This window comes from Psittacula echo (assembly GCF_963264785.1).
Source record: "Psittacula echo genome assembly, chromosome: 16".
In the NCBI taxonomy this organism is placed as follows: domain Eukaryota; kingdom Metazoa; phylum Chordata; class Aves; order Psittaciformes; family Psittacidae; genus Psittacula; species Psittacula echo.
In genome coordinates this window covers 10,088,070-10,370,040 of record NC_137752.1, presented here as the reverse complement: position 1 = coordinate 10,370,040, position 281,971 = coordinate 10,088,070, and the positions used below count along the sequence as shown (strand labels likewise).

The window sequence follows — 281,971 nt, the reverse complement described above, 5'->3', positions numbered from 1 at the left end:
GTCGCTCCTCCATTTCCCAACTCAAAGACCATTACAGTGGAACCTCTTTGGTACCCGTCCTTAGCTGTCCAGCATTCCAGGGAGTAGAGCACGAACGGTTGGCCTCTGCTCCCACACCAAAGAGCCAGGGCAAAAATCTTGAGCTGTGCCTCTTCTGCAGAAAGTCAGCTTTGCAACACTGCCATCCGCATTGCTGTCGCTCCTCCATTTCCCAACTCAAAGTCCATTAGAATGGAACCTCTTTGGCACCCGTGCTCGGCTGCCCAGCATCCCAGGGAGTAGAGCACGAACGTTTCGCCTCTGCTTCCAGAACCGAGGACCCAGGGCAAAAAACATGAGCTGTGCCTCTGCTGCAGAAAATCAGCTTTGCAACGGTGCCATCTGCATTGCTGTTGCTCCTCCATTTCCCAACTCAAAGTCCATTACAATGGAACCTCTTTGGCACCCGTGCTCGGCTGCCCAGCATTAAAGGGAGTAGAGCACGAACGGTTGGCCTCTGCTTCCAGAACCGAAGAGTCAGGGCAAAAAACTTGAGCTGTGCCTCTTCTGCAGAAAGTCAGCTTTGCAACGGTGCCACCCGCATTGCTGTCCCTCTTCGATTTCCCAACTCAAATTCCATTACAATGGAACCTCTTTGGCACCCGTGCTCGGCTGCCCAGCATCCCAGGGAGTAGAGCACGAACGGTTGGCCTCTGCTCCCACAGCCGAAGAGCCAGGGCAAAAAACTGGAGCTGTGCCTCTTCTGTAGAAAGTCAGCTTTGCAACGCTGCCATCCGCATTGCTGTCACTCCTCAAATTCCCAACACAAAGTCCATTACAATGGAACCTCATTGGCACCCGTGCTCGGCTGCCCAGCATCCCAGGGAGTAGAGCACGAACGGTTGGCCTCTGCTCCCACAGCCGAAGAGCCAGGGCAAAAAACTTGAGCTGTGCCTCTTCTGCAGAAAGTCAGCTTTGCAACGGTGCCATCCACATTGCTGTCGCTCATCCATTTCCCAACTCAAAGTCCATTACAATGGAACCTCTTTGGCACCCGTGCTCGGCTGCCCAGCATCCCAGGGAGCAAAGCACGAACGGTTGGCCTCTGCTCCCACAGCCGAAGAGCCAGGGCAAAAAACTTGAGCTGTGCCTCTTCTGCAGAAAGTCAGCTTTGCAACGGTGCCATCCGCATTGCTGTCGCTCCTCCATTTCCCAACTCAAAGTCCATTACAATGGAACCTCTTTGGCACCCGTGCTCGGCTGCCCAGCATCCCAGGGAGCAAAGCACGAACGGTTGGCCTCTGCTCCCACAGCCGAAGACGCAGGGCAAAAAACTTGAGCTGTGCCTCTTCTGCAGAAAGTCAGCTTTGCAACGCTGCCATCCGCATTGCTGTCGCTCCTCCATTTCCCAACTCAAAGTCCATTACAATGGAACCTCTTTGGCACCCGTGCTCGGTTGCTCAGCATCCCAGGGAGCAGAGCACGAACGGTTGGCCTCTGCTCCCACAGCCGAAGAGGCAGGGCAAAAAACTTGAGCTGTGCCTCTTCTGCAGAAAGTCAGCTTTGCAACGGTGCCATCCGCATTGCTGTCGCTCCTCCATTTCCGAACTCAAAGACCATTACAGTGGAACCTCTGTGGCACCCGTCCTTAGCTGTCCAGCATTAAAGGGAGTAGAGCACGAACGGTTGGCCTCTGCTCCCACAGCCGAAGAGGCAGGGCAAAAGACTTGAGCTGCGACTCTTCTGCAGAAAGTCAGCTTTGCAACGGTGCCATCCGCATTGCTGTCGCTCCTTCATTTCCCAACTCAAAGTCCATTACAATGGAACATTTTGGCACCCGTGCTCGGCTGCCCAGCATACCAGGGAGTAGAGCACGAACGGTTGGCCTCTGCTCCCACAGCCGAAGAGCCAGGGCAAAAAACTGGAGCTGTGCCTCTTCTGCAGAAACTCAGCTTTGCAACGGTGCCATCCGCATTGCTGTCGCTCCTCCATTTCCCAACTCAAAGTCCATTACAGTGGAACCTCTTTGGCACCCGTCCTTAGCTGTCCAGCATTCCAGGGAGTAGAGCACGAACGGTTGGCCTCTGCTCCCACAGCCAAAGAGCCAGGGCAAAAAACTTGAGCTGTGCTTCTTCTGCAGAAAGTCAGCTTTGCAACGGTGCCACCCGCATTGCTGTCGCTCCTCGATTTCCCAACTCAAAGTCCATTACAATGGAACCTCTTTGGCACCCGTGCTCGGCTGCCCAGCATCCCAGGGAGTAGAGCACGAACGTTTCGCCTCTGCTTACAGAACTGAGGACCCAGTGCAAAAAACTTGAGCTGTGCCTCTTCTGCAGAAAGTCAGCTTTGCAACGCTGCCATCCGCATTGCTGTCACTCCCGATTTCCCAACTCAAAGTCCATTACAATGGAACATCGTTGGCACCCGTGCTCGGCTGCCCAGCGTCCCAGGGAGTAGAGCACGAATGGTTGGCCTCTGCTCCCACAGCCGAAGAGCCAGGGCAAAAAACTGGAGCTGTGCCTCTTCTGCAGAAAGTCAGCTTTGCAACGCTGCCATCCGCATTGCTGTCGCTCCTCAATTTCCCAACTCAAAGTCCATTACAATGGAACCTCTTTGGCACCCATGCTCGGCTGCCCAGCATCCCAGGGAGTAGAGCACGAACGGTTGGCCTCTGCTCCCACAGCCGAAGAGCCAGGGCAAAAAACTGGAGCTGTGCCTCTTCTGCAGAAAGTCAGCTTTGCAACGCTGCCATCCGCATTGCTGTCACTCCTCAAATTCCCAACTCAAAGTCCATTACAATGGAACCTCATTGGCACCCGTGCTCGGCTGCCCAGCATCCCTGGGAGTAGAGCACGAACGGTTGGCCTCTGCTCCCACAGCCGAAGAGCCAGGGCAAAAAACTTGAGCTGTGCCTCTTCTGCAGAAAGTCAGCTTTGCAACGCTGCCATCCGCATTGCTGTCGCTCCTCCATTTCCCAACTCAAAGTCCATTCCAATGGAACCTCTTTGGCACCAGTTCTCTGCTGCTCAAGATCCCAGGGAGTAGAGCACGAATGGTTGGCCTCTGCTCCCACAGCCGAAGAGCCAGGGCACAAAACTTGAGCTGTGCCTCTTCTGCAGAAAGTCAGCTTTGCAACGCTGCAATCCGCATTGCTGTCAATTCTCGATTTCCCAACTCAAAGTCCATTAAAATGGAACCTCTTTGGCACCCGTGCTCGCCTGCCCAGCAACACAGGGAGCAGAGCACGAACGGTTGGCCTCTGCTCCCACAGCCGAAGAGCCAGGGCAAAAAATTTGAGCTGTGCCTCTTCTGCAGAAAGTCAGCTTTGCAACGGTGCCATCCGCATTGCTGTCGCTCCACCATTTCCCAACTCAAAGTCCATTACAATGGAACCTCTTTGGCACCCGTGCTCGGCTGCCCAGCATCCCAGGGAGCAAAGCACGAACGGTTGGCCTCTGCTCCCACAGCCGAAGAGCCAGGGCAAAAAACTTGAGCTGTGCCTTTTCTGCAGAAAGTCAACTTTGCAATGCTGCCATCCGCATTGCTGTCGCTCCTCCATTTCCCAACTCAAAGTCCATTAGAATGGAACCTCTTTGGCACCCGTGCTCTGCTGCCCAGCATCCCAGGGAGCAGAGCACGAACGGTTGGCCTCTGCTCCCACAGCCGAAGAGGCAGGGCAAAAAACTTGAGCTGTGCCTCTTCTGCAGAAAGTCAGCTTTGCAACGGTGCCATCCGCATTGCTGTCGCTCCTCCATTTCCCAACTCAAAGACCATTACAGTGGAACCTCTGTGGCACCCGTCCTTAGCTGTCTAGCATTCCAGGGAGTAGAGCACGAACGGTTGGCCTCTGCTCCCACAGCCGAAGAGCCAGGGCAAAAAACTTGGGCTGTGCCTCTTCTGCAGAAAGTCAGCTTTGCAACGGTGCCATCCGCATTGCTGTCGCTCCTTCATTTCCCAACTCAAATTCCATTACAATGGAACATCGTTGGCACCCGTGCTCGGCTGCCCAGCATCCCAGGGAGTAGAGCACGAATGGTTGGCCTCTGCTCCCACAGCCGAAGAGGCAGGGCAAAAAACTTGAGCTGTGCCTCTTCTGCAGAAAGTCAGCTATGCAACGCTGCCATCCGCATTGCTGTCGCTCCTCCATTTCCCAACTCAAAGTCCATTAGAATGGAACCTCTTTGGCACCCGTGCTCGGCTGCCCAGCATCCCAGGGAGCAGAGCACGAACGGTTGGCCTCTGCTCCCACAGCCGAAGAGCCAGGGCAAAAAACTTGAGCTGTGCCTCTTCTGCAGAAAGTCAGCTTTGCAACGGTGCCATCCGCATTGCTGTCTATCCTCGATTTCCGAACTCAAAGTCCATTAGAATGGAACATCTTTGGCACCCGTGCTCGGCTGCCCAGCATCCCAGGGAGCAGAGCACGAACGGTTGACCTCTGCTCCCACAGCCGAAGAGCCTGGGCAAAAAACTGGAGCTGTGCCTCTTCTGCAGAAAGTCAGCTTTGCAACGGTGCCATCCGCATTGCTGTCGCTCCTCCATTTCCCAACTCAAAGACCATTACAGTGGAACCTCTTTGGTACCCGTCCTTAGCTGTCCAGCATTCCAGGGAGTAGAGCACGAACGGTTGGCCTCTGCTCCCACACCAAAGAGCCAGGGCAAAAAACTTGAGCTGTGCCTCTTCTGCAGAAAGTCAGCTTTGCAACGCTGCCATCCGCATTGCTGTCGCTCCTCCATTTCCCAACTCAAAGTCCATTACAATGGAACCTCTTTGGCACCCGTGCTCGGCTGCCCAGCATCACAGGGAGTAGAGCACGAACGTTTCGTCTCTGCTTCCAGAACCGAGGACCCAGGGCAAAAAACATGAGCTGTGCCTCTGCTGCAGAAAATCAGCTTTGCAACGGTGCCATCTGCATTGCTGTTGCTCCTCCATTTCCCAACTCAAAGTCCATTACAATGGAACCTCTTTGGCACCCGTGCTCGGCTGCCCAGCATCCCAGGGAGTAGAGCACGAACGGTTGGCCTCTGCTCCCACAGCCGAAGAGCCAGGGCAAAAAACTTGGGCTGTGCCTCTTCTGCAGAAAGTCAGCTTTGCAACGGTGCCATCCGCATTGCTGTCGCTCCTCCATTTCCCAACTCAAAGTCCATTCCAATGGAACCTCTTTGGCACCAGTTCTCTGCTGCTCAAGATCCCAGGGAGTAGAGCACGAATGGTTGGCCTCTGCTCCCACAGCCGAAGAGCCAGGGCACAAAACTTGAGCTGTGCCTCTTCTGCAGAAAGTCAGCTTTGCAACGCTGCAATCCGCATTGCTGTCGCTCCTCGATTTCCCAACTCAAAGTCCATTAAAATGGAACCTCTTTGGCACCCGTGCTCGCCTGCCCAGCATCACAGGGAGTAGAGCACGAACGGTTGGCCTCTGCTCCCACAGCCGAAGAGCCAGGACAAAAAACTTGAGCTGTGCCTCTTCTGCAGAAAGTCAGCTTTGCAACGGTGCCATCCGCATTGCTGTCGCTCCTCCATTTCCCAACTCAAAGACCATTACAATGGAACATCTTTGGCACCCGTGCTCGGCTGCCCAGCATCCCAGGAAGTAGAGCACGAACAGTTGGCCTCTGCTCCCACAGCCGAAGAGCCAGGGCAAATAACTTGAGCTGTGCCTCTTCTGCAGAAAGTCAGCTTTGCAACGGTGCCATCCGCATTGCTGTCGCTCCTCCATTTCCCAACTCAAAGTCCATTACAATGGAACCTCTTTGGCACCCGTGCTCGCCTGCCTAGCATGCCAGGGAGTAGAGCACGAATGGTTGGCCTCTGTTCCCACAGCTGAAGAGCCAGGGCAAAAAACTTGAGCTGTGCCTCTTCTGCAGAAAGTCATCTTTGCAATGGTGCCATCCGCATTGCTGTTGCTCCTCGACTTCCCAACTCAAAGTCCATTACAATGGAAGCTCCTTGGCATCCATGCTCGGCTGCCCATTATCCCAGGGAGTAGAGCACGAATGGTTGGCCTCTGCTCCCACAGCCGAAGAGCCAGGGCAAAAAACTTGAGCTGTGCCTCTTCTGCAGAAAGTCAGCTTTGCAACGGTGCCATCCGCATTGCTGTTGCTCCTCCATTTCCCAACTCAAAGTCCCTTACAATGGAACCTCCTTGGCACCCGTGCTCGGCTGCCCAGCATCCCAGGGAGTAGAGCACGAACGGTTGGCCTCTGCTCCCACAGCCAAAGAGCCAGGGCAAAAAACTTGCGCTGTGCCTCTTCTGCAGAAAGTCAGCTTTGCAACTGTGCCATCCGCATTGCTGTCGCTCCTCCATTTCCCAACTCAAAGTCCATTACAATGGAACCTTTTTGGCACCCGTGCTCGGCTGCCCAGCATCCCAGGGAGTAGAGCACGAACGGTTGGCCTCTGCTCCCACAGCCGAAGAGCCAGGGCAAAAAACTTGAGCTGTGCCTCTTCTGCAGAAAGTCAGCTTTGCAATGGTGCCATCCGCATTGCTGTCGCTCCTCCATTTCCCAACTCAAAGTCCATTCCAATGGAACCTTTTTGGCACCCATGCTCGGCTGCCCAGCATCCCAGGGAGTAGAGCACGAACGGTTGGCCTCTGCTCCCACAGCCGAAGAGCCAGGGCAAAAAACTTGAGCTGTGCCTCTTCTGCAGAATGTCAGCTTTGCAACGGTGCCATCCGCATTGCTGTCGCTCCTCCATTTCCCAACTCAAAGTCCATTACAATGGAACCTCTTTGGCACCCATGCTCGGCTGCCCAGCGTCCCAGGGAGTAGAGCACGAATGGCTGGCCTCTGCTCCCACAGCCAAAGAGCCAGGGCAAAAAACTGGAGCTGTGCCTCTTCTGCAGAAAGTCAGCTTTGCAACGGTGCCATCCGCATTGCTGTCGCTCCTCCATTTCCCAACTCAAAGTCCATTACAATGGAACCTCTTTGGCACCCGTGCTCGGCTGCCCAGCATCCCAGGCAGTAGAGCACGAACGGTTGGCCTCTGCTCCCACAGCCGAAGAGCCAGGGCAAAAAACTTGAGCTGTGCCTCTTCTGCAGAAAGTCAGCTTTGCAACGGTGCCATCCGCATTGCTGTTGCTCCTCCATTTCCCAACTCAAAGTCCCTTACAATGGAACCTCCTTGGCACCCATGCTCGGCTGCCCAGCATCCCAGGGAGTAGAGCCCGAACGGTTGGCCTCTGCTCCCACAGCCGAAGAGCCAGGGCAAAAAACTTGAGCTGTGCCTCTTCTGCAGAAAGTCAGCTTTGCAACGGTGCCATCCGCATTGCTGTCGCTCCTCCATTTCCCAACTCAAAGTCCATTACAATGGAACATTTTTGGCACCCGTGCTCGGCTGCCTAGCATCCCAGGGAGTAGAGCACGAACGGTTGGCCTCTGCTCCCACAGCCGAAGAGCCAGGACAAAAAACTTGGGCTGTGCCTCTTCTGCAGAAAGTCAGCTTTGCAACTGTGCCATCGGCATTGTTGTCGCTCCTCGATTTCCCAACTCAAAGTCCATTACAATGGAACCTCTTTGGCACCCGTGCTCGGCTGCCCAGCATCCCAGGGAGTAGAGCACGAACGGTTGGCCTCTGCTCCCACAGCCGAAGAGCCCGGGCAAAAAATTTGAGCTGTGCCTCTTCTGCAGAAAGTCAGCTTTGCAACGGTGCCATCCGCATTGCTGTCGCTCCTCCATTTCCCAACTCAAAGTCCATTACAATGGAACGTCATTGGCACCCGTGCTCGCCTGTCTAGCATCCCAGGGAGTAGAGCACGAATGGTTGGCCTCTGCTCCCACAGCCGAAGAGGCAGGGCAAAAAACTTGAGCTGTGCCTCTTCTGCAGAAAGTCAGCTTTGCAACGGTTCCATCCGCATTGCTGTCGCTCCTCCATTTCCCAACTCAAAGTCCATTACAATGGAAGCTCCTTGGCACCCATGCTCGGCTGCCCAGCATGCCCGGGAGTAGAGCACGAATGGTTGGCCTCTGTTCCCACAGCCGAAGAGGCAGGGCAAAAAACTTGAGCTGTGCCTCTTCTGCAGAAAGTCAGCTTTGCAACGGTGCCATCCGCATTGTTGTCGCTCCTCGATTTCCCATCTCAAAGTCCATTACATTGGAACGTCTTTGGCACCCGTGCTCGCCTGCCTAGCATCCAAGGGAGTAGAGCACGAATTGCTGGCCTCTGCTCCCACAGCCGAAGAGGCAGGGCAAAAAACTTGAGCTGTGCCTCTTCTGCAGAAAGTCAGCTTTGCAACGGTGCCATCCGCATTGCTGTCGCTCCTCCATTTCCCAACTCAAAGTCCATTACAATGGAAGCTCCATGGCACCCATGCTCGGCTGCCCAGCATCCCAGGGAGTACAGCATGAACGGTTGGCTTCTGCTCCCACAGCCGATGAGACAGGGCAAATAACTTGAGCTGTGCCTCTTCTGCAGAAAGTCAGCTTTGCAACGGTGCCATCCGCATTGCTGTCGCTCCTCCATTTCCCAACTCAAAGTCCATTACAATGGAACCTCTTTGGCACCAGTTCTCGGCTGCCCAGCGTCCCAGGGAGTAGAACACGAACGCTTGCCCTCTGCTCCCACAGCCGAAGAGCCAGGGCAAAAAACTTGAGCTTTGCCTCTTCTGCAGAAAGTCAGCTTTGCAACGGTGCCATCCGCATTGCTGTCGCTCCTCGATTTCCCAACTCAAGGGCCCTTACAATGGAACGTCTTTGGCACCCGTGCTCGGCTGCCCAGCATCCCAGGGAGGAGAGCACGAACGGTTGGCCTCTGCTCCCACAGCCGAAGAGGCAGGGTAAAAGACTTGAGCTGTGTCTCTTCTGCAGAAAGTCAGCTTTGCATCGGTGCCATCCGCATTGCTGTCACTCCCGATTTCCCAACTCAAAGTCCATTACAATGGAACATCTTTGCAACCGTGCACGCCTGCCTAGCATCCCAGGAACTAGAGCACGAACAGTTGGCCCTGCTCCCACAGACGAAGAGCCAGGGCAGAAAACTTGTGCTGTTCCTTTTCTGCAGAAAGTCAGCTTTGCAACGGTGCCATCCGCATTGCTGTCGCTCCTCCATTTCCCAAATCAAAGTCCATTACAATGGAACCTCTTTGGCACCCGTGCTCGGCTGTCCAGCATCCCAGTGAGTAGAGCACGAATGGTTGGCCTCTGCTTCCACAGCCGAAGAGCCAGGGCAAAAAACTTGAGCTGTGCCTCTTCTGCAGAAAGTCAGCTTTGCAACTGTGCCATCCGCATTGCTGTCGCTCCTCCATTTCCCAACTCAAAGTCCATTACAATGGAACCTCTTTGGCACCCGTGCTCGGCTGCCCAGCATCCCAAGGAGGAGAGCACGAATGGTTGGCCTCTGCTCCCACAGCCGAAGAGCCAGGGCAAAAAACTTGAGCTGTGCCTCTTCTGCAGAAAGTCAGCTTTCAAAGGTGCCATCCGCATTGCTGTCGCTCCTCCATTTCCCAACTCAAAGTCCATTACAATGGAAGCTCCTTGGCACCCGTGCTCGGCTGCCCAGCATCCCAGGGAGGAGAGCACGAACGCTTGCCCTCTGATCCCACAGCCGAAGAGGCCGGGCAAATAACTTGAGTTGTGCCTCTTCTGCAGAAAGTCAGCTTTGCAACGGTGCCATCCGCATTGCTGTCGCTCCTCCATTTCCCAACTCAAAGTCCATTACAATGGAACCTCTTTGGCACCCGTGCTCGGATGCCCAGCATCCCAGCGAGTAGGGCCCGAACGGTTGGCCTCTGTTCCCACAGCTGAAGAGCCAGGGCAAAAAACTTGAGCTGTGCCTCTTCTGCAGAAAGTCAGCTTTGCAACGGTGCCATCCGCATTGCTGTCGCTCCTCCATTTCCCAACTCAAAGTCCATTACAATGGAACCTCTTTGGCACCCGTGCTCGGCTGCCTAGCATCAAAGGGAGGAGAGCACGAACGGTTGGCCTCTGCTCCCACAGCCGAAGAGCCAGGGCAAAAAACTGGAGCTGTGCCTCTTCTGCAGAAAGTCAGCTTTGCAACGGTGCCATCCGCATTGCTGTCGCTCCTCCATTTCCCAACTTAAAATCCATTACAATGGAACTTTTTGGCACCCATGCTCGGCTGCGTAGCATCCCAGGGAGGAGAGCACGAACGGTTGGCCTCTGCTCCCACAGCCGAAGAGCCAGGGCAAAAAACTTGAGCTGTGCCTCTTCTGCAGAAAGTCAGCTTTGCAACGGTGCCATCCGCATTGCTGTCGCTCCTCCATTTCCCAACTCAAAGGCCCTTACAATGGAACGTCTTTGGCACCCGTGCTCAGCTGCCCAGCATCCCAGGGAGTAGAGCACGAACGTTTGTCCTCTGCTCCCACAGCCGAAGAGGCAGGGTAAAAGACTTGAGCTGTGCCTCTTCTGCAGAAAGTCAGCTTTGCATCGGTGCCATCCGCATTGCTGTCAATCCCGATTTCCCAACTCAAAGTCCATTACAATGGAACCTCTTTGCAACTGTGCTCGCCTGCCTAGCATCCCAGGAACTAGAGCACGAACAGTTGGCCCTGCTCCCACAGACGAAGAGCCAGGGCAGAAAACTTGTGCTGTTCCTTTTCTGCAGAAAGTCAGCTTTGCAACGGTGCCATCCGCATTGCTGTCGCTCCTCCATTTCCCAACTCAAAGTCCATTACAATGGAACCTCTTTGGCACCCGTGCTCGGCTGTCCAGCATCCCAGTGAGTAGAGCACGAATGGTTGGCCTCTGCTCCCACAGCCGAAGAGCCAGGACAAAAAACTTGAGCTGTGCCTCTTCTGCAGAAAGTCAGCTTTGCAACTGTGCCATCCGCATTGCTGTCGCTCCTCCATTTCCCAACTCAAAGTCCATTACAATGGAACCTCTTAGGCACCCCTGCTCGGCTGCCCAGCATCCCAGGGAGGAGAGCACGAACGCTTGCCCTCTGCTCCCACATCTGAAGAGCCCAGGCAAAAAACTTGAGCTGTGCCTCTTCTGCAAAAAGTCAGCTTTGCAACGGTGCCATCAGCATTGCTGTCGCTCCTCCATTTCCCAACTCAAAGTCCATTACAATGGAACCTCTTTGGCACCCGTGCTCGGCTGCCCAGCATCCCAAGGAGGAGAGCACGAACGGTTGGCCTCTGCTCCCACAGCCGAAGAGCCAGGGCAAAAAACTGGAGCTGTGCCTCTTCTGCAGAAAGTCAGCTTTGCAGCGGTGCTATCCGCATTGCTGTTGCTCCTCCATTTCCCAACTCAAAGTCCATTACAATGGAACCTCTTTGGCACCCGTGCTCAGCTGCCCAGCATCCCAGGGAGTAGAGCACGAACGGTTGGCCTCTGCTCCCACAGCCGAAGAGCCAGGGCAAAAAACTTGAGCTGTGCCTCTTCTGCAGAAAGTCAGCTTTGCAACGGTGCCATCCGCATTGCTGTCGCTCCTCCATTTCCCAACTCAAAGTCCATTACAATGGAACCTCTTTGGCACCCGTGCTCGGCTGCCCAGAGTCCCAGGGAGTAGAGCACGAATGTTTGGCCTCTGCTCCCACAGCCGAAGAGCCAGGACAAAAAACTGGAGCTGTGCCTCTTCTGCAGAAAGTCAGCTTTGCAACGGTGCCATCCGCATTGCTGTCGCTCCTCCATTTCCCAACTCAAAGTCCATTACAGTGGAACTTTTTGGCACCCATGCTCGGCTGCCTAGCATCCCAGGGAGGAGAGCACGAACGGTTGGCCTCTGCTCCCACAGCCGAAGAGCCAGGGCAAAAAACTTGAGCTGTGCCTCTTCTGCAGAAAGTCAGCTTTGCAACGGTGCCATCCGCATTGCTGTCGCTCCTCCATTTCCCAACTCAAAGTCCATTACAATGGAACCTCTTTGGCACCCGTGCTCGGCTGCCCAGCATCCCAGGGAGGAGAGCACGAACGGTTGGCCTCTGTTCTCACAGCCGAAGAGCCAGGGCAAAACACTGGAGCTGTGCCTCTTCTGCAGAAAGTCAGCTTTGCAACGGTGCCATCCGCATTGCTGTCGCTCCTCCATTTCCCAACTCAAAGGCCCTTACAATGGAACCTCTTTGGCACCCGTGCTCGGCTGCCCAGCATCCCAGGGAGTAGAGCACGAACGTTTGGCCTCTGCTCCCACAGCCGAAGAGGCAGGGTAAAAGACTTGAGCTGTGCCTCTTCTGCAGAAAGTCAGCATTGCATCGGTGCCATCCGCATTGCTGTCACTCCCGATTTCCCAACTCAAAGTCCATGACAATGGAACCTCTTTGCAACTGTGCTCGCCTGCCTAGCATCCCAGGAACTAGAGCACGAACAGTTGGCCCTGCTCCCACAGACAAAGAGCCAGGGCAGAAAACTTGTGCTGTTCCTTTTCTGCAGAAAGTCAGCTTTGCAACGGTGCCATCCGCATTGCTGTCGCTCCTCCATTTCCCAACTCAAAGTCCATTACAATGGAACCTCTTTGGCACCCGTGCTCGGCTGTCCAGCATCCCAGGGAGTAGAGCACGAATGGTTGGCCTCTGCTCCCACAGCCGAAGAGCCAGGACAAAATACTTGAGCTGTGCCTCTTCTGCAGAAAGTCAGCTTTGCAACTGTGCCATCCTCATTGCTGTCGCTCCTCCATTTCCCAACTCAAAGTCCATTACAATGGAACGTTTTTGGCACCCGTGCTCGGCTGCCCAGCATCCCAGGGAGCAAAGCACGAACGCTTGCCCTCTGCTCCCACAGCCGAAGAGCCAGGGCAAAAAACTGGAGCTGTGCCTCTTCTGCAGAAAGTCAGCTTTGCAACGGTGCCATCCGCATTGTTGTCGCTCCTCCATTTCCCAACTCAAAGTCCATTACAATGGAACCTCTTTGGCACCCGTGCTCGGCTGCCCAGCATCCCAGGGAGTAGAGCACGAACGGTTGGCCTCTGTTCTCACAGCCGAAGAGCCAGGGCAAAAAACTTGAGCTGTGCCTCTTCTGCAGAAAGTCAGCTTTGCAACGGTGACATCCGCATTGCTGTTGCTCCTCCATTTCCCAACTCAAAGTCCATTACAATGGAACCTCTTTGGCACCCGTGCTCGGCTGCCCAGCATCCCAGGGAGTAGAGCACGAACGGTTGGCCTCTGCTCCCACAGCCGAAGAGCCAGGACAAAAAACTTGAGCTGTGCCTCTTCTGCAGAAAGTCAGCTTTGCAACGGTGCCATCCGCGTTGCTGTCGCTCCTCGATTTCCCAACTCAAAGTCCATTACAATGGAACCTCTTTGGCACCCGTGCTCGGCTGCCCAGCATCCCAGGGAGTAGAGCACGAATGTTTGGCCTCTGCTCCCACAGCCGAAGAGCCAGGGCAAAAAACTTGAGCTGTGCCTCTTCTGCAGAAAGACAGCTTTGCAACGGTGCCATCCGCATTGCTGTCGCTCCTCCATTTCCCAACTCAAAGTCCATTACAATGGAACCTCTTTGGCACCCGTGCTCGGCTGCCCAGCATCCCAGTGAGTAGGGCCCGAACAGTTGGCCTCTGCTCCCACAGACGAAGAGCCAGGTCAAAAAACTTGAGCTGTGCCTCTTCTGCAGAAAGTCAGCTTTGCAACGGTGCCATCCGCATTGCTGTCGCTCCTCCATTTCCCAACTCAAAGTCCATTACAATGGAACCTCTTTGGCACCCGTGCTCGGCTGCCCAGCATCCCAGGGAGTAGGGCCCGAACGGTTGGCCTCTGCTCCCACAGCCGAAGAGCCAGGGCAAAAAACTGGAGCTGTGCCTCTTCTGCAGAAAGTCAGCTTTGCAACGGTGCCATCCGCATTGCTGTCGCTCCTCCATTTCCCAACTCAAAGTCCATTACAATGGAACCTCTTTGGCACCCGTGCTCGGATGCCAAGCATCCCAGGGAGTAGAGCACGAATGGTTGGCCTCTGCTCCCACAGCCGAAGAGCCAGGGCAAAACACTTGAGCTGTGCCTCTTCTGCAGAAAGTCAGCTTTGCAACGGTGCCATCCGCATTGCTGTCGCTCCTCCATTTCCCAACTCAAAGTCCATTACAATGGAATCTTTTTGGCACCCGTGTTCAGCTGCCCAGCATCCCAGGGAGGAGAGCACGAACGGTTGACCTCTGTTCTCACAGCCGAAGAGGCAGGGCAAAAAACTTGAGCTGTGCCTCTTCTGCAGAAAGTCAGCTTTGCAACGGTGCCATCCGCATTGCTGTCGCTCCTCCATTTCCCAACTCAAAGTCCATTACAATGGAACCTCTTTGGCACCCCTGCTCGGCTGCCCAGCATCCCAGGGATTACAGCACGAACGCTTGGCCTGTGCTCCCACAGACGAAGAGCCAGGGCAAATAACTGGAGCTGTGCCTCTTCTGCAGAAACTCAGCTTTGCAACGGTGCCATCCGCATTGCTGTCGCTCCTCCATTTCCCAACTCAAAGTCCATTACAATGGAACCTCTTTGGCACCCGTGCTCAGCTGCCCAGCGTCCCATGCAGTAGAGCACGAACGGTTGGCCTCTGCTCCCACAGCCGTAGAGCCAGGGCAAAAAACTTGAGCTGTGCCTCTTCTGCAGAAAGTCAGCTTTGCAAAGCTGCCATCCGCATTGCTGTCGCTCCTCCATTTCCCAACTCAAAGTCCATTACAATGGAACCTCTTTGACACTAGTGCTCGGCTGCCCAGCGTCCCATGGAGTAGAGCACAAACGGTTGGCCTCTGCTCCCACAGCCGAAGAGTCAGGACAAAAAACTTGAGCTGTGCCTCTTCTACAGAAAGTCAGCTTTGCAACGGTGCCATCCGCATTGCTGTCGCTCCTCCATTTCCCAACTCAAAGTCCATTACAATGGAACGTCTTTAGCACCCGTGCTCGCCTGCCCAGCATCCAAGGTAGTAGAGCACGAATGGTTGGCCTCTGCTCCCACAGCCGAAGAGCCAGGGCAAAAAACTTGAGCTGTGCCTCTTCTGCAGAAAGTCAGCTTTGCAACGGTGCCATCCGCATTGCTGTCGCTCCTCCATTTCCCAACTCAAAGTCCATTACAATGGAAGCTCCTTGGCACCCATGCTCGGATGCCCAGCATCCCAGGGAGTACTGCACGAATGGTTGGCCTCTGTTCCCACAGCCGAAGAGCCAAGGCAAAAAACTTGAGCTGTGCCTCTTCTGCAGAAAGTCAGCTTTGCAACGGTGCCATCCGCATTGCTGTCGCTCCTCCATTTCCCAACTCAAAGTCCATTACAATGGAACATCTTTGGCACCCGTGCTCGGCTGCCCAGCATCCCAGGGAGGAGAGCACGAACGGTTGGCCTCTGCTCCCACAATTGAAGAGCCAGGGCAAAAGACTTGAGCTGTGCCTCTTCTGCAGAAAGTCAGCTTTGCAAAGGTGCCATCCGCATTGCTGTCGCTCCTCCATTTCCCAACTCAAAGTCCATTACAATGGAACCTCTTTGGCACCCGTGCTCGGCTGCCCAGCATCCCAGTGAGTAGGGCCCGAACAGTTGGCCTCTGCTCCCACAGACGAAGAGGCAGGGCAAAAAACTGGAGCTGTGCCTCTTCTGCAGAAAGTCAGCTTTGCAACGGTGCCATCCGCATTGCTGTCGCTCCTCCATTTCCCAACTCAAAGTCCATTACAATGGAACCTCTTTGGCACCCCTGCTCGGCTGCCCAGCATCCCAGGGATTACAGCACGAACGGTTGGCCTCTGCTCCCACAGACGAAGAGCCAGGTCAAAAAACTTGAGCTGTGCCTCTTCTGCAGAAAGTCAGCTTTGCAACGGTGCCATCCGCATTGCTGTCGCTCCTCCATTTCCCAACTCAAAGTCCATTACAATGGAACCTCTTTGGCACCCCTGCTCGGCTGCCCAACATCCCAGGGATTACAGCACGAACGGTTGGCCTCTGCTCCCACAGACGAAGAGGCAGGGCAAATAACTTGAGCTGTGCCTCTTCTGCAGAAAGTCAGCTTTGCAACGGTGCCATCCGCATTGCTGTCGCTCCTCCATTTCCTAACTCAAAGTCCATTACAATGGAACCTCTTTGGCACCCGTGCTCAGATGCCCAGCGTCCCATGCAGTAGAGCACGAACGGTTGGCCTCTGCTCCCACAGCCGAAGAGGCAGGGCAAAAAACTTGAGCTGTGCCTCTTCTGCAGAAAGTCAGCTTTGCAACGGTGCCATCCGCATTGTTGTCGCTCCTCCATTTCCCAACTCAAAGTCCATTACAATGGAACATTTTGGCACCCGTGCTCGGCTGTCCAGCATCCCAGGGAGGAGAGCACGAACGGTTGGCCTCTGCTCCCACAGCCGAAGAGCCAGGGCAAAAAACTGGAGCTGTGCCTCTTCTGCAGAAAGTCAGCTTTGCAACGGTGCCATCCGCATTGCTGTCGCTCCTCCATTTCCCAACTCAAAGTCCATTACAATGGAACCTCTTTGGCACCCGTGCTCGGCTGCCCAGCATCCCAGGGAGGAGAGCACGAACGGTTGGCCTCTGCTCCCACAGACGAAGAGCCAGGGCAAAAAACTTGAGCTGTGCCTCTTCTGCAGAAAGTCAGCTTTGCAACGGTGCCATCCGCATTGCTGTCGCTCCTCCATTTCCCAACTCAAAGTCCATTACAATGGAACCTCTTTGGCACCCGTGCTCGGCTGCCCAGCATCCCAGGGAGTACAGCAAAAACGGTAGGCCTCTGCTCCCACAGCCGAAGAGCCAGGGCAAAAAACTGGAGCTGTGCCTCTTCTGCAGAAAGTCAGCTTTGCAACGGTGCCATCCGCATTGCTGTCGCTCCTCCATTTCCCAACTCAAAGTCCATTACAATGGAACCTCTTTGGCACCCGTGCTCGGCTGCCCAGCATCCCAGGGAGGAGAGCACGAACGGTTGACCTCTGTTCTCACAGCCGAAGAGGCAGGGCAAAAAACTTGAGCTGTGCCTCTTCTGCAGAAAGTCAGCTTTGCAACGGTGCCATCCGCATTGCTGTCGCTCCTCCATTTCCCAACTCAAAGTCCATTACAATGGAACCTCTTTGGCACCCCTGCTCGGCTGCCCAGCATCCCAGGGATTACAGCACGAACGCTTGGCCTGTGCTCCCACAGACGAAGAGCCAGGGCAAAAAACTGGAGCTGTGCCTCTTCTGCAGAAAGTCAGCTTTGCAACGGTGCCATCCGCATTGCTGTCGCTCCTCCATTTCCCAACTCAAAGTCCATTACAATGGAAGCTCCTTGGCACCCATGCTCGGATGCCCAGCATCCCAGGGAGTACTGCACGAATGGTTGGCCTCTGTTCCCACAGCCGAAGAGGCAGGGCAAAAAACTTGAGCTGTGCCTCTTCTGCAGAAAGTCAGCTTTGCAACGGTGCCATCCGCATTGCTGTCGCTCCTCCATTTCCCAACTCAAAGTCCATTACAATGGAACCTCTTTGGCACCCGTGCTTGGCTGTCCAGCATCCCAGGGAGTAGAGCACGAATGGTTGGCCTCTGCTCCCACAGCCGAAGAGCCAGGACAAAATACTTGAGCTGTGCCTCTTCTGCAGAAAGTCAGCTTTGCAACTGTGCCATCCTCATTGCTGTCGCTCCTCCATTTCCCAACTCAAAGTCCATTACAATGGAACGTTTTTGGCACCCGTGCTCGGCTGCCCAGCATCCCAGGGAGGAGAGCACGAACGCTTGCCCTCTGCTCCCACAGCCGAAGAGCCAGGGCAAAAAACTGGAGCTGTGCCTCTTCTGCAGAAAGTCAGCTTTGCAACGGTGCCATCCGCATTGTTGTCGCTCCTCCATTTCCCAACTCAAAGTCCATTACAATGGAACCTCTTTGGCACCCGTGCTCGGCTGCCCAGCATCCCAGGGAGTAGAGCACGAACGGTTGGCCTCTGTTCTCACAGCCGAAGAGCCAGGGCAAAAAACTTGAGCTGTGCCTCTTCTGCAGAAAGTCAGCTTTGCAACGGTGACATCCGCATTGCTGTTGCTCCTCCATTTCCCAACTCAAAGTCCATTACAATGGAACCTCTTTGGCACCCGTGCTCGGCTGCCCAGCATCCCAGGGAGTAGAGCACGAACGGTTGGCCTCTGCTCCCACAGCCGAAGAGCCAGGACAAAAAACTTGAGCTGTGCCTCTTCTGCAGAAAGTCAGCTTTGCAACGGTGCCATCCGCGTTGCTGTCGCTCCTCGATTTCCCAACTCAAAGTCCATTACAATGGAACCTCTTTGGCACCCGTGCTCGGCTGCCCAGCATCACAGGGAGTAGAGCACGAATGTTTGGCCTCTGCTCCCACAGCCGAAGAGCCAGGGCAAAAAACTGGAGCTGTGCCTCTTCTGCAGAAAGACAGCTTTGCAACGGTGCCATCCGCATTGCTGTCGCTCCTCCATTTCCCAACTCAAAGTCCATTACAATGGAACCTCTTTGGCACCCGTGCTCGGCTGCCCAGCATCCCAGTGAGTAGGGCCCGAACAGTTGGCCTCTGCTCCCACAGCCGAAGAGCCAGGGCAAAAAACTTGAGCTGTGCCTCTTCTGCAGAAAGTCAGCTTTGCAACGGTGCCATCCGCATTGCTGTCGCTCCTCCATTTCCCAACTCAAAGTCCATTACAATGGAACCTCTTTGGCACCCGTGCTCGGCTGCCCAGCATCCCAGGGAGTAGGGCCCGAACGGTTGGCCTCTGCTCCCACAGCCGAAGAGCCAGGGCAAAAAACTGGAGCTGTGCCTCTTCTGCAGAAACTCAGCTTTGCAACGGTGCCATCCGCATTGCTGTCGCTCCTCCATTTCCCAACTCAAAGTCCATTACAATGGAACCTCTTTGGCACCCGTGCTCGGATGCCAAGCATCCCAGGGAGTAGAGCACGAATGGTTGGCCTCTGCTCCCACAGCCGAAGAGCCAGGGCAAAACACTTGAGCTGTGCCTCTTCTGCAGAAAGTCAGCTTTGCAACGGTGCCATCCGCATTGCTGTCGCTCCTCCATTTCCCAACTCAAAGTCCATTACAATGGAATCTTTTTGGCACCCGTGTTCAGCTGCCCAGCATCCCAGGGAGGAGAGCACGAACGGTTGACCTCTGTTCTCACAGCCGAAGAGGCAGGGCAAAAAACTTGAGCTGTGCCTCTTCTGCAGAAAGTCAGCTTTGCAACGGTGCCATCCGCATTGCTGTCGCTCCTCCATTTCCCAACTCAAAGTCCATTACAATGGAACCTCTTTGGCACCCCTGCTCGGCTGCCCAGCATCCCAGGGATTACAGCACGAACGCTTGGCCTGTGCTCCCACAGACGAAGAGCCAGGGCAAATAACTGGAGCTGTGCCTCTTCTGCAGAAACTCAGCTTTGCAACGGTGCCATCCGCATTGCTGTCGCTCCTCCATTTCCCAACTCAAAGTCCATTACAATGGAACCTCTTTGGCACCCGTGCTCAGCTGCCCAGCGTCCCATGCAGTAGAGCACGAACGGTTGGCCTCTGCTCCCACAGCCGTAGAGCCAGGGCAAAAAACTTGAGCTGTGCCTCTTCTGCAGAAAGTCAGCTTTGCAAAGCTGCCATCCGCATTGCTGTCGCTCCTCCATTTCCCAACTCAAAGTCCATTACAATGGAACCTCTTTGACACTAGTGCTCGGCTGCCCAGCGTCCCATGGAGTAGAGCACAAACGGTTGGCCTCTGCTCCCACAGCCGAAGAGTCAGGACAAAAAACTTGAGCTGTGCCTCTTCTACAGAAAGTCAGCTTTGCAACGGTGCCATCCGCATTGCTGTCGCTCCTCCATTTCCCAACTCAAAGTCCATTACAATGGAACGTCTTTAGCACCCGTGCTCGCCTGCCCAGCATCCAAGGTAGTAGAGCACGAATGGTTGGCCTCTGCTCCCACAGCCGAAGAGCCAGGGCAAAAAACTTGAGCTGTGCCTCTTCTGCAGAAAGTCAGCTTTGCAACGGTGCCATCCGCATTGCTGTCGCTCCTCCATTTCCCAACTCAAAGTCCATTACAATGGAAGCTCCTTGGCACCCATGCTCGGATGCCCAGCATCCCAGGGAGTACTGCACGAATGGTTGGCCTCTGTTCCCACAGCCGAAGAGCCAAGGCAAAAAACTTGAGCTGTGCCTCTTCTGCAGAAAGTCAGCTTTGCAACGGTGCCATCCGCATTGCTGTCGCTCCTCCATTTCCCAACTCAAAGTCCATTACAATGGAACATCTTTGGCACCCGTGCTCGGCTGCCCAGCATCCCAGGGAGGAGAGCACGAACGGTTGGCCTCTGCTCCCACAATTGAAGAGCCAGGGCAAAAGACTTGAGCTGTGCCTCTTCTGCAGAAAGTCAGCTTTGCAAAGGTGCCATCCGCATTGCTGTCGCTCCTCCATTTCCCAACTCAAAGTCCATTACAATGGAACCTCTTTGGCACCCGTGCTCGGCTGCCCAGCATCCCAGTGAGTAGGGCCCGAACAGTTGGCCTCTGCTCCCACAGACGAAGAGGCAGGGCAAAAAACTGGAGCTGTGCCTCTTCTGCAGAAAGTCAGCTTTGCAACGGTGCCATCCGCATTGCTGTCGCTCCTCCATTTCCCAACTCAAAGTCCATTACAATGGAACCTCTTTGGCACCCCTGCTCGGCTGCCCAGCATCCCAGGGATTACAGCACGAACGGTTGGCCTCTGCTCCCACAGACGAAGAGCCAGGTCAAAAAACTTGAGCTGTGCCTCTTCTGCAGAAAGTCAGCTTTGCAACGGTGCCATCCGCATTGCTGTCGCTCCTCCATTTCCCAACTCAAAGTCCATTACAATGGAACCTCTTTGGCACCCCTGCTCGGCTGCCCAACATCCCAGGGATTACAGCACGAACGGTTGGCCTCTGCTCCCACAGACGAAGAGGCAGGGCAAATAACTTGAGCTGTGCCTCTTCTGCAGAAAGTCAGCTTTGCAACGGTGCCATCCGCATTGCTGTCGCTCCTCCATTTCCTAACTCAAAGTCCATTACAATGGAACCTCTTTGGCACCCGTGCTCAGATGCCCAGCGTCCCATGCAGTAGAGCACGAACGGTTGGCCTCTGCTCCCACAGCCGAAGAGGCAGGGCAAAAAACTTGAGCTGTGCCTCTTCTGCAGAAAGTCAGCTTTGCAACGGTGCCATCCGCATTGTTGTCGCTCCTCCATTTCCCAACTCAAAGTCCATTACAATGGAACATTTTGGCACCCGTGCTCGGCTGTCCAGCATCCCAGGGAGGAGAGCACGAACGGTTGGCCTCTGCTCCCACAGCCGAAGAGCCAGGGCAAAAAACTGGAGCTGTGCCTCTTCTGCAGAAAGTCAGCTTTGCAACGGTGCCATCCGCATTGCTGTCGCTCCTCCATTTCCCAACTCAAAGTCCATTACAATGGAACCTCTTTGGCACCCGTGCTCGGCTGCCCAGCATCCCAGGGAGGAGAGCACGAACGGTTGGCCTCTGCTCCCACAGCCGAAGAGCCAGGGCAAAAAACTTGAGCTGTGCCTCTTCTGCAGAAAGTCAGCTTTGCAACGGTGCCATCCGCATTGCTGTCGCTCCTCCATTTCCCAACTCAAAGTCCATTACAATGGAACCTCTTTGGCACCCGTGCTCGGCTGCCCAGCATCCCAGGGAGTACAGCAAAAACGGTAGGCCTCTGCTCCCACAGCCGAAGAGCCAGGGCAAAAAACTGGAGCTGTGCCTCTTCTGCAGAAAGTCAGCTTTGAACGGTGCCATCCGCATTGCTGTCGCTCCTCCATTTCCCAACTCAAAGTCCATTACAATGGAACCTCTTTGGCACCCGTGCTCGGCTGCCCAGCATCCCAGGGAGGAGAGCACGAACGGTTGACCTCTGTTCTCACAGCCGAAGAGGCAGGGCAAAAAACTTGAGCTGTGCCTCTTCTGCAGAAAGTCAGCTTTGCAACGGTGCCATCCGCATTGCTGTCGCTCCTCCATTTCCCAACTCAAAGTCCATTACAATGGAACCTCTTTGGCACCCCTGCTCGGCTGCCCAGCATCCCAGGGATTACAGCACGAACGCTTGGCCTGTGCTCCCACAGACGAAGAGCCAGGGCAAAAAACTGGAGCTGTGCCTCTTCTGCAGAAAGTCAGCTTTGCAACGGTGCCATCCGCATTGCTGTCGCTCCTCCATTTCCCAACTCAAAGTCCATTACAATGGAAGCTCCTTGGCACCCATGCTCGGATGCCCAGCATCCCAGGGAGTACTGCACGAATGGTTGGCCTCTGTTCCCACAGCCGAAGAGGCAGGGCAAAAAACTTGAGCTGTGCCTCTTCTGCAGAAAGTCAGCTTTGCAACGGTGCCATCCGCATTGCTGTCGCTCCTCCATTTCCCAACTCAAAGTCCATTACAATGGAACATCTTTGGCACCCGTGCTCGGCTGCCCAGCATCCCAGGGAGGAGAGCACGAACGGTTGGCCTCTGCTCCCACAATTGAAGAGCCAGGGCAAAAGACTTGAGCTGTGTCTCTTCTGCAGAAAGTCAGCTTTGCAAAGGTGCCATCCGCATTGCTGTCAGTCCTCCATTTCCCAACTCAAAGTCCATTACAATGGAACCTCTTTGGCACCCGTGCTCAGCTGCCCAGCGTCCCATGCAGTAGAGCACGAACGGTTGGCCTCTGCTCCCACAGCCGTAGAGCCAGGGCAAAAAACTTGAGCTGTGCCTCTTCTGCAGAAAGTCAGCTTTGCAAAGCTGCCATCCGCATTGCTGTCGCTCCTCCATTTCCCAACTCAAAGTCCATTACAATGGAACCTCTTTGGCACCCGTGCTCGGCTGCCCAGCATCCAAGGGAGTAGAGCACGAATGGTTGGCCTCTGCTCCCACATCTGAAGAGCCAGGGCAGAAAACTTGAGCTGTGCCTCTTCTGCAGAAAGTCAGCTTTGCAACGGTGCCATCCGCATTGCTGTCGCTCCTCCATTTCCCAACTCAAAGTCCATTACAATGGAAGCTCCTTGTCACCCATGCTCGGCTGCCCAGCATCCCAGGGAGTAGAGCACGAATGGTTGGCCTCTGTTCCCACAACCGAAGAGCCAGGACAAAAAACTTGAGCTGTGCCTCTTCTGCAGAAAGTCAGCTTTGCAACGGTGCCATCCGCATTGCTGTCGCTCCTCCATTTCCCAAATCAAAGTCCATTACAATGGAACGTCATTGGCACCCGTGCTCGCCTGCCTAGCACCCAGGGAGTAGAGCACGAATGGTTGGCCTCTGCTCCCACAGCCGAAGAGCCAGGGCAAAAAACCTGAGCTGTGCCTCTTCTGCAGAAAGTCAGCTTTGCAAAGGTGCCATCCGCATTGCTGTCGCTCCTCGATTTCCCAACTCAAAGTCCATTACAATGGAACCTCTTTGGCACCCATGCACGGATGCCCAGCATCCCAGGGAGTAGAGCACGAATGGTTGGCCTCTGTTCCCACAGCCGAAGAGCCAGGGCAAAAAACTTGAGCTGTGCCTTTTCTGCAGAAAGTCAGCTTTGCAACGGTGCCATCCGCATTGCTGTCGCTCCTCCATTTCCCAACTCAAAGTCCATTACAATGGAACCTCTTTGGCACCCGTGCTCGGCTGCCCAGCATCCCAGGGAGTACAGCACGAACGGTTGGCCTCTGCTCCCACAGCCGAAGAGCCAGGGCAAATAACTGGAGCTGTGCCTCTTCTGCAGAAAGTCAGCTTTGCAACGGTGCCATCCGCATTGCTGTCGCTCCTCCATTTCCCAACTCAAAGTCCATTACAATGGAACCTCTTTGGCACCCGTGCTCGGCTGCCCACCATCCCAGCGAGTAGAGCCCGAACGGTTGGCCTCTGCTCCCACAGCCGAAGAGCCAGGGCAATAAACTTGAGCTGTGCTTCTTCTGCAGAAAGTCAGCTTTGCAACGGTGCCATCCGCATTGCTGTCGCTCCTCCATTTCCCAACTCAAAGTCCATTACAATGGAACCTTTTTGGCACCCGTGCTCGGCTGCCCAGCGTACCAGGGAGTAGAGCATGAACACTTGCCCTCTGCTCCCACAGCCGAAGAGCCAGGGCAAAAAACTTGAGCTGTGCCTCTTCTGCAGAAAGTCAGCTTTGCAATGGTGCCATCCCCATTGCTGTCGCTCCTCCATTTCCCAACTCAAAGTCCATTACAATGGAACCTCTTTGGCACCCATGCTCGGCTGCCCAGCATCCCAGGGAGGAGAGCACGAACGGTTGGCCTCTGCTCCCACAGCCGAAGAGCCAGGGCAAATAACTTGAGCTGTGCCTCTTCTGCAGAAAGTCAGCTTTGCAACGGTGCCATCCGCATTGCTGTCACTCCCGATTTCCCAACTCAAAGTCCATTCCAATGGAACCTCTTTGGCACCCGTGCTCGGCTGCCCTGCGTCCCACGGAGTAGAGCACGAACTGTTGGCCTCTGCTCCCACAGCCGAAGAGCCAGGGCAAAAAACTGGAGCTGTGCCTCTTCTGCAGAAAGTCAGCTTTGCAACGGTGCCATCCGCATTGCTGTCGCTCCTCGATTTCCCAACTCAAAGTCCATTACAATGGAACCTTTTTGGCACCCGTGCTCGGCTGCCCAGCATCCCAGGGAGTAGAGCACGAATGGATGGCCTCTCTTCCCACAGCCGAAGAGCCAGGGCAAAAAACTGGAGCTGTGCCTCTTCTGCAGAAAGTCAGCTTTGCAACGGTGCCATCCGCATTGCTGTCGCTCCTCCATTTCCCAACTCAAAGTCCATTACAATGGAAGCTCCTTGGCACCCATGCTCGGATGCCCAGCATCCCAGGGAGTACTGCACGAATGGTTGGCCTCTGTTCCCACAGCCGAAGAGCCAGGGCAAAAAACTTGAGCTGTGCCTCTTCTGCAGAAAGTCAGCTTTGCAACGGTGCCATCCGCATTGCTGTCGCTCCTCCATTTCCCAACTCAAAGTCCATTACAATGGAACCTCTTTGGCACCCGTGCTCGGCTGCCCAGCATCCCAGGGAGGAGAGCACGAACGGTTGGCCTCTGCTCCCACAATTGAAGATCCAGGGCAAAAGACTTGAGCTGTGTCTCTTCTGCAGAAAGTCAGCTTTGCAAAGGTGCCATCCGCATTGCTGTCGCTCCTCCATTTCCCAACTCAAAGTCCATTACAATGGAACCTCTTTGGCACCCATGCTCGGCTGCCCAGCGTCCCAGAGAGAAGAGCATGAACGGTTGGCCTCTGCTCCAACAGCCGAAGAGGCAGGGCAAAAAACTGGAGCTGTGCCGCTTCTGCAGAAAGTCAGCTTTGCAACGGTGCCATCCGCATTGCTGTCGCTCCTCCATTTCCCAACTCAAAGTCCATTACAATGGAACCTCTTTGGCACCCGTGCTCGGCTGCGCAGCATCCCAGGGAGGAGAGCATGAACAGTTGGCCTCTGCTCCCACAGACGAAGAGGCAGGGCAAAAAACTTGTGCTGTTCCTTTTCTGCAGAAAGTCAGCTTTGCAACGGTGCCATCCGCATTGCTGTCGCTCCTCCATTTCCCAACTCAAAGTCCATTACAATGGAACCTCTTTGGCACCCGTGCTCGGCTGCCTAGCATCCCAGGGAGGAGAGCACGAACAGTTGGCCTCTGCTCCCACAGACGAAGAGGCAGGGCAAAAAATTTGTGCTGTTCCTTTTCTGCAGAAAGTCAGCTTTGCAACGGTGCCATCCGCATTGCTGTCGCTCCTCCATTTCCCAACTCAAAGTCCATTACAACGGAACCTCTTTGGCACCCGTGCTCGGCTGCCAAGCATCCCAGGGAGTAGAGCACGAACGGTTGGCCTCTGCTCCCACAGCCGAAGAGGCAGGGCAAAAAACTGGAGCTGTGCCTCTTCTGCAGAAAGTCAGCTTTGCAACGGTGCCATCCGCATTGCTGTCGCTCCTCCATTTCCCAACTCAAAGTCCATTACAATGGAACCTCTTTGGCACCCGTGCTCAGCTGCCCAGCATTACAGGGAGTAGAGCACGAACGGTTGGCCTCTGCTCCCACAGCCGAAGAGCCAGGGCAAAAGACTTGAGCTGTGCCTCTTCTGCAGAAAGTCAGCTTTGCAACGGTGCCATCCGCATTGCTGTCGCTCCTCCATTTCCCAACTCAAAGTCCATTAAAATGGAACCTCTTTGGCACCCGTGCTCGGATGCCAAGCATCCCAGGGAGTAGAGCACGAATGGTTGGCCTTTGCTCCCACAGCCGAAGAGCCAGGGCAAAAACTTGAGCTGTGCCTCTTCTGCAGAAAGTCAGCTTTGCAACGGTGCCATCCGCATTGCTGTCGCTCCTCCATTTCCCAACTCAAAGTCCCTTACAATGGAACCTTTTTAGCACCCGTGCTCGGCTGCCCAGCATCCCAGGAACTAGAGCACGAACAGTTGGCCTCTGCTCCCACATCCGAAGAGCCAGGGCAAAAAACTTGAGCTGTGTCTCTTCTGCAGAATGTCAGCTTTGCAACGGTGCCATCCGCATTGCTGTCGCTCCTCCATTTCCCAACTCAAAGTCCATTACAATGGAACATCTTTGGCACCCGTGCTCGGCTGCCCAGCATCCCAGGGAGGAGAGCACGAACGGTTGGCCTCTGCTCCCACAGCCGAAGAGCCAGGGCAAAAAACTTGAGCTGTGCCTCTTCTGCAGAAAGTCAGCTTTGCAACGGTGCCATCCGCATTGCTGTCGCTCCTCCATTTCCCAACTCAAAGTCCATTACAATGGAACATCTTTGAAACCCGTGCTCGGCTGCCCAGCATCCCAGGAAGTACAGCACGAACGGTTGGCCTCTGTTCCCACAGCCGAAGAGCCAGGGCAAAAAACTTGAGCTGTGCCTCTTCTGCAGAAAGTCAGCTTTGCAACGGTGCCATCCGCATTGCTGTCGCTCCTCCATTTCCCAACTCAAAGTCCCTTACAATGGAACCTCTTTGGCACCCGTGCTCGGCTGCCCACCATCCCAGGGAGGAGAGCACGAACGTTTGGCCTCTGCTCCCACAGCCGAAGAGCCAGGGCAAAACACTTGAGCTGTGCCTCTTCTGCAGAAAGTCAGCTTTGCAACGGTGCCATCCGCATTGCTGTCGCTCCTCCATTTCCCAACTCAAAGTCCATTACAATGGAACCTCTTTGGCACCCGTGCTCGGCTGCCTAGCATCCCAGGGAGGAGAGCACGAACAGTTGGCCTCTGCTCCCACAGACGAAGAGACAGGGCAAAAAACTTGTGCTGTTCCTTTTCTGCAGAAAGTCAGCTTTGCAACGGTGCCATCCGCATTTCTGTCGCTCCTCCATTTCCCAACTCAAAGTCCATTACAACGGAACCTCTTTGGCACCCGTGCTCGGCTGCCAAGCATCCCAGGGAGTAGAGCACGAACGGTTGGCCTCTGCTCCCACAGCCGAAGAGCCAGGGCAAAAAACTGGAGCTGTGCCTCTTCTGCAGAAAGTCAGCTTTGCAACGGTGCCATCCGCATTGCTGTCGCTCCTCCATTTCCCAACTCAAAGTCCATTACAATGGAACCTCTTTGGCACCCGTGCTCGGCTGCCCACCATCCCAGGGAGGAGAGCACGAACGGTTGGCCTCTGCTCCCACAGCCAAAGAGCCAGGGCAAAAAACTGGAGCTGTGCCTCTTCTGCAGAAAGTCAGCTTTGCAAAGGTGCCATCCGCATTGCTGTCGCTCCTCCATTTCCCAACTCAAAGTCCATTACAATGGAACCTCTTTGGCACCCGTGCTCAGCTGCCAAGCATTACAGGGAGTAGAGCACGAACGGTTGGCCTCTGCTCCCACAGCCGAAGAGCCAGGGCAAAAGACTTGAGCTGTGTCTCTTCTGCAGAAAGTCAGCTTTGCAACGGTGCCATCCGCATTGCTGTCGCTCCTCCATTTCCCAACTCAAAGTCCATTACAATGGAACCTCTTTGGCACCCGTGCTCGGCTGCCCAGCATCCCAGGGAGTAGAGCACGAACGGTTGGCCTCTGCTCCCACAGCCGAAGAGCCAGGGCAAAAAACTTGAGCTGTGCCTCTTCTGCAGAAAGTCAGCTTTGCAACGGTGCCATCCGCATTGCTGTCGCTCCTCCATTTCCCAACTCAAAGTCCCTTACAATGGAACCTTTTTAGCACCCGTGCTCGGCTGCCCAGCATCCCAGGAACTAGAGCACGAACAGTTGGCCTCTGCTCCCACATCCGAAGAGCCAGGGCAAAAAACTTGAGCTGTGCCTCTTCTGCAGAAAGTCAGCTTTGCAATGGTGCCATCCGCATTGCTGTCGCTCCTCCATTTCCCAACTCAAAGTCCATTACAATGGAACCTCTTTGGCACCCGTGCTCGGCTGCCCAGCATCCCAGGGAGTAGAGCACGAATGGTTGGCCTCTGTTCTCATAGGCGAAGGGTCTGGGCAAAAAACTTGAGCTGTGCCTCTTCTGCAGAAAGTCAGCTTTGCAACAGTGCCATCCGCATTGCTGTCGCTCCTCGATTTCACAACTCAAAGTCCATTACAATGGAACCTCTTTGGCACCCGTGCTCGGCTGTCCAGCATCCCAGGGAGGAGAGCACGAATACTTGGCCTCTGCTCCCACAGGCGAAGACCCAGGGCAAAAAACTTGAGCTGTGCCTCTTCTGCAGAAAGTCAGCTTTGCAACGGTGCCATCCGCATTGCTGTCGCTCCTCCATTTCCCAACTCAAAGTCCCTTACATTGGAATGTCTTTGGCACCCGTGCTCGGCTGCCCAGCATCCCAGGGAGTAGAGCACGAACGGTTGGCCTCTGTTCTCACAGCCGAAGAGCCAGGGCAAAAAACTGGAGCTGTGCCTCTTCTGCAGAAATTCAGCTTTGCAACGGTGCCATCCGCATTGCTGTCGCTCCTCCATTTCCCAACTCAAAGTCCCTTACAATGGAACCTCTTTGGCACCCGTGCTCAGCTGCCCAGCATTACAGGGAGTAGAGCACGAACGGTTGGCCTCTGCTCCCACAGCCGAAGAGCCAGGGCAAAAGACTTGAGCTGTGCCTCTTCTGCAGAAAGTCAGCTTTGCAATGGTGCCATCCGCATTGCTGTCGCTCCTCCATTTCCCAAATCAAAGTCCATTAAAATGGAACCTCTTTGGCACCCGTGCTCAGCTGCCCAGCATTACAGGGAGTAGAGCACGAACGGTTGGCCTCTGCTCCCACAGCCGAAGAGCCAGGGCAAAAGACTTGAGCTGTGCCTCTTCTGCAGAAAGTCAGCTTTGCAACGGTGCCATCCGCATTGCTGTCGCTCCTCCATTTCCCAACTCAAAGTCCATTAAAATGGAACCTCTTTGGCACCCGTGCTCGGATGCCAAGCATCCCAGGGAGTAGAGCACGAATGGTTGGCCTTTGCTCCCACAGCCGAAGAGCCAGGGCAAAAACTTGAGCTGTGCCTCTTCTGCAGAAAGTCAGCTTTGCAACGGTGCCATCCGCATTGCTGTCGCTCCTCCATTTCCCAACTCAAAGTCCCTTACAATGGAACCTTTTTAGCACCCGTGCTCGGCTGCCCAGCATCCCAGGAACTAGAGCACGAACAGTTGGCCTCTGCTCCCACATCCGAAGAGCCAGGGCAAAAAACTTGAGCTGTGTCTCTTCTGCAGAATGTCAGCTTTGCAACGGTGCCATCCGCATTGCTGTCGCTCCTCCATTTCCCAACTCAAAGTCCATTACAATGGAACATCTTTGGCACCCGTGCTCGGCTGCCCAGCATCCCAGGGAGGAGAGCACGAACGGTTGGCCTCTGCTCCCACAGCCGAAGAGCCAGGGCAAAAAACTTGAGCTGTGCCTCTTCTGCAGAAAGTCAGCTTTGCAACGGTGCCATCCGCATTGCTGTCGCTCCTCCATTTCCCAACTCAAAGTCCATTACAATGGAACATCTTTGAAACCCGTGCTCGGCTGCCCAGCATCCCAGGAAGTACAGCACGAACGGTTGGCCTCTGTTCCCACAGCCGAAGAGCCAGGGCAAAAAACTTGAGCTGTGCCTCTTCTGCAGAAAGTCAGCTTTGCAACGGTGCCATCCGCATTGCTGTCGCTCCTCCATTTCCCAACTCAAAGTCCCTTACAATGGAACCTCTTTGGCACCCGTGCTCGGCTGCCCACCATCCCAGGGAGGAGAGCACGAACGTTTGGCCTCTGCTCCCACAGCCGAAGAGCCAGGGCAAAACACTTGAGCTGTGCCTCTTCTGCAGAAAGTCAGCTTTGCAACGGTGCCATCCGCATTGCTGTCGCTCCTCCATTTCCCAACTCAAAGTCCATTACAATGGAACCTCTTTGGCACCCGTGCTCGGCTGCCTAGCATCCCAGGGAGGAGAGCACGAACAGTTGGCCTCTGCTCCCACAGACGAAGAGACAGGGCAAAAAACTTGTGCTGTTCCTTTTCTGCAGAAAGTCAGCTTTGCAACGGTGCCATCCGCATTTCTGTCGCTCCTCCATTTCCCAACTCAAAGTCCATTACAACGGAACCTCTTTGGCACCCGTGCTCGGCTGCCAAGCATCCCAGGGAGTAGAGCACGAACGGTTGGCCTCTGCTCCCACAGCCGAAGAGCCAGGGCAAAAAACTGGAGCTGTGCCTCTTCTGCAGAAAGTCAGCTTTGCAACGGTGCCATCCGCATTGCTGTCGCTCCTCCATTTCCCAACTCAAAGTCCATTACAATGGAACCTCTTTGGCACCCGTGCTCGGCTGCCCACCATCCCAGGGAGGAGAGCACGAACGGTTGGCCTCTGCTCCCACAGCCAAAGAGCCAGGGCAAAAAACTGGAGCTGTGCCTCTTCTGCAGAAAGTCAGCTTTGCAAAGGTGCCATCCGCATTGCTGTCGCTCCTCCATTTCCCAACTCAAAGTCCATTACAATGGAACCTCTTTGGCACCCGTGCTCAGCTGCCAAGCATTACAGGGAGTAGAGCACGAACGGTTGGCCTCTGCTCCCACAGCCGAAGAGGCAGGGCAAAAGACTTGAGCTGTGTCTCTTCTGCAGAAAGTCAGCTTTGCAACGGTGCCATCCGCATTGCTGTCGCTCCTCCATTTCCCAACTCAAAGTCCATTACAATGGAACCTCTTTGGCACCCGTGCTCGGCTGCCCAGCATCCCAGGGAGTAGAGCACGAACGGTTGGCCTCTGCTCCCACAGCCGAAGAGCCAGGGCAAAAAACTTGAGCTGTGCCTCTTCTGCAGAAAGTCAGCTTTGCAACGGTGCCATCCGCATTGCTGTCGCTCCTCCATTTCCCAACTCAAAGTCCCTTACAATGGAACCTTTTTAGCACCCGTGCTCGGCTGCCCAGCATCCCAGGAACTAGAGCACGAACAGTTGGCCTCTGCTCCCACATCCGAAGAGCCAGGGCAAAAAACTTGAGCTGTGCCTCTTCTGCAGAAAGTCAGCTTTGCAATGGTGCCATCCGCATTGCTGTCGCTCCTCCATTTCCCAACTCAAAGTCCATTACAATGGAACCTCTTTGGCACCCGTGCTCGGCTGCCCAGCATCCCAGGGAGGAGAGCACGAATGGTTGGCCTCTGTTCTCATAGGCGAAGGGTCTGGGCAAAAAACTTGAGCTGTGCCTCTTCTGCAGAAAGTCAGCTTTGCAACAGTGCCATCCGCATTGCTGTCGCTCCTCGATTTCACAACTCAAAGTCCATTACAATGGAACCTCTTTGGCACCCGTGCTCGGCTGTCCAGCATCCCAGGGAGGAGAGCACGAATACTTGGCCTCTGCTCCCACAGGCGAAGACCCAGGGCAAAAAACTTGAGCTGTGCCTCTTCTGCAGAAAGTCAGCTTTGCAACGGTGCCATCCGCATTGCTGTCGCTCCTCCATTTCCCAACTCAAAGTCCCTTACATTGGAATGTCTTTGGCACCCGTGCTCGGCTGCCCAGCATCCCAGGGAGTAGAGCACGAACGGTTGGCCTCTGTTCTCACAGCCGAAGAGCCAGGGCAAAAAACTGGAGCTGTGCCTCTTCTGCAGAAATTCAGCTTTGCAACGGTGCCATCCGCATTGCTGTCGCTCCTCCATTTCCCAACTCAAAGTCCCTTACAATGGAACCTCTTTGGCACCCGTGCTCAGCTGCCCAGCATTACAGGGAGTAGAGCACGAACGGTTGGCCTCTGCTCCCACAGCCGAAGAGCCAGGGCAAAAGACTTGAGCTGTGCCTCTTCTGCAGAAAGTCAGCTTTGCAATGGTGCCATCCGCATTGCTGTCGCTCCTCCATTTCCCAAATCAAAGTCCATTAAAATGGAACCTCTTTGGCACCCGTGCTCGGATGCCAAGCATCCCAGGGAGTAGAGCACGAATGGTTGGCCTTTGCTCCCACAGCCGAAGAGCCAGGGCAAAAACTTGAGCTGTGCCTCTTCTGCAGAAAGTCAGCTTTGCAACGGTGCCATCCGCATTGCTGTCGCTCCTCCATTTCCCAACTCAAAGTCCATTACAATGGAACCTTTTTAGCACCCGTGCTCGGCTGCCCAGCATCCCAGGAACTAGAGCACGAACAGTTGGCCTCTGCTCCCACATCCGAAGAGCCAGGGCAAAAAACTTGAGCTGTGTCTCTTCTGCAGAATGTCAGCTTTGCAACGGTGCCATCTGCATTGCTGTCGCTCCTCCATTTCCCAACTCAAAGTCCATTACAATGGAACCTCTTTGGCACCCGTGCTCGGCTGCCCAGCATCCCAGGGAGGAGAGCACGAACGGTTGGCCTCTGCTCCCACAGCCAAAGAGCCAGGGCAAAAAACTTGAGCTGTGCCTCTTCTGCAGAAAGTCAGCTTTGCAACGGTGCCATCCGCATTGCTGTCGCTCCTCCATTTCCCAACTCAAAGTCCATTACAATGGAACATCTTTGAAACCCGTGCTCGGCTGCCCAGCATCCCAGGAAGTACAGCACGAACGGTTGGCCTCTGTTCCCACAGCCGAAGAGCCAGGGCAAAAAACTTGAGCTGTGCCTCTTCTGCAGAAAGTCAGCTTTGCAACGGTGCCATCCGCATTGCTGTCGCTCCTCCATTTCCCAACTCAAAGTCCCTTACAATGGAACCTCTTTGGCACCCGTGCTCGGCTGCCCACCATCCCAGGGAGGAGAGCACGAACGTTTGGCCTCTGCTCCCACAGCCGAAGAGCCAGGGCAAAACACTTGAGCTGTGCCTCTTCTGCAGAAAGTCAGCTTTGCAACGGTGCCATCCGCATTGCTGTCGCTCCTCCATTTCCCAACTCAAAGTCCATTACAATGGAACCTCTTTGGCACCCGTGCTCGGCTGCCTAGCATCCCAGGGAGGAGAGCACGAACAGTTGGCCTCTGCTCCCACAGACGAAGAGACAGGGCAAAAAACTTGTGCTGTTCCTTTTCTGCAGAAAGTCAGCTTTGCAACGGTGCCATCCGCATTTCTGTCGCTCCTCCATTTCCCAACTCAAAGTCCATTACAATGGAACCTCTTTGGCACCCGTGCTCGGCTGCCCACCATCCCAGGGAGGAGAGCACGAACGGTTGGCCTCTGCTCCCACAGCCAAAGAGCCAGGGCAAAAAACTGGAGCTGTGCCTCTTCTGCAGAAAGTCAGCTTTGCAAAGGTGCCATCCGCATTGCTGTCGCTCCTCCATTTCCCAACTCAAAGTCCATTACAATGGAACCTCTTTGGCACCCGTGCTCAGCTGCCAAGCATTACAGGGAGTAGAGCACGAACGGTTGGCCTCTGCTCCCACAGCCGAAGAGGCAGGGCAAAAGACTTGGGCTGTGTCTCTTCTGCAGAAAGTCAGCTTTGCAACGGTGCCATCCGCATTGCTGTCGCTCCTCCATTTCCCAACTCAAAGTCCATTACAATGGAACCTCTTTGGCACCCGTGCTCGGCTGCCCAGCATCCCAGGGAGTAGAGCACGAACGGTTGGCCTCTGCTCCCACAGCCGAAGAGCCAGGGCAAAAAACTTGAGCTGTGCCTCTTCTGCAGAAAGTCAGCTTTGCAACGGTGCCATCCGCATTGCTGTCGCTCCTCCATTTCCCAACTCAAAGTCCCTTACAATGGAACCTTTTTAGCACCCGTGCTCGGCTGCCCAGCATCCCAGGAACTAGAGCACGAACAGTTGGCCTCTGCTCCCACATCCGAAGAGCCAGGGCAAAAAACTTGAGCTGTGCCTCTTCTGCAGAAAGTCAGCTTTGCAATGGTGCCATCCGCATTGCTGTCGCTCCTCCATTTCCCAACTCAAAGTCCATTACAATGGAACCTCTTTGGCACCCGTGCTCGGCTGCCCAGCATCCCAGGGAGTAGAGCACGAATGGTTGGCCTCTGTTCTCATAGGCGAAGGGTCTGGGCAAAAAACTTGAGCTGTGCCTCTTCTGCAGAAAGTCAGCTTTGCAACAGTGCCATCCGCATTGCTGTCGCTCCTCGATTTCACAACTCAAAGTCCATTACAATGGAACCTCTGTGGCACCCATGCTCGGCTGTCCAGCATCCCAGGGAGTAGAGCACGAATACTTGGCCTCTGCTCTCAGAGGCGAAGACCCAGGGCAAAAAACTTGAGCTGTGCCTCTTCTGCAGAAAGTCAGCTTTGCAACGGTGCCATCCGCATTGCTGTCGCTCCTCCATTTCCCAACTCAAAGTCCCTTACATTGGGATGTCTTTGGCACCCGTGCTCGGCTGCCCAGCATCCCAGGGAGTAGAGCACGAACGGTTGGCCTCTGTTCTCACAGCCGAAGAGCCAGGGCAAAAAACTGGAGCTGTGCCTCTTCTGCAGAAAGTCAGCTTTGCAGCGGTGCTATCCGCATTGCTGTCGCTCCTCCATTTCCCAACTCAAAGTCCCTTACAATGGAACCTCTTTGGCACCCGTGCTCAGCTGCCCAGCATTACAGGGAGTAGAGCACGAACGGTTGGCCTCTGCTCCCACAGCCGAAGAGCCAGGGCAAAAGACTTGAGCTGTGCCTCTTCTGCAGAAAGTCAGCTTTGCAACGGTGCCATCCGCATTGCTGTCGCTCCTCCATTTCCCAACTCAAAGTCCATTAAAATGGAACCTCTTTGGCACCCGTGCTCGGATGCCAAGCATCCCAGGGAGTAGAGCACGAATGGTTGGCCTTTGCTCCCACAGCCGAAGAGCCAGGGCAAAAACTTGAGCTGTGCCTCTTCTGCAGAAAGTCAGCTTTGCAACGGTGCCATCCGCATTGCTGTCGCTCCTCCATTTCCCAACTCAAAGTCCCTTACAATGGAACCTTTTTAGCACCCGTGCTCGGCTGCCCAGCATCCCAGGAACTAGAGCACGAACAGTTGGCCTCTGCTCCCACATCCGAAGAGCCAGGGCAAAAAACTTGAGCTGTGTCTCTTCTGCAGAATGTCAGCTTTGCAACGGTGCCATCCGCATTGCTGTCGCTCCTCCATTTCCCAACTCAAAGTCCATTACAATGGAACATCTTTGGCACCCGTGCTCGGCTGCCCAGCATCCCAGGGAGGAGAGCACGAACGGTTGGCCTCTGCTCCCACAGCCGAAGAGCCAGGGCAAAAAACTTGAGCTGTGCCTCTTCTGCAGAAAGTCAGCTTTGCAACGGTGCCATCCGCATTGCTGTCGCTCCTCCATTTCCCAACTCAAAGTCCATTACAATGGAACATCTTTGAAACCCGTGCTCGGCTGCCCAGCATCCCAGGAAGTACAGCACGAACGGTTGGCCTCTGTTCCCACAGCCGAAGAGCCAGGGCAAAAAACTTGAGCTGTGCCTCTTCTGCAGAAAGTCAGCTTTGCAACGGTGCCATCCGCATTGCTGTCGCTCCTCCATTTCCCAACTCAAAGTCCCTTACAATGGAACCTCTTTGGCACCCGTGCTCGGCTGCCCACCATCCCAGGGAGGAGAGCACGAACGTTTGGCCTCTGCTCCCACAGCCGAAGAGCCAGGGCAAAACACTTGAGCTGTGCCTCTTCTGCAGAAAGTCAGCTTTGCAACGGTGCCATCCGCATTGCTGTCGCTCCTCCATTTCCCAACTCAAAGTCCATTACAATGGAACCTCTTTGGCACCCGTGCTCGGCTGCCTAGCATCCCAGGGAGGAGAGCACGAACAGTTGGCCTCTGCTCCCACAGACGAAGAGACAGGGCAAAAAACTTGTGCTGTTCCTTTTCTGCAGAAAGTCAGCTTTGCAAAGGTGCCATCCGCATTTCTGTCGCTCCTCCATTTCCCAACTCAAAGTCCATTACAACGGAACCTCTTTGGCACCCGTGCTCGGCTGCCAAGCATCCCAGGGAGTAGAGCACGAACGGTTGGCCTCTGCTCCCACATCCGAAGAGCCAGGGCAAAAAACTGGAGCTGTGCCTCTTCTGCAGAAAGTCAGCTTTGCAACGGTGCCATCCGCATTGCTGTCGCTCCTCCATTTCCCAACTCAAAGTCCATTACAATGGAACCTCTTTGGCACCCGTGCTCGGCTGCCCACCATCCCAGGGAGGAGAGCACGAACGGTTGGCCTCTGCTCCCACAGCCAAAGAGCCAGGGCAAAAAACTGGAGCTGTGCCTCTTCTGCAGAAAGTCAGCTTTGCAAAGGTGCCATCCGCATTGCTGTCGCTCCTCCATTTCCCAACTCAAAGTCCATTACAATGGAACCTCTTTGGCACCCGTGCTCAGCTGCCAAGCATTACAGGGAGTAGAGCACGAACGGTTGGCCTCTGCTCCCACAGCCGAAGAGGCAGGGCAAAAGACTTGAGCTGTGTCTCTTCTGCAGAAAGTCAGCTTTGCAACGGTGCCATCCGCATTGCTGTCGCTCCTCCATTTCCCAACTCAAAGTCCATTACAATGGAACCTCTTTGGCACCCGTGCTCGGCTGCCCAGCATCCCAGGGAGTAGAGCACGAACGGTTGGCCTCTGCTCCCACAGCCGAAGAGCCAGGGCAAAAAACTTGAGCTGTGCCTCTTCTGCAGAAAGTCAGCTTTGCAACGGTGCCATCCGCATTGCTGTCGCTCCTCCATTTCCCAACTCAAAGTCCCTTACAATGGAACCTTTTTAGCACCCGTGCTCGGCTGCCCAGCATCCCAGGGAGTAGAGCACGAACGGTTGGCCTCTGCTCCCACATCCGAAGAGCCAGGGCAAAAAACTTGAGCTGTGCCTCTTCTGCAGAAAGTCAGCTTTGCAATGGTGCCATCCGCATTGCTGTCGCTCCTCCATTTCCCAACTCAAAGTCCATTACAATGGAACCTCTTTGGCACCCGTGCTCGGCTGCCCAGCATCCCAGGGAGTAGAGCACGAATGGTTGGCCTCTGTTCTCATAGGCGAAGGGTCTGGGCAAAAAACTTGAGCTGTGCCTCTTCTGCAGAAAGTCAGCTTTGCAACAGTGCCATCCGCATTGCTGTCGCTCCTCGATTTCACAACTCAAAGTCCATTACAATGGAACCTCTTTGGCACCCATGCTCGGCTGTCCAGCATCCCAGGGAGTAGAGCACGAATACTTGGCCTCTGCTCCCACAGGCGAAGAGCCAGGGCAAAAAACTTGAGCTGTGCCTCTTCTGCAGAAAGTCATCTTTGCAACGGTGCCATCCGCATTGCTGTCGCTCCTCCATTTCCCAAATCAAAGTCCCTTACATTGGGATGTCTTTGGCACCCGTGCTCGGCTGCCCAGCATCCCAGGGAGTAGAGCACGAACGGTTGGCCTCTGTTCTCACAGCCGAAGAGCCAGGGCAAAAAACTGGAGCTGTGCCTCTTCTGCAGAAATTCAGCTTTGCAACGGTGCCATCCGCATTGCTGTCACTCCTCGATTTCCCAACTCAAATTCCATTAAAATGGAACGTCTTTGGCACCCGTGCTAGGCTGCCCAGCATCACAGGGAGTAGAGCACGAATGGTTGGCCTTTGCTCCCACAGCCGAAGAGCCAGGGCAAAAACTTGAGCTGTGCCTCTTCTGCAGAAAGTCAGCTTTGCAACGGTGCCATCCGCATTGCTGTCGCTCCTCCATTTCCCAACTCAAAGTCCATTACAATGGAACCTCTTTGGCACCCGTGCTCGGCTGCCTAGCATCCCAGGGAGGAGAGCACGAACAGTTGGCCTCTGCTCCCACAGACGAAGAGGCAGGGCAAAAAACTTGTGCTGTGCCTCTTCTGCAGAAAGTCAGCTTTGCAACGGTGCCATCCGCATTGCTGTCGCTCCTCCATTTCCCAACTCAAAGTCCATTACAACGGAACCTCTTTGGCACCCGTGCTCAGATGCCCAGCATCCCAGGGAGTAGAGCACGAACGGTTGGCCTCTGCTCCCACAGCCGAAGAGCCAGGGCAAAAAACTGGAGCTGTGCCTCTTCTGCAGAAAGTCAGCTTTGCAACGGTGCCATCCGCATTGCTGTCGCTCCTCCATTTCCCAACTCAAAGTCCATTACAATGGAACCTCTTTGGCACCCGTGCTCGGCTACCCACCATCGCAGGGAGGAGAGCACGAACGGTTGACCTCTGTTCTCACAGCCGAAGAGCCAGGGCAAAAAACTGGAGCTGTGCCTCTTCTGCAGAAAGTCAGCTTTGCAAAGGTGCCATCCGCATTGCTGTCTTTCCTCCATTTCCCAACTCTAAGTCCATTACAATGGAACCTCTTTGGCACCCGTGCTCAGCTGCCAAGCATTACAGGGAGTAGAGCACGAACGGTTGGCCTCTGCTCCCACAGCCGAAGAGCCAGGGCAAAACACTGGAGCTGTGTCTCTTCTGCAGAAAGTCAGCTTTGCAACGGTGCCATCCGCATTGCTGTCGCTCCTCCATTTCCCAACTCAAAGTCCATTACAATGGAACCTCTTTGGCACCCCTGCTCGGCTGCCCAGCATCCCAGGGAGTAGACCACGAATGGTTGGCCTTTGCTCCCACAGCCGAAGAGGCAGGGCAAAAAACTTGAGCTGTGCCTCTTCTGCAGAAAGTCAGCTTTGCAACGGTGCCATCCACATTGCTGTCGCTCCTCCATTTCCCAACTCAAAGTCCCTTACAATGGAACCTTTTTAGCACCCGTGCTCGGCTGCCCAGCATCCCAGGAACTAGAGCACGAACAGTTGGCCTCTGCTCCCACAGCCGAAGAGGCAGGGCAAAAAACTTGAGCTGTACCTCTTCTGCAGAAAGTCAGCTTTGCAATGGTGCCATCCGCATTGCTGTCGCTCCTCCATTTCCCAACTCAAAGTCCATTACAATGGAACCTCTTTGGCACCCGTGCTCGGCTGCCCAGCATCCCAGGGAGTAGAGCACGAATGGTTGGCCTCTGTTCTCATAGGCGAAGGGTCTGGGCAAAAAACTTGAGCTGTGCCTCTTCTGCAGAAAGTCAGCTTTGAACGGTGCCATCCGCATTGCTGTCGCTCCTCGATTTCCCAACTCAAAGTCCATTACAATGGAACCTCTTTGGCACCCATGCTCGGCTGTCCAGCATCCCAGGGAGTAGAGCACGAATACTTGGCCTCTGTTCCCACAGGCGGAGAGCCAGGGCAAAAAACTTGAGCTGTGCCTCTTCTGCAGAAAGTCAGCTTTGCAACGGTGCCATCCGCATTGCTGTCACTCCTCCATTTCCCAAATCAAAGTCCCTTACAATGGGATGTCTTTGGCACCCGTGCTCGGCTGCCCAGCATCCCAGGGAGTAGAGCACGAACGGTTGGCCTCTGTTCTCACAGCCGAAGAGCCAGGGCAAAAAACTTGAGCTGTGAATCTTCTGCAGAAATTCAGCTTTGCAACGGTGCCATCCGCATTGCTGTCACTCCTCGATTTCCCAACTCAAAGTCCATTAAAATGGAACGTTTTTGGCACCCGTGCTAGGCTGCTCAGCATCACAGGGAGTAGAGCACGAATGTTTGGCCTCTGCTCCCACAGCCGAAGAGCCAGGGCAAAACACTTGAGCTGTGCCTCTTCTGCAGAAAGTCAGCTTTGCAACGGTGCCATCCGCATTGCTGTCGCTCCTCCATTTCCCAACTCAAAGTCCATTACAATGGAACATTTTTAGCACCCGTGCTCGGCTGCCCAGCATCCCAGGAACTAGAGCACGAACAGTTGGCCTCTGCTCCTGCAGCCGAAGAGCCAGGGCAAAAAACTGGAGCTGTGCCTCTTCTGCAGAAAGTCAGCTTTGCAACGGTGCCATCCGCATTGCTGTCGCTCCTCCATTTCCCAACTCAAAGTCCATTACAATGGAACCTCTTTGGCACCCGTGCTCGGCTGCCCAGCATCCCAGGGAGTAGAGCACGAATGGTTGGCCTCTGTTCTCATAGGCGAAGAGCCAGGGCAAAAAACTTGAGCTGTGCCTCTTCTGCAGAAAGTCAGCTTTGAACGGTGCCATCCGCATTGCTGTCGCTCCTCCATTTCCCAAATCAAAGTCCCTTACAATGGGATGTCTTTGGCACCCGTGCTCGGCTGCCCAGCATCCCAGGGAGGAGAGCACGAACGGTTGGCCTCTGTTCTCACAGCCGAAGAGCCAGGGCAAAAAACTGGAGCTGTGCCTCTTCTGCAGAAAGTCAGCTTTGCAACGGTGCCATCCGCATTGCTGTCGCTCCTCCATTTCCCAACTCAAAGTCCATTACAATGGAACCTCTTTGGCACCCGTGCTCGGCTGCCTAGCATCCCAGGGAGGAGAGCACGAACAGTTGGCCTCTGCTCCCACAGACGAAGAGGCAGGGCAAAAAACTTGAGCTGTGCCTCTTCTGCAGAAAGTCAGCTTTGCAACGGTGCCATCCGCATTGCTGTCGCTCCTCCATTTCCCAACTCAAAGTCCATTACAACGGAACCTCTTTGGCACCCGTGCTCGGCTGCCCAGCATCCCAGGGAGTAGAGCACGAACGGTTGGCCTCTGCTCCCACAGCCGAAGAGCCAGGGCAAAAAACTGGAGCTGTGCCTCTTCTGCAGAAAGTCAGCTTTGCAACGGTGCCATCCGCATTGCTGTCGCTCCTCCATTTCCCAATTCAAAGTCCATTACAATGGAACCTCTTTGGCACCCGTGCTCGGCTGCCCAGCATCCCAAGGAGGAGAGCACGAACGGTTGGCCTCTGCTCCCTCAGCCGAAGAGCCAGGGCAAAAAACTGGAGCTGTGCCTCTTCTGCAGAAAGTCAGCTTTGCAAAGGTGCCATCCGCATTGCTGTCGCTCCTCCATTTCCCAACTCAAAGTCCATTACAATGGAACCTCTTTGGCACCCGTGCTCAGCTGCCAAGCATTACAGGGAGTAGAGCACGAACGGTTGGCCTCTGCTCCCACAGCCGAAGAGGCAGGGCAAAAGACTTGAGCTGTGCCTCTTCTGCAGAAAGTCAGCTTTGCAACGATGCCATCCGCATTGCTGTCGCTCCTCCATTTCCCAACTCAAAGTCCATTACAATGGAACCTCTTTGGCACCCGTGCTCGGCTGCCCAGCATCCCAGGGAGTAGAGCACGAATGGTTGGCCTTTGCTCCCACAGCCGAAGAGCCAGGGCAAAAACTTGAGCTGTGCCTCTTCTGCAGAAAGTCAGCTTTGCAACGGTGCCATCCGCATTGCTGTCGCTCCTCCATTTCCCAACTCAAAGTCCCTTACAAAGGAACCTTTTTAGCACCCGTGCTCGGCTGCCCAGCATCCCAGGAACTAGAGCACGAACAGTTGGCCTCTGCTCCCACATCCGAAGAGCCAGGGCAAAAAACTTGAGCTGTGCCTCTTCTGCAGAAAGTCAGCTTTGCAATGGTGCCATCCGCATTGCTGTCGCTCCTCCATTTCCCAACTCAAAGTCCATTACAATGGAACCTCTTTGGCACCCGTGCTCGGCTGCCCAGCATCCCAGGGAGTAGAGCACGAATGGTTGGCCTCTGTTCTCATAGGCGAAGGGTCTGGGCAAAAAACTTGAGCTGTGCCTCTTCTGCAGAAAGTCAGCTTTGAACGGTGCCATCCGCATTGCTGTCGCTCCTCGATTTCACAACTCAAAGTCCATTACAATGGAACGTCTTTGGCACCCGTGCTCGGCTGTCCAGCATCCCAGGGAGTAGAGCACGAATACTTGGCCTCTGCTCCCACAGGCGGAGAGCCAGGGCAAAAAACTTGAGCTGTGCCTCTTCTGCAGAAAGTCAGCTTTGCAACGGTGCCATCCGCATTGCTGTCGCTCCTCCATTTCCCAAATCAAAGTCCCTTACAATGGGATGTCTTTGGCACCCGTGCTCGGCTGCCCAGCATCCCAGGGAGTAGAGCACGAACGGTTGGCCTCTGTTCTCACAGCCGAAGAGCCAGGGCAAAAAACTTGAGCTGTGAATCTTCTGCAGAAATTCAGCTTTGCAACGGTGCCATCCGCATTGCTGTCACTCCTCGATTTCCCAACTCAAAGTCCATTAAAATGGAATGTTTTTGGCACCCGTGCTAGGCTGCCCAGCATCGCAGGGAGTAGAGCACGAATGTTTGGCCTCTGCTCCCACAGCCGAAGAGCCAGGGCAAAACACTTGAGCTGTGCCTCTTCTGCAGAAAGTCAGCTTTGCAACGGTGCCATCCGCATTGCTGTCGCTCCTCCATTTCCCAACTCAAAGTCCATTACAATGGAACCTTTTTAGCACCCGTGCTCGGCTGCCCAGCATCCCAGGAACTAGAGCACGAACAGTTGGCCTCTGCTCCCACATCCGAAGAGCCAGGGCAAAAAACTGGAGCTGTGTCTCTTCTGCAGAAAGTCAGCTTTGCAACGGTGCCATCCGCATTGCTGTCGCTCCTCCATTTCCCAAATCAAAGTCCATTACAATGGAACCTCTTTGGCACCCGTGCTCGGCTGCCCAGCATCCCAGGGAGTAGAGCACGAATGGTTGGCCTTTGCTCCCACAGCCGAAGAGCCAGGGCAAAAACTTGAGCTGTGCCTCTTCTGCAGAAAGTCAGCATTGCAACGGTGCCATCCGCATTGCTGTCGCTCCTCCATTTCCCAACTCAAAGTCCCTTACAATGGAACCTTTTTAGCACCCGTGCTCGGCTGCCCAGCATCCCAGGAATTAGAGCACGAACAGTTGGCCTCTGCTCCCACATCCGAAGAGCCAGGGCAAAAAACTTGAGCTGTGCCTCTTCTGCAGAAAGTCAGCTTTGCAATGGTGCCAACCGCATTGCTGTCGCTCCTCCATTTCCCAACTCAAAGTCCATTACAATGGAACCTCTTTGGCACCCGTGCTCGGCTGCCCAGCATCCCAGGGAGTAGAGCACGAATGGTTGGCCTCTGTTCTCATAGGCGAAGAGCCAGGGCAAAAAACTTGAGCTGTGCCTCTTCTGCAGAAAGTCAGCTTTGAACGGTGCCATCCGCATTGCTGTCGCTCCTCCATTTCCCAAATCAAAGTCCCTTACAATGGGATGTCTTTGGCACCCGTGCTCGGCTGCCCAGCATCCCAGGGAGTAGAGCACGAACGGTTGGCCTCTGTTCTCACAGCCAAAGAGCCAGGGCAAAAAACTGGAGCTGTGCCTCTTCTACAGAAAGTCAGCTTTGCAACGGTGCCATCCGCATTGCAGTCGCTGCTCCATTTCCCAACTTAAAGTCCATTACAATGGAACCTCTTTGGCACCCGTGCTCGGCTGTCCAGCATCCCAGTGAGTAGAGCACGAATATTTGGCCTCTGCACCCACAGCCGAAGAGCCAGGAGAAAAAACTTGAGTTGTGCCTCTTCTGCAGAAAGTCAGCTTTGCAACGGTGCCATCCGCATTGCTGTCGCTCCTCCATTTCCCAACTCAAAGTCCATTACAATGGAACCTCTTTGGCACCAGTTCTCGGCTGCCCAGCGTCCCAGGGAGTAGAACACGAACGGTTGGCCTCTGCTCCCACAGCCGAAGAGCCAGGGCAAAAAACTTGAGCTTTGCCTCTTCTGCAGAAAGTCAGCTTTGCAACGGTGCCATCCGCATTGCTGTCGCTCCTCCATTTCCCAACTCAAAGTCCATTACAATGGAACCTCTTTGGCACCCGTGCTCGGCTGCCCAGCATCCCAGGGAGTAGAGCACGAACGGTTGGCCTCTGTTCTCACAGCGGAAGAGCAAGGGCAAAAAACTTGAGCTGTGCCTCTTCTGCAGAAAGTCAGCTTTGCAACGGTGCCATCCGCATTGCTGTCACTCCCGATTTCCCAACTCAAAGTCCATTACAATGGAACCTCTTTGGCACCCGTGCTCGGCTGCCCTGCGTCCCACGGAGTAGAGCACGAACGGTTGGCCTCTGCTCCCACAGCCGAAGAGCCAGGGCAAAAAACTGGAGCTGTGCCTCTTCTGCAGAAAGTCAGCTTTGCAACGGTGCCATCCGCATTGTTGTCGCTCCTCCATTTCCCAACTCAAAGTCCATTACAATGGAACCTCTTTGGCACCCGTGCTCGGCTGCCCAGCATCCCAGGGAGTGGAGCACGAACGGATGGCCTCTCTTCCCACAGCCGAAGAGCCAGGGCAAAAAACTGGAGCTGTGCCTCTTCTGCAGAAAGTCAGCTTTGCAACGGTGCCATCCGCATTGCTGTCGCTCCTCCATTTCCCAACTCAAAGTCCATTACAATGGAACCTTTTTAGCACCCGTGCTCGGCTGCCCAGCATCCCAGGAACTAGAGCACGAACAGTTGGCCTCTGCTCCCACATCCGAAGAGCCAGGGCAAAAAACTTGAGCTGTGCCTCTTCTGCAGAAAGTCAGCTTTGCAATGGTGCCATCCGCATTGCTGTCGCTCCTCCATTTCCCAACTCAAAGTCCATTACAATGGAACCTCTTTGGCACCCGTGCTCGGCTGCCCAGCATCCCAGGGAGTAGAGCACGAATGGTTGGCCTCTGTTCTCATAGGCGAAGGGTCTGGGCAAAAAACTTGAGCTGTGCCTCTTCTGCAGAAAGTCAGCTTTGAACGGTGCCATCCGCATTGCTGTCGCTCCTCGATTTCACAACTCAAAGTCCATTACAATGGAACGTCTTTGGCACCCGTGCTCGGCTGTCCAGCATCCCAGGGAGTAGAGCACGAATACTTGGCCTCTGCTCCCACAGCCGAAGAGCCAGGGCAAAAAACTTGAGCTGTGCCTCTTCTGCAGAAAGTCAGCTTTGCAACGGTGCCATCCGCATTGCTGTCGCTCCTCCATTTCCCAAATCAAAGTCCCTTACAATGGGATGTCTTTGGCACCCGTGCTCGGCTGCCCAGCATCCCAGGGAGTAGAGCACGAACGGTTGGCCTCTGTTCTCACAGCCGAAGAGCCAGGGCAAAAAACTTGAGCTGTGAATCTTCTGCAGAAATTCAGCTTTGCAACGGTGCCATCCGCATTGCTGTCACTCCTCGATTTCCCAACTCAAAGTCCATTAAAATGGAATGTTTTTGGCACCCGTGCTAGGCTGCCCAGCATCGCAGGGAGTAGAGCACGAATGTTTGGCCTCTGCTCCCACAGCCGAAGAGCCAGGGCAAAACACTTAAGCTGTGCCTCTTCTGCAGAAAGTCAGCTTTGCAACGGTGCCATCCGCATTGCTGTCGCTCCTCCATTTCCCAACTCAAAGTCCATTACAATGGAACCTTTTTAGCACCCGTGCTCGGCTGCCCAGCATCCCAGGAACTAGAGCACGAACAGTTGGCCTCTGCTCCCACATCCGAAGAGCCAGGGCAAAAAACTGGAGCTGTGTCTCTTCTGCAGAAAGTCAGCTTTGCAACGGTGCCATCCGCATTGCTGTCGCTCCTCCATTTCCCAACTCAAAGTCCATTACAATGGAACCTCTTTGGCACCCGTGCTCGGCTGCCCAGCATCCCAGGGAGTAGAGCACGAACGGTTGGCCTCTGTTCTCACAGCGGAAGAGCAAGGGCAAAAAACTTGAGCTGTGCCTCTTCTGCAGAAAGTCAGCTTTGCAACGGTGCCATCCGCATTGCTGTCACTCCCGATTTCCCAACTCAAAGTCCATTACAATGGAACCTCTTTGGCACCCGTGCTCGGCTGCCCTGCGTCCCACGGAGTAGAGCACGAACGGTTGGCCTCTGCTCCCACAGCCGAAGAGCCAGGGCAAAAACTTGAGCTGTGCCTCTTCTGCAGAAAGTCAGCATTGCAACGGTGCCATCCGCATTGCTGTCGCTCCTCCATTTCCCAACTCAAAGTCCATTACAATGGAACCTTTTTAGCACCCGTGCTCGGCTGCCCAGCATCCCAGGAATTAGAGCACGAACAGTTGGCCTCTGCTCCCACATCCGAAGAGCCAGGGCAAAAAACTTGAGCTGTGCCTCTTCTGCAGAAAGTCAGCTTTGCAATGGTGCCAACCGCATTTCTGTCGCTCCTCCATTTCCCAACTCAAAGTCCATTACAATGGAACCTCTTTGGCACCCGTGCTCGGCTGCCCAGCATCCCAGGGAGTAGAGCACGAATGGTTGGCCTCTGTTCTCATAGGCGAAGAGCCAGGGCAAAAAACTTGAGCTGTGCCTCTTCTGCAGAAAGTCAGCTTTGAACGGTGCCATCCGCATTGCTGTCGCTCCTCCATTTCCCAAATCAAAGTCCCTTACAATGGGATGTCTTTGGCACCCGTGCTCGGCTGCCCAGCATCCCAGGGAGTAGAGCACGAACGGTTGGCCTCTGTTCTCACAGCCGAAGAGCCAGGGCAAAAAACTGGAGCTGTGCCTCTTCTACAGAAAGTCAGCTTTGCAACGGTGCCATCCGCATTGCAGTCGCTGCTCCATTTCCCAACTTAAAGTCCATTACAATGGAACCTCTTTGGCACCCGTGCTCGGCTGTCCAGCATCCCAGTGAGTAGAGCACGAATATTTGGCCTCTGCACCCACAGCCGAAGAGCCAGGAGAAAAAACTTGAGTTGTGCCTCTTCTGCAGAAAGTCAGCTTTGCAACGGTGCCATCCGCATTGCTGTCGCTCCTCCATTTCCCAACTCAAAGTCCATTACAATGGAACCTCTTTGGCACCAGTTCTCGGCTGCCCAGCGTCCCAGGGAGTAGAACACGAACGGTTGGCCTCTGCTCCCACAGCCGAAGAGCCAGGGCAAAAAACTTGAGCTTTGCCTCTTCTGCAGAAAGTCAGCTTTGCAACGGTGCCATCCGCATTGCTGTCGCTCCTCCATTTCCCAACTCAAAGTCCATTACAATGGAACCTCTTTGGCACCCGTGCTCGGCTGCCCAGCATCCCAGGGAGGAGAGCACGAACGGTTGGCCTCTGTTCTCACAGCGGAAGAGCAAGGGCAAAAAACTTGAGCTGTGCCTCTTCTGCAGAAAGTCAGCTTTGCAACGGTGCCATCCGCATTGCTGTCACTCCCGATTTCCCAACTCAAAGTCCATTCCAATGGAACCTCTTTGGCACCCGTGCTCGGCTGCCCTGCGTCCCACGGAGTAGAGCACGAACGGTTGGCCTCCGCTCCCACAGCCGAAGAGCCAGGGCAAAAAACTGGAGCTGTGCCTCTTCTGCAGAAAGTCAGCTTTGCAACGGTGCCATCCGCATTGTTGTCGCTCCTCCATTTCCCAACTCAAAGTCCATTACAATGGAACCTCTTTGGCACCCGTGCTCGGCTGCCCAGCATCCCAGGGAGTGGAGCACGAACGGATGGCCTCTCTTCCCACAGCCGAAGAGCCAGGGCAAAAAACTGGAGCTGTGCCTCTTCTGCAGAAAGTCAGCTTTGCAACGGTGCCATCCGCATTGCTGTCGTTCCTCCATTTCCCAACTCAAAGTCCATTACAATGGAACCTCTTTGGCACTCGTGCTCGGCTGCCCAGCGTCCCATGGAGTAGAGCACAAACGGTTGGCCTCTGCTCCCACAGCCGAAGAGCCAGGACAAAAAACTTGAGCTGTGCCTCTTCTACAGAAAGTCAGCTTTGCAACGGTGCCATCCGCATTGCTGTCGCTCCTCCATTTCCCAACTCAAAGTCCATTACAATGGAACGTCTTTAGCACCCGTGCTCGCCTGCCCAGCATCCAAGGTAGTAGAGCACGAATGGTTGGCCTCTGCTCCCACAGCCGAAGAGCCAGGGCAAAAAACTTGAGCTGTGCCTCTTCTGCAGAAAGTCAGCTTTGCAACGGTGCCATCCGCATTGCTGTCGCTCCTCCATTTCCCAACTCAAAGTCCATTACAATGGAAGCTCCTTGGCACCCGTGCTCGGCTGCCCAGCATCCCAGGGAGTACTGCACGAATGGTTGGCCTCTGTTCCCACAGCCGAAGAGCCAGGGCAAAAAACTTGAGCTGTGCCTCTTCTGCAGAAAGTCAGCTTTGCAACGGTGCCATCCGCATTGCTGTCGCTCCTCCATTTCCCAACTCAAAGTCCATTACAATGGAACATCTTTGGCACCCGTGCTCGGCTGCCCAGCATCCCAGGGAGGAGAGCACGAACGGTTGGCCTCTGCTCCCACAATTGAAGAGCCAGGGCAAAAGACTTGAGCTGTGTCTCTTCTGCAGAAAGTCAGCTTTGCAAAGGTGCCATCCGCATTGCTGTCGCTCCTCCATTTCCCAACTCAAAGTCCATTACAATGGAAACTCTTTGGCACCCGTGCTCGGCTGCCCAGCATCCCAGTGAGTAGGGCCCGAACAGTTGGCCTCTGCTCCCACAGCCGAAGAGCCAGGGCAAAAAACTGGAGCTGTGCCTCTTCTGCAGAAAGTCAGCTTTGCAACGGTGCCATCCGCATTGCTGTCGCTCCTCCATTTCCCAACTCAAAGTCCATTACAATGGAACCTCTTTGGCACCCCTGCTCTGCTGCCCAGCATCCCAGGGATTACAGCACGAACGGTTGGCCTCTGCTCCCACAGACGAAGAGGCAGGGCAAATAACTGGAGCTGTGCCTCTTCTGCAGAAAGTCAGCTTTGCAACGGTGCCATCCGCATTGCTGTCGCTCCTCCATTTCCCAACTCAAAGTCCATTACAATGGAACCTCTTTGGCACCCGTGCTCAGCTGCCCAGCGTCCCATGCAGTAGAGCACGAACGGTTGGCCTCTGCTCCCACAGCCGTAGAGCCAGGGCAAAAAACTTGAGCTGTGCCTCTTCTGCAGAAAGTCAGCTTTGCAAAGCTGCCATCCGCATTGCTGTCGCTCCTCCATTTCCCAACTCAAAGTCCATTACAATGGAACCTCTTTGGCACCCGTGCTCGACTGCCCAACATCCAAGGGAGTAGAGCACGAATGGTTGGCCTCTGCTCCCACATCCGAAGAGCCAGGGCAGAAAACTTGTGCTGTGCCTCTTCTGCAGAAAGTCAGCTTTGCAACGGTGCCATCCGCATTGCTGTCGCTCCTCCATTTCCCAACTCAAAGTCCATTACAATGGAAGCTCCTTGTCACCCATGCTCGGCTGCCCAGCATCCCAGGGAGTAGAGCACGAATGGTTGGCCTCTGTTCCCACAACCGAAGAGCCAGGGCAAAAAACTTGAGCTGTGCCTCTTCTGCAGAAAGTCAGCTTTGCAACGGTGCCATCCGCATTGCTGTCGCTCCTCCATTTCCCAACTCAAAGTCCATTACAATGGAAGCTCCTTGGCACCCATGCACGGCTGCCCAGCATCCCAGGGAGTAGAGCACGAATGGTTGGCCTCTGTTCCCACAGCCGAAGAGTCAGGGCAAAAAACTTGAGCTGTGCCTCTTCTGCAGAAAGTCAGCTTTGCAACGGTGCCATCCGCATTGCTGTCGCTCCTCCATTTCCCAACTCAAAGTCCATTACAATGGAACCTCTTTGGCACCCGTGCTCGGCTGCCCAGCATCCCAGGGAGTACAGCACGAACGGTTGGCCTCTGCTCCCACAGCCGAAGAGCCAGGGCAAATAACTGGAGCTGTGCCTCTTCTGCAGAAAGTCAGCTTTGCAACGGTGCCATCCGCATTGCTGTCGCTCCTCCATTTCCCAACTCAATGTCCATTACAATGGAACCTCTTTGGCACCCGTGCTCGGCTGCCCACCATCCCAGCGAGTAGAGCCCAAACGGTTGGCCTCTGCTCCCACAGCCGAAGAGCCAGGGCAAAAAACTTGAGCTGTGCTTCTTCTGCAGAAAGTCAGCTTTGCAACGGTGCCATCCGCATTGCTGTCGCTCCTCCATTTCCCAACACAAAGTCCATTACAATGGAACCTTTTTGGCACCCGTGCTCGGCTGCCCAGCGTACCAGGGAGTAGAGCACGAATGGTTGGCCTTTGCTCCCACAGCCGAAGAGCCAGTTCAAAAACTTGAGATGTGCCTCTTCTGCAGAAAGTCAGCTTTGCAACGGTGCCATCCGCATTGCTGTCGCTCCTCCATTTCCCAACTCAAAGTCCCTTACAATGGAACCTTTTTAGCACCCGTGCTCGGCTGCCCAGCATCCCAGGAACTAGAGCACGAACAGTTGGCCTCTGCTCCCACATCCGAAGAGCCAGGGCAAAAAACTTGAGCTGTGCCTCTTCTGCAGAATGTCAGCTTTGCAACGGTGCCATCCGCATTGCTGTCGCTCCTCCATTTCCCAACTCAAAGTCCATTACAATGGAACCTCTTTGGCACCCGTGCTCGGCTGCCCAGCATCCCAGGGAGTAGAGCACGAATGGTTGGCCTCTGTTCTCATAGGCGAAGGGTCTGGGCAAAAAACTTGAGCTGTGCCTCTTCTGCAGAAAGTCAGCTTTGAACGGTGCCATCCGCATTGCTGTCGCTCCTCGATTTCACAACTCAAAGTCCATTACAATGGAACGTCTTTGGCACCCGTGCTCGGCTGCCCAGCATCCCAGGGAGTAGAGCACGAATACTTAGCCTCTGCTCCCACAGGCGAAGAGCCAGGGCAAAAAACTTGAGCTGTGCCTCTTCTGCAGAAAGTCAGCTTTGCAACGGTGCCATCCGCATTGCTGTCGTTCCTCCATTTCCCAACTCAAAGTCCCTTACAATGGGCTGTCTTTGGCACCCGTGCTCGGCTGCCCAGCATCCCAGGAGTAGAGCACGAACGGTTGGCCTCTGTTATCACAGCCGAAGAGCCAGGGCAAAAAACTGGAGCTGTGCCTCTTCTGCAGAAAGTCAGCTTTGCAACGGTGCCATCCGCATTGCTGTCACTCCTCGATTTCCCAACTCAAAGTCCATTAAAATGGAACGTCTTTGGCACCCGTGCTAGGCTGCCCAGCATCACAGGGAGTAGAGCACGAACGGTTGGCCTCTGCTTCCACAGCCGAAGAGCCAGGGCAAAAAACTTGAGCTGTGCCTCTTCTGCAGAAAGTCAGCTTTGCAACGGTGCCATCCGCATTGCTGTCGCTCCTCCATTTCCCAACTCAAAGTCCATTACAATGGAACATCTTTGGCACCCGTGCTCGGCTGCCCAGCATCCCAGGGAGGAGAGCACGAACGGTTGGCCTCTGCTCCCACAGCCGAAGAGGCAGGGCAAAAAACTTGAGCTGTGCCTCTTCTGCAGAAAGTCAGCTTTGCAACGGTGCCATCCGCATTGCTGTCGCTCCTCCATTTCCCATCTCAAAGTCCATTACAATGGAACATCTTTGAAACCCGTGCTCGGCTGCCCAGCATCCCAGGAAGTACAGCACAAACGGTTGGCCTCTGCTCCCACAGCCGAAGAGCCAGGGCAAAAAACTTGAGCTGTGCCTCTTCTGCAGAAAGTCAGCTTTGCAACGGTGCCATCCGCATTGCTGTCGCTCCTCCATTTCCCAACTCAAAGTCCATTACAATGGAACCTCTTTGGCACCCGTGCTCGGCTGCCCAGCATCCCAGGGAGTAGAGCACGAACGTTTGGCCTCTGCTCCCACAGCCGAAGAGCCAGGGCAAAACACTTGAGCTGTGCCTCTTCTGCAGGAAGTCAGCTTTGCAACGGTGCCATGCGCATTGCTGTCGCTCCTCCATTTCCCAACTCAAAGTCCATTACAATGGAACCTCTTTGGCACCCGTGCTCGGCTGCCTAGCATCCCAGGGAGGAGAGCACGAACAGTTGGCCTCTGCTCCCAAAGACGAAGAGCCAGGGCAAAAAACTTGTGCTGTTCCTTTTCTGCAGAAAGTCAGCTTTGCAACGGTGCCATCCGCATTGCTGTCGCTCCTCCATTTCCGAACTCAAAGTCCATTACAACGGAACCTCTTTGGCACCCCTGCTCGGCTGCCCAGCATCCCAGTGAGTAGAGCACGAACGGTTGGCCTCTGCTCCCACAGCCGAAGAGCCAGGGCAAAAAACTGGAGCTGTGCCTCTTCTGCAGAAAGTCAGCTTTGCAACGGTGCCATCCGCATTGCTGTCGCTCCTCCATTTCCCAACTCAAAGTCCATTACAATGGAACCTCTTTGGCACCCGTGCTCGGCTGCCCACCATCTCAGGGAGGAGAGCACGAACGGTTGGCCTCTGCTCCCACAGCCGAAGAGCCAGGGCAAAAAACTGGAGCTGTGCCTCTTCTGCAGAAAGTCAGCTTTGCAAAGGTGCCATCCGCATTGCTGTCGCTCCTCCATTTCCCAACTCAAAGTCCATTACAATGGAACCTCTTTGGCACCCCTGCTCAGCTGCCAAGCATCCCAGGCAGTAGAGCACGAACGGTTGGCCTCTGCTCCCACAGCCGAAGAGCCAGGACAAAAAACTTGAGCTGTGTCTCTTCTGCAGAAAGTCAGCTTTGCAACGGTGCCATCCGCATTGCTGTCGCTCCTCCATTTCCCAACTCAAAGTCCATTACAATGGAACCTCTTTGGCACCCGTGCTCGGATGCCAAGCATCCCAGGGAGTAGAGCACGAATGGTTGGACTTTGCTCCCACAGCCGAAGAGCCAGGGCAAAAACTTGAGCTGTGCCTCTTCTGCAGAAAGTCAGCTTTGCAACGGTGCCATCCGCATTGCTGTCGCTCCTCCATTTCCCAACTCAAAGTCCCTTACAATGGAACCTTTTTAGCACCCGTGCTCGGCTGCCCAGCATCCCAGGAACTAGAGCACGAACAGTTGGCCTCTGCTCCCACAGCCGAAGAGCCAGGGCAAAAAACTTGAGCTGTGCCTCTTCTGCAGAAAGTCAGCTTTGCAACGGTGCCATCCGCATTGCTGTCGCTCCTCGATTTCACAACTCAAAGTCCATTACAATGGAACGTCCTTGGCACCCGTGCTCGGCTGTCCAGCATCCCAGTGAGTAGAGCACGAATACTTGGCCTCTGCTCCCACAGGCGAAGAGCCACAGCAAAAAACTTGAGCTGTGCCTCTTCTGCAGAAAGTCAGCTTTGCAACGGTGCCATCCGCATTGCTGTCGCTCCTCCATTTCCCAAATCAAAGTCCCTTACATTGGGATGTCTTTGGCACCCGTGCTCGGCTGCCCAGCATCCCAGGGAGTAGAGCACGAACGGTTGGCCTCTGTTCTCACAGCCGAAGAGCCAGGGCAAAAAACTGGAGCTGTGCCTCTTCTGCAGAAATTAAGCTTTGCAACGGTGCCATCCGCATTGCTGTCACTCCTCGATTTCCCAACTCAAAGTCCATTAAAATGGAACGTCTTTGGCACCCGTGCTAGGCTGCCCAGCATCACAGGGAGTAGAGCACGAATGGTTGGCCTTTGCTCCCACAGCCGAAGAGCCAGGGCAAAAACTTGAGCTGTGCCTCTTCTGCAGAAAGTCAGCTTTGCAACGGTGCCATCCGCATTGCTGTCGCTCCTCCATTTCCCAACTCAAAGTCCATTACAATGGAACCTCTTTGGCACCCGTGCTCGGCTGCCTAGCATCCCAGGGAGGAGAGCACGAACAGTTGGCCTCTGCTCCCACAGACGAAGAGGCAGGGCAAAAAACTTGTGCTGTGCCTCTTCTGCAGAAAGTCAGCTTTGCAAAGGTGCCATCCGCATTGCTGTCGCTCCTCCATTTCCCAACTCAAAGTCCATTACAACGGAACCTCTTTGTCACCCGTGCTCGGCTGCCCAGCATCACAGGGAGTAGAGCACGAACGGTTGGCCTTTGCTCCCACAGCCGAAGAGCCAGGGCAAAAACTTGAGCTGTGCCTCTTCTGCAGAAAGTCAGCTTTGCAACGGTGCCATCCGCATTGCTGTCGCTCCTCCATTTCCCAACTCAAAGTCCCTTACAATGGAACCTTTTTAGCACCCGTGCTCGGCTGCCCAGCATCCCAGGAACTAGAGCACGAACAGTTGGCCTCTGCTCCCACATCCGAAGAGCCAGGGCAAAAAACTTGAGCTGTGCCTCTTCTGCAGAAAGTCACCTTTCCAATGGTGCCATCCGCATTGCTGTCGCTCCTCCATTTCCCAACTCAAAGTCCATTACAATGGAACCTCTTTGGCACCCATGCTCGGCTGCCCAGCATCCCAGGGAGTAGAGCACGAATGGTTGGCCTCTGTTCTCATAGGCGAAGGGTCTGGGCAAAAAACTTGAGCTGTGCCTCTTCTGCAGAAAGTCAGCTTTGAACGGTGCCATCCGCATTGCTGTCGCTCCTCGATTTCACAACTCAAAGTCCATTACAATGGAATGTCTTTGGCACCCGTGCTCGGCTGTCCAGCATCCCAGGGAGTAGAGCACGAATACTTGGCCTCTGCTCCCACAGGCGGAGAGCCAGGGCAAAAAACTTGAGCTGTGCCTCTTCTGCAGAAAGTCAGCTTTGCAACGGTGCCATCCGCATTGCTGTCGCTCCTCCATTTCCCAAATCCAAGTCCCTTACAATGGGATGTCTTTGGCACCCGTGCTCGGCTGCCCAGCATCCCAGGGAGTAGAGCACGAACGGTTGGCCTCTGTTCTCACAGCCGAAGAGCCAGGGCAAAAAACTTGATCTGTGAATCTTCTGCAGAAATTCAGCTTTGCAACGGTGCCATCCGCATTGCATTCACTCCTCGATTTCCCAACTCAAAGTCCATTAAAATGGAACGTTTTTGGCACCCGTCCTAGGCTGCCCAGCATCACAGGGAGTAGACCACGAATGTTTGGCCTCTGCTCCCACAGCCGAAGAGCCAGGGCAAAAACTTGAGCTGTGCCTCTTCTGCAGAAAGTCAGCATTGCAACGGTGCCATCCGCATTGCTGTCGCTCCTCCATTTCCCAACTCAAAGTCCATTACAATGGAACCTTTTTAGCACCCGTGCTCGGCTGCCCAGCATCCCAGGAATTAGAGCACGAACAGTTGGCCTCTGCTCCCACATCCGAAGAGCCAGGGCAAAAAACTTGAGCTGTGCCTCTTCTGCAGAAAGTCAGCTTTGCAATGGTGCCATCCGCATTGCTGTCGCTCCTCCATTTCCCAACTCAAAGTCCATTACAATGGAACCTCTTTGGCACCCGTGCTCGGCTGCCCAGCAACCCAGGGAGTAGAGCACGAATGGTTGGCCTCTGTTCTCATAGGCGAAGGGTCTGGGCAAAAAACTTGAGCTGTGCCTCTTCTGCAGAAAGTCAGCTTTGAACGGTGCCATCCGCATTGCTGTCGCTCCTCCATTTCCCAAATCAAAGTCCCTTACAATGGAACCTCTTTGGCACCCGTGCTCGGCTGTCCAGTATCCCAGTGAGTAGAGCACGAATATTTGGCCTCTGCACCCACAGCCGAAGAGCCAGGAGAAAAAACTTGAGTTGTGCCTCTTCTGCAGAAAGTCAGCTTTGCAACGGTGCCATCCGCATTGCTGTCGCTTCTCGATTTCCCAACTCAAAGTCCATTACAATGGAACATCTCTGGCACCCTTGCTCGGCTGTCCAGCATCCCAGTGAGTAGAGCACGAATATTTTGCCTCTGCTCCCACAGCCGAAGAGGCAGGGCAAAAGACTTGAGGTGTGCCTCTTCTGCAGAAAGTCAGCTTTGCAATGCTGCCATCCGCATTGCTGTCGCCTCCCGATTTCCCAACTCAAAGTCCATTACAATGGAACCTCTTTGGCACCCGTGCTCGCCTGCCTAGCATCCCAGGGAGGAGAGCACAAACAGTTGGCCTCTGCTCCCACAGCCGAAGAGGCAGGGCAAAAAACTTGTGCTGTTCCTTTTCTGCAGAAAGTCAGCTTTGCAACGGTGCCATCCGCATTGCTGTCGCTCCTCCATTTCCGAACTCAAAGTCCATTACAACGGAACCTCTTTCGCACCCGTGCTCGGCTGCCAAGCATCCCAGGGAGTGGAGCACGAACGGTTGGCCTCTGCTCCCACAGCCGAAGAGCCAGGGCAAAAAACTGGAGCTGTGCCTCTTCTGCAGAAAGTCAGCTTTGCAACGGTGCCATCCGCATTGCTGTCGCTCCTCCATTTCCCAACTCAAAGTCCATTACAATGGAACCTCTTTGGCACCCGTGCTCGGCTGCCCAGCATCCCAGGGAGTAGAGCACAAATGGTTGGCCTTTGCTCCCACAGCCGAAGAGCCAGGGCAAAAAACTTGAGCTGTGCCTCTTCTGCAGAAAGTCAGCTTTGAACGGTGCCATCCGCATTGCTGTCGCTCCTCCATTTCCCAAATCAAAGTCCCTTACAATGGGATATCTTTGGCACCCGTGCTCGGCTGTCCAGCATCCCAGGGAGTAGAGCACGAACGGTTGGCCTCTGTTCTCACAGCCGAAGAGCCAGGGCAAAAAACTGGAGCTGTGCCTCTTCTACAGAAAGTCAGCTTTGCAACGGTGCCATCCGCATTGCAGTCGCTCCTCCATTTCCCAACTTAAAGTCCATTACAATGGAACCTCTTTGGCACCCGTGCTCGGCTGTCCAGCATCCCAGTGAGTAGAGCACGAATATTTGGCCTCTGCACCCACAGCCGAAGAGCCAGGAGAAAAAACTTGAGCTGTGCCTCTTCTGCAGAAAGTCAGCTTTGCAACGGTGCCATCCTCATTTCAGTCGCCTCCGATTTCCCAACTCAAAGTCCATTACAATGGAACCTCTTTGGCACCCGTGCTCGGCTGTCCAGCATCCCAGGGAGTAGAGCACGAATGGTTGGCATCTGCTCCCACAGCCGAAGAGCCAGGACAAAAAACTTGAGCTGTGCCTCTTCTGCAGAAAGTCAGCTTTGCAACGGTGCCATCCGCATTACAGTCGCTCCTCCATTTCCCAACTCAAAGTCCATTACAATGGACCCTCTTTGGCACCCGTTCTCAGCTGTCCAGCATCCCAGGGAGTAGAGCACGAATGTTTGGCCTCTGCTCCCAGACCCGAAGAGCCAGGACAAAAAATTGAGCTGTGCCTCTTCTGCAGAAAGTCAGCTTTGCAAAGGTGCCATCCGCATTGCTGTCGCTCCTCCATTTCCCAACTCAAAGTCCATTACAATGGAACCTCTTTGGCACCCGTGCTCGGCTGTCCAGCATCCAAGGGAGTAGAGCACGAATGTTTGGCCTCTGCTCCCACAGCTGAAGAGCCAGGGCAAAAAACCTGAGCTGTGCCTCTTCTGCAGAAAGTCAGCTTTGCAACGGTGCCATCCGCATTGCTGTCGCTCCTCCATTTCCCAACTCAAAGTCCATTACAATGGAACCCCTTTGGCACCCGTTCTCAGCTGTCCAGCATCCCAGTGAGTAGAGCACAAACGGTTGGCCTCTGCTCCCACAGCCGAAGAGCCAGGACAAAAAACTGAGCTGTGCCTCTTCTGCAGAAAGTCAGCTTTGCAACGGTGCCATCCGCATTACAGTCGCTCCTCCATTTCCCAACTCAAAGTCCATTACAATGGACCCTCTTTGGCACCGGTGCTCAGCTGTCCAGCATCCCAGTGAGTAGAGCACGAATGTTTGGCCTCTGCTCCCACAGCCGAAGAGCCAGGACAAAAAACTTGAGCTGTGCCTCTTCTGCAGAAAGTCAGCTTTGCAACGGTGCCATCCGCATTGCTGTCGCCTCCGATTTCCCAACTCAAAGTCCATTACAATGGAACCTCTTTGGCACCCGTGCTCGGCTGTCCAGCATCCCAGTGAGTAGAGCACGAATGTTTGGCATCTGCTCCCACAGCCGAAGAGCCAGGACAAAAAACTTGAGCTGTGCCTCTTCTGCAGAAAGTCAGCTTTGCAACGGTGCCATCCGCATTGCTGTCGCTCCTCCATTTCCCAACTCAAAGTCCATTACAATGGAACCTCTTTGGCACCCGTGCTCGGCTGTCCAGCATCCCAGGGAGTAGAGCACGAACGTTTGGCCTCTGCTCCCACAGCCGAAGAGCCAGGACAAAAAACCTAAGCTGTGCCTTTTCTGCAGAAAGTCAGCTTTGCAACGGTGCCATCCGCATTGCTGTCGCCTCCGATTTCCCAAATCAAAGTCCATTACAATGGAACCTCTTTGGCACCCGTTCTCGGCTGTCCAGCATCCCAGAACGAGTGTTTGGCATCTGCTCCCACAGCCGAAGAGCCAGGACAAAAAACTTGAGCTGTGCCTCTTCTGCAGAAAGTCAGCTTTGCAACGTTGCCATCCGCATTGCTGTCGCTCCTCCATTTCCCAACTCAATGTCCATTACAATTGAACCTCTTTGGCACCCGTTCTCAGCTGCAGCATCCCAGTGAGTAGAGCACGAATGTTTGGCCTCTGCTCCCACAGCCGAAGAGCCAGGGCAAAAAACTGGAGCTGTGCCTCTTCTGCAGAAAGTCAGCTTTGCAACGGTGCCATCCGCATTGCTGTCGCTCCTCCATTTCCCAACTCAAAGTCCATTACAATGGAACCTCTTTGGCACCCGTGCTCGGCTGCCCAGCATCCCAGGAACTAGAGCACAAATGGTTGGCCTTTGCTCCCACAGCCGAAGAGCCAGGGCAAAAAACTTGAGCTGTGCCTCTTCTGCAGAAAGTCAGCTTTGAACGGTGCCATCCGCATTGCTGTCGCTCCTCCATTTCCCAAATCAAAGTCCCTTACAATGGGATGTCTTTGGCACCCGTGCTCGGCTGTCCAGCATCCCAGGGAGTAGAGCACGAACGGTTGGCCTCTGTTCTCACAGCCGAAGAGCCAGGGCAAAAAACTGGAGCTGTGCCTCTTCTACAGAAAGTCAGCTTTGCAACGGTGCCATCCGCATTGCAGTCGCTGCTCCATTTCCCAACTTAAAGTCCATTACAATGGAACCTCTTTGGCACCCGTGCTCGGCTGTCCAGCATCCCAGTGAGTAGAGCACGAATATTTGGCCTCTGCACCCACTGCCGAAGAGCCAGGAGAAAAAACTTGAGCTGTGCCTCTTCTGCAGAAAGTCAGCTTTGCAACGGTGCCATCCTCATTTCAGTCGCCTCCGATTTCCCAACTCAAAGTCCATTACAATGGAACCTCTTTGGCACCCGTGCTCGGCTGTCCAGCATCCCAGGGAGTAGAGCACGAATGGTTGGCATCTGCTCCCACAGCCGAAGAGCCAGGACAAAAAACTTGAGCTGTGCCTCTTCTGCAGAAAGTCAGCTTTGCAACGGTGCCATCCGCATTGCTGTAGCTCCTCCATTTCCCAACTCAAAGTCCATTACAATGGACCCTCTTTGGCACCCGTTCTCAGCTGTCCAGCATCCCAGGGAGTAGAGCACGAATGTTTGGCCTCTGCTCCCAGACCCGAAGAGCCAGGACAAAAAATTGAGCTGTGCCTCTTCTGCAGAAAGTCAGCTTTGCAAAGGTGCCATCCGCATTGCTGTCGCTCCTCCATTTCCCAACTCAAAGTCCATTACAATGGAACCTCTTTGGCACCCGTGCTCGGCTGTCCAGCATCCAAGGGAGTAGAGCACGAATGTTTGGCCTCTGCTCCCACAGCTGAAGAGCCAGGGCAAAAAACCTGAGCTGTGCCTCTTCTGCAGAAAGTCAGCTTTGCAACGGTGCCATCCGCATTGCTGTCGCTCCTCCATTTCCCAAATCAAAGTCCATTACAATGGAACCCCTTTGGCACCTGTTCTCAGCTGTCCAGCATCCCAGTGAGTAGAGCACAAACGGTTGGCCTCTGCTCCCAGACCCGAAGAGCCAGGACAAAAAACTGAGCTGTGCCTCTTCTGCAGAAAGTCAGCTTTGCAACGGTGCCATCCGCATTACAGTCGCTCCTCCATTTCCCAACTCAAAGTCTATTACAATGGACCCTCTTTGGCACCGGTGCTCAGCTGTCCAGCATCCCAGTGAGTAGAGCACGAATGTTTGGCCTCTGCTCCCACAGCCGAAGAGCCAGGACAAAAAACTTGAGCTGTGCCTCTTCTGCAGAAAGTCAGCTTTGCAACGGTGCCATCCGCATTTCAGTCGCCTCCGATTTCCCAACTCAAAGTCCATTACAATGGAACCTCTTTGGCACCCGTGCTCGGCTGTCCAGCATCCCAGTGAGTAGAGCACGAATGTTTGGCATCTGCTCCCACAGCCGAAGAGCCAGGACAAAAAACTTGAGCTGTGCCTCTTCTGCAGAAAGTCAGCTTTGCAACGGTGCCATCCGCATTGCTGTCGCTCCTCCATTTCCCAACTCAAAGTCCATTACAATGGAACCTCTTTGGCACCCGTGCTCGGCTGTCCAGCATCCCAGTGAGTAGAGCACGAACGTTTGGCCTCTGCTCCCACAGCCGAAGAGCCAGGACAAAAAACCTAAGCTGTGCCTCTTCTGCAGAAAGTCAGCTTTGCAACGGTGCCATCCGCATTGCAGTCGCCTCCGATTTCCCAAATCAAAGTCCATTACAATGGAACCTCTTTGGCACCCGTTCTCGGCTGTCCAGCATCCCAGAACGAGTGTTTGGCATCTGCTCCTACAGCCGAAGAGCCAGGACAAAAAACTTGAGCTGTGCCTCTTCTGCAGAAAGTCAGCTTTGCAACGGTGCCATCCGCATTGCTGTCGCTCCTCCATTTCCCAACTCAATGTCCATTACAATTGAACCTCTTTGGCACCCGTTCTCAGCTGCAGCATCCCAGTGAGTAGAGCACGAATGTTTGGCCTCTGCTCCCACAGCCGAAGAGTCAGGACAAAACACTTGAGCTGAGCCTCTTCTGCAGAAAGTCAGCTTTGCAACGGTGCCATCCGCATTGCTGTCGCTCCTCCATTTCCCAACTCAAAGTCCATTACAATGGAACCCCTTTGGCACCTGTTCTCAGCTGTCCAGCATCCCAGTGAGTAGAGCACAAACGGTTGGCCTCTGCTCCCAGACCCGAAGAGCCAGGACAAAAAACTGAGCTGTGCCTCTTCTGCAGAAAGTCAGCTTTGCAACGGTGCCATCCGCATTACAGTCGCTCCTCCATTTCCCAACTCAAAGTCCATTACAATGGACCCTCTTTGGCACCGGTGCTCAGCTGTCCAGCATCCCAGTGAGTAGAGCACGAATGTTTGGCCTCTGCTCCCACAGCCGAAGAGCCAGGACAAAAAACTTGAGCTGTGCCTCTTCTGCAGAAAGTCAGCTTTGCAACGGTGCCATCCGCATTTCAGTCGCCTCCGATTTCCCAACTCAAAGTCCATTACAATGGAACCTCTTTGGCACCCGTGCTCGGCTGTCCAGCATCCCAGTGAGTAGAGCACGAATGTTTGGCATCTGCTCCCACAGCCGAAGAGCCAGGACAAAAAACTTGAGCTGTGCCTCTTCTGCAGAAAGTCAGCTTTGCAACGGTGCCATCCGCATTGCTGTCGCTCCTCCATTTCCCAACTCAAAGTCCATTACAATGGAACCTCTTTGGCACCCGTGCTCGGCTGTCCAGCATCCCAGGGAGTAGAGCACGAACGTTTGGCCTCTGCTCCCACAGCCGAAGAGCCAGGACAAAAAACCTAAGCTGTGCCTCTTCTGCAGAAAGTCAGCTTTGCAACGGTGCCATCCGCATTGCAGTCGCCTCCGATTTCCCAAATCAAAGTCCATTACAATGGAACCTCTTTGGCTCCCGTTCTCGGCTGTCCAGCATCCCAGAACGAGTGTTTGGCATCTGCTCCCACAGCCGAAGAGCCAGGACAAAAAACTTGAGCTGTGCCTCTTCTGCAGAAAGTCAGCTTTGCAACGGTGCCATCCGCATTGCTGTCGCTCCTCCATTTCCCAACTCAATGTCCATTACAATTGAACCTCTTTGGCACCCGTTCTCAGCTGCAGCATCCCAGTGAGTAGAGCACGAATGTTTGGCCTCTGCTCCCACAGCCGAAGAGTCAGGACAAAACACTTGAGCTGAGCCTCTTCTGCAGAAAGTCAGCTTTGCAACGGTGCCATCCGCATTGCTGTCGCTCCTCCATTTCCCAACTCAAAGTCCATTACAATGGAACCTCTTTGGCACCCGTGCTCGGCTGCCCAGAATCCCAGTGAGTAGAGCACGAATGTTTGGCCTCTGCTCCCACAGCCGAAGAGCCAGGACAAAAAACTTGAGCTGTGCCTCTTCTGCAGAAAGTCAGCTTTGCAGCGGTGCCATCCGCATTGCTGTCGCCTCCCGATTTCCCAACTCAAAGTCCATTACAATGGAACCTCTTTGGCACCCGCTCTCGGTTGTCCAGCATCCCAGTGAGAAGAGCACGAATGTTTGGCCTCTGCTCCCACAGCCAAAGAGCCAGGCCAAAAACCTGAGCTGTGCCTCTTCTGCAGAAAGTCAGCTTTGCAGCGGTGCCATCCGCACTGCTGTCACTCCTCCATTTCCCAACTCAAAGTCCATTACAATGGAACCTCTTTGGCACCGGTTCTCAGCTGTCCAGCATCCCAGGGAGTAGAGCACGAATGTTTGGCATCTGCTCCCACAGCCGATGAGTCAGGACAAAAAAACCTAAGCTGTGCCTCTTCTGCAGAAAGTCAGCTTTGCAACGGTGCCATCCGCATTGCTCTTGCTTCTCCATTTCCCAACTCAAAGTCCATTACAATGGAACCTCTTTGGCACCCGTGCTTGGCTGTCCAGCATCCCAGGGAGTAGAGGACGAATGTTTGGCCTCTACTCCCACAGCCGAAGAGCCAGGACAAAAAACTTGAGCTGTGCCTCTTCTGCAGAAAGTCAGCTTTGCAACGCTGCCATCCGCATTGCTGTCGCTCCTCCATTTCCCAACTCAAAGTCCATTACAATGGAACCTCTTTGGCACCCGCTCTCGGCTGTCCAGCATCCCAGTGAGTAGAGCACGAATGTTTGGCCTCTGCTCCCACAGACGAAGAGCCAGGACAAGAAACTTGAGTTGTGCCTGTTCTGCAGAAAGTCAGCTTTGCAACGGTGCCATCCGCATTGCTGTCGCCTCCCGATTTCCCAACTCAAAGTCCATTACAATGGACCCTCTTTGGCACCCGCTCTCGGTTTCCCAGCATCTCAGTGAGTAGAGCACGAATGTTTGGCCTCTGCTCCCACAGCCGAAGAGGCAGGGCAAAGAACCTGAGCTCTGCCTCTTCTGCAGAAAGTCAGCTTTGCAACGGTGCCATCCGCATTGCTGTCGCTCCTCCATTTCCCAACTCAAAGTCCATTACAATGGAACCTCTTTGGCACCCATTCTCAGCTGTCCAGCATCCCAGTGAGTAGAGCACGGATGTTTGGCCTCTACTCCCACAGCTGAAGAGCGAGGATAAAAAATTTGAGCTGTGCATCTTCTGCAGAAAGTCAGCTTTGCAACGGTGCCATTTGCGTTGCTCTCGCTCCTCGAATTCCCAACTCAAAGTCCATTTGAATCCAAACATCCACGGCTCCCCCTCTCGGCTGACCAGCATCTCAGTGAGTAGAGCACGAATGTTTGGCCTCTGCTCCCACAGCCGAAGAGCCAGGACAAAAAACCTAAGCTGTGCCTCTTCTGCAGAAAGTCAGCTTTGCAACGGTGCCATCCGCATTGCTGTCGCTCCTCCATTTCCCAACTCAAAGTCCATTACAATGGAACCTCTTTGGCACCCGTGCTCGGCTGCCCAGCATCCCAGTGAGTAGAGCACGAATGTCTGGCCTCTGCTCCCACAGCCGAAGAGCCAGGGCAAAAAACCTGAGCTGTGCCTCTTCTGCAGAAAGTCAGCTTTGCAACGGTGCCATCCGCATTGCTGTCGCTCCTCGATTTTCCAAGTCAAAGTCCATTACAATGGAACCTCTTTGACACCCGTTCTCGGCTGTCCAGCATCCCAGGGAGTACAGCACAAATGTTTGGCCTCTGCTCCCACAGCTGAAGAGCCAGGACGAAAAGCTTGAGCTGTGCCTCTTCTACAGAAAGTCAGCTTTGCAACGGTACCATCCGCATTGCAGTCGCCTCCGATTTCCCAACTCAAAGTCCATTACAATGGAACCTCTTTGCCACCCGTTCTCGGCTGTCCAGCATCCCAGTGAGTAGAACACTAATGTTTGGCCTCTGCTCCCACAGCCGAAGAGCCAGGGCAAAAAATTTCAGCTGTGCCTCTTCTGCAGAAAGTCAGCTTTGCAACGGTGCCATCCGCATTGCTGTCGCTCCTCCATTTCCCAACTCGAAGTCCATTACAATGGAACCACTTTGGCACCCGTGCTCGGCTGTCCAGCATCCCAGGGAGTAGAGCACGAATGTTTGCCCTCTGCTCCCACAGCTGAAGAGCCAGGACGAAAAACTTGAGCTGTTCCTCTTCTACAGAAAGTCAGCTTTGCAACGGTGCCATCCGCATTGCAGTCGCTGCTCCATTTCCCAACTCAAAGTCCATTACAATGGAACCTCTTTGGCACCCGTTTTTGGCTGTCCAGCATCGCAGTGAGTAGAGCACGAATGTTTGGCCTCTACTCCCACAGCTGAAGAGCGAGGATAAAAAATTTAAGCTGTGCCTCTTCTGCAGAAAGTCAGCTTTGCAACGGTGCCATCCGCATTGCTGTCGCTCCTCCATTTCCCAACTCAAAGTCCATTTGAATCCAAACATCCACGGCTCCCCCTCTCGGCTGACCAGCATCTCAGTGAGTAGAGCACGAATGTTTGGCCTCTGCTCCCAGACCTGAAGAGCCAGGACAAAAAACTTAAGCTGTGCCTCTTCTGCAGAAAGTCAGCTTTGCAACCGTGCCATTTTCGTTGCTGTCGCTCCTCCATTTCCCAACTCAAAGTCCATTTGAATCCAATTATCCACGACTCCCCCTCTTGGCTGGCCAGCATCTCAGTGAGTAGAGCATGAATGTTTGGCCTCTGTTCCCACAGCCGAAGTGCCAGGACAAAAAACTTTAGCTGTACCTCTTCTGCAGAAAGTCAGCTTTGCAACGCTGCCATTTGCGTTGCTGTCGCTCCTCCATTTCCCAACTCAAAGTCCATTACCGTTGAACGCCTGTGGTGGGTGCTCTCGGCTGTCCAGCATCCCAGGAAGTAGAGGACGAATGTTTGGCCTCTGCTCCCACAGCCGAAGAGCCAGGACAAAAACCTTTAGCTGTGCCTCTTCTGCAGAAAGTCAGCTTTGCAACCGTGCCATTTGTGTTGCTGTCGCTCCTCGATTTCCCAACTAAAAGTCCATTTGAATCCAAACATCCACGGATCCCCCTCTCGGCTGTCCAGCATCCCAGTGAGTAGAGCACGAATGTTTGGCCTCTGCTCCCACAGCCGAAGAGCCAGGACAAAAAACTTGAGCTGTGCCTCTTCTGCAGAAAGTCAGCTTTGCAACGGTGCCATCCGCATTGCTGTCGCTCCTCCATTTCCCAACTAAAAGTCCATTTGAATCCAAACATCCACGGTTCCACCTCTCGGCTGTCCAGCATGCCAGGGAGTAGAGCACGAATGTTTGGCTTCTGCTCCCACAGCTGAAGAGCCAGGATCAAAAATTTGAGCTGTGCCTGTTCTGCAGTAAGTCAGCTTTGCAATGGTGCCCTCCGCATTGCTGTCGCCTCCCGATTTCCCAACTAAAAGTCCATTAGCGTTGAACGCCTTTGGCAGCCGCTCTCGGCTGCCCAGCATCCAAGTGATTAGTTGCACGAATGTTTGGCATCTGCTTCCACAGCCAAACAGCCAGGACAGAAAACTGCAGCTCTGCCTCTTCTGCAGAAAGTCAGCTATATAACGGTGCCATTCGCATTGCTGTTTCTCCTCAATTTCCCAACTGAAAGTCCATTTGAATCCAAGCTTCTGTGGCTCCCCCTGTCGGCTGTCCAGGATCCGAGTGTGTAGAGCACTAATTCAAATTAGAATTATATTCCAATATGTGCACAGGAAGTTCTTAATTGTAGGTTTGGTGTGGGTTTTTGTACTTTGCCTTTAAGCATCTCTAGGAAATAACAAATGTTCTGAAGCTTCCTGCTGGAGGGTCACTTCTTAGGGACTCTGTCAAGTTGCAGCTCTTGAATCATGGTTATACTGTAATCTTTCTGTTCAGGCAGCCTAAAATGCCCTGAAGTGTGAAGATGTCACACAGGACCTCATCCCATTTTCCTGTAACGGGTTATTTTTTATGGAAACGTTGAGTGATTTGCTTCAAATGAACTGAGGTTTTGGCGAATATAAAATGGGACACAAATATTTTTTTGAGATAACCCACTGAAAAGGGCAGAAGTTTTTCCTTTTCTTTTCCCCTTTTAAAGGCTGCCATTTCTCCTGACAGTTTTCCATTGCCAGAAATCATGTCTAGGAAAGTGAAGCGCAGCCTTGGAGCATGGAAACACTTCTGCAGCGCTGAGCAGGGAAAATGTCTACTCCTTATGTATGTGATGTTGCTGCAACAAGAAATGAGGACAAGGAAAGCTGCAGGTAACATCCTGGTGGGACAACTGATAGATTACTCTTGAGCAGCAGATGAAGGAAGGGTGAGACTAAAACTGCAAGACTAGGATGAACCTCTGGCAATCCTGATCCCAGTGAGTGTGGGAGGGAAGGAAGGGATGAAGCCAAAGGGGAGGGAAGCTGCCCACTAGCTTAGAGGTCTGTTAAACCATCAGCCAAATGAAAAGCTGCTCAGACATCCTGAAAGGGCTTGGTGATAACGACAGGATCTGACTCCAGTGAGCAGCCTCTGGCTCCAGCCTGCCCTTGTGCCAGGGAGGGAAGAGGCTGCAGGGTGAGTCTTGCAGAGGTCCCTGCAGTAGGCATGTCCCTGCCTGCAGAACAGCTTTTCCTGCTTGGCGAGGGAAGCTGTGTGACTGACTCTGGCAGAAGATCTTTGTAACTTACAGAGACCTCTCCTTTCTGCAAGGTGTGTCAAAGAGGAAGCAGTTACACGTGAACATGGAACTCTGCTTCATACAGCCTGTGTTCTCAGAGGATGAGGCTCTCCTTTCCCCTCTTAAAGAATCCAGGGTGAAATGGATATCCTCATATAGGCAAGCATTTCAAAAGCACAGGGTTAGAGCACATGGTCATTTATTTTGGAGCAGGCCTGGTAAATGAGCCCGCTTTCAAGTACTTGTCCTGAAGGAGATACTCTAAATCTTTTCCTGCAGGGAACAAAACCTGCATCTTTTACTCCTCTGTTCTCTGAAGCATGGAGTACTCTGCACACACCCCTGCTTCACCTGGGGACCAAAACAAGGCTTGGTGGGTAAGGTTTCCTATCTAGGAACATGTGTTTGGAACAGGAGCTCCAGAGGACTTCTAGGGAGAAATGTGGGCATGCCTGAGGGGCTGTGGAGAATGAGAAAAGTGGGTGAAGATCACGGTACTCTGCCCGTCCACAGCCTGTTGTACAGTTGTGTGGCTCCAAGCTGGAATTCTGGCAAGCTGCTTGAGGATCTGTGGATTCATGTGCTTTTGGGAGATGGAATTTGGTCATTCAAGCAGTGCAGTCCTGTTGGCATGGCTTTACCACCAGCTATCTTCCTGTGTCGTTGGGAATGCATGTGGCATCTTGTGCAGCTGATGGGGATGGATGGGCCTGAAAGAGTGACTGCTGGTGTGTCACACTGGTTGACCTTGAGTCACTGGGAGTGGGTGAACATGTCTGGTGTAAGGCAGTTCCAGGAGGACCCTGTGGGCTTCCAGACCCTTTGGGAGAGCCTGGAGAAAGATTTCGGCCACAGCTGCAAAGTGTCAAATCCAGCTCATGTCAGGAGCCCGCAGCATCACTGCTGCTGGCTGTAACAGAGGGGTGCACACACCATGTAAATGCATCATGAAGTGCTGATATTTTCCCTCCAGGTACTCCTTCATATCAAAGCAGAGTGCTATCACCAATCCCAAACATCCAAAAGTGACAATTAAAACTGGTGAAATTCATGGCTGGCTTAAGGAACACAAAATCTGAAATACAATGTATTCCAGGGCTCAATAACCTTTTGATATGAGCCTTTAACACACCCATGGGATTATACTTCAGTTTTCCTCTGTGGTGGTGATTTAATTTTTGAAGGTAGAAGGGATAGATAAAAGACTTAAACGCTTGTGGGTGGCATGGAGACAGAGTAAGTCACCACACTGAGGCCAAGAATGAATGTTAAACCCATTAAACCCACCTATTAAAACAGAGCTGAGGGCAAAAGGTGGTTGGTGTGACCAAACAGCAGCGTGTGGGATGCTTGCAGAGTAAAAAGAAATCCTTCATAAACTGGACTTGTGCTAAGTGTAAAAGATGGAAAGAATAAGATTTGGTAGGTGAAATGTTTGTGTGGGGAAGCAAACAGACGAACAAAACCCAACATAATGCAATGAGAAATGGGAATATAAAGAACATTCAAGTCATAGAACTTGCACGAATCATTTTGAAGACATTGGGAGCACTCCCTGCTTCTCAGTCAGCTGCCAGCAGACATGATGCTCGGTAAAGAGAAGGTCTGACCTGAAGCTGAGGTCCCAGCAGCAAAAAGTGAAGTGTTTACATGTGTTCATGGGAAAGAGCTGGGGAATACTTCCATATGGAGAGCTCAAAAGAGAATTTTTTGGACCTGGAAGTGCCTTTAGGAGAGATTCAAGTTCACATGAAATGAGCAGCAACACATTGTCAGGACACACGGTCCCACCTGCAGCCTCTAAGGGAGCTCTGGAATGAACAAGCCAAGCTGCCAGCTGGGATGGGGATTGCTGCCCTGAGACCCACAGCAAGTGTGACAGCAGCTTCTGAAATGAGTTTCAGGGCAGCTGTGACAAACTCCAGCCAGGTGAACACAGCAAATTCATAGATGCACCATCAGTGGGTAAATACTGGGATGTAGTCACTGCAGGTTCAGTACAGGGAGATTCTGCTTCAGAACTCCATGGGAATTGCTTTAATGGCACCAACAAGCAGGGGCTAAAGGGATTTGGTTGGTACAGTGCTTGAACTTCCACAACGCATTTGATCATGACTGTGCTCAAGGACTTAAGGAAATAAAGCTGCTACAGGAAAAGGGGGAACACAGACTGTCACATAGACTAAATGAAGTTAAATGGAGGGGGTTTCGTGTTGGAGGGATAGTTGGATGCTCACTATATTAAAAAATAATTGGGGGAAAAGTAATGAATCAGGAAGGTTGGACTGATACAGGGGGCTTGATATAAGAAACGCTAGTGCCTGGAAAATACAGAGTTAAAGTACTTTTTAGCTTAACTTAAGTTGTAGAAAGAAAACTACGTTATAAGTCTATGGAATTTAGGGGCCCCACTAAACATGAGTTAATTGTTTCACACTAGCCTTCTAAAGTATAACATTTCACACCATCCTTCTACTCATCAGCTAGTTCAAAGACAGAGCCTCCCAAACATCTGCTAGCTTGGGATACTCCTTTCCTGCCCATCCTGCAATAAATTTTGCAGGAAGGTCACCCTGTTCTAAATCGTTGCTAGCTAACAGAAGAATTACAGATATGGTTGGTTTCAGCTAATTGTGTGACTACTAGGGCGTCCAACTGTACCAGAGGTGAAAAGTTTAAGAAGAGGAAGACTCATTTACTTCATCTTGAAGACCCCTACTCACAAGAGGAAGACTCATTTACTGCATCCTCAGACCCTCGCCCATGACCACGGGGGGGGCACTGCGCATGTGCAAAGGACCTTTTAGCTCATTATAATACGAAGCAGGGATAGGTCATGAATATGTATAGACGTGTAACTTTAGAGGATAAATGTAGCAGGAAACGACACTGAGGTGTGCATACTTTGGAGGAGCTATCCCCATGCACCTCAGCGCTGAATAAAAGCATACCTACTTTACAACTTCAACGAGTTGTGGAGTCAAACCGCATATCAGGACCATCCACTGACATGGCTGTTCAGGGCAAGAATTTAGCAAAGGCTGAGTGAGGAACTGCAGGGGGATTTTATGAGGCAGGCTGGGAGATGAAATTCAGCGTCAATAAAGTAGTGCTGCTCATGGGAACACATCAACAGAGGAGTCCTCGGCTGGCGGTTCTCACTCAGCAGTGGGAGCCTTGGGTTGTGAAACACGGTCCTGCAGAGCCTTCTGCCTGGGGAGCTGCAGCAAACCAGGCTCGAGGGAAGGACGGGAGCAGAGACCAGCACCATGGTGTGAATCAGCCGCGCACCACAACCCGAGTGCGCGGTTCTCACTATCCCCTGGGACGGGGCTGCGAGAGAAGGCGGCTCCGGGCAGGCAGCGGGATCCCCCATGGTCTGGAACACGTTGGAAGTGCTGCTACATCAGCCAGATCTCTGCGGGATGAGGACAGGGGTGAGGAAGGGCTGCAACAGCGGCGGAAGGAGGTAGGTGCCAAGGGAACACCGGTGCCGATCTCTCCCGGCTGGGTTCAGCGCCTCAGGGGCGTTTGCACCGCAGGCCCCTTCCCTTAGGACACGGCAGATGCCGGAAGGCCGCGTTTGGGGCGTTAAGGGACAACCCTCACCGCAAGGGTTGAGGACGGAGCTCGGCTCAATCCTGCGCTGCTGTTCCGGGGCTCCCGGGCAGGCCCGCGGGGCTCCTCCTCCTGCCGCCGCGGGAGTGGGCGGGCTCGGGGGCCGCCCGTGACCAGGAAGCAGACGGGGGGCGGTTCCGCTGCGCCGCCGTGCCCGGGGCCGCCCTGCAGCATGAGCCCGCCCCGAGATGGCGGCTCCGTGCCGGACGCGGACGCTGCAGGTGGTGGACACGGAGTTCAGTGCGGACGCGGTGGAGTGGTGCCCGGTGGAGGGCTGGCACAGCATCCTGGCCTGCGGCACCTACCACCTGCGCCCGCCCGACAAGGTGAGACCCGCACCCCGGCCGCCTCAGCCCCCGGCTCGGCGGCGATTCCCGCCCTTCGCGGCCGCCTCAGCCCCCGGCCCGGCGGTGGTTTCCCGCCCTTCGCCCGGCCGTGGCTCGCCTCAGTGGGGTTGGCTGGAGGTGGCCGCACCGTGCGGGGCTGGCTTGGCTTTAACCCCGCAAGGGAGGGACTTGACAAGCGGGAGCCCCCAGCCCTTGCTCCCGCAGCACCTCTGGTGCGGAAGGTCTGTGGGAGGAGGAAATAGCGTAAACCTGTGGTTACTTTCCTGTTTCCGATACAGACTGACTCCCGGGGAAGCAATGGGGCTTGTGACCGCACTGGGCGCCTCTACCTCTATCACTACAACGAGGAGCAGCCTTTCATCCCGCTGACCGAAATCCAGAGGATTGACACCGCTGCCATCCTGGACATCAAATGGTAACGCTGGCCCAGCAGGAACTGGAGCATGGCTGCTGTTCTGGGGATCTCTTTTGCTTGTTGGTATGGCAGCAAGAGTCATGTCTGTTAATTAAAGTGTCCCTGGCTTTTTGGAGGGAAGTGTTCTCTGGTTTGTTCCTGTAAGCAAAAACCATGCTCATTTCTGTGTTATGCTCTTGTGCTGGCTTATGAGCAGCTGCTCAGAGACTGCAGGCCTCTTGTTTTAATAGTATATGTAATATGTTTATATAATATGTATAAATCTGAGATTCATGGAATCTATAAGGCTGGAAAAGCACTTTCAGCTCATCCAGTCCCACCCTTACCCCAGCACTGCCAAGGCCACCACTAACCCATGGCACTGAGGCCTCGTCTCCAAGGAGTGTGAACACTTGCAGGGACGGTGACTGCAGCCCTGCCCTGGGCAGCCTGTTCCAATGCCTGAGCACCCTTTGGGGCAGGAATTGTTCCTCAGCTCCATCTAAACCTGCCCTGGTGCAGCTTGAGGCCGTCTCCTCTTGTCCCATCCCTTGTTCCTTGGGAGCAGAGCCCAGCCCCTCCTGGCTCCATCCTCCTCTCAGGCAGTTGTAGGGAGCGATCAGGTCCCCCCTGAGCCTTCTCTTCTCCACACTGAACCCCCCAGGTCCCTCAGCCGTTCCCCATCACACTGTGCTCCAGGCCCTGCACCAGCTCTGTTGCTGTTCCATGCATGTGGAACTTGAGGAGCCTGAGGTTTTCTTCATAAGTTGTGGTTTTGGTCAAGTACCTTCTTGTGCATCCTGGAATAAAGGTGATGACCCTGTGCTCCACCTAAAATACAAGGAAGATGGATATTCAAGACTTGTTTCACTTGATCTTTTAGGTGCCACATTCCTGTTGCAGAACATCCCATGGTTGGCATTGCAGACTCCACAGGCGCCGTGGAGTTTTGCCACCTGACAGGAAGCGAGGTAGGTGGCTGTAACGCCTGCTGCTGTTGAAGTTGGATTTAGTCCATTGATACATCTCTGGTGTTATTAGCAGGGTGTGGAGACTTGCAGGAAAGCTGCATGGTTTCCATGGCTTCCTCAGTATGCTTAGCTTTCTAAGCACTGGTTTTGCCTGCTGATAGTGTTCTCATAAATTCCACAAATTGGCACCAGAGAGGCTGGCTGGGCTCTATCCACCTGGGTGGGAGATGAGGGGCATAGAAGCATATCCTGGGAACTGTCACTTTAGAATAAGTACAGACTAAGTGGTAAATGTAGCAGAAGGTGCAGAGTTACTAAAAGTAGGGACATTTCATTTCTTCTTCAGTGTGGGACCCTAATATACTCATCTGTCTCTGGAAAACACAGGCAGTGGAAGTAAGCAGTACAGGTGTTGCTATATACCTGCTGTCTTCCCAGTCTTAACCATTCCTTTTCTTTCCAGTAGAAGAACAGCTGCATGTTGGAGCCGTGCTTCAGGGTTGATCTCGGTGCACAGTGTCTGGCTTTGTCTTTAGACTGGTCCACTGGACGAGAGCAATGGTGAGCATGGGAGATAAAGGCTGGTACTGGAGTTCATTCTTCATGCTTTCAGGCATAAGTTGAGGGCTTTGAATGACTCTTTCTTTGGTGGCTTCTACTGTGGGAGCCACTTCTCTGGGCACCCTGTGCCAGCTCCTCAGCACCCTCACAGGGAAGAGCTTCTGCCTAAGAGCTCATCTCAGTCTCCCCTCTGGCAGGTTAAAGCCATTCCCCTTGGCCTGTCCCTACAGGCCCTTGTCCAAAGCCCCTCTCCAGGTTTCCTGCAGCCCCTTTAGGCACTGGAGCTGCTCTAAGGTCTCCCCTTCAGGAGCCTTCTCTTCTCCAGGCTGACCCAGCCCAGCTCTCTCAGCCTGGCTCCAGAGCAGAGCTGCTCCAGCCCTCACAGCATCTCTGTGGCCTCCTCTGGACTCGCTCCAACAGCTCCACGTCCCTCTTGTGTTGGGGGCCACAGGAAGAGAGCAGGAGCAGTCAGGATCAGCCAGTGCTTCCGGTGTCTGTGATAGAAGGGAAATAAAAGATTTTTTTGCACTCCAGAGGAGGGAAGAGACTTTGAGAGGTCCATGTCAGTGTCAGTGTGAAAAAATAAAATCCCTCTTCATATGGAATTTGTTCATTGATGTAATATCAAGCATGTGAGAAATCAAGATTTTGCATCTAGGAGAAGGACAGAGCCAGGGCTTGTTTTCTTTCCCTCATATGAGCAGTTTGCTCCTGCTGTGAGTCAGGGAATGGGGATCATTGGTATAGATGATTTTAAGATGGGATGGGCTAAAGAACAGTATAAATCTGTGCATTCCTTCTGCTGTAGTACCAGTTTCTGTCAATGTTCAGTTGAATCAAACATCTCTGATTGTTTCAGTAATTTCCAGTGTTTTATCTGTTTTCCATTCCAGTGGATGTCCTTTGAGAGTGATCAGCAGTGACTCAGAGGGGAAGCTGAATCTTTTGGCCATAGATGAATCTGCTCCTTCTGTGCATATCCTGAACCAGTGGGAAGCTCACAAATTTGAGGCCTGGATTGCTGCTTTTAATTACTGGGACCCGGATATCGTGTATTCAGGTCTGCAAGGGCTGAGAATCTCATTTGGGAGTGTTGGGGTGGGGACACCTTGTTTAGGGATGTGTGTTTCTTGGGATTTTTCTTTCCAGGGATGAGTGTGCTGCTGGCATCACACCTCTTGAAAGAGGTGGGGCCTCTGCTGGGGGAAGAGGCTTCTGGATTGTGGGAAATGGTTGGGTTTAATTAGGAGAAGCTGTACCTTATAAACTGTACTTTAGGTAATGGCAAAAAAGATGATCTCTTGTGGTGTGCAAGAGCCAGAGTGTTTGTAGAGTCTCTCTTGCTTAGCAAAGTGAGGATGTTGTTAACACGTCTCTTCTGCGGTGAAAAAAGCACTGTGAGCCTGAGATGCCGTTTGGTCTCTTCAACACTGCGATCCCAGAGCTGTAAAGCATCAGCTCTGTATTAACAGCTCTACCTCAGAGCCCTGTGCTGGTGGTTTGGGTGCTCAGGGCAGTGATGTTCTCTCATTGTGCAGGAGGAGATGACAACCTGCTGAAGGGCTGGGACACCAGGCACAGGCCAGAGGCTCCTGTCTTCACCAGCCGGAGGTGAGTGGTGTCTGTGGCTGGACTCTGCAGTGTGTGTGTGATCGCACCATGCTCCCATCCCCTTCCTGAGGCACTGAATTCAGAAGCATGGAGGGACAGTGGAGTCCTGTTTCTGCCACCTTGGGGAAATGGAGACATCTGTTAGGGTTTGTCATCAGGGGGTGTAGAGATAGGACAAGGGGTGATGGGTTTAAACTGACAGGAGATTGACATGAGCTCTTAGGCAGAAGCTCTTCCCTGTGAGGGTGCTGAGGCGCTGGCACAGGGTGCCCAGAGAAGCTGTGGCTGCCCCATCCCTGGCAGTGTTCAAGGCCAGGTTGGATACAGGGGCTTGGAGCAAGCTGCTGTAGTGGAAGGTGTCCCTGCCCGTGGCAGGGGTTGGAGCTGGATGAGCTTTAAGGTCCCTTCCAACACAAACGTTTCTTTGATTCTCTAATCAGGACAACTTAAGGTTGAAACTTTCTTCTCCATGTCCTTCAACATAATAAACCAACTCCTGATGTAGTTTCTTTCTAAAAGAAGGATCTTGATTTACACTTTTATTTTGGGAATTCCTATGAATGTAAAATTTGGATATCTTATTATGGAATGATTTTAGAAAATATGTTGTTCTCCACTGTTCATTTACGTTAGCTAATCTCTTTTTTTTCCTGGTGGTATAAGCTATCTTTTAGAATATGATTAAAACAATATACAGAGCTCTGGTAAAATTTGATATGTAACCTTAAAATATGCTATGGATTATTGCTATGGAAATAGTAATGTCGGGAGGAAAGACTCCTGGGAATGGAGCTGCTTTGCTGAAATTCTTGCAGGCCTTGAACAGCAGTTCATGGTGCAAATATTAGTAGAAAATATTTGTGCTGAGAGACTGTGAGTAGAAGTTTTGCCCTGGAAAGGCTGTAGGACTGTGTAGGAGAACTCTGCTTTGGTGTTTCACTGGACTGAACTTTGAGCTTACCTTTTTCTCCTTTCCTGACACCTTGACGCAATAATGTGGCCTCAAACCCTTTGAAACTTAAGGAAGAATCCCTTCTCAAATCATCTCTTCCCTCTGCTCTATGTTCCTCTTTGCAGACATTCCATGGGTGTGTGCAGCATTCAGTGCAGTCCCCACCGGGAGAACCTTCTGGCTACTGGCAGGTAAGTCCCTTTGGGCTGCTCTTTACTAGTGTGGCCAGTCTCTTCTTACTCTGAACGTGCTCCTGCTGCTCAAGGTGTGGCCTCTTCAGAAATCCAGTGTGGTGGAGAGCACGGGATCTTCCCTAAGTTTCTCCTGTGCTTGCTGCTCTGCACCAGCATCACTGCTTGTCTGCCCATTTATTTGTGACCTGTCTCCAGCTATGATGAGCACGTGCTGCTGTGGGACACCAGGAACATGAAGCAGCCACTGGCAGATACCCACGTTGAAGGTGGCGTGTGGAGGCTGAAGTGGCACCCAACTTGTGACTTCGTGCTGCTGGCAGCCTGCATGCAGAGTGGCTTCAAAATCCTCGACTGCCGTGGGAGCTTGGGTGAGTGGTCCATGGATTGGAGGTGCCCTTGTGTTGCTCTCCTGTCCTACCCCTGGGTTAGCGGGGAGATTCCAGCTCTGAGCTTGCCAGAATGATCTAGATGTTGTTAGTAGCCACAGATTTCATTCCAAGTTGAGGTAAATCTTCCAGCTTTCCCAGAGTTGTCCTCATATCGGCCTGATGGGCTGTGCACAGGCACTGTTGTTACTCATCTGTTAATATCTCATCACTTCACTTTGAGGGCAGAAAGCCTGTTTGGTTTGGTGTGAAGGCTTTGGCTGTCAATGTGACCCTTCTGGTTTTTATTCATCTAGATGGTTTCGAAGAGGTTCTTCTGCATGTCAGGTGGTGCTTTACTGTCAGCAGAAGTTACTGACCTGCTGGTGGATTGGTTGTTGCTTCAACAAGGAAGTGCTGTGCAGTCTGGTTAATCTAGAATAGCACGAATAAGCCCTCTGTGTGAATCAGAGGGTATTTGCATGATTAAAAAGCTGTTTTCATTTACATTACAAATACAACCTGACATAAAATGGTTGCCTCCCTGGGCTTCTCCTGGCCTTGGGCAGATATGCAGCTTGTGAAATGAGGATAACATTTCTCCTGTGTAGGGGAGGAAGGACCTGATGTCCACTTGATGTCACAGGCAGATGCTGAAAGCTCACACATCTGCAGTTTCTTGCCCACCAGAACCTGGCCTGGCAACGTCCCCAGGTGTGTTTGGGCTCAGTGCAGGTCACCCTGTGAGCTGCCTTGGCTTTCTTGAGCCTTATTAGGTGTTCTGAATTATGAGGCTCTTGATCCTCATGCATGTTAAAGCCTCTTCTCCCATCTGCTTACTGAACCAGGGAAAATCAGGACTAATGAGAAATGGCTGAGAAATCATCAGGAGAGGCAGGACCTCATTGCTCCTACAGAATAACCAGAGAATTCTTCCTGTAGGACACAGCCAATGCTAGAATGGCTTCTGGGCAGGCTGCCACCATTTCCCAACTTGATTTCTGCTCATTTCATATGTTATTATTTCTTTCAAGCGGAAAACACAGAGGAATGCACCATCCTGTCATCCTATGTCTTGCACAATTCCTTGGCCTATGGGGCTGACTGGTCAAGGCTGTGTCCAAGGGGTTCCTTGACTGCCACCCAGGACTCCACTGCTGCATGCCAGTCTTCAGAGGAGCTTGTGGGAAGATCAGAGGAAGTAGATGAGAGACTGAATTTGCAGGTCCAAAACCTGAAGATCATTTATGAGTCTCCTACAGCTACTTTTGATGTGATACTGGATGAGGAGAGTGAAGGCCCTGCCCCACCGCTCAAAGCAGAGTGGAGTCCTGAGCTGCCCAGCGCTCCTGAGCTGGCTGGGGGCTCTGATTTAAAGGGGAGCTTGGATTTGGCTGTCGGTCCAGCCCGAGGGGTAGGTTCTGGCTCAGGAGCCAAGAGACCCTCAGGCATGGGCCTAGGGGGTGATTCAGCCACATCTCTCGACAGCCCCAAGGAAATGAGCATTGTAGCAACTTGTTCTTTCTATGACAACATCCTCCATGTGTGGAAATGGGAGATGAGCCTGATTACAAGTACTGGGTCTCCACCTGAAAGAACAGCCCAAAGTTTGCACTGACCAGAACTGGGGAGAGAGGGAGGAAAACTCCTGTGCCAAGAGTGACATCTGCACTCGGACCTATCTGATTTCTGTTGGGCTTCTCTAGTATTGTTGTTGAGCTTGTGAGTCTTGCAAGGCTGATGCTGATCGAATTCCTAGGGTTTTACTTTGCTTTGAGGCCTGTGGCCAAGAACAGACACATTTATTTAGTTTTCCCTTACTGTACTCACTCTGAGCAGGACACCTTCCTCTCGGCGGCTGCTTGTTTGTACCTTGTATTTGAATCCCTCTGAGGCTGGTTCACATTTGCCTGGTTGATGTCTTAATCCTGATCTCCTCCTTCGATCACAAACGAAACCCATCTGCGCTGCTGCGTGTAGATGAACACAGTGTTGTGCTCAGAGGATCCCTGAGTGTCTTGGAAAAGCCCACGAGCAGAGGTGTGGCTGTGCAACCTGCCAGCTGGGATGGACTTGGAGAAGATGCTCACAGCCAGGGGCTTATGGTGATCTTCCCAAGGGAGAAAGTCTTTTCTAGAAGGAAATCCCGACTGACCAGTGTGACCGGCAGCAGTTTAGTGGCTTTGCTCCGAACGGGGCCTTTCCTGAAGGATTCTGCTGTCTCCACAGCCTGATTGTCCTCCACTGGCCTCACTGCCTGGTTGTCATCTTGCTGAGTACCTCCGAGCTGAGCACAGCCTGGCTTGCAGAACCAGTGCAGTGAGCAGTACCGTGTGGCAGTGCCACGCTTCCTGCTCTCCACAGCAAGACGTATCTTTAGCTCCAAAGTCAAGAGCTTTCAGTTCTTTAAAGGTGAACAGCTTTAAGATCCAAACCTCCAAAAAGTATAAGCACTGTTTCCTGACTTCTTTTAAGGTCAAACTGAGTACAGGAACCAAAATCTTACCAATGTTGCCCTAACTACCTCCAGGGATGGCTGCAGGTTTCTCATGGTTGCTCCATTAGCTTTCTTTTTTCACTGTGAAATAGCGGCAAAACACCAATTCTGGAACACTTTCTCTTATTATCTTCCTAGAAACAAAAAACCAGCTTAAACTAGGTAAGTAACATCTAACTTGCGTGGTTTCTCTTTTGAGGGTCCTAAAGAATTTAGTTGTCTGGAGGGAAAGAAACACCAGCACCAGGGATGTGTCTGTAACAGTGCTGCTTCTGAACCGAGGTACAGCCGGGAAGGATCATGCTGCTTCAAACCCCCTTGTTCAAGGGTGAATGTGTATTTTGGAGAACATTCTTGAGCACTGTTACATGGGGATTCGTATTAGTATTGTGAACAAGAGCTTTTGTTAAATAAAACCACCCTATTTTTGGATGTTTCTAAAATAAAATCAATAGAAGTGATTTCTCTTGTCCTGCAGTGCTTGGGCTCAGGGTGTGTGGTGACAGTGAGTGTTCTCTAGGGATTGGAGCAGATGATCCTCACATAGAATCAACCAGGTTGGAAAAGCCCTTTAAGCTCATTAAGTCCAACTTTTCTGCCAGCACTGCCAAGGCCACCACTAAACCATGTCATGAAGGGCCTCATCTACACGGTTTGTGAACACTTGCAGGGATGGTGACTCCAGCACTGCCCTGGGCAGCCTGTTCCAATGCCTGAGCACTCTCTTTATGAGGAAAACTACCTTCCAGGTAGTTACAGAGAGTGATAAGGTCCCCCCTGAGCCTTCCCTTCTCCAGACTGAACCCCCCAGGTCCCTCAGCCGTTCCCCATCACACCTGTGCTCCAGACCCTTCACCAGCTCTGTTGCCCTTCTCTGGTCCTGCTCCAGCACCTCAATGTCTCTCTTGCAGTGAGGGCCCAGAACTGAACACAGGATTTGAGGTGCAGCTTCTCCAGTGTTCAGTACAGGGGAATGATCACTGCCCTGGCCCTGCTGGTTACACTATTTCAGCTTTATCAGCTATAGCTTTTTCAGCTATATCAACTCTACAACCAGATCTTTTGAATCAACTAGAAAGTGTTTACCATGGTGTTGGCCATTTAAGACTATTCTTATCCCTTGAATGTCTTGGCAAATCATATTTAATGTCATCATTCAGTTAATAAATGCACACCACAGCTTGACTAAAGGATTTGAAATAAAATGACCTGCTATTGCCTAGGCATGAATCACAGCTGCAGGTGCTTATGACTAAAACCTGTGTCGAGACCAGTGTCAGTACAGCCTGCACTGACATCACACTAAACTGTGCTGCTTCACTTGGACGAGGGTCAGAAAACTGCATCCAGAATTACAAGTGTCTAACCTGTATCCATCCTTTCATTTTGGACAGTATTTCTCCAACAACACTGAAAATCGTCTACTTCAGTTGGGGAGCTGCTGTTCAGAGCAGTAAATGAGTGAAAATGAACAGCACAGTTTGGCAAATTAAAAAACCCAGTGTTTTGGTTTGTATTTGTTAATGAAAATTAAGTTCAGTCTTCACCGCTCCAGAGGCCTTTCAGGGCTCTCTAGTAAGAAACCAGCACTTGCAAAGGACACTAAATTTGGACTGGCACTGCCACCAGAAAGTCCACCACTAGAACTGAGCAGTCACTAACCTTTTACTCTGCATTAGTGTTTTCCTCAGCTCTTCACGTTGGCTTATTGGGATTGGCATGACAACTTGCTATCAAACGCTGATGTTGGAAAGATGTGCAACTTTATTATCCCAAAGGAAATTCAATTTAGAGAAGAAGCACAATTTAGAAGTTTAATCTCAGTGAGAGCATCCAGGGCATGTCCCTGTAGTGACACAGCTTTTGGCTACAACTCCATCTTAAAACTTTGTGATGCTTTTTTATTGCCACATGAGATTAAGAGGAGTCCAAGGTGGGCAAAGCTGGAGAGGGGTCAACAATGCACCCAGACTGGGGCACTTGAGTTATGTGTTATGCCAGACTTGCTTTGCCTGAGGGGTGAGGAGTCTCCTATTTAATCAGCCCTTATGCAAGGAAAGTGAATTGTTGAACCCAAGTTGGTGTGGGCCTTTGAGGGTGCAGGACTTGCTGCTCTACAGCCCTGTCTTCAGCTCTGGCCCTGTGGCACAGCTGATCCTTCTGGAAAGTGCCAGTGGAGCACAAGTGTCTCCAGAGGGAAGGGGCAAAACACCACCTCTGCCCACAGTACCGTGTCCCCAGCTGGAGGCAGAAAACTGCTTTGTGCAACCATTACTGTGATGGGCTTACAGATGAATGAACCCCCCTGCAGTCCTGATCCAGCTCCGGAGCAACAGCACAAGAGGGATGTGGAGCTGTTGGAGCGAGTCCAGAGGAGGCCAGAGATGCTGTGAGGGCTGGAGCAGCTCTGCTCTGGAGCCAGGCTGAGAGAGCTGGGCTGGGTCAGCCTGGACAAGAGAAGGCTCCTGAAGGGGGGACCTTAGAGCAGCTCCAGTGCTAAAGGGGCTGCAGGAAAGCTGGAGAGGGGCTTTGGACAAGGGCCTGTAGGGACAGGACAAGGGGAATGGCTTGAACCTGCCAGAGGGGAGACTGAGATGAACTCTTAGGCAGAAGCTCTTCCCTGTGAGGGTGCTGAGGCGCTGGCACAGGGTGCCCAGAGAAGCTGTGGCTGCCCCATCCCTGGCAGTGTTCAAGGCCAGGTTGGACACAGGGGCTTGAAGCAAGCTGCTCTAGTGGAAGGTGTCCCTGCCCGTGGCAGGGGTTGGATCTGGGTGAACTTTAAAGTCCCTTGCAGCCCAGCACAGTCTGGAATTCTAAGAAAACATGTTCTTTCCAATGACATTGAACATTTAGAACTCAGCAATTTCTACTTTAAACCACTGCACACAGTTACATGTCACTTGTATCCACTTAATTTGATGATCAGAAAGACTCTGATCTGCCAGGAATTTATATCTAAAAATAGCAATTCCTGGGCTATGCTTCACATACAATCAGTTACTCTGTAGCCTCAAGCAGCTGTGCTAAGGATCACACTTTCAACGTACCCATGACCTGCATCTTGAGTTATTCTAAAGGAAAGCTTTACACCTGGAAAAACTCATCACGGGCTGCAGGTCTCTTCTCGGAGTGGAGGGAATAGACAAGGGTCGTCAGGTTCCCACTGCCTGTGGCTGCTGCCCAGTGCGAGCGGCAGCAGCACCCTGCTCCCCATAGGCGGGGAGCCCCACGCTCCCCGAGGGTGACACGCTGTGCCCTCCCCTGTTCCCCGAGGCAGGAATTCCTTCCGCGAAGGAAGTGCTGATGTTTCTGCGACCCAGAGAGAAGCCGCCTCCCGCTCCTCCCCAGCAGCTCCACGCCCAGAGCCGGACATGCCATGATGGGAGATAAGCACCAGCTGCCTCCCCTCCCGGCCCCCCAATGTATATCAGAGACTGCAGACAGACCGAGGAGGAAGGGTTTGCTTTTAATGGCCGGTGTCCGGAACAGTCCCGTTCTGGTGCCGGTGCGGGTCGTGCCTCGCCGGGCGGCGCCGCTCCCGCCTACCGCATGTAGTTCTTGGGGAAGAGCTGGAAGAGCTTGCCCTCCTGCGTGGGCTCGAAGCCGTACTTCTCTAGGTTGTTGGGGTCGAAGGTGCCGTCCTTCACGTCCTTCTCGATGCGCGGAGCCACCAGCTCGGTGAAGAGCTGCTTGGCGGTGGCGGGCGGCTCGGAGCCCTCAGGGGCGCGGTACGACACGTACGGCTTGAGCTTGAAGCCGGCGAGGTCGGGGACGATGAACTCCGGCACCATCTGCGGGATGCGAATGAACTTCTTGTTGGAGGTGAGCACCCCGGCCCGCCGGGCGCCGCGGCCCTTGTAGTGCGTGCGGGGCCCACGCTTGCTGGTGAACGGCGACATGCGGTCCGCGCCCCGCACCAACCCGCGAGCCAGCTCCTGCAGCAGCCCCATGGCGGGCCCGACACCTGCCAACACCACCCGTTCCTATTGGCCGAAACACCACCGCCAACCCGCACCGCCTATCGTGCCCCCCAGAAGGCGGGACAGGGACTCACCCGCCAATCAGCGGCGAGGAGCCCCGGGTGTGGGAGGGGCTTGCCGCTTTCCTCAGCGGACGGCGGCGGCGGGCGGGGTCTTCTCTTTGCTAACTTTGCCCGCGGCCCGCGGGGATGACCTTTGACCTGGCGGCGCCGGGCGCGGCGGCAGGTGAGGAGGATCCCGCCGACGGGGAGCCGGAGCCGGTGGTCTCGGGTTGGACAGGGCCGTGCTGCTCCGGGGCGGGACAGTGCCCTGGGGGGACCTGCTTTTAGTGTCTGTGCTGCGTGGTTTGGTGTATTGGGGTTTAGGGGGGAGCTCGGTCTGACGGGGGGAGGCCCGGAGCTGGCGGGACAGCGCCGGTCTGTGAGGGTTCTGCCCCGTTAAACAGCGTCCCCCGGCAGCAGCTGCTCCGGTGTCTTTCCAGAACCAAGAAGTGGTTTGTGTTGGAAGGGACCTTAAAGCTCATCCAGCTCCAACCCCTGCCACAGGCAGGGACACCTTCCACTAGAGAAGCTTGCACCAAGCCCCTTTGTCCAACCTGGCCTTGAACACTGCCAGGGATGGGGCAATGTTCGGTTCCTCACTGACACCGATCCCCTGTGGTGGCTCCCCGGGTGCTACCGGGTGTAGGCACCGGGGTCCTGCTTCCGTGGGTGCTCCCAGCACTTGGGGAGTGTCGGGGGGAGGCTCCTCTGAGGAGACCTGAGGCACAGCAGAGCCAAGCCCCATCGTACACTGCCCAGAGGACTTGTGTTGTTGGTGCCGGTAGCAGAGCCTCTCGAAAGGGTGCTGGGTTCTGTTGCTCAACTCGGAGGAAAAGGGCCAAAGAAGTAGAAAACCACCCAGCTTCCCCTGACTTGGCTGGTTCTGCCGAACAGGAAGAGCTGTTCTGGTGACACTTCTTGTTGTGGAGTTCAGAAGAGTTTGGGTCAGAGTGAGGCCATCTCTTAACTGGCTGTTGTCTTGTTTTCATTTGTGCTCCTGCCCTATCTCCAGACATGGATGAAGACAGCAACAGCACCAGCCTTGAGGTATGATATGCTTTGTTGTTGATTTTGGATGTCTTCATTTCCCCATTGCTGTCTGCAGAACCTGAAAGCTGCCGTGCTAAATTTGATAACATTTGTGTAATGTCTTTAGCTGCCTTTACTTTGAAAACACCTTCCTGCAAGATTTTTGTCTTTCCAAAAACTTCAGTATTAGTCCAATTTGTGTGTGTGTGGTTTTAGTATTTTATTTTTAATTTTAACATGTTTTTTACTGCAAACCACTCAAAATCTGCTTCATGTTCCAAGCTGTTAGTGTGGTGATCTGATTGAAGTGCCTTTTGCTTCAACAGTATGTTTTTTGGCCTAAAGACAGCAGAATGTGGTGTTCTTTGGCCACCAGCTCTTCTTGAGCTTGTTCTTGGTTATAAATACAAACCTGATAGTGCAGCAAGGCCCGTGGTGCTTGTCACAGTGATGGAGGACAAGGCCCTCAATAGGAAATAATTCTTTCCACAACTAAAACCAGCACACAACCCACCTGCAGGAGTGTTCTGGGAAAATCCAGTACCTATAATCAAGCTGTGGGTGAGTGGAGCTGTGTGGGACCTGCAGGGAGAGCTGAGCTTTTGTGCAAGCCCCATCCAGCCTGGCCTTGAGCACTGCCAGGGATAGGGCAGCCACAGCTTCTCTGGGCACCCTGTGCCAGCGCCTCAGCACCCTCACAGGGAAGAGCTTCTGCCTAAGAGCTCATCTCAGTCTCCCCTCTGGCAGGTTAAAGCCATTCCCCTTGGCCTGTCCCTACAGGCCTTTGTCCAAAGCCCCTCTCCAGGTTTCTTGTAGCCCCTTTGGGTATTGGAATACTCTGTGTAAGGCACAGAGGAAGCTCTGGACTGCTGCTGGAGCCTTCCTCTGAGAGGTCCTGCAGGCTTGGGCTGTCAGATGGCCCTACAGAGCTGATGACTCCACCACCACCTCATACTTCTCTCAAATGCTGTCCTGTACCAGTAGCTGCTGACGTATCTCAAGAATCTGTACAGGTGCAACCTGTCTGCTTTTCCTGGACGATTGTCAGTGCTTGAGAGGATACACCACCGGGCATGGAGGGGAGATACCATGTGTTTACTGGTGTTCATGGGAAACCTTGCAAGAACCTCTTGGTTTTAACTGAAGGTGTGAATTTCCTCTTTCCCTCATTGCTTTTCGGCACTGAGGCACGAGGGCTCAGGCTGTACGTGTACGTGGTTTATTCTTTTGCTCCTGGATTTGTTTCTTCTCCTGACAGCAGCAATGTGACTGTCAGTTGGCAACTACTATGGTTGCTGTTATTTGAGACCCCACAGGCCTGCACAGTAGCAGAACTGAGTGTGTCCCTGACACTGTCAAGGGGAAGTCAATGCAGTGACCACAACAGACACACCAAGAACATTTTACCAGCATGTGTTGGATTTGTTGCTAACAATTTTTCAGCTTTTCATTTGTTTTTTTCAAATTCTTGTGACTTTCCACTACAATCTCACTAATAATAGTCTGGCAAGTGTGGTGGTAGGGTTAGTTTGACTCATGCTGGGAAGACAACTTGTTGATATGCCCTGTTAAAAGCAGCCTAAGATGACAAGCTGCTCTGTTTTAGTTGGCTGCTTAGGCAGGAGTTTATTTATGCTGTAGAACTGGAATGAATTCCATGAGCAGGACTAGTCTGGTGGCTCCTGGTGTGCATTTCAGTTTCCTCTTGGTGACAAAGCTGAATGAGGAGGTCATCTCAGGAGCTGAGGGCAAACACTGGGCCTAGAACTGCCTGTAAATTCAGGTCCTTGTAAGGTTGAAGACTTATAGGGGGATGTATCTGTCCTTGTACTCTGTTTCCTGCTTGTTCCTAATATTTGGTTTGCTTCCCCCACTCCTCCCCATTCTGGTTAGTTTTGAGCTGGCATTTGTGAGCTTATTTTAACTGCCAGCTTTTTTCCTGATCAAAATGGTCAGCACAGGTCCCAGGACACTATACCTGCAGTCAGATCTTGTTCCCGTGTACTTGGTTTTCTTTTTATGCTGCTTTATGACTTATTTTCTCAGCCTCATAAAGCCCATCACATTCAGTTCTCATCCTTGTTGCTCCGAGTAAGATAGGATCACCAGAAAATGTTATCCCCTCACTGTCTGACCCTGGTTTAGGATGCTTAGGAACGTATTGAACTGATGACCCCTCTCACTTGTCCTGTGGTGGCAAAGTGGGCTGTAGATGAAAGACAGATGTTGGAAAATACAATCAAGTTGTGTTGTATGCAGCAGACCAGGTGTTGAGATGCTTTTACAGAGGTTTTTTGCTAATGGGAGACTAATCTCACCTTCATTTCATTGCCAGGCTGTGCTGCCAGCTGGCGGGACGCGGATTCTCCGGTTTGTAGAAGACAGGATACAGACCACTATGGTAAGTTCAGCTTCCATCAGCTGGGGGAGGACTGGCTGTGCAAAACTAGGGGATAGCTTCGTGCAAGGTGTAGGAGTTCGACTAAGTCACAGCTGAAGTCTGAGTGTTTGTTTCTTTGCTGTTGCTGTGCATGAGGCAGGAGTTACTCCTGTTGTTTCATCTCATGCACATGGAGTTGATCACAGATCTCTGGGGAAAATACACTGAATATCTCATATGTGAGCTTATGAGTGAATTAACTTTTTCTGAACGTACTTGGCTTGTAGACATCTTACTGAGCTCAGTGTGCTCCAGCCCTCCACAAAGTACTTAATAATTCTCAGCATTAGAAGTTACTAACTTCTTTCCCTGCTAAATTCTTCTCACAGCTGACTGGAATTGCAATTGGAGCTGCAGTCGCATTGCTACTCATAGCAGTTGTGGTGTTTGTCGTTTACAGAAGAGTGAGACAATCCAGTAAGTACTTAATGACTGTGTGTGTTTTAAACACAGTTTTCTCTGCTGCCTTCAGTGTGTTTATAACAACACGTGGTAGATGTTAGCTGTGAGGGTTGTGGTTCTGGCAGGAAAACAGCTCTAAAAGGGTGAAGAACTTGTGTTGATTCACTCACACAGGTGTGAACATAGAATTCCTGTTGTGTGCAGGATGCTGCAGGGTTTTATTTCTCTGCTGTGTGATATCTTTAGTATCAGTTGCAAATCATGAAAGGAATTTCAACCCTGCTATGATTTCAGTGTCACAGTAAAGAGAAACGGGTGAACTGGAGGTTTCTCATGTGAGATTAAAATTACCAGAGCCTTGTATCCATGGAGAGCACCTTTTTTTGTCCCCTGGTGATTAGGTAGAGCCTGAAGCCAGCTCTTCCCTAGTCTGCCTTGGCTAACCAGAGCTGGGTAATGAGGTATCTTGTGTTGGTTTACATTCCAAAGCTTGCTGCTTAGGAGACAGGAGCCATGGCTGTTACAGTGTGTGTTATAGCACAGTTACCAACCTTGCTCAGGGCCCTTCTCTTCAGTGTGGAGCTGCAGGTGGTGGTCTCTGATGTGGTACTTCTGTGTTCTAGAACAACCTCAGCCTCAGGTGCCTCAGTACCGATTTCGCAAGCGGGACAAGGTGATGTTCTATGGGCGGAAGATCATGAGGAAGGTGAGTGCCTCTGGCACGGGGCGGGGGGGGGAAGTAAAGGTTAAAATCTAGTCTGGGAGGAGCTGTGGACTTTGCAGTGCTTTGCTTCCTTACCCAGGCCCAGGGCCTTCAACATATAAAATTCCATTGGATTTTTGGGGATGTTTCAAGACTCCTGGAATTCTGACAATCTCTGGTGGAACAGGGATGGCTACTGCTCCTGGCCAGGCCTTCCCTTTCAAGAATATCTGCAACAGTGGAGGTAGTAGTAAATCAGTGACTATCTGACTTCTCTATGGATTTGGTAATTATTTAATCCATTCTTCTCAGTATTCAGGATTTCAATCAAGATACCTAGTGGATCCTGTATTCAGGATTGTCCTTTTCAGATAATGACTTCCAGTACTGCCTTTGCTTTCCAAGCTGACACCTTCTCTCTCACCTGAGTCTGCAGAGCAGATACTTGTATCTGCGTTCTGCAGCCTGGCTGGGAGGAGCACAAGCACTTCACTGAGCTCTTGTGTTCTGTACTCACGTGCAAACAAGACTTGTCAAACTGTCTCATTAGAGACCGTTCAAGAAGGGTTTATCCCAAGGTTGAAGTCTTTGCCTTGGATTGTCCCAGGGAATCCTACCTGTGCCCTCAGGTTCCTGTCCCGATGTCATTCCTGCCCCATTATTCTGAAAGGTCTCATCAAGAATTTTCCATCAGTTGGGAATCTTTCAGCATCAGCTGGTTAAGTCCTTTGAGGCCATGGCTGCCTGTTTGACGTGAGCTACCCCTTTTATTTATTCGGTTTTTTACTTTTATCTCTGCAAGTGGCTCTTCCTGGGAAATTGTGGCAAGGTGGATTGAGGAAACCTGCAGACAGCCATTTCCCTTTGAGGATTAGGCTACTGTCAGTGGGTGTGCTGGGTGTTCAGCACCAAGTCCAGTTATCTGAGGAGATTAATCTTCCTGTCTTTCTGCTCAAGATATGTTTCCTTTGAAGCTACTGGAGAAGAGGCTCCAGGGCCTAAAGGGGCTACAAGAAACCTGGAAGAGGGGCTTGGGACAAGGGCCTGTAGGGACAGGCCAAGGGGAGTGGCTTTAACCTGCCAGAGGGGAGACTGAGATGAGCTCTTAGGCAGAAGCTCTTCCCTGTGAGGGTGCTGAGGCGCTGGCACAGGGTGCCCAGAGAAGCTGTGGCTGCCCCATCCCTGGCAGTGTTCAAGGCCAGGTTGGACACAGGGGCTTGGAGCAAGCTGCTCTAGTGGAGGGTGTTCCTGCCCGTGGCAGGAGTTGGAACTGGATGGGCTTTAAGGTCTCTTCCAACCCCAGCCATTCTGTGGTTCTACATAGTGTATGTAGAATGAGAGATTCATTTATTTTCCTGACTGACAGTACCGCTGTGGTCAAAAGAACTCATCTTTTCAGCAGTCAGGAGGGGCTGTGTCAGCGCAGAGGTTTTGTTTGGTGGTGTTACAAGCTTGTGCAGTAGGTCTCGGAGGCTGAGGTGACTTCCTTACTTAACACTTCCCATACCAAAAATCTGTGTAGTGGCTTCATGGACCTCCATATGCAGTTTTGTATATAAGATTCTATTGCTAACTCCTGTCTTTGGGAAGCTGCCTGTTACTCAGGAGGGAACCCAGACCCCTTTTCAGAGTACCAGATGGTTATTGCTTCCTTGTAGTCATCTGTTGAATGATGGTAGGTACAGATAGTGAAGGAGAAAGGCTGTTTAATCGTAAGTGCTCCCTGCCATCCCTATTGTAGAGCCAGAATCAGGGTGTGGGTATGGTGGGCTCCCAGAGGGAGCTGGGAGGCAGGGATGGGACTGGCCCCCTTTGGGAGCAAACCCAGAGCATGGCTGGGGGGTCTGAGCTGTGCCCTGTAGGGCTTGAATCTGAGTGTGCTCCTGTGTTGCTGGGGCACCTAAACCCAGTATCTGTATTAAAACAAGGTGCAGGTAAGTGACCTGGCTTTGTTAGTCCCTGCTTGTTGAGGAACACTGCAGCCCTCTGCCTCCGTGCTGCTGATCTGTGCTGGGGTGAATTCAGATGCTAGGGCTTAATTAGACTCTGTGCTGGGTTTAATGCTCAGTTCTGGAGCTCTGTTTTGTTGTGGAGGGAGGAGGTTACTCCTGAGCCTTGCTTTTGCTTTGCAGAGCAGTCTTTGCATAGAACTTGGCCAAAAAAGCCCTCAGTGAGAGGAAGTTGTGTGTGTTGCCGGTGATTTTCATGTTCTTCAACACAGCTGTTCATATGGAACACAAGAAGTAAAGAACGCTTAGAATTGCCCATGGTAAATCATTTCAGGTAGTGTTTGGTTTGGAGTTTTAGACCTTGCTTTTTGCTGTTATTCCTGAATTAGATGTAGACTATAACAAACCTTTGATGATTGTACTTCGTGGAGTTTTGATACTAAGACTTTACTTAAACAAAAAAAAAAACCCACAAAAATCCACAAAAGAGCTTCCAAACTAATTGCAGATTGTTTTTGTGAGAGAAACTTCTTCCTGGGGTTCAACTCTTAGAGAAACTAACGGAGAATCATAGAATCATAGAATAGTTAGGGTTGGAAAGGACCTTAAGATCATCCAGTTCCAAAGGGAACTCAGAAGGGGTTTTCCTGCTCTTGCAGTTGTTGCGTTTCTCCAGGAGGTGGCACTTGGTCACCGTTAAAAGCGGGTGAAGGCGTTGCTGCAGGTCTGGGTGCTGCTGATCTCCAGCTCAAACATGAACCAGGCCCCAGTTTGGGAGTATCCCAGCCTGCCATGGGAGCATCAATGCTTTGCATGTCACTTGACTGCCTGATATTGAGTGTTCCTGAGTAAAAACCTGGTAGCTAAGGGCTCTTTTCCTCTATCTTCCATTGCCACTGTACTAGTCACTCACTAAACTTGTTTTCTAGAAAGAAACTGATCCTGGAATCGATGTTGTTCCAGTCCTCTGGGGCCTCACACGAGTGCTTCACTCTGCTCATGGCCTAATGACTTGGTAGATGAGAGTTGGAGCCTTTGCAGGTTGGAATAATGTGTTCGTGTTTCAGTTTTTAATGAATGGTTTTGTTGTCATTATTTGCCCATAGGTTACAACCCTCCCAAACTCCCTGGTTGGGAACACTGTGCCTCGCCAGCGGATGCGGAAGCGTGCAAAAGTGTTATCTTTGGCTAAAAGGTACTTGGGCCTTTGGGAAGGAGAATATTCATGCCATGGAGGCTGGTTTTGGGGTTTGTTCTTTGTGGTGTGGAACCTATCCCGAACATCACACTTCTCCATACTGCTGGTTTTTCGCAGCTTGGCACTTTCCTGGGGAGTTCTGCTGACACAGAGTGGTTTGTGCCTGCAGCAGTGTCTCTGATTTTGCTGAAGGATGGCAGGAGGGTGGAACACCCCTATTTTATCTGGTTGATAACGGTTGTTTTTAGGCACAGTGTGCTCTAGTATTGCACTCAGCCATGGTGGCAGTGCAAAGCCCATGCTTAAGACAAATGAAGGAGTTCCTGAACTTCCTCGCTTGTTTTTTTCTCTGCAGGATTCTGCGGATTAAGAAGGAATGTCCCACTCTGCAGCCCAAAGAGCCCCCTCCCTCTTTGCTAGAAGCAGATCTGACAGAGTTTGATGTCAAGAATTCCCATTTGCCTTCCGAAGTCCTATACATGCTTAAAAACGTCAGGTAACGTTAAATGGGAAGATAAGTTTGGATGTGGGTTTTGTCGGATGTTCAGGTGATCTGAGTATTTGGCAGTTTCTGTCAAGTTTGAAATTTTATCCCTGCATGGTCAGAACCTTTAAGGAGTTGACTGAAAATTCATCTGAGCCTGAGGAAAGAATAAACCATAGAATCCCAGCCTGGTTTCTGTTGGAAGGGACCTTAAAGCTCATCCAGTTCCAACCCTTGCCACAGGTAGGGACACCTTCCACTAGAGCAGCTTGCTCCAAGGCCCTGTGTCCAACCTGGCCTTGAACACTGCCAGGGATGACATCTCATTCTCTAGAAACTTTAGGGAAAACTTTGAGTGCATTTAAAAGACTAAAAGGACATGGATTAGTGGCCTGAATTCAGGATAGTGATAGTAAAGGTATTCTTACATGAGCAGATTCCTGTCAGTGCATTTAGAAAATCCCCTTTAGACTAGATCAGCTAATTTTTTGGTACAGAAAACATCAAGATCGGTAAATGTTAATTGGATCCCATATTGACAAGTCCATAAACTGCAGAATTTTCACTTCTTGGGCTAAAAAGTGTGCAAGTGCAATCGAAGTTAACTTAATCCCCACAGTTCTTTGGTGGGTTGAGATAAGGGATGGGCTTTGTGCCTATTCAGCAAGGGGGTAAATTTGCTGACCCAGCAAAGAGGATGAGCTCTGATCTGCAAGTTTGGTTTTGTTTGTGCATGCTCATTTCTCTCCCAATTATGGTACAATTTAGTCCTGAAGGTCAAACACGCTCTATTAAAACTGCTATTTAAGTCACCTGAACTTTCTGCTGTGGAATTCTGACCTCCTGTGACTAATTGATGATGCAGTAGAATTTGATTGAGTGAGCCTGTTAAATGTGAGCTCATGGGGCTGTGAGAGGGTCCCTCTGGTGCTGTGCTGATCAGCTTTAAGATGTGCATTCTGTCTGCCTGCTAGCAAAATGGGTAGTTTCAATGTCAGAGGAGCCCAGTTGCACTTTACCAGCAGGAGATGGAATATTCCAGACTTACAAGTACTTGCAGATGACAGGAATGTTCCCCTTTTTTCCAGTATTCCTCATATTCTGGTTTGTGGTCAGGGAGCTGTACTGAAAGGGAAAGCTCCATGGGGTAACTTCTTGTGCAGTGTGTGAATCTTGCAGGCTTTTATATTTCTCCCCCTTCCAAAGCTGCTGTTGGCTTGAGGAAGACTGGATGTACTTCCTTTGGAGCCTGCTGGTGTTGCTTAGGGAGCTACTCAAAAAAGGAGCTCCAGTGTTTTCAGTGTTTCACAGTGCTCTGCACTTGTGTTGAGGACTCCTGCTCTTCCTGCCATGCCACAACCAGTTCTGGGGTTCCTTTGCTGTTTGTGCAAGTGGCTCTGCTAATATAGGAAGGATTTTTCAAGATCAATGTTAATTTTAGGTGTCCCTTTGCCTTTTCTTCCCTGCAGGGTCCTTGGCCACTTTGAGAAGCCTCTTTTCCTGGAACTGTGCAAGCACATGTTCTTTGTGCAGCTGCATGAAGGTGAATACATCTTCCGCCCTGGACAGCTGGATAACAGCATCTACGTGGTGCAGGATGGCAAGCTGGAAGTCTGCATTCAGGAGACTGTAAGAACAAACTGGTCTGTGGTTCTTGAGATAAATCACTTGGCAGAGCATACAAGCCAGCATGAATCATTAAGCTACTGATTAAACTTAGACTTTTGAATCATCATGATTTAGAAAGGATTGCCTCAAACTACTTCAAAGCTATGGTATTTGTGAAGATCAAGGTTTTTAGGTATGATGCCCAGTGTCTTAGAGGAGAGAATAAAGCCCAGTGCTGACCAGGCATTCTGAAATGTTCTCATGAGCTCTGGCTGCATAGTTACTGAGGGAAGGCAGGGTACAAGATAGGTTCTGAGTGCTGTTGGAAACATTCTGCTCTTGGCTGGTAGCTGTATAGACCAGTTTGGTATCCAGAGCAGAAGAACCTGAGTACGCTGTATGCAATAACCCTCTGCTGTGGTAGTAGCAGGGTTGCCTGGGAGGAGGAACATCCAGAATTCACTTTTGAGTAAACATGGAAAAGAAATGATGGCTTGCTTTATGGGTGAGTCTTGAAATGCTGCGTGGCAGCCCTTACCACCCCTTCTGCCAATTTAGATGGGACGACTTTTTGACTGAGCTTTGAGTTTAGCTTTAACTTATGAACAGTTTTCTTGTGGCTGAAAATGCAGGGGTTTGTCTTAGTAAATTATACCATGTTTCATGATTTTTGCATAGTTTTGCATTTTGCTGTTCTTTGTTTTGTGCAGAACATTGACATCTCATCCCTCTTGACATGTAACCCCTCCAATAAACGGAGGTGATTCTGTCCCAGAGTGAAGGGAGCTGTTTTAGAGTGGTTGTTCCACAGCAAACACAAGTGGGTCACAGCTGCCTTGGAACAAACTGGCTTTTAGTTTCTTTTAATTCATCACTTTTAGAATGGTGGTTTAAACCTTTGGTGGTTTGAATTAGCACATTTCCAGAGCAGAGAGAGAGCAAACACCCAAGTCGCAATGAGAGACTGTTTCTTTTAGGGCTGCTCAAAGACTGAGCAGCTTCCTGAAGTGCTTCCTTTCTGCCAGGTGTGCAGCTCTGAGCCTGCACTGATCTTCTGTGCTACACTTGCAGGATGGAACAGAAGTGGTTGTGAAGGAGGTGCTGGCAGGAGACAGTGTCCACAGCCTTCTCAGCATTCTCGATGTGATCACGGTAAGTTCATGCCCAAGCAGTGCTGCTTTGTCACAGATCTCTTTGGTGGGAGATGACTCTGAATATCACCAGGAAAGGATCAGAATGGAAAATATTCCTTTGACCAGTTCTCCTCCTTCTCCCAGTCCTCCCCACTTGTAAGGTTAGCTCTGTGTAAGCTGGTTGTGGGATGTGTAGCCTGCCAGTGTAACAGTGGCTATTTCTGATAAGCAGTAGGATTGGAATTACTATTTTATGGCTGGAAAACTGGGGTATGGTTTGATTTGCTCAAGGTCACAGAACAGTCGGAGGAGGATCAAGTTAGAGCCACAAGTCCCGGCTTTTACACTGTTTGATTTGTTACTTATTGAATTTATTTAGTCTAATGAGAATAAATCTGTCAGTTGTTATTGCTGTAATTACACTGTGACACCAGTTGATGGGTTCAATTTCTGCTTCCCATGTTCATGCTGCTGGTGCCCCTCTGGAGGTTGTGCTCTTTGACAGGCAACAAGCTAAAGGCTGGTGGGTTGTGTTTATTGCACAGATTACTGCTGTGGATTTTGTTGGAGTTGGAATTCCAATGCTGGAATTGACACAGTGCATCTATTTAGTAATAACTGAGTAGAAGGTGGGGAATTCATCATCTTTGATAATACACAAGCACTTAAAGTGCTTCCTTGGAAGATTTTGATAGTTGAGAGGGTGAGGATAATGTAAGCAGTAAGTTGTTCATGTTTGACCTTGTACCATGTTTCTCTTGTGCTTGGCTGTCTCCTTTCATTACAAGATGCTGTTATTCTCTGCGTAAGTAGTTTTAATGGTTCTGTGGAGTGTTCTTTGCCACTATTAGATGCAGGTATATCCCAATGTATCTATAATTTCCACGAAACCTATGGAAAGAGAAAAAAAATGGAAAGCTTGGTCACACTTTCTTCTGTAGAAAGCAATGGCATGTGAATAGTTTGGGCTGTGCAAGTCTGGTTCTTGCTGTCAAATTCATATTAGTAACAGATTCAAAGGTATCTTTGCCCTTTACTTCCACCAGTAAATTTTCTTAATGCTGATATTCCAAAGAGCAGGACCATCATGTAGGAACACCAATCCTAGTCGTGTTCTTTGCCTGTATTCTTTTGGAATAAACAAGAAAGAATCCTTCTGGTAGAAGAGGGGGGTGTGGGTTTGGTTTTTCAGAGTGTGGTTGCCATTCATTATGTGTTGTGGTCGGTTTCGTATTGTTGGTTTTGCTTCTGTAATTCTCATTCTATCATTTTTCCCTCTCATTAGTTACAACACTGGCAAAGGAGAAAATCAAAATGATTGAAAGTGTTGCCAAGAGTTACCAGTGTGCAGATGGGTACAGAACAAACCCTTTGCCATTCCTCTTGCTAATATAACTTGTTCTCATTTATTTTTACAACTCTCTGTCTGGTTTTCCAGCTTTGTGAACTGGGTGTTTTATTTCTGTTTTTCCTCTTCCTTATGCTCTCTGCTGACTTTAGGCATAGGGAGTAGTATGAAAATGGGCAAGGAGAGAGAAAGTAGCATTGATCAGAACAGAGGAGACATGGCAGTGGCATTCAGATTAGTGAATGAGTCTCAGAACTACCTGCAGACACCAGAACCTTAAGGAAGTTCCACTGTACCACCAAACATGTGGATCTGACATGAAGAAAGAAATGTACCAGAGAGGGTTTCAGTTGTCTGAGCTGAATTTGTGAGTCCTCTGGCTGACTTTATAATACATGCTCTACCACTGATACCCCATTGGTTTGAGAGATGTGCAGGAAAATTGGAGGTTGCTGCAAGAAGTGGCGACCTCTTGTTGGATCTAGAAGAAAGTCACACAAAAGGCACTTTTCTAATTGAATTTCCCAGTTGTTTAAATTGAAAAGTCCCTTTAGATCCACTAACTACAAAGATAGTGGCTGTGACATGAGACGTGTTCTGCCTGTCTCACTTATTCTGACCAGCTAAATGCTGCTTGCTCAAAACTTGGAGGAGGAGCACACACAGTGCTTACTGTTGATTGCTGGAGCTTTGGGGTTTACTGCTCTCTTGTTCTTTGTATGGAGATGGTATTTGGAAAACTGTGAGCAGGTGGCACAGTTGGAATGAAAAAGAAGGGACTGGGAGGAATATGGATCAGTTGACAGTGGCTTAGGAGGGGAAAAAAGAAAGTCTGAGAATTAAAAGAATCTGAAAAGCCACTTGGATAAAGGCAAGCCTGCAGGGCTCGAGTGTGTTTAAATGCAGTGGACGTGATGGATGAGATTATAAAGAAGTGACTGGCTGCTGCAAGAACCCTGGGTTAAAGCCATGCTGTTGTAGTGTGGAGGATGGCAGATTGGAGCAGAGGAAGATGGAATCCAAGCAAGGGGATATGGAGAATACAGCAGGTTTTCTGTGTCTCTTGTAGCAGATTTCTTACCCAAATTCATTTGGACTTGGCCATGAGAAGGACTTGGAGCTGTTGGAGCGAGTCCAGAAGAGGCCATGGAGATCCTGCGAGGGCTGGAGCAGCTCTGCTCTGGAGCCAGGCTGAGAGAGCTGGGCTGATTCAGCCTGGAGAAGAGAAGGCTCCTGAAGGGGAGACCTTAGAGCAGCTCCAGTGCCTAAAGGGGCTGCAGGAAAGCTGGAGAGGGGCTTTGGACAAGGGCCTGTAGGGACAGACCAAGGGGAATGGCTTTAACCTGCCAGAGGGGAGATTGAGCTGAGCTCTTAGGCAGAAGCTCTTCCCTGTGAGGGTGCTGAGGCGCTGGCACAGGGTGCCCAGAGAAGCTGTGGCTGCCCCATCCCTGGCAATGTTCAAGGCGAGGTTGGACACAGGGGCTTGGAGCAAGCTGCTCTAGTGGAAGGTGTCCCTGCGTGTGGCAGGGTTTGGATCTGGGTGAGCTTTAAGGTCCCTTCCAACACAAACCAAACCATTGTATGAGTCTGTGATTAGCTGTCATCTGGATTCAGCTACTCTAGCTGTGACATTTCTCACCTACAATACGTAATTACTCTGCAGCTCTTAGAGCAAGATAGAAGTTAATAGTTACCTGTGTTGAGAACATAAAGTTCTCTGTTGAAAAAAACCCAGTTCACTACTGATTATAACTTACCTGTTCCTTGTGAACTCAGTGTGTGATTGTAGAACAGTGGAATTTAAACATAGTAAAAATGCAGTGTATTCAGTGCAGAGATTGGTAAGAAATTGAGTTAATGGCAGGTACAGTGATGCATCCATACATTTTTGTTTATATTTGAGTATAGGAGAATTCTAAAGGACTTCTTTGTCTAAAGCCATGCTTTAAGCTGGGCTGTACAAGGGGAATGTTGTATTTATGTCTGGGTTCAGCAAAAGCCCAGAAATGTCGTTTGTTAATTTCTTTGCTCAGTTAAAAGGAGCTCGGGATTCTGAGGGCGCCTGGAAGCTCTGCACTGGAGGTCGGAGATGTTGGAAGTTTCAACTCCCTCAGGAGCACGGAAATCAAAGCTATTAATATCACCCCGTGGTTCATAGGCAGGGCAGCTGGAGTTGGGTAATTAACAAATTGGTTCCAATTAATTTAATTTAATTTTAGAATCTGCCTCATTCTGACTTCCAGAGCAGCAGACAGAGCTGGAGCTTCAGCTTCCACAGTGGTGATAGCTGTATAGAACATATGCTGTTTGGTTTTGCTGTGCTCTCTGGGCAGGAACTCTTTTGCAGTGATGGTGGTCAGTTGGCTGATGCTCTGGAAGACTTGCAATTAGTGTGTGTGTAATAAGGGTGTAACATCTGTGTGTTTAGTGTTTGCCTTCTGCTGCTCAGGAACCTTTAGAAGGTTCTGAAGGAGGGTGACTGTTGAAGTAGAAACTCCTTTTCTTCCCTAGCTCCTAGTCTGTAGCACAGAAGGGCTCCTTTTCATAGGATCCCAGCCTGGTTTGTGTTAGAAGGGACCTTAAAGCTCACCCCCTTCCAACCCCTGCCATGGGCCAGGGACCCCTTCCACTAGAGCAGCTTGCTCCAAGCCCCTGTGTCCAACCTGGCCTTGAACACTGCCAGGAATGGGGCAGCCACAGCTTCTCTGGGCACCCTGTGCCAGCGCCTCAGCACCCTCAGAGGGAAGAGCTTCTGCCTAGGAGCTCAGCTCAATCTCTCCTCTGTAGATTTGATACTGTCTTACAGATACTAACCAAACCAGTAATACAGTTAAACCCTGCACATTGAAATCTGAGGGAGTCCCTGGGACCAAGCAGCAGCTATTCCAAACCACCAGCTGAGTTCCCCAATATAAATATTTTCTCAAGGATATTTGGTGTCTCACAGCTCCTGGGCAAACAGTGGAGCTGAGACTTGCCTGATAAATGCTCCTCTTTTGCTAGATGGAGTGCCCTGGCCATTCTGAAAACCTTGAAAGTCGAGTGTGGTAGATTGTAGAACTTCTACCTAAAGAGCTCATCTCAGTCTCCCCTCTGCAGGTTAAAGCCATTCCCCTTGGCCTGTCCCTACAGGCCCTTGTCCAAAGCCGCTCTCCAGGTTTCCTGTAGCCCCTTCAGGCACTGGAGCTGCTCTAAGGTCTCCCCTTCAGGAGCCTTCTCTTCTCCAGGCTGCCCCAGCCCAGCTCTCTCAGCCTGGCTCCAGAGCAGAGCTGCTCCAGCCCTCGCAGCATCTCCGTGGCCTCCTCTGCACTCACTCCAACAGCTCCACATCCCTCTTGTGCTGCTGCCCCAGAGCTGGATCAGGACTGCAGGGGAGTTCTTCCCAGAACACAGCAGAGGGGCAGGATCCCTTCCCTGAGCTGCTGCTCATGCTCTGGGGGTGCAGCCCAGCACATGGGGGGGTTCTGGGCTCATGTGCACACTGAACTGGTTCATGAGGAGCTTCTCATCCTTCAATACCACAAAATTCTTCTCAGGGCTGCTCCATTACTTCATCTTTCATCCTGTGTCTGTGCTGAGGATTGCACGAAGCCAGGTGCAGGACCTTGCACTTAGCCTTGTTGAACCTTATGAGGTTTTATCCTGGAAATATTGGATAAGTCCATATTTTATGTGTTACTAAATGAATTCATGACTTAAATACTCTTTTCAGCATTTACTAGTGGGCTAGCAGGGGTGCTGTTCTTTAGCCAAGTGTTTGGTGATAGGTTTTTGTTAAATTCTGTTCTGATTCAAGAGGGAAAATCCTAAACCATTTTTTTGCCTTCCAGGGTAAAAAGATCTCTGTTGTACCCACTTACAGTTTTATCTGTCATTGCTTTTTTATTTCCCCATCTGTTTTTCAAGCAACTCAGGATGGTCTGGGCTCATTTTATCTTACATCAAGAGCTGTTTGTCTTTGTCATTTGGAATATTTCATATGGATAGATATACATATATACACGAAGATACAAACATATGTATATATATCTTAGAACACAGGAAGTCTGCTGTTTGTCTCATTCCATTTTGTATGTGATGATAATACAACTCTGTTATATTTTTGCTGATGGGTGAGTCTGTCACTGTTACTGCAGCAAACAGCTTGGTCATCTGTTCAGATAATAAAACCAAGAAAACTTCTTTACTCTGCAGTCTGGAATAGCTGAAGTTGAAATACTCCAAACTTGGCTGTGTCTGTAATAAAACTGTGTCAGAGCTGATGGACTCATTCCCCTGAACCTGATATAAATACACTTCCTTGTAGCTCTTACTCCCCTGTATCTGTTCAATGCCAGTGAAGTTGCTGCTGTGAATTCTCCTGATCATGCTGCCCTCATTACACCACCTGCAGGTCATGGAGCACAAGCTTAAGGCATTTTGTGATCAGAGGATGTCTGTCAGGCATACATGATATCAGAGTAGAAACATGGGCAGTGATTCGGAAGGATTGGGTCTGATAATTAATGGATTAACTTTGCATCCCTGAAACTTTCCCTTAGGGTCACCCTGCTCCCTACAAAACAGTCTCAGCCCGAGCAGCCACCCCATCCACCATACTGCGGCTTCCAGCAAGTGCCTTTCAAGACGTCTTCCAGAAATACCCTGAAACTCTGGTTCGAGTGGTACAGGTAAGTTCTGGGTGAGGTAGAGTTGGTCTGGGGGCAGAAATCACCCTGGTCTCAAGGTTACAAGGAAGGGCATGTTGATGTTCAGCAAATTCATCATGTTTGTGCAGGTATGGAACTGTTCCATACAGCTTCTTGTCAAGATTTGGACTAGTTCTGCTGCTCCTCTTGCTCTTAGAGCCCTAGACTTAATGATCTCAGCGTTAATCATGTCCAGGAAGAAATAATGGAGGTGTGTGGATGTTACACATACACACGCATACTGAATTAGTTTCTGCATGTGGTAGCCTCTCAAATCAGCCTGACCTGCCTATAAGCTTGTTGGTCCTGGTGGAGTAGAACATGCCGGCATGGGTTCTGCTTCATGGTTATGCTTCAAAATGGCTTAGAGCGTGGAAGAGACTGTTCCATGTTTTGAGAATGGACCAATGTACTGTTAGAAGCTGTTTGTTGGGGAATGATGCTTTGTAAAATTCACAGAATTCAGACTGATGTGAATGTCCACCTGAGAAGGAATTGTCAGCACCTGAGGAAAGAGCTGCGCTTTGTGTTGGTTTTAAGTTCACCATCCCTTGCTTTGCTTAGGCAGTTCTCAGGTGAGCCCTGCAAGTCTGTCTCTTGATTACAAGAGAGGGAGATTTAGATTAGATACTAGATAAAGAGGGGAGATTGAGATGAGCTGTTAGGCAGAAGCTCTTCCCTGTGAGGGTGCTGAGGCGCTGGCACAGGGTGCCCAGAGAAGCTGTGGCTGCCCCATCCCTGGCAGTGTTCAAGGCCAGGTTGGACACAGGGGCTTGGAGCAAGCTGCTCTAGTGGAAGGTGTCCCTGCCCGTCGCAGGGGTTGGAGCTGGAGGAGCTTTAAGGTCCTTTCCAACACAAACAGTTCTATGATCCTGCACATGGAAGCCTGCACAGAGACCTGTGTACTCAGGATCTCAGTTTGGAGGGTTTGCAGTGTTGTCCTGCAGGGCAGTAGTCATTCAGGTCTGTGCTTTTGTTTTACTTGCACTTCTGCATCTTTTGTCCTTGTACCTGGATAATTTGAGTGACACATGAACCTCCTAATACTGATGGCAGAGGAGAACAGATCATTATGCCAATTTAATTTGCTCCATGTGAGCAGATACAAGACAGGATGGCTTAAGAGTGGGAATAAGCTGCAGGGCAGGGGATGGTCAGGTGGCAGTGGTGGCTTATGTGAGTATAGTGCTTTTAGAGCAGGAGAACAGGCTCTGTATGGGGACAGCTGGGATAATCAGGGGAAAAAATGGAAGGAAATGCTTTTATTTGAGGGCACATGTGTTATTAGTGTTTACAGAAAACAAAAAGCAGAATTTGGTGTTTGGGAGTAAGAGTTTATATTTTTGTGCCAGCAGATGATTGTGAAGTCTTTGGTAAATCACTTCATCTTCGCCTCAATTTATCAACTGCTAGAAAGGAGTTTCAGCTTATGGTACAGTCTGTATCTTAAGAAGTCCCTTCAAGTACTCTGGTGCATAACTGTTTAAATGCTAGAACAAGTGTGGGAGAACACTAAATCCATTCTGTTGCTTCTTGGTTTCCATTTCTAGATCATCATGGTGAGGCTGCAGAGAGTGACATTCCTGGCACTGCACAACTACCTTGGTCTGACTACAGAGCTCTTCAACTGTGTGAGTTTGGGGTACACTTTATCTGCTCTCCCTGTCTGTGTCTTGGCATAGGGAGGTTTTCCTTCTTTCAGAAGCTCATAAAGCAAATGTTACATATTAATTGAATACCCTAGAAGGTCCTTGTTACGGACAGCCTGTAAAACCTTGCCCATGCTGATGTCTGGGGAATGGGAGGGAAGCTTAAATTTCAGAAGTTTGAAGAAGTGCATTGGTTCACATTGGTGTATCTGCCTCACTGTGCACGTATGTGAGTATGTGTCAGTGGTCATAGAATGGTTTGGGTTGGAAGGGGGATCATCCAGCTCCAACCCCTGCCACAGGCAGGGACACCTTCCACTAGAGCAGCTTGCTCCAAGCCCCTGTGTCCAACCTGGCCTTGAACACTGCCAGGGATGGGGCAGCCACAGCTTCTCTGGGCACCCTGTGCCAGTGACTGAGCAGTCCTGACATTTATTAATGAGACTGAGTCACCTCTACCTACAAGAGTTCAAAGAAGGATGTAGCCTCAGGAGAAGAGTATCAGGTCAGGGAATACTTAAGTGAGCTGCACTGTGCTTGGAGTGTGATGGGATGCACCTCAGGGTGCTGAGGGAGCTGGCAGATACCTGACAGTCTTTCTTTGACTACCACAAGTGGGTGAAGGCCCCGGGTTTAGCACAGGCTCCAGTCCTGTTTAAGGTGTAAGAGGGGGTGGGTTATGTTTGCTTTGCACTTTGTGTCTTGCAGCAGAGCCAAGCCATCCCCCTCATCTCTGTGACAAGTGTCACAGCTGGAGGAGGCTCAAGCAAAGTAGTGAAGAGACAAGTGTCTAATGTATCAGAGGAGGATCGTGGAGAGAAGCTGGAAAAACCTGGGGAAGCAGTGGAAATAGGTAATGTCTCTGGAAGTGTGTAGTAACTGTCCTTTGTGATGTTCTTTAATCATTGTGCTGTTGACCTTTTTTGATGAGAGTAGTTAGGGATTGCAGTTTCAGGTTTGAAGTCTTTGGATTGTCCTTTGCTTTAATAGGAAATTATTGCTGTGCTCATGATATTGATGGAGGAGAGGGAAAAAAGTGGCTCCTAACACTGACTTTATAGGAGAAGCTGTGAAAATGCTGCATGCAGATGCTGGCAGGATGGCTGGGTATGTGCAGTCTTCCAGGTTGAAGTGTCAGGATGAAATCTAAACCTACAAATATAGATTGAGTTGAATTTTGCCTCTGAGCCTGAAAGTTCTTAATTAAATGGAAAGCAGGAAGCAGGTTTAGACAACGTTTAACTCTGGAGTTTCAAAGCCTTTAACACAGCCTTTAGTGAGTTTTCAAAGTGGGCAGTGAGAGGTTCTTGCTGTCAGTGAAATTTATTGCTTGAGGGACTGTCCTGTGCTTAGATCTGTGTGACTTCTGTTTCTGAATTTCAGACCCACTGAAGATTTCTGGTACAGAAAACTCTGAGCATATTTTCAGAAGAAGCCTTTCATCACCTCCCTACGCAGGGTCTCCAGAGACTTCTAGTAAGTACTGCTTGGCAAAGCTGTGGGCAATGAGTTACGTATCTAATCCTGTGGGGGAGACATGCTCTTTGGAGCACTGGGCTACTCTTCCTCTTTGTGTTGGACAATCATCTTGCAGTGGAGCTGCTTCCCAAATCATGTGTTAGAAATGTATTTTTTGAAGTCACAAATGGATTATTATCTAAGAGAGCATTCCCATGCTGTCTTTGCTAGCAGTGGGGAGCATGCAACGATTTGTCTTCCAAGACACCTGCAAAAATGAAGAGCTTAATTAATTGATTTAACTGAAACAGTGAGTTATGATAATATGCTGTCATCTTTCATGCAAAAGATGACACATGATTCTTGCTTGGCTGATGGTCCCACAGAGCACATCACATGGATTTGTTGCTTGTAGAGGAACATTTTTTGAGTGGGTAATGAAGGTGACTTATCGCTGAATGCTCTGGTGAGACATTTATGAGCTGTTTTGGTGCTGCAGTATTCAGTTTGGTGAACTTCTGTCATCTCCACTTAGACATCTTCTCTGAGACAGCTGTCTAGGTTAGCTTTGTGTTCAGGGTGGAGAAACTGCAACTTCTTGGGTGAATCACAGGAGGAAGGCATCTGTCTTTCCTTAACTAAGTACCAAACCAACCATCTTGAGGTAGTTAAGGTCATGCTTAGATACTGTAGCCATTATGAAGATACTGTTAATAGAGAAGTCATTTAATTGGTGCAGTAAAGGTCCTCTGGATACATTAGAAGATAACAAGTATTGCTTATGTTGACTGTTAAATGGCTTAGGAGATCAGAACATACTGTGAGTGAGGCTTAGAAAGTGTGGAGACCAGAAGGAAGGTGGGCTGAGGGAGCCCCCAGTGCTGAGGGCTTTCCCAGTGTGAAGCTTCTAACACTGGCTGCTATCAAGTTGGTTGTGTGTAGGGAGGAGAAAAATGGGGATCATAGAACTACCAAGTGGTTTGTGTTGGAAGGGACCTTAAAGCTCCTCCAGTTCCAACCCCCTGCCACGGGCAGGGACACCTTCCACTACAGCAGCTTGCTCCAAGCTCCTGTGTCCAGCCTAGCCTTGAACACTGCCAGGGATGGGGCAGCCACAGCTTCTCTGGGCACCCTGTGCCAGCGCCTCTGCACCCTCACAGGGAAGAGCTTCTTCCTGATATCTAATCTAAATAGATTCAGGAAGATATCTATTCATTGTTTGTAATAGAGAGCTGATTCTTTCCCTCTTCTGTTTGTGCTGTGCAGATGTACAAGGCCTCAGTTACATTTTAGCATCATTTCATGTAACTGTCCAGAGGGATGGCTGTGACAGGGAAGCAGGATTTTGGCTAGGGATAAGTAGATCATATTTCTGAACCAGGGAAACCAATTAAGGGAAAATGCTGAACTGACCCAGGCAAGACTTGGCTTTATTTTCATGCATGTTGGGTTGTTTTGCACTGTGCATTCTAAAATGGAGCAGCAGACTCCAATCAGTGGTGAGTTAAGTAATGCTGACTCTGAATGGAGCCACTTTCCCCCAGGCACATGCAGTAGTTCAGTGAGGTCTGCCTACAAGCAGCCCTGTCACATTTAAGGTAGAGTCCATGTCTGTTCTTTGAAGCTTTTATGTGGAAGGATCCTGCATACTTAGCAGTGAATATGTTCGGTTGTTCTTCCTCTCTCCTTTTACATGTCTTAAGAGTTATGTCAGAGTACACAGAGCTTAGCAGAGAGAGAAGATGTTTTACTGACAGAAGGAGCATATCTGATGGGTAATCATGATTTGCCTCAGTGATCAGAGCTGATTTCACAGCTCTGAGGTTACAGTCACTCTTTAGCTTCATGGGAGAAAGATGTAAATAAGTCAGGTGGAGCATCTGGGCTGGTGGACAAAAGAATTGGATGAAAGAAATAAAATGACAGGGTCTTTTGTATGTGATAACTTCACCAGTTCTGTTGTTCCTGGAAGTAAGTGTTCGTAAGTTCAGCTGAGAAGGACCTGGGAGTACTGGGGAATGACAAGTTGACCATGAGCCGTCAGTGTGACCTTGCAGCCAGGAGTGCCGAGAGTATCCTGGGGTGCATGGAGAGCAGTGTGACAGCAGATGGAGGGAGGTGATTCCCGCCCCACTGACCCTGGTGAGGCCACATCTGGAGCACTGTATCCAGTGCTGGGCTTCTCAGTACAAGACAGACAAGGAGCTGCTGGAGAGCGTCCAGCAGAGGCCACAAGGATGCTCAGGGGTCTGCAGCATCTCTCTGATGGACCTGGTTAGTCTGGAGAAGAGCAGCCTGAGAGGGGATCCCATCAATACAGATCAGTATCTCAAAGGTGGGTGCTAGGAGGATGGTGCCAGACTCTTTTCAGTAGTGCCCAGTGACAGGACAAGGAGCAATGGCCATAAACTAAACCACAACAAGCGTCACCTCAACATGAGCAAGAACTTCTTTACATTGAGGATCGCAGAGCCCTGGCACAGGCTGCCCAGGGGGTTGTGGAGTGTCCTTTTCTGGAGACATCCCAAACCCATCATAGCCACATTCCTGTGTAACCCGCTCTGGGTGGCCCTGCCTTGGCAAGGGGGTTGAACTGGCTGATCTCCAGAGGTCCCTTCAACCCTAATGGTGCTGGGATTCAGTGGACTTGATTTGTCTAAGGTTAAATAGCAGTTACCTTTTACTGGGTTGTTTGTTGGGATTTTTTTATCGGGAGTCAAGAGAAGCTACTTTTCCTTCTTCAACACCGAGGCCCTAACCCTACAGCACCGATGCGAGAGTGTAGGACCACGTGTCAGATGCTGGTAGCTCAGTTAGTGCTTGGGAGGAGAGAGGCAGCTGAAACACTGCAGGGACAGGGTCGGCTGCCGGTGTTCTTGCAGTGACTTCCACACCAGCAGTGTGTGGGATCCCAGCAGCATGTGGTCACTAAACAGGATTGCATTCCCCCCCCCCGAGTTTCCCACTGCCTTCTGTTCTTTTGACTCAACGCCTCTGGTTGAAGCTTGTTCTGCTGTGTCCTTTCTAACTCCCATTTGAGCAACAAGACAGTTTAATTAATCACTGTGTGGGAAGCTTGTACCTACGAATGAGATGAAGGTTTCTCTTTGAGTACAAGTCTGGTAGACATAAGCTTTCATTCTTAGAATGCCTCTTCTTTCTCCTATGTTGATTTTTTCACTATGTAGAGCGGTGCAGAGGATGCTTTTCGTGCCTCCATGCCCACCCATCATCAGATTGTTTAGGTTTAACCTGAAAAGTGTGTGTTTAGATTTCAAATGCACGTGGTGTATTTGGGCTTAGTAATTCTGCTGACCCTGTGATATGTGGGGCAGTGGAATTGACAGGCAGTCAGATCAGCCCATATGGAGTTCCAGGCTGCTATTTCTACTATTCCAGCTCTTTTTTTGTTGTTGTTTATAACTAATTTAGGGTCTTTAATGTTCCAGTGTGTACAAAATTCAGCAGCATCAACAGTGTTGGTTTGTGGATTGGGATTGGCTGGTTTTGGTGGTGGTTTTGGTTTTTGGTCTTATGGTTTGGAAGTTAAGTTTTGCTGATGACAATCGTTGGGTCAACTGGTTGGGTTTCTTGTTTGGAGGCTGATCTTTAAATGATGTTATGATCCCAGTGGCAAGTGTAGGTTTTCTACATGCAAAGGTTTGTCTGTATTTGTAAGTAACATGGAAAAGAGCCCTCTGAGGTAGGTCTGAACCTCTGGGACAGCGGGATTTGCTCATGTCCTAGATGGGGTGGGGGAGGAATTCAGAGTTAAAAGTTTCAGCCCTGTCAGAGTTTAGTCGGTAACAAATTCAACCGTCAGGAAGGACAGTTGTGTTTTCTAAGGGCTCATCCTATTTTTGAGCAGCAGTTTGTATTTAAGAAAGCAAAAGCAGAAGAGCAATGGAGGAACAGAAGGAAAAAGGCGAAAGGGAGAAGATTTAAACTTTCCTGAGTATAGATTTCAGATCTTATTAGGCGTAGAAATGTGATGGGAAGGATTATAGGTTTATTAAAGGAAACTGCAATCTCTGCATGATTCTTAAACTCCTCTCTGAATCACCAGCCTGAATCATGGGCATCCTCTTACAGGTAATGAAATGGGAGGCATTTCCCAGATACATCTGTGTTATTGATTCTCTCAGATAGGTTCCTAGAAGGTGGATGGGACAGCCAAAGAGCTAATATAATTAAGATGTATTAAACTTGGGAAATAGGGAATAGAAGTTGTTAGTGACAGATTCATGGATTAAATAAGTGAGGCCTGGAAGGGAATTGCTCAGGAATCTCTCAGCATATGAAAGTGTAGACAAGTTGTAGAAAAGAGCTGAAATGACTTTAGGCATCATTTAGGGAATGATGTCCGTGGAGAGGCTTTAAGAAGTTGCTGATGATAATATTCTCTGAAAGCTCTTGCTATAGATTTGCTACAAAAGAAGTGCTTTGGTTTGGTGGAGGAAAGGTTCATAACAATCATTTCCTGAAAGCAATGAGGAATTTCTGTTTGGTGAATTTGCCTCTTCCTGATAATCTTCATATCCAAATGGCTCTATTTTGTCTACCCCAAAGTAATGATTGTACTCTGAACAGAGTGGATGTGGGAATTTGGGGACGTATTGTGTACATGAGCTCAGATGAGCAGACTGAGAGCTCCCGTCAGATCTTCTGGGTCAAAAGGAGCTGGGAAATAAATAAGAATATGAGGATCCCACTTTCTAGTATATCCTCAGCTTCAGAAATGAGAAAACAAACAATGCTGCTCACCTTTCTGTACTTTCTGAGAAGCAGTCATAGAAGAGGTGCTTACCAAAGGCTTTCTGTATTGCTTGTAGACAACTCCAGCGGTGCAAAGTCGGACATGGACATGGCATATGAAAGAGCCCGGGTGCACTTTGCCTTGGAGGATGTGGCCAGCGGCCCAGTCGTGGGCAAGGTAGGTCCTGACCCTTGGAGAGCCCAGTGTGGTGCTTGCATTGTGCTTCCTCACATCGTTGTTCTTTGAGTAATATTCTTGAATAATTGAATAATACTTCAGAGCACTGCCCCTGCAACTCTGTACAAGTTGTGATTTTGGTCTTCTTGTACTGGTGTATTTTAACTTGTAGTTGTTTCAGTAGATTTGGGTGACTGTTCAGGCTTTCTGGAGCAGATCTTGAAACTCTGTGGAGATTCTCTTGGCAAGTAATGGGAAAGCACTGCTGCAACATCTTGGTTGTAGGTATTCATAGAATCCCAGACTAGTTTGGGTTGGAAAGGACCTTAAAGCTCGTCCAGCTCCAACCCCTGCCACGGGCAGGGACACCTTCCACTAGAGCAGCTTGCTCCAAGCCCCTGTGTCCAACCTGGCCTTGAACACTGCCAGGGATGGGGCAGCCACAGCTTCTCTGGGCACCCTGGGCCAGCGCCTCAGCACCCTCACAGGGAAGAGCTTCTGCCTCAGAGCTCATCTGAGTCTCCCCTCTGGCAGGTTAAAGCCATTCCCCTTGGCCTGTCCCTACAGGCCCTTGTCCAAAGCCCCTCTCCAGGTTTGTTATAGGCCCCCTTTAATTATTATTGCCTTCATCTGACTCAGGAGAAGGATTATTTGGAAAGGTGAGTTTATCAGACCGTGCTTCGTTTGTGAAAATAAAAATGAGAAGCTTGTGTCAGCCTCTGAATTTCCTGCAGGTTTTCTGTCATGATTTATGAATCTGTGTTTCCGTTCATGGTCTGGTTTTTGTGAACACTGACCTGGAAGTTAAGGGTGCTTTTGAATTATAAAGCTGCAAACCAGAAGCTGTGGCTCAGTGTGACCTTTACAGACGCTTCATCCTTTCTTCAGCTTTCCATACAGTGTTGATCAGGTTTTCTGTCAAGCTGGCGGCTACCCAGTTCCTGAGAAATCTCTTACTCCTCCCTTCCAGAAGCTGCAATGAGTAACTTTGTTTGACTTGAGTGTCAAGCCTTGCAGAGAAATACCAAGATAATGAAGTTAGCAAGCTGTTGCTTTTAAAAACCTAGCTTTGTTTTTTCTGCAGGCCACCAGTTGTGGGTAGAGAACACAGATGATATGGCAAGTTTTTGTTGGGTAGGTGCCAGTTCTGATCTTTAAATCAATACTTGTGTACCTGTTCTTGCAGTCGATACTGAAGAAGTCTGTGACAGTGGCAGAAGCTCCTTCAGCAGTTTTCCATTATAGCGCTGTGCAAGATGTCTGTAACACCAAACATATTGATGCCATCGTCGAAGCAGCAAAGAAAGACCTTTCAACCTTGATGAAACTTGATGTAAGTGATTGCAGGAAGAAGTGGCTTTGGTTTTGCTTTTCATCTCGTTCTGCTAAGCACCAAGAAGTAAATTGTCTCCCTAGTATACTGTGGACTGGCTGAGTGGTTTATTCTCTGGTCTGTTGAAGTTATTAGCAGCACTGCAATAAATCTGCATTATCCTGCCATATGAAAAGACCCTATGAAATGCAGTGCATGGATCTTTCCTCAGTGTGTACAGAGTTATCTGGATAAGAAGTAAATGTGCAATTTCTGCTGCCTTGTAATTTCATGCTCTCATGTCCTGTGTGAAGAAGTGATGTAAAGGCATTCAGGTGATGGCTGAATCCATTTATCTGTTGGCACAGCACTGAGTGCCTTGATGGGTTTTGGAATTGAAGCTGTGTGTTTGGCCAAGGGCTGTGAGTGCATTTCAGAGCTGAGGGACTGTGCCATGCCCGTTGGTGCCCTTGCAGGTATCACTGGTGAGCAGAGCCCCTGCTTATCACTTCTCTGTTGTAAGAAGGAATGAAAATGTTTGTTTTCATCATTCCTATGATTCCAGCTGCATTTCACTACAGAGGTGTCTCTGTTCATGCAGCTAATAGGGCAATTTGTGGAAACTGTACGTCTGTCTCAATCAGTCCTAGCTATCCTGGTTTTCTTTCAGCATGTATTTCACTAACTGAAGGGTGTGATGCTGCCCCAGGCCTGGGCACAGCTGCTGCAGCCTTGTCCTGTGCTTCAAGAGCTCTCACCAAACAACACTTGCTAGAGCTTAAAAGCATTTACTTTTGGATTTTAACATTCCAAATTATTCCTCTTGCATCTTCCAGTTCTTGGTTGTGATCCTTCAGTTGCCAGCAGTGGGGCTTGAGATGAATGATCTGCAGTCTGGTTTGGCAGAAGGTGCTGTACTGTGTGTGGCCTGCGGGAGAATTAAGTCTCTTGTTAGGTTAATTGTAAGTTTTGGGGTTTTTTTTCAGGCATTTATCTGCTCAGGAAAGGTTACAGACTATTTTACAGTTACGTCAATGGCAGACAGAATAAAGCAGGACTAGATACTTCCATCTGTTCTGATCAGCCTCCTGTTTCTGACAGAACTGCCCTCACACAGTGCTTGTGACACAAGTTTATATCAAATATACAACTGGTGTCTTCCTTTTTAGATATTTGGATCATGAGCAAAAATTCCAGGATCACTGGTGCTCCCAATTACAGCACTTCTGTTTATGTTTTTAATCTAGAATAAATTTCTCAGTAATTGACAAGTGAACAGGTTAAAGTTATTTGGAACTGCATCGTAGAATCCCAGACTGGTTTGGGTTGGAAGGGACCTTAAAGCTCACCCAGTTCCCACGCCTACCATGAGCAGGGACACCTTCCACTAAAGCAGCTTGCTCCACGCCCCATACAACCTGGCCTTGAACGCTGCCAGAGACGGGGCAGCCACAACTTCTCTGTGCCAGTATAGGCAGTGTCTGTAGCATCGAGGATCTAAGTAATCATGAAATAAGGTAGGAGATCTAAATAATGAAATAAGGGAGGTTTTTCAGACTTTGATGTTGTAGCAACTCATATGTCACAAGCAAATAAGAAATGGATGGAATGTAGCCTGATCTCATTTAAAGATCAGTGTTAGTTTTTCTATGCAGGATTAGCAAAAGTCAAGTGTTCTCCAGGCAATGGAAGAAAAATCTTACTGTGGTTTGAAATGTTTGTGTTCAGTCCTGATTCCATAGAGGAAGAAAATGAATCCTGTGAGCTCTTCTTTTAAAACATCAGCTCAGAGCTTTTATTTCTTAGCTGGTTGGAGGCATTTGAAGTTGTCATTTTTTCAGAGCAGCCCATCAGGATGAATAAAACCCTGATGTTATTATGTCAGATGGGGGGGGGGGTTCTGGTTAGGTGGGTTTTTTATGAGACTCTAAGAAAGAGTGGAGGGGATCATTTGCTGTAGGAGGAAGGTGGTGTTATTTCAAATGCCCTTTAGGTATTTGACTTCAGGATTAAGATTTTTCCTCTTGTTTTAAATAACTTGAATCCTTTGGATCCCTGTCACAAATGGTTTTCAATCTCATACAACTTTCCCATGTTTTCAGCTTTATCTGCAGTTAGGAATGAGTTAATGCTGCAGGGCATATCTTCTGCCTGAGTTACAACAAAACAATGGTGTGTCCCAGTTAATTCCTGCTTTTGGTGAATGTTTAGAAGTGTTTTGTGCTTTCACTTCTGCATCATAAACCTCTGCTGGTGACACCAAGAAGGAAACTTGCTGTGAAATGGGTTCAGTTGTGCTGGTGACTTCTTTTCGTAAAAGCAAGTGGCTGGAGGAGGCTGGAGGGGATCAGTGGGAGGCTGTTCAGCTTGAACCCTGTGACTGTGCAGTGCTGGATTTGGGGTTGCTGCTCTGGCTCATTCAAGAGAGTAAGTGTCAGATAGGATGGACCATGTCTGTGATCTCGTTTGTAACCTCCTTCATTGCTTACTCAGGGTTGTAATAGCACAGAAAATAGGATTTCAAGGTCTGCTTGGAGGTCTTTCAGGCTCTTTTCATGCCCAAAGCAGAATCCAATATTGCTCCATCATTTCTGGCAGGTTTTTGACTCAGCTGCTCTTAAAGCTTTCCAGTGCTGAGCACAGCTTTGTGTGCAATGTACTCCAGTCCTTCAGGAGTCTGAGACATGAGAAAAATTCTTGCAACAGTTTTTGTTGGAGCTAATGCATCAGAGAAAGCTGTTGGTAAGCAGAGCTCACTGGGGAGCCTGTGTTCCCTTACTGTGAGACACTTCCATAGTTAGAGCTTTGCCTATAAGATTAGGTAATTCCCTACAACCGTAAATGTATAAATATAGCAGAACCATCACAGGAATTAGTTGATACTGCTGAACTGCAATATTTTGACAGGTGCTTGTCAGGTTTCCTGCATTGGACACGTTCCCATCAAACAGATTGCTTTCAATAAAACTGTTTTTTCATTAAGATCTGTTCTTTTTATCAGCTGGAGGTGGAAAGAGTAATTCTGATTATTTCACTTGCTCTATTTTTTCCAGCCAAAATGAATAGAGGAAACCCTGCAGAGCAATGGCAATGGTAAAGTGTTTATGTCTCTGCTGTTGCTCTCATTCCTGCTGCAATGAGGTTCATGACTATGGGCAGGTTCTGCTGAGGGGCTTGTGCTGAGCTGTATCACTGTGCACACAGCTCTTGCTCATGGTGGTTCTGCCTCTGTGGGGAAGTCCTGGACTTAACCTCAGCTCAGTTATGTGACTTTTGCCTTAAGCTTTCTCCTACCCATTTTTTGGATGATGATGATAATATCATACAATCACAGAGTGGTTTGGGTTGAGAGGGACCTTAAAGCCCATCCAGCTCCAACCCCTGCCACAGGCAGGGACACCTTGCACTAGAGCAGCTTGCTCCAAGCCCCTGTGTCCAACCTGGCCTTGAACACTGCCAGGGATGGGGCAGCCACAGCTTCTCTGGGCACCCTGTGCCAGCGCCTCAGCACCCTCACAGGGAAGAGCTTCTGCCTAAGAGCTCATCTCAGACTCTCCTCTGTCACCTTCAAGCCAAAAATGTTGAGATTCTGAAGATTTGCTGCTTTAGGTGGAAGATTTGCCAAAGCAAAGGTGGCCTCAAGCATTAGGGTTTGACACTGACTGCATGTGGGACACCAAATTGTATGGGCAGTTCTTTGAGATGGAAAGAAAACATTCTGTCCCTGCCTGCTGGTTGTCCCTCGGCACTCAGGATTATGGTGGTGACCAGTTTTGGAGCTGGAAAGGAATCTCTGTTCAGCTGAGACACTTAACTGGATCAGCTCCTTGCCATTGCAAGGGTTTAGGTTCATGTCCAAACCAAGGGTAGGCTTTTAGACAGGCCCTCCCTCCCGTGTGCTTTTCAGTCAGGAGGAATATTCCCACTCTCCTGTGCAATCCGCATGGGGATGGGCACAAGGATTCATTATTTTGGGGAAGTTTCCTTTGAAAGTAACTTCATGTTTTATGATTTTCATACCAGCTGATCGGGGTTTCATTTTGTTATAGACCCTCAAAAGAGTCTGGGGGCAGAACTGGCAAATACAAACTCATTAAGAATCCAAGTCTGATCATTGAAACCAATTAACCCTGGTTTTTCTTCTGGAAGAAATGGCTGTTGGGGAGAGAAGCACAAAAATCATGCACCATCTTTTAAAGAGACTCAAGCACTTATAACACTGGCTTTAGTAATTGTTCTTGTTTACTTTCTTTGGATGCTTCCTCGCATCTTGGATCTTTACATGAGCACAGACCCCTCTATACCCTTTCTCTCCAGGATCCTTCGCTGCTGAACGGCAAAGTGACGCTGCACCAGGTCACTGCTGGGACTGTGCTCTCGAGGCAGGGAGATCAGGTGAGAGAGCACCCAACTGTGGCTCAATCTTTGCCGTCCATCATAAGGTATTTATACACATTGATGGCAAATAAAACATTCCCACATGACCACTCCCAAAGTTTCTCTAGATGAAGCAATCCCAGCTCGTAGCCTTCCTGTGCGGTGACTAGCAGTGTAGCCAGAGATAGAGTCTCTGGTGCCTGTCTTTGTTCAGCAATTCAGTACCTTCAGAGAAGGTATGGGCTGTCGTAATTCCATCCTTCCGGAGGAGCTGCAGAGTGAGGGCAGCCTTTTGCCATGCTCCACACTGCAGGCTTTCAGTGCTGTCTCTCAGTTGCAGTATTTTTTCCCCCATACAATAGGAATTCCATGTTATTTGTTTATAGAAAACTCTATTTGGGATACAATGAGATTCTTTTATAATAACACTGTGTAAATAGAGCAGATTCTGCAAAGCAGCTGAGGGGCTGCTCCAGTTCCAGAGCTCCTGTGTTCTCAGCTGACCTGGGATGTCGCTCTCCATGCAGCTGCAATTACCCCGTTATTTCCATTTGCAATTGTGTTGTTATTCCTCGAGATCTCACAGATGCAGCCTTCATTTTTCATAACCATACAAAGAGAAACACATTTGTCAATATTGTGGCTGCTTAGTTTTAAATATTCATAACCTGCTTTTAATAATTCACTATTGTGTCTTATTTTATCACCTAATTGTTCAAAACCAGAGGGAGCTTTGTGGAAGACAGATCGGTCATGATAGTGCTGTCACTGTGATAATTGCTTTAGAATCTTTGGGGAATTTATTGAGCTCTTCTTCTATTTTCTCCAGGATGTTAATGTTTGCTTTGTGGTTTCGGGGATGCTTCATGTGTACCAGCGGAAGATAGACTCAGAGGAGGACACCTGCCTGTTCATTACCCACCCAGGAGAGCTTGTGGGGCAGCTCGCGGTCCTCACTGGGGAACCACTGATCTTCACCATCAAGGCCAATCGAGACTGCAGCTTCCTCTCCATCTCCAAGTCCCATTTCTATGAGTGAGTTCTGATGTGAAAACATATATTGATTTCTTTTTTCTTTGAAATCACATAATTGATTTTGGGAATGGATGGAGAGCATCCCAGAAACCAGCCATGGGCTGCATCTCCTGAGCGTGAGTAGCAGGTTGAGGGGAGGGGATTCTCCTCTGCTGCTCTCTGGGGAGAGCGCCCCTGCAGTCCTGATCCAGCTCTGGAGCAACAGCACAAGAGGGATGTGGGGCTGTGGGAGCGAGTCCGGAGGAGGCCATGGAGCTGCTGCGAGGGCTGGAGCAGCTCTGCTCTGGAGCCAGGCTGAGAGAGCTGGGCTGGGTCAGCCTGGAGAAGAGAAGGCTCCTGAAGGGGAGACCTTAGAGCAGCTCCAGTGCCTAAAGGGGCTGCAGGAAACCTGGAGAGGGGCTTTGGACAAGGGCCTGTAGGGACAGGCCAAGGTGAATGGCTTTAACCTGCCAGAGGGGAGACTCAGATGAGCTCTTAGGCAGAAGCTCTTCCCTGTGAGGGTGCTGAGGCGCTGGCCCAGGGTGCCCAGAGAAGCTGTGGCTGCCCCATCCCTGGCAATGTTCAAGGCCAGGTTGGACACAGGGGCTTGGAGCAAGCTGCTCTAGTGCAAGGTGTCCCTGCCCGTGGCAGGGGTTGGAGCTGGATGAGCTTTAAGGTCCCTTCCAACACAAACCAATCTGGGATTCTATGATTAAGCCCTTACCAGTCAGTCATCTCAAACCCATCAGTATATCAGCTCTTCATTGTTTTGGGACTAGTATAAATCTTTCTTTTTCTCCTCTGAAAAGCCTGTTGCCAATTCTCTGCATTTTAGGAGCAATATGATCTTCCAGCTTTGCATTTTTGCAAGTTCTCTTGAATCCCAAGCTTTATATCACTTCTATCTCCTGTTCCCATATTTAAAAGTGTCACTGTAGAAAGTCTTTGAGAACCATGAAGTTTCTGCAGGTTTGTTCTTTTTCGCTTAGAACTCTGAGAATAAAAAACTTGTTGATAAAATTAGAAGTAAGTTTTGTCTTTCTCTTTTTGTTCCAAATTCTGTACTCATAGTTCTACAGCACCAGGCTTTGTCCTTTGCTCAGAGCCTTCCAGGAACAACTGGTTCTTGGCTCTTACCTTACTGACAAGAAGTTTGACAAGAACCTCCATTATTCTCCAGAATTCCTTTCTTTTCGTGTCAAATACGTTACTCTGTTTCTTTGAGCTGCCTGAAGCATTGTATTAGGGGTTTTTTCAGTAATTAATGAGAGGGCAAAGCAGAAAGAGCATGGTCAATAGTTGCCATTAGGCAACAAGCACAGTAATGGAATAGCCCATGGTTTAGAATTACATGTTGGATGTTGGACTACAGATTCAATCCTTTTCACTGCAACTTTGGGGCAGTAACTTTGGTAGTAACACGACTGAATAACTGTCTGTAAATGCAGGGTTTAAGCACAGGGGTGACACCACCTAATTATATAGTACATACCTTAACCGCTCTGCTGTTTTGCTGGAGCGATGTATGAAGTGTGCAGTGCCTACGCTGCAACTGTTGGTGTCTCCTGAGGAACAGTGTAATCAAGCTGTCACCTGCTCTCCTGAGGGAACATGTTCAGGTTCTGCAGTACGAGGGACTCGTGTTTCTGCTTCAGTAAATCTCTCAGTTTGGAGTCTGAGCCATGTGCACTTGCCAGAGAAGCAGGAATTGTTTGATTTGTGTTTGCTATTGCCAGCCAAGCTAAGTATCATGTTGCATCCACATCCCCAAGAATATCTGCATAAGCCCCAAGCTTTCACAGGCACAGTTTAGCCCTTGCTGTGTTTGGGGAACTTTCTAGTAAAGAAGCCTCAGATTCCCTTCACGAACAGGCTTCTTCAATACAGAGCTTTGGGCTTTAATTTTCCCAGTGCCAGCTACGTTTGAAGCAGAAGAGCAAAGATGAAGATGCCCAAGTGAGAGGAAAGGAACCTGACTGATACATGGGGAAACCCCTTGCTTTCCATTTCTTGTGCACGAGGGTGGGCTTTTACCTTCTGTGCTAATACTCTTGTAGAAGCTCTACAGCACAGAGTGAAATAACAGCGCTCGAGATGGAGATAAAAGCAGCCTGTTAGTATTTTACATTCTGAATGCATTAAATATTAAGATATGTATCTTGAGGGAGGAACAGGAGTAAATGGCTCTTATTGATCACAGCAAACAGCCTGTGTGGGAGGTGGCTTTGAGTAGTAAATAGGCAAGTAGAGTAAAACCAGTCAGCTAAACCAGTCAGGGGCTTTTAGGGAGTTCATTTAACTCTTGAATCAGCCAAGAAGGGGGATAGAACGCCCAGCCCTATGTTGATGAGGGGTTAGGCTTGTCTGTTTATCAGTGCTTCTTCTGGTGTTCCTCTTCCAGCTCTGTCATTTGCTCCAAATTAGGTTCATGTGGTAAGGTTTCCATAAGGTAACATGTTGTCACGTGCAATAGGAGCTTATCAAACCCAAGATGATCTGTAGGTATCTGAGTGCGGGACATGGAAACCTCAGGGCAGGAGAGGAAAACTGGCCTGCTTTTCCATAACCTTTTAGTGGATGGATTTTAAACCATGCTGAATGGAGGAGCTGGTGTTCAGTTTAATTCACCTCGTAGCACATACAAGTACAGGGGTATAAGTTTGATGAGCTCAGTGTGGGACTGGGGTAGATGCAAATGAATCTCTTCTGTTTCAATTTCAGGGATTTGGGCTGAAGAAAAAGTAAGCTTCATTATGGCAAAAAGTAGGAATAAGAGGCGCTGGGTAAGGCGAGCAGGTAGCAGGAACGCTGCCTGCAGCACCCTGTGCACTGTACTTGATCCACAGTCACTGTCAGCTCTGTCTCTTGCTGCAGCTACAGGACTAAGGAATGAGAGATCTGATGGGTTAGAAACTTTAGGGTGGATTCTGTGCTATATCCAGGCAGTAAAGAGCTCCTGTTGAGTCTGCTTTTGCTGTTGTGTTCCAGGGTTAGGAACTGTGTTTCTGTTGTGGGGCAAAGACAATGCTTCTTTCGTGCCTTTCTGTCCTCTATTCATAAGGGTGCAAGGCTAGATACAAAGCTAACGTGGTTGGTGCTTAGTGAGAGTTCCCACCTAGGCAGAGTGATCATAGAATCCCAGACTGGTTTGTGTTGGAAGGGACCTTAAAACTCCTCCAGTTCCAACCGATGCCACGGGCAGAGACACCTTCCACTAGAGCAGGTTACTTCAAGCCCCATCCAACCTGGCTATGTTTGGTCTCCTAACTAGATTTTATTATGGCAATCCAGTATCTTTCACTGTAAAGGAAACTCTGATGCAGAAAACATACCAAGTAGTTATCATTTTTTCTCTTTGTTGCAGTCCATGTGTGGCTTTACCGTAGCTCCCTCACCTCTCTGTGTGTGCATGTCACATACCAGCTCCGTGTACACGTACCTGCTCCTTTGTGAATCGTGCTGTCTGCTCTGAAATGACTGAGTTTTGGTAGTCTGCCATCAGTTGTTCTTGGTGCTGCTAAGGAACAGAAAAGATAGGATGTCCTAACAAGTATCCCAGCTCAAGACGTGTGTAATCAGTCCACTCCTGTGGAGTAGTGCTTCAGTGGCAATGGGAGTACTTACTCACTGATCTTTAGTCTGAAAGGAATGAGAAATAAGCCATTCCTGAGCAGTTATCAGGTGTCTGTGGGAGCCATTTCCTGCAGTCAGGGTATTTGCAGTTAGCCCTGGCAGAACCTTCTCAGCGCTTTCCAGTGTGGGACCGGCATGGAATGACGTGGTGTCTCCATTGCTAGAGACTTTCAAGCATCACTCAATAGATTGTGTGTGAAGATCAGAAGTTTTATTAGAAGATGTTTCAATTCTTTGTGCTCTTTACAACAGGGAAAAGGGAACATTTGAAATATCAATCTGGTCTCTTGTTTTCAAGAGCATCGCGCTGTACATATAATAAATTTCAGACTTTATGTAAAATCATGGGGGAACAGTGAGCACATGCATGTGTGAGAGACTGGGAGGTGCAGAGCAGCAGGAAGAGCTCATCCTCTGAGCAGCATGAACGTTTCCTGAGTCATAAGAGACCTGGGAGAAGGGGGAGGTTGGGAGGGTGGTTCAAACAAGTGCTTCAATGGTGCCTTCCATCCATCTGCTCTCTTAGGGAAGGGAATTGGGCTGGGGAGCAGGATTAGTTGGCATTCTACTAGCTCAATCCTGCTGCTCTTTGGACAGTGCTGCCTTTGAGTGGCATTCCATCTGCATGGGTTAGAAGGCTGGCCAGTCCCGTGCTTTGTCAGGTTGTCTCTGATGTGGTGTGGTTGGGCAGCAGAGTGTGTGTATTCAGAGATGTATGAACTTCTGCATTAGCACCTGTGTAAGTGTCTGAGTTGCATTGGGATGTTGGGCCTGTGTGTACAGATTCCTGTTTCAGGGAAGTTCTTGAATAACACTTGTGTTTTCCCCTCCAGGATAATGCGGTCGCAGCCAAGTGTGGTTCTCGGCGTGGCCCACACTGTGGTGAAGAGGATGTCCCCATTTGTTAGGCAAATGGACTTTGCCCTAGACTGGATGGAGGTTGAGGCTGGGCGAGCTGTTTACAGGTGAGGTGTGGACAGAATTGTATCTTATCTGTTGAATATTTTGTATCTCATAGTTCAAGAGCTCTGCTCCCTTGGTGATTCAAAGCAGAAGAAACTCCCTGGACTGAGTTTATTGACTTCATCAGGTTTTTCTGTTTGCCTGTTTTGAGATGATTTTCTTTTTTCAGTACCCTTCAACACTGCTTCAGTCCCTTATGTCCAGATGTAATTAAAATTCCTTCATACTGTTCCTTCTCCTTTATGTGCCTCAGCAAGCTTTTTAAGTGACTTTAACTGAGAGGCCCTGGCACAGGTTGCCCAGAGAAGCTGTGGCTGCCCCATCCCTGGCAGTGTTCAAGGCCAGGCTGGACACAGGGGCTTGGAGCAATCTGTTCTAGTGAAAGGTGTCTCTGCCCATGGCAGGGGATTTGAACTGGATGAGCTTTAAGGTCCCTTCCAACACAAACCAGTCTGTGATTAAGAGATAGAAGGTCATACGTTCTGGTGGTAGCTTCTGTATTGTTAAGGGTATGAACATCTTTTGCTCGAATAAGTTTTTCAGCCTTTCCAAATTAAACAACAAAACTCAAAGGTAATCCAGTTAGGCTTATTCAAAATAAATAGAAAATAGGCACTGCATGTTATGTTTAAGGGGCAAAAGTTATCCTTGCGAAAACTTAACATGGATTTTTGTACTAGAATGCATTTGAGCAATTATATAGTTGCTGCAGTGGTGAGAGAATAAAGGTCTAATTTAATGCATGGTCTATAGAATCTATAGTTTTCATTTTCGTAACTACACCTGCAGCACCAATACTAAAGAAAGTTTTGGATTACTTTGTGCGTCAAAGCATAGAATCCCCACCTGGTTTGTGTTGGAAGGGACCTTAAAGCTCGTCCAGTTCCAACCCCCTGCCACGGGCAGGGACCCCTTCCACTAGAGCAGCTTGCTCCAAGCCCCTGTGTCCAACCTGGCCTTGAACACTGCCAGGGATGGGGCAGCCACAGCTTCTCTGGGCACCCTGTGCCAGCGCCTCAGCACCCTCACAGGGAAGAGCTTCTGCCTAAGATTTAATCCACATCTCCCCTCTTCAAAATTAAAGCCATTCCCCCTTATCCTGTCACCTTTTAACAGGTACCTGCTTGGTTTCTTGTTTGCTTGTTATGTTTAACTGTTAACTAAATAGGAACAAATGTATTCCTATGTCCTCTAAGCCAGGCAGGGAAAGCTGATCAGCTTTTGAAGATTCTTGATGCATTTGCTGAGCAGAGCTGCTTCACTGATCCTTGTTCCTGGTTATTCTCTCTGCAGGCAGGGAGACAAGTCAGACTGCACGTACATTGTGTTGAACGGTCGCCTTCGCTCAGTCATTCGGGTGGATGATGGCAAAAAGCACCTGACGGGTGAATATGGCCGAGGAGACCTCATTGGGGTGGTAAGAGCACGTTTCTGAATGAATTGTTTGCCTGAGAAAGACACTAAAACCACCAAAATCTTGCTCTGATCAGATGTTAATCTTAGTGAAGGGCTTTCACATGCTGGAAAGATGGAAAATCCCTTCTACTTGGAAACTTTAGATACTAATACATGAATGGGATTATTAGGCTTGATTTAAAAAGAAAGTAAACAAATAAAAGGCTACAACCCAATCAAAAAGCCCTGCCCGGTGCTCTTCTGTGGTGTGGGTTATTCTTTTTTCACATTGAGAAGAGCACAGCCTGGGGGAATAGTTCAAGAATTGCAGGAATGTGCACTAAATGGTGATTTCAATAAATTCAGTGTCAAGGAAAGATTCATTCTGGCTGGGGCAGCCTGGAAGTCCCTAGTCCAGCCGCTAAGAGGTAACTTCAGAGCTGCATCAGGTTGTCCAGGGAATGTGTAGTTATTAAAATTATTAAAGCAAATTTTGATTTCAAAGTTGTAGCATTTATCCATGTTTAATTTCTTTATGTTCATTTGTTGTTTCTCAGGCCTAGTTCACAACTGGAGTAGGGTCCTACATTGTCAGTATGCATGGCTTGTTTGATTTCTGTGTTTAACATTGGAGGGTTTCTGAAGGTCTGATATTGTTGTTCAGGCCCTATTTTGCTTTCTAAGCTGAAAACTAAGTATTTCATGTGTAACTGTTATAGCCAGAATGAGCCTACCTCTGAATAAAGAAACACAATAGCTGGTATTATTCCTATGGGAAGGAATTCTTGTTTATAGACATCAAGAGGAAGAGGAAGGAGCTGTACAAGGCTGTTTCCCTCTAGAGAGCTGATTCAGGGTTGTGTTGATTGCAAAAGATGATGGGTTTTGAAAGGGGCATGATCCAGCAGTTGAGCATTACCTAGAGAAGAGGTTCTCCGCTGCTGCTATGCCTGTCTCCTGTGACCCCTGGCTCTCTGTCCCTGGAGCTGGAGCACAATGCCAGCAACATGAGACCTCCTGGTGTCTCCTGGTGACCCACAGACCAGGATCTGTGTTGGTACAGGGTTTGTGGCAGACATCCCATGTGCTCTGAGAGACTGGGAGCTGACCTGACATAAAATCCCAGCCTGGTTTGTGTTGAAAGGGACCTTAAAGCTCATCCACTTCCAGCCCCTGCCACGGGCAGGGACACCTTCCACTAGAGCAGCTTGCTCCAAGCCCCTGTGTCCAACCTGGCCTTGAACACTGCCAGGGATGGGGCAGCCACAGCTTAAGGATATCTTCTCAAGATCAGTGCTGCTTCTGGCTGAGGAGTTCTATGGGCTTGGGATGTCCTTGGAGAAGCAGGGATGTTCTTGAGTGTGCTGAACGGTCATGAATTTAGTTTGTTCTTTTTTGGGCTATCTCTTCAGGTACCCCATAAAAGGGAAAATGGCATGGTTTGGCAGGAACAAAAGCTGAGATCTTTTGTGACTAATCCTGCTGGTATGAGGCCTTTTAGTGTGCAAATAAGGGTTTGTCAGTTTTGTCACATACAAGCATTTTCCTGCTCTTTTCCCTGCTTCCTTTCACCAGTGGTGGTTTGCAGCTTCATTCTCGAGCTTCTGGAGTTTTGCAGAGCTCCTGCATTAAAACAACAGAGCTGTTGTATCTTCTGAAAGCAGTTCTGACTGACCATAGAGTGCAGGCTCTGAACTCTATCTACGCCCCTGCGCAACCACTTGAGCAGGGTTTGGCACAATGTTTCATGCTGGGTCAACTGTTGGGTGCACAGAAATGGAGGTTGTTTGGGTGGATGGACTGGGATGTGTTACCTGTGACAATGCCGTGTTTACTGGTGAGTCCCCGAGCATGGGTACAGAAATACCCATAGAGTTGATGTTTAAAGCGTGAGTTTTCTGGATCCATATTTGGAGAGGGGCTTTGGACAAGGGCCTGTAGGGACAGGCCAAGGAATGACTTTAACCTGCCAGAGGGGAGACTGAGATGAGCTCTTAGGCAGAAGCTCTTCCCTGTGAGGGTGCTGAGGCACTGGCACAGGGTGCCCAGAGAAGCTGTGGCTGCCCCATCCCTGGCAGTGTTCAAGGCCAGGTTGGACACAGGGGCTTGGAGCAAGCTGCTCTAGTGGAAGGTGTCCCTGCCCGTGGCAGGGGTTGGAGCTGGAGGAGCTTTAAAATCCCTTCCAACACAAAACATTCCATGTTATGACATGAATCACTTTGAAGACTTTTGTGACTCCATGGACGTCATCAACTCCTTCCTGCCCACAGCGCCCAGGCCCACTGACTCACGCTGCCATTTGTTGAACGAATCCTGATGCTCTGGCTGTCTTTTGAAAACATGGGGGAGGATTTGTGAGGACGGCCAGGATGAACGTGGCCGTGCTCTGCGGAGGGCATTGCTAAAATGACATTTTTCGTTTTTTAAAGATCTGTGTATCCCCTTCTGCACGATTTGTTACAGCCTTTAAAAGCCTGCTGCAGGGTTGGGGTTTTTTCCCTGAAATTGAAGCAACTGAATGGTTCGAGGTGCTTGCAGGGCATGAAATGAGCAGTTGGTAATTGGTCTTAAGCTCCCCTGGTGGCATGTTCCTCACTGGAGCCCCTCCAAGACCCCCCATGGGCACTGAAAAGATCCATGAGTCTTTAGTCTATGTATTTTTGTTTACTGCCTTTATTACAGAGCTTCAGAACTGCCATGTGTCAGATGCAGGAGATGAGTCTCTGCCATGTCTGCTTGCAGAAGAAAAGCGTGAAAAACTGAAGGATTTCAGACAAGATGTTATTTTTCAAGCATGTGCATGTGCTCCCAAGGCTAAACTTGGGGCTCAAACTGTTTTGTTCCTTGTAGTGACTCAATGGCATCTGTTTTGGAGGTCTGTCAGTTCAGGGGGAGAAGAACAGATCAGAAACTGAAGTTTGCCTTCAAGTGGAGCCCTTGAAGAGCTGACGAGGACACTTATGTCAGAGGAAAATGATCCCAGCTCCATAAAAGCCTTTGTGGAGGGATGCTGCCCACTGCTTGCTGCTGCCCCTCTCCATGGGCAACTTTGGTTGCAGTATCTGGTCAAATCAAGTCAAAACTTGATTGAAAGCCTTCCAGGTAGTTTTTAAAGGACAGGGAGGAATCTCTTAGATACAGTTGATAGAATTTGACCTCTCTGGGGTGGAATCTTTTATTTGTTGGTGCTGTTGCTGCAGAAGCACTTGTGGAAAGATGTTGATGTGTTAATTTTATTAATCATTATGTGAGCTAAAGGGTGACTCACAAGTGCTGTGCCCAGGTGTCCCCAGAGGAAACTGGAAAAGCCCACTCTGTGTCCGTAGAGTGGAAGGGCTTCTCTTCACTGAGTTACTGATTTAAAATGTCTGTATTAATGGTTGGTTGGTTGGTTTTGGGTTTGGTTTTGGTTTGTTTTCTTTTTTTCCCTTTACGCTGCTGCTTTGGTTCTAATCTTGGTTAACTGCTCCAGCTGTAGGTTTTACTCGTTAGCTTGATCTCATTAACACATTGTTTCTTTGTTACCATAGAACCACAGACTGGTTTGTGTTGGAAGGGACCTTAAAGCCCATCCAGCTCCAACCCCTCCCATGGGCAGGGACACCTTCAACTAGAGCAGCTTGCTCCAAGCCCCTGTGTCCAACCTGGCCTTGAGCACTGCCAGGGATGGGGCAGCCACAGCTTCTCTGGGCACCCTGTGCCAGCGCCTCGGCACCCTCACAGGGAAGAGCTTCTGCCTAAGAGCTCATCTCAGTCTCCCCTCTGGCAGGTTAAAGCCATTCCCCTTGGCCTGTCCCTACAGGCCCTTGTCCCAAGCCCCTCTCCAGGTTTCCTGCAGCCCCTTTAGGCCCTGGAGCTGCTCTATGGTTTTCCCTTCAGGAGCCTTCTCCTCCAGGCTGACCCAGCCCAGCTCTCTTCAGCCCATTGATATGCCTGTGGCATATCAATGCACCAGCAAACAGGCCCAGGCTGTGACATTTAGTGCTTTCCTAACACCACTGATGAGGCTGGAGCAGTTCTTCAGTATTTTTTCACAACCTGCAGAACAAGCTGTCCCAGAGGGGTGACAGGATCCCCACTGCATTCGTCTGTTGCCATGGGTGTTCTTAGCTTTTTGCATTGTTGGCAGGACACTCGTGGGTGAGGAGGAGGAAGAAAATCCAATCAAGCTCTTACAGGATAATTTCCTGAAGGATAAGTTATTTGTATACTGCCTGCTCCCCTCCTGCGTCTGAAGGTGACAGAACCTTCTATGCAATTGTCTTTTTATGCAAGTCAACACCTTGTCTCAGTTGGGTTCCTGGAGAATGGCAGCAGCGTTGGGAAGATGACTCAGTGCCAGCAGTTCTTAGGGGCCTTGGTGACAGCTGTTGTGCTTAGAGTATTTTTAAAGCTGTCTCGTATGTAGTTTATAGCCAGACTTTCTGGTGGGCACCTGCCTCTTACCACTTGTGTGAAGTGCCTTAACCACAAACCTGCCAGCTCTCAAAGCACCCTATGGAGCAGGCAAGCTCCAGCAACATCGTGGTTCATACAACTCCGTGCAATGCTCCAGGCTTGGGGAAGAGTGGCTGGAAAGCTGCTCATGGAAAAGGACCTGAGGGTGCTGATTGATGGAGCTGAACATGAGCAGCTTGTGCCCAGGCAGCCAAGAAAGCCCCCAGCATCCTGGCCTGTATCAGCAATGGTCTCCCCAGCAGGACTGGGGCAATGATTGTGCCCCTGCACTGGGCACTCGTGAGGCTGCACCTCAAATCCTGTGTTCAGTTCTGGGCCCCTCACTACAAGAGAGACATTGAGGTGCTGGAGCGGGGTCAGAGAAGGGCAATGGAGCTGGTGCAGGGCCTGGAGCACAGTGTGATGGGGAACAGCTGAGGGACCTGGGGGGTTCAGTGTGGAGAAGAGAAGGCTCAGGGGGGACCTGATGGCTCCCTACAAGTGCCTGAGAGGAGGATGGAGCCAGGAGGGGCTGGGCTCTGCTCCCAAGGAACAAGGGATGGGACAAGAGGAGACGGCCTCAAGCTGCACCAGGGCAGGTTTAGATGGAGCTGAGGAACAATTCCTGCCCCAAAGGGTGCTCAGGCATTGAAACAGGCTGCCCAGGGCAGGGCTGCAGTTACCATCCCTGCAAGTGTTCACACACCGTGGAGACGAGGCCTCAGTGCCATGCGTTAGTGGTGGCCTTGGCAGTGCTAGGGTAAGGGTGGGACTGGATGAGCTTAAAGGGCTTCTCCAACCTGATTCTATGGTTCTGTGATTCTGTACAAGATCTTTTCTTATTCTCTTTAACAACCAGAATTCCCCTTCTTAATAGTAGGACTATATCCAGTTGTTTTGGGGTAGCAATATAGCAAAGCAAGTGCAGAAAGGCATTTGTGCACTAAGATTTTAACTTAACTCAGGGCAGCGTGAGTGGTAGATTGCAGAACCCTCATGTGTCAGTGCTGCGCACAGCAGCTCTGCTGTGGAAGAAATCACACTTCACATCCTAGAAATAATAGATATGTTAATTATTTTAGAGGTTAAGCTGTTCATCTCATTAGTGCAGTTAAATGTGCATGGCCTTTATGCCTCTCAAAAGTTGAACACTGAGCAGAATCTGTAAATGGTTTATCATTTCCTCAGGGGCTTGGAACATTGTGCTTTTGACATGTAACACTAACAGAAATCTTTAATTGCTGAGTAATCCTCAAAGGAAACACCAGTATCAGGATTACACTTGTCAGGCCTGTGTTCTTTGTCATTGTTAATGTTATCTACACCTCCGTCCTCTGATGAGTGCTGCTGTACACAACAACCGCGATACTGCTGGGTGAGGGCCACTCTGCAGGCTGCTTTTCTGGGTCCTGTTTAAGCATGTGAATGGGTTTTGGCCAATTATTTGACTGTGATTTTTTTTTTTTTTCCAACCAAGACTACTTCATTTGCTAAAGCTTTAAGTTACTAAAAGATATGTTTTGGGTTAATTCAGGTTGATGGTGCCTTGGGCACACTCTGTGTGCAGCCTGTATCTGTGGAAACTGGAGGCGGTTGATGTCCAAGACATGGTTGGAGAAGGAGGTGTTCTCTTTCCATCTTTTCTGCCATCTGTCTTGATAATGCATTACTAAAAAATATTATTTTCCTAGCAGGGTCTTAGGTGTGAAATTGTGTTTTAAGAAAACAAAGCCCAAACCCAAACAAACAAAACCCTAAACCCAACCAACCCAAACCCAGAGCACACAGCAGCAACCCCCCGGTATCTACCAGCAGCAAGGGAGACAGGGGAAGCTCTGGAGAATGAGTTCTCATTTGCACAGCTGAAGTAAGGTCAGACTGAAGTGAGCAGCTCAATGTCCTGATTTCCAGACTCCTCCTGAGGGTGGATTTGCCTGAGTTCAAGTCACTGGTCTGAGCCATTGAACCTTTCTTTCCTACAAGCACCTTCACTTATGGTGTGACCTGTGGGTACTATTTTTTCCCACTCTTATCTCTACAATAATATATTCTTTTATCCACAACAGCTTACCTTTTATCTTCATTTTCCTCAAGTTCTAAACAGCTGATGATGAAAGAAAGAGACCGTTCACAACTGAAAGTTCTTGTGGGACGGTTTAGTGGTCTCAGTGCTGGCTGGGAAAACCACAGGTACAGCTTTGACAGGCTCTGGTTTTACATTATCTGGCACTAATGTTATGTGGGTAAGTCATTTGGCTTTGTAGCTGTCTCAGATAAAACTGCCAAGAGCTTTATCTCCTTAGCCAAATTCTTTTGAGTATGAGGATCTTTGATGACAGATAGTGATAAGGTGATGACCTGCTGGGTTTCTGATAGGTGATTACACACATTCAACTCATTCCTTAAGCTCTTTAATGTCTCCCTCCTGCTGGACTCCCTTGTGATGATATCATTGCTAGGGTCCAGCAATGATACAACTTCTAATCCCGCCTCAGGGCAATCTTCCACCTCCCTTGCCTCCTGCTGCTTTCTCCCTTCCACTTTGGGAGATGCTGTGTGGGACTCAGCTTGGCTGGTGAGTGGCCAGGGTTAACATTGCATTCACATGTCCCCATGCAGCTACATGGCTCAGCTGATCACGAAAATTTAAGTCAAGATAAAGCTTCTTTCTTCCCTCCCCTCCTTCCTCATGACATTCCTCTAGAAATCCACATCATTTTTAACAACAAGCATCCAAGTTCAGCAGAAGCCACAGAAAGTATTTACAGGGGAAGAGTCAGCAGTGGAGGATGAGAGGGATGTTGCTGAAGTTCCAGCCGGCTTTAGTATTCTTGTGTGTGAAGCTGAGTTAAAGGCAATCAGATCTCATCTTGGTTGGAAGAGATACAAGCAGGTCATAGTGTTCTATATCTCTTCATCCACTGCTTAAATTAAGGTGTAATTTCACCATCAGAGGAGCTTGCTGCCTCCCTGTCAGTGGGGTTGCATTTACAGAGACTCTTCAAACCTGGATAAATCTGTTGGATTTGTTGGGTGTTTTGTCTGTGTGCTTCAGAGAGCTTTTGAGATGTTTTGTGGTGTTTGACTGTAATGTTGGATTGGGGAAGCAAAGCGTGCATGCATGAGGGTGCTGAGGCGCTGGCACAGGGTGCCCAGAGGAGCTGTGGCTGCCCCATCCCTGGCAGTGCTCAAGGCGAGGTTGGACACAGGGGCTTGGAGCAAGCTGCTCTAGTGGAAGGTGTCCCTGCCCATGGTAGGGGTTGGAACTGGATGAGCTTTAAGGCCCCTTCCAACACAAACCCAGCTGGGATTCTATGCAAGTTCCTATCTTTTCTATAGCCACACATATATAAGGAGTGAAACTTGAATACATGAGGTAGGACTGCTACTGGTTCTCTCCCCAGTTATAACCTTCCCCTTTTCTGTCCCTTAATGACGTTCACTGGTGCCACAGGGCTGTCATTGCACTGCTACAAAATGCAGGCTCAGGCCTTTGGGGAGAACCCGTACCATGATTCCACTGCCTTCATTACACAAGGTAGCAAGCTCAGCTAACTGAATTTCTACATGCACTTTGTATATGCACTTACACGTACAGACATATAACACTTACACGTATGAGTGTGTGTATATGTATGTATTTTATGTAACTATTTTATATTTATATATATATATATATATATAGTGAGAAAGGGAGGTTTGGATTCTTCTTCCTGCACTGCGAAAGTGCAGGATGTCCTCAGTCACAGGGTTAACTTGGCACATGAAAGATTGCAGAAGGTGGTTGTTAGAACAACTTTCAAGAGTACATGGTGTACTGCATTCAGCCCTGGCACCGCTCCCACAAATAGCATAGATTTGCAGCTTATCTGGTTGCTCTTCCCACTCATTCATTGCTTCCAGCAATGTCTCCTCCTTTGTCCTTTTCTGATACAAACAAGTTAATGTTTTGGATCCTTCTGAACTGATGGCTTCAGGAAGCACCTCTGACAGTAGCATCCTCTGCTGCTTCAGGTGCAAATGAGCTGAAGAAGGGTAGCTTGCTTAAACTGGAAAAAGAATGTTGTGTGTAGTGTTTGGTTGCCCTTCATGCAACATTGATCATGTTCCATTGCTGTGTCCAGTTGCAGCAGCAGCATCTCCTGCCCTTGTTGTAGCAAAGACACTCTGAAAATCCACGTGCATGTGTCTGTTGTGCCTCTGCTGTTCCAGTGCTTGTGTTGGCCACTTGGATACAGGGGTGCTATCTGGTACCTGTACAACTCACTGGTTGCCATCCCTTTGCTTGAGCCTCCTAAACTATCAGCAGATGTCAGTGTTGATACTTCTTCTTATGCCTTCATGGGTGCATCTACACTTCCTTGCACAGTGTTTCATCCCGGTTTTAGTTAGGTGTGATGCCTCTTCTGTTGAAGCATGGCAGGATGTGTCCTGACTGATCTCCTGTGTGGGAGGGTGCCTGTTTGGGGGCTGCTGGGTCCTGCCAGAGCCTCTTGTGTGACCATGAAAACCTGATGCCTACAAACACCCAAGCTGAGAGGTGGTGGTGGTGGCTTTTGTGAACGAGGATTTGGAAGGTGAAGAGTTTAAGTTACATCATTTAATAATCCTTGGGATGCTGTCCTGCTTCCCAGGCTCGTATGTGGTGCTTGCCTTTCTTCCTTTGCAGTAAGAGGTGATCCCTCTTACTACACTGTGACTGGGGTTTGGCAGGGCAAGGGCTGACACACAGGACACCCTCAACACGGAGAGATTGCTGCGTTTTGTGAGCTGGTATCAAGGAAAAGACTGATGTAAGAGAAGGAAATACAATGTATGAGATAATAAAAGATTCTCAGGTGAAGTTCTGGCCGTAATGGAGAGAAACTTCAAGCAGTGTATTGCAAGCTGGATGGGAAGGGAATGCCTGGGAAGAGCCACAGGAGCATATATACATGTATATATACGTGTGTGTGTATATATATATATACATATATGTATGTGCCTGAAGGTGGTGGATGGACCTGTGACCATGAACACAGTCCTGTTGACTTGCATTGCTAATTCAGACTGGACCTGTCTTCTCTTGTACCAGCCATACTTCAAAACTCACTTGAAAAGAAATGAACCACACAAGAAACTATTTTAAAATCATATTAATTTTACTGTTTGCTGACTATTAGGAAAGTCACCCAATAACTTGTTAAAGTGAGGCTGGATTTGTATGGAGGCGCAAGGTTCTGTTGCCAGCAGATAGATCAACATAGAGCAGCTCCAGTTGTGGTCAGGTCCTCTATGCAGTCTCAGAGCTGCTTGAGGCTAAGCATGAAAATAGCTGTGCTTATTGCACTGGGGCTGTGCACACACTTAAAGTTAAGCAAATATTCAAAGTGGTTTGTTGGCTGTAGCTCAAAAAAGAGTTGGGAGTCATTAGACCCACTTGCAGAAGACGACACATGCTGGTTTTTACTTTCCAAGTGTGTAATTTGGAAAGCTGTAAGAAGAACTGTCAGGAAGGGCTGTTGAAAATGAAGTCAGAAGAGGTCATGAGAATATAAATTGCTTTTTCTCCTCTTTTTAAAACATTTATAATAACATTTTTTCTTTGTCAAGAGCTTGTAAGCCAGGGTTGTGAATCACATGCGTTGTGCACAATGGAGGCATTGTATGTGGTTCTGTCACTATTTAATACGGAGGTAAGAGAAGATAGGAAAAACTGAGCTGTCAGAATTAACAGAAGCAGTAAAAAGAGCATAGGTCTATAGCTGGTTGGGTTTGTGGTTTTCTTCCCTTTTTGTTAGTGTTAGGACCAACAGAACTGCAGCAGTGCTTGAGGGACCATCACCCATGGTAATACCTGCTATCGATGACAAGAACCATGGACTGTGTAACACGGGACTGACACGTGCTCCTTGATGCAAAATACGGCATTTGAGGCATGGCTTCATTCAGCTCTTGGGGGAAACAGAGCTAAAGGCGAGGATGGACAGACAGATTCTTGAGGGTGTGATGGAGTGGAGGTGTTGATGTTTGCTGTAATCGAGGAGCTCAGGGGGAGACCTCGGAGCCCGGGGAGCAATGAACAGAATGCACAGTGTGTTTGCATGGCTGCTAAAATATAATGTAGCAGTTGGATTTCAGAGAGATGGATTTCAGAGTGGAAATAGCACTATGAAGTGGGTTAGATGAGTTTATAACAGGCAGGAAGAACGAACAGCACTGGGTTATAAGATGGCAAAGAGAAGAACAGCCAGTCCAGACAGAGCAGAAGAGGCGATGGCCTTGTGTGGATCCAGGAAAGCTGGAGGATTGTTGGAGAGGAAGAGCAAGGCTATGGGTGAATTAAGAATTAAAAGAGAAGACCAGAAATGGGCAGTGAGGCAGAGCTGTTCAGAGGCTTGTTACTAAGGAGAAGGAATGGATGTTACAGGAGTTGAACCAGAGATGTGCTGTTGCCTCAAGCAAAATATATCCCATTGACTTGGATTTGAAAAGGAGTGGGGAAGAGTCCATGGATTCCTCCTTGCACTCAAGCAAATGCTGTAGCTGTGTTCATACTGGTGTGGGTAAAGGATGATAATGGGGGTCTGGGGAGGAGCTCAGAAAAGACGCTTGGATGATTATATAGACAAATATTTACTCCTCCCCCATAGGGTTGAATAGGATTTAGGAGATAATAATACCATTTCTTGACACATCTGTGTGTTGATGTTGTGATGGAGGTGTCTTTGGGTGCTTTGCTGCAGCTCTGCTGGGTGACCAAAATGTTCCATTTCTTCTTTATGACCAAGGAGATAATCCTACAGGGTTGATGTGGTTGCAGGTGGGTTTTAGTCATGTTCAAGGTCAAGCTTCATCTCAAAGTCATGTGCTGTTCCAAGCCTGTAAAACAAGAAAACTTGTTCAACAGGTTCATTGGAGAGAGGAGCCCAGGGATTTGAATGTGGCTGAAGACTGGAATAGTTTCAAGTACACATTTGCCTGAAACTTCTTTTTTTCTAAGCAAGAAAAAAAGTCCTCTGAGTAGATGACATCTGAAATGGTTTATTAAGAACAAATACAAAGAAAAATGTCACTTACAGGGAGAGCTATGACTCAGTGCTAGAATGTGGTTTTGATCTCCAGAAAAGGTGAGAATAGGCAAACACTTATTTAATTTGGCAGATTCCTATGTGCAGAAAATCTAAAACCAGTGCAAAGAAGACTATAACCATGGGGTGTGAAGAGAGAGAGGTGGAGTGAAGGTGAAGGATAATCCTACAGGTAGGCCACATGTTGAGTGAGAGCCCTTTCACTTCCAGGGAAGTGGATGTGTTTTATTAATAGTTTAGGATAATAAAAATGGAAATTGGGAGCTAAGATGATAACATTGAAGGGGAAAGCAAAATTTTCATGTCTTGGTGTGCAGTGTCTGGGACCTGGGTATTTTCCAGTCTAGAACACTGGGATGTATTCAAATGCAAATACCAATGCTGATGGCAAAACTCAGCTGGTACCTGTGAATAAGAGTGGCACAAGATCCGTAATCTGTGATGGGTTGGGAATTACATGTGTAACCTTATCTAGGTATTCCTGCTGCAGCAGGGGGATTGGACTAGATGATCTTTTGAGGTCCCTTCCAATCTCTAGCATACTGTGATACATTCAACAAATTCCCTACAGTCAAGAAGGTCCATAACGTGAGTGGTGTTGCAAATACCATTTGCTCCAAAGACTTGAAGGGCTCTTTGTGAAGGAGGTTTGGAAAGGTCTCCATCCCCCTGTGCTCTGCCTGGGGAGCCCTTTGACAGGACAAGGTCACAGTCTGGAGGGCAAAAATCCCAAGGGTTTGTTTTAATGTTAGAATTGAATTCCCTTTTTTGCAAATCTCATCTTTTCTGAAAGGCTTGAGCCCTTTGGAGCACAGTTCATGCTATGCAGTCGTATATCACAGGAGGACTGGAAAGGGGTCTGAGACAGTTTGAGCATTTGTCCTCTTTTAACAGATGAAACTCAATCAGATGGTGACTGGCTGAGAGGAAAAGTGTTATTTTAATGATTGAACCTTTTCACCTGCTTGAAGGATAGGGAAGCTAAAGTGCCGAGCCAAAAACTGGAATAAAAAGCTGGAAGTAGGGGAGAGAGAAACCTCGTGATGTTATACAACCATTTGGGGAACCTAAGAGGGATTTGTTTCTCTATGAATGCATGTACCAAGATGCTGTGAGCTTTTTTTAGCCTACAGGCTACAAAAGGAGGCCTACAGGGATGGTGGAGAGGGACTCTTCATCAAGGAGTGTAGGAATGGTACAAGGGCTGTTGGGCTTAAACAGGGGAAGTTCAGGTTAGATATAAGGAAGAAGCTCTTCCCTGTGAGGGTGCTGAGGCACTGGCACAGGGTGCCCAGAGAAGCTGTGGCTGCCCCATCCCTGGCAAGTGTTCAAGGCCAGGTTGGACACAGGGGCTTGGAGCAAGCTGCTCCTAGTGGAAGGTGTCCCTGCCCGTGGCAGGGGTTGGAGCTGAAGGAGCTTCAAGGTCCTTTCCAGCTCGATCCAGGCTGTGACTCTATGATACTATTATATACTATTATATAATTATATTATATATTTTATATATATATTTATTTTATATATATAATATATGTTATATTATTATATAGTATATAAATATATATATAATTATATTATATACTATTATATACTATTTTAGTTAGTTTAAAATGCATAACAAAAATGTTTATTCTTACTAAACGGAACAAAACCTTCCTGGCATGGGAACAGAAATACAGGCGAGGCCTTGCAAAACAGAGTTACTTTAAATGTACTTGTGTGGTTTTTCCTGCACAGGACTTGGTGTTGGTGGAACTCCCCTGCAGTAGTGGAGTTAATATTAGCAGGGTGAGCTCAGCTGTCTGGGCTGAAGATGCGTGTTGGAGATCAACATGGTCTGGCTGTCTGACTGGTTTGTGCACATGCAGTGTTCTGACTACGTGGAAGACCCTTGGTGGAAGTGGGGTCATGGATTGTGTATTTTAAGTTCATTTTCTTGTACAGTGGGCAGAGGGATGTGCCAGGGCACCAAGCACAGCTCAGCCATTGGTCAGGGGGTCGTGTACACACTGCATTAACTCTGTGTGTCTGAGCTCCAGGTTCTGTAACAAAAGCCTTGCTGGTGCTGGAATTTGATGGAATCCCAGCCTGGTTTGTGTTGGAAGGGACCTTAGAGCTCATCCAGTTCCAACCCCTGCCATGGGCAGGGGCACCTTCCACTACAGCAGCTTGCTCCAAGCCCCTGTGTCCAACCTGGCCTTGAACACTGCCAGGGATGGGGCAGCCACAGCTTCTCTGGGCACCCTGTGCCAGCACCTCGTCACCCTCACAGGGAAGAGCTTCTGCCTAAGAGCTCATCTCAATCTCCCTTCTAGCAGGTTAAAGCCACTCCCCTTGGCCTGTCCCTAGAGCTTTCTCTTGTAATACTGTCTGTCGGGTCCTGTGTGTTCTATTTCTGTGAAAAACTTAACTTTCCGTCAGCAGAGCAGAGATTCTGATTCTTTGCTGCAGGTGGACATGCCTTGGGAAGCTCCCTCTGCAGCCCCTTTGGAAGAAAACAGCATTTGGTTTTGAATGTGTGTGAGCAACAACTGTGATAGCCCGGATCTTGGGATTTGTTCCATTTCTTCATCCTGACATGTGATTCTTGCAGCGTGTTGTGGATTCTCTTTAATATTTGCTTGTGTACTCTTTCAGGTAGAGGCATTAACCAATCAGCCCAGAGCCACGACAGTACACGCCGTCAGAGATTCCGAACTTGCCAAACTCCCTGAGGGAGCACTGGCATCGATCAAGCGCAAATTCCCCCAGGTAAGGAAATGAAAACTCAGGTCTGTCTGTCTCAAATGATGCCTGAGGAGCTAAACCCTCCATTAGCACCAAGTCCTTTGAGGGTTTTATATGTTGACGCATACTGAGAAACATCTGGTTTTCTTTGTCTGCCTGATCTGATCTAGAACAGGCTTTCATCAGTTTCTCTTACTTCAGCATGCTTTATTGCAGGGCTGTTTTGTGTGTCTGACGGGAGCTCACGTAAATGCAGGCCATGCTTATTTAGCAAAGTGGAAATCACTTAGTGCTATTGATACTAAATGGAGTTTGACTTCTAAAATCACTTTAAAATGTTGTTACTCATTTGTCTTGCTCACCCGGACTTGGAGCCAGCACTTGGTTACACGTACCTTTATTCCCAGAGCATTGATATTGGGGGTTTGGATTTCCTTTCCCTTGCATTTTAGGCTGTCAGTCCTAATTCTGCGACTGCCAGATCTGTCTGTGTCTTGAAGACTGGGATTGCTCCCTGTGAATCCATCAACTTATCAGTCTCCTGTAATTCACTTGACATTATACCTCCCTCCCGCACAACTGGAGTCTGACGGACTCAAAATGTAATTCTTTTGTCCCTGAGTGCATCAGGGACATTATACTAAGCACTAAATCGTTGCATTAGCCTTAAAGGCAGCTTTTTAATGCTGTTACTTCAAATGATTTCTGATTTTTCTTTTTGCTGTCTTTAAGGCATATACTTACTTTGCCACATGTCTTAAAAAGACCTGCAAAAGTAATAAACCAAGTTAAAATCCTTGCATAAATCCTGGCATCCTGCTTCTTTCCTAGGGCACAGTAACTTTTTTATTACCATTTTTTAACTGTATAACATAAAGCCTATATTGATGCACTTTCCCCTTACAAAAGCTGGGGGGGTTTGTCTCTATTATTGCAGTAGGTCCTTAGAAGTTATGTCAATGACAAATAATCTTCCTGGTTTCTCTGTGAGCATTATTTTGGCTGAAGTGTTTCTGAACGTGTGGTGTGGGTTCTTAAGGCGTTCCTGTGCTCAGGGTCTCTCTTCAATAGTCCTGTGAGCCTCTTCTCTATTTAATGTAACAGGTTTCCTGCCCTGATTTATGACCTGGTAGCAGTGTTCAACTTGTGGACATAAAAGGAGGAAGTTCTTCCCTGTGAGGGTGCTGAGGCGCTGGCACAAGGTGCCCAGAGAAGCTATGGCTGCCCCATCCCTGGCAGTGTTCAAGGCCAGGTTGGACACAGGAGCTTGGAGCAAGCTGCTCTAGTGGAAGGGGTCCCTGCCCGTGGCAGGGGTTGGAACTGGATGAGCTTTAAGGTCTCTTCCAGCAGAAACCAGCCTGGAATTCTGCGGTTCTATAACTAAGCTGATCTGAAGATGCTTTGAGAGCTGGAGCACCTCCTCTGCTATGGAGACAGGCTGAGAAAGGCTATACACTGTATAAAATTTTATTTATATATTTATACATATATAAATATATATATGTGTGTGTGTGTGTGGCACAGCATATGAAGGAAGAGGCAGTCCAAGAGAAGAGAGTCTAGAGCATGCGAAAGGTGACTGGGTGGTGTTTAGAAAAGTCACCTATAAAGGCAAAGAGACAGTGAAATGTTAAGGGAAGTCATGGCAGCTATTTTCAAATGGATTAAGTTGTTCCCTGATAGAAGGGCACGAGCTACTCACCATATTGGATAGAGCAAATGGTGGGGTACTGAAATTGCAGCAGGTGGGTATTGAGGAAAAGCTGATTCTACTCTCTAGAAAGGCTGAAAAATTGTTACTTGGTTTTATAACCTCTTAAAAAGCTATGCCTGAGGTAGTGCTAAGTGCTGAGCAGGGGGATGTGCCAAGTGAATTCTCTCTGTCTGGTTTTCTCTGCTGTAATTCCAGTGGAATGATTTACACACAGGATTTATGTTTTCCTCACCCATCCAGTAGTACTGCAGCAGTGAAGGGATAGCTGGTGCAGGAGTTTGAAACAATTAGCAAGGTGGCAGGAGCTTGTTTGTGATTCAGCAGCAGAATGGAGGGTTTCCCTCTCAGTCCTCTGCACATCAGAAAAGCATCTTTGATAGAATCACAGCCTGGTTTGTGTTGGAAGGGGCCTTAAAGCTCATTCAGCTCCAACCCCTGCCACGGGCAGGGACACCTCCCGCTAGAGCAGCTTGCTCCAAGCCCCTGTGTCCAACCTCGCCTTGAACACTGCCAGGGAGGGGGCAGCCACAGCTTCTCTGGGCACCCTGGGCCAGCGCCTCAGCACCCTCACAGGGAAGAGCTTCTGCCTAAGAGCTCATCTCAGTCTCCCCTCTGGCAGGTTAAAGCCATTCCCCTTGGCCTGTCCCTACAGGCCCCTGTCCAAAGCCCCTCTCCAGGTTTCCTGCAGCCCCTTTAGGCACTGGAGCTGCTCTAAGGTCTCCCCTTAAGGAGCCTTCTCTTCTCCAGGCTGAACAAGCCCAAGTCTCTCTGCCTGTCTTCACGTGGCATCCCAGACATTCTCTATTGAAAGGGGTTCACAGTTCAAAACTTCCTTGTTTTCTCCAGGCTCAGCTCCTGCCTGAGGGCCCAGCTCTCCAACGTAGTTGTCAGGGCACACAGCCAGTGAGAGCATTTGCTCCTCTGACAGCCTCTGTGCTTGCTTCTGGTGCTGCTTGAAGCTTTTCAGTGTTGCAGGAGTGGAAGGGAATTGATTCTTTCTATTTTCATCACTGCCTTCGGTTCTGGAAAGTAGGACAGAGAATCAGCTCACGATTTTTGGCACCTCAAAGCAGCTTCGAAGCAGTAGCGAGAGCGCAGCATTTGTGAACAGATTATAGAGATGTTCTAACAGCAGCATGTAACTTGGATCACATTTCCTACATTAGCTTTGCCTCTACCAAGCTTAGATTGTTTTTATCATTCAAACTTGAAACCTGCTGTAACTGATGGAAATTGTACTGAGAAATTGCTTAGGAGCTGGGGGGGGGAACTGTGAGACCAGCTTCTGCATGCTAGAAAATACACAGGTTTTCTCCATCTTTGTTTTAATTCCCTACTCCTGCCCTTGGGGTTTAATTACATGCAGAACCCAGCACCCATCCTGAACAGTGAGTCCTGCTACCTTTGTGTGCTTTCCTGAGGTGCATGGAGCCTTCCCTGGGGTTATCTGCCTCTCAAAGCATGCTCTGCAATGTACCCTCTATTCAAAACGCTTTCTTCTGCGTTGGATGTACTTTGCATCATGTTATTTCAGCTTGGTGTAGCACTGGAATAGGTCAGCGGAGGTCATGCTTCCAGAGTTTTCTGTATTCGTTCTCGTGGTCCATTCAAATAAGTTTTTTTCTTGGCTGTAGAAGTGGATGTGAAAAGGAGAGAAGAAAAATATTCATTGGGAGCATGGTCACCGCCTGTAGCTGCCCAATGTGAGGCAGGCAGGAGCGAGGGCTGAATCACAGCAGTGATGTGAGAATGCCATTTTTCTTCAAGACACAATTGATCACAAGTGTTAGAAGCTCAAAGAGCCCCAGGATAAAGCTTCAGTTCTCCTGTGTGCTGTAGCAGCTTTTGAAAGGTGCCAGAAATGGTTGTGAGTGAGCCTCAAACATTTGTTTTGTCACAGCGGTTCTCCAACTGTCAGAAGTTTTCATGGGAGACCCCTTGCTAAGCTCCCTGATTGTGTGACAAGCAGAGTGTTTAGCAGAGCTGGGGCCATGGAAAGCTTCAGTAATGCCCTGGTTTTATTCAAGTTGTGGATCAAATTTACCTCCCCTCCTCCCTTGTCCCTCATGAAGAAAAAGAGCTTAAGAAAGCTGGTAGAGAATAATCCCGGCTCCTGGCCAAGAGCTCTGTAGAAATGAACCTGCTATTATGTGACTTTGTATAAGTGAAATGTTCTTATTACTATTTTACCCCAATTGCATTTACTCTGTAGAACAGAAAGCCATTGGCAGCCCTGTTTTCTGTGCTAGCTTATTCACATTGGGTCTCTGTGGTAGAAAGCACTTTTACATATCCTTTAACAAAATCACATATGTTAAGGTCTGTAATACCCTGTTGTGAAGGCACCAATAAATTGTTATTTGACGTATTTAATTTAAAGGTGGCTACTGGATGACTAGTTTGAATTTTAAAGGCTTAACTCTTAAGAACCTTATATTTAAAATTCACAGTCACCTGATAAAGTCTTTAGCTCACCTGTGAGCCCTCTTGTTCACTGCGAGATTCATAGAACCACAGACTGGTTTGTGTTGGAAGGGACCTTAAAGCTCACCCAGTTCCAACCCCTGCCACAGGCAGGGACACCTTCCACTAGAGCAGCTTGCTCCAAGCCCCTGTGTCCAACCTGGCCTTGAACACTGCCAGGGATGGGGCAGCCACAGCTTCTCTGGGCACCCTGGGCCAGCGCCTCAGCACCCTCACAGGGAAGAGCTTCTGCCTAAGAGCTCAGCTCAGTCTCCCCTCTGGCAGGTTCAAGCCATTCCCCTTGGCCTGTCCCTACAGGCCCTTGTCCCAAGCCCCTCTCCAGGTTTCCTGCAGCCCCTTTAGGCACTGGAGCTGCTCTCAGGTCTCCCCTTCAGGAGCCTTCTCTTCTCCAGGCTGACCCAGCCCAGCTCTCTCAGGCTGATGTGCACTACACAGTACCTTTAACACTGATTAGTTGTGGCTTTGAATTTGGGTATTCGTGTAGATTTTGTGTTAATTTTCCATGATTTCTCTAAATCTGTTTTGTTAGCCAAGATGTGAAAAAGCTTTGCTTGTTCCCATTGTTATCTATTAGGAGAGAGTCTGTTTGCCAGGCAATCCCTACTGTTCACACACTGAAAGAAATTTCCATAGGGAAGTATTTTATAGGTGAATTCTCATGAAAATCCTTTTCAAAAGGGCTTATTGTGAAGCAACTCTTAAGTTTCACAGCTGAATAGGAACAAAAGCTTTAACTCGAACCCAGCCATGGAAGATTAGCTGGGTGTGGATAATAGGTAGAAATATTTAAAGGGATTATAGGAAATAGAATGCTATAGTGTGACTGTATCCACTTGGTGTGGGAATTGGAGTAGCTGTGAAGCAAGTGGTGCTCAGGAGGATCCCCAAGACCCATGATGGATGGAGCAGTGTCTGCATCAGTACTGGTTGATGATGGGGAGCTGTAATTCTGCCCGGCCACCTCCACAAAGGTCATTTGTTTTGGAACTGGAATTAGTCATCCTAAAGAGGCAAATACGGTCCCCTTGGGAATGGGAAGTTCAATCCTTGCCCTGCAATGCAGAGACTGCAGGTTGGTTGAGTAATTTAATGTTAGTTAAGCAGAGGGAGATTTAATGGCTTCCTGGAGCCTACTCTGTAGCTAATGCCAGAACAGACATGCCCGTTCAATCCGGGGGAGCTGGGGGGATTGGAGGCTGCTAAGAGAGCTCAAGCGGGTCTCCTGGGGATGGAGCTGATTCAGAAACACTCAGGCAGACAACATGTTTCTTTTTTTTTACTTGGTAAGCTGGGTCAGGGGGGTGGAATTGTGCTGAATAAAGTGCTCTCTATTGCCATTTGAGACAGAAAAATACTCTTTATCCTGTTTTGCCCTGCACAGGAGTGTTCTGGTGAGTCAGTCTGGAAAGGTGAGGAGGTGGGAGGATGAACGTTTCATTTCCTTTGCCTACCTGGAGAAGGCCTTTGGACAAGGGTCTGTAGGGACAGGCCAAGGGCTTTAACCTGCCAGAGGGAAGACTGAGATGAGCTCTTAGGCAGAAGCTCTTCCCTGTGAGAGTGCTGAGGCGCTGGCACAGGGTGCCCAGAGGAGCTGTGGCTGCCCCATCCCTGGCAGTGTTCAAGGCCAGGTTGGACACAGGGGCTTGGAGCAAGCTGCTCCAGTGGAAGGTGTCCCTGCCCGTGGCAGGGGTTGGAGCTGGAGGAGCTTTAAGGTCCCTTCCAACCCAAACCAGTCTGTAGATCTATGAAGATGTGTGTCTCAACTGAATGTCCTGCTCTGAGCCGGGCATTATGAAGTTACCATTGCAGTGGTGTCTGCAGAGCAGGACAGGCTTTGGGGCTGCTGGAGAGCAGTAGTGCTGCACTGGAATCTTGAGTAGCTTCTGAGATGGGAGATATGCTCAGTTTTTTAGATCTGTAAGGTCAGATTTCTGCCTTCTGGTCTGAAGAGTCTTTTGCATGAGCTCAGGAGAGAGGGCTTTGTTTGCTCTGGGGATGTTTTGGAAAGTTCACTCAGTCATCTCTAAGAATCAGGCTCCAGAGTCCAGACTCGCGCTTTGAGACCTGGTGGATGGATATTGAGGTTATTGGCAAAGCCTGGTGACCTTTCTGAATCACTTCACAGCTTGAGAAGGTAACAGCGGGTAGGAAAGTGCCCTCCTTGTCACAAGGACAGGTTTAACCTGCACTGTGAAGCCGCAGTGGTGCAGCTCTTTTCACACTTGGCCTTACACCAGAAGTGCCCAATCAATGGCCCTGCTCCTCGTTACTGGTTGCAGTGGTTAACTGTGATGAACTGAGCAGGGCCTCCTCTCTGCTATAGTGGCTTCTGATAATAAGGAATGATAACTTCTGCTTTCTCACCAAGTCAAACAAGTTTAGCTCTATCCCTAGTACAGGAGTCAAAAAGTTAGATTTACTTTGCAGGCTGTTAATGATTCTCACCTAATTGGGGAGCCTCCTGGTGTTCTTTGGGAAGTTTGGGGTCCAACTCGCTGTCTGAAAAACCAGGGCAGATTTGTCTCCAAACCCTAAACCTCAGCTCCTGCTCTTGTGTCTGTGGAGAGCGGGGGGGTGTTTGCAGGCCTGGGTGGATGGGTGCTAAGAGTGACTCTAAACCCCAGATGTGCCGTAGGAATGAGCACTCCTTCTGCCTGTGCTGTGAAGGCTGTCTAGTCCTGAGTGATGGTGCTGCCATGTAAATGGGACAGTTCAGATGTTGCATGTTCAGATGCCTGGGGAGTGCTCTGTGCCTTTCTGGCTCCATGCTTGGGAAAGGCTGATGTTTGCATGGAGAGGGGGAGGAAGCCTGGCCTGTTTCGGGAGGAGCAGTGCCTGTCCATCACTGGCTCAGCATTGCCAGGGTTGTATGGCACACTGCAACCCTGGAGAATTGAAAACTCAGGTTTCTTCCAGGTCAGTCCGGTTTTCCCAGCAGCACTGCCAGAGTTCCTGCCTTCCCCTTATGCCCAAACCCTCGCTGCCAATTCCCAGGGCTAAATAGATAGGGTGGGAATCAGTGACTGCTGGATCACTTCCCAGATGTCTGTGCTGAGATACCCACCCCGCTACCTGCCTTCCTCCTGCCTCCATCTCCTGCAGGCACACAGGGAATAACCCTTCATTCCCTGTCCATGACATCCTAACCAAAGAGCTAATTGCTGCTTCCTCCTCCTCCTCACCAGCCCCCTCTGTGCCACTCCAGATCCTCTCCCAGAACCATGTCATTGTCTTGGGCTACATCGAGCTGTGCTGCTCCTCCTTGTGCCCTGTTCCTGCAGGAATAACGGTGCTTGGAAACCTGATGAATGATATTTGTTGTGTCTTGGTTTCCCATTCTCCCCAGTTGTACTGAATTTGGTGAGAGCTGCTGTGGCTGCCCTGCAGTGGTGGGTGAAGATCAGTCACTGAAGGCTGGGTCTGCTGTTGATGGAGAGATGTGATTTATAGGAGTGAAGGTGAAGTTTGGGTTAGATTTAAGGCAGAAGCTCTTCTCTGTGGGGGTGCTGAGGTGCTGGCACGGGGTGCCCAGAGAAGTGATGAATGCTCCATCCCTGGCAGTGTTCAAGGCCAGGCTGGACACAGGGGCTTGGAGCAAGCTGCTCTAGTGGAAGGTGTCCCTTGCCCGTGGCAGGGGTTGGAGCTGGAGGAGCTTTAAGGTCCCTTCCACCCAAACCAGTCTGTGGTTCTACGATTCTATGTAGCTTTTTCCCTCGGATGGATGGACAAGCCTCTTTCCAAGGGAAACCTTGCCCTCTTGTGAAAGGAATCTGGTGTATTCACAGAGAACTCTGAGGAAATTTCAGTTGTTAGCTCTGGTCCCAGGCACTGTTCTTCGGCGTTGCCATGACTGCGGCAGTGACTCATCCCGTTGTGGTTGGTGACTTGCTTGTCTTACAAAGTCACCAGGGAAATAATTGCTCCATATCTTACGTAGCAAGGCTGCAAGGTCTGCTCCAGCAAACAGGCAAAGAATATTTCCCAGCAATAGGAGCAGCCAGCTGGAAAATGAGACCAATAGGTTTTATTCTTAGTGCCATCGTTAACCTTGGACATTTTCTTAAATGGAGCTGGAGCTCTCCTGAGCTGTCTGTAAAGCAGAAACAGTGCTAAATACAGGAGATGGTTTTAGTAAGTAATTAAGATTCTGATGTTTAAAGTGGTTCAGAAGTGTAAGATGTTCATCACACCTTCCGAAGCTGCTGGTGGAAAGTGCTGGTGTGCAGATAGGGGTTGTTGGGTGAACACATGTGAGCTGGGTTCTCAGGAATGCTCCCCGAAGGCAGGTTGTCTCCTTAGGAAGGACAATCAGCCTTTTTTATTAAGAATTCCCTCTTTCCCTCCCTGCTCCCCTGTCGTGGTTTAAGTCCAAGCTGTAAATCAGAACCACGCAGTCTACTGCCCCCCCCCCCCCCCCCCCCCTTTCTTCCCTCCGCTTCTGGAGGGACGGGGAGGAGAATCAAAAGAATGCAGCTCCCACGGGTTGAGATAAGAACAGTTTAATAACTAAGGTATAACACAAATCACCACTGCCACCACCAACAATAACAACGACAAGAGAAGTAACAAGGGAAGAGAATACGATACCGCCCGCCGGAAAAGACAGCCCGCCCGACCAGGGGACGTGCCCTTCCGGGTAGCTCCCAGTTCCATCCCCTGGCATGACGTGCTGTGGTATGGAACACCTCCTTGGCCAGTCTGGGTCAGGTGTCCTGTCCCCGCTTCCTCCCAGCCCCTCCTCCTCCCTGGCAGAGCATGAGACTCACAAAATCCTTGGTCAGTCTAAACATCGGTGTTATCAGTTTTTTTTGTTCCCAAGCCAAAAGTCAAAAACACAGTGCTGCAACAGCTACTAAGGAGGAAAAAAAAAACAAAAAACTGACTGCCACTGCTGAACACAGGACATCCCCGTAGTTGGGTCAGTTTTCCATAGCTACACTCGGTGCTGTTTATTGAATTTCAGAACTGCAGCTCTTGCTGTTGCTAAAGTGGTAACAAGTCTGCTGGGTGATCATCAGCTCTTGTTATGTTTTGGACAAATGGAAGCGTTTTAGATGCTGTCTAGGATTCCAGAATAAGGGAGGAGCTGGGAAAGCATTGCTGCTCTCAGTGCAGTGAGTATGGACAATCTGTTTGTGCCACAGGGGCAAATAAGAGGAACTTTAAAGCAGTTGATCTTGGACCACTGTGGAGATGGATCCCTGCCCATGGCAAGGGCTTGGAAATGGATGCTCTTAAGGTCCTTTGCAACCCTCAGCATTCTGTGATTCTATGGTTGATGTAGTGTCTTCAGGACAGTGCAGTTATGGCTGTGGGACAGAGATTACTGGAATAACTTTGTTTAGTTCTTACTCCCTGCTCTGCTCAAAGTCACTCTGTGTTAGAAGCTGCCTGTTTGCTCTTCTCCCTCCCTCCTACAGATGCTTAATAAATCTTGGTGCTTATTAAAGCGATGAGTTGCACAGTCTGGGGCCATTTATTTCATTTCATTTTCCAAGCAGGCTATAGAAATGATTCTGATGGACGTGCTGACCTGGCTTAGTGCTTACATGGCCTTTTACTTGAAAGATGCACCCTGAAGTGCCTGTTCCTGTGGGAACAGTGCATCTGTCTTTGTCCAAAGTCTAAGGTAGCTGTTTCCTGCTTCTTATTGAGCTTATGAAGAGTCTGGGGAACTTTTCTTGTGTTGGTATTTTATGTCCTCCTGAAGATTAGAGTTATTTTGACCTTGAATTATTTATTAGGGAGACAGTGTCTAATGATTGCTCTATTAATTCTTAATGCATTTAAATATCCCTTTTCCTTGGTTGGTAAAACACTTGCCCAGAGCTTTGTGGAATGAATGACGCATTCCCCATGTCTATCACTCCTTGGCATTGCAATTATTAGTCTTTGGCTACAGCACTTGTTGGGATTATTGATTGTTGGGCATGAGGTGGTCAGCTCTCAGCTGTGCTGGGCTGGTTGAGTATTGGTTTATATCCATGTGAGTCGTGCTGGGAAAAACACTGGGAAAAAAATATGCCCCTAAAAAGGTCTCAGAGAAACATGACTTGAGGGGAGAACAGTTTGTTAGATAGTTTGTTCTGATTCTGCAGACAGTGTGTCTGTATCCCTTTTATTCAAGATACCTTGTATTGATTACTGTAAATATGGACTTATTCCTAAGGTCAGGTGGAAGCAGGATTGGGGGGGAGATCCTGTAGCCTCGAGGCTTTTTGAGCCTTTAGTACCTACAGACAGTGGAGGTGGCAACAGCCACCCAGGACTGAGAGTGACCCAGAGGTGCCAGTGCCCTGCAGGGAGAACCGACAAGAACTGGAAATACAGCTTGATTGTTTGACACAAAGTTGGAGTTTTTAATCTCTGCTGCTCTCTGGGGAGCCCCCCCTGAGTCCTGATCCAGCTCTGGGCAGCAGCACAAGAGGGATGTGGAGCTGCTGGAGTAAGGCCAGAGAAAGCCATGGAGATGCTGCGAGGGCTGGAGCAGCTCTGCTCTGGAGCCAGGCTGAGATAGCTGGGTTGGGTCAGCCTGGAGAGGAGAAGGCTCCTGAAGGGGAGACCTTAGAGCAGCTCCAGTGCCTAAAGGGGCTGCAGGAAACCTGGAGAGGGGCTTTGGACAAGGGCCTGTAGGGACAGGCCAAGGGGAATGGCTTGAACCTGCCAGAGGGGAGACTGAGCTGAGCTCTTAGGCAGAAGCTCTTCCCTGTGAGGGTGCTGAGGCGCTGGCACAGGGTGCCCAGAGAAGCTGTGGCTGCCCCATCCCTGGCAGTGTTCAAGGCGAGGTTGGACACAGGGGCTTGGAGCAAGCTGCTCTAGTGGAAGGTGTCCCTGCCCATGGCAGGGGTTGGAGCTGGAGGAGCTTTAAGGTCCCTTCCAACACAAACCAGGCTGTGATTCTACGTTTTTCTTTTGTTCCCCAAACCAAGTTAAACACTGCCTGTTTGGGGTTCACTTTGTTTTCTTGTTCTTCCAGATTAGACTAAAATAAAGTAAAAGAAATCCAGACAAATGATCAGTCACCATATGTTCCAGCCAGCAGAGAAGCCATGCTTATAAACCTTGTTTCTGTACAGTTTAACTTGATATAATGTCTTACAAGAGGTTGAAATGATCCATTTAGATGCACTATTTTTAGTATGTTCTGCCTGAATGTTTGTTTCTCTCCTTTCTCTCCCATTGCTAGGTTGTGACTAGACTTATTCACTTGCTGGGCGAGAAGATTCTTGGCAGTCTTCAGCAGGGAGGTAAGGCTCATTCCTGGACTACTCCATTGATGCCGATGCTTCCTGAGAGCTGGATTTATACCCTTAAATCTGAAACCAGAAAAGCTCATCCTTGAAATGAGAATTTGTCACTAAATATTTTAGCTGTTGTCACAAATGAATGGTGATTTTATTATATATATGTGCACAATTTCTTTTGACAGAGCATAGGTAATTCAGTGTGGGAATTGGGATGATTTGCAATTGAAATAGAAAAGGAGTGCTGCTTGTGTGCACTGAAATTTCCTTGAGTTTCTTGTGAGAAGAGCTGCAAGGGAGTGTTGGAAATAGCAGTTGTAATAGACTTGAATCAGGCAGTCTGAGTGGCAGCTCCTGGAGACTGACTTAATCTGTCTGTATTTGCATTATGTTACTGTATTAACTGAGAGGAGATGGTCCTATGGGTTGGTTCTTAAGCTTTTTGTATGTGGCACAGGCAAAACAAAGTGTATTTACCAGTAGAAGTGAGTAGGAGGAAATGTTCAAGGTGCAGTGGTTTGAAACTGAAACGGGAAGTTCAGGTTAGATAAAGAGAAGAAGCTGCTTTGCTGTGGAACAGGTTGTCCAGAGAAGTGGAGAATGCCCCATCCCTGGCAGTGTTCAAGGCCAGATTGGGGAGAGTCTTGGACAACATGGTGTAGTGTGACGTGTCCCTGCCCATGGAAGGGGGTTGGAACTAGATGAGCATTTAATGTCCCTTCCAACACAAACCAGTCTGGGATACTTCAGATGTTGCCGCAACTTCTCTGGGCACCCTGTGCCAGCACCTCAGCACCCTCACAGGGAAGAGCTTCTGCCTAAGAGCTCATCTCAATCTCCCTTCTGTCAGGTTAAAGCCATTCCTCTTGTCCTGTCACTGCCTGCCCTTGTACAAAGTGCCTTTCAAAAGTGCCATTTTATCTTTCTCTTAACATGTCAGGTAAATGCATATCACATTTAAAAAACAATTTTACCATTGCCTAACTTCCATGGCAGCAGCCAAAAATGACAGAAGTTGATCTTCATCTTCTCAAGTAGGAGATCTATGGGAACTCTTTTTATGTGCCCTGGAGGATGTCACATTTCTCTTGGATTAAGCAGTTCTCTGGCACTTTCCTTGCTGCCTGGCAGTTGAAAACCATGACGTGGCACTGAAGTGACACACAGCTCCTGGGTTGGCTGATGGCAAGTCTTTTCTTTCCGAACAGGTCATCCCCTTGGATATCACAGCTCGGGCAGCAAGTGGGATGCTGGGAATCCTGCCAGCAATCTCTCCACAGTGGCAATTATGCCGGTGTCTGAAGATGTGCCGCTGACAGCTTTTACTCTGGAGCTCAAGCACGCTCTCAGCGCTGTGGGTAAGAGGCTTTCATGTGTTACTGCATCACGGGGAAGGAATGCTGCTTTGTGGAGAGGTATGGCCAGGTACCTGGCATCAGCCAGAGGTGGATACATGCTGCTTTGGGGGTAGGGATAGAGCAGCGCTCAGGATCAGCCTTTTTCATGACCTCTTGCTTCACTGATCCCACCCCTAACATGCATTTAATTTCAATGGGAGACTTTGTGGCCTTAAGGACTCAGAAATTTTAACCACTCTGCCTGGGCCCTCACCTTGGCTTCAGTGGACAAATCCCCCACCAGTGCACTGTGCCCATGAGGCCTTTCTGCGAGTCCAGTTCTCTCCATCTCATCTCGGAGAGCTTTTCAGGCTTCCTCAGTTGTACAGCTTCATCCACCAACAGATCTCATGTGTTTTCTTGTCTTGAGGTAGCACAGTGAGTGGTAAGCATAAGACTTGATGGAAGAGGCTTGTGGAGGTGATCCAGGCTGGCAATGAAAGTTCCAACTTTAGTCTTAGGTCATTGTCCAATTTGTTGCTGACTTGTTTGTCTCTCCTGTGCTCACAAACCCATGTATTCAGCTCACAGCTGAGTCATTAATTGCTTTGCCCATTGGTGCAGTTGTGTCTGCAAGTTCCAGTTGCTCACAAACCCCTGTATTTAATTCACAATTCAGTTCATGCTCAGTACTACAGTTTGACATTTCCTGAGCATCCTCTTCTCATCCTCAGACACTATCATACATCTCTTGAGTAAATCTGCTGTAATCCTTTGATGAATTGTTAGTCTGCTATCTCATGGCTTTTGATTTTGAAAAGTACAGGTTATACGATGCTTGAGGTACAACCACTTACATTTATTGGTTATTGCCTTTTTGACCTCAAGGGTATCTGGAGTTGGCACTTACTATTCTGCTATAAAAAATCTATTAGGTGAGCAGGCACAGGAAAAAGCTGTTGTTGCTTAATCCCTTTAACCTTTGAAATGTGAATTTGTGTGCAGCTTATGGTGGAGTCACAGTGAGAACTGATTTGTGGGCGGTTGAAGATTCCTCTTACTTTGAGATGCTCCATCCCTAATGGCGCACAGCTCCCAGCTATAGTGCTAATGGGTACTTCTTATGGATTGGTGCCAGCTTGTTTTGACGTGTGACAGCCCTCGGAGCCTGTAAATAAAACAAACAGACATTTAAGTAGGTAGATGGACTATTTGGGAATAAAAATAACTTCTCCAGTTGAAAGCGACTGGAACGAGGGGGTTTGTGATGATCACTTCACCTTTCCTTGGTCACCCTTTTCGCCTTCTCTTTTCCTAAACTGATGTCTGTGTGGTGCTCGGCAGCTGTAGATGGTACTGCACAACCTCGGCATCTGAAGTTCTTGCCAAAATGGAGCAGTGGGAAGAGAAAAGTGTTGTGTGAAAACACAGCTGGCCATGTGGCTCCCAGCACAGCTAGGCGAGCAAGCCCGCCAGCCCTTATGACCTCTACTGACTGGGACAGTCCATCAGCAATGCTCTGGGACAGTGGTGAACCTTCTGCCAGCGCTTCACTGTGAGGGGCTTGCTGTATGCTAGTTATTTCTTTCTCAGCAGCAGCAAGCTCTGCTTGCTTTTTAACCTTTTCTATTTCCTCCTTTTCTCCTCTTGTGTTTTCTCCTATCCCTGCCCAGAGAAGCTGCGGCTGCCCCATCCCTGGCAGTGTTCAAGGCCAGGTTGGACGGGGCTTGAAGCAACCTGCTCTAGTGGAAGATGTCCCTGCCTGTGGTAGGGGCTTTGATCTGGATGAGCTTTAAGGTCCCTTCCAACACAAACCAGGCTGGGATTCTATGATTATTAGGTTTCGGAGCTGAGAGCATCCTTCATTAAAAAGCTCTTCTGCAGAATTCAGATTTTGAAGAAGTATTTGCCTAACTATTTTTTGTTCTTTTTCTGGGGCCGGCTCAGAGATACCACGTGGCTTTGAATGCTGGTTCTATGTGGGAGCCCTCTGATCATATATAATTTCAAACCAATGTAGGGAGGAATTCAAATCCAACATATGTGTCTCTCCTTCCTTTCTGCCCTTTAAATACAAGCTTTCTTTCCATTTCTAAAAATGTAAAGTGTATTGGAAAGCTCACTGAAATATCTTTGCTAATACTTTAGAGGAGTTCTAATTGTACTTCTGCCTGGTTTTCCCTTCTTTACACACAGATCAGATTTAAGTGTTAGGAGTTTAATGTGGTGCCTTGACCCTGGCACAACTGAGTATTTCATGCTGGGAAATCAAACTCATTTATCAGTTCTGTCTCTGCCACATGATTTTATAGCCTTCTATTAGGCCAAATGTAAATTCTCTTTTGATGAAGTCCAGGCAAGGAAGTTGCTGTGCTAAAATCTTCCCTCAGTGCATTCTGGACTGCATGTATCTTACTGTGCCAGTATTTTTTCCAGGTGAGGTGGGTTTCATGAGCAAGCTGCTCTAGTGGAAGGTGTTCCTGCCCGTGGCGGGGGGTTGGAACTGGATGAGCTTTAAGGCCCCTTCCAACCCAACCATTCTATGATTCTATGATTTGGAATCATTTCTAAGCATCAGAGATCACACCTTGACCTCTGGGCCTCTGGTTTCAGCTTTCTGACTATGTTTTATGAGACAGAACTAGGGTATCTGTATTCCCACTCCTGCATATCATGTGAAATTGATGTGAAGAACAGTTACCAAAGTGAGAACCATGCTCATCTTTGGAAAGAAAGGAAGAGTTTTGTCTCTTCTGTGTGATGCTTGTGTCTCCTCACTGGGGCAGTTTGAGCCTGGAGCCTTGCTGAAAGGTTTTCTCAGCCCTTTCCTCGAGTGCCTTTTAACATATAAAATGAACTAGTCCTCCGACACTTGCCAGCATTTTGTTCTCTTCAGTTCTCCTTCATGGAATTGTAGCTCTGTACTGAAAAACAGATGATGCTGGAGTACCAGTTTAGATGCTCCATGAGGTTTCCCCATGAATCACGATCCTCTGTGCCTGCGGGTAAGACTGCTGCTGTGTGGTTTTCTCACCTGAAGCACATCAAGGCCCGAAATTCAGAATCCCAACAAGATCACAGCATGAAAAGGTCCCTCAGGGACTGTTAAAAGTCACCTCTGGCTTGAGAATCTCATGAATTGCATCTCATGAAATTGCTGGCGGCTGGGAGAATGTCGTTAGGTTTTTCTTGCTCTAATACTCTTCCCCAGCAATCTGCTGCTGGGTACAGTCACAGACACACTACTAGGCTTAGATAAATATTTAATGTTACCTCATATCACCTCTGCTGTGTTCTTCACTTTGAGCTCATCGCCCTGTGTCTAAAGCTACTGAAAAAGAGCAGTCCCTGAAGGATGTAGGTGGCTGCTGGAGGATGGAGGGATCATAGAACCGCAGCCTGATTTGGATTGCAAAGGACCTTAAAGCCCATCCAGTTCCAACCTCTGCCACGGGCAGGGACACCTTCCTCTAGAGCAGCTTGCTCCAAGCACCATCCAGTCTAGCCTGTCCTGTACGTGTTTTCATGGCTCCCATAGGAGCTGTAAATGGCTTGTGGGGCTCACGGCAGGAGTGGGAAGAAAAACACTAGATGATGATCTGTAACTATGATAATGCAAGTTTAGGAGGCAGTAACTAACTAACATTCTTTTGGGTGCTCCTGCCTGCTGGTGTGGCTGTTTGAGGAGGATGTACTTGAGAAGGAGAGCTTTTTATTACTTTGTTGCTCTCTCCAGTTTAGTTTAAATAACACTTTTGGTCATTCTGGTCTATGAGAACACATATGTTGTTGTTCTTGATTACATTAATGGAGGGTTATTTAATGGTTTGTTAATTGGGAGCTTGCTAGAAATTGGGAGTGGAGAGCAGATGGTTGTTATTTCTGAAACAAACCAGAGTGGGTTCAGTTGGAAGCATCTATGTGGTCTCTGCTGGGGATGAACAAGGGTCTGGGCACCTCTGTCCCATGTATCAGTGTGCAGGGGGATGCCTTGCAGGCTTAGACCTTAGAGCAACTCCAGTGCCTAAAGGGGCTCCAGGAAACCTGGAGAGGGGCTTGGGACAAGGGCCTGTAGGGACAGGCCAAGGGGAATGGCTTTAACCTGCCAGAGGGGAGATTGAGATGGGCTCTTAGGCAGAAGCTCTTCCCTATGAGGGTGCTGAGGCGCTGGCCCAGGGTGCCCAGAGAAGCTGTGGCTGCCCCATCCCTGGCAGTGTTCAAGGCCAGGATGGACACAGGGGCTTGGAGCAAGCTGCTGTAGTGGAAGGGGTCCCTGCCCATGGGAAGGATTGGAGCTGGAGGAGCTTTAAGGTCCCTTCCAACCCAAACCAGGCTGGGATTCTATGATATGCTCCTCCTAGGCTCTTTTCATGCTTGACGGGGATGTATTGTCCCCATTCAGGTCATCTGTGGGTGGCATAGCCATCACCTTGACTGTCACAGAGAGGCACCTTCTCTCTACAAGCCTGCCTGTCACCTGCACGGAAGGTTCTGGCTGGCAGGGTGTCTGGGTTGATGGTTCCCCTGTAGGGCACGGCCCTGTGTGTCAGAGCAGCATGATGCCCTCCCACCTCCTCCTGATGTTCTTGGATCTTGGTGACCGGGTGCAGGGCAGTAGCAGGCAACCACGGAGGTACAGCATTCTGCTCCTTCCTCGGTGTTTGTCTCTCTTGATGTTTTTATTGCATTCCTTGGTTCATTTTGCATTCCTGCTGTTCATCTTTGCTGCTGAACTTCCACCACTGTTCCAAGGCTTAGTAAGGCACTTATAATGGAAGAAAATGTTGTTAATACATGTCTTCTGTTTTGCTAAGAACTTTAGCACATTAAAGAACACAAATGGTAACTCCTGTTGAACGCTTTTTCAGAATTGACCTGCCCTTTCTCTCTTGCTGTCTTCATCATGTGCAACGTCATCAGTATTTCTTCTGGGAGACCTCTTTCAATCCTGTTATGTTATCCAAAGTTGTGCTAGACCAACTGTTGCGAGGCTGAATGGTGAATTTGGTCAAAGAATCTACCCATGTTAAAAAAGAGGTGGTAAAAGCCCCACAGGAGTTGGGTCTCAGAATCACAGCCTGGTTTGTGTTGAACAAACCTTAAAGCTCATCCAGTTCCAACCTCCTGCCACGGGCTGGGACACCTTCCACTAGAGCAGCTTGTTCCGAGCCCCGTCCAGCCTGGCCTTGAAGAGGCTCCCTGCAGAAGGATGGTTCAGTGAGCACCAGGGAGGAGCAGCACAGATGCAGGAGTGAAGGACAGGTTAAACCAGCTCTGCTCTTGAAGGGTGTATGAACTAATTCTGTCTACTTGGAACTTGGTGCTTTCATAGGAACCAACTCCCAGAAACTTTACTGGAGGATGAGGAAGTTCAGTTCTCCTCTCGGGTCATCCTCCTTTCTGTGCTTTCTTACCAGGTTTTACTTGGTATCCCTTGGTCTTCACTTATGGATATTTTTGTCCCTATTTGTTTGCTCTTCCTTCCTCATCAGTGTCACAAAGAACAAATGTTATTTGGATGTTGGAAAGTACAAGACGATAAATCATACTTCTGAGTGTTTTCAAGTCTAACCCTGAACTGTGTTAAAGCAGAGTGAAGTCTTTGCAGGAGGGTTTGAGCATCGTGAGCTGGCCTGGAGGTCATGGTGCTCAGCTCCAGGTGCTGGACTTGCAGCTTTTCCTTACGGAACAGAGAAGCGTGAAATTGCAACCTCACCATGTTGTTCCTTCATGGTTCCTTGATTTTTACCGAACACATTGAACTTGCTGTTTCATTAGTGCCTTGAGAGACCTCACGTAATGAAGTGTTTCGTTATTTGGAACATAAATCTCGGTTCTTTTTTAATGAAAAACTGAAGGATTGCACAATGAAACCATGAATACAAAGCAACTGCTCCTTCCTGCTTTGTGAATGTGAATTTCTCTCTCAGTATGAGACAGATAATGTTTTCTTTAGATGCAAGGTTAATCTTTTCAGTTTTCTTTCCTTTGCTTTTGAATTCAGCTGCAGTTATTCTGCAGCCTCCACCACGTATGGCACATGGTGCTGCTGCTGAAACAGGATTGCTGATAAGGAAAAATCAAGTAAAGTGCCGGCAGGAAACTTGATGTGCCACAAAATCCATTCTGGCTGTAACATGGTTGCCAGGCATGTCCCTGTGCCTGTCTCTGGAGTGGAAGTCGTGTGAAACAGGTTGGGCCCCACAGGTTTGGGAGTCTCTGTCTTTAGGGTTCATGGTGGCACAGGCTGCTGTTGCCCTACTGATTAGGTAGCACTAATCTAGACAGCTTTAGGATTTACCTGGGGGGCTGTTTCAGTGCAGGATGAACAAATGATGTATTTCAGCATGTCAATGAAATAGCTTTTCTGTTTGAATCCAGATTCCTGGGCTTTCTGGGGCTGCAGAAGGTTGGTGATGTTCTGAATGTTGTGCTGGTGCAAATGCAGCTGCAGTAGAAACCCTCATCCTACGTGACACCATGGATGTGATAGAAGAGAGCTTGTAGGTTATGAGTAATGCAGTAACAGAGCTCTGGGAATATGGAGAATGGGAAGATGTTACTATAGATAAATGTGCAAGGTTTTATGAAGGCTTCGTGCTGGCTCTTTCTTCTCTGCTCATTGCACCAATCCATCATGATCCTCCAGGCAAGCTCACAGAACTGCGTTTGCTAGAGCTGCCTTTCCTCAGTATGGTTTGTCAGGAGCTCAAGGGCAGGAGTGCATACGTGAAATTTCTTGTTCTTCCAGGTCCTGCTTTGCTGCTCACCAGTGATAACATCAAACAGCGACTTGGTGCTGCTGCACTGGACAGGTACTGGCCCTCACTGATACCTGTGAACAAATCATAGAGTAAGAATGGGTTGGGTTAGAAAGGACCTTAAAACTCACTCAGTTCTAACCCACTGCCATTGGCAGGAACACCTTCCACTAGAGCAGGTTTGTCCAAGCCTTGTCCAGCCTGGCCTTGAACACTGCCAGGGATGGGGAGTATAGACAGTGCTTGGGAATAAAATCCTGTGTTACAACCTAGGTTATGCTTTCTCATCAAGGGGGTTTGAGACAACAGTGTTTCAGGAGGATTTGGTTCAAATGCAGGTGTTCTTTTTCCATAACTACTTTCTCACTTGTGAGATGGGAAAAGTTAGTTTGCTCCAGGGGGGAGTCTTAGAGGATCCATTTAAGTCTTGTTGAAGTTAGGCATCACTGCAGTCTCTTGCCTCTGTCTACGTATATATATGTACTGTATAAATAATGGAGAAATACAGAAAGGAGGAACCTGGAAATGTGAGCAGATAAGGTTCTTAGACTGGATGAGCAAAAGATGCAGTTCTCTGATGCCCTTAAGAGTTTGTGCTTGACATGTAAGAGTTCTCCCTAGTCTGTTAGGAGCTGTGATGTAAAACTATCTGAAATTTGCCTTTTGTTTTTGCTCTCTTCTGTCCCCAGTATCCATGAATACAGACTAACCAGCTGGCTGGGACAACAGGAGGACATCCACCGCATTGTGCTCTACCAGGCAGACAGCACCCTCACGCCCTGGACCCAGCGCTGCATCCGGCAGGCTGACTGCATCCTGATTGTGGGGCTGGGAGACCAGGAACCAACTGTTGGAGAGGTGTGAAACCAGCTCCTTCCCATAATTGCAGTGTCCATCATCATAGAATTCCAGACTGGTTTGTGTTGGAAGGGACCTTAAAGCTCATCCAGTTCCAACCCCTGCCATGGGCAGGGGCACCTTCCACTAGAGCAGCTTGCTCCAAGCCCCTGTGTCCAACCTCGCCTTGAACACTGCCAGGGATGGGGCAGCCACAGCTTCTCTGGGCACCCTGTGCCAGCGCCTCAGCACCCTCACAGGGAAGAGCTTCTGCCTAAGAGCTCATCTCAGTCTCCCCTCTGGCAGGTTCAAGCCATTCCCCTTGGCCTGTCCCTACAGGCCCTTGTCCCAAGCCCCTCTCCAGGTTTCCTGGAGCCCCTTTAGGCACTGGAGCTGCTCTCAGGTCTCCCCTTCAGGAGCCTTCTCTTCTCCAGGCTGAACCAGCCCAGCTCTCTCAGCCTGGCTCCAGAGCAGAGCTGCTCCAGCCCTCGCAGCATCTCCGTGGCTTTCTCTGGCCTTACTCCAGCAGCTCCGCATGCCTCTTGTATTGTTGCCCCAGAGCTGGATCAGGACTGCGGGGGGGTCTCAAAGAAGCTTGTTTCACACTCATGAGTTTTGCTGGGTTTAATACCCAGTGAAACGTAAATAATAAAATGTTCCTGAGAAATGTGTATTATAAATAGAAGAAGAATTGAACTGAAATGGCAAGGTTGATGTACAAGTACTTCCAGCTAAGCTCGCTTCCTTGGAGGAGTCATTTTGGCCACTGGTAAATCAAAAGTCAAATTGCTTTGAAGCTTTGCGGTTTTGTCCAGAAGTTCTTTGCAGGATATCCACACAGAGAGAGAAATGATTTTCTGCCAGGGTGGAATTGATGGTGTGTGCCTAGGAAAAGCATGAAGGAATTGTATTGTGTCAGTAATTGAATATATTTTGTTACAGGTTGTAAGCTGTATTTTTTCCTCCCTTACTATCTGTTTTGGATATTTTATTACCAAAGCTGTTTGAGCAGCACATAAATTCTGCAGCACATATAAAAAGGAGGTCACAAGTGGGTGTTTTAGGTTTGTAAAGTGCTGAGTCTGACCTCCAAAGAGCCTGGGACTAGTACCACCAGCGGCGTTCTTGTGTATCGCTCTGTGTTGGTTCCTGACTGCTCGTGGGAGGCAGGAAGCACAAAACAAGCAAGTTGCCATCAGTTGTCTAAACCAACAAAAATAAGGAATGCAAGAGGAAAAGGGATCTGATTATAAGTGAGAGAACAAAACACGCTGAACATTTGGAGGCTTAGGTGTGACTTGGGAAGCAGTCTCATTTTGTATGGACAGCGTGTATCTGTGCTGTGCATTTAATGGTCTGTTTCAGGTAAAAAGCATTCCCTCTTAAGCATTCAGGTTTGAATCCTGGTAGGATTTCAGACTTCTGTGTGCCACGTAAGCCCACGGCTAGCAGTGCATTTGTCTAAATCAACCTTGTTTGAGGGTTCTTTGTGTGCACAGTTGCCTGCATATTCAGATAGGAATAGTGGTCAGATGTATATATGTGCGTATGTGTGTATATAGATGTATATGTATTTCACAATGGGGTGTTCTGTTAAACTGATGCTGGATCAGCAAATACCTGATACTCCCATTTCTCTCATGTTATAACCTGCTGTAGCTGGAAAGGATGCTGGAGAACACTGCAGTCCGAGCCCAGAAGCAACTGATCCTGCTTCATAAAGAGGATGGGCCTCTCCCTTCCCGAACTGTGGAATGGCTCAACATGCGGAGCTGGTGTTCTGGTCATCTTCATCTCCATTGTCCACGTAGAGTCTTTTCCAGAAGAAGCCTGACCAAGCTGGTAAGAGATTCCTGCTTCAGAGGCTGGTCCTTCAGCTGTAGTACATGTACTCTGTGCATCAAACTTAACCTGAGATAACGTCACTGGGTCATATTCTGAAGTGCAACTGACTGTTACACAGAGAGTGTTCTCTTTTAATCTATTTGGACTCGATTTATTATGGAAGCAGGGATAAGGGACTTATGTCTTCTTTTGGGTTGAACACTTGCCTTTTTGACAGGCTGAAGACACTAAATACTACCTCAAGATCATATGGATAGGTATGCACATGTGATAGAGTCCTTTTCATCAGTCGAATCCCCATGCTTACAAAAGCCATGCTAAAGGTAAAGCAGAGGCAGACTTGGGATGCTTCCCAGTAGCTTCAAATCCTTGTCAAGAAAGAGAAACAGCTCCAAGGAAAATACTGTACTATCGTGAAATCCTCCCAGCTACTGTGAAAGTATGAGAGGTGCATGTGGTCACTAGAACTGTCTGGGTAGTTTGTGAGCCCTCTTTCATTTGAAGAACAGCTCTCCACTTCTTAACAGCATGTTGTTGACTGGTAGTGCAGGCTCTGCTCTGCCTTTGCAGTGACCATCGTCTGCCTCTCTCCTGCAGATAGAGATGTACGAACGCATATGCCAGAAACCTCCTGACCGTCACTCCGACTTTTCCCGCCTGGCTCGTGTTCTGACTGGGAATGCCATTGCACTGGTGCTTGGTGGTGGAGGAGCAAGGTAGGTAGCTTATCCCAGCACCAGCATCTTTCACCGGGCTATGACAAGATTCCTCAGGATAACAGGCTTCCTGTAAAGTCATCACTGTTGTGTAAGCAGCATCTGGGGAGACACTGAAGAGTTGCTTTTGTTACACAAACTTAACCTGCTGTGTGGTTTGTGCTTGGATTTCTGCAGAAGGAGCATGAGTGTGACCTCTTGAGACCTTTTGTAAGTTGGGCTTAATACCAGGAGGTGACCAGGGCACTAAATCTGACACTTCTCTCCTTTGTTAGCCTACACTATGGATTTTTTTCCCCCCTTATATTAGAAAGTGGCTCATGATATTTCAAAGGTCCTCAGAGCTCTTCAAAGTTTGAGCAGCAAGAGGAGTTACATCCTGTAATGGGAGAATGTTTTCTTCTCTATAATCACCCCTACCTCTGGGTATCTCTACATTTCTGACAGCCTTACTTTACAGAGAGGCTGTATTTTTGCAGACACGAGGGCAGGGTGTTTGCTGAACAGTGTCAGAATTCCATCTGGATTCCTGGTGAGCTTTGGAAATGAATTCTTACTGACTTTTTTTCCCCTGAGAGTTTCATATTGAGACAAAATGTAGTAGCCCTTTGTCTCAAGAGCACCCTGTCTTCAACACCGGGTTCTTGAAGCCCTTCTTTAAACAGTGCTTTGAAATACTGCTCTCAAAACTAAAGCAATATGATTTGCACATGCTCTGTCTATTTAACTCCATGGAAATATCACAATTTTGTCTTTGGGCCAGTGCGTGCTTTGAGGGGAGCATTCTCTACATTGAAGGTTTGAGCTCCTTTGTGACAGCTTGTCCTGATTAGTCACTTGGTGCCGAGACAGCCAGTGCTGAGGCTGTTGCTTTGAGTGTCTATAAAGATGCCTTTATCCTGCTTTCAGTTTCCTCACCTGAGGTGATTTCAGTATTTCACTTCTGAGATAAATGCTGTCCTGTGGAGACACAAAGGGAAGGAGAGGAGGGGAGCTTCTGCTTAATCTGGACATCTCAGGAGGCTTCTGGTGCAAAGCATTCATGGGTTGCTTTTTTTGTTCCAAGCTATCTGATACCCCTGTCTCTACTGAAGCCTGTGTCATGCTAAAATATGGGCACTTCTATATTTCTGGCAGCACATTTTGCCCATTCCCTTCCTTTCTTCCTCTGTAAACACTGCTGTAGTTTTTTGCCAAACTATTTATTTTCTGTTCTGTTACTTAACTTGCAAGCTACCACCTGCTTATTTTCAAGAGCAGAGGTAAGAAAGAGCAGGCTTATTGAGCCTGTGTGTTGGTCCTGTGTCATCCTCCTCCACAAAGCTGAACCACTGCACTGCTGCTGTGTTGGCTTGAGGATTTCTGGATGCTCCATTCTGCAACATGACCGTGTGCCATTAGCAATGAGCTTGCTCATTTCTGCATCTGCGTCACATGGAGAACTTCAGGAGGATTAAATGGCAGAACAGAGAATTTCTTCTTTCTCTGAAACCCTATTTATGTTATGGACTAAAAGGCTTTTTCTGAGAATTCAGGCTGACATAGATGGTTTGAGCATTGTGTTTCCAGTGGAGAAGTACAGAATGCTATTTCTGTGATTGAATTGCCGTCTAGATTGTGGTTAGATGAAAGATCTCTTAAAAGCTGGTTTTCCAAGTGAGAATATAATTAAGACCCTGGGGAAAGGACAGAGTTACACTGAGCTCTCTAAGTATCTGCCTTTGGCAGGTCAGAATAAGTTCTTAGGTCCCCATTCTACTGGCAAAGGAACTTGAAGAGATTATGCAGTAGGTACTTCAAATCATCTTCTGATTAAAGCCCATCCTAGCTACAAATATCTTGGTGGGTCCCTGCACAGACTCTTGATAGTTAGCATAGCCTTTGGGTAATGTGTATGTGGAGTAACCTCCCACCTTGTTCATTGGATCATACTGGTCACTGAAACAAGAGCACTGATAGTTACAGGGTGCTGGTGGTTATTTCTGTTCCAGGTCTTATGTTTTCTGGCTCCAGTAATCCCCGTTCTTGAGCTGTTATTTTGGTGTTTGTCTGGCTTCCCAGTGGCAGTCAGTTGGGAGGTTTTACCCAAGCAGCTTCCTAGTAATTATCTTTGTGGTTTGTCATGACAAAAGGCTCCTTGGAACTAAAGGTTTTCTTTCTCTTGTGAGTATAAAAATAACACAAATCGAAGTGATACTGTTCTAAAATTACACTATTCTGCTATAGTTAAGTGCTAACTTAATTTCAGTTAGAAACATGGTGGAGTTAGAGAGATGGAAATGGGATTTGCCTTTAGGAAAACAATACATTTGAAAAGTAGTTGCAAGAATAATGACACATCAAACCCTGCAACAAAGGCATAAGCCCTCCCATAAATCATTCTCATGACCTTTAGCCATCCCACGTACAGCCCTCCCTTTCTTTGGTTTTGTACTGCAAAGCTGTTTGACAACTAAAATTTATGGGGAGTAAATAATTAATGCAGAAGGATGTGGGAATCCCTGGGGCTTGGGGAAAGAGTTGGCTTGTGCTGTTTCAGAAGACTGATTTAAGCAGAACTGTGATGACAAGCTTTGTTGTTGATTATAACATTGTTATTGTAGAAGTGAGAGAGCTGGGCTTGTGAGAGCTGAGAGGGCTGGGCTGGTTCAGCCTGGAGAAGAGAAGGCTCCTGAAGGGGAAACCTTAGAGCAGCTCCAGTGCCTAAAGGGGCTCCAGGGAACCTGGAGAGGGGCTTTGGACAAGGGCCTGTAGGGACAGGCCAAGGGGAATGGCTTTAACCTGCCAGAGGGGAGACTGAGATGAGCTCTTAGGCAGAAGCTCTTCCCTGTGAGGGTGCTGAGGCGCTGGGCCAGGGTGCCCAGAGAAGCTGTGGCTGCCCCATCCCTGGCAGTGTTCAAGGCCAGATTGGACACAGGGGCTTGGAGCAAGCTGCTCTAGTGGAAGGTGTCCCTGCCCGTGGCAGGGGTTGGAGCTGGGTGAGCTTTAAGGTCCCTTCCAACACAAACCAGGTGGGGATTCTGTGATTCTGAGTGAATTTGGTTCACCATGCCTTATTCCACATAGGCAAAATGGGAAAGCACAAAGCATTAGGCCCGTTCCAGTTGGTTATTTTGATAAGAAGCTGTATTTGCAGTAATGCACAAGATCCAGATACATGGTTGCCTAAGAAAAGCTTATTGAGAAGGAAAGTGCTATTGTTAAAAGAGGTTACTTGCCTTTTGGGATGTACTGCCTAAGGTAAGACATTGTAATCAGCTGGATGTTCATGCTGGGAATGAATATGCGTGGTGCCATAGACTGTGACCAGCCGGTACTTAAGCTTTCTGCATATCCTGCCCCATCCAGGCTTGGTGATGGGTGGCAGAAGGGGGCTCTGCAGCACTCTGTGCCTTCTCCTTCTCCCATCCCCTGCAGAGCATTGAAGCCTTCCCTGATAAGGTGGGGGATGCCCACACCCACCTTGGGATGTGGTGCATACACATGTGCATCTCCCAGGGCAGGTACAAGGAGCTTTGATTTGGTGGCAGCCTATTGAGAGGTTTCCCTGTGCCCTCTGGTGCTTCTGAGCAATTGTGGTAGAAAAGAATTAATGAAAAGCTTCCAGCATAACGGAAGGAAAAGCTTGAAATGGTCATTTTGAGAACTTAAGAAGATCCTATCCCTTTTCTGGATGTTGATCCATGCTTTTAGCGTGTTTGGCTAACTCTAAGGAGCTCTTGCATAGGAACAGACCCTGTATTGCTTCCCCCCCTCCGTCTTGTTTGAAAAGGAATTGAATTTGGGTATTGATGGTCTGGCCTATCCTTGTAAAACACTTGAAAGCAGGTAAGTGCCCTGCTGCAAGAGATTCTGTTCCTACTGTGGTGTCTTTGCAGGTTGCTGTCCCCCTTCAGCAGATGAAGGGACATGTTGCTGAGGTTCTGTGGCCCCTAGCACAGCACTTGAATTACGCTCCCAGCAATTAAGTGATATCAGAGTTGGCACAAGTGCAGAGGCTGAATTTGCAGTAAGCTTATGTGAGGAGTCAGGAATGATTAGTAAAGATACTAGTATGGTTTGGGGGGTTGTTTTTCTGTCTGTTTTGTTATTCTGACTTCGAGGGGAGCCTTAAAACAAACAAAAGCCTTGTGGTCTCGTCCCATATGAGGGCAGGCTGTTTCTTAGTGTCCTTTCTCCATGATAATTGAGAACAGAAGGTGTTTTGTAGTTACCCTGCTTCTTAGTTGTTCAATGCTTCCTACTTAATTGGGTTTTCCCATCTTAACTCTGAGAAACTTGCACTTGTTCACTGCATGATGCAGGTCTGTGGTGTGTGGCAGGAGGATCACTGCAGGCAACTGATATTCTGCTTTCATCTCCTGTAAATTCTATCAGGTTTTTCTCTGAGAAGAGCCATGAGGTCACTGTGTTCTTTGCCTGGCTTCAATTGGTTAAGGAAAAGTTGACAAGCTGCCAAAATTAGTGAACATGCAAATACTCGGCAGCATAACACGGTAACACAACAGTTGGACTTACTGGGGCAATGTGCTGCAAGGAAGGGATCTTAGAAATAAAACCACCTCTATTTTTGGGCTGTTGTTTGTTCTGCCAAAGACCACGGTCAAAAGGCAATGCAGAAAGGTCATTTCCAGCGGTGCTGCCATGGAGAAGGGCACTGGGAGCTGTAGCTGTGCAAGTTACCTGGTGACTGAGATCCCTTCTGGACTGTCATGGTCCACAAAAGCAGAAAGAAGCATCTCTTCCTTGAAAACAGGGAAGACTGTACAGAAAATGTCTAAGCTTAGAGAGTCTCATAGGGGGTAATACAAGGAAAGGCTCCTAGGTGAGGACTGAGGTTTGCACACCATGGGGTGGAGTGGGCTGGCTGGTGGTGCAGTGGTGGAGCTGGGGTCTCATAGCCCAGCTTTCAGTGTGTGATGAAACATCCAAGGACTAAAAAGCTGAAATTTGAGTTGGAAATGACGAAATGCCCTCCTTGGGATGGACAGGTTGCTCACATGATGCGGAGAACTAACACTTTCCATGCTGTAGCTTCTTGTCCTGTGGTGCAGGTGATAGCAGCTTCATGGTTATGAAGCCCTGATGTTCAGTCTCAGGTAATAACAGCATCTCCTGGGGAGACTGTGTGAAGTTTTATGGTGCAGGTGCTTCAGACTCAGTTCCAGCGGTTAAGGAAGATTAATTCTTATTCCCCAAGTAAACCAGGTAACTAATGGTATGAGGCTTTTTACTTCTGTCAGTGGGAGAAGCGTGTGCATGGACAGTGTCTTAAAGCTACGACTGCAGAGCTGCGGTAGTTGAGATGGAGATGGTGGGCTCGTAAGGTCCATTGCTGCACCTCAGATACAGGGAGGTAACTGGAAGCTTGAGGGAGTTGCTTTTTTAAACTATTACACTTGACCTCAAGCACCCAGACACAATGTGCTGGTAAAGGAATGGGGGGGCGAGAGGGAAGGAATTTGCTGCTTGAATTCAAAAGCTGCCTCCAGAGATGTGCACTGAAAATACTGCTGTGACAAACAGAGAGCAGTTGTTTTCCCTAAGGGATCCTAAACATACTCCATATGGAGATTACAGAGGGGATAAAAAAAAAAAATCCCATAGGAATTTCCTGGACTCCTCATGTTCCTCGTATAAGCTGGACGACAGTAAATGTTTTTCTGCTCCTTTGCTGGGTTCAGAACTCTATAGGCTCATGAGGGACACCCCAAGGTACAAGAGATAGGGATCTGTGGAGCCCAAATGTGCTGGTGTTACCGGTTTCTTGTGCTGGAGAATCACAGCAAAGCTTACTTAAGAACGCCTTCTCTAATGCTTCCATTCCTGTCTCAATCATATATCATCTATTTACCCTTTTTCCACCTGGCTGTCTCTCTGTTAGACTGTAAGCTTTGATTTTTCCTTTCTGACACATGCAAGCTCCAAGATTACCCAGTTTCTTCACACCCTTTTCATTCCACTGTCACTCCTGCTTGTCATCTTCGTATCCACCCTTTAGTTCCTTTCTCAGTCTTTGCTTTCAAGTCCTCTCTCAAAAGAGCTATCACAAAAAATGTAGTTTGCCACCACCTTCTGCCGTACGGGGGTGTCCTTATTTGTCAACAGGAGCACGCTTTGAAATAGTTCTCAAATGGTGCAGGGAGCTTCAGGACACACTACCTTTTGCAAATAGGTTATTGCTAGCAGTGTTTAAGGTTTCTCTCAGTGGTTTATAATAGGCAACAGGTATCCCCTTCATTTGTTATCTCTGTCTCACAGTGCTTAACATTGACAGTAAGCAGGGGCTGGCAGCTTGAAAAATGTGTAAAAATAGATTCTGATTCTTTGAAGTATTCAAAAACATGGTCTGATAAAACACTTGGTCTGGAGTAAATGATGAGACAAAATTCTTGCTAAAACCACTGCTCTTCATTCTGACCTTGGCTGGGATAGTTCTGGAAGAGCAGCAGCAGCCTCTGTGAGGTGCTCGGTGTCAGGAGTTCCTGTTGAGGGTGAAGCCCCAAAGTGAGGGATGTGCAGTCAGGGTTTCACTGTGCTGGTGTTTGGTTCCTCACTGCTCCAAGCCCTGTCCAACCTGGCCTTGAACACTGCCAGGGATGGGGCAGCCACAGTTCTCTGGGCACCCTGTGCCAGTGCCTCAGCACCCTCACAGGGAAGAGCTTCTGCCTAAGAGCTCATCTCAGTCTCCCCTCTGGCAGGTTAAAGCCATTCTCCTTGGCCTGTCCCTACAGGCCCTTGTCCAAAGCCCCTCTCCAGGTTTCTTGTAACCTACTTAGGCACTGGAAATCTCCAGGTTGGTGCCTGGCAGTGCTGTATGGGGCTGGTCTAGGACAGACTGGGTCCTTCTGCACTCAGTTCACACCATTTCCTAATCTCTACTTATGATACAGTCAGGCAGTATCCATGAAACTTGTGTTTCAGTTCTGATGGCTTGCTCAGGATTCTGAGATGCCACATAAGGACTCCGCTTTCCTTTTTTATAGCAAGACAGGTCTTGAAGAATATGCACTGCTAAAAAGATCCCATTCCTCATCCTGACAGTGCTGTAAAGGGTGCCAGGAAACAGCTGAAATAAGAAACCAGAAAAATGCTTCTTCCCTTCTTTCTAAACTGAAGAATGAAGCTTATCATCCAGCATCTGTCAGCAGCCAGGAATGGCTGAGAGAGCAGGATTTCTGCAGGATGGAAGTATCTGAATGATATAAAGGGGCTGAATCTGCTTTGTGTCATGGAAAGAAACCCTGAATACTTGAAATATCCTTCCTCCAGATCCCTTTCGTCAAAGTAATCCATTTGTACAGCAGGCCAAATCTGTCTTTTGACATTTGGGAAGGCAGAAAGTTGGCAGCCCCAAGGTTAATCCTCATGACCTTTGCATTACTCAGCCTACAGTACTCACCTTCCACATGTGGTCAGCTTCCGGCTGGTGGGTGCATTTCAGAGGATGGGAAGCTCTCTGATGACCTGGAATACATTTTTGTGTGTGTAGATAGAGCTCAGCGCACAGTGGAGTTGTAATTTTTCTTTATTATATCCGTTTTTAAGCTCAGGTTGATGTATGGGGGCTTTGGAGCTTGTAATTATCCATGAAGGTGTTTGGAGATGCAGCCTGTGCCCTGTGTGTTTGTGCTCTTGTCACTCATAAAGCATCCATTGCCACGTGCAGATCAACCAGACTGAAATCCGAATTCCAGTGTCAGCCACACACTCAGGCTCCTGGATTCCTGATCTCTTTCAAAAAGCAGATTTGATTTCACTCCAAAACCCGGGAGCTAAAATAACAGAGAAGAGCCTGAACTCTTTATCCTCAGAGATAAAATTGCAGCTTGGACTTTGTGTTTTACTTTTGGTGCTGTGTTGTAGAGGCTCAAGGTGAAACAGAAGGAATCTGGGCTCTTCCTTGGAAAAGATGATGGTGCTTGGATACCTAATTTGAGGCTTACCCAGGTCAGCCTGAGAGGGTATTGTTTGAACAAACAAAGCCCAAGTCATAAAAGTGAAAGAGTTCTGAATATTTGCTTTTGTTGAGCAAACCTCCTGAGATGTGGCTGTGAACTTGTACTGAAGGCTTCAGACTTCGTGTTTGCAGAGGGTTGGTAACAGACTGCAGAGTAATTCCCCCTGAGAGGCTTTGCTTTGATTTCTTTGGGGATGGACCATCTTGAGCTCAACCATCTCAAACATGTTTATGCATCCAGTCAAAATGCTGTCTCAAAGTGCAGTTGGCTGTTACCAGATCCAAACGCAATTGCTCTGTGGGTTGTGTAGTAGTTGATTACCCCGTGCACATAAAAGCCCTGTTCAGATGGCTTAGCACCGGTGTAACGCTTCGTGATCTGATTTTTCCTTTTTCCCATCTGTAGCACCTCTGTAATTGCTCATTTGCTCCTATTTGCCATGGAGGTTGAAGATATTAATGGCTTCTATTAAATCCTCCAAGCGGCGGGAACTTGGGAGCCATCAACTTCCAAGCTATGACTTTATAAAAATTAATTGCAAGTGGTTTATTTGGACTGTCCTGTCCTGATCTCCAGTCTTCAACCCACCAAAATCACTTATTCATAGCAGTACTTTGGTATACAGATGAAATTAAACAGGGAGGAGGTGGAGTTGTGCTTCAGCTCCTGTTAGTAGTTTTGCACCTCTCTTTATCAGCTGAAGAAACGTGTGCTGTGTTACAGAGCTGCAAGCTTGAGGGAACACTTTCCACACAGCAGTTGCAATGCTCTGCTGCAATTCCACGTGCTTTCAAGAAGATGCTCTTGTGTTGCTGTGATTTTTAGGAATCTCTGTCCAGCCTCATCTGGGCAATGGGTTTTTCTGTTTAAAAGAAGAGATTGGAGTAGTTGTAAGTGAAATCACAGCTAAAATCTTTAAAGTGCTCTGCTTTGGTCTTATTTCTGCAGCTTCCAGATGTTGTGCTCAAAAAGGAGTCTTTTAAGACATTTCACAGCTAAGTCTCAGAGGGGTGGAGGGAGAAGGCTGTATTTGTTTTCCAAAGAAATTATCTTTCTTTGAACATAACTGAGTTATTTCTTGGCTCAGAGTAAGAGGATTTTGTTTGGCATCCCCAGGCAGAGGGAGATGGGGAGTTTGCAGTTTGTCATCAGCCTCTCCCCTCCTTCCTCCTTGTGCACACACCTACTGGAGTGTGCTGCTGGCAGGCAGATGAGAAAAGAAAAACCCTGGGGCATTTCCTGATGTACTTCTGTTCTGGTTTTGCTTTGTTGTTTTCCTCTCCTCAATGGATTACTCGGGTATCCCTCCGTGCCCCTGGACTGGGTAGACCTGACAGTTCTCTTGGAAGGGCTGGACAATTTTTGTCAGGCAGAAATCTCTCTTTTTAAAGCTTGCTCTGAAGTCAGTACATAGAGCAGGGATAAGATCAATGCTAAAAGGACATGGCGTTTGGAATTTCTTGTAGGAAGGTAAGCCCTGTTTCACTGGGCTTGTGATAAATAGAAGCTGCTTTTTGTTGTCCAGATTGGAAACTTCCTTGTAAGTGCGTAAGTAGGAGCAGCCCTGCAGTGGTCTGTTTTCTGTTATCCTTGGGAGCTGACAGATCATCACTGTAATTACTCTGGCAAATTTATGATATTGGGAAGATTTATGGTCAGGAAAACTATGAAATAATGTTGTTGGAAGGGCACAAGTACAATTAGACTTCAAAGCAATGTTTGTATCTATTGAAGCAGCTGCAAAAGAGTGAAGGTGCCAAACTGGAGATAATACAGTTGCAACCTGTAGACTTGCTTGATTTCCAAGCCAGTGACCGTGTCACTCAATGTCAGGATCAACAACAAAACACATACCAAAAAATGCTGCTGCTTATTTAAAGAAGAAACTTCTCTTTGTCTCACATTTCCAGACAGCACTCTATATAGCCCCTCATTTATCTTTATATATATTCTGTATCTTTATATATTAATATATTTATATCTTAAATAATATCGTTAGATCTTAGGCAGAAGCTCCTCCCTGTGAGGGTGCCGAGGCGCTGGCACAGGGTGCCCAGAGAAGCTGTGGCTGCCCCATCCCTGGCAGTGTTCAAGGCCAGGTTGGACACAGGGGCTTGGAGCAAGCTGCTCTAGTGGAAGGTGTCCCTGCCTGTGGCAGGGATTGGAGCTGGATGAGCTTTAAGGTCCCTTCACTCCCTTTAGAATGAAGAATCTCTAAAGTTGGTACAATAAATACATACTCATCTGCACTGAGCCCATGAGCTGAGTGATCTAATGACTGCTCGTAACATGCTTTGAATCGAAGCTGTTACATGAGGGAAAAGCTGCTTTTAGTTGTATAGCTTTGCTTCTTCAGGAGATTTAAGGTTATAGGAGTGCCTTGATGCAGGTTTATTAGGCTCCAGTGGAGCTTAGCAAAGTCCCCTTGGCAATTTCTCTGTTTTTTACCTACTTTGCCAGTTAACTCCATCAGGAAGGTGGTGCAGCAAGCCATGTCCCCTGCTCTGGGGAGGCTTTGGTTAGTGACACAGCAAAGCTCTGCAGCAGCCCTGACCTTAATCCTAGTTTTAACCAAATGAAATAGCATCTCTTCAGTGCATTCCGAGAGATCTTCATCCTGCTGAGTCAGTCAGGGGAAGGGGTGGGTGCTGGAGGGGCCTGAGCTATGTTTTCTCTTCCTTTCTCAAGCTGAAGCAGGCTCTGGAGGTGGCACTGCAATCGAGCTGCAGCTCTGCTTTGCTGCTCCCTTAGTCCCAATGTGAAAACCAAATGTCCCCTCTGTGTGCTCTCAGGATTATGTTTTTCTAACATTGACAGGCAACATCCCATTGATGTGTTAAAAGTGGCTTGTGGATAAAACACTGGTGCACAGGCTCTGGTTTTGTATTGTGTTTTCTTCAACCCTGACCTGAGCACAGAGGAGAGCCCGTAGTCCTGCTGATACTTTAATGTGAAATGTCCCAGTGCATTTGCTGGCTTCTTCCTGAGGGCTGTGTCTAATCTGAGCTCAGGCAGGCACGTGTGGAGCTGACACATGCACGTCTTGCAGAAGAATGCTTCTTTTATCAGTTGTGCTCTGGCCTTCATGCGTTACAGCCACATGCCAGGGGCATTTCCCAGGGGACGAAAGCAAGGGCTGTGTCAGGAGCAGGAATTTTCCTGCAGTCCCTCCTGCCAGCGAGGTTGTGCTCCCTGCTTGCTGTGCTGTGTTATTTCAGGGAAGCACGTCCTCAACCCCATAACTCCTCTCCCTGCTTCATAGTCAGTTATTTGTGAGCATTGGTAGTCACAAATAAATGTAGGAGTAAAAAAGAAATGGTGCTCTGGAATTTAGGTACTGCACTGCTTTGGGAGGCTTTTGAAGCACATTGAGCAGAAGTTTGGGGTGGAAATGGAGCAGGGCTCTTGTTTCTAGTTCCTCCTTGACCTGGGTGATGCTGTTTCTGCTCTCCACGAATTCATCAGGCCAGTCCTAGAGAGTGGTATATGATGGAAAAGAGGTTTTGTTAGTATATAGCTGCTGCACTTGTTGGGCAGATCTTTGGGTTCTGGTGCAAGTTATTTGACAGTAATCTTCTCTGTCACTTGTCCTTGGTGCCAGGAGCCCTTGTTCCTGTTCTGGGACAGGCGTTAGGCCTGGCAGGGGAAATGCTCCATCCAGCTGCACCATCAGGCAGCTTTAAGACAAAGAACAGCCACAGGTACAGCTCCAGCACCGTGCTATGCTCATCCCCCTGCCAAGATACTCCTTCCTCATACCTACACAGACCCCTGCTCCTGCTTTCCTCCAAAGTGACATTTAGCTCCAGGTAGCTGGAGATTTCCTCCACTTCACACGAGTGCCCTGCACTGATGTGTACAAACAGCTCAGCACCAGCGATCTTCCCTTGTATTTTTCTTGCCAAACACTTGTATTTTTACATGTTTCCCTAAACCAGGACAAGTCCCCTGTGAAACCGTGTCTGGTACTACAAGGAGTGCACAATCCCTGGTTTCTCTGCACTGATGCCCAGCGTTAACAGGGACTCAGCTCCTGGCTTTGGTTTCTTTTCCTCTTGAGCTGAAGCAAGAGAGCTGCCCACCCTGGCTGTCCATGGGGCTCCCGCAGGTTGTGACTGAACAGGATCCGTGCTGCTGGCACGCAGCTTCCCTGGCAGCCTGCCCCTGTGCGCTGGGAGCTGCGGAGCACGGCCAAGAGAGAACCAACTGTGAGGAGTTGGTGAGAAGTTTCACACAGAGGCGTTGCTGGGTAATGATGGCCTAAAGCTATAGGGAGGATGAACAAAAACCCATTTACATCTTTCAGGAGGCTGCATGGTACATGGAGAAATGGGGAGGGGGATTCATGCGCATTTGCTTTTCCTCAAGATTTATCATCCATGTGATACATAGAATGGTTTGGGCTGGAAGGGACCCTAAAGCTCATCCAGTTCCAAGCCGCTGTGTCCAACCTGGCCTTGAACACTGCCAGGGATGGGGCAGCCACAGCTTCTCTGGGCACCCTGTGCCAGCGCCTCAGCACCCTCACAGGGAAGAAATAGTTCACACAAATGCAATTTAGTTTACACAAATACATCCAGTCACGAATCCTCCTCTTTAGGGTGCTGGAACTGAAAGAATCAACTTTGTGTTCATGTATAAATGAAACATAATTTAGTTTGGCAGTTTATAAGAGCAAGAAGAGTACTTTCAGTCCCATCTTGCAGGTCAGTGTTTCAAAATTGATGCTTGTGTTGGTGGTAACGTGGCTGTTAACACTTTTACCTGGGTATTGGCAGGGACTCTGCTGATGCACGACACAGGGGTGATGAAATAGCAGTAATCAATTGTTATTTGCTCAAGGGTGTCATGCAGCAAAGTAAAAACAAATCCAGTGTGGTCACAGGAAACCCTTTGTATTTTCTGAATGCATGAATAAAGAAATTGAGCTTCAGAAGAGGTTAAAGGGGGAGAATCCAGTCTGGAGCTGCCCAGTTTAAAATTACTCTCTGAGCAGGCAATTCTTTACAGTACTTATCATGTGGGTTTGTTCAGACATGTTGTAGGCTTTCTCCAGAAAACGGATTGGATTGTGTAAGGTCTGCTCCTCAGCTAAACAGCTGCGTCAGCTACTGACTTACACGCAGGGGTAAGGCTGAAGTAAGTGCCAGGCACTAAAAGCAGATTGCAGAAATAGCTGTGATCTAAAAGCCTAAACCCAACGAGCTCCTCTGGCAGGGATAGAAATACAGTTCTTTTAACTTAGGGCATCTTGTGAGAAGAAGTAATAGTAAGGCCAGCTTGGATGGGGCTTTGAACAATCTGATCTAGTGGAAGGTGAATGAGCTTTAAGGTCCCTTCCAACACAAGCCAGTCTGGGATGCTATGAAAGCAGGGGAAGGAACATTTGGAAAGGAAACTAAATGAGCCAGTTCGTGCTCTTGGATTACACCAGTACGGATCTGTCATTGAAGTCACTTACACCAGTATAACTGAGAACCTGTCCCAAAGCATTCCAGCAGCTGGAGGGGATTTATTTAGATGGAAAGAATGTGTTCAGCATAGCTTGGCCAGATGACACCTATGGTGCACTTGGCAGCTGTCAGCAAGTATTTATAGGATGTAAACAGCAAGGGGAAGGAGGATGGAAATAGAGCACAGGGGGAACAGGAAAATAGGCTGAAAATGAGCAAAGGAAGATTTTTGCTGTTCTATGGCTTAGATTGCAAACTATCCATCCAGGAGGAATGAAATAATTGACATGCTTGGTATTAAGTGGACAAAGCATTTGAAAGCAGGGGCCTGATAGGGCGGCAATCAGTTTCCACTGCTGATGTCTCTTTTCGTGTAATGGTTCTGTAGGACAGGTCCCCTCTACCATTAGGAGATCAGTATAAGATCAGATCAAATGTTCCACCTCTGCACTCTCATTTCTGGTTGTAGGTTGTAGCAGTTCTTTCAGAAACGTGTATGTGCAGCAATTAGCAGCCTCTGAGCTTTTGAACCTGAGGTGGCAGCCCGAGTTTTCGTGTTCAGTAGCCACTGACAGCCTGGTACCTTTGATTCAGCCAACCCACATTCAAATCCATTTGTGATTTGACCTTGTCAGCATGTGGTGACAGTGGTTTCCTCAATTTGTGCTTTACATACCCATGTCTGTGTAAATTCTTTCCTTTACATTAAACTTCCTGCATGGAAGTATCATTGCCTGGCCCTGCGTGTTCCATCAGTCATGATCTTCCCCGGTCAGAGACTTGAGTCCGGTTCCTTCTCATGTGGAGTCCTTTCCAAATTCTGCTCAGTTCTTCTCTCTGTCATTTTCTAGTTGTGCTGTTTCCTTTTAGTGAGGAGTCTGAGCTTGCTTCTGCTTTTTGAAGTGCTGGTCCATCCTGGATGTGTGTTCTTCAGTTTTCTGGTTTATTCTGCCTTCTTTGATTTGCCTTTTGGATTTCCACTGACCACTAGGTTGATATTTCTTAGGGAATGTGCAGAGTACTTCCAAAATCTCTTCAGGTGAGCAGAGCTAGTTAAGAGCTCATTGCTGTAGGGGCTTTGCTGCTTCGGTTCTTCTCTTGTCTCCTCAGCACTGAGGTTCATCTGTTTATCACTTTTCTCCAGCAGTGCTCTGAGTTTCTTCTGCACTTCTTGAAATCAAGGAATACACTTACAGTCCTGGAGGAATTTGTCTCATCCTGAAACCATAGAATCTCAGACTGGTTTGGGCTGGAAGGAACATGAAAGCTCATCCAGCTCCAACCCCTGCCACGGGCAGGGACACCTTCCACAAGAGCAGCTTGCTTCAAGCCCGTGTCCAGCCTGGCCTTGAACACTGCCGGGGATGGAGCAGCCACAGCTTCTCTGTTGCCTCTTTATCTGCCCCTTTCCTGGCTCTGTGTGTGGATGAAACTTTGGCCTTCTCATTACTGTTTGTCTCCTCTTGCTCTTTGTTTTCCATCTTCAAATTCATTATTAATCCATGCAGTGACCCATCCTGTGGTCCAGCTGGCTGAGTTTCTTTGAAGAATTGCTGGGAAAGAAGCTTGTGGAAAGGTCTTTGAAATCCAGCCATCTCTGGCTGCTTTGGAAGAACCCCAATAGATGTTTTGATGTCATTGCTCCCTTAAATCCATGTTGACTTTTCCCTCACATATCCTCTAGCTTGATTCTTGGCTGCTGTTTTCGTGTCGTTGCCTTTCTCTCTGCTGTCAGGCTCCTACTCAGCAACTCCCAGGATCTTCAGGGGGTCTCTTTGAACATTCCTGCATTCCTCATATATGTTTCTGGCAGTTCAGCTGGTGCACACTCACATTCCCTTAGAAGGTGGCATCCATGTCTTTATGCTCTTTCAGTGGCTGTTTGTCTGATCATGCCTTTTTCTTTTCTTGGCACAGGGGCTGCTCCCAAGTGGGAGTGATCAGAGCACTGATTGAAGCCGGCATCCCTGTGGATATGATCGGAGGAACATCTATTGGTGCCTTCATGAGTGCCTTGTACGCCGAAGAGCGCAGCTACAATCAGATGAGGATCAAAGCCAGGCAGTGGGCCATGGTAAGCACTGGAAATGGTGCAGTTCTCTCCTCAGATGGAGAGCAAAAGCTTAAACACAAGCCTTCACAGGCAGCAGCCACCCAAGGCACATTCTGGTGTCTGCACAGCCAAACCAGCCCTGCCTGGCACGAGGGAGCAGGCTGGGGAAGCTGGCGGCTGTGACAAGTACTAGTCACACTATAAACGTAGAGTGATGTTCAAGTGTGTTATTCTGTGTTTATCGTTGTTTTATTTTCTCTTTTGAGGTGCTGGAATCCGTTTCCTTTCCAACTCCCAACAAATGTGTTTCTCTTTTGTATAATTTTCTCTCTTTCGTTCTCACATGCTGTCATTTTTCAGTGGAACTGATTGACAGAGGTAATCCTTCTCTAAACTAAATACAAAGTGTGTCAATCACAGGGTAGCCTCACTGCTCCAGAGTGGCAGTACCCTGGTTCAGGAGAAACATTTAACTTTAAATATTTAATAGAAACAGAAACATATTATCATAGTTAAACCAAGGTTTGGGAAGCGTGTTTTAAATAGTGACTCCTGTGAGTGAATTTATTGATAACATATTGGGGAGAAATTGTACTAGCATGAGATGACACTGGTCAGATTGACTAAAGGTGAAGATTGATATTACTTCTGAAGTTTGTTAGTTACAGCTTTGTATTGGTCATATGAAAACCATGTTTTCCTGTTGGTTTTCTTATTGAAAGGGAATTTTCTAAATTAGATTAAGCTCTGGGTCTGCTTAGATATTGAGTTTTAGGAGCCTGCAGTCATACCTTTCCCAGGTGTCTTCTAACCCACCATGGCTTCGAGATGAAACCTGCTGTATGGTACCACTTTGCAAGCCAGATAGCCCAGCTTATTGAGGCCCCAGCATGTTTGTGCTGTCCTGGTGGGCAGAGGACCATGGGACACTCTTTCACCTCCCTGTCACTGTTCACTAGAAGAACATGAATTTTTGTGCTTTTTATGTAAGAACAGCCCGTGCCTGGCTGGGTTGGGAAGCGCCCAACCCAGAAACTGTGTATGATACATAGCAGTTTGCTGGAGCCACAAAACTGGAGGAGGCTTGAGAATAAGGACATAAAAGTAACTGTACTGAATCGCGTCAGACATCCGTTTAACCTTGGACTCCTCATTTCCAACCTTGATCACTTGCAAATGCAGCTGAGCAGGATGAGACCATGGCGATCCCTCCCTGCAGTGTCCCTTCCGTGCCTCGCTGCCTTCCCTCCCTTGCTCCTGGTTAGGCTACAGCGATGGAAATTTCCTCTGTGCACTTGTCCAGAGGATTATCTCCTCTTGTCTGTGAACTTGTCAGATCTCTTCTGCACAGTGGTGATGAGAGCTGGAAATGCTCCTTGCTGGGCTTCTCAGCACTGTGCTCCCATTGAACCTGCTTCATTTCCATCACGGCAGCTCTCGAGCTGGCCAACCGACTGTGGAATCACACAGGGATTGTTAAAGGTGTAATGAAGAAATGTGACCTATTGGTTACCTTTCTGAATGCAAATTGCAAAGCTCAGAGAACATTTCTCTAAGGAAAGGAAAGGTTACGGCCCAGCCTTGAGCTGTTTCACGTATTGGAACCTTGAAATCTGCAAGTAAGTCATTGGAGGAGAGATTAATAACCTCTGTTAGAGCAAACATCTCATCTTCTTAATGAAGAATGGATTTTCTTGAGGTTTGTCAGGAGTGTTCTGAGCTCCACATCCAAACCACAAATTGTTCAGATTTGAGAATGATAATAGAGAAGACTGCTCTGTTTGAAGCACTTTCCACTGTTAACAGCAAGGTCTGACAACTTGGTTGCTTTGTAAACTGCAGAAGGCCCTGAAAACCCCCACTCCAGATCAGAGCTAATGTACAAAGTAAATTGAGGGATTATAAATCTTTTTAACACTGACTCTTCTGAGTTATTTCCCCTCATATTGCGTTGCAGCAGGTGTAGTCTGAGCCAGGAGAGTGGCTCCTTTCAGTGAGCACCAGCTCTGTGGTAGTGCAGGGAGCTTTGGGGATTCACAGCACAGCAGGTTGAGGGAGGAAATTCTCCCCCTCTGCTGTGCTCTGGGGAGACCCCCCCTGCAGTCCTGGTCCAGCTCTGGGGCACAAGAGGGACGTGGAGCTGTTGGAGCGAGTGAAGAGGAGGCCACGGAGATGCTGCGAGGGCTGGAGCAGCTCTGCTCTGGAGCCAGGCTGAGAGAGCTGGGCTGGGTCAGCCTGGAGAAGAGAAGGCTCCTGAAGGGGAGACCTGAGAGCAGCTCCAGTGCCTAAAGGGGCTGCAGGAAAGCTGGAGAGGGGCTTTGGACAAGGGCCTGTAGGGACAGGCCAAGGGGAATGGCTTTAACCTGCCAGAGGGGAGATTGAGATGAGCTCTTAGGCAGAAGCTCTTCCCTGTGAGGGTGCTGAGGCGCTGGCCCAGGGTGCCCAGAGAAGCTGTGGCTGCCCCATCCCTGGCAGTGCTCAAGGCCAGGTTGGACACAGGGGCTTGGAGCAAGCTGCTCTAGTGGAAGGTGTCCCTGCCCGTGGCAGGGGTTGAAGCTGATGAGCTTTAAGGTCCCTTCCAACACAAAACCAGTCTGTCATTCTGTGACATCCACCCAAATGAACTGAGCACAAGCAAGCTGACAAATCCATCAGCTAAGCCCCACATTCACAGTGTCCACAAGTTGCAGACCTGTTCCTGCTGTCCTGTGGAGCAGCATCACTGCTGGCCCAGGACCACAGCAGGAGGCAGCTGCTGGGCAGGAGCTGTTCTGGGGACCATCCTTCATTAAGCCAACATTATGCCCAAAGGCTGGGATGCTCCCTGCTGCTGATTCTGCTCTTCTAAAGCCTGTGAGCTGTTGCTGGAGAAGGCGAGTGCTGAGTGCTCTTTGTGCAGAGCCTTGCAGCCTGGAATTCTTAGCCTGTGGGGGTTTTGAAATGTCTTCATTGTGATGGATTAGATAACTCTGATAGGTTTTAATTTATTTTGCTCTCCATCAAAGTAAATGTCCTGCAGTTATTTCTCTTTTGGGTATTTTTAGCAATTGGCGTATCTGTGGCTGTACACTTGGGGCTGGGAGAAGGGATGTTTTTAATGGGATGCGTTTTTTGGACCTAATGAAGCAGGAAAGAAATAAATGACTCTTTTATCAAAATACAGACGGGTATGAAATTACCAGTCAGGCTATTTACTATGTACTGCCTCTGTGTGTCCTCTGTACCTGCGTTCAGCCAGCAAGTCAAACAATCAAAAGCTTTCATGCTTGCCCATGACTGGGTTTTCTTGATTTTTTTTTTTTTAATTGAAGAATTACTATTTTAATGTATAAATATTTCCCAAGGAATGGAACTTCTACTGTTGGAGGGAATATGGTCATAGGAATGTGGAGCTTTAGCTTCCCGGAACGGAATTAAGAGTTGGTGAGTGGGATGCTGCAGTCATTTGCTGTCTGCAGTTGCAAAACAGCTAAAATAAATGGGGGGTTTATGAGGTTCTGCCTCTCCCTAACGCTGCTCTGGTATTGCACACTGGGACATTCTGTGGTTTAATGAGCTGGTCTGGCCAAAAACTCATCTTGTTTTTATTTCCTCTGTCACGCTTTCTGCCAACTCAGCTCCTCGAGCTGCTCGCTGCAAAGGCAGCAGTGCCAGCCCAGGACAGGAAGGACCATCAGCCTCAGTTGGGGCAGATCAAGATGCTGTTAGACTGGATCCCAGTACTCTTTTTGGTCTCTTATAACTGTTGTTTTCAGGGGAAAAAAGCTGTTCTCTGCCAAAGTAAGGTGATGCCTGCACCTGTGTTGGACCTAGTGCAGTTTGAGGATGGCTTGGGAGCATGATTGAGCAGAAGGGGTGGTGGGGAAAGGTGGGATGCCCACCTGACAGGGACCACAAAGGTCCTTTCTTTGTGGGTGTCAGAGGGAGAGCATCGTTAGGAGGTGCAGTGTTCTGTAACGCTCTTTGCATCCCACACTGTTCCTGTGTGACAACAGCTACAAGGACAGATCTCTGCCAACAAACACCAGGCAAATGTTGCCAAACTAGGCTGGCATGAAGAGCAGGCAGGATATTATGGGAAAAATACCTCCTGAATAGAGGAGGCCCACCTAACAAACTGATCCCCAGCTAAAGGGAGTCTTGGTTTCTGTGCCTTAGCCCCAGATCAGCCACAGCAAGAGGTAAGATGGGCTAAAGCAGCTTTAAAGCACACAGTGAATCCTAAATAAAGAGGAGGCTTGTTACAGACTGCTCACTAATGAATGTGCATATGTTGTCTCTTCAGTTGGGTTGATGAGCTGTGAACCTGCTTTGGGTGTCCTCCAGCCTGCTGATGCTTGAGATGGGCACTCAGCAGCACCTCCAGGCTCTTCAATTGCATCCCTAAAATTTCATCAAGCCATTGGGAAGTTGTAGTCACTACTTGCAAAGATTAAACCATGGCACATTGCTTTTCCTTTGTAAGCCAGCTGAAGGGTTCCCTCTGGTTACCTTTCAGCTGGAATTCTGTATTTGAGATTATCAACTACAGGATACAAACACACTGGGTGTGTGTTTGTTAAATCTTAGAGGTACAGGAAAACCTTATTTTTATGTAGTGATAAGGCCTGATGGTTCATATTTACCATTCCAATTGTATTAGTTGGGCTGTTAAAATTAACCCCAAATCAAGCATTATAATTTGGGAAATTCAGATAAAAGGCTGCATGCAAACCCAGACATGCCTGTTGCTTTGAAATGAAGGCACCAAACCATCCTGCATCTAGCCTGGGGCCATCACATCCACTGATGACAGTGAACATGACACATTAATGCTACAGGCTTGGAACATGTGAATCTGATTTGAAAGACGCAGTTACTTGCCTGGTTCTCTGCTTTACCCAACTCTGAGATGGCTGCAGTTTCTTAGATGGATTAATTATCATTTTCTTCAACTCTTAGATTTCTTAATAGTTTACATTTAAATCTGAGCTTCCATTATCTGTAATTCCTGCCCTTGGGATAAATCTTGCCCCTGTGGTGCTGTTAATCTCTTGGCCTGAGTTATGTTTTATCTTTTGTCTAGCATTTTTCTCTTTGTGAGTGCCTTTGCTGGTTTCACTGAAAAGGCACCGCAGGGAATTCCTGAGGCCATCTCCAGTCGTTTCAAAAAGATTTAATCTGTTTTGCTGGTTTCAGTTTTTGTTCTTGCAACAAGTTTTCCCCTGCCCTGGCTTTATTTTATTCTCTGGAACATTGAAATACATTGGTTTTTAACACCAGTTTACTACCATTCTGCATCAAATAACAACATAGCCAGAGGTTATAATTCAGGGCTTTTTTTGTCCATTATCCCAGAATCATAGAATCCCAGACTGTTTTGGGTGGAAGAGACCCTAAAGCTCATCCAGTTCCAACCCCCTGGCACAGGCAGGGACACCTTCCACTAGAGCAGCTTGCTCCAAGCTCTGAGCTTTCCTGTAGCCCCTTCATGCACTGGAGCTGCTCTAAGGTCTCCCTTTCAGGAGCCTTCTCTTGTCCAGGCTGCCCCAGCCCAGCTCTCTCAGCCTGGCTCCAGAGCAGAGCTGCTCCAGCCCTCGCAGCATCTCCATGGCCTCCTCTGCACTCGCTCCAACAGCTCCAGGTCCCTCTTGTGCTGCTGCCCCAGAGCTGGATCAGGACTGCAGGGGGGGTCTCCCCAGAGGGGCAGGATCCCCTCCCCGAGCTGCTGCTCACGCTCTGGGGGTGCAGCCCAGCATCATGTGAGTTTGCCCTTGTCCCTTTCTTGCTGAAGTTGCCTTTTTCCACAGGGTGGCTTTTAACAATAATAGGATTGAAGGTGGTCTCTTTAGGAAGAAAGCTCATCGGGCAGCAGAGCTGTAGAAATGAAAGTTCATGAGAAGTTAATGAAGAATTGTGAAGTAGCTGCTCCCTCCCAAGAGAACCGGTACAGATGCCATGAGCCCGGGCCGGGCTTCCCATCGCAGTGCAGTAGGGAACTGGAGCTGCGTTGTTCTCGGGGACACCGGTGTTGGCCCTTGTGCATTGATTAGTAGAGAAGTCTGAGGGGAAGCAGAAGTCAGGAGGCTCTGGCAGCCTTTCCAACGGATGATCTTTAACTTGATTTATCTTGAGAGCAGTAGGTGGTAGCAGCTATTCTTGGAAGGCAGAGGGAGGCTGTTGGCCATCAGCGTTCGGAAGGGCATCTTCCAGTTATGAGAAAGGAGAATATTAAGAAATAACTGTTAATTAGAAGTATTTTGTTCACGTACAGTATTACTGCAAGCATTAATTGAGGGGAAAATGTAGAGGCTGAGCATTATAAAGATCACTTGTAACAAGGATGGCCCCAATGTTTGGTGCCGAGTTGGAGAGATTTTTCCTTGGTATTAAATAAAGAACTTTCTGTAAATGCCTTTCCCTGATTTAATCATTCTGAGTGATGTCAGAGACCAAATCCCTATTTTAAGCACAAACCTAATTCCATTTAACTCTGACGCTGTGGGTAGCATGTCTATAGTTAGGTTGGCACACTGTCCTCACCCCCTCAGAACCCAACATGAAGATGTGAATGAAGGTGACAGGTTCATAATGAGATTTGTGCAAAGGCTTTTACATTCTCCCACGTTTCCTGTTTATATGCTTATTTTTAAGGATCTTTTTTAATACTCGGACGTGTATTCTCTGGGCAGATACCTAATATATATTTAAAAACAGCTGGGCATGACAATGTAGGATAATCCTGCTCTTCTTGAAGTCAGTGCTAGAGTAAAGCTGAGGCCAGATGTTGATCACAGATGCTTTACTAGGCTGCAGGGGCAGAGGCTGCCTCATGCTGTAGGTCTCTGCCTGTGTATGATGCTGTGTTGTCTGTTGGTTTTGAAATTATAGAGAACATGTAGAGAGAAGATATCACATCTAATAGAAATATTTCATACAGTGAAACCCTGTTTAATTACAAATGAGTTAATTGGGTTGTTTTGGTCTTCAACTGCATGGAAACCACAGCTTCTCTGGGCACCCTGTGCCAGTGCCTCAGCACCCTCACAGGGAACAGCTTCTGCCTAAGAGCTCATCTCAGTCTCCCCTCTGGCAGGTTAAAGCCATTCCCCTTGGCCTGTCCCTACAGGCCCTTGTCCCAAGCCCCTCTCCAGGTTTCCTGCAGCCCCTTTAGGCACTGGAGCTGCTCTAAGGTCTCCCCTTCAGGAGCCTTCTCTTCTCCAGGCTGACCCAGCCCAGCTCTCTCAGCCTGGCTCCAGAGCAGAGCTGCTCCAGCCCTCACAGCATCTCCGTGGCCTCCTCTGGCCTCGCTCCAACAGCTCCAGGTCCCTCTTGTGCTGCTGCCCCAGAGCTGGATCAGGGCTGCAGGGGGGGTCTCCCCAGAGCACAGCAGAGGAGCAGGATCCCCTCCCCGAGCTGCTGCTCACGCTCTGGGGGTGCAGCCCAGCACATGGGGGGGTTCTGGGCTTTAGCGCACACTGAAGCCGGGTCACGGGGAGCTTCTCGTCAACCAACACCCCCAAGTCCTTCTCCTCAGGGCTGCTCCATCCCCTCTTTCCCCAGCCTGTGTTTGTGCTTGGGATTGTCCTGATCCAGGTTCAGGACCTTGCATTTGGCCTTGTTGAACTTCATGAATTTTTTAACTGAGTATGATGTAATGTGTATGTTATTAGGCACTGAATTTTGTTAGGACTTACTAGGATTTGAGACCAGTGGCTATGGTCCCATAACCCATAGTTATGGGACAAATACAGTGGCCTCAATGCTGTAGAGTTTAGGTGTTTTATCATTTTATCTTGTAGGTTAGTGCACAGATGTGATGCAATTGAAATGGGGAAGAAAAAAAACAAAATCCATGAAAGCTTAATTACAGTATTTGTGTGTTTAGAAGAGACACATTTGATAGTGCCTGCCGGTGTTGTGTGATACAACAGGTATATATAGTGCTTGAAGAACCCTGCCATGATCTAATTTGTCTCCCTTGGGTAGGGTGCCCTTTGCAGTATCCAAATGCTGGCTGCCAAGCGGCAGGTGAAGGGCACAACTCCCTCTGGGAATGACAAATGACAGTGATTCATAGACAGTGGGTTTTAAGTGGTTTAACATGGGACTGACTTCACCTCGTTGCAGTCCTAGAGAATCACGTACACGTTTTTGTAAGTGCTGACACTGAGGCAGCTAAAAGATTTAATGGAATTAAAGTCAGGTGTGATCCAGGAATGAGAATAGTGATGCAGAGATTCCAATATTATGGATTTAGGATTTCCTTTCCACACCAGTGAACTGTGGAAAGGGTGATGAAGAGGGAGATAACTAATAATATCTTTTTGTTATTAAAAAAAAAATAAGAAAGCAAGCATTAAACTGTACTGTTCATGTGCATTTTTTAATGCAGAAACCTGTGTCTGTGTGTGCTTATGTAGGGCAATGCTTTGATTTATGGGTAGAAAGGAAGCAATGTGAATGTACCTTCTTCCACAGCCTTATTGCAAACTGCCCACAGGGTTTGCTGCTTTTTGGGTTAAATTTATGGCACCATAAACCAGCAGGTAAGTAACAAGGTGTTACTGGTTGTAGGTTTCATAGTTGTTTTTCTGTCCCCTTGATAACTTTGTACTTGAAATAGCAATGCTTCCAACATGTTGGCTGTAGGATCTGGAGTACGATTTCTGTCCAATTGCATACATTAATGCCTACATTAATATGGATTCTCACCTACATTTACCTTTCAAATGGCTTTTCTTTTTTTCTGTTTAGGTTATGAACTCCGTGTTTAAGACTATTCTGGACCTGACATATCCAATAACCTCTATGTTTTCAGGAGCAGCTTTTAACAACAGCATCAACAACATCTTCAAAGATAAGCAGATAGAGGTAGGTTGCTTATTCACTTCCTGCACAGTAAGTGATGCTACTGTGTTCTGTTGCAGCAGAAATAGCTTTCTTCCATGGTAATGTGAGATACGGGGCTGTGGGATGACTGGAAACGTGAAAACTGGGACTTTGGTGTTACATGAATATAGGATGGAACCTGTGAGGGTGCTGAGGCTCTGGTACAGGGTGCCCAGAGAAGCTGTGGCTGCCCCATCCCTGGCAGTGTTCAAGGCCAGGTTGGACACAGGGGTTTGGAGCAAGCTGCTCTAATGAAAGGTGTCCCTGCCCGTAGCAAAGGTTGGAACTGAATGAGCTTTAAGATCCCTTCCAACCCAAACTATTCCATGACTCTATGATTTTGGTGGATTTAGAAAACATTAGGAGTAGATTATTTGTAGCTACTTCTTTTCTGTTTGACAAAAGGGTCCTGGTGTCTGAGAGAAGTCAAAATTGTGTCACTAAAGTAGAATTGCTCAGACTGTTTTATTGTTATTATTCTGCAAATTAGGTCTCAGAGACCCTTAGGGCACAGCAGCAGAAGGTCTTGAAGAGGTTAGTGATGGGTTTGGCTTTCTTTTTCTTTAGTTTTTCTGTTTGAAGCTAGAGTGAGTTTTAATGAACAGCCCATTGAAAACTGCAATAGCATCCAAGTATTTTGGTTCCTATTTTGCATTGGTGACCTTTCAGTAATTGCTACATGTGTGGTGTGCCTGAGCTGATGGCCACCCTCAGAATCCCACCTACCCTCCAACCCTCAGCAGTAGCAATTCATAAAGCACGTTATCAATGATTGCCTTCCTAGATCACCAAGTCCTGCAATCTTACCTCATTTGCAATTTTAAGTAAATTATTCCTGTGCTTGCAATCCTTGAGATGAAAGATTAAGTAGCAAATTTACACTATATATACTTATAGAAACACAGAGTCCCAGCCTGGTTTGGGTTGGAAGAGAGCTTAAAGCTCATCCAGTTCTAAACCCCTGCCATGGGCAGGGGACACCTTCCACTAGAGCAGCTTGCTCCAAGCCCTGTCCAATCCAGCCTTGGTAATTTTCTGCCAGGAAACCAAAGCTTCAAGTATATTTATTAAAAATCATGTAAGATCTACTTCAAATATATTTATTAAAAATAATCTAAACCATTCCCTGCTTAAATGTAAGTATGAAAGTGATTAATCATCACGTGGCTTAAAATAGCATCTTGCTGTGCAGAGTGGGGCTGGGAACAAGCAGGTTTGAGAGTGATAAATCCTTCTGAGGCTGGAATTATTTTTGTTTTGCTGTTGGGCAGCACCAGCCCCACTCTGTCAGCTCTTTGATCAGGTGTGTCCCTTCCTGAAGCCCTCCAGCTCCTATCTTTGGTTTCAGCAGTGCCTGATAGGCAAACATGTGATTGTCCGATGACTGAGGCAGCCGAGGAGCTGCCGTGCAAAGCCCCCAGACCTTCTCGGTGGTGGGAAGTGTGGCCTCCTCTTGGGTAACATGGTGTGAATTGCAGGTGGTGCATTGCAGTGCGAGGCTGTAGGATAACACCAAGCAGAGCTTTGAGAGGGAGGGAGTGACAAAATTGAAGAGAATCGCTGAGCTTGGTTGGCCCCAGCTTTCCTTGCTCGCTCCATCACTGCGTTTGATTTCAGCAGTCAGTTTATTGTCCTTGCCTTGAAGATGCAGCAGGTTCCTTCCCTATGATTGTTACAGGTGTAGTTGTGTGATCTTTTCTAACCTTGCAGTCACAGGAATGTTTTGTCCAAGAGAAATCCAGTTCCAAGGCATGCAGCAGTGTCATGGAACCGTAGACTTGTTAGGTTTGGAATGGACCTTAAAACTCATCCAGTTCCAACCACCTGCCACAGTCAGGGATACTTTCCACTAGAGCAGGTTGCTCCAAGCCCCGTCCAACCTGGCTGTGAACATCTTTGTGGGCATGTGCTGATCCTTCAGTCAAAATCCTTCAGTCTGTGCTTGAGGATTTCCTCACATTGGAAGACTTCCATCAGATAAAGAAGGAGAAATGCTGTGTAGCACTGCAGGGAAGGAGGCAGTTACTCCTCCATTGCAACTCGTGTTATCAGTGCAGGGTAACCAGCCATGTCACTAGACAGATGGAAATTGAAAGCTGCCCAAGTGTAAAAGGTGACTTAGAAAGTCACAGAAGCTGAACTCGGAAGCATTCAGCCTTGAGCAGATGTTTTCTTAAAGCATTATTTCAAAGCACCAAACTGCAAGCATCCATCTTCTCTCAGTAGCTGGAGTGGTTTTGGAGGGGACTGAGTAGCAATGATTTCCAACTGGAAATACATACATTAATGAGTTAATTGCAGCCTTACAAACAGGTTGTGTTTGGATGCTTGGCCACATCTGCTCTATCCTGGGAGCATCCACAGTGACCAAGGCGGAACCCCAAGATGCTGGGGTGGGCTTTGGCCCTTGTTTCTCTATAGAAGCTTAAAATCAGGAGGCACTGGGCCAGATCCTCCTTTTTGCTCCCCATGCCTGTGAGGTGGCACTCTTGCACGTCTCCTGCGTGCCCTCATCCCTCTCCTGCAGCAGCAGCTCTTACGTTGAACTGTTATTTCTGACACTGAACGGGGGGTTCCATTTTCTCCTCAGTTTGCTCTCCAGCAGCCGGTGGAACGTAGGAGGCTCCCGATTCCCGGCACGCTGGCTGGGGGTAGCCCTGGTTACCAGCCACCCCCGGGGCTGCTGCTGCAGATGTCAGCCAAAGGCGCTCCACCACAAGAGCTCAGCCTGTGCAAGTTCTTCAGGAAAGCACAGGGGGTTGCAGGGCAGGGATTAAAAGAGACTTCACAAGAAACACACTTATTATCCTCTGAAATTGCCCATCCTTATGAGAGAGCACCAAGCTCTGGGAATCTTATCCCCCATGCTGGAAGCACAAAATGCTCTTGCAGGTCATCTCAGCTGGAGGCTCAGGTGTGAGGAATCAGAACATTCTTTTATCAAGCCCTGTTTCAGACTTGAATAATGGTCTGTCCTCAAAAGATGTGGAATGACATCTGAGAAACAGTCTTCATTACTGTGTGATAGCTCTTACTTTAGTTTCCTTCGTGCACATGTCTGCTTGAATTTGAAATGAAGACAGACCTTTTTCCCTGTTCCCCTGTTTTTGCTTAGAATATGGTTGATGCACTGAGCTCTGCAATCATCAGAATATCTTTAGCGTGTAGAGGCAGCCCTAATACTCTCGTAGTCACACTTTATTCATCCGCCTTCCCATGGCATTTATAGCAGATGGGTTGCAATACTTGTGCAGCATCTGTTAGTCCTCCCCAATTCCACCATCTTTGCAGAGCTGCTTAAGAGATTAAACTCACTAGGAAAAAAGCCTCTGAATTGAAGAGCACAGAAACTTCCACCAGAGCTGCAGCCTGAGGGGGTGCTTCTCAGGTCCTGCTGGTAGCTGGAGTCCAAACCCATGCTTGGTTTGAGTTCAAGGCACATCAGAGCTGTGCTGGAGAAGTCCTGGCCACCTTGTCCCATGAGCAAAGAGGCTGGCTGCATGGGAAGGCAAGTTTACCTCTTCAGTCTTGATTAACTTTGCTGATTGACAGAGATCTCTCAGCTGTTGTTCTCTGGGCATAAGCTCCATTTACTCAAACAGGTCCTTCTGCTGCCCCTTTGCAGGCTACCCTTTCACTAGACATTATGAAGACTTTCCAAAGCTGTCCTCTCTGACAAAATCCTGTGCAGTTGGGAGGTCACCTCCCATTCAGTTTTCCAACTACTGGGATGTGAGTACAGACATGGATGAAACACAGATGAGAACTTCCCCTGCCAGGAGCAGGGCTAGTTGGTTTGGCTGTTGAGTAAACTTGTAACTCACTTAGCATGGCTGTTCTGTTTGTATGTCATCCTCCTCCTTATGTACCACACTCCTCACTGCTCTTTCACCCTGCAGTATCTCAGGCAACCTCTGGGGTCTTCTTGAAGATTAACCTTGCAGGATCCTTTGTTTCTGTAGGGAATGCTGCAGAGCTTTGCGTTCTCTTTGGTTCGAGGCACTTTGGATCTCAGCAGCATCGCTCTTGCCTCTCCTGTTTAAATGATCCCTTGTTTCATCACCACAAGGTAGAAATCAGACACCCTTTGGTCAAGAGGCCATGACTCATGTTCTTCCCTCTTTGTTTTGGGCTCAGGCAAGGGAGATGGTGCCTGTTACAGCCTTAGGCTGGGGCTGAGGGGAGCTGAGTAGTTGTGTGCTCTGCGTAGATCAACACCACCATGAATGGAAACAGTCAGGTGAAGTGCAATGGCCACACTGAGTGAGATCCAAGATCTTTCTAGTTTAGTGCCGTGTCTTCAGGGGAGGCCAAAAGCAGCAGCTATTTAGTGACCTAGGTAAGAACTGAATAAATAAAGGTGAGACTTCCCTTCACGTTGTCCTCCAGCAATAAGCAGCCCAGGGATCATTCTAGATGAGAGTTACCATTAGACCCCCACACTTCATCTGGAAATTAAACAGGTATCAGAAAGCAGATGAACTCCAGTTTGAGTGATGAGGCTTCCGTGCTGCTCGGGATGCTGGACAGTCTTGTGGAAAAATTCTGTCTTGCTATTAAAAAAAAATTTTGTTTGAGTTTTGCCTGCCTTGGTTCTAATGTTTGCATTAGAAACAAATTTATGAACTCAAGCACAGGGCTGATGGGTTTTCCTCCATCCATGCAGGCATTTGTGTCATAGATACATAGGTTGTTGCTTTGGTTTGTGTTAGAAATGGGCTTTAGTTCAAGTGCAAGGTTACAGCTATAGTAAAACCATGACCTCCTCTGTTGCAGGACCTGTGGATTCCTTACTTTGCCATCACAACTGACATCACTGCCTCCACAATGCGGGTCCACACAGACGGTGAGTGTGCAAGGGGGCCTAAAATGATGCTGCGAGACTTCCCTGGCACCCTTGCTCCTGGAGTTTTCCTTGCCTTTAAATTCACCTTTCCTTTTGTTTCTCTCTTCTCTGTTACTTGCTGAGCACCAAGCTCTGGCTGTCCACAGATAATAAGGAACAGAGCTGTTGAGAAGCAGTGAAATGAGATGCTTTATTCACTGTTTAGAGAGAAAATGGGTCTATTGACACCATTCTGTTTCCTTGAAGCATCCCATTAAGTGCAGGTGTTAGCCATAAATTAGACCCCTTTTTAAGATAGAAATTCCCATAAATGAAGCAGTTTTCCAAATAAAGAGTCCTACACAAGCAGAGGCTGGGCTAGATTCTTGTGTCCAGTCCCCTTTATTTCTCTGGTGGAAAACAGTAATGCAGTTCACTGACTGAACAGAGAAAGATCTGAGCTCCTGCTCTGCTGCCAGGATGTGGTGACAGCCCTGTAGGACACTTGCTTTAGCTTTTGTCTATTTGGGGTAACTGTGCCATGACTCAGGCTTCAGTGAAGACAGTACAAGCCTCCAGGTGCCCCAGGTATTTTGGGTAGCTGGAGCCTTTGCTGCCAGGTCTCTGATGTTTTATCTTTTGTGCTGGCTCAGCTCCTATCCATTCCTGCCGTTAAATTACTCTGACACTGGGGCTTTGGTGACTGAGGACAACCAAGGGAGCTAAAACAAGCAGAAAAAAGATTAACCTTTCTCAGCGGTTTTGTATTTCCATTCTGCAGCAGGTTAAGCCAATTGAGGTCAGGAAACTCACCCCATCCAGCTGCTTGTCCCTGTGGAAGTTTAATGTAAGGATAGAAGTCAGCTGGAGAATGGTTATAGATGTCTCCAGAATTCCCTGACAGGAGAGCAAGGAAGGTCAAGGTCAGGTTGGAGCAAGCTGCTCTAGTGGAAGGTGTCCCTGCCCATGGCAGGGGCTTGGAACTGAATGAGCTTTAAGGTCCTTTCCAACCCAAACCAGGCTGGGATTCTATGGTAAGTTCCCAGCTGCTGCAAGTTCCCATCTTGGTCTCGTCTGTGGAGTGTAGCACAAGAAGTCAGCATTTTTCTTGTGTGGAAGTTGCAGTTCAACAAAAATTATTAATAACAAACCCCAAATGTGCTAGTATTGACCTGTGCTAAACAGTAGGAGTTAGAATTAAACAGAACTGTTGCGTATGTTTAAAAATAGAAGAGAATACAAAAGATCAATTCCCAGTTTGCTGGAGAGCTGCTGATTGAAGCACCAAGTAGTTGCTTATTGACAAGTGAGCTAAGGATGCAGGTCTGACTTGTTTTGGTAATTTAAAGATTCACTTCTCAGACAAGACTCTTGGCCTCACTGGAAGTGCAGCATCACCCCAGTTCAGCTGGTGCAGATGCTGAGAGAAATCACAAAATAAGAGCCTTAAAGCTGAATGTTTTACAGGAAACAGATGAATCGTTTCCCTTGATTAAACTTCTTGTTTCCACCAGCTTAAAGGATTATAACTTTCTGCTTTACAGTGCTATGAGCAACAGTGTCCTAGGAAGAAATAAGATCTCCACCGTGTACTTACCCAGGTTTTACAACTGAAAATACTTGGTTATTGCAGAACAGGGAAAACAGACTTTTGGGGCTTTTACAGCATCTATTTTTCATGTTCAGCTCCTGCTAAACGTCTGGGGTTAGTGGATCTCTGTAGAACATAATGGCTTTAGCTGCCCTTCGAGCTGCTTTTTCTTTCTATCCCTTTGTCCCCAGGGAAGCCTTTTCCTTTTCTTATCAGTGTGAGCACAACAAAGCACTAAATATGATCCCCGCAGGCTGGCATATACTGAAATCTCCTTGAAGGCAATAAACATGAGGCATGGGCTTAAAGATGTGGTTTCTGAGGCCTTTGCCTGATAGGGTGTCTGAATTGTGTGGGGATTTTGGTGTTGGGGTTTTGGGGGGGGGGGGGTTTGCTCTAGCCAGGATTATGGTACAGAAAGTAATAAACTGCTTTAATAACTTTCTAACAGTATCCTCAGGAGGGCCTCTATCTCCTGATTATTTTCATGAGTGCAAAAGCCTACCCCACCTCTGTAGCAGTATTTAATGCTGTTACCATTCCCTCCCTCTCATTCCTGCAGGCTCTCTGTGGAGATACGTCCGTGCCAGCATGTCCCTCTCTGGGTATATGCCTCCGCTCTGTGACCCAAAGGATGGGCACCTCTTGATGGATGGAGGCTACATCAACAACCTTCCAGGTAGGTGTCCAGGTCAGCTGAGAAGAACGCAGCCCATCAACAAAGCCTGCAAGCCCTTGTCCCCTTATTGCTTTCTCAATAAAGAAAATAAGGAGTGTTACCTTTCCACCGGGGCTGTATTTGCTCAAAACACAGAAATGGAAATAACGCAAAATAGAAACCCAGAATCTCCATCTGACACTACCTGTGTCTGTAACGAAAAGGAGGAATTGCAGACCACACTTTCCACCTGCACAGATTGGAGAGGGCAAAGGGCACACATGCAGGTGACACTGGGTGGAAAAGACACAATAAACTGAAGGAGCCCAGGGACAGAAATCCAAGTTACAGAAAGATCTGATTTAAATAAGTTCCTAAATTAAACATTTAAATTGGCTCCTCAGAGCTGTGGTTTTCCTACGCATAACTATTCTGGAAACTGCAACTATCTTGGACTCAGGGGGTGTGGAGAAAATATACAGTGATTCTGTGAGGTATGTGTCCTTCTCTTCCCTCCCTTGGCACTTCCCATATCCAAAGGCTGCAGCTAGTCCTTTTACTGACCTTGAAGTAGGAGGTGTTGCCTCATTTCTCTCTCACTTTCAAATATGATTCCTACTCTTGCATCCCAAAGCTTTTCTTAGACTGAAATCCTTTGTGCTCCTCCTCTCCTTCATTACCTCCTATCTGCAGGGTTGACCCAGCACTGCTAACTCTCCTCTTTAAGACCACTTGTTCCTTCTACAGGTCCCCAGATCTTTTGTTCTTGTGAGAAATGTGCTGCACGAGGTAGAATTAATGTGGCTTCAATGTGTTCTTTCACATTATACCTCGTGGTGTAACTGTGGACTCGAGCTGTGGGTGTCCCACCTCCTCCGTGCTGCTGTCTTCACATGGGTTCTGGTGACAGTGTGAGAGAGTCAGGTCATCCCACTGATCTGGGGCAAAACGTACCCCAGAAGGGCTGTTCCCAGCAGTCCAGCAATGGGAACTCACCTGAGGGTACACAGGGGCTTGGGCAGTGCACAGTGGGCAGCGCGCTGGGATCTTGGTGTTAAAGTGGAGCGTGCAGGGCAGGGCAGGAACCTCCCCGAGGGGAGAATGGTCTCTTAGCAGAGTTTACTGCAGATATTTATAGCTGAGCCTGTTCAGATATAGGTAGGTAGGTCCAATGTCAGGTTATGTACTGCCTCGCAGCGTGTTAGTCCTCTTGCCCAGAGAAGCTGTGGCTGCCCCATCCCTGGCAGGGTTCAAGGCCAGGTTGGATGGGGCTTGGAGTGACCGCATCTAGTGGAAGGTGTCCCTGCCATGGGAGCTTTAAGGTCCTTTCCAGCTCAAACCAGTCTGTGATTCTATGTTTGTAAGCTTTGACTGAGCAGTCCTGGGGTTGCAGCTCTGGTATTGATGTGACCTTCTTTCCACAGCTGATGTTGCACGGTCCACGGGTGCAAAGGTGGTGATTGCCATTGATGTGGGGAGCCGGGATGAGACTGACCTCACCAACTATGGAGACTGCTTGTCTGGCTGGTGGCTGCTCTGGAAGAGGTGGAATCCACTGGCTGAGAAAGTCAAGGTATTACAGGCTACATTAAAATCCAGGTGTTTTATGGACAGAGCAGGAAGGGTTCCCTTGTTCTTTCAGGGGGCAAGGCTGGTGACAGAGCTTCATCTGTCTTGGGTTTGAGCTCTTACTCATGGAGGAAGACAGCCGGGCCCAAAGAAAAGGATGGGAGAAGGTAGAGCCCCAGTCTGGGAAGGGAATGATAAATTGATAGAGCAAAGAAACCTTTTCTTAGAGGTGCTTTATGTTTTGATGAAGTCAGAATTTATTAACTTTGCCATAAGAGAAGAAACTTTGTCCAGTTCAGTGTTTCTGTGTGTCTTTGAACTGTTGATTTAGGGATATTTTTAGCAATAGGCCAGTGATTAACATTACTGCTGCTGCTGTGGGAGTGTTTGGGGTGGGTGGGGCTGGAAGACCCAGACTCTTCTCAGTAGTGCCCAGTGAAATATTACAGCTGCCCAAACGGCCATAAGCGCATGTGGAAACACGAGATTCCTTATGAATACCAGAAAACACCTTTTACTGGGAGTGGTGAAACACTGGCCAAGCAGGCAGACTGTAGAGTCTCCATGTGTGGAGATACTCAAAACTCAGCTGGACGTGGTATTGAACAACCTGCCTCAGCTGACCCTGCATGAGCCAGAGGGGTTGGACTGGTTGATCTCGAGAGGTCCCTGACCACCTCAGCCATCCTGTGAAATCTCTGCCATGGTGCTGTAGAGATCATCACTGATTGAAGGATCATCACATGTCTTGAAGGATCACTGTGCCCCTCACCTCAGCACAGGTCTGCCTCTTAAGGTACTGCTATATCTTTGAATGAAAGACTCAGTTCAACCTTGAACTGCAGCAGTATGTTTGAAGGCAATTCCTTTTCTGTTGGTTATGGAGCCTGGGAAGCTGCCGGAGGTGCTGATGTGTGAAGGCTTCATCAGGCTTCTGTGAGAAAACAAACAGATAGATAACTTCATTTGTCCCCGGTGTGAATAGAGACCGTGTTCCATATGGGAATTCTGAGTGGTGTGTGTGGCCTGGTTGGCAGGTGCTGAACATGGCCGAGATCCAGACGCGCCTGGCGTACGTGTGCTGCGTGCGGCAGCTGGAGATGGTGAAGAACAGCGACTACTGTGAGTACATCCGCCCGCCCATCGACCGCTATGGCACGCTGGACTTCGGCAAGTTCGATGAGATCTGTGTAAGTGCATCCTGGGCAAGGCAGTGCTGCTGCTCCTCACAACTCTGCTGCGCTGTGGTGCTCATTAGTGCCCAGGCGACTGGAGAACAAGTCAGTTGGCACAGAGGGAATAATTGACGCTAAATAATGCTGGGGAATGATTTCATGGCTGTGAGGTTGGATTAACAGCAGTAATCTGGTTGGCAATCTTCGGTATGCAATGGCCTGTGAGCGGATGGGTTGCCTCATTCTGTTTCATCACAAGCCTTGTTAAGCTCCTTGGTTAAAAGTCTCGGGTGTCTGAGCTGCTTCGGGCAGTTGGGGTTTGTCAGATGGTGTCATTTCTCTCCCTTCATTATGTGCCTTGTTGTTGGATGAAAGATTTGCAGAAGTCTATGGGAGGCTGTGAATCACTGAAGTGGAGGGCTAAAATATCTGGCTCAGTTAACGTTTCAACACTTCTATTAATAAAACACATCATCCACAATTCCTCTGCACCTGATAGCAGGAAAACAGCACCAAGGTCAGTGGAAGGACATTGTAAACAGGGTATTACCGGGTTACGCATCTCTGGGATTTAGTTCTGCTTGTTTATGTACCACAGAGCAGTGTGGGAAGAACTGACCCCACACGTGCAGTGAATTGTCTGAGTGACAAAACCATCTCTGCCCAGGTTGCGGTAATGAGAGCAGTTGTGGCCCGTTGTCTCTTGTCAGGGAGGTTATTTCACTGTCTCATTTCATTCTCTGCCTGCTTCTTCCATCTCCAGGTGTTTCTGCAGGGCTTTGCTCTTCTCCTAGGCTGGACCCCGCCCAGTTTTCTTGAACTCCATCTCCTTTATGGATGTAGTGACACTACAATACTCTGGTATATACTACACAATAGCTGGTATTCTATGATTCTGTGAATACTCATTAGGCTGCAAATTGATTTAGAATCATAGAATCATGGAATGGTTTGGCTTGGAGAGGACCTTAAAGTTCCTCCAGTTCCAACCCCTGCCACGGGCAGGGACACCTTCCACTAGAGCAGCTTGCTCCAAGCCCCTGTGTCCAACCTGGCCTTGAACACTGCCAGGGATGGGGCAGCCACAGCTTCTCTGGGCACCCTGTGCCAGTGCCTCAGCACCCTCACAGGGAAGAGCTTCTGCCTTAAACAGAGGAGTTTTAGGTTAGATATAAGTTTGATGTTGATACTGTCTTACAGATACTAACCAAAACCAGTAATACAGTTATACCCTGCACATTCACATCAGAGGGAGTCCCTGAGACCAAGCAGCAGCTATTCCAAACCAGCAGCTGAGTTCCCCAATATAAATATTTTCTCAAGGATATTTGGTGTCTCACAGCTCCTGGGCAAACAGTGGAGCTGAGACTTGCCTGATAAATGCTCCTCTTTTGCTAGATGGAGTGCCCTGGCTGTTTTGACAGTCAGGTCCAGCAGTTCATCACAGTAACAGATAGTGAAGTGTCAAATCATTGTTCTGTCTCTGTATAACTTGGTGTCATTAAAGAGATTTAAAGAGGCCAGGGAAATCTTTCTCAGTGAAGTAAAACTTGAGGAAAGTGCAGCTTCTCAAACATGGGATTGAGTGTGTCCTCAGCAAGTTTGCCAATGGCATCAAGCTGTGTGGTTCAGTTGATACACTGGATGGAAGGGATGCCATCCAGAGGGACCTTGATATACTTGTGAGGTAGGCTGATGCCAGCCTTATGAAGTTTAACCATGCCAAGTGCAAGGTCCTACACCTGGGTTGGAGCAATCCCAGGCACAGCTACAGGTTGGGCAGAGAAGAGATTCAGAGCAGCCCTGTGGAGAAGGACTTGGGGGTGTTGGTCGATGAGAAAATGAACATGAGCCGGCTGCAGTGTGCGCTCGCAGCCCAGAAAGCAACCATATCCTGGGCTGCATCAAGAGGAGCGTGACCAGCAGGTCGAAGGAGGTGATCCTGCCCCTCTACTCTGCTCTCGTGAGACCTCAGTTGCAGTATTGTGTGCAGTTCTGGTGTCCTCAACATAAAAAGGACATGGAACTGCTGGAACAAGTCCAGAGGAGGCCACGAGGATGATCAGGGGACTGGAGCACCTCCTGTATGGAGACAGGCTGAGAAAGTTGGGGCTGTTCAGCCTGGAGAAGAGAAGGCTGCGTGGAGACCTCAGAGCAGCTTCCAGTATCTGAAGGTCACCTATAAGGATGCTGAGGAGGGACTGTTCGGACTCTTCATTAGGGACTGTAGTGACAGGACAAGGGGTAACGGGTTAAAACTTAAACAGGGGAAGTTTAGATTGGATCTAAGGAAGAAATTCTTTACTGTGAGGGTCGTGAGACACTGGAATGGGTTGCCCAGGGAAGTTGTGAATGCTCCATCCCTGGTGGTGTTCAAGGCCAGGTTGGACAGAGCCTTGGGTGGCATGGTTTAGTGTGAGGTGGTTTGGCAGGGGTGTTGGAACTTGATGATCTTAAGGTCCTTTCCAACCCTAACTATTCTATGATTCTGTGTCACTGTCTGTGAGAAGTCCTTGGCCCAGGACACTGCAGGGACAGAGAGGCAGCACCTCCTGGGGTTTCATTCCCTGCACTGTAGCTAAATAACCTTTGTTCACAGGGCAGCTTCAACCTGTGCTGACCTTAAAGGAAAAGGCAATCTCCACACTCCTTCATCCTTATAGGTTAGGAAGTAGCGGGGATTTTAGTTTCAGCTGTAAACCTGGATCTCACATCAAATAGAAGTGAGCTCCGTATAACCATTCAGCATGTTCAGAAGAGCAGCAGTCCCCTTTTCATGTAGAAACCCCTCTTCTGGATCAGCTCAGAGTGACATCAGCTGCATGTCTGTCCTTTCCCAAAGCTCAGGTTCTCATGGTGATTTTGGATCTGATGTAGCCAGCTGTAGATCTGTCAGGTCCATTTCCTCCTGAGTAATGACATCCACCCTGAGCTGAGAAGCTGTGATAAATGACAAGAGGTGGATTCCAGCCTGCGTGCCTCCCCTGCTTTGAACCCTGGTCCAAAAATCAGAGTGGAGGCAGCAACAGCTCACCCAGGGCTGCTTCCAGCACTCAGAGTTGCCACGCAAGCTTGAAGGTATAGTGTGTGCTGCCAGCACTAGAGCTGGAAGTAGGATCCAGGACTCCTGTCACCTGCTGCTCCATCTTTTTGATGTGATTTTTCAACACCATTTCTGCCGTCTTGTTGGAAAGAGAATAAAACCTGGAGTTATCTATTTATTTTTCCAGTTGTTTCCATGCTAATGCTGCAGTGCCATGTTATTAGAATCCCAGCCTGGTTTGGATTGGAAGAGACCTTAAAGGTCATCCAGCTCCAACCCCCTCCCATGGGCAGGGACGCCTTCCACTAGAGCAGCTTGCTCCAAGCCCCTGTGTCCAACCTGGCCTTGAACACTGCCAGGGATGGGGCAGCCACAGCTTCTCTGGGCACCCTGTGCCAGCGCCTCAGCACCCTCACAGGGAAGAGCTTCTGCCTAAGAGCTCATCTCAGTCTCCCCTCTGGCAGGTTCAAGCCATTCCCCTTGGCCTGTCCCTACAGGCCCTTGTCCCAAGCCCCTCTCCAGGTTTCCTGCAGCCCCTTTAGGCACTGGAGCTGCTCTAAGGTCTCCGCTTCAGGAGCCTTCTCTTCTCCAGGCTGAACCCAGCCCAGCTCTCTCAGCCTGGCTCCAGAGCAGAGCTGCTCCAGCCCTCGCAGCATCTCCGTGGCCTCCTCTGGACTCACTATTGTTCCAAGTGCGAGTTAGTTTATACTTTTAAATTAGAGGAATGCGGGGTTTTGTGGGTTTGATGATGTCCATGTGCCTTCATCTCTGCTCCAGCAAACTGACACTTGCGTGTTCCTTGCTGCCTGGCTTAACTTACTGCGAGAGATTGTGGGACCAGGTGACCTACAGTAACTTTTCTTTTTTTGGCTCTTCTTGAGCTAAGGAGGGAGAAGACGCAAATTAATTTGTGTTGGTACCTTTTCCAAAGAGCGAGCAGTACTGGAAGGGTGACACACGTGTCCTGAGGGTCTCTTTATAAGGCATTATTCAGGGAGCAGCCTGCTGGAAGCCACTGCTGTAAAAATAGTTATGTCAGGCAGCACTTTTCATTGCATCCTGTGGCATGAAAGGTCAGGGGAGTGGTTGGACTTAAAATAATACCTTCTTTGCTTGATCATTCCCTTTATTTCTTAGGCTGAGCAGCTCGTGTAGCTGAGGCTGGAAGGTAGCAAAAGTACATACTGGCCTTGGGCTAAACCTCTGGATTTCCTTCTAATTTGCAGATGATGTGACAGAATGTCTTTTTTAGTTATTAATTTTTTTCCCCTGATTCTCTTTTTTCCAGGAAGTGGGATATCAGCACGGGAAAACCGTATTTAATGTCTGGTGCAGGAGTGGAGTGCTTGACAAGATGCTAAGAGACAGGCAAGAGACTCGCAAGTCCAAAGCTGATGTAAGTGTTGAGTTTTAATGCACTATTGATTCACACCAGATTGTGTGCTGCGGAGCAGCTGCCCAGGGGTATGAAAGACAATGATTGATGGCTTCCAGGCTGTATTGTGAGCAGGCTTGTATTAGCTACAACTTGTATTTGAGGCAAGAGATAAGATACCAGTTTTTCAAACGTCTTTCCTTGAAGCACATCCTGCACTTCTCCAGCCATCAGCTACAAGTGGCCCGACTGGACTCTTGCCACAGCCCAGGCTCTGATGTCTGCCTGTACGGACCTCAGCAAGTACAATGGGGTCTTGGAAACCCCATGAATTGATTTGCGTTCTATAGGGCAGCTCTTCTGTTGCTATTTCATTCTAACAGGATCTTTATACCTGGTTTATAACCTGGAACCATTCACAGCACAGGTATCTTTGAAGGAGTCATAGAATCCCAGCCTGGTTTGTGTTGGAAGGGACCTTAAAGCTCATCCAGTTCCAACCCCTGCCACGGGCAGGGACACCTTCCACTGGAGCAGCTTGCTCCAAGCCCCTGTGTCCAACCTGGCCTTGAACACTGCCAGGGGTGGGGCAGCCACAGCTTCTCTGGGCACCCTGTGCCAGCGCCTCACCACCAAGCAGGATGTTCACCGGTCACCAGCATTTTCTGATACATGTAACTGATGTGTACGTGTTTGCATGCCCACTTTTCATTTCTTCACCGTGTGTGTCCGCAGTCCTTGTCACAGAGGACACAAATTGGGATCACTGGCATTGATCTTGGCCACTGTTGGCTTTCAGGATGTGACTCAAATAGTTCTCAGATGCTTCCTTGACTTAAACCCTTGCTGGAGATGTGGTTTTAGCCAAGAGCTAAAACCCTGCAAGGCTGTAGACTTCTTGCTTTGTTGGTTTTCTTCCTCAGTCCTCTACTAGAAAAGGCTTTTCGAGGAGCTGTCATTCAAGGCTCTGCAGCAGCTTGCAGTGCTGTCAAGGTGCTGTCTTTCATGCCATCCAAGCAGTTAATGGCACATTATGATTATGGTAAATCTACAGGCTACATGGTGTTGCTGTGTGGTTTTAGTCCCATTAAGGTATCTATTCGAAAGTGGGATAAAAATGTCTTGGTTTTACAACTGAAGGATTGAGGTCGGGCTCTAGTGTTGGGTTTCACTCAGTGAGCTGGCTGCATTTCTTGGTGCGAAAGTTTCAGTTGTTTTCATGAAACAGTTATCACCTTTTTGAGGACTTGGGTGCAATATTGTAATATATTGGCATATTATCCTTACCCACCTTTGAATTCCTCTGATTTAAATCCCAAGTGCCACACAGGCTTCGTGTTTTACACAGTAATTCATCTGTATCGTCTTCTGCAGCTGGGGAAATGAGCAGTAATATTTTAAGTGCTTGCCAAAATGTATCATAACTGTAGTGAGCCTTCAGTAACGAAAGTCAATAGAGGTGGAAAATGACGTTGAGGATTTGCAGCTCTTCCAGAGATGGGTGGTAGAACACTTGGCTGGGAGTGAGATGGCCTGAGGAAGAGCAGTGTTTGCATACACGGACATTAGCGCAGCAATGAGAGGTAGATGACACCCACATCTGAGCTGGTTGCACTTAGACACCCATTTGTCACCTCTGTATGGTGTGAGTCACTTGATGACATGGAAATGGCTCCATTGGGATAAGACACTTATCCATTGGGATAATGGCACCCTCAGCTCCAGCTCCTGTGTGTGAAGGAAGCCAAGGGGACTAGCACTGGTGACTTGCTGTCATCAGACGAATCCTACCCAAGCTGCCTGGCAGGGTGAGTGGCTCTGGGAGGATCACACAGGGACTGAGCTTTGTGGGAAACCAGTTGGAGATCCAAGTGGCCTGAGGAGCCCCAAAACTTGTTATTTCTTACTGGGAAGATGACCTGGACTAGGAGGTACTTTAGTCTGAGCTGCAGAAGCCGAGTCCCCATCCTGCCACTGACAGCTTGTGTTCAGACTAACTGTAAGCTGGTATGTGTTTGATTTTGTGTAGTAATAGTCATAAGGAGAAGTCATGGGAGAGAAAACTGTGTCTGTCTCAGAAATGTTTTCATATTCCTATTTCATAGAATCCCAGCCTGGTTTGGGTTGGAAGGTTCCTTAAAGCTCATACAGCTCCAGCCACAGGCAGGGACACCTTCCACTAGAGCAGCTTGCTCCAAGCCCCTGTGTCCAACCTGGCCTTGAACACTGCCAGGGATGGGGCAGCCACAGCTTCTCTGGGCACCCTGTGCCAGCGCCTCAGCACCCTCACAGGGAAGAGCTTCTGCCTAAGAGCTCATCTCAGTCTCCCCTCTGGCAGGTTCAAGCCATTCCCCTTGGCCTGTCCCTACAGGCCCTTGTCCCAAGCCCCTCTCCAGGTTTCCTGCAGCCCCTTTAGGCACTGGAGCTGCTCTAAGGTCTCCGCTTCAGGAGCCTTCTCTTCTCCAGGCTGAACCCAGCCCAGCTCTCTCAGCCTCTGATTTCATCCTGTATTTTTTATCACAAGCTGGTAACAAGCTCGAACATATTCATTGCTGTAACAAATGCTTCTTTTAAAGAAGACTTCTTTAAAAATGGTCCATTATGTGAGATACAGAAATTCAGGCTGATATTTCAGTTGAATCACGATGTTACAGTCGTGCATCAAGCAGCGTGGTTTACATTTGTCACAGTTTACCCTACTTTATAAAACCCAAGGGCCCTTCACCTGCTCTGGAGATCAAATATGTCTCGTATTCATTGTAGCTGTAGCCTGTCATTACATTTCTGTGTGCACTTGGTGCCAAGGCAGAAAGTGTTCCCTGCTTTTTTCATCTGACTTTTGTTTCAGTAGACTTTAGTTTCAACAGCAAGTTCTGCAGCTCCCACTGGGGTGGCTGTCTCTTTTTTGGTAGTCCATTAGAGACAGTTAAGTCCTTTAGCTCTGCTGTCTTCCCAGGATAACAGCTGATATTTTTAACTTGCCTTTCATTAGCAAAGGTTTTGATGCTTTATATATTTTAGTTCTTCAGCTATTTCCAGCTCGTTCAATGTCTGAGCAAGCTGAGCAGTTTCTTATCATCTTGTTTCCATGTTGTAAGCATGGAATTTTTACCTAAAACCTCCTGTATTTAATCACCGAGATACTTTTCCTTTGCTTTCATCATTCAGTCCCTTTTATCATGTCTCCAAAATGCAAATGCTGAAGACACGAGAGACAGGAACCTTACATAAACTTCACTTGAACGGCCCTTACTCTGCCCCAGCACAGAATAATTCAGTGCTGTTAATTGGATCTCCTTGGGGAGGTTTTGTCTATTGAAGTGTTATTCATAGTCAAAGTTAAATATAATCCAGCAGACTACAATAAGAACTGTCTTCTCTAATTTATTTAATAAAGATGGTACCAAAGAGGATAGTTTCAGCCTTGGAAAAAGAAAATAGCAGCAGAAAGGATTTGGAGTAGGTTTCAAATGAATTTGAGACACTTCTTTGCCTGGTGTTAACTGATGGAGTGTGGTTTGGTCCTTAAAAGTAGTAAGAGGCCGGGCTTAAACATTGAATTCCTGTTGGCGAAGCATCAGATGAGTGTGGGAAGGCACCTGGTTTCCCAGGAGTGGTTCCAGTCTCAGTGCTAAGACTTTGGGGTGCAACTGCCTCATACTCCAGCTGGCCTGCACGGGTCATCTGTGTGACAGTGACAGTGACGGATGCTCCCATGGGTATGGTCACACTGGGGATTGCTTCCTACCCTCGTGAGCTGATGGTGGTTCTCCTGAATCACCTTTTGGTGATGGTGGCTGCAGGATTTGTTCAGCTGTTCAGGTAGTTCCTTGGACTCCCATCCCCTCCAGAGCTGGTCCCTGTCTGCTCCGTGCTCCCGGGACAGCTCAGGCATGTGTCTGCCTGAGTGCTCTGTGCAGTCCCTTTGTCTGCTTGATAAGAGTCCACGTTTGTAGAGCCACAGCCTGGCACGGTGCTGTGTCTCTTGGTGGCCATAGTCTGCACGTATCCCTCAGTCTTATGGCACAAAATGAAGATGTAGATGCCTTTTTCCCTTGTCCTGGGGAACAACCTTCTGCAAACACCCCACTGGGACCATTCAGGTTGGATGTTCAATATGAAACTGGCCTGACTCGCCCTCTTGGTGATTCCTTAATGGTCACACTGAGCTTCCTGATTCTTTCTGTTCTAAAGTGTGTCCTGAGCTACCGCTGTTTCATTCCATACAGGTATGTTTAATTCCCTCTGGGCTTTTCTCTGTGCTCTGCTCCCCACCAGATGTTTGTCCTGGATCCACACCGTGGTGTAGTTGTACTAAATCACATCAAAAGTTAGTTATGGGTTAAAGGTCAACTGAGACCAATCTGCTGCAGCTGTAATGGGCTTCTTCTGTGACCCTCACAGGGGCTGCATGATTCATAGTGTCAGTGCTCTTGCCAGAAGAGCAAAGAATTACTCATAAAACCCCTTTGTAAGCAAACTGCCCTGTCTGGAAGCACATGAGCAGGTCTAGGTGTTTAGAAAAATGATTGTCACAGCAATTCCCGGCAGCCTGGTGTCAATGACATAGAATCAGCCTGGTTTGGATTGGAAGGGACCTTAAAGCTCACCCAGCTCCAACCCCTGCCATGGGCAGGGACACCTTCCGCTATAGCAGCTTGCTCCAAGCCCCTGTGTCCAACCTGGCCTTGAACACTGCCAGGGGTGGGGCAGCCACAGTTCTCTGGGCACCCTGGGCCAGCGCCTCAGCACCCTCACAGGGAAGAGCTTCTGCCTAAGAGCTCATCTCAGTCTCCCCTCTGGCAGGTTCAAGCCATTCCCCTTGGCCTGTCCCTACAGGCCCTTGTCCCAAGCCCCTCTCCAGGTTTCCTGCAGCCCCTTTAGGCACTGGAGCTGCTCTCAGGTCTCCCCTTCAGGAGCCTTCTCCTCTCCAGGCTGCCCCAGCCCAGCTCTCTCAGCCTGGCTCCAGAGCAGAGCTGCTCCAGCCCTCGCAGCATCTCCATGGCCTCCTCTGCACTCGCTCCAACAGCTCCATGTCCCTCTTGTGCTGCTGCCCCAGAGCTGGATCAGGGCTGCAGGGGGGGTCTCCCCAGAGCACAGCAGAGGGGCAGGATCCCCTCCCTGAGCTGCTGCTCACGCTTTGGGGGTGCAGCCCAGCACACGGGGGGGCTCTGGGCTCAAGCACACACTGAAGCCAGGTCATGGGGAGTTTCCCATCAGTAACACCCCCAAGTCCCTCTCCTCAGGGCTGTCCCTGCCAGCAGTTACCCATCTCTCTGCTCTGAGGTGAGGGTTGCTGTTGTACTAAATAAAATCACTGAGTTTAAAGAAAGGTGAGAGTTGTTCAGGGTTTCCATCCTGTGACCTTGTCCCTGGCCCTGCAGGGGCAGGTAGGGCTCCTCAGGGCATGGCACATGGGAAGACCAAAACGGTCTTAAATGCCAAAGTTGTGTTTTGTTAGAGGAGAAATGGAGCAAGCAACTTCTCAAAATAGAGAACACTGAATCCACTGCTTAGGTGAAACAGAGTAAAAATAGTAAAGGTTTGTTGAAAAGAGGGATTAAAGTGAGAAATACCCCTCCTTGCAGGAGGAGCACGTGCCTTGGGCTCATCACTGCAGCACCTCTGGCTCCACATCTTGCTGGGGTCCCTGGGTGGGTTCTGCTCACCCCAGTGCTCAGTTGCTCCCACTGGTCCACGCAGCCTCTCACAGCGTCTCTGCAGGGTGGACCATGTGCAGAGTCCGACCTGAGCCCTCCTTCTCCTCCTCCCAAGGGAAGGCAAAAGGCCCCTGGGCTGCACATGGCCCAGCCAGTGCCTCTTGTGGTGACAAACAAGTCTGATGAGCCCTGTCCGTCCTAGACCAGAGCCTCCAGTTCTTCTCTTCATGATCTTTTCTATAGTTCGCTGAATTCTCAATAAGACTTCTTGTTGCATGGATGGAGAAGGAGCCATTAGAGGCTGTCCCACTGTTTGCACTTGGGAATCCCGTCTCTGCCACCAGGAGAGTTGTTCCGGGAATTACTCACTGATGAGTAATGGCTTTTGCGGGGGCAACTGGAGAATTTGTGTCTGGAGCTTTGTCTGTGCAGTATCATGTTCATGCAGTCCTCACTTGTTTGCATTTCCATGTGTGTGTGTTACCATACCTAAGCCCTGTCACTGTCTTCCAGAACGTGACCTGTCCCACCACCTCCTTCACGGACCTGGCAGAAATCGTGTCCCGGATCGAGCCCGTGAAGGCACCGGTGGCAGATGGTGAGTGGGGTGATCCCAGCGGCACTGCGGGAGCATGGGGAAGGGCAGGGGTGGATGCTCACCCTCCTGTGTGCCACCTCTGACTGCTTCATGGCCCCAGGCTCTAAGCTGTGGTGGTTCAGGGCTGTCTGCCAGCTCCAGGCACTGCGGAGCACAGCCAGCAGAGCGCTGTCTCCTGCTTCATCCAGAGCCTCTGCCCAAGGTGTGCCTGAGCTTGCCCCAGGCCAGGCCCTCTGCATCCCCCTCAGGCAGAGTCAGATGTTCTTGCTGTGGTGAGACATCCCCTGTCAGCGCGTTACCAGTGTGGTCCAGTGCGGTTCCTGGTGGGAGCAATCCATGTGGGAGTAACACATGTCAACTCCTGCAAAGATGAGTTTGCACCCCCGTGTGCTGGCCTGTGTACCTGTGATGGCTTCACTCTTGCATCCATGTCCTGGCATGGGAGGAGGCTGATTTCAAGCTTGGACTGAAGGGATTTTCCCTGCTGTCATGAGCAGGATCTGGAGTGACTCACTGGCTCCAGTGCTTTTTGTATGCTCCTGTTACGGGGAGCCCTAGTCAACTGTTGAGGAACAGGTAACAGCACCTGCATCTTTACATGAAGGTACATTGAGTGCATTGTGCCTCATTCATGCCCTGTGCCATACAGGAACTTGACTGGAATGATGAGAGCTTCCCAGGCCTGAAATCTCCAGTGCTGGAGCTCTTTATAAACAGTCTGTCCCCTCCTCCTGATTCTTGTTCTTGCCGAGGGAAATCTAAAGTTAGCAGTCCTCCCATCTGTGGCTGTTTGTGGAGATGTCCCTGTGGTAATTTGAAATGCTAATTGCAATCATATGCCTTAAGAAGACAATATTAATCAAATGTGGTTGAAACAGTGTGAATAAAAATGAAGAGGTCATGTAACATGATTATTTAAGGCAGAGGCACTGAGACCTGCTGAGATTTAACCGGTGTACTGGGACAGATCTTCCTCCTTGATACAGTTTCTGATCGTTCTCCCCTGTTAGGAAGATCTGCTTCCTGCCGGGTGAGGCCATGGACACCAGTGTAACAAAGGGAGGTGTGTCTCAGAAAGCAGATGTGGCAGATTGTGGGCTAAGGAGGGCCTGTGCAGGGCTACCTGGAATGGGACAGGCAGGTGCCATGTGCTCCTCATGGATGCTGAAATCTGTTGGTTATAGAGACTCCAGAGAAGCAGAAGGAGCATGGAATCTCCCAGCCTGGTTTGTGTTGGAAGGGACCTTAAAGCTCCTCCAGCTCCAACCCCTGCCACGGGCAGGGACCCCTTCCACTGGAGCAGCTTGCTCCAAGCCCCTGTGTCCAACCTGGCCTTGAACACTGCCAGGGATGGGGCAGCCACAGTTCTCTGGGCACCCTGTGCCAGCGCCTCTCAGACAGTTTAAGTCACTTTAAAGGCTTGCCAAGGCAATGTAAAGGGTGAGGTGTCAGGAGCTCTGGGGGAAGCGGCCTGTACCTCGGGAGCTCAGGGAGAGGATGACACCCCCCTGACAACAGCCTTGTGGCTGTCAGATGGCTCCTGTACCTGCTGGTGACTCTGCATTTGTCTGCTCGTGATGGTGGTGATGGTGGTCTGACTGCTGTGTCCCTGTAGGTGACCAGCTCCTAGGCTGGCTGTGACACAGCACTGGCCTAGAGATCCCTCCTAGAGATCCCTCCTAGAGATCCCTTCCTGAGTGAGGCCTCTGACTGCAGGGATTTGGAAGGGCTCTGCCTGTCCTGATGCATAGCACAGGTCTCAGGCTGGGTGGAGAGGTTGTGTCAGTGATTCTGTTGTGAAGAAAGAAGATGAAAATGTTCATGTTCTGCTGGACTGGGAAGCATCAGAGCAAGGGGTGAAAGGCCCCCGTGGGCAGAGGCTGACGGAGCCTCTGGGTCAGAAGTTGTCTCTTCTCTTGGGGAGAGAGCACTGAAAGTTTCCTCTCCACTCTTGAGCAAACTGAGAGCCATGACTGGAGAAACAAAAGGGAGACAGTCCCCTAGGAAGGGGGAATAGAGAGAAGTGGGATGAAGCCCTGTGCTGGGCCCAGGGTGCTGGTGCTGCTGGTGAGCAGCAGCTGAGCCACTGCAGTGTTTGTGTCTGTGTTCTGCACCCAAACACACCCTCAGGTGCGATTCTGTGTCTCTGTTCAGCTGCCCTTGTGTTCTGTACAGTGGTGCCCAGGGGAGCGCGGATGCCCTGCTCCAAGGGTGGCTCAGCTGCATCCCTGGTCACGCTCCCACCAAAAGGGGTTTCCCAGCTACCAAAGCTGGGCAGGCTCCTTGGTGATGTCCCACTGCAGGTTTCATGTGGATGGTTTGGGCTGTCCCCATCACCCCTGGTCTCACAGGATGAGCTGAGGCAGCACTTAGGGGCTGGGGCAGACCCAGTCACGCAGCAGAACGCCTGCAGCAACAGGCACTTGGGTGAAAAGATTTGGGGAAGAGGAATGTTAATTGTGGTGTCAGCTGCCTGGTTTTGCAATGCAGGAGGCACCCCCGACCTCTCAGGGGACACAGTTATCAACACTGGGTCACCCTCTTAAAAAGTACTTTAAAAGTACTTTTATCAAGTAGTGCTAACGCACCTTAGGTTGTGATGAGCTACCAGGTGCCCTGGTTCACACTGAAGCCTGTCAGTGTTCCTGAGACAAAAACCCTGTAGGCACACAGCACCCATTTCCTTCAAGCGTACAGAAATGAGGTGTGAGAGGTGTCCGTGTCCTTTCTGCTGGGAGCAGGGAACTCTGAGAGCATGGAGCTTGCACTGCCCTGCAGTGGTGGGGCATAAACCCCTCTTCACGGGCTCAGTTCTGAGCTGTGCTGTGTGGGTGTTGGTGCATGGAGCGGAGCATCGAGCCCTTGGTCCTGCTTGGTGCTGCTGGGAGTGTTTGTAGTGTAACAGGGCAGTGCCTGGAGCTGAGCAGTGGATGATGGTGTTGGAGACAGCAGGACCACTTTCTGGTCTCCATTCCCCTGCAGCGCCCCAGCACCCAGAGCTGCTGTGTGAAGGGTCTGAGAAGGGACCCCCCTCTTGGTTTTGGTATCTGTGTAAAGACCTGTTAAATGCTGAATAGTGCCTGGGAAATGAAGGCGTTTGGCTTTGATGGCAGTCAGTTTTATTGGAGCGGTAAAGCTCACACTGTTGTTTGTGCTGCCTGTTGCTGCTCAGGTGAGTTTCCAGGTCCTCTGCTGTGTTTTATCCAGGTGGGTTTAGTACAAACTGACAATAATCCTCTGATGCACAGTAAAAAATAACTCAAAAGTCAAGAGAGAGCCCAACTGTTTCTCCCCCTCCTGTTGTGGCAGTTGGACATAGTTCTCGTGTTAAAGATGACGCTGTTGGAACAGGCTGTGCCGTTGTCTTCAGCGCAGAGCAGATGCTATTGACTGTTCCCTAAAGAAATACTTAATCAAGAATCCGGTTTAAACACGAGCCACTCTCCTCACTGTGGGCTGAGCACCAGAGATTGCTTCAGCAACACGGAGCACGCTTGAGCTCATGGAACAAGGGTCACAAACAAGATTTTCTGCCACTTCAACACCTTCACTTCCAGAGTGTGCAAGAGGAAGGTGGCCGTTTGCTGCCTGCACATCCTGCATCCGTGTCCATAGGGATTGGGCTCTGCTGTTGTTTCTGGTGGTGCATGGGGCCAGTGATGGGCACATCCACTGAGCATTGAGTTGATGGGGAGAGTCAGCCCTGTGGGCTGTGAGGTTCCTGTTTTCTACAGCTCCTAAAGTGATGTCCTGGTGCTGAAAGAGGTACTGGGTCTGCAGCGATTGATTGTGGAGTTGAGACATTGACTCCTTGTGCCTTGGGAGCAAGCTTTGGTGCCAGGGACTGCGCTTGGTGTCCTGGCCTGCTGTTCGCTGCTGTGCTTGGTGTGCACAGCTCTTGAGCCTCTCCAAATTCTGCTGATGTGCTGGATTACCAGAGAGAGCAGTGATTGTCCCTGTGGAGAGGAAGGGGCTGTCAATGTCACTGTGTCCTGTGGACCAGAGGTTGTGAGACATGTAATTATCATCTCTGCATCAGGAAGAGCTCACCTGTGCCTGCAGGTCCCTGTTTCCAGTGAGTTGTGAGTGATGTGCAGGGCAGTTTGGACCAGGAGCTCATGGCTTGGCTTGTGAAGGTCTGCAGGGCCCGTCTAGACTGATGGGTGGGAGAGAGCATCCGTGCTGTGAAGAGCATTCACCAGGGAGCATCTCCCGCTGCCAGCGCTTGTGTCTCATTGGGCTGGGCAGCCGGTGCCCACCAGAAGAACACGGGCAGATCGCTGCTGTTGCTGCAGGGTCCAGGACACCAGCACACAGAGGACATGGTTTATTGTGTGACCTGGATAGAGAGCTGGTTTCTGTGTTTGAGCTGTCCAGGTCACTGATGGTGTCCAGCAGCCACCCTGCCCTGTGCCCATTCCCCTCCCAGTTCTCTCCACTGCCTAACCCCAGTGCTTTTTCTCTCTCCCTCCTTCAGATGAGTCAGATTACCAGACTGAGTACGAGGAGGAAGTTCTGGACATCCAGAAGGATGATTACATCGATTTCGCACGCCACCAGGTTGAGGAAGACTCCGACTCGGTATGAGCAAATAAGCAGTGCAGACACTAAACGTGTGCTCAGCATGGTCAGGCCACTCCAGTGGTGCTGCGTGTGGCAGAACCAGGCCCTGCAGCACCGTGGCTTTGCTCCTGAGGTCAGTCAGGGCTGGAGAGTTGAGGCTGAGGGAGAGGAGCTGCAGCGAGGCTCTGGCTGGGTGTGGGGAAGGCAGCAGCAGAGGTGGACAGTGAAATAGCAGGAGGTGACAGACAGCTCGAGCTAAAGGAAACCCTCACTGGGTACAAGGGGAGGTGTTTCCCCATGAGCATGGCCAAGAGCTGCAAGAGGCTGTGTAGGGAGATGGTGGAAACTCCGTCCTTGCAAGTACTTGAAAACCAGACCTGCCCTGAAGAGCCAGATCTGGCACTAAGAGTTCACCCTGCTTAGACCAGGACATTGTCTTACACCTTCTAGAGGTCCCTTCCAAGGTGGTTGGTTCTGTGGGACATCAGGTCCACCCAGAGGAAACCTGCCCTCTGAGCCAGACTTCACACCATGTGGCACAGCCTGAGAACAACGCTTGGGAGGTTGTGAGGCTGCTCTTACTCCAGCTCAAGAGGTCCACAGGGTTAACGGGTGAAGCTGCCTGTTGGGTTGGACAGGAACAGCTTCTCAGTGGGAGCATGTGAATGGTTTGTGAGGGGACCTTAAAGCTCCTCCAGCTCCAACCCCTGCCACGGGCAGGGACACCTTCCACTAGAGCAGCTTGCTCCAAGCCCCTGTGTCCAACCTGGCCTTGAACACTGCCAGGGATGGGGCAGCCACAGCTTCTCTGGGCACCCTGTGCCAGCGCCTCAGCACCCTCACAGGGAAGAGCTTCTGCCTAAGAGCTCATCTCAGTCTCCCCTCTGGCAGGTTAAAGAGTGGAGGGTGTCCCTGCCCATGGCAGGGGGTTAAAACTGGGTGAGCTTTAGGGGTCCCTTCCAACCCAAAGCAGTCTGTATGATTCTGTAAGATCCTGGCTTGGGCAGCTGCCCATGAGAGGATGTGAGGTGGCTTCTGTTATTGAGTGAGGAGCTGGAGGGATGGTGCAAAGATCATGTTTGTTGGGCTGATTCCCAGTGGGTGATGGTTGGTGGATGGGAAGAGCACAGATGTTATCCAGCTCAGAGGGGATGCTAAAGGATTTGTGCTTCCTTTCTTTTTCCTCCTTCAGGATGAAGGGATGCAGCTGAGAAAGCGCAGGAGCCTCCCCAGTGCTGACAGCCAGGCAAGCAGCACGGGAGAGCAGGAGTAGTGCTCGGGATAGAGCCGAGTGCCGCCTCCCATCCCACCTCCAGCAGCTCTCTTTATTTATTAACTGTTTAAAGCAACCAAACCACTGCTATAGTTGAAATTAAGCTTGTGTCCTTCTCCAGACAGGGTTTGGGGCATTCAGCTGCCAGCTCTGAGCACAGATCGTGCCCCATCCCTTTGGTGAAGGGTGGCTGACATGGGCCGTGCTGCCTGTGCAGGTGCTTGTGGAGCAGCTGGTGGTTCATCACTCTGAGATGGGCAGAGGGGGAACGTGCAGTTGGATGCTGCCTTGAGTCCTGCTGCTGTATATTCCAGTCGCTGTTTTTACTGTGAAGGCCCAAAGAATGACAGGATATTAACTGACCATGTTCAGAAATGGGATATTATCCATGTGTGAAAAGGCTGGAGCAGCAGCAGAGACAGGGAGAGGTTTGCAGGTCACTTTCTTTTCATCCAGATCAGATAACTGTAGTTAACTCCTCAGTGACTCAGCCCCGAGCAGCTCTGGCAGCAGCCAGCCTCCGAGTATTGCTCTTGTATAAACTTAAGAAATGAATTGATGTGAACAGGAACTATAGAGCCTGTATCCCTGAGCCACCAGCAGGACACTCACTGACACTTCATGGAGCTGACACAGGTAGCTCTGGAATCACAAGTGGCTGTAATTGCCCTGTGAAATAAAGTTCTTTTGGATTGAAGTGTCTGTGTGGTTCTGTGCGTTGGGTCCCACAAAGAGACTTGTCAACAGCTGAGAGCGCGGCTCTGTTGGGTCAGACCTGCAGAGGAACACGTGTGGCTTCCATCCCCTGACTCCAGCAGGAGGCACTTGGATGGCCAAGCTCTGGCATCTCCAGTGCCCTCCCCTGCCGAGGGCTGCAGGGCTGACGTGAGCTGGGCCATTTCATAAGTCCCAGCACTTGCTGCTCTTGTCTCATGTCTGCCACTGCCGGCAGCTCCACTTGGCTGTGTATCGGAGCCCTTCTGCTCAGCACAGCTCCGGGTGCTGCTGCTGGAGGGGGTTTGTCATCCAGCCCTAGCACTGAGACACCGCAGCGATGCCTCCAGGCGTGAGCAGGGCTGGGCTGTGCCACTTGGAGGCCAGAAACGTGTTTGGTGGCAGCAGCAGGGGCTGTGGTGGTTGTGAGCACTGCAAAGTGTGACCTGCCTGTTTGCCCTCCTCTCACAACAGAGCCTTGCCTCTCCCTGCCCTGCATCAGGTTTCCTCTGTGGTGCCTGTGGATGTTCAGCCTTTACCCAGGGAGGCCCTTTCTTCATGTGGCAGAGCCTCAGGTCAGGGTTGTCTTCACAGAGGGACCCAGCTCCCGGCCCATCCAGAAGCAGTGGAAGTGATCCATGACTGTCACCCAGACCAGGCGGGTCCTGAGGCAGGTTTTGGTTAAGGCCATTGTGCAGCGCGGGCTGCAGCTGCGGGAGGCTGTTCCCTGCGATCGGAAAGAATTAATTCTCACAAAGCAAACTTGAACCTGGCTTTTGCAGAGTGAGTGGAGCCGCGGGGGCTCTGTGCAGCACAGGCTGGCTGCTGGGCTGGAGCGGTTCCCTTCCCATTGAGGCTGGATACGGGGTGAGTTGGTGCCTGCAACGGGACAAGCCTGGGGAGCTGGGGAGCGAGCAGAGGTGAGCACCCACGTTAGGGCTGTGCTGAGCTGCTCTGGGCACGTCTCCTGCAGCAGCAGCACCGTTTCGGGCTCTGATCCTGCTGAGGCAGCTCTGAGCCCCTCAGGGTCTGTGTTACCGGTGGTTACAGAGCAGGAGCCTTCCCCTGGGAAACAGAATGGGGCTGGAGTAGACTAAACCCTAGAGATGACCGAGGTCCTTCTACCAAGCCCATCCCAGGGCTTGAACACCGCCAAGGATGGAGCATTCACAGCTTCCCTGGGCAACCCATTCCAGTGCCTCACCACCCTTACAGTAAAGAACTTCTTCCTTAGATCCAATCTTGGAGGTTTCACGTGAGGCCTTCGAAGGACACATGTGAAAACTAAAGTGCCTTCAGCACCAGCTGGATGAGGCCTCCTGGTGATGGGCAGGTTCTTGTTTGTCAGCCACCTGCATTGCGCTTCCCACAGCAGCGACCGGGTCTGCTCCTTCCCTTTGCCAGCTGCTGGGCAGGATGGGTACCACCGGTTGCCTTGCAGAGGATGATGGCTCCGTCAGCCTGAACCCAGCTCTTGCGTTGCTCTGTGCTGTTCCAGGAGGTCTCTTCTCCTCTGCTCAAGCGGGTAACTCATTCCCGAGTTGTGGATTCCAGCTCCAAGCTTCCCAGCAGCCAGATTTGCTCCTGGAGCCGGGTAGAGCTGCTGGGCTGGTGGCTGCACTGGTTGAAGGAGTCACAGCAAAACTGATCTCCTGGGGTGCTAATGAGAGCCTCTGCTTGCTCTAGGCCTTGTTCCACATGGAAATGGGGCTTAGCTCAGACGTGTGAAGGCAGAAGATAACCTGTGATGTGAGGCTGGAAGTCTCTGTTAAACAACTGACCAGAACTCCCCCCCCGAGCTGCATTCCCCATTCCCCATAGTTGAGCCCTGGACAGGGAACAGCCTCCTCCAGAGCAATGGAAAACAGTGAGGGTACAACTTTAAAGCAAAGCTCTTGTCCCACCTTGCTTTGCTGTGGTCATGGCCTGCCCAGCGCCCGCTCGGCCTGTGCAGGGTCCTGTTGGTTCGGTCCGGCCCCATCCTGCACTTACACCCAGTGCATCCCAATGGTCCTGCTGATCTGTGCTTGGGGGTTTTACGCAGTCCCTGCTCCCTTGGAGACCCAGCCCTGTGCCAAGGAGTCACTGCCGGTCACCGCTCTGCACCTCGGCTCTCCAGTGATGCTCCCATTGCTGCTTGCTGTAAACGAGCAGGAGGAGGTGGTTTGGAGGAGCCCATTGGCCTTTCCTGCTGTCCTGGTGCCTGCTGGGTGCTGGCTTCAGCTGGAAGCACCCCTGAAGCAGGAAGTCTGCCCACAGCTGGGTGAATCCAGCCTCGCTGAGGCCTGAAGGTTTCATCACGGGTGCAGAGGACACAGAGCTTCTTCCTGCAATCAGCCTGATGCCAGCCAAGGCCAAACATGAAGCGGGATCGGAGCAAGGTCCTGAGAGCAGTGACTGTGAGCAGCAGCTGTGGTGGGAAAGGTTCCCTTAAAGCCATTGTCTGATGGTTGCCCATTGCAGGGGTAAAGCCTTGACTGAGCTTTCATCCATTTCAGATGGATGTGCAGCAGGACAAGCTTAACCAGGGCTGAGCCCCTACAACAGAGAAGCTGTGGCTGCCCCATCCCTGGCAGTGTTCAAGGCCAGGTTGGACACAGGGGCTTGGAGCAAGCTGCTCTAGTGGAAGGTGCCCCTGCCCGTGGCAGGGATTGGAGCTGGAGGAGCTTTAAGGTCCCTTCCAACACAAACCAGGCTGGGATGTAGCTGCTTTGTTACCATGGCCCCATGAGCTGTTGAGCTCCTGGCACCAGCACCGGTGGGGTTTGGGATGGACAAACCACTGTTGCCCACGGAAACCCTCTGTCCAAGCCCTTCCCGGGCAGGGGCAGGGCTCTGTGCTGTGCTGTGGGGCCCTGGCTCATGCGGGGCCGTTTGTGATGGCTCCCGCTGTGGATGCTCAGGTTTGTGCCCATGTGGAGCCGGTTGTGCCCCTGCAGCCCCCGGGCCGTGCGGTGCAGGCAGGAGCGGGGCTGCGGCAGGGCCCTGCGCTGCTCCTTGCCAAGCAGACGTCATCCTCCCTGCGTGTTCGCTCCAGAACTAAGCTCATCCTATTTACTCGTGCTTCCCTGACCCCGCAACGTGCGAGCTTCCCTGCGTGCCGCCTGAGGACTGCTTCAGCTGCCGAGATGCGGGGGCTTTGCTGTGCCTCTGGGCTCCATTTGTGTGGCTGTGAGTAAGAGCTGGAAATAAAACCAGCACAGGAGAAACACAGCAAATGCTTTCCCCTCCCGCAGGGCTCCGCGAGGCCGGGCTGAGCCCATGGCGCTGCCGCCCTACGGGAAACAGCCACAGGATGCGAGGTGCCACCATGGGACCATGGATCCAGAGCAGGAGCCTTTGGGGTTGTTGAGGTGATGTTTGGTGAAGGTGATTTTGTGATGGGGCTTTTGGTGGTGCCGGAGCACAGACTCCCACCAGCATCCTCCCTGACTGATGGGCACTCCTGCTCCCGTCAGGCTGCTGGGGTTTATATCCGTGCTCCTTGTCCCCATCCCCTCCTTTGGGTCAAGGGGGGTCTGACTCCTTTTTCCCAATGGCCCTAATTTGGGTTAGGATACGGACACCTTCCACTACAGCAGCTTGCTCCAAGCCCCTGTGTCCAACCTGGCCTTGAACACTGCCAGGGATGGGGCAGCCACAGTTCTCTGGGCACCCTGGGCCAGCGCCTCAGCACCCTCACAGGGAAGAGCTTCTGCCTAAGAGCTCATCTCAGTCTCCCCTCTGGCAGGTTAAAGCCATTCCCCTTGGCCTGTCCCTACAGGCCCTTGTCCCAAGCCCCTCTCCAGGTTTCCTGCAGCCCCTTTAGGCACTGGAGCTGCTCTAAGGTCTCCCCTTCAGGAGCCTTCTCTTCTCCAGCTCTCTCAGCCTGGCTGAATTGTTCCTGGACGCACTCCAGCCCCGAGCAGCGTTTCCAGGGCTGGGAATGCAGCTGGGGCTGAGCGTTACTTAGCACCAAGGTGCCATTTCCCAGGTAATTGGCTCTCGCTGGGGCCAGCACCAGCAGAGAGGGCTCTAATTGAGCCTCAAATCATCAGGGGGCTACAGCCAGGAATGTGCTTCCCATCAGGAAGCAGCCAGGCCTCCAGCTCTGGCAGTGCAGAGGTTTGTCCGTGAGGAGGGATGCTTCGGTCCAGTGTGGCCTCAGTACAGAACGAGCCCTCGGCCGGCACTGGACACCCCGGCACCAGGCAGGAGCCGGTGCCAGTGAGGGACGAACACTGGTGGTGCTGCTGGCAGTGCTATTCCTGGCACTCTTGGCTTTCCTGGCTCTGTCAGCGAGAGCAGGATTAGCTCCGCAGGCAATGCTGTCCTCGCAGGAGGAGCAGAGCTCTGTGACCGCACTCACGCGGTGCGGATTGTGGCTCAGGAGCAGCATCAAATGTGCATCCCTTTTAAATGTCCCAGAAACGACGCGTTTTAACTCGATGAAGGCACATGGGAGGGGATGTGCAGCCCCGCAGGGATGTGTCAGCAAGGCTGGGGCCATGCTTGAGCAGCCCTGATCTGCCTGCATGGTCCCGGGCACAAAGGGGTGAGCACTGTGCTCTGCTTGAGCACGTTCCTGCTGCCTGGGCCACTGCGGGTGCTCAGGGGTGACCCCAAACACCCCATTTGCCCCTGGTGTTGGCTGCCAGGGCGCTCTGTGCCCACCAGGCACAGGGAGCTCAGGTTGCTGGTACTGCCTGAGCCTGAGGCTTCATCCACATCCAATATAACCCCTTCACTCCACCTTGGACACGTGTGCATCCCCCTCCTCGTGGACTGAGTCCTGAACCTCCTTCCTCGCAGTGGCTTCCACGCTGCCTCAGGGCAGAGGCACTCGGTGGCTGCCATTTCCAGGAGAGGGGGTTCTGCTCTTGGAGTGGGGATGTGCCCAGGCTGGGCTGTGCGTTGGCTCTTGCTGGTTGGATGTGGTGAGAAGGACACGTGTGACGGCTCTGCTGTCCTTGGCTTTTTCATTCTGCTGCTTTCCCCTCTCCCGCTGGTGTGTGTCCGGATGTTGCTGCTGTCCCTCTCCCAATTTAGGCACTGAATTAACTGGAAGTGGCTGGTGGGTGACCTTTCCCCTTGCTGCAGAGCTGGGTGATGCTGGCCCCACTTGGGACCTCCCTGTTGCTGCTGCCCCGTGGCTCAATCACGGCACTAAGTCACTTGGGGGCTGTTAAATCCCACCCTCCACTTGCTTCCTTGCTGGAAATAGAAAGCTTTTAACAAAGCAAAGCTCAGAAAAGCTTTTAGAGCAGGGCTGGCAGTGAGGCACCCCTGGGACTCCAGGGTAATGAGGTGGGAAAGACCTGGTGGGCAGGAGGTTGTGCTGTGGATCTGTGCCTGGGCTGCAGGCAGGAATGCTGCTGGGGGCTGCCCATGGCCACCCTTGAGGCTCCTGCTGGGACATGTAACTGGTGGTGAAGGAGATTGTGGTCCCTGAAGGCAGAGGGGAGAGCTGAGCCATGCAGGGCTCGTTGGGCTGAGTGAGCCCCTTCCTGGGGCTCCTCTTCTGCAAGGAATGAACCTTCCAGCGCACTCCAAGTGTCAGGAAGGTTGAGAGCCCCAGAGCTGCTGGGCTGAGCTCCCTGCTGGAGCCATGGGCAGGGTGGACACCAGAGCCTCTGCAAGGACCACAAATCACAGCAGCTCCACTCCCCACCACCAAAGCTGGATGAGGCTCCACAGGGGCCCAGCCAATGTGGCTTGGATGGCTGGAAGCTGAGTTACTGAAAGCAACTCCCTTGGGGACCCAAATCCAAGCTGTGTCCACGGTGGCCTGGGACCTGCTGCTTTGGCAGGAGGCAAGGAAAGGCTGCAAGTCCCCATAGATCTGTGCCCGCCAGCGCCCTGCACATGTCCTGGCTCCCACAGGACCCTCCTCCTCCTCCCCAGAACCTGCACTGGGGTTGGCTCTGCTGATCCACAGGGATGCGAAACTCCCAGGGGAGCCATTCCCAGGGCTGCCAGCATCTGCCCCAGCACATGGCCAAGTGGGGACCCAGTGGGATGAGAGCTGTGCCGTGTTGTGCCGTGCCGTGTTGTGCTGTGCTGTGCCGTGCTGTGCTGTGCCGTGCTGTGCTCTGCCGTGTTGTGCTGTGCTGTGCTGTGCCGTGTTGTGCCGTGCCGTGTTGTGCTGTGCTCTGCCGTGTTGTGCTGTGCTCTGCCGTGTTGTGCTGTGCTGTGCCGTGCCGTGCTGTGCTGTGCTGTGCTGTGCTCTGCCGTGTTGTGCTGTGCTGTGCTGTGCTGTGCCGTGTTTTGCTGTGCTGTGCTGTGCCGTGCCGTGCCGTGCCGTGCTCTGCCGTGTTGTGCTGTGCTGTGCTGTGCCGTGCTGTGCTGTGCTGTGCCGTGTTTTGCTGTGCTGTGCTGTGCCGTGCTGTGCCGTGCTGTGCCGTGCTGTGCTGTGCCGTGTTTTGCTGTGCCGTGCTGTGCCGTGCTGTGCTGTGCCGTGTTTTGCTGTGCCGTGCTGTGCTGTGCCGTGTTTTGCTGTGCTGTGCCGTGCTGTGCTGTGCTGTGCCGTGTTTTGCTGTGCTGTGCCGTGCTGTGCTGTGCCGTGTTTTGCTGTGCCGTGCCGTGCTGTGCTGTGCTGTGCCGTGTTTTGCTGTGCTGTGCCGTGCTGTGCTGTGCTGTGCCGTGCTGTGCTGTGCCGTGTTTTGCTGTGCCGTGCTGTGCTGTGCCGTGTTTTGCTGTGCTGTGCCGTGCTGTGCTGTGCTGTGCCGTGTTTTGCTGTGCTGTGCCGTGCTGTGCTGTGCCGTGCTGTGCTGTGCTGTGCCGTGTTTTGCTGTGCTGTGCCGTGCTGTGCTGTGCCGTGCTGTGCTGTGCTGTGCCGTGTTTTGCTGTGCTGTGCTGTGCTGTGCTGTGCCGTGTTTTGCTGTGCTGTGCCGTGCTGTGCTGTGCCGTGCTGTGCTGTGCTGTGCCGTGTTTTGCTGTGCTGTGCCGTGCTGTGCTGTGCCGTGCTGTGCTGTGCTGTGCCGTGTTTTGCTGTGCCGTGCTGTGCCGTGCCGTGCCGTGCTGTGCTGTGCTGTGCCGTGCTGTGCTGTGCCGTGTTTTGCTGTGCTGTGCCGTGCCGTGCTGTGCTGTGCTTTCTTTGCTTTCCTTGCTTTGCCAATCTAGGTCACGCCATGAACCCCAGCGATGGTGACAGCTAAAAATACTCTGAGCTGAGCCGAGCGCTTCCCCGGCCCCTGAGAAGGGCCATGGCCTCACCGGGTCACACCTTGACCAGGAGATGCCCCAGTCCTGGCGGTCACCAGGCCCTTGTGCTGCTGGGGCCAGGGGTGATGTAGGAGCAGGTGATGCAAAAGCTGCTTCGGGGCTGCAGGTCCAGAACCCAGATGGAAAATGCCTCTGCTGGTGGTGTGAATGTCACCACGAGGCGACTTGCAGCCAGGCCCCTGCTCCGTGCAGAGACCCTCCCCTGAGCCTTGGGTGTCTCATCTCCAGCCTCCTCAGCAAACCCCATCAGCTCCCCTTTACTGTATTAAAAACCAGTGGCAGAAAGTAATTGCAGGGGGAGGGATGGAACCCAGGCCTGATGCAACAGCCCAGCAAACCCATTTGTTTCCTCTTGGGAGAGTGCTTTCGGTTTGGTGTCACGCTTTTGGAGGGTGCCAATAGGATGGGGATGAGTGGCCTGAAGTGTGCTGCTGGGTCCTGGTGCTGCTGTGAGATAGAGCTGGCAGTGGAGCCTGTCCCCAGCACCATGGCTGGCACCCCATGGGGTGTCTGCAGCTTGGGGAGCTCTGGGCAACCTGGTCTCATCAAAGTTCCCCTGCCCGTGGCAGGGGTTGGGACTGGATGAGCTCTAAGGTCCCTTCCAACCCAAACCAGGCTGGGATTCTACAACTTTGTCTCCTCTTTGGGACTTTGCCTGACTCCTCTGGGACCTCTCTTTTGGGACTGCAGAGAAGCTTGGCTGGGACAGTCCCCCTTTTCTCATCCTCTGCCTCCAGTTTCTGCACTTGGGGCCGTGTTGCTGCAGTGCTGCAAAAGCAACCGCCTCCAACTTGTGATGTCTCCATTTTTTGCATCCCATCTTTTCGGGCTGAAGCCCTTGCTCTGTTCCTGTTTGAAAGCTGCCCTATTTTACTACTGCCAAGCGAAATCGGGTTTGTGCACAGAAAGGATCCCAGTTGCTCTGTATAACTGCTGTCATCATCATTCACTGCCAGTCTGCTCCCAGCAGCTGTAGCAACTCTCAGCTGTGTTTTGTGCTCATTTCTCAACCAATGATGAAAACATTGATTAGTGTCAGGCTGGGACCAGCTCCTGCAGAACCCCTTTAAATCAGCTCTGTTTGCTGATGGCTCCTTGTTTTGGAGATGGGTTTGCAGCTCTCCATCCATTTAATGTGGGCTTCGTTGAGATTCTGTAGCACTAAATTTGTAATTAGGGTGTCATATGCTATCGAGTCAAACACCCTGCCAAAAGCTAAGCAAATAATGGCTATGTGGTAACCATGTGGTAACCTTTATCTACAAACGTGTCATTTTCTCAGAGGAGGAGATGAGGCTCATTTGACAAGACATGTTCCATTGCACCACACCGACGGTGTATTTTTAAGCCTTGAAGTCTGCATTAAATGAACCCTGTGTGTCCTCTCCACTTTCCAATCTCAGTGTCATGCTGGATGGAGCAGCTGTTAACCAGGGCCAGCACCACGTTAGCATCCTGCCCACCCTGGCATCTCCCCAGGCTTCAAGCCTGCTTGAGGTCCCTCAGGTGCTGATCACGCGGATCTCCTGATGTAGAAGCCCCACAGATGTCACCTCTGATGCTCTCAGCTGTTAGTAGAGCACAGAGTATTTACCATCCTCATGGCTTACAGTTCCGTCGTTCCTAGATGCAGCAGGGACGCAGAGAGCCTTGTCACTAGCAATGCACCTCCTGCAGCACCATCCAGCTGCAAACCCCCTGAGCAAAGCGGTGTCACTTTGACACTGGTCCTGCTCCAAGCAGGATGTTGGACTACAGATGCCTGAGGTTCCTCCTGACCAAAGTCTTTTTATGCTTCTCTAAGTTCAAGAAATGAACCTACAACATCATTAATGCTTCCTCTGTTCCTAATTTATTTAGTGAACCTCTTGCTGGCCGTGGCTTTGCCAGGCATGGATTTTCCTCTGCCTATTTACCCTCCTCTATCAATTTCTGTGCTTCATAGCTCACTGCAGTGATTGCTGCAGATGGATTAGTATCTATTACTTTCTTCCTCTTCATCTATATCATCATTTTGCTTGGGTTCAGGTTACTAACTCACGGGCTTTCAGCCAAAGTACATTTTCTTGACTCTGCAATATTTAGCTTACAAACAAAGGGGGTTCTTTCCTCTTCATTTCTCCTTTTAACAGTCACCACCTCTGTGAAGTTTGTGAAGCTGCTGGTTCCATGGGTGATGAAGTGTCCAGCAAGCCGTGCCGGGCCATGGGAGAGTTACATGGCCCCGTAGCACAATGGCAAAACAGCCTGGAGGAGCTGTGCTGAGACCATCACATCGGACCTGGTGCCCAAGGGGGGCTCTGCTCTGGATGGTCACATCCGATACAGCAGCTCTCCCCAAGCTGGAGCATCTCTGCTCTCCCTGGCAGCCTGTGCCCTTCCTTCACTATCCTTGAGCAGTTTTTCTTTAGGTCTAATCTGAATTTCCCCACCACCGTTTAACCCCATTGCTTCTTGCCCTGTCCTGCCTTCAGCCTTGTACATAACTGCAGTGCGTTTCTGTGGCTCCCCCCAGGTCTTTAATTTTCTGGGAAGGGCCATGAAGACGCTCCAGGGGCTGGAGAACCTTTCCTATGGAGCCAGGCTGAGAGAGCTGGGCTGGGTCAGCCTGGAGAAGAGAAGGCTCCTGAAGGGGAGACCTTAGAGCAGCTCCAGTGCCTAAAGGGGCTGCAGGAAACCTGGAGAGGGGCTTGGGACAAGGGCCTGTAGGGACAGGCCAAGGGGAATGGCTTGAACCTGCCAGAGGGGAGACTGAGATGAGCTCTTAGGCAGAAGCTCTTCCCTGTGAGGGTGCTGAGGCGCTGGCACAGGGTGCCCAGAGAAGCTGTGGCTGCCCCATCCCTGGCAGTGTTCAAGGCCAGGTTGGACACAGGGGCTTGGAGCAAGCTGCTCCAGTGGAAGGTGTCCCTGCCCATGGCAGGGGTTGGAGCTGGAGGAGCTTTAAGGTCCCTTCCAACCCAAACCAGGATGGAATTCTATGAATCTTCTCCCAGCATGAAATATCCACATTGTTGTTTCCATTGTTGTTTCAAATGTGCAAGGAAATGGTTTCATTTCTGTGCCCAGCACCTTTAGATACAGCAAGGTTTGGACACGGTGAGGGATACGGTTGGAGCAGAGCTTCAGGAGTGAGATGTTTATAGGGACACAGTCACACCAACTTTCCTTTGGTAGCAACATTTTTTCCTCCACCTTAAATATAATGCAGCCATTTCAAACTTCAGCTCGTCTTCTGCTGCGTGGTACCAATGTCAGGACAAAGTCAGACTGTTATTTTGCCAAAGAATGGAATACTGAGATGTGGATGGAGCACAGACTGAGTAATCACTGAATCATTGAGCAATCAATTACCATCAGATCTGATCCTGGAGCTGTTTCGGGAATCCTGACCTTGAGGAACCTCCATTGCAAGGGCCAAGTCCTCCACAGCTGCAGAATGTGCTGGGGACCCTGGGAGTAGAACCTGGCTCTGGTAGGTGCAGAATTGGTTTCCCTTCCCCAGGAGGGTGGTACTGTAAAGGAAAATGGCATCCTGGGGAACGGGAGCACCATCCAGCAAGAGGGTCTCAACTTGGCCAAGCAAAGTTGCTCTAGTGTAAGTGGCAGTTCTGCTTTGAGCAGGCAGCAGGACCAGAGCCCTTCAGAGAGTGTTCCCACCAGTGCTTAATCCACAAGAGGGGTGTGGAGCTGCTGGAGCGAAGCCAGAGGAGGCCATGGAGATGCTGCGAGGGCTGGAGCAGCTCTGCTCTGGAGCCAGGCTGAGATAGCTGGGCTGGGGCAGCCTGGAGAAGAGAAGGCTCCTGAAGGAGAGACCTGAGAGCAGCTCCAGTGCCTAAAGGGGCTGCAGGAAACCTGGAGAGGGGCTTTGGACAAGGGCCTGTAGGGACAGGCCAAGGGGAATGGCTTTAACCTGCCAGAGGGGAGACTGAGATGAGCTCTTAGGCAGAAGCTCTTCCCTGTGAGGGTGCTGAGGCGCTGGCACAGGGTGCCCAGAGAAGCTGTGGCTGCCCCATCCCTGGCAGTGTTCAAGGCCAGGTTGGACACAGGGGCTTGGAGCAAGCTGCTCTAGTGGAAGGTGTCCCTGCCCGTGGCAGGGGTTGGAGCTGGAGGAGCTTTAAGGTCCCTTCCAACACAAACCAGGATGGGATTCTATGAATCTTCTCCCAGCATGAAATATCCACATTGTTGTTTCCATTGTTCTAACAATTGGTTTTAATTACTCTAGTTTATTCTGAGAGACTGGCTTATGTCAATGTGATGCCACTAATTTAGCCAATAGCAATGAAACGGTGTTACCATCCTGCTCACATCCTCCCTCCTGCTACAGCCAGTGCTTGTTTCTCTTGTTTCTCCCCACCTGCTGTATCATTTTAAGAAAAAAAGAGGTTATAATCTTCTGCTGCTCTTGAACTGCCCACTCTCCTGTCAGCTCTCCTGACTCAGAAACGTGTCTCATCCAGAGCCTCCCTCTCCTGGGCAGAGCGAGCTCCCTCACAGGGATTTAGGAGCACAGTTCAGAAGTGATCCCCCCTAAGGGGATGAGCACAGATTACTGCAGTCCCCCGTGCTGGCCCTTTCCCTTCCTTTGGGCTCTTTGGCAGCTCCACTTGCCTCTATTGGTTTTGAACCACCAGCTCTGTGCACAGTTGCCCAGTATCGGTGCTCAGGCACTCCTGGGCTCAGTAAAGAGTCAGAAACCTGACTTGGCAGCAAGGGGCAAAGGCTTTCTGCTGGCACGAGATGGAGAGCAGGACTGGAGGGCCAGGAATGCAGGGGGTGGGAAGGAGCAACAGGGAATGCTCTGGCTGTGTTTGAGATGGAGTTTGGGAAAGGACAGGCAGATTTGAGAAAGGGCGGAAGGGTTTATACGGTTGGTGGGGTTGGACAGGCTGAGACATTGGGGCTGTTCAGCCTGGAGAAGAGAAGCTGCGTGGAGACCTCAGAGCAGCTTCCAGTGTCTCAAGGGGGCCTGCAAGGAGGCCCTTAAGTGCCTGAACAGTATTATCATTACTATCATTATTATTGCTACTGTTGGTACTTTATGAGTTGCTGTGCACTCATATTAACGAGGGTGTGCATGGAGTGAGTGTACCTGGCTCCAGTGTACCTGGCACAGGGCATGGCTTGCACCTAGAAAATTATTTCAGGCTTCTGGTGCCACGTTTGAAGGCAGGTTTGGTCAACGCTTCACGGTTCCAGCCCTCAGTCCTGAGCAGGCTTCCCATTTGCCATCAAATCTAACAAATAACTGGCATGGCTGAGTGGCGAGACATCTCTGTGGCTTGTGGGGGAGCTCTGTCTCCCGGCTGCTGGAATGTCAGTGAGACCTGGATGGAGCAGCCTTGCCAGGACAGAGCAGCTCAAGATTTCAGTCAGCACAGTAATAACTAATTGAGTGTATTTCAATCATGAGAGCCGCAGAAGGAAAGCAAACTCCACAGAGTAGAAGCAAATTGCATCTTAGGGTAATCTGAATGTGGGTAGATAATTAGGCTATATTTCATGGGAACATTTGCTGGGCAACATAATGAAAAGGCCAGCAACATAATTTTGTTTAAGTAGTGGGATGCCTCCCACCAGGGCCGTGCCAGTGCTGGTGCTGGTGCTGCACTGCAGCAGGAGCAGGGACAGGCACTGCCTGCCCAAAGGGGCTGCTGCATGATGGTGTGAAGCTGAACCTTGTCCTCCCTGCCCCTGATGTGTGCACAGAGAAAGCTGCTAAGGCTCCTGCACTGCTTGTGGCAAGAAGGTAGCAAAATAAATCCCACAGCCTCAGCACTTTCTCATAGGAGCAGCTCAGCTCTGGAGCCAGGCTGAGAGAGCTGGGCTGGTTCAGCCTGGAGAAAAGAAGGTTCCTTAAGTGGAGACCTTAGAGCAGCTCCAGTGCCTAAAGGGGCTGCAGGAAACCTGGAGAGGGGCTTGGGACAAGGGCCTGTAGGGACAGGCCAAGGGGAATGGCTTTAACCTGCCAGAGGGGAGACTGAGGTGAGCTCTTAGGCAGAAGCTCTTCCTTGTGAGGGTGCTGAGGCGCTGGCACAGGGTGCCCAGAGAAGCTGTGGCTGCCCCATCCCTGGCAGTGTTCAAGGCCAGGTTGGACACAGGGGCTTGGAGCAAGCTGCTCTAGTGGAAGGTGTCCCTGCCCGCGGCAGGGTTGGAGCTGGAGGAGCTTTAAGGTCCCTGCCAGCACAAACCAGGATGTGACTCTATGATCTCTGAAGAGCAGCCACAGCCAAGTCCATCAGGTTGCGCTTGCAGAGCCAGGCAGACCCAGGGCAGCCTAGTGCTACGCTGGGGAAGCCAGGCTGCTACCATTAAATCCAGTCTGGAAGAACTCCTGCTGTGAGTCACTGATCCAGCTCGGCAGGTCAGCGGGGCTGAGGGACACCTCTGTGGCTGGAGTTTGAGGAGAACACAGCCCGGCTGCCTGTGTTTGGGATACCGCCTCCTATGGGAAGTCCACAGAAAGCCCAGCCCAGGCAGCAGCAGTGCACAGTGCCCTCCAAGCCATGCTCATGCTAGGAGAGTGCACCAGCCCTCTGATCCCCCCAGACTGTAGCTATGCATGAGAAGTGAAGCTCCAAGGCTCTTTTCAACATTGTTTTCTCCAAATTTAGGATAGAAAGGCTCTGCTTTCCCACAACCTCCACCCCATGCTGAGCACAGATCCTCCCCTCTGAATCTCCAGTTTGGACCAGGGCTGCTTCTGGCTTGCTCTGCCAGGGACCTTGCTGCCTGGTGCAGGAGCAGACAGATAATATAAAATAACATTTGGCTTCTCCATAATGCTGGCAAAATGACATGATTTGAGAAGGTGCAGTGACTGAGGAGGGTGGTGCAGAGGGTTTAATCTTCAAGCATAGATAGTCCTGTGATCGGGGTCTAAGGGGTCTCAGTTCCCCTCCTGCCAGCACTATGCTCATTCACACGTCAGGGCTGGGACATGTCACATCACAGAAAGCAGGGCTGAGAGCCTGGATCCAGCCCTGATAATTACTGATAAGGTCTTTTCCTAAATATAGCTGGGGCTGAGTGCTTCATCCCAGCTGGTTCAGAAGAGGTGTTCATCTAGTGATCAGGACTCCCTTTGGGGCTGCATTTGAACAAGGTCTTGCTGTTGCCAAATGCTTGGCCATTTAAGAATGACTCTATTTAAATGAATTCACTCAAAGCAAACCCAAAATTCTTGGCTAACTCCAACTTGTTAGCTATTGCTATTGCTGCTGTGATGTATTGCCTAATTTTAATCACACCAGTGCTGGGAAAGTTATTTTCTTACAGTGCCTCATTAGAGTGAAGTTTCTAATCGATGAATTCAACAGCAACATCTTGAATTGACTAAACTGGCCAAGGGGGAAGGTGGTTAGATGATATCTGAGAGGCCTCTTGGGAGACCTTGAGCGTCCCAGTGCAGCTGGCCATAACTGTTGTCCTCAAACTCCTTCTGAACAGTAGCAGCAGATACAACCTGACAGCTCCTCCAGCTCCCCCACCACCTTCGGTGTAGCACCGTCTCTCAAGGCTGTTGTGACTTGTCAGAAGAGCTGACCTGAGACACCACAAATTACCCTGGTCTCAGTTTGGACCAAAGAAACTAAAGCCATCTCACATGGCTTGTGAAACGTCCTGCTCTGGCCTGGGTTTATGCTTCCTGTACTGCTGACTCCCTTCCTGTTACTGCCTGGGTTTGTACTCCCTCCAAAGCCAGTGAGCAGGGCGTGAGGCAGAAATGCAGCTTGTGGGGGTGATGTTCCGATGGACCTGGGAGATAAAGAGGACATTTCTGAGGATGAGAGTACTGTGCCATTGAGGATGAGAGTACTGTGCCATTGAAGCTGGGACTGCTTTTCTCCTATCTTTGTGTGCCTATCTTCATAATTATCTGCTCTGGATGTCCTGAGCCATTTTATTACGTAGTTCTTCACTATCATGCAGCCCTTGTAGAATTCTTTAGTGTCTCATGTATTGATGACCCTGTAGCATCAGCAGCAAGCTTTCTCACCTCTTGATTTTCAATTACTTTTCCAGATTATTTCTGATTACGCTGAAGTGAGCAGACCCCCAGCACAGGTCCCTGTGGGACTCCATTCAAGTCCCACCTCCTGTAGCTGTTGACAGGTACTCTTTGAGATTCTTTAACCAGTTATCCCAATATAGTCCTATATACAGAATTCAAAACCTATCTGTTAATCCCACGGTAGCTGCATTTCACTGACAGAGCTTTTGGGAATCTAGGCAGACTATACCCCATGCCTATTGACTCCTCTGAAGAGGTGTAACAGATTTATGAAGCATCCCTTTATTCATGAAAAGCACCTATTTTTTAATTCCCAGAATGTCCGATGTATCCAGCTGTGCACTAATCATATTCTTCATTACAATTTCTATCAGTTTGCCCAGGAGGGATCTCAGACTTCATGGTCTGTAATAACCCCAAACCCTTCCCATTTGTCACCTTGAAGCTCTCAGACACGGAGGCTGCATCAGGCAGTGATTACATGCTACAATTAAGTAATTAGACTGTTTCATCTCGGAGTTCCTGAGCACTCAGGTGAACCGGCTCAGCCCGGGGAATTTGCATTCTTTGCTTTGGCTATTTATTCCTCAACTTCAGCTGATGACACTTGAATACGAGCCAAAGCCAGTGCCATGTCCATATAAAGATGACTTCTGGCGCAGGACCTTCTCTGAGCTTTTCCTCACTGACTACAGATGAAAACTATTTCTTGTTGTTCTGTTCTGACCTTATCTCCTATGAACGCTCCTCTTGCACTGCAGCCAACTTCTGCCTCTCCAGCAGGCTTCCTGTGCTTGATGTGTTTGAAGAAGTATTTATTATTCTTTGCCTTTTGCAGAGTGTTCCTGTGACTGGTTTTGGCTTGCCTTATTTCTCCTTTTTGCATTTACATTGTCAGGATACATAGTTATTTTCTTGTTCAGGCAAAAATGGTTTTTCTAAGCATAAAAATAGTGGATCCTTAAAGTCAGAGAATCATCGGGCCTTCTCCTCTCAGGCTGATCTAACCAGGTCTAAGGTTCTGGGTTTTCCACTGGCAGATGTGCAGTTTGGTTTGACAGGATGCTGCTGCAATACCAGAGTTTTCAAGTGTGACACCTTTATATGGACAAAACTGATCATTGGCTGGATTAGTTTTGCCTGGACTGGGCTTTAGGATATTGCACCTTCACCAGTGGAAGGAGGGAAGCTTTTCTCTGTGTACCTATGGTTATTTAGGAAGCTGGTTTGGGCTGTGCTTCCCATGGATGACGTGAGCCCCACGAGGGGAGGTTTGGGGCTCAGGTGGAGGGTCGGCGCTCCCTGCCTGTCTCCTCAGCTGGTTTGCCTACGTGTGTGTCTGGAAGGCCTGTTGCCATGGAGAAGTGATGGGGAACAGTCTGCCTGGCTCGCCCGGCTTTTTTCTAGCACGAAGCAAAGGCATCTCTCCAGCTGTAATGAGCCAGAGGCCCACTGCCTCCTCTTCTGTGTCACATCAGGGCAAGCCAGACCCCCAGATACCTGGGAGAAACCCAAAGACAGGAAGGAAGTCCTAAATGAAGGTAGGGAAGGAGCAGGGAGCAAGAGAGGACACTGCAGGGAGATTGGCCAGTGATGGTTGGGTGCTATAGAGTGGTGGAGCCAGTTGCTTCTCAGGGGCACACAGATCAACAGGCAGTGGACACCTCTTGCAATAAGGGAAATTCCCATTAGATATGTGGAAAAAGTCCTTCACTGTGAGAGTGGTGCAGCCCTGGGGCACGGACTGGAGCAGTGGTGGCATCTCCACCCTTGGAGGACTTCAAAACCTACCTGGCCAAGCTCTGAGCAGCCCATGTGCCTTTGAAGTGAGCCATACACTGGGCTGGACCCTCCCCAGCCTCAAAGTATGAGACCTTGCCAGGGAATTCAAGAGTGGTTGCCCCATCCCTGGCAGTGCTCAAGGCCAGGTTGGACACAGGGGCTTGGAGCAAGCTGCTCTAGTGGAAGATGTCCCTGCCTGTGGCAGGGGTTGGAGCTGGGTGAGCGGTAAGGTCCCTTCCAACACAAACCACTCTATGGTTCTATGAACAGACAAGAAAGAGTTTGAAAGAGCTCCAAGAGGCACAAACGTGGCAGGGAGTGGTCTGAAAACAGACTGAAGGTGGAGGAATCCGTGCTTTTTAATTTTGGGAATTGACACTGCTGGACACTGCTTCCCTGGGACTGTAACTGCTGCATGGCTCAAGTGCTTTACAGGTTTTTTTAAGGTGCTCCCTAAAAATAGTCTAACTTTCTGTTGCAGAAACTCTTTGGTACATGACTGTGCAACAAAACCCAGGGCAGGGGGACAGGCATGAGTAGAAGTTTAATGGGAGTCACCTTCTGTGGGAAGAAATCCAATGCACTGGCGCTGGGTTTTGTACCTGAGAAATGTCACTGTGAGCAGCTTTGGGGGTTTCCAGGCAGATCTGGTGAGGATCACAGGGGTAGAGTACACTGGTCTGTCAGTTTGAGGGTTTTTTTGTCTGCATTTTTAAAGAACAGCATTTGCCACAACTGACAAAATATTTAAACATCAAAATAAAGAGCACTTCCCCCCTTTAATTACACAGCGAAAAAGGGGGGGAAGCATAGTCAAAGGCTCGGGCTGATCTTACTGTTCAAGTATTCCCATGCGTTTCTCATCTCCCTTCTCTTGTCTGTGTGTGCACCTCCAGATCGCCGTGTCTCAAAGCAGGGTGAAGCCTTTGTTTTGCACAAATGGCACTTTCTCCACTCACAGCCTGGGTGTAAGCGAAGATACGTTTCTGAAAGGTTGTTATTCATTATGGCCGATAAAATTCCAGCCGACGAGGTATTCACATCTCGCTCCTTGTGTCCACACGCACCAGGGCAGCTGGGTCCGTTACCCATCCTTTTTTATGCTCTCTACATGGATTACTGTGCTTTTCAATTTGTAGATTAATGGACCTAAGAGACTTAATTTGTTCAAATCCTCATGTGTTTTCTTGCAGGTTTGACTTTGGAGCCTATGAAAGACTATAGGAGAGAGAGGACTGAAGCTGTTCCCAAACTTTCGGTCTCTTCCATGCAGGGTCCCTGAAGGACAGCGATACATGAGCTTACGCTACACACAGCCTTTCCCAAGGTACAGACAGGACATGGTGTCTGCTTGTCTGTCACTGCCTCCTTCCCTGCCTCCTTCCTCAAAGCCTGGAGGAAGTTTAACTATGCACAAAACTTCTACCCTTCTGTCAAACATTGCTGAAGGTGTTGGCTCGGAATTCCTGGGATTCGTGTGCTCGCTTGCAGAGCCGGTGGTCACCGAGTGCTTGTTCTCTATAGGTTGTGAATATCGTATGAAAACCTGCTGCCACTCAGGTGCCCAAAAAGCAGATTTATAAAGCACTTTCCCAAAGCCAGGGTATCAAAACCTACATCCACAAAACTGATGTCAGGGCTGGAACCCCTCTGCTGTGAAGACAGGCTGAAGGCACTGGGATTGTTCAGATGCAGAAGAGGAGGCTCCGGGGAGATCCTCCTGCAGCCTGTCAATGTATAAAGGTTTGTAAGAAAGGTGGAGAAAGGCCTGGACAGGGGGAATGGCTTTAACCTGCCAGAGGGGAGACTGAGATGAGCTCTTAGGCAGAAGCTCTTCCCTGTGAGGGTGCTGAGGCGCTGGCACAGGGTGCCCAGAGAAGCTGTGGCTGCCCCATCCCTGGCAGTGTTCAAGGCCAGGTTGGACACAGGGGCTTGGAGCAAGCTGCTCCAGTGGAAGGGGTCCCTGCCCGTGGCAGGGGTTGGAGCTGGATGGGCTTTAAGGCCCCTTCCAACCACAGCAGTTCTGATTCTACAGACTGAAGCCTCTCTAAGGCCTGGCTGACAGAGCGGATGAGCAGCATTTGATGACCCCAGGGAAGGTGTTTGCCCTGGGAGGTGACACCATGGACAAAGCAGCGCATGGACAAACCGGTGGCGGACAACGGGCGTTGAGGCCATCCTTTAGAGCCACTGTGTTCATAACCTGCCGGCCCGACTCCTCTAACCGTGCCTTGTAACCGTGCCCACCCGCGGGTAGCGGGACCCGGCGCTGTGGAAAACGCCCTTCCCCGGGGTCGCCGCCGCGTCCCCTCAGGCGGGGCCGCCATGATGTCAGCGGGGAGAGGCGGGAGCCGCCGGCCAAATATAGCGGCGCTTCCTGGGCGGGGGGCGGTGCTCGGTACCGGCCTCCTGCCGCAGTCAATGAGCCGGCGGCGGCCGCGGCGGAGCGAGGCATCGGCCGGGGGCAGCGCGGCGGGGCGGGGGCGCCGCGGCATGGCGGGGCGCTGAGGGAGCGCGGCAGCGAGCGGCGGCGGGCCCCGGCACCCGGCCCCAGCGCGGCATGGGCAGCCGCGGGGTCCTGCGATGAGCGCTCCCCCGGCGGCTCCCCCCCGCGCGAATATGGGCACAGCCGTGTCCAAAAGGAAGACGCTGAGGAACGAGGCCATGTCGTCGGTGGCGGCTAAAGTGAGGTGGGTGCCGGGGACCCGGCGAGCTGGGGGGAAGGCCCCGAGCCCCGGCGGGCGGCTGCGGGCGCGACCCCGGCGCTTGTCCAGCGGGACAGAGAGCTCAGCCCCTGGGGCTGGGAGAGCTCGGAGGGACCCTGCGCCCGCGGGACGCCGCCGGTGCCCCCTCGATGGCTGCTGCGGTGCCCCCCGAAAGCAGCCGCCCTCTCGCTGGTGGCTGCGGGATCGCGGTCCCCCGCGCTCGGCGGACCCTCAGCCTCGGGAGGGGTGGTTTGTCTCCATAGGCGTCCCCGCTTCTCGCTGCCGGCCCGGCTAGCATCCCCGACAGGTTCGACTTGCTCGGGTGGCAAGGAGCGGGTCACAAGCGGATTTGTCAGGGCGGGATCTTTCCAATCTTGAGGAATCGGGAGCGCGGTCAGTTTGCTCGGTGGTTCCTCATCAGCTGGAATGCCATCTGTTTGTGTGTCCGAGGGCAAAGTCAGCCGCTGTCTGCAAGGGGGCTTGATCCTTTGACTGGAAAATGTACAGCGTGAAAGCCTGGAGCCAGCACACCTGCCCTCGCCGGCGGTGTCCCAGGCCACTATATAAGCCAGTTAAAAGATTTGAGTTCTGTACTGTACCTGTTAATTTGTATATTGCTTGTCCTACAGTGTAGCATTTCGTTATTGCCTGGGTCCCAATGCTTTTTAGTATCAAACATGGGAGATGCTCTAAGCCGTGTTTGCTGCTGGGTTGTGCTTAGGTTTAAAGCTATCGCTGATGAGCTTTGCCACAGTGCCCTTTGCCTAGAAAGGTGGACCCAACCCTTCTCCCACGCTGCGGTGCAAGTGTCACAGCCATCAGCGGGCACTATCTGGGGGCACTGGCGCAGGTTCCCAGCAGCACAGCCGTGCACAGGCGTAGGTCTGGCAGTGCCTCTATTAGATGTGGAGTGGCTCCTTGATAGCCCGATAAAAATGGGAAGAAATAAACTTTTTAGTTGCATTATGTAACGTCTCCTTTGTGTGAGACAAGATTGCATTAGAATAACCCAGAGTTGTGTGTAGGACTCGATCCGTGCTGCTGAGGGATCTCAGTCACCTCTCTGTGACTGTAACTCGGCATTACGGCATCTCTGCCATGCCGGGAGGAGACACAGTCTTGTGGCTGGAAGTGGAGAGATCCGAAGGTGTTTATATATTGCTGTCTGTTTGTGTTGTAAAGAAATCCATCCTTCAAAGTCTGGAGTGCCTCTGGAGGAAGCTGTCTGGGCAGAGCCTGGAACTTTTCCCCACTTTATGGTGCACCCTGTTCATACCCAGTACCGAAAACGTGAGCGCTTTCAATGGTGTTCAGAGATCTGGAAATGGGATTCCTTTTGGCAGATGTCAGCCAGGTGGATATACAGAAATGACACAAAACACACCATAACTGTTGTAATGGGGTGCTGGGAATAGGATTAGACAGCCAGTCACACACAAACATCATCCTGGGTAATCACCAAGATTTCCAACAGGAGTGTGGGTGTTTGGGAACGACTAACGTGTTTTGAATGCAATGATTTGTTAGCCTACACCAGGATGGGCAGATGCTACTCAAGTAGTATTAGCTGTGTAGAGTTCAGGAGGTGCCTCTGGGGTTCTGGTTTGCTACATACCTGCTGTAACTGCTGCCAGGCTGCTGCTTCTGTATGTGGGTGCTCCGAAGTGTCTCTTGGTGGTGTGAATTGTGGTGGTTTGACCAGAACAGTTAGCTGAGTGGACTTGGGCTCAGAAACATAAAGTCCTTAAGGAGCGTCTGGTCACATAATGCGTGGCACAGGAGAGGTGGTCTTATGTGTCTCCCCATTCATGCCCTGTGCTAGAAATGCCTAATCAAAAAAGCCTTTGGGGAGGACAGAGAACTGCTCCCTGCAGTGCCTCTGTGCATAGAGAACGTGCTGGTGGGGACAGGCACTGCCAGTGTGCCTCCACCCTGCCCCTCCAGGCACAGCTCAGTCCCTGCCTCGTGTGGTCTGAGCTACCGTTGGTATCATTCACAGCAGTGATGACCTGCTGAAAGGTTCCTCCTGGAGCACATCGCACGCAGCTCCTCTGCTCTGCCTCGTGTCCTCCTCCAGGTATCCCTCGTGTCCTTATCTTCCTTACCTACAGTGAGGACTCTGCAGGGCAGTAAGAGAAAGCTACAGAGAGAGCCTATTCTGCCCTTCCCAAGGGGGCTGGGGACTTGGATCCCTGTGTGGGCAGCACTGCTGTCATGATCAGGTCCCCGGTGGTTTCGTGTAGGCAGCTATGGGATCCTGATCTCATGCTGCAGGAGATGCCCTGGGATTGTCTCTCTGCGTCTCCTGAGCTCTGCCCTGTTCATATTTCTCCTGACTTTTCATTTAGAGAGAAAAATCATCTCCTGAAACTCACTGCAAGTCCAAGTGGCCACTAATGTGTATTTATTATGCATGGCTGGAGAGTGCGTGTGCATTTGACTGTCTTTCTGAGCAGGGAGCATCATTTGTTTGCTATCATGAATAGCGTGAGCTAAGCAGAAGGTGCAAGCTCCCTAGATTCTTGAACTAAAATCTCTGCAGAGCAACTCCTGTCCCAGGAGAAGCAATTAAGCTCCATGTAGTTTGTTGTGTGCTGGGTCTTTTAAACAGCCTCTCAAAACTAATGGCATAGTTGCTCTGTGCTAACATTGTGGAGAGCATCCACGATGCTGCCAGCTTTGGTCTCTGTAGTCTTGTCTTCTCCTGGGAGAGCTGCAGTGAACTGTGTATGGCACTGGGAAGGGACTGTGGCTCTGTGCTCTTGCTCTGATCACATTTCAAATGCTTGGATGTGAGATCTTGCTGTATCTCCTTCCTATGTGTGCTGGTTTTGCCTTGCAGCTCCTAGGGCAGGGATGACGCGGTTGTCCTTGAGCTGTGACCTTGGTGCTGCCCCTCTGCTGACAGTCCCAGGCTGCTGCAGGTTTGGGCTAGTGCAGGTTCTGTTCAGGCTCCTGGCCTGTGTGGTGCCTGATACACACTCCCCGGTTTTCCTAGCACACTTTGAAGGGCATAGATTAACCAAAACCAGTAGAAATGGGCTCTCTTTGTCCTTGCTGCCTTGACGCCTACAGAACAATACTGGCACCCCTAATGTGGCAAAAAGTCTGTCCTTTCCTGCAGCGCTGCTTTGTGTTGTGCTGCCCTATGGGTTTTCTTTGGGAGCAGACAGACATGAGACTTGTGCTCGCGTGTTCCAGAACCGTCTCTGTGTGCTATAGTTAGCACAAGAAATACTGGAGTTGAAAGCGTGGTTCATCCTGCCCAATTTCAGGACTTTGGTGTCTAGTCCAAGGTACCCCACAGAGAGATGAGAATTTGGTCTCACTCCTTCTCTGTGGACTAGAGAGTGGATTTAAACAGGGCCACCAAGTGTTAGTTGCTGTGAAAGGGTAAATCTTGCACTGACAAATGCTGGGGTACTTCAATGCGTTCCTTATTCCAGGTTTCTTGAGCAATTTTGGCCTTAGGCTGGGGTTCTTCGTGGAGTCTGGATTCTTTTTCCCACTTGTCAGTTTTCCTGTGAGTGGTATGAACTCTTATGCTTTGGTTACCTTCTTTTAATTTCTGCTGGCTCCATCCTCTCTCCTCCTGTCGAAGATTTGAGTAGAAATTCTCCCAGAACTGTGGGGTCTTTGGCTTAAAGCTCCGTTGCTGACATCAGATTTCCCTTTCCTGAGAGCGAGAATTTGCAATTCTAACATTTAGCATTAATTTTTCCAGCTACCATCTCCCTGCACAGATATTTCAGACAACTGGTTTTTGTCAGGGTATGGTTACTATCAGGTTTAAACAACGTAGGTGTCAGCAGTCTTTAGTGACGGACCTGTTACCTGTGGATGTGCTGGCAGTGTTCCCATCCCTGCTTAGAGACAGAGGAGGATTGCTGCTGTAGGAGGACGTAGGTCCTGATGATGCAGGAGGTCTTTTCTCTCCTGGTTTCCTGAGGTGCAGCGCTGTCAGATGCTGTCACAACAGATTCCTGCTGCAGCTCCTCTGGGCATTGCTTCTGAAGGAACACAGGAAGGTGGTGGGTGTTCTTTATTTTTCCATATAGTGCTCCTGAACAGTCCAGGTTTTGCTTACCTTGCTGCTCTGCTCTAAATGGAGTTATCTCAGGTCTTTCCTGGATCTCTGAGTATTTCAGTACTCATTTCTTCACTCGGTTCAGTGTCAGTTTGGTGGATTGCATGTATTTGTGTGCATTAGTTTCTTGTAGCTGCTAGTAGGCATTGAGGCCCCTTTTATCCTGCTGATGTGATTGTTTCAGACACATGATGGCTATTCCATGCTAATCACATTGTCACTGAGATCTTTGTTAGTAACAAAGCAGCTTCCTTCCTTCTAGCGATGTCAGCCAACTTTTCTTTCAGACCTGAGTCCAGCTTTGACATCTAATGCCCAGTGAGTACTGAGGAGTGCCCTCAGAAGGGCAGCTGCGTGTGCTCCCATCCCAGCCTCCGCATTCCTGAAGCCATGCTGGTGGAGAAGCTGGTGGTGTTTTCTCTGAGGCAGCAGCAGTGCTGTCTTCACTGGTTAGACTCCATAGCACAGCATACTGAGGCTGTGGTGCCTGGTTGACGTCCTTTTGTTAAATCTGGCCGTGCTGACTGTGTAACGTGCAGATCTGATCTGCCACTAAATAGAAACCCTCTCTCTAGATGAGTCAGGGCTAAACTTGTCACGTTGTCAGCTGATTGCTTTTGGTCCTACCTGCTCATTGGTATGCAGCTCTTGCAGTGTCATACACTCAGGGTTATAGCTCATCTGCCCCTGTATGTGTGAGGCACCTTGTACTTCATCACATTTATGTGAAACAAGTCTTTGTTTTTTAATCTCTTGCCAGTTAAATTATCCTGATGTGTCTCCGCTCTGAGCGTACTCGAAGCATTTTCTGCCAAGTGTCTTCAGACCACTTGGTGGGACTTAAACTGCGATAGCGGAGGCAAAACTGAGCTGGGAGTTTTGTGACTTGTGTTAACAGTGTGTTGTAAGAAAGAAATAGCAAAGAATGGGATGAATAGGGCACTGCCATCTGTTTGTCTTTGGCTCTGGCTTTATTTTGATCAAGTCAGTGGCTACCAAGGAGAAGGGGTGAATGGCATGATAACAATACGGGCAGATGCTGGTAAACTGGGGTGACTGTGAGCACAGTGAGGGAGGAGAAGGGACATGAAAGGCTTGGCAAGGGGAGGCCAGGCATGAGGAGTTAGCGTGGCCAGCAGAGTCCCCTTGGCAAAGGGCATGTGTGGACATCTGTGGGAGATGAGCTGAGGCCCAGCCAAGGAGAAGCTGATGGCACTGGGGAAGCAGGAACGTAGAAGGAAACCACTGAGATAGCAGGCAGAAATTTAGCCTGAGTTTGCAGTGTAATTGGCTGGAAAACCCTCATGGCACCTTGTGCTGTGCAGGCCTCATTGCCTTATTAGCTGTCACTGGATAACTGGGATCAAGCGTTCACATTCGTCTGCTCTTGGCTTGGCCTGCAGCGTTGGAGAGCAGTGGAAGTGGCAGTGACGCAACTGCAGGTCTAGCCTGGGCAGGCAGCAGTGGCTTTGAGTGGTTCTGTGCTCTGCCACTGTGCTTCTGCCTGCAAGGAGAGGTCTGAGTATCCCCTGGGCTCTGGGAGCTCTGGTTTTACCCTCCTACCTCATCTGCTTGGGGCAACAGGAGCGTGAGGTTACAGACACTGCAGCACCTCCAAACTCAGGCTCTCATACTGAGTGGCACTGTTTTCACCGTGGAAGAAGGTGGGGTGGAGGGTGGCCGTGCTTCTCTCTGATTCCATGCTAGCTCTTTGCACTTCGGGTCTTAGGAAGTACTTGGTACTAATTTTTGAGCCTGTGGTTTGCAAGCTAAGGGCAAACACTGGTTCTGATTTTAGGCAGGCAGATCAGCTTCAAGCATTGGCAGAGATGAGTCGAGAGAATGACAGCTGAGCTAACATGCTCTTGGAGCTTCTGAACTAGTTACAGACTATATTTTGTCATCGTATTTCAGTGTTCTTTGTGTAAATCTCCATGTTCTCTCCCTGATAATTTACCTGAGAACTTTCTCATTGTTATTTTCTCTACATGGAATGACTGCTGATGGACAGAGAAGCTTCAAAGTCTTTCCCAGCGGTGTAAGTGCCCTGTTTGTGAATGGTTTTGGTGATGACTTGCAGGGACAGATGTTTCTATGGGAAGCCTTGGAGTCCCAGAAGCGTTGGTGGAAAAGATATTGGAAGTCTTGAGCACAGCCATCTGCTCACAAGGCTGTTGCCAGTGCAGTGTGAGATCAGCTGTGGCTTTGGATGAGCCTTAAACCACCTCTAAGATGCAGTGGAGGAGTAGCTCAGGAGTGCTCTTACAGCTGCATAGTGTGATGTTAGAACCGTAGGATCATAGAATTATTTAGGTTGGAAAAGATCCTTAAGATCATCAAGTCCAACTGTAAACCTGAATGCTGCCAAGCCCGCCGCTAACCCATGTCCCTAAGCACCACATCTACACCTCCAGGAATGGTGACTCAAATACCTTCAGGCATGGCGACTCTTCCACTTTCCTGAAGTTGCCGCCCTCCAGCTCCCAACTTTACACATGTGTGTTGCCCCAGGACCAAGTCCTGCTTTTTGCCCAGGCAGAAAGGTGGTGGGTGAAGGAACATCCATGAGGTGCTTGTCCTCCTGTATGGGTGAGCCATGATGGTCATCCCTTTGTTCTCCGTAGTGAGGATTGTGTGCCAATTGTACAGCTCTCCCATGTGACAGAGCCCCTGTGTGACCATCTCTGGGGGTGCTTAGGCACCAAGGAAGACAGTTGGGGCAACTCCTACCCCAGTGTCTAAAGGCACAACCTAGTACTGGACAGGCAAGAATCTGCATACAGCAAAGCCTTGGTACTGTGTGTTAGCCTGTCACGACACAGCAGCTTGAACCCATCACAGCACAGCAGGTTGAATCCGTCACTGCACAGCAGGTTGAACCCGTCACGACACAGCAGGTTGAACCTTGCTTCTCACACAGCTCCAGCTGTGCTGCTCTAAAGCGTTTTGCATTTGGCTGTGCTGAAATTTAGTCCCAGGGAGATTAAATCACTCTTTCCTCATGGTTCATATTGATCCCGTGTTGTTGGCTGTGGATGACAAATGGACTTCCCACTCCTTCCAGCCCTCGTTGCTCTGGGAGGTACGTTGTAGCTTAGTTAATCTTTTCCCATTGGAAAGAGGCGTATAAAAGCAGTGGGGGGAAATCCTGGTGACACAAATTGGGATGTGCTGCTGGATTGGGTAGCAAAGCAGAAGAGGATTGCAGAAGGTTGTTTTGGAGGTCAAAGCCATTTTCCACTTTGATGTCTTATAGCTGTTACGAGCATAGCCTGTTGTGGAAGCTTGAGCTGGAGAGGAATGTTCAGAGGTTGAGCACCTCTGAAGGAGGAGGACAGTGGATGTGATGCCTTGCTATGTCTTCTCCTGTTGCAGTCTTTGTGTCCTCTCCCAGCAGATGCTGTTGTGCTTGAAGGCTGAGTGCCTGGCTGCTGGCTTTTGTTGGCTTGGCTTGCCAGGAAGGTCAGTGGCTGGTTTGTGTCCTGGATCGTCCATGGGCAAATATCACTCTGCTTGTGGTGCTACTGACTTTGGGGAGATTGTTCTAAAGCCTGGGGAAGTGGATGGCTGGATAAAAGCTGGTATTAACTCTCAGATCACACATCTGTTGGATGCAGGAGAACAAGCACAGCAGCAAATGCCCTGCAATAGGAGCCTGAAGACTGTATTTACTGTAGAGCAGGGAATGCATGCCTTGACCAAGGATGCCTTTCCTGTGTGGGTAGCAAGCTTTTTCCTGGTTGGAATATTCATAGGTTTGCTCTCTGACGTAGGCCCCTGATGTGTGATAAGGGTTGCGCTCACCCTGCCTGGTTGATGCTTAATATATTGCAGTCAACTTCCAGTCATCCATGGGACCTGAATCATCAGAGAGCCAAGGATGGCTTTTCTGGGGTGTTGTGGGGCCTCTCAAATCAGGTGTCCAAATGCTGATGTAGTTGGTGCTTGAGCACTTAGGGTTAAGGTAGGTAAAATGGGTATTGGTAGTTATGATGGCTCACAGATAGGAGCATTCAGAACTGGAATAGAAGGCTGGGGTGATGGTTGGGGCTGGGCTGGAGATACCTTCTTTCTTGGGCTGCCAGAAGGGATTTAGCCTATGTGTATCACAGAAACAAGGCCAAGTTTAATGCAGGTGCATTTCAATGGTTTTTAACAGAGAAGCTGAAAACTAAAATAGTCCTGGGCTTTGTTGTCCAACTGTGGTTACCCTTTTGGTGTGTTTACCAGGAAGCCTCCCCTGCTATTACAGCATGTTTAAATTGGTGTCACCAAAGCTGAGAGAAAGGCTGCTGCAGGAGAACAGCAGTATATTGATAGTGAACTGTTCCTTCTTTCCTTGGCCTTTAATATTCATCTCTTTCTTTTTCTCCTTTGCTGCCTTCTGGGATGCTTGGACGTGCAGAGCAGCAAGGGCTTTTGGAGAATATCTTTCCCAAAACCATCCTGAAGGTAGAAACGGCTCAGGTAAGAGAACTGACATTGCTTATATCCTTATGTGCTTGCACCTATTGATTAATAGGCTTTCAAATGAAAGTGAATTTATTCATCATAAAGGGTTAGTGTGAGATCTCAGCAGGAGGAGTCACCCTGTAAATCAGTGAAGCCCTTGAGGAGAAAAGGCAGTTTCGTGACTCAGAGGTTGGGTGGGCTGTGGGAACGTGTTCAGTTGTAGTGAACAAGTGTCCTGTCATAAATCCACCCCTAGAGCTGATGTCCTTGGAAAACGTTTCAGCTGGGAAGGGAAAGACTGCACTGTACAAGGCATCTGCACTGCTTTGTCACTTCTAGGTCTTGCTTTCACTGGGAAATAAAAGTAGGTGAGTTATAGTGTCAACTGATGTGCTTGGGGTGTGTGCAGCAACCTGCCTTTGCTAGCAAAGGTAACATCTGGATTTATTCTAGGGTTTGCTTCAGCAGGGGTTAAAATGAGATTTGCTCTCTCTGGTTGAGGACACCAGCGTGTGCCAGCTAGTGTGTCACTATTTTATACGCAAGTATTGTCCCTATCAGCTTATGCTGACTTCTGCTTGATGGGCAAGAGAGCACAAGAGGAACTCACTTGACTTCTAACAGGCCTGTGCCTGGTGTGTGAGGAAAGAAAACATTTTGCAGACAATAAATTCACTATAAAACCTATAGAAAATCCCACAGAACCCACATAAAACCCTGTGTGAACAAGTAGCAGATTGTTCCCTAGCACTGAACTGTTTTGCCAGGGGTAACAGTTTTAAATAGAACATAATTTAGAGTCATGTTACCATTTAATGTAAATTGTCTGTGTGCTTAAACCTCTGCAGGCAGGGAATGCCTCTTCTGAGAGAGCAAGCCCAATCCCACCAGCCTTTGGCAGGCAGCTGAATGAATCTCTGCCTTTTCTCTTGGATCTAATGACCTTCAAGTTATCCTTGGCTGGGTTGTGCTGCCTTTAGGAATGGAAGGGCTTTCAAACAATGTACTGCAGTTTTCCTTGATTTTCATTCAGACATGAGAACTCCAGTGACACATTACTTCCAAGATTTAGTCTAAGAACAACCCATTGTGGTAGGAAGGGAAGGGTAGAAAAAGGCTGGGGTTTAATGCAGTGGAGGTGAGGTGCCTGAGGCAGAGGGAGGAAAGGGATTGGACAGGCAGTGCAGGACAGGCTGGGCAGGTCCCAGGAGGCCGGGCAGAAGTGTTCTTCATCATGGCCATTTCTGTAGCTGCTTCTCTGAGCTGAACTCTTTGTTGATGCTTTTCTGCACAACCCCAGGTGCCAGGAAGAAATTTCGTTCTTCCCTGTGAGGGTGCTGAGGCGCTGGCACAGGGTGCCCAGAGAAGCTGTGGCTGCCCCATCCCTGGCAGTGTTCAAGGCCTGAGACCTGTGGAACCCTGATCAAAGCCAAGGAGTAGGACCCTCTGTCATGCGCACTTACACAGCTGTCCTTTTACTCACCCTTATGGTTGCTCCTAGTTGCTGGTTCCTCTCTTGACTATAGATAAGGAGAGCATGGGAGTGGAGCTGACGTGACAACACTACTGTTGGGCTCCCCTGACCAGTGCTTAAACCCACTCTGTGCTTGTACCCACTGCCCCCTTGGTGTATCAGGCTTGAGATCATACTTCAAGTGAATTTAGTTGCCATGGATAAGAATCAAGCAGCAAGCAGTACACATGGAATACACAGTCCTTATGGAGTCCTTAAGTATTGCCTTGGAAATAAAGTTTCCTAGAGATTACTGTAAATGTTTAAAGAGAAAAAAATAAGAATCCTCATTATTTAAGTAATCTTTTGCAGTCCTGCAGTGTATTTAACCCACTCTGTAACATTCCTTTATAGATAACCGGTAGGAAGGTTGCTGTCCTATAAAAATGTTGAGAGTAGAATATCTGGCTCCCTTTTATTCATCCCAGGAGTCCAATAGCAGAGGAACCAACTCTTTCCTTCCTCAGAAGTTCTGTATCTCTCAGTGTGGCTTTCACAAGCTTCTGAACACTTCACCTTTGGCTCAGCAGGGCGCTTAAGCTATAGGATGAGCTTTCATCCAGTGCCTGCAGTGAAACCAAGGAAGAGCCCCTTCTACATGACTTGAAGACATATCACATACATAGAAGTACCTGAATCTGCTCCAATTCATCAGAGAAGGGAGCAGGAGAGCAGCATTAGGGCTGTACCAGCCCACCAATATCCTGTAGTTAAATTCCTACTTGCATGTGTTGGTGGCTGAGGTCCAAGCTCAGCACACCGAGGAGCTGATTCCTCAAGTGCACATGCATCTCTGTTCACAGCACTCTGGGCTTTCACTAGGGGTGTCTTTACCTGCTGGGATGGGGCTGCTTTCCACTGTAATAACGCTGTCTACATGGATGCTCCCTGCACCGCCAGGAGACTGCAGCTGCGGTTAAGGCTCTAGCCTAAATGTGATTGGAAGGAGGCAGGCCTTGACTTCAGGAGTTTATAGTCAAGAAATAAAAGGATCTAAGAAAGGCTTAAAGTCATTGATGAATGCAATGAGGGAAAAGGGTTGTGTTCTTTGAGGAGCAGGAAGTTGGTGGAGCCATTGGTGGGACAGTGGAAACCTAAAAAGCTCCTCTTCTGCGGATCCAAGGAGCTGGAACCCTCCTCTCTCTCTGCAGATGACAATCCTCATGCAGAGAATGAGGGGGGTGTAAATCTTCAGGGTGCCAGTTCTGCTGCTGCGTTACCTGCTAATTCACCTCCTTGGCAGAAGGATGCAGAGCTGGAACTCCCCAGGCAGACACGGCAGATGCTGTCAGATGGACTCCCATGTGTACAGAGACTGCCTCAACTTCCTCTGCTTCTGCTGCACTTTGTTCTCTGAGGATCATCCATTTTGGTTCGACTCTTTTTGTCTTTAGAGTCCCCTGACTCCCAGGAAAGCAGATGCTGTAACAGCTTTTACATCCCCCCCTCTTACTTCACATTCCACAACTGATCAAAGAGCTTATTCTTCAGTGATAACTTTTACACCTCAGTCTATTTTCGGTGGCTCCTCTGGAGAGCCTGTGTGAGTGTGTGCGTCAGAATGCCTTTGAGATACTGGTGAAGAAGAACTACAGAGGGATTATGCATCAGCAGGATGGGCCAGCTGCCATGTCCAAGTGCTATAATGAGGGTGAGCTATCTGCAAGGCTTTGTTCACCTTCTGCTTGCAATAAAATCACAGTCTGTCTGTGTTCCACTCCCTTTGCTAGGGCAGTGGCTGTGGAATTGAACATCACCAGGAGGTGAGGAGGATTGCAGCATACTACGGGTGTACACATAGTAAGGAAAAGGTGAGGAGAGTATTTGTCGTTGGTTACAACTTCTGATTCTTCTTAATGTGAGGCCTGAGAACTTCATGGCTAAGAAACTCCGTGCCTATCCCTATGCAACTCCTCGATGGCTTGTTCTGGAGGAGGTTTTCCAGGCAACTGGGGAGTCCATTTACCTCTCCTCTGTTGCTTGGCTCACAGTGCACTGACCATGTTCTCTGAAGTTACAGCAGGGATGACAGCAATACACATTTGTCTTCTCTTTGCTTCCCTTCTTCCCCAGCTGCCTGCTGACAGGGTATGAGTTGCTGGCAGAGGATGATGGAATTGTTCTTTTGGCATCACTCTGATTTTTTTCTCCTGATCTTTAAGGTATTCTGAGGAACTAGAAAAAGGGAGGGTTGGACTCTGCTGCTGCCAGGACATGGATCTGTTAAGGGAGCTGGTGCTGAGGTGGTAATGCATCTCCTTCTCTTTTCCTGCCTCCATTCATTGCTGGCTTATTCATGCAGGCTTGAAGGTCTGGGAAGGTTCCCAAGAAGAGCACTCTCATGTTCAGCATTCATTCTGACTGCAGCACTGCTGCCAGAGTCCTCGCTGACCCTCACGGCTTTCTGGTATTTTCCAAAGCCTTTCCATCTTCTCTGTGGCATGGTTGTAGTGTAGGAGTGGGTGTCCCCTGGGACAGACCCGGAAGAAAGACAGGGAAAAGGGAAGTTGCAAATGGGAAGTGTAAGAAGGCTGCAGAGAGCAAAATACAAACATAGAAGAAATAATCACTCTGAGTCCCACCAGAGCTCATGGGGTGAGGAGTTTTGGACATTCCCAGTGTCTCCTTTTCACAGCACAGGTGTCAGAGGCCCCACAATAAGATACTGCTTTAGATTTCTTTATCTCCATATACTGGAACTGTGAGAGGAAAAAGATACGCGAAGCATGGGGCAGTGAAATGAGCAGTGACAGCAAGCAGAGCACTTGAGAAACTTCCACCTCTCAGGGGAAGCAGTGATGCACTCTGTGAGATGGGGTTCAGCACAAGGGTCCTTCACTGAGGAAAGGAAGGGAGCTGTGCTGGGGCTTTTTCCTGGTGTTTTTTATCAGGTAGTTTCTGCTTTGTTTGCCTGGGCTATTTGGAGGGCAGCTGGTGCTGCAGTGCTGGGGTTGCTGCTGTAGGATGTAGCACTGCTCTGCCTGCTGCAGGCTGGGGCTCTGGGTGACCTGCATGTGAAAGGCTGTGGAAGCAAAAGGAAGGGAAAGATCCCAGCCAGTGTGAGGTGTGCTTGGTGCTGCAGAGATGATGGGCCTTGGGCCAGAGCTGCCTGGCAGGTCTTGACCTAAATTCGCTGTGGTTCTTGCAGAATCAGCACGGCTGCTCTGACTGGTTTGCATCAGTACAGACCAAAGGGGATAGCTACCTGTAACTGGAAGAAGCTCAAAAGAAGTCGTCTTTGCTGCTTTTCTTTGGTTTTGCATAATGTTTCAGCCATTAATGAAAACACTGGGTGCAGAATGAGCGCTCCTGAGCTTCCCCAAGCCAAGTAGCAATGGGTAGTGGTGGTAGGACAAAAACATGTTTGCTGAGGCCACTGTGCCATGCACAGAGACTGCACCAAAGCAACCACTTGTGTTTGCATCCTGGGCTTCTGAAGCTTCCCAAGAGGGACTGCGAGTGCATGTGAGGGCAGGAGCTGTGAAATGGAGGAGGGTCCTGATGCTGCCAGGAGCTGACACAGGGCTGGAAAAACTGCAGCATGAGGCTTTGCAGGTGCTTCAGGCCACGCAAGGGACCTGTCAGCTGTGCTATAGGAAGACATGAAGAAAGGCTGCAGCTCTACAGTGCTTTAAGAGGAACCTTCAGTTTGCCACTGTGCACACTGCGGAGCTGCCAGTGCAGCCTGATTCAGGGTAAGCACCAAGTCTGTGTTTTCACTGTGGAAGCTGTTTGCCCTGTCCCCAGGGGGAACCCCAGCACTGTGCCTGGCCCGGCTCTTCCTATACCCTTGTGCTGGAGTGGTGTGGCTGCCCTTGAGCAATGGAGGTGGCCTTTCTAGAAAGAGCCTGTGCTCCAGAGGGGGTAGGACGAATTCAGGGCAGAGCAGGGGGTGTAAAGTCTCTTCTCTGAGGGTTTCAGGCTGCTTCCAAGATCGGCCAGCACAAGTATGGTGGGGGTATATGCTAAAACTTGCTTCTAAAGTGAATAAAGAGGTAGGTCACAGTGTTACCATAGGAATACAATGGAAAACTGGTGGAGCTGTCACTTGCTCCTTTGGGTCATGTCTCTCAGTCCCAATTTCATCTCTTCACGTTAATGTTACAGGCCAGACTTAAAGGTTACTTCTCTATGAAGCACAATGTCAACAGCATCTTCAGGTTGGCTGTTTTCAAGGCCCATTTCAGCGCTGAGGACTAACTGGAAGCATTTTGTCACAGTTAAGTGACCTTGTTTCCTCAAAGCAGCTCCCTCACTGAAGCAGCCCTTGCCTCTTCCCTGGGGCTTTGCAGAGAAGCGTGTGACGTTCCTTCCTTGGGAGCAGTAGGGTCAGGGTGCCCCAAAAAGCCACTGGTCGGTCAGGCTTCAGGTAATTTCATAGTGAACATTGTGCATGTCATTCACTCACTTGACTCCGGAGCTACTGCACAGCTGAAATGCCACTGTGACCTTTTTAATTGTTGTGTCTCTGGTTTTATATCCCTGTCCCAGGCTTCAAACCATTTTTCCTGGTTTCCATGCCTATTTCTTGCCTGTGTTTCAGCCCCGCAGAGCAGCGAGGTCAGCTGCCAGCCCGGCTCTGGAGGCAGGAGCCATGTGCTGGTGGGGTCACGCAGTGGGACATCGGCATTGGGAAGGACAGGGCTGATGTGTCATGGCTCTGGTGCTTGCTTGGAGAGGGAGCAGAGGAGAACAGGACCTGACAGCCTGACAGCACACCTGTGGGGCAGTGGCAGGCATATGAAAGGACTCAGAACTGAAACTGTGAGAGGAGCTGCTCAGCTGTGCTGTCTGAAAAGATGTTCCTGGGTTTGCAGTGCCTGGGGCTCTAGCCACTGCATCCGTCTGCTCTCCTCATCGAGGGTGTCACCTGGACTCCTCCTGGTGTAAAACGAAAAAGCATTAACTTCATTCCAACTATTATGAACAGTGCTGCAGGTCCATGTACTGTACGGCTAAAATCTTCTCATTCTTCTTCAGTGGCTGGGACAGTTCTTTCATTCAAAGTCAGTACCATCAACACCTGGTCCAGAGAGTCCAGCTGAGGTGGAGCAGGGGAGAGAACTGTTCCCGTTAAATTTATGTTTTCTGAGGTGACAGATGTGTTTTTAATAGGCCTTATCTGGATTCCCCTTTGCCACTTTGCTTCTGGTGCTGGAGCTGAGGTTTTAAATCTAAGGTGCTTTAATCATCAGTTTAGCTGTTAAATAATCATAAATTTGGGACTTTTTTTTAAGCTTCTGCCTATGCCTTGTGGCTGTATTCCACCTTGATTTATAAACTTCCCATTCCATAGGGTTAGAAGGCAGCCTGCATCAGAGATGAGTTTGGCTCAGTGAGTCCCTCCACTGTTATCAATTGGCATCAGTCAGCTGAGGCTTATCCCAGTATGTTGCCTCCTCTTGAGGCACATTGTGACAGCAAAAGAGAACATGAAAGTTCTTCCATGATTACCTACCTGGGTCAGAGCAAGTGCTCAGGTTAGTTACTGAATGAGAAAACATAATTGTAAGTATCTAATAATGAGAAAGCATAATTGTAAGCATCTAATAGTAGTAAGTGTCTAATTATCGGGAGCTACATGTACCAAGATAGCACACATTAACCAGTACAGGTGCTAGTTGCTGTTGGTGGTTATGTCTCTGGTGATACGCGTGCCCTAGTGATTGTGTTGTGTGGAAGGTGAAGAGAGATATCAAGAGGAGCAAGTGAAGCCAAAGAGACATGTTCAGTGAATAACAGGGGGGTTGAGAAGTCAATTCATCCTTGACACTGGACTGTTGAGCTCCCAGGCTTGGGCAGGCTGTTAGGCTTAGCCCAAGTAAACAGGGAATTGATGAAAATACAGGTTTGTTACAGATAAACATGATTCACAGATCCAGCATGTTGATCCTCTTCCCTTCAGTTTGCTGATAAGTATCTCGGGCACAATAAATCCATGTAGCCCACAGATCTAGTTGAAAAGAAATCCGTTTGAGTAACCTTATTTGTCTGCTCCAGGGCAAACAAAGGTGCTGCTGGTGAAAGAGGGAGAGCAGAGCTGCCCCCGGGTCAGCTTTCCTCAGCGCCCTGGGGAGGATTGAGCTGTGCCAGGCCTCCCAAGTCACACTGTCCTGGGCTGCTGAGCAGTTGGATGGAGCAGCTGGGTGTGGGAGAGGTGGCAAGCGTGACGTGAAGATGAAATGAGACAGAGCAGCAGTACCCAGGCAGAGGATGTTAACAGCAGTCTGCTTCAGCTAACTCTGAGGAGGCAATTCCTGTTACTGCTGGAGTCCCCTCTTACCTTGTCCTCTTCACTGAGCATCCCTTAGGCTCAGGTTCAATTCAGCATTGATTTCAGACCAGCTTCACTTCTTTTCTAGCAGAGCTATTGACCTGAAATGCCGTAGTGGAAGCAGGTGCAGTGCTTTGGCACTTGAAACCCATCACTGCAAGCACAGACATGGGAATCAGTCCCTGGTGCTATCTCAGCGGTGCTGGTGTATGTGAACACGTGTGTGTGTGAACGTTAGCACAGATTTGGTTCCTGAATGCTGCAGGTTTGTCTTTAGAAGGCAATAATTCATTCTGATGAATGTTTGAATGTCTTTTCCTTTCATGCTATTTTTTTTCTGTAGATATATTCTTTATTAACTGCAATAGAGCTTCACATTCCCTTTGCATATGAAGGTGCTTCTCCAGTGTGTAGTTACCAAAGATGCTAAATTGAATGAAAAGAAATAATTATCCAGTCCCTGGACAAAGAGAAGGCATACTGCTGTAGTGACAGGACTGTGGAGTGTAGACCATGAAAACTCCTAGATAAGCATAGGTGAAGACACCTTGAGTAACAGACAAGTAGGGTGGGAAGAAAGGATTATGCTTGCATTCTGCATTCTAGGTCAGACAGGTAGTTTATGTCAAATATATCTGGTCAAGAGTTGTAACCCTGCCGTGATTTCAGGATACAGTCATGTCCCACTTAAATCTCTAAATCTTATGGATTGAACAGACCTCGGTGCTCATGAAACAGAGGCAGGAACTGGTCTCTGCACTTGCAGCCATCAGCATTTTCAGACATAGTGTACTTTGGGCACTTCATTTTCCCATTTACCCACCCACAGAGGTCCCAAGTCCTCAATCTGAATTGTGGTGCTGTCAGCACGTGAGCAGAGGTGCTCAGTCCTGTGGCTTGCTCCAGGGAGGCTCCGTGTCTTCCATGGAAGTATTAATTTCAGGAGGAACAGGGCAGCTGTCAGCCACTATTTTGTGGTGTCTTAAGAAATCGGTAGCGTCACTGAGCCCACACGCGTTAATAAGTTTGACAAGCTGAGATGAGTACTTGGAACTGGCCTTTGTTTTTCATTTTCAAGATGGTGTGCTTGGCACTATTAGCCAGCACACATCTTGGCTGATTTTGGAGTCATTTGCTGGTGTTTTCCCAAGATGTGCCTGCTCTGGAGCACAGTCTTGGAACTGGAGATGGTCTGACTTGCTGGAAAACAAATGCAGTGGCTGCTGCCTCTTGGGGAGTGTCAAGTGGATGGAGAGACTTTGGAGGCACTTTCTGCACTGGTTGGTCTTCATGGCTCCTCGCTGCACCTAGGCATAGATTTTAGACTCCATGTGAAGTCTGCAAAGACAACATCAGAAGAGGCTCAAGAGGCTCTTTCTTTACAGGCAGCTCCTTCTGGTCAGCTCAACCTGCCAGCTGCAGTGTTCAGAGACTGTGACGGCTCACTAGGAGCCAAGTGAAATGAGCCCAAGTTGTGTTGGTCTGAACGGTCCTGATGGTCGCTTCTTGATCAGGAGTGGCCAGAGATGCATTTATCTCATAGTGGTGCCGAGGGAGTTGTATCTCAAGCAGAAAAATGAGATCAAGGTGACACACTGTGCCAGCACCAACTCAGTTCAGTTCAGTCTCAGCTGCAGACAGAGCAGGGGAGAGGCCCTGGGCAACGTGGGCATAACCCAGCGTGGGCTTCAGGATCAAAAGCTGCAAATGTGCATCCTCAGCTTGGGAGGGCTTTTTTCCAAGGAGCACAAGAGCACTTCATAGGAAGCAGAGTGTGGCAGCAGGGAAAGCTCTGTGTTGCACACGTACATCAGACCATCACGGCCAGCTATGAAGGAGCCAAGATTGTTGCTGCGGTCTTCCAGGTTGTGGCTCAGTAGCTAAAGGGAAGGTAATGAAGTAAAGGCTTGGGTTTGTTTCTGCCTGTGTTTCAAGTGCTGCTGTCTGTGCTGGCCACTGATGATTTTGGGTTCTTGGGTAGCAGTCGCATGAATAATGCATTCCCTGTTGAGCCTTTTCCCAACCCCTGCTGCTTCCCAGCTGAGGGAAGTCTGAGAGGTAATTAACAGCCACTTGAAAAGGATTAGCAGGTGGGTGGGAGCTACTGTTGGGTTCATGCATGGAATTGCCATGGAAATGCTGAGATTTCCTGGCACTTCATCCAGTGTGTGGGCTTCGAAGATAGTTGTGCTCATGGGCCTCTCTCCTTTCCATCTTCCTACCCTACAAAGACAGCGGCTGTTTTCCTTCAGGACAGCATCCTCTGGCTGTGCTGTCACCATCTGCACACAGAATGAAGTCTGCTAACCAGGGGTGCTGTGGGGAGCAGGGTGCTGGTTGCAGCTGTCAGCTGAAGGCCTTCTGCAGTTCTTTCACATCAAACTGCATTTCTTTCACATCAAGAAAGGATCTGGGGGTGATGATTGACAGAGCTGAACATGAGCCAGGCAGCCAAGAAAGCCCCCAGCATCCTGGCCTGTATCAGGAATAGTGTGACCAGCAGGGCCAGGGCAGTGATTGTGCCCCTGCACTGGGCACTCGTGAGGCTGCACCTCAAATCCTGTGTTCAGTTCTGTGCCTCTCACTACAAGAGAGACATTGAGGTGCTGGAGCGGGGCCAGAGAAGGGCACTGGAGCTGGTGCAGGGCCTGGAGCACAGTGTGATGGGGAAGGGCTGAGGGACCTGGGGGGTTCAGTGTGGAGAAGAGAAGGCTCAGGGGGGACCTGATCGCTCCCTACAACTGCCTACAAATATTGCAACGGTCTGCCCAGGGTGGTGGTGGAGTCACCATCCCTGGATGTGTTTAAAAAGAGATTGGATGTGGCACTTGGTGACATGATTTAGTCGAGGTGTAGGGCGTGGGTTGGACTCAATGATCTTGAAGGTCCCTTCCAACCTGGTAATTCTGATTCTGATGGAGCCAGGAGGGGCTGAGCTCTGCTCCCAAGGAACAAGGGATGGGACAAGAGGAACCGGCCTCAAGCTGCACCAGGGCAGGTTTAGATGGAGCTGAGGAACAATTCCTGCCCCAGAGGGTGCTCAGGCATTGGAACAGGCTGCCCAGGGCAGGGCTGGAGTCACTGTCCCTGCAAGTGTTCACACCCCGTGGAGACGAGGCCCCAGTGCCATGGGTTAGTGGTGGCCTTGGCAGTGCTGGGGTAAGGGTTGGACTGGATGAGCTTAAAGAGTGTTTCCAGCCCAGTTGATTCTGTGATTCTATGAAGCTAATTGGCAGAAAATCGGGGGGGGGGGGGGCGACAACCCCCAAACCCCGGTGGTTTGCCCCTTACCCTTAGTTCTAAAAAATAACTTGATGCACAAAACATTCATTGATTGTCACTGCTGTGACCAGTTGGTGCTGGTCCTTGTCTTGCAAACTCTCACCAGCCCAGCAGCCCTTGCATGGTTAAACCTGCCGAAGCAGACTGCTGAACATGGGCTGTTTTGCACATAAGCATTTTCAGGCTCTGCAGTGAGACCTGCATTTGCTTGCAGCCTTGTTTGGTGGCCAGGCACACTTAAAATACTGGGTGTATTTGTGAGAAATGTGTCTCATTTCAGTACCAGCTCTGGAGGTTTAGACTGCTGTGGGCATGTATTCATCTGAAAAGGCTCCTGGGGGAACCTACCATATCCCGCTCACCCCTTCCCTTCCTGCAGCAGTAACAGAGCCTCTTGAATGTGCTCGTGCCTGGGGTGCTTTGGTTTTGAGGGCAGTGTGCTGTTTGTTCCAGATCACCTCTTGGCAGACTCCTACATCGGGCAGGAGGACTCCCCAGAGATGCAGCAGGCAGCGCAGAACAAGCGCAGGCTCTCCGTCATCTCCGACGGCAAGTTCGAGCGGAGCTTCACCGAGGAGCAGGCAGAGAAGATGCCAAGTGAGGGACCCAAGCCGCGAGTCTACACCATCTCCGGCGAGAGGCCGATGCTGTCAGACCACGAGAATGAAAGTATGGAACTGGTGGTGATGAAGGGGGCTGCCCAAGAGGAATGCCACCACGGTCACCAAGTGCACAGTGCTGGCGGCTCTCATGGTGTTGGCAGGCATTGCAAGGGCTGGCCAGGCAGCAGGCAGGGCTCCAAGGAGTGCCCAAACTGCACCCGGCTGGCTGCCCCTTCCCAGCATTCCTTTGACCTGGAGCACCATCAGTCCAGCGAGACAGGGTGGCACAGGAAAAGGCTGGAGAGGATGTACAGTGTCGATCGAGTGTCTGGTAAGTAAGGGTGAGTGCTGGGGGCTGGAAGGACACAAAGGGACTCACTGACACAGGAATGGAGGGTGGTACCCATCTCCTCCAAGTATGGAGGTTTCATTGCCCTGCCCCTTGAGTCTGGGCCCTGTAGGGTTTCCCCTTTCCTGATACTTCGCAGCAACATTCATGGAAATGGATTGTCTAAGGAGGAGTCTGAAATAAGCTGAGCTGAGTTTGAGATTAGCTTGTCCAAGCTCCATTGTCTCTGCTTCTAGCTTGTAAGCAGCAGATGACCCGGGTGGTTTTCATGCCAGCTTCATGTAGCTCAGTGAGGGTCATCTCTGTGGGAAGGAAGAGCAAGAGAGAAAAGGCTTTGTCAAAACCTACATTTATGCTCAGCCAGGAAGCCCTTCAGAGCAGGACCCTCTTCTGTGCCTCATCCTGGGGCTGAGGCAGGTGAAATCTTTGTGAAAGTGCCAGGGTGCTCAGCAGGAGCCTCAGCTCAAATGGGGTGTCCTGTTCCAGGGTGCACCCCAAAGTGCTCAGCTGTGTGGCTGGAACCAGTGTAGCAGAGTCTCTCAGGTATGAGGCATGCCACCTCTTGGGCTTTCCATTAATACTAGCAAGTGACACAATGTTGGACTTTGTTCCCCCCTTACTATGCATTTGTTCGATGTTCTCAGGGAAGAGGGTTTGGAATTATTCAATTACATTAAAAAAAACCCTGATTGTCCTTAGAAATGTAACCATTCATCAAGTATGTGGCACCATCTCTGTGCTCTGAGTTAGCAGTTAGTACACAGTCCATCTTTGCCTGTCAGCTCAGTATGTGGCTGGCAGGGAGTCTGACCTGATTTGTCTGATTTATTTTCTCCTGTAAGCACACACCAAGGCTTTCAGAGCACAGTGTCCAGCCAGGAAAGGTCAAGGCTTTCTCCTTGTAACGCAATGGAGTATGAGAACTGTGGAGATCAGGCTGTGTTTCTTCCTGGGTTCCTAGTTTTCTAGTAAACATCATAGCGATATTTACTGCAGGTAAAGGTGCTGAAAGCTTGGGTTCTCGATCATATTTTCATACCTTGGTGCTTGCAGTTATGTGACTAAATACATGGCCTAATACCAAAGAAGAATAATGAAACCAGAACTGGTTATCGAACATATGGAACACCTGCAGTCCCACTAACCCCTGGGTGTAGATTTTTAAGCATTATCCCTCTGTTCCCTGGGATTCTGGTGCTTCCCATCAGACATTATATGTGCGTGTTTGGACTTAGTTATTGTTATTGCTGAAGTGCAAGAAAAGGAGTGAGGAGAGTTTTCCTGTAGGGAAGCCTTTAGTAGTTGTATGATTGTATCTTGCCTGTTAAAGGTTGGCTCTGCATATGATGACCCAGCCAGAAAGCTTGTGGAAGGAGACAAAACCAAAATCATTTCAGGAGAGGAGATCACATGCCCCGGGGGCTTGGTCTTCTGGAGGTGATGGTGCTGAATTAAATCTATTGGAGCCTCATGGTGTGAGCTGCTCAGCAGTGACTGAAACATCCCTATATGCTCAACACTGCAGCACAAACCCAAACCAACACCCCAAACCTGCTACCGTGAAGAAAAATAACCCTACCCCAGCCCAAAGCAGCTGAACAAATCAGAACTGTGCTGTGCACTGTGGGACTGAGGCAGGTTATATGATACAGAAAGTGAAGGAAAGCTCCAGATCACTACTGGAAAGTCTAACTCATAAACACCTCTGTTTGCTGGAAAAATATGTCCTAGCAAATGCTACAGAGGGATGCGACGTTGTGTTTCTGGGCCTTGGGATTTACAATAGATAGTCAAATAGGCATCAGTTTTTGTTAGGGCCAGTTCTCAATGAGAAATGGAGATTTGCCTTTCTGAAGATATATCAGAGTAGTTACTAAAATGGAAACAAAATGGACAGTGCTGAAACTGGGGGAGTATTTTATGTTTCCTACAAGCAGGCAGCAGCCACCCTCGGTGCTTGTCTTAAGCTTCTGAATGCATCCATGTGTGCTTCTGAATCCAAATCCCATCACAGCACTGGCACCATGGAATGAGAGTTTTCTCAGCTTGGTCTCATTTGCGTGCTCTATCCAAGTGTTGTTACTCAGAGGAAAACTGAGAATGGAATGGGATAACTGTCAGAGGATGCAAGAAGTATTCCTTGGGATGTCGCCTGGACACATTCCTGTGTAATCTTATCTAGGTGTTCCTGCTCTGGCAGGGGGATTGGACTAGATGATCTTTTGAGGTCCCTTCCAATCTCTAACATACTGTGATACTGTGATACTGTGATGTCCTTCATGCATGGCTGGTGGAGAAAACAGAGTGGAGATGGGAGAGATGGACTGATTTCCCCAGAGGTTCACCTTACAGTGCTGCCTCCTCTGTTTGGATTTACATGATGTGTTACTGCTGCAGTTAGGCCAGATTGGCATGATTTATATGGATTTTTACGCTGAGTTTATGATGCCTAACACCATTCCAGAGAAGCACAAGCTGTCATCTCCTGCGCTGCTCCCCATGTCTGGTACAAACACTTCCACTCATGGTCAGAAGTGCTAAGATGTGTTTGCACCCTGGCATGTGGCTGGAGGTGCTGATGGTGGTGGTGGTGTGCCTCCAATCTTACCCAGGCCTGTGGTTCCTTCACTGTTTCATCACAGCTGATGAAGAAAGCAGAAGAAGATGCTCTGCCTGGCTAAAGCAGTGCGTGCTGCCTGCTCCTGGAAGCAAAATAGCCACACTCAGAATCTGAATCTTATTTAGGGGATGAGCTCTGGAGCTGAGCTATGCTTGCTGGTCCCCTTCTCTGCTACTGTTCTACCTCTGGCTGGTAAAGAGGTGTCTCTGAAACACTGAAATCCCAAATCCTTTATTCTCCATTGAGTGCTTTGGGTAGGAGAGTGATATCTTTCCTATGTTGACTCCTGTCTATCAGAAAAGGAGGGAGGCTGCAGTGATTGTCTAGGTAAAGCCTCATAAAATATTGGCTCTGGTTCACGAGCTCTGCTTTGAATCAAAGCTGGGGGCTTTAAAGCTGTAAAATTCATTAAGAGATTGCCAGTCCTTTGAGGTGTGTAGTGCTGGAGAAGTCTGAACAGAATAGTTGGCTGAAAAGGAATTTGTCCAACTTCTCCTCCACCACTTCTGTGGGTTTCAGACTTCAAACCAGTAATTCATTTACAGCCTGAGATGTTTTGCATTTCTCCTCCATCTGTTCTTTGGAGAAGAGCAGACATAGGAACTTCATAAGAAGTATTTAGCATACTGGAATGCAGTTTTCATTTAACATATATTTCCTTAGGGTGCCTTTATACAAGGCTTGACGTAAACTGTGAGCTGAGGAGTGTGTGTTAAAGCTTTCTATAGGCTTTCTTGGAAGCTTCACTTCAGAGGGAGCCTCCCCAGTTGCATTTAGCATTATTTTGCATCTCTAATTGCAGCCACTCTTCTACTTCCAGGGAACAGCAGGATGAGTCTGTAGCATAATGATCTGTACAAATCACTGGGTAAGCTTTGGTCTGTAGTAATTACGTCTGCAGTAGGTGTGCAGGGTTTGATTAGGTTTGATTGGGTTTGGGCCAACTAAAGTGAATTAAAAGAATCCTCTTGACAATGCCAGAATATTAATGACTAAGATAATGCAGCTGATCTTAAACTTGAATAAGGGAAGCAAGCACAGGATCAGCAGCCTGTGGCAAGGCACTGAGCAAGGAAGCCACAAACTGGAAGTAAAGCAAGATGAAAAATCAGACCCAAATCCTTGAGTTCTGGCACATCTTGTGTCAGTGGATTTTAATACATTCGAGTCCCTGCCTGCCTGACTTCAGCCTGGGAGGCTTCAGTAGGAGCTGCTTCTTGGTCAGGTTCTTCCTTCTGGTCACCACCATTCCACACTCATCATTAGTGACTCAGTTTGGTGCCTGCTTTTTGTCTTAGTGGTCATTGTTGGACACAGGGGCTTGGAGCAAGCTGCTCTAGTGGAAGGTGTCCCTGCCCGTGGCAGGGGCTTGGAACTGGATGAGCTTTAAGGTCCCTTCCAACACAAACCAGTCTGGGATCTATGGTTACATGAAGACGATGCAGTGTCCTAATGCAATGGAATTAAGCAATGATCCACAGTTGGTTCAGGCAGGGCAGTTTACAGACACAGGCAATCAAAGCAGCTGCAGATTGTGCAGCTGATGTGCTGTTTGACTTTTAAAACTGCAAAAAGGCGGCCATATCTCAGGTTTATGGTTCTGAGGAGAGGAAGGTGAATGCTTTTCGTCTTTCACAGGAGGTTGTTTTAGAGAACTGGACAAATGGGACAATTCAAATTAATGGTACTAAGGGAAAGGCAGAGGCTGGAAAATGCTTTTAATGAAAACTTATTTCTTTCCCCTGTATTTTCTTCTGGTTCAAATGTCTCTCCTGTAATTCCTGGATTATTCTAATCTTCCAGGTTTAGCACGGAGCTTTCATTCTTCAGTTAGCAGCCTGATAGATGGCTTAGCACATATTTACACTCGGTGGTAGTGTGCAGATATAGAGGAGGATGAGGCTTTTCTGTTTAATACAGGGCAGGATACTAAAGAACAGCACTAAAAGAAGGAGCTTGGGAAGTGTTGCTGCCTGAAGGATGTCTCTGCCTACCGGATTCTCAGGTTTTGCTCTCTGTTTTCCAGATGATGTCCCCATACGAACCTGGTTCCCAAAAGAGAACCTCTTCAGTTTCCAAACTGCTACTACAACTATGCAAGCGTAAGTGAAACCTCTGCTATAGCTTTTATTGTGCAGCTGAAAGCTCATGGCCCACTCAGAGCTGTAGCTGAGAGCCTGAAGCAATCGAGTTGTATGTTTGGCACTGCAGTGGGTGAGAGAGACAGCCTTGCCTCTTATTGATTTCTTTCTTGTGCTTATTAGTTCTCTTTCCTACTACTCCCACTTGTTTGGTTTTACCTTCTTTAACTCCTTGGGCTACTCAGCTCTCCTCTCCTTCCCCTATTTTCACTGTGACACTGTGCCTGTCCCTGGCTGCTGCTGCAGAGAGAGGGTCCTGTGGCAGCACCATCTGAGATCCTCCAGCACTTGCTTCTGCTGCAGCCACTCTCTCAAGGGAACATGATTCCAGGCTTGCCTTGCATCCATCAGCCAGAGGAGTGTGTCTGCATGGGATAAGATGTAGCCCTGCAGCTTCTGTGCTGGTCTGGGCATTTGAGGAAGGTGTCACTCTGTGAAGTGTGGCTGGATCTGGGTTAGGAACAGCCTTTCCCTCCACACTCAGGCAGGTTTTGGTGCCCTGGTTGCTGTGTGTTGGGAGGAGGTACTTCTCAAGGGACTGAAGAGAGCAAGGGAAGCCTCATTTCCAGGTTGTACCCAACTTGTCAGGAAATGCTGTCTTCCCGGTTTCAAGTATTTCCTATCTGGGTGGAAAGCCAAGGCAAGCAATGAGGGAAATGAGACACTGTTCTGCTTCTAAGGCCCTTCTCCAGCCTTGTCTTCTTCCCTGTGTCACCCTCAGCTCTACTGCTCTCTATTTCTCCTTGTCTGGTGTCCTTTGTGTAATCTGTCTCTGCCATTTCTTCTTCCCTTCCTACCTTTCCCTTCCCGCATCCCCAAAAGAGGCTGATTGATCCACTCTGTGTTATCCCAAGATCAACAGACCTGTAAGGACTGATGCAGGGAGGGCTGGATCCAGTATTGAAGTCATCTTTGCTGGGCACAAGGTTTACTGCAGAATGATGGCCCATGGCAGGGCTTTACAGGGTTTGAAGGGCAAAGTGAGGTTGGCTTGGGAAATGGTGCCCTAAGGAACCCCCTGAGGAGCACAGCTCCCTGGTTAATATAACTCCCAGGTTAATGTGCTGCCTCTAGAGATTGCATAGAAACATCTCCAGGAGTTCAGGGCACCTCCCCAAGCTAGTTGGGGTGACAGGGATCCCCCAGGTGTCCCTGTCCTCCTGGCCTCTGCTCTAGGTGCTTTCAGCCCACCATGCTCACTTCCTTCATAGACCAGACAGTGCGAGGTGACTTCACAAGTCTTTGTCACTGTGTGGGAAGGTCTCCCTGCTCCAGAAGCCCATGATGCTGAGCTCCCATTGCAGCCTGATGGGCCAGGTTCAGCTCTCAGTTGTACACGTTGCATGTTCTCTGGGTCTACAAGGAGCTTAATTTGCATCCAAGCCACATGCCAGCACTGCCCCAGGGATGATTTAGCTTGGTCAAGTAGGAGTCTCACCACTGAGAAATGTTTCATTTAAAAAGCAATTTCCTTTCACCTAACAAGAAATACTCCTTCTGGAGTGAAAATTCCCTTGGAATGCTGCCGGGGCTGAGCACTAATGAACTCCTCTTTCTTTTCCCTGCATCTCCTGGAATCTCTAGCATCTCGTAAGTATAATCTTCATTATTTTATTTCCTTGTCTGTTGGTGTCCTGGATAAACTCTCCTCTCCTGTCCATCATATCGTGCTTTCCCTATGCTAGGGCTGTTTGTCAGCAGGCAGGAGGTTAGATGGCTGCACCTGGTAGGCCTACACGGATCACACCACAACCATCCTCATCTTTGAAATGGAGACTAGGGTTGCTGGCATGCTTTTGTCCCTCTTGATCCTGGTGTGAGGGGTTTTGTGTCTGCAGTCTCTTAGCCCCATTCCTCTGTAGCAGGGATGATGGCTGCTCGCCCGTATTCTTTGGGCCACGGTCTGGCCACTCTTTTGCTTTAGGAACAACTGCTTTGTGCAGCTGCCTACCCTAGGGAGTGAGGACCTTTGGCTCAGTGAGTGTTTTGCCTGGTCCCTGACTCGCACACTGGCCTGCAAGGGCTGGCTCTCTTCCTTGGTCAGCTTTCTCTCTGTCGTGTGGTGAGAGCTCTCCTGTCTGTGTTTCGTGTCCTCTCCAGTCCAAAGCTGTGTAGTTGCTTAATGGCTTGACATGGTTTCCCAGGGCGTTCAGGGGCTACGCAGAGAGGAAGAGGCGGAAGCGAGAGAATGATTCTGCAGCTGTTATACAGAGGTAGGGCCCGTTCCCTCCCCAGCTCCACCCTCGCATGGGCCCTCCGGGTGTCATTCCTGACGCTTGATGGCGCTGAACGTGGTTGTCCCTGTCTGTGTTGCTGTTCTAGGGACACTAGCAGTGGCTGTGTTGGAAATGTGGAGGTGAATGATGCTGCAGGGCTTAAGATAGCTGGTCTCCGTCTTCTTAAAGGAACACTGTCAAGTTTCTTAAGCTTCTGAATATAATATACAGGATCTGTGTCTCAGGCAGTAAAAAATGTATATAAAAGAATTAAAGGCGCCATTTCCTCAGTTCTCTCCCAGATACTTTAAATTTGTTTGTGGTTAGCTGGATTTCATAGCAGCTTCCAGTGTCTGAACGGGGCTACAAGGATGCTGGGGAGGGACTTTTCATTAGGGACTGTAGTGACAGGACAAGGAGGAATGGGTTTAAACTTAAACAGGGGAAGTTCAGGTTGGATCTAAGGCAGAAGCTCTTTACTGTGAGGGTGCTGAGGCGCTGGCACAGGGTGCCCAGAGAAGCTGTGGCTGCCCCATCCCTGGCAGTGTTCAAGGCCAGGTTGGACACAGGGGCTTGGAGCAAGCTGCTCTAGTGCAAGGTGTCCCTGCCCGTGGCAGGGGTTGGAGCTGGATGAGCTTTAAGGTCCCTTCAACCCAAACCAGTCTATGATTTTATGATTCTATGAGTACTTTTCTGTGCTGTTGCTGCATCTACAGATGCACTCCAGAGAATCAGACCTAGGCAAAATTCACCTCTCTAGTGGCCAGAATTGATTTTTTCAACCTTTTCTGAAAAGAACAGAAAGGAAAGAGAAGGGGATGGGTCTGATCCCTTGTCTGAGTATGACAGAAGGGCCCTGGTTTCTCTCTGCTGGCTTCACAGGCACATCACTTAGCCACTGTGGTGATCAGAACTGTTCTGGTGTTCACATGTGCCAAGGCTCGATTATTTTGGCAGCCTGCTAAGAAGGATTATACAGTGTATGTGTCATTGGTTAAAAACCGTCATGATCACTTCAGCACTGTTCAAAACAAAGTGGGAGAAAACCATCAGGTTTTCTTAACTGGGAAATTGCCAGGAATTGTTTTCATTAGCAACTTGAGGGTAATGGGTTTTTTTCCATCAATAGTGAACATAAATAAGAATCACAACTGAAGACCCTGTGAAATAGACAGTGTATCTTTAAGAAGAGATTTCACAGAATTTATTAGACAGAGGCAAGTCTTTGTTAGGAAATGGCTTGTTCATGTGGTTTGTAAGTAGGGGAGTAGGAGTTGTATCCCTCAGTGATGCTGTGTAGTCAGGATAGAGGACGGAGTGATGGCATCCTTGTGCTGAGTGGACAGTGTGTCCCTTCAGCCTGTGGACACTGAAGATCTGGGCAGGATTGAACAGTGGGAGCCCATCTGCATTCATCTTGCTGTAAAAGAGCAGAAGGCAGTGGTAGCTGCAGACCCTGGCCAGCTGTAGGGATGTGGTTAGTGTTCAGCTCTCCTCCAGGAGAGAGAAGGACCCGAGCCCCACCACAGCTTAGAATGTTGTTGTGCAGCTCTTCATGGCTTGTGTGTCTTGGAAGCTCAGTTGTCATCACACAGTCCCTCCAGTGCTTGGCGCTATGTGCCTGGTGCATGGGAAGCTGTTTGTGCTGCACAGCACACGATGGGTGTTGCAATGACAGTGAGTGATGCCCGGTGGTTTGCTGAAGGACCATTGCAAGGAGGAGCTGAGAACGTGTGAGGTGATGTTGGGAGTTTTCTCTGTCAGCAGTTCTGTTCCTGACCTCTGTTTGGGCAGTAAAAAGGCTTCTCTGCAGAATGTGTGGAATGGGGCTGCTGTGGCTGGGAGAGCCTTTGGCTGGGATGGATGCCGTGGAGGTTGCATAGGGTCATGTAGAGCCTGTCTGGAGGAGGGCTGTTCAGGAGAGGGAGTCGGAAGCAGGTTTTGTCAGTGTAGCTTGAGGGATGCTTGTTGCATTTGATGGGTGATGAGATCTTGCTGGTGCTCAAGTAACACTGGGTGTTCTGAGTGCAGCTGCAGCAGCTAGGCAGGAAGATGGGCAGGTTTATGTAGCCCGCTGCTCACAGAGCAGACTGCAGCTCTCCCAGGGCTCCTGTGCCAGTCCTTTTGTGCTAACATGCAAGCAGAGGGGCCTGAGGGCCAATACAGCTGCAGAAAGCCCTCAGAAGGCTCTAGATTACCACAGGATGCCCACATTAAGAGGCAGTTCCAGGCTTGTGCCACCTTTCCAAGGTGTTTTTATTCTAGAAGCAACAAGGAGGAAAAAATGGCCTTTGTCCCATTCTGCAAGCATTTAGTGCAGTGGTTATCTTGGAGCAGCTGAATCCCCTGGAGCTGCTGGAGCAATATTTGTGTATTTAGATGGCTTCCCTCAGCCGTGCTCATGGGAGGGAGCAAACTGTCCAGGCAGCTGGGAGCAGCATCTTCATGGCAAAGGCTGCTTTAACCTCTGCCCCCAAGGTCTGAATAAGCTCCTCTGCAGAGAGGACAGCTGAGCATTTAACAGAAGACTGGATTTTACTCCAGAATGGGTTTTACTCCAAATGCCCAAAACCCAAGGGATGTAACAGTGGCCTTGGCAATTACATCGGTGCTCAGTGTCTGTATGATCTCAGGCTCAGTGCCTCGTATGACCTTGGTCTCACAATGCACAATAAAGACTTTCATTCTGATAAGCTACATTGTATGTCCAAGACCTTTCTGTGTAAAGAACGTCCCTGTTTCACTTAAAACATTGTATTTATTTGGGTTTGAGTCTAATGTGCAATAAGACAGCCCACATCAGTCATCCCCCTCCCCAGAAAGGCTGTACATAGAGCCAGTCCCTGTGTAGTGAATGGGGTTTGTTCCTATCTAAAGGGACAGGTGTCTAATCCACAGCAGTGAATCTCCGTGTACCCAAGTAGGGCTAAAGTAAAGCTTTGGGAAACAACTTTAATAGCCCAGGAGCAGGTGGAAATTTGTCATGGAAAAATGCTGCTCCCAGCTTCACTGCCCAGCTGCTGCTTTTCCTTCTTGAGCTGCATCCTGATGACAGGATGGGATCCAAGGCCAAGGTGGAGCACAGTGCAGAAGGCTAAATGAGACATGGGTTAAATGTTCTCCCACGAGGGCTGTTTGTGTTGATTGATCTGTACAGGAATGGACGTATCCGATGTTTTCTGAACAACTTCATGTCAGTGCTGGAAGTGTCTTCTCGTCCCATTGGTTTGCTAATGCATTTGCATGGTTGTACTGTGTCCTTACTGATACCACTAACCTGTGTGTGAGCCAGACCACTCATCATGTTACCCGTTTCACCAGCACTGGGCTCTGTTGCTTGGTGTCTGCAGTGTATGTTGATGGGGCAGAAGGGACCCCAGGAAGGCTCCTGCACTTCAGGCAGGCTGCTGTGCTGGCTGACACCCCTGGGGCCACTCTGCAGGGTGAAGCCACCCCAATTAGGCTTCATGGAGGGTGATACTTTTCCTTGATAGTCCACGTGCTGCCACTTCCCCGTGTCTCTTCTGGTTTCTGTTTCTGTCCTCTTTGGTTTTCTGGTTTGGTTTCTGTCCTGTTTGGTTCCTGTCTAGGCAAGTGATGAGAAATGGCTTTAACCTGCCAGAGGGGAGATTGAGCTGAGCTCTTAGGCAGAAGCTCTTCCCTGTGAGGGTGCTGAGGCGCTGGCACAGGGTGCCCAGAGAAGCTGTGGCTGCCCCATCCCTGGCAGTGTTCAAGGCCAGGTTGGACACAGGGGCTTGGAGCAAGCTGCTGTAGTGGAAGGTGTCCCTGCCTGGGGCTGGGGTTGGAGCTGGAGGAGCTTTAAGGTCCCTTCCAACCCAAACCAGGCTGGGATTCTATGAAGCCAAGGGAAACAGGTCCTTTGCACTTGAAGGGACTGAGCAATGAGTCCCTTTGCAATGGTCTCTCAGGAGTGGCCGGGATGGTCTGTTTTACACAAACCTGACTCTGGGTGTAGCTGCTCCCCAGGGCTCATCCTCTGGTGGCTTCCTCTGGATCTGTCTACTCTGCAGCCCCACTGAGCTCTACCTGTGAGCCTTGGGCAGGCCCTTGAGGACAGTCAGCCCTGCTGGCAACCTACAACCCTGCCTCACAAGGAAGAAGTTGCTTCCGTCTTTCCCAGCTCTCTGCCCTGGAGAGCAGTAGGGGCTGCTTGGCTGCTGACAGCACAGGGGGGATTTTAGCAGCTGCTGGGAATGTGCTGGGTATGAGCACAGCCAGGAGCATGGGAGAGCCTGAGCACGCACCTCCCTGCTGAAGCATGGGTGGAACACAGGGGAGAGGAGCAGTTACTGCTCTTTATGAGAAGAGGGACCATTGCCAGCATAGGCAGCAGCCAGTGTCTTCAGCACAGTTAGCACAGGCGTGCTGGTCATAGGAAGGTGAGAGCAGGCTCTGAGAAGGGGACTGCCATGCAGGACCTCGCTAGGCCCATATTCCAGCCCAGGAAGAAACAGCCACACTCCTGACAAACACAGCCATCCCCAGCGCTGAATAGGTGCAGGCTGGGAGCCTGGTCTAAGCTTCTGAATGCCCAGAAGGAAACACACTGTCTTCCCAAGGTCATTGTTTCCCTCACAGCTGTTCCCGTCCTGCTGGGCCCAGGTCTTGCTCTGTGTTGCCTTTCTCACAGGTTGTGTTTGGCCTTCTTTCAGGAATTTTCGGAAGCACCTGCGCATGGTGGGGAGCCGAAGGGTTAAAGCACAAAGTAAGTGAGCGCTGAACCTGTCAGATGTGGATGTGAGGAGCTGGGGTTGTGCTGGTGGGACATGGGAACTGTTGCATGCAGATGTGGGTAGAAAGGACCTAGCACTGGGCCAGAGAAAGGTGCTGGTCCCATTTTACAAAGAAGCAGCCAGGTTGTTGCAAGTCTTCAGGACACACGGATGTCTGCAAGCAGCCTGCAGGCTATTTCTGAGGACCCTCTGCCTTGGCCATGGCTGATCTCCATGGCGTCAGTGCAAGGAGTGGAAGGAGAACTGCAGCATCCTTGTCCCGTGTGTGTGTGGGGTTTGGTGATCACCAGCACAGGTGCTTGTGAGGAGAATCAGAGCTGAGAGTTCTGCAGAGCTGGCAAGGGCTGCCTGGCCTCTTACTCCTCTTCCTGAAGCTGAGGAGCAGCTGTGGCTCCTGGGACAGTTGGTGCTCCGTGTGCCAAGTGGGCTGGTGGCTTTCTCTCTTCTCCTCCCCTGTCCCACTGCCATCTCCACAGCAGGACGTGGGGAAGAGTTGCTGAAAGGACGGTGGAAGGAAGAAGAGGAACAGGGAAGAGACTGTAGCAAAGGGGAAATAAGGGAGTGTTTTATGCCTCTACTGGGGAAGAAATCACCTGGGATACAGCAGTTCCCTTTCCTGAGGAAGGCAACACTCCATGACTTGGTTTGGGCAGCTCCCTTATCACTGTGAAGTGGGCTAAGAACAGTGTAACTGCTCCTGAGGATTGCTCCAGAAGAGGAAACAGCTCGTTCTTCCCACCTCTGGCCAGGCATCGTGTACAGACTGCCCACGGCAAAGCACTGCTGAGTTCAGTTTGCATCCTTTCCTTTCTCATATGCTGTGGCAGGTGAACAGCAAAGAGCATTGTTCTTCAAAGAGTCTTTATTGGCATCTGAGTTAGCACTGACTGAAATGAAGAGGGCTGATATACCCTAGAGCTGTCTGGAAGCTCAGGCATGCCTCTGCCTTGGTAACTCTCGGGTCATGTTTTCAAAGCTTTCTTCATGTGCACAGTAGTTAAATGCCTGGGTTTAAATGAAAGCTGAGGATGGAGATCACCTGAAGAGCTTCCTATGTGATTTGTCTCCCTGGACTCCCACACTTGGACGCACTGCAGCAGAGGACAGGTTGCTTCTCAGCTCTTGTAATGCAGATCTGCACTGAATTCCTGACATGAGATGCTGTTACTGGACACACTGCAGCAAACTTTGTCTGTCTGCTACCAGAAATAGGTATTAGTGGCTATAAGTGGCTGTTAATCTGGGTGTAATGGCCTTCACAGGGGCTTGCCAAGTCAGATATTGTTGGCAGCTCCCAGGAATTCGCCTGCGGTGCAGCCAGCTGGGCTAAGCTCCCTGGTTCTGCTTGGGAAATGCTGGTACAAACAGTATAATGCCCCTTGGACAAGCAAGGAAAGCTGGGGGAGGAGTGCTCACACGAGTGCAGGCAAAACCTCAAGGATTTCCTCTTTTGCAGCAAAGTTTAGAAAGTGGGAGCTTTCCAGAGTCTTCCCACCCCGTCTGGTCCAGCTCTAACTGGGATGCACTAGTACATGCAGGGAAAACTGACTGGAGAACTACTGCCTTCTTCTGGTCATGGAGGTGTCATTAGCTGTTGAGTGCGTCTGTGAGGCCTTTGAGTCAGAGCATGGACACTGGAACACTAGAAAAGTCTTGATTAAACTGAGCTGTGTGCATTTAAGGAGAGAACATCAAGTGCCCTCTTTTGCTGTGTTACATACCCTGCAATGGTCCTGCTCAGGAACTGAGCACTTTGCCTTTTGCTATCCAGAAGGTAGACCCTTGTTTGCTGTGTGGAAAGGCCTCGTGTTTGGCAAGTGAAGAACAAGCACAGGGGAGTCCGTGATGTGTGGCTTTGGTGGAAATCTCTGGATGTTTGTTTGCTGGCAGCAGCAGAGGTGGCTTTGGAGTCTGTTAATGTCCTGCTCTGGTTTTATCCTAGCATTTGCCGAACGGCGTGAGAGGAGCTTCAGCAGGTCCTGGAGTGACCCGACTCCCATCAAAGCCGATTCCTTCCATGACTCTCGAGAAAGTGAGTTCTGAGTCCTTTGAGCTTCCTCCTGTGGCCAAACCTCCAGCTGAGGTGTGGACTGGAGCCCCACTGGAGGAACTCCTCTGTGCTCTTTTGTCCCATCTGTGATCCTTTTAGTTCCATGAGATCTGAGCAAGTACCACTCCAGGTAGATGCACTTGTTCATCTGTGTGTACCTGTATTTATTTGTAGAGCACAACCCATGCAACCTCATATTATTGTGCAGTTGCCAAAGGATACCCAGGGGGACAGCTCTCTTACAGCCCTCTGTTCCCATCATCCCATATTTGCTTGGGACCAAAACAACCCACCTGGAAGCACACCAATCTAAGGCTGCTTTCATCACAGCAGGGTTAACCTGCCTGGCTTTCAGTGCAGAGCCCCTTCTGAGCTGTTTCTTAGGCTGGAATAGCTCAGGAGCACAGCTGCAGTGCTCCATGAGATGGAGCTTTGCTTTCCTGGCCATGCTGGCTGTACAGATGATAGCCTGGGGCAATCTGATCCTCATTTGGGCTGTCAGGAATTCCTCTGGGAATCCCCAGTAACGCTGGTGGGGACTGAGATACTGGTGTGTTAATTCACAGGAGGAAATACCAGCGTCTTGCCACTGTCTTTTCATAAAGGGAACAGCTGTTTTACCCAGCTTTTATTGAAATCCTGTGGGCAAGACACATGGTGGATATGAGTTTGTCCATGTCGAAATGGGATGTATTGTAAATGAATTTCAGTAACGGAATGGACTCACCTACTAGGTAAGCACAAGGTGCAGCCCTCCTAGAAGACATACATCAGGTTGTAGGGGGAGATGTAGGCTCAAAACATGACCCGATGGTTCCTCTGCAGTCTGATTCCTCCCCACTCCCTCAGCTAACTCAGAGGCGAATGGAAAAGACAGGCTCCAGGCACTGCCAGGGACACTCTGACACTCGGACATCCCCAGAGGCGCAAACAGGGGCATCTTGGTTCTTTCCTCAGGCCTTGGCTCCAGGGAACCGTCTCTGGTTTTAACCTTTAATGGTCAATTATATTCCTTCCAGATTTTTTTCCCCAGGAGGCTTGAAGGCCAACAGGTAAGGTCAGTTTGGAGAGCAAATTCAAGTGTACTCTTGCAATACTACTGTTTGCTACGGCTGTCCTCACGCGCTGGGACTTCTCTGCCAGCATCAGTTTGACCAACAAGGCAGAGTTTCTTTATAGTCACTCAGAAGATGTAGTCAGAGCAATAATTATTACAAGGAAACCAGCTTTGAAGTCTGTGGACTTTTGCTCATCAGCTTGGCAATGTTAAAGTGTAGAGTCTGTCTGCGTTCTGTCTCCTCCTCCATTTCTGAAGCGACAAGTTGACTGTTGTGATTAGCACTTGAAAGCTGAACATGGTGACTGTGGAGTGATGAAGAGTTACGTGATGTGTGGTACCGGCTCTGTGTGTGCTCTCTTCATTTGTTAAGTGTTTTGTCTGCTCAGAGGTACTAGCCCCAGTGTGGTGTCTGTGGGGGAAGAAAGGAGGGCACAAGGAGGGCTTGTGGCACTTCCTGCGAGGTAGCTGCCACACAGGACCAAGAGGGGAAGGGAGGCTGTTCTGCCCTTGTAATGCACACTGTTCCTGCAGGCCATGACCTTCAGGATTCCTGCGGCACTTTGGATGGCAACTTTGACTTGAACTGGGAAGCAGAAAAGGAACTTGAAGCCGTGGCATGTGATGGAGAAGACTTTATTCCACCAAAAATAATGGTGAGGATTTCAGCTCTGCTACTTGTATCTACTCAGGCTGTGTCTGTCCTTTCAGAGCTGCTAAGTTTAGGATCTTCATGAGAAGAGGCAAGTCTTTCATATAGGTAACTCTTCAGGTGTGTATGAGGGTCACTCAGAGATCAGCCAAGACATGACATGATATTGAGCATCTGTTATTGCTGGGGATAACGTGTTGAAAGAAAACTGAAAGTGGAAGGACCTGTAGTCCAGCCGCAGGTCAGAGCAGGACTGTCACCAACACTGAACTGAGTCTCAGTAACTGACAGTGGAGACGTGCATCTTCAGCAGTGCCTCCCTCCTATTGTTACCTGCCTGGTACGGAGCTCTGTGTTATGATGCTGTCTGCCCTTTTATAATTCCTTGACGCTCAGCTTCTCCCTGCACTCCCCCCTGCTCTGCCCTGGAGGATTTGGCAGACAGGACCAGATCCTGACACATCCCTTGGCCACATGCACCAGTACTCAGGCAAAGGGATCTCAAGCTTTCAGGGTAGCATTGCCAGTCCAGCAGAGCAGGACTGCATTTGAATGGGTCACCAGCAACCCAGCACTAGGGTTTGTTCAGCCCTTGACATCTCCAGTGTGTCTCCCAGGTGGTGCCTGTGATGATTGTCCATCCCTGGACTCTTCAGAACCTTTGCATTACCTCCCAAGTGGCTGAAGCAGTGATGTGCTGTCTTGGAGGGAGGGCTCTGAAGTGTCGTGGTTTAAGCCAGTTGGCAAGTCAGCCACGCAGTTTCTACTCCCCCCCCCCCCTCCTTCCTGGAGGGATGGGGAGAAGAATTGAAGAAAAATGTAACTCCCACGGGTTGAGATAAAAACAGTCCAGTAACTAAGGTGTAACACAAATCACTACTGCTACCACCAATAATAATAATAATAATGATAAGGGAAATAACAAGGGAAGAGAATACGATACCACCCACCGAAAACAAGCCCGACAGAGCAGAGAGCGTGCCCCTCCGGGTCTCCCAGTTACATCCCCCGGCATGACGTGCTGTGGTATGGAATACCTCTTTGGCTAGTTTGGGTCAGGTGTCCTGTCCCTGCTTCCTCCTGGCTTCCCCTCCTTCCTGGCAGAGCATGAGACTCACAAAGTCCTTGGTCAGAGTAAACATTCTGACCAGTAACTGAAAACATCGGCTTTATCAGTATTATCCCCAGGCCGAAAGTCAAAACCACAGCACTGCACAGCTACTAAGAAGGAGAAAAAGTGACTGCTGCTGCTGAACCCAGGACATGAAACCAGCCTAAGCTGGAACCCACAAGCCCACCAGCACCACTGCCTGCTCCACTCTCAAAGTGATGAACAGAGGTGCCTGAAATCATAGCACAGTCAAACTGCTCATGTTCCCACAGTCCTTGTGCTGTGCTTGTGCTGACAGCAGCTGCATCCTTCTGGGCTTTTGTGCTGCTGGAGCCAGCTGAACCTTCAGCCAGAGTTGCCAGGCAACCTACGTCTGCCTGACATCCTGTGTCTGCCTGTGCTGATGCTGTTTCATCCCTCGGCTGGTTCCCATTCAAGTATGCAGCCATCCCGCCACCAGCCAGATATGTGTGCCTGTTTGAATGGTCCTCTGCTGACCCTGGCACAGAGGAAGGCTGTAGAGAAGTGATCTTTGCTGGGATACAGCCATTTGTGGTGATGCACAAGCTGCTTCCTCTGTGCACACTGGGCTCCACTTTACAAACTGCTGTCTCAGACTCAGTCCTGCCTTTCAGCAGAGCTGTGTGCTTATCAGATGGGGCTTGAGGACACTGTGACACACAGCAAGGCTGGGCAGGCCTCAGGGTGCTCTGTAGTGGGTGAAAGGCTTGGAGGACCTTCCAGAGGGATGCAGGTAGGCTGGATAAGCTGGGTAACACCTGAGAGCAACTGAACAGGGCACTGCTACTGTGGCCTTTGTGCTTCTGTCCAGTCCACTGCCTTCTCCTCATGCTGTTCACTTCTTTCTCTCCTCACAGCTCATTTCCTCCAAGGTGCCCAAAGCAGAGTATGTCCCGACAATTATCCGCAGGGACGATCCCTCTATCATCCCCATTCTCTACGTAAGTGTTTCACTTCCGCTATGGCTTGGATGGGTGCAGGCAGGCTTCAGACATAGAATTATTTAATGGGGGTTTCTTGTCCCTCTCCCTGGATCCTGTTATGGGGATTCTGAAACACTGATGTGATTTGGGAAAGCTGTCAGGAAAGGGCTGGGGGTGTGCTGAACCCAGGGGATGCTGCGAGGGCTGGAGCAGCTCTGCTCTGGAGCCAGGCTGAGAGAGCTGGGCTGGGTCAGCCTGGAGAAGAGAAGGCTCCTGAAGGGGAGACCTGAGAGCAGCTCCAGTGCCTAAAGGGGCTGCAGGAAACCTGGAGAGGGGCTTTGGACAAGGGCCTGTAGGGACAGGCCAAGGGGAATGGCTTTAACCTGCCAGAGGGGAGACTGAGATGAGCTCTTAGGCAGAAGCTCTTCCCTGTGAGGGTGCTGAGGCGCTGGCCCAGGGTGCCCAGAGAAGCTGTGGCTGCCCCATCCCTGGCAGTGTTCAAGGCCAGGTTGGACACAGGGGCTTGGAGCAAGCTGCTCTAGTGGAAGGTGTCCCTGCCCGTGGCAGGGGTTGGAGCTGGAGGAGCTTTAAGGTCCTTTCCAACAGAAACCAGGCTGGGATTCTTTGGTTTTGGGTCTGGTGTAGCTCGGGGAGAGGGGCTCAGGTCTCAGTGGTAGAGTAAGGAGGAGTGGAAATTGCACATGAGGCTGCCAGACTACGGGAGCACGACCAGGGAGCTTGGGAAGATCAACAAGGAAAGCAGGGCAGGACTGAGCACCCAGGCAGAGCTATGTGTTGCCAGGCTTAGGGCTCCTCCTTCTGTTCATCCTTAGAGAGAACCTCGGAGCTCTGCAGTGAACCATGAGCCCCCTCACTTTGTACAGTGGTGCAACCCCGTCAGTCAGAACCTCGGTTATTCTCTAGGAGCAGGTGTCTGAAGCACCAGCATGGAGCCATGGGTCTCTTTTCCTCATCACTTTATATTCACTGCATTTGAAAGGGATGTCTTGATGACCCTGCTGTGCCAGAGACAGATGTGTTGGCAGCGTGGTTGTTTGTAGCCAGCTTGGACACATCTAGAGCCAGAAGCTGGCTACAAAACATGGGCCAAGAGGCAAATAGTCATTGCTAATGCTGACTGCATCTGATGGATGGTATCTGCTGTGGCCTTGTCTGCAGGATTCAGCTTTGAGACTTGGTCTTCATGGACCACTCAGTCTTCAGCTGCTTTACTCAGATGAGGTTTAGGGTGGTTATTACTCTGGTGTGACCAGAAACCATCAGTTGGTAAAATTGAGCTCTTGGAGCATCCGTTTGCCTGGGAATGGGATTGTGTGCCATGTTAGACACTATAATAATGTCATGGGAGCTGGTGTAGTGACAGTAAACCTTGATATGTCTTCTCTCTTGGTTTCCAGGACCATGAACATGCTACCTTTGATGACATCCTTGGTGAGTGTTATTTCCTTTCCTTAACTCCTGCCCATTGCAGATGTAACTGATCAACAAGGTAAAGGTGCTTTTGTCACCCAGTGGCACCTGACAGTGTCAGGGCTGTTGGATGTGCTGCAGTAAGGAAACTTCACTTCTGTGGCCCATTTTCTATGCCAAGCTCCCAGTTTTTGGAAGGGAAGCTGAGGCTCAGGGCAGCAAAGATTCATTGTACCCTTGTAGGTGAGGAGGAGCTTTAGCAGAGGGTCAGGACAGCTGGGTCTGATCCAGTGCCATGGTCACTGCAGAGCAGTGCCTGGTGCTGCTCTGTCCCTTCTCTGTCCTGGAATGTGTCAGGGTTTCTTGCTTTCCACAGCATGAAAGCAAAGGGTTTGCTTTGTCATCATTGGGGATGTGGGTGCTGAGCACCTCTCGCAGCTCAGCCTCCTGCCTTCAGCACTGATGTGACAAGAAATGAGATTAATTTTGAACTTCCATGGTTCAAATTTCCCAATGTGTTTGTTGCAGAGGAAATAGAGAAGAAGCTGAATATCTATCGGAAAGGCTGCAAGATCTGGAAGATGCTGATATTTTGCCAGGTACATGAGAGTTGTGAAGGGCCTGGGGGGTTTGTCACAATTTGTCTGCTTTTTTCCTGTGAGGGTGCTGAGGCGCTGGCCCAGGGTGCCCAGAGAAGCTGTGGCTGCCCCATCCCTGGCAGTGTTCAAGGCCAGGTTGGACACAGGGGCTTGGAGCAAGCTGCTCTAGTGGAAGGTGTCCCTGCCCGTGGCAGGGGGTTGGAACTGGATGAGCTTTAAGGTCCTTTCCAACCCAAACCAGTCTGGGATTCTGTGACTTTCTACAGGGAAAATTACAAAGAGGAAGCAGTGCTCCAAGGTCAGGTGCTGTTACAGTAACTGCACATGTGCAGCTTTCAGTTCTCCTTTCCCCAGTCACTGAGCAGTGTGGAGTTGCTGTAACAGCAGGAAATAAAGTCTGATTTAGCGTGGTTAAGTCCAGAACTGGGCTGCTCCTCAGCTGCTTTCAAGGAAACCCAGGGAAACCAGCTTTATACAGACCTCGAAGGGAGGGTTCCAGAGACAGGAGCAAGCATTTGTGATGCGATGTGCTTGCAGTTTCCATACGCTCAGTGTGGCCGTGGCAGGGTGTGTGTCCTGGAGCAGACCGGCAGATGGCACAGCTCGGCGCTGGAGCCCAGCCTGTGCTGTCAGGGTCCAGGCTTGCCGAGCTGGGGTGCACAGATTCCTGCTGGGTCTGGGGATTTCCTTCCCACGTCTCTTGTTCCTCCGGGTGTTCAGCTTCACACTTCCCTAGCAGCTGTGTGAGAAACCTTGAAATGAGAAGTTAGGAGCTGGCCTGACTTGAACCCTTTTCCACGTGCCCAGTGCTGTGGAATAACAAGGTCTGCAGCACACTGACTCGGAGATGGTGACTCAGTTTTCCTGCTGTTGTACTCAAGCTTTTCATGCCTGCTACAGCCAAAGTCCAGCTCTTCCTCAGTGATGTCTCTCCTGCTTATCCCTGTTTGGCTCAGCCTCTCTCTGCCCACCACGGCGAGTCCCCTAGAATCCCCAAGCAAAAGGGACTTTCTTGTCTTCCCTATTCTCTCCAGCCACCCACAATGAACATTTTTGTCTATTATTGTGCCTTTTTAGAATGAGGTGGGCATAGAACAGTAAAAACCAGAGAATCCAACCCCCAGAACACTCCCATGTGTGACTCTTTCCTGAGCAAGCCCTGCAATGCCTGCTATGGAGGACACAGCAGCCATGCCAGCCTGGCTCTGCTCCCCTGTGGCACACAGGGCTCTGCAGGACAAGAAACATCCAGGCTTTGTTTCTTTATGGCCTGTGCCCAGTGGTTTACATCTGTCTGTCTGTCTCTTGCAGGGAGGCCCTGGTCACTTATACTTGTTAAAGAACAAAGTTGCCACATTTGCCAAAGTGGAGAAGGAGGAAGATATGATCCTGTGAGTGGCTGCATCACCTTCTGGACTCACAGAGCATTGTGCTGCTTGGTTTGCTGTGTTTGTAGCACACGCCTGAGCAGGACAGGAGAATGGTTGGTCAGGGGAAGATGAGGCTGAGGGAGGACCTAACAGCAGGTTAAAGCTCCTTCAGAGGGGATGCAAGGAGGAGAGGGCTGAGCCTGGCCCTGGAGTGGTGCAGCCCAGAAGAGGTCACCAGGAGCTTGATGCTTTTATCTGCTCAGTGTCTCTGTGGAACAGAGACTGTCAAAAAGGGGGTAGAAATTTCCTCTCCTAACACCAGCTTTGCTGACCAGACCCCAGGACACATGCTTTGTGCCTCTGTTGCTCAGAAGTGGCTGAGATAGCATTTCTAAGCAGAAATCCAACCGGCTTCCCCACGGCTGCCTATGGTAACTCCCTCCTGATTGCAGGGGAAATGGAATTTGCCTCTGCAAAGCCTGCTCAAAGTCCAGCATGTTCCTAAGGAGGATTTTCACTAACAGCACCCTGTCAGCCAGGGCTGCTGAGGCAATTTTGCTTCTCCTTGCAGAGAGTTAAGCTTTGCCTGTTTTGCTGCCTGCTCACTTGTGCTGGCTCAAACTCACTTCGTTGTGGGGGAGAGGATGTACACCAACCTGTTCTGCACAGCTTGTTGTTGGCATGAGAACTGGGTATTAAAATCTGCATCTGTTCAGTGCTGTCATGCTCTGGCACAAACACTGTCAATAAAATTCTTCAGCACGTGTTTGTGTACACGCTTCTGAACACGGGCCAGGCTTGGCTGGTCCAGAGCTGGTCACTCAGGGACCTTCAGAAAGCTGTGAACACACAGCTGAAAACTTAGATGCTTGGATGTGACTATCTCCATCTAACCTGTATGTCCTTGGGAGGCAGTCCGGAGGAAAGCAGTCTGATCACAGAGGGCTTCATAGCCTGCCCTGACGCCCTGCCCAGGGGAGGTGGTTGTATCTCCTGTCCCTTAGGCACGGTGTGTTTGGTCAGTAGTCCCAAAAGGTAAATTGGGTCTGACTGGTGAGCAGCACCAAGCACTGGGTGGTTTGCTGGTGTCTCTAGCTATGTTGAAGAACAACTTCTCCACCTGTTCTCTGCTGATTCTGCGCCCTGCAAATGAACCAGTGCACTGATACCACTCATCTTTAGAAAGGGTAATTGTTGATAGAAATGGAAGAGACAATTGGAGGGAACTGCTAAAAGAGGAGAATGCTCGGTAAAACTGGCAGTCCGAAAGCACTCCTGGTGGACTTTGCTCCCTTCTCTTCACCTTGGAGCTTCCTTGGCTCAATGGGCTGCTCCTTCTTCCCTACCACATGACTGGGACCTGCTCCTCAGGCGCTTGCTTGGCCGCTGTGCTTCCTTGCCTAAGAAATCACGACTCTTCCTGAGCAGATTGTTCCTCAGGCTACAAGCCTCAGGTCCCTTCCGAGTTGTGTGCACACATCCTTGTGATTGATTACTCATGAGGAGATGGGGGGGGGGTTTGCTTTGCTTTAAATTATATATTCTGTTTTTTCCTGTTTCTTCCAGCTTCTGGAAGAGGTTGAGCCGGCTGATGAGTAAAGTCAATCCTGAACCAAATATCATTCACATCATGGGCTGCTATGTTCTTGGAAACCCCAATGGGGAGAAGGTAAGAGCTTCCTGGGAGTGTCTGGTGAGCAGCACCAAGCCAAATAGCCACACTGTGAAGTCTAAACCTTCCTCTCCTGCTGGGTGGGAACATGCTGCCATCCTGTCCCATGAGAGGCTGTGAATGGGTGAAGGGCCCTATGGATTGTGCCTTCCCCAGAGGGCAGGAGAGGAATAAGTGACAAATACTGAAGCCTTTGAGGGGACCAGGAATTCAAAGCACTTTAGTTACTGGTGAGCTAGATATGTTAAAGGACAGCGGTGGAAGGTTTTCTTGAGGTAGGGAACAATGATGGGCGATGCTGGGTGTCCTGGAGTTCATCTTTGTTTTCAGCTGCTAACCCACAATATTTTTTCCTTTCAGCTATTTCAGAATCTGAAAAACTTAATGAATCCTTATAGGGTTGCCTTTGAGTCTCCACTTGAACTATCAGCTCAAGGTAACTTATTTTCTGTACAAAGACACACACCATCCTCATCAGGCTGCCTCCTTCAGTGGGCCTCTTCTTTAAAAAGCCCTTCTGAGTTCCCTTCAGCCTTGCCATGGTGTTGCTTTTGCTTGTTCCTTCTCTAATTCAGTGGCTGAACCTGATTTTCCCCTTGCAATTGCTCCATGTTCACATTTCATCTGTTTTGTTGGCTGCACAACCTTCTCTCAGGCCATGGGCAGTGGCAAAGCAGCCTAAACAGCAGTCAGCTTTCCAGGCTCAGTTTAGGACATCTCTCATGTACTGGGGCACGTGAAGTCCATGGTAGAAATGCAGGTGGGAGCAGAAGCCTTTCTGTAACCAAGTGTGCAGGATTCTCTTCTGCAGGATTCAAACCACTAGTACTGACTTGTGTCATCAGCAAGCACTGGGCTGGAGCCCTTCTGCATCTCAGTCTGCTTTGCCTTGCTTTTTTTAATGTTTCTTGCCTGTAGCTCAGGATGTTTCAAGGGCTACAGAATCTTTCCTGTTCTTTGGTCAATGTGAGTAATTATGGGTGCAGTTTCTGAAGCGACATATTCTGAATTTGCCCTTATTTTACCTTTGCTGTAATCCTTGGTACAGTGTCCTCTAAGAAGATAAGAACATGCAGCATTAGACTGTAAGCACTGTGGAGACTTCCTTTGCTGCTCACACTCGCATCAGCACTGATGGGTTATTCCTAACTCCACTTACTGTCGCAGGATCATACCAGAGCTGAGCACATTCAAGCTGCACAAAGATGTCTGTGTCCTGTTGAGATTTGGACCCTACTTTACACAGTGTTTGCACAGATCCCATAGCAAACATGCTGGAGCAGCTCTGCTATGAAGAGAGGCTGAGAGAGCTGGGCTGGGGCAGCCTGGAGAAGAGAAGGCTCCTGAAGGGAAGACCTCAGAGCAGCTCCAGTGCCTAAAGGGGCTACAAGAAACCTGGAGAGGGGCTTGGGACAAGGGCCTGTAGGGACAGGCCAAGGGGAATGGCTTTAACCTGCCAGAGGGGAGACTGAGATGAGCTCTTAGGCAGAAGCTCTTCCCTGTGAGGGTGCTGAGGCGCTGGCACAGTGTGCCCAGAGAAGCTGTGGCTGCCCCATCCCTGGCAGTGTTCAAGGCCAGGTTGGACACAGGGGCTTGGAGCAAGCTGCTCTAGTGGAAGGTGTCCCTGCCTGTGGCAGGAGTTGGAGCTGGATGAGCTTTAAGGTCCCTTCCAACACAAACCATTCAAGGATTTATGTGTGCCCAGAAGCAACTTGCAGGGCAGTTCCTGTGTTTCTGTGCAGCTTGGCAGGCAAGGCAGCAGATTCTGTGTGCACACATTTAAGCAGTTAATCTTTGAAGAGGCTGGGCTGGAGAACACGCCTGAATTTATCCCCTTGATCAATCTGGGACGCGCTAATAGTACACCGGCTGTAATCCTTTGCAAAGTCATCTGAAACTAATCTTAATCAGGCCTCAGAACCGAAAATCCCATCCTTAAGCCCTGTCTCAGAGGCTGTTTGCCCTTGGGTTTTCAAAGGCACTCGCTGCCTCCTGTGCATGGCGTTGGGTCTGTAATGGCCTTGTGAGACCTTCACCTTCCGTCAGAGGTGCCAGTGCACAGAGCTTGCATTAGTGTGTCCTGTTGAGCTCCTTACTGTGAGAAGACACAGCTTTGCAGGACAGGGGCAGCTGTAAGCATTCATTTATAAACCAGAGCACCCATTTTTATTTTGAATTTTCAAGTTACTTGTTTTTAATGTTTCCCACAAATCTTTACAATGAGTTAACTCTGGCTTTGTGAGGTCCTGAAGTCCCTGGGCTGGGTAGCCTCACGCATGCTGTTGGAGCTGTGGTCTGGTGACAGGGGGTTGGAACTGGATGATCTTAAGGCCCTTTCCAACCCAAACCAATCTGTAATTCTGTGATAGTCCACAGCCCCCTTCCACAGCCTCCGTTAGTGCAGAGAGGTCAAAGTCTGGAGACAGATTCTGTGCTCAGTTCCCAGCTCAGACAAACCCTGCCAAGGGATTTAAGGAGCCTTTCATGGTTTGAGTTCTACAAAGATGTTTGCTGCTAATGTTGTGTATTCACCGATTCAGTGTATTCACCGATGAAGCATGTGGATGGGTTCTCTTGTGCCTCTGCCTATAGGTGGGTAGGGTGGTTTTGCTGCTGCAGGGTGTAACCCCTCTGCTTCATTTCACTCCTAGGTAAGCAAATGATTGAGACTTACTTTGACTTCCGCCTTTACCGCCTCTGGAAGACCCGCCAGCACTCTAAACTATTGGATTACGATGACATTTTATGAGCTGGAGAAGACTTTGCAAGAGGAAGTTGATCACCGGTGTCCAAGAAGTCGTGCTGATTGCAGAGAGACTTTTTTATTGGCACGGGGAGCCCTTCAAAGCCCTATGGGAGGCAGCAGTGCTAAAGGGAGGGAAGAAGGAGCCCTCGGAAGCGTGTTGGGAGGAAAGTCTCCTGGGTCAAGAGAGACTGGAGGGAAAGGGTTTGACACCTCACTCGCCTCAGGTCAGAGCCGTGGTGTCTCAGGAGGAGCTGTGTGCAACGAGGACAGGATGGAGTTCCTTGCAGAACTGAGCTGTTTTGGGTCAGAATGGGCCAGATTTGATTCCAGGTCCTTTTAAAGACTTTTGAAGCTCAGGTTTTCTTATAAAAAAATAAAATCAAATCACTTACCCATGCACTACACTGAAGAAGTGACCAGAGCACAGAGGAAGGAGGGTTTGTACTGGTGGCACCTTCTGTGCAGGGGATGTTGGAGAGCAAGGACTGCTACACCTACTCCTGCAAGCTTAGAGCAAGACCATCCAGTTTCCATGTGAATATATACTGGAATATAGAATTGAAACCTATCTCTTTTTGGTTTTGTTTAATAGAAATTAAGAAGTGCAATTTTTATAGCAAGGGGGGGTAAAATCCCTCCCAATACTTAATTAGTTAAAAATAACACACCAGTAACCAATAGATGAGGTATTTTTTTGGTCTGCTTGAAAATATATTCAGAATGGTAATATATCTTCTGTAGACGTATTTAATCACCAGCAAACACGGTTTTAAGGTAACTTAGCAGACCCTGCATGTCTGCTGCATTGATTAAGCCGGTTTGGTTCCTTACTTTCAGAGTAGCTGTGTTGCACTCATTGTATGTGCTCTCACGAATGTACAGTTCTCCTCCAAGTAGACACAACTTTGTTACTTTCTATTTTGCTGCTGCAAAACTACCGGACTTGAGTTTTGCTGAAATACTTTAGGCTAGAAATACAGAACCTGGCTGAGAAGCCTCAGTTGGGTTCACTATGGTATCAAACTGAATTAGAAATTAATAGCCATGGTAATTAGCTTGTTCATGCTGGTGTTTTGCTGTGTGTTGAGAGATGAGTTCTCCTTCTAGCCCGCGGTGTGGAGCGGCGCAGTTCCGCGACCACCAGAAACCCTCCACGGAGACTGAAGAGATGCTTGTGGAGGAGCACAGCACGGGTTTGTAGCACGAGTTTGGATCTTCCCTCTGTTCGCTTGATTGCCAGTTGTTTGTGCATCAACCACCTTTATCCCACTTCTAGAAAGACCTGTTGAATGGTCTGAGCTGCTCACATCCCATCTGGTGTAGGACAGAGGAAGCCCAGAGCTGTGTCGAGCAGCCGGGTTTGGGAATTCGGGCTCTTGCTTGGCATGTGAGGATATATTTGAGAATAGATTTACTTTTTGTTTCAGTCATGGGGTTGCTTTTTGGTTTGGGAAGGGTTTGTTCATCTTGTGCTCTCCCGTTCAGAGGGTACATACTGCTCAGAGCCTGTGTAGGTCTCTCTGGCAGTTCTGCGAGATGATACAAGTTACTGCTTTACTAAGTTATACACACTGGAGAAGTAACTGGGAAGGATTACCTTGATTTCCTGATTTCCTGCTCTCTAAAATTAGTTGATTGTGAAGGACAATATATGTACAAATCTTCTTCTAAATACTTAACAAAGAGAGCTAGCTGTTCTGACCTGTAGAGTACTCCTTCCCCCTTGACGCAGCTGTGGGTGTAAGTCTGGGGAGCAGGCGTCCGGCTGGAACTGCTCAACCCTTTACACCACAGCAGTTTTATAGCAGAACTTTTGGAGAAATAATGTACATACAGTAAGGAGAGGACTAGCTGGAGAGAGATGGGTTAAAGGCATTGAAAGCAACACATTGAAACAAATAGGTGCAGGCTGTTGTTGTACCCTAAGGGGGACCTCTTTGGAGTGGTTTGGTAGCCACGGCTCATCCCTGGCTGGACTCTTGCCCTTTTCATGTTGTCCAGACCTGTAGTGAAGGGGATAATGGGCCCCAGTCTGTAGCTTTTGGACGGAAATGCCAGGTATAAGAAAGAAAACACAACTGATGCCAGTTCTGTTATGTAGGATGGCAGCTTCCACCGGCTGTTCTGGGAGAGGTGGGAGCTGGGGATGCGATGAAAGCAGGAAGTTGTGTGTGATGTGGAGAAGGCAACAGCAGCAGCAGGTTAAAATGCTGACACAAAACCCTCTCCCTTTCTGCCCCTTTGGTCATGCTCCTAACTGGGGGCAAAATGTTCTTCCTTTACTCCTTGCTAAAGTAAACCCCCAATCTAGTGAACTTGGTAGCATGAATGTAGCATTGTGGAACTATTGAAAACCTTCTTTAACTCCGAAAGGGCCCGTTTCTGTATCCACTTGAGTGATTTCTCTGTACAACTATTGTATATCTATCCTCATTGACCACTTGTAGAACTAGGGGTGCAAAGTAGCAAGGTAGCTTGTACAGTTGCATAACTTCTGTAGGAAGATGTGTGTTTGAATGACCATTATGGACTGTTGTAGTGGTGCAGTTGACTGTAGTGTAGTGTAATGACACTGATGAATGCGTTTCTCTCCAAAGATCTATATTCCTCAGTTTGTGATGTTTATGACATGAGCGTATTATTCCCTTTGTGGTGTTCGTTTGACTAAAGAGATGAAATGCTCTAAAAGCTGTGACTGGAAAGACAACAGACTTTTGATGTTTCAAGTCCTTTGCGCAAACAGCGTCGTTGAAGTTACCCATTTCTGAAAGCAGAAAACCAGTTTCTTCCCCTTTTTTACCTGCTTGGATTTTTCCAGTGGCTGCTGGGAGCGGAAGGGACCAGCAGAGGAGAGGATACAAAAAATACATCATTATTTAAACTTCAGAGTTAAAAATAGAGCCTGGAACTTCCTCCATTGAACCAGCTGGTGAAGGATGACTCAGGGTGTGCTCAGCACGGTCCCAGCCGTGACATCCCCTCTGCAGACACTGAGGCCGCTTCCTCGCACCCCAGGAGCGATGGCTGCTGGGCACACAGGACGATCTGTTGTTCCACTTCTGCACCCACGTTTCTGCTGCCTGCTCTCGGGGCGTGTCTGTGGGAAGCTCTGAAACTGGTCTGTTCACACACACTTGGTAATTGCAGCTGACCTGGCTCGGTGGAGCTCACCTCTCAGGGTAACTGGAGCGAGTGGTCATGGTGTGCTTGAGCTCCAGCCCTGTGGCACCGTTAGGCTCAGCCCCACCATGGGGAACTGCTCCTGCAGGTCCTGTATGGGCTGGATTTGCTCTTAGCAACAGGAACACCTGGTTAACCCTGGAGAGAAGTGGATCAAACTGGGATAGTTAAATTGAGTGCCAGCCCAACCATGCTGGGAGTTTCTGCTGCTCTTGCTATGAGGCAGTACTGAGTGTCAGCAGGGTGCTGGTTGTGTTATGGCCTGGGCTGGGATTGTCACCTCCAGGAGAGGAGAAAGGTGGGCAGCAAATGCGTCTGCAGTTTGGTCTGCAGCTCCTCAGCCTAGCTCATGTGCTGGGAGCAGCACCTGATCCTCTGCTGCCTGCAGAGAATGTTCACCCAGCTGTAGAGACTTGGGGGCAGTGGTGGTGGTGTCTTCTTGGATGTGGCTTTAGTGTTCTACAGGGTTTTCCAGGCAGGCTTTTCTCTTTCCCTCTTGTTTGGCTGGGAAGGAAAGCGAAGAAGAAAACTCAAGTTACCCGAAGGACACAGAGATAGGTAGAAAATTGAGCTAAAGCGTTTTGCACCTCTCCTCGTGCTGCAGCCACCACCTTCCCTTCGCAGCCGACCTCCTGGGCTGGGAAATGGATGAGTGAGCAGATAATCCCTTCCTGCATTAAAAAACTGGAAAACAAACCCAGTAAAGTCCTTGTAGCGCTAACAAAACATCTGAGTGGGAAAGGCAACCAGCCAGCGCATCCTGCTGTGCGAGGACCCCGCTGTGTGCTCCCAGGGGAGCCCACCCGCTTCTGCCTTCCACTGCCCCCAGAGCCACCTGAGCCACATCCCATGGACCACGGTGGGCTCTGCTTTGTGTCTGCGGAGGGGCCTGTGGAAGTGGACTTGTTCTTCGTTTCTCAGCATGGACCTCGTGCCTGGAGCTCAGCACAGGGTTCCTGCTCCCAGGGCTTCTGGAGTGCGTGTGTGTGTGTGTGCATGTTGTCTCTTCACACACAGGCTCTTTCCTGTGGTCTGGGGGAGACAGTCCCCCTCGACTGTCCCCACGTACTCTGCCATGTGCAGGAAAGCGTGGGGCAGCATTACCATTGTCCGCGCTGTGTTAGCATCTCACCGGCTCCTGGCACTCATCCATTGCACAAATAGCTGCTGCTGTCTGAGGACGTGACTGCGTTGGTGACCTGTGGCTGGGAGTTCCTGTTCCCAAGGCTGTGCTGGCAATGACTGCAAACACTGCTTCGTCACCTTTGGACAACACAAGTGGGGTCACTTGAAAGAATGGAAAATGCTGATTTCAAACCGCTAGGCTGGCTGGATCTGGAAATGGGAGCGTGTCCTTCATCCCACCCAGACCGGAGTGGAACAACAGGCTCACTCTGCACTCTGTGTATGTGTAAACACCAACCCATCAAAACCCAGGTTGAGTCACGCTTACACGTTGCTAATGCATTGGTCCAGGATAAGGTATGGTAGCGTATGACTAAAAATCCCTTTGTGGCCCATGGTGGTTGGTGTGCGCTGCCGAAACCTCACATCAGAGGATGCTGTGTCTGTGTCATCCTTGCTGAGCGATGGGGACCCAGCTCTGCAGGTACACGTGAAGCTGAATCGCTCCATGCTCCAGGTTGTGCCGTCACAGCTCCTGCAGCTGATGATACAGACAGCCCTTCCCAAAGGATGCCATGCAGATACCCCTGTATCCTCCCGAAGGATAGCCAGTGGCAGCATCATTTTCCACACCACCTGTAAAAAGTTGTTTGTGATCCTGTATTTTGTTCCATGCTCCCAGAGTATCTGTGGCTTTCTGCATCTTCCATGGGAGTGTTTGCATTCTAAGTTGTGGAAACAGAAGCCAAAGTCAACTGGAAACTGTTCTGGTCTTGATGACAAGTCAGCCTGGAAATAATACCATATACTGGAACTGAGTGAGTAAAGGGGTGGTTTAATGAGCATGAACGTGGCTGTGAGCATTGTTACTCCCCGGTGATCCTGCAGTTGGCAGAAATAATAGTAAGATACTGGAGTTTGCTGTCTCCTGCCAAGGTTGTCCACGAGCTGTGGAAGAGTGACAGGAACCAGGAGCTGCTTTGATTCAGGCATAACTTCAGCCCAACATACAGCCATCAGTGTGAGAAAGACTGGAGGGAATAAACCTCACGGACATTAAATGTAGGAGTCCATCTGAAGGAAAGCTAAGCTGCATTCTGCTATAAATGTTTAGTAAATCTTAACTAATACAACCCAGTGATTTTTAACTTTATTGTATTGCTTTTAGAGGATCCTTAACATTGGCACAGGTCAGGTCAGATCTAGGGCTGGCACAGGGGGAAGCCAGGCCATATCTCGGTAGTTAATTGGGCACTTCAGTCTCTCTTCCTTATCTCAGCAGCCAAAGGAACTGGTGATTAATCAAAGCAGTAATGGCCCCATAAACCCGTAGCAAGAGGAGCCTCCACCTGCATTGCTCAGCCTTGAGCAGAGTGAAGGTGTTCCCGGAGGCCCTCAAGCCAAGGTTTCATCCTGTCCTGGGGAGGCCCCTCCGGCGATTCCCTGAATCCCTACAGCAACAGCCATGGGCACAGTCCTGCCCAGCTTCCAGGTCCATGGGGTTTCTGTGTTGTCTGAGTGGTGTTTTCCTCCTGTGGTTGTGCAGGGTTGTACCTGGGGAGCAATCTTAGCAGGGCAGACTGAACTGCAGCGTGTCCAGCACCCAGCCAGCAGCTGGGCACTGCTGCCGGCACCCTGGCCTCTGGCTGGGACCAGCACAGATGCATGTCATGGTATTCAATAGAGAGCGTGAGGTTATGGGATAATTCTTTCCTTTTTTAGTGCTAAAACTTACTTGTAGGGATACAGTCACCACTATAGATCCTGTTAATTTGGAGCTGGGAATTCCAGAACAGGTATCATTACTCTCACATTCAAAATGCCCTTAAAGCATCGTAGATGAGCCAGCCAAGGCCCTTTGAGTGAGGATCTCTCTGTTCCCACTGTGCTAAGTGAGATGTGGTTTTTCTGGGTGTTAAGATGGGGATGACTGAAAAAAACAAGCGAGTTTGGTGTTCCTCATCCCAGGAAATGAGGCTGGAGTCGTACCCACATGAGCAAGACTGTAGTTTTTCCGCTGTGTGTTTCCTGTTGATCTTTAACAACTCTATTCCTGGAACTGGGCTGACTTCAGTGGTGATACCAAGCACAGAAATAGCTGAGCTCTGGCAGGGCTGGCAGAAAATGGCCTTTTGGATTCTTACTCCTTCCCCTCGGAGACCAGACACCAGTTTTCATTTCCAGCTCAGCTGCAAGCGTTCCCTTTGCTACTGCAGAGCTGCTACTGAGGAGGCCTCATTGGCTTCCTGAACAGAAAACCAAATTACAGCAGTAATTACAGCAGTAATGAGTGGAAAAGGTAATGGTGCAGGCTTTGAAAATGAGTCTGGTCATATAGAGGACAAGGTTATACCTGGTAATGCTCCGAAACTCTGGGATGTCTCATAGAATCCCAGCCTGGTTTGTGTTGAAAGGAACCTTAATGCTCCTCCAGCTCCAACCCCTGCCACAGGCAGGGACACCTTCCACCGGAGCAGCTTGCTCCAAGCCCCTGTGTCCAACCTGGCCTTGAACACTGCCAGGGATGGGGCAGCCACAGCTTCTCTGGGCACCCTGTGCCAGCGCCTCAGCACCCTCATAGTTCCTTTCATCCTAATGAGAGAAAGAATGAAAGAAGCAGAGGTCAACAGGGAGAAACATCCCCAAACCCCCAAGTGTGAACAGCGATCAACCATTTGACAAGCCTTGTGAGGACACAGCACTCTGGGGGCTGGTTCTGCCTCTGCTCTCTGCTGAGCTCAGAGGGAGCTGGCCAGAACCAATCCTGAGTGCAACGCTGTGTGGGTGCATCCATCTCAGCCGAGGCTGAGCCCCTGGTACATCCCAGCACTCAGGTCCCTCTTTGCTCAGCCCAGCAGGAAGCTGAAGGCAGAACAGATGCATGAGGAGCTTGAAATGCTGACCTTAGAGAGACTCTGCGTTAGAGAGCTCAACCGGGATGTGCTGGTTTGGGGCCCAAACTGTCTTAAAGTTAGTGGAGAGTTTTGAATGCAAAGACTGTAACTGCTGAGGTCTCGGGGGGGCCTGGACCAGCAGGTTGGCTGCTTGGGAAAGCCCAACGGGAGATACTCCAAAGTCCTCTCCCCGGTGTTGGAGGTGGTTTCTGGCTGGATGTCAGGCAAGGGGCAAACCTGGCTGTGACATGGGAGACATTTGCCATCTCTACTGCCTCCGTCAGTGTGTTTCTCTGAGACTATCTGCTGCTTCGTGTATGATAACCAGGTTTCAAATTAATGTTTCTAGGTTTTAAGATGTGGTTTAATAAAAAGAGATGTAAATTGTAATAAAAAGGAAAGCAGGTTGTCTCTCTCACTTGGTTTTCGTTTTTGTTGTTGCTCCCTGGCTGTTCATAGACCCAGGACCTCTGAATGGCAGCAGTGAGGGAAGTGCTGAAAACTCAGCAGAGCTCGAGAGGTGCAAGGGGCCCAGATGCAGTTAAAAGGGGAGGAAGGTAAAAACTGGTGCTTTAACCAAGCAACCATCTGAGAGGCAAAGCACAGTGATGGGGATAGTGCAGAGCGATTCACAGCGCCAGCAGTGTCTGTGGCTTGGGGAACACGGAGGGGATGGCTGAAGGGCTTACAGAGCGTTGAGCAGTGAGCCTTTTCCTAGGAGGAAGGTGGGCCTCCGAGCATCACCACAGGCACTGAGGAGCAGGGCCCTGGGGAAACACCAGGGAGGCTGAAGGCCTGATGATCCCTCTGGGGAAAACAGACCAGCTCCAAACAAAGCACATCCCCAGGAGGGCAGAAGACATCCAATTCCGCTTGCTTTGTGACCTGATTGCCAAAATGAGCAGGCCTGGCTCCCCGCCGCAATCCTCCCCTTTACCTCCATTATTGATGGTCACCTCCAGGTTCAGCCTCCGCCGCATGTGGTACCCGCAGCCCCTGTGGGCACTGGCAGAGACAAACAGGCTGGACAGCTCTGTCGATGAAGGCATTTTGCTTCAGCACTGGGATCTCTCAGCCCTCATTTCTGCATCCTCCC

General features: G+C 49.9%; 4 protein-coding genes across 6 annotated transcripts; 3 read left to right on the top strand and 1 right to left on the bottom strand.

The window, feature by feature from the left end:
- The first annotated feature begins 70,031 nt into the window (after positions 1-70,031).
- Positions 70,032-78,352, top strand: DPH7 (diphthamide biosynthesis 7). The gene is made up of 9 exons (XM_080630526.1): positions 70,032-70,196; positions 70,496-70,632; positions 71,495-71,582; positions 72,049-72,143; positions 73,037-73,203; positions 73,682-73,754; positions 74,832-74,897; positions 75,096-75,268; positions 76,300-78,352. Exons 1-9 carry the CDS (start codon positions 70,059-70,061, stop codon positions 76,881-76,883), a joined length of 1,521 nt encoding a protein of 506 aa, XP_080486652.1. The 5' UTR covers positions 70,032-70,058; the 3' UTR covers positions 76,884-78,352.
- Positions 78,353-81,209: 2,857 nt separating this feature from the next.
- Positions 81,210-81,735, bottom strand: MRPL41 (mitochondrial ribosomal protein L41). Its single transcript, XM_080630527.1, has one exon. The coding sequence runs from the start codon at positions 81,710-81,712 to the stop codon at positions 81,305-81,307; it is 408 nt and encodes a 135-aa protein (XP_080486653.1). The 5' UTR covers positions 81,713-81,735; the 3' UTR covers positions 81,210-81,304.
- Positions 81,736-81,895: 160 nt separating this feature from the next.
- PNPLA7 (patatin like domain 7, lysophospholipase) lies at positions 81,896-207,967 on the top strand. 3 transcript variants are annotated; one of them, XM_080630523.1, is made up of 36 exons: positions 81,896-81,967; positions 82,796-82,830; positions 85,148-85,213; positions 85,582-85,669; positions 86,278-86,360; positions 89,413-89,501; positions 89,860-90,000; positions 91,458-91,617; positions 92,668-92,748; positions 98,619-98,747; positions 100,316-100,396; positions 101,123-101,267; positions 101,798-101,890; positions 106,705-106,805; positions 107,992-108,138; positions 112,435-112,512; positions 113,324-113,529; positions 117,975-118,106; positions 119,398-119,521; positions 133,641-133,754; positions 145,115-145,175; positions 146,381-146,530; positions 153,261-153,324; positions 153,960-154,128; positions 155,767-155,949; positions 156,550-156,668; positions 172,000-172,156; positions 180,872-180,988; positions 185,783-185,852; positions 187,985-188,101; positions 189,505-189,653; positions 190,687-190,839; positions 195,156-195,263; positions 201,416-201,500; positions 205,978-206,081; positions 207,256-207,967. In XM_080630523.1, the coding sequence occupies exons 1-36, from the start codon at positions 81,931-81,933 to the stop codon at positions 207,334-207,336; spliced, it is 4,017 nt and encodes a 1,338-aa protein (XP_080486649.1). In that variant the 5' UTR covers positions 81,896-81,930; the 3' UTR covers positions 207,337-207,967. The 3 variants fall into 3 exon arrangements, with proteins under 3 accessions (XP_080486649.1, XP_080486650.1, XP_080486651.1); XM_080630524.1 differs by lacking the exons at positions 81,896-81,967; positions 82,796-82,830 and adding an exon at positions 83,859-83,958; XM_080630525.1 differs by lacking the exons at positions 81,896-81,967; positions 82,796-82,830; positions 86,278-86,360 and adding an exon at positions 83,859-83,958.
- A 19,665-nt stretch (positions 207,968-227,632) lies between these two features.
- Positions 227,633-273,679, top strand: NSMF (NMDA receptor synaptonuclear signaling and neuronal migration factor; the record flags this gene model as incomplete). The annotated part of the gene is made up of 15 exons (XM_080630605.1): positions 227,633-227,739; positions 236,247-236,308; positions 247,816-248,295; positions 252,960-253,035; positions 255,219-255,287; positions 259,964-260,016; positions 261,987-262,076; positions 263,686-263,807; positions 265,793-265,876; positions 267,277-267,310; positions 267,818-267,888; positions 269,200-269,279; positions 270,825-270,927; positions 271,291-271,366; positions 273,582-273,679. The coding sequence occupies 15 exons, from the start codon at positions 227,633-227,635 to the stop codon at positions 273,677-273,679; spliced, it is 1,605 nt and encodes a 534-aa protein (XP_080486731.1).
- Positions 273,680-281,971: the final 8,292 nt, after the last annotated feature.

Coding starts and splice junctions, on each gene's coding strand:
- DPH7 (XM_080630526.1), top strand. CDS start 70,059: ATGGCGGCTCCGTGCCGGACGCGGACGCTGCAGGTGGTGGACACGGAG. Junction 73,204..73,681: donor CCCGGATATCGTGTATTCAG/GTCTGCAAGGGC, acceptor CTCATTGTGCAG/GAGGAGATGACAACCTGCTG. Junction 74,898..75,095: donor AACCTTCTGGCTACTGGCAG/GTAAGTCCCTTT, acceptor ACCTGTCTCCAG/CTATGATGAGCACGTGCTGC.
- MRPL41 (XM_080630527.1), bottom strand. CDS start 81,712: ATGGGGCTGCTGCAGGAGCTGGCTCGCGGGTTGGTGCGGGGCGCGGAC.
- PNPLA7 (XM_080630523.1), top strand. CDS start 81,931: ATGACCTTTGACCTGGCGGCGCCGGGCGCGGCGGCAG. Junction 86,361..89,412: donor GGCGGAAGATCATGAGGAAG/GTGAGTGCCTCT, acceptor ATTTGCCCATAG/GTTACAACCCTCCCAAACTC. Junction 92,749..98,618: donor GCATTCTCGATGTGATCACG/GTAAGTTCATGC, acceptor ACTTTCCCTTAG/GGTCACCCTGCTCCCTACAA.